This window comes from Schistocerca piceifrons, chromosome X, assembly GCF_021461385.2.
Source record: "Schistocerca piceifrons isolate TAMUIC-IGC-003096 chromosome X, iqSchPice1.1, whole genome shotgun sequence".
In the NCBI taxonomy this organism is placed as follows: Eukaryota; Metazoa; Arthropoda; class Insecta; order Orthoptera; family Acrididae; genus Schistocerca; species Schistocerca piceifrons.
The window spans coordinates 229593233-229844122 of record NC_060149.1 but is presented as its reverse complement, the minus strand read 5'-3'; the positions used below and the strand labels follow the sequence as shown (position 1 = coordinate 229844122).

The window sequence follows — 250890 nt, the reverse complement described above, 5'->3', positions numbered from 1 at the left end:
TGTCCTAACGACCGTGGGGGTTATGAAAAAGTACATTACAGGACAGTTTATTTACGACTTTCTTGTAACTTACAGCTATTTGCTGAAGAATGTCGTTTTTGTTTAACACCAAAAAACTGCTAGTAAGCACCAGAAGACCTAATCTTCTGCATAAAAACGTCGTATATCTACCCAACAACTCCAAGTTTTGTTCACTATATTAGCAGTCAAATCTGAGAATGTGGAACGTGGGAAACCTACATTATGTAACGTACGAAATAATCCACAACACCAATAACAAAGGAAAACCGCACATAAGTCATAAGCAATACAACTGTGTCCCAAAGGAAATGAAACCGATTCCACATTGCTGGTGAATCTGAGCCACATATGTGAATCCTCAACACATTCGCCTTTGAAATAAAAAGTAGTTACACTCATAAAAATATTTGTGTATCAAAAAGTTGAGTGAATAAGTGTAATATACATAAATGACCTCGTGGATGACATCGTAAGTTCACTGAGGCTTTTTACAGATGATGCTGTGGTGTATCGAGAGGTTGTGACAATGGAAAATTGTACTGAAATGCAAGAGGATCTGCAGTGAATTGACGCATGGTGCAGGGAATGGCAACTGAATCTCAATGTAGACAAGTGTAATGTGCTGCGAATGCATAGAAAGATAGATCCCTTATCATTTAGCTACAAAATAGCAGGTCAGCAACTGGAAGCAGTTAATTCCATGAATTATCTGGGAGTATGCATTAGGAGTGATTTAAGTTGATCGTCGGTAAAGCAGATGCCAGACTTAGATTCATTGGAAGAATCCTAAGGAAATGCAATCCGAAAACAAAGGAAGTAGGTTACAGTATGCTTGTTCGCCCACTGCTTGAATACTGCTCAGCAGTGTGGGATCCGTACCAGATAGGGTTGATAGAAGAGATAGAGAAGATACAACGGAGAGCAGCGCTCTTCGATACAGGATCATTTAGTAATCGCGAAAGTGTTACAGGAGAGACGCTCAGTAGCTCGGTATGGGCTTTTGTTAAAGTTTCGAGAACATACCTTCACGGAAGAGTCAAGCAGTATATTGCTTCCTCCTACGTATATCTCGCGAAGAGACCATGAGGATAAAATCAGAGAGATTAAGGCCCACACAGAAGCATACCGACAATCCTTCTTTCCACGAACAATACGAGACTGGAATAGAAGGGAGAACTGATAGAGGTACTCAACGTACCCTCCACCACACACCGTCAGGTGGCTTGCGGAGTATGGATGTAGATGTAGATGTAGAATGGGAAAATCATTAAACTCCATAAAAACTTTCTTTTACGTGTTAAGGAAAGAGTCGATCATAATAAGAACAGATAACAACAGAAATATATGCTTTCCATGCATGAGATAGGTATTCATATTCTCTTGCTGTCTGCAGAGCAAGTTGCAGTTATACACATATTCGACTGGACTTCTTCGTGAATAAGTTGTAGCTTAAGTCATTGAATCAGTGAGTTTCGGCTATTTCTACAGTTATTTGACAGTAATTCAAGTTGCTTGGTAATTTATTAATGCGTGGAACGCAAAAATACGGCAATTATTTCGTTGGTAATTCATGTTGCTTAGTAATTTACTAATGAATGAAATGCAAAAATATGACCATTATTTCGTTTATTACATAGAAAAGTAATTAAAAACAAACATTATGTGTACGACACATATGATTATCCACTTTCTCACCACTTGGCGCGCAAGTGTCACTCTAGCTTTCAAACAGTAAGAACTTACACACCAAAGAGTGTAGCGACTGTATGTATTAAAGTTTGGTTTAAATATACTCAATGGTGTGGACTAGGAGGTGTGGAGCTGCTGTTGTACAGAGCAGACGATTTACAGAGCCTGCTCACTATAGTGCTGCTGCCTTAGGGCTCTTCTCTGGGAGCTGTTACCATATTGGCACAATTGTCATGTTTTGTGTTGTTCTGGTGCAATGTTGTGGTTTTTGCGCCTCATACATTCACATTTTTCCAACGAAGCGTTACCGCTTGCCTTAGAGCTCTTCTCTGGGAGTTGTTACCATATTGGCACAATTGTTGTGTTTTGTGTTGAGGCAATTGTGGAACTGAGGTTGTCATATCTGGAGTCGCCTTTGCAGCACCCATTTCTTTTCTTGCCATTACAGGGCATCTTCCTGCTCCTCAAAAATCATAGTGTATTTGCAAGCCAGCGCCCATTGCATTGCACAGATACCGGCGTTTGCCAAGGTTTAGGACTGGGTCTGATGAGGATATGTGCCGTTTAGTTATCGATATGCAAACCCAGTATTACCTAGTGTCCTATGGTGGCACCACAATACGTCTAACCCAGGCTGATCCAAGAATTGCGCCCGGCGGGCGCGCCCGCGCCCCGTGGGCGGAATGCAGTGTAGTATTGGCATAGGAGCGAGAGAAAGAGCTGAGGAGCGAGTGAGACCGCACAGCACTTCTCTGCACTGGACTGCCCCGCGGTCAGATCCAACGTAAACAAAATAACAGAGGAAGCGCACCTCTGTAAAAGAGGTCCATGAACGGTAAAACAAGTAAACCATTTACTGTTAGGTAACAACTAGTGTTCGTGGGGCACAAAGCTACAGAAAACAATATCCTAAATAAGAATCGAAGAATAACTTAGTAGTTTTCTGACCCACAGGCTGGTGCTATTAGTACTGCACATGCACACTCGTCATAGGTACCATAGGCATCTTCTGAAAAATATATGATTCTTAAATGAACTAGTCATAAATATTCAATTTTAGAAATAATTTTATGTAAGGGATATAGAGTCTCATTCTTACTGTTAATAATTACATGTAAATATTTTCTGTTGTACTTCATGCTACAGCTTTTTGTATCCCTTTTCACATTTTAGAAATCAGATGCTCAGTTTGCTATTCTGTACGTAATAATTTTAACTGACCAAGTTTGAAAATTATTAAAAAATAAAATTAAGGTTATAAAGCTCTTTAATTCTTACAGTCAACATTGTTAAAGAAGACAATTAACATTTTACACGTTTTTCTTTTTCGAGGAAACGATTTTGTCTAGGTTTGGTAAACATTCCATGATACAGTTCTTCTCAAAGGATTAGTCAAATTTTTATAGCCAAGTAATGAACGGTTCTTAGTTTTAGCACGGTTTAAAAGAGGAAAAGCGCTCACAAATATACGTGGAACCAAACACTGAGAGAACTTTGGCCGCGTGCTTGTGCAAAAGATGATATTTCTCTCATGGAAGACAGTTGTATAAGTCATCCAGAGTTTTACACATAAGAAAGCGGTCCTTCAGGCGGATATCACACTGCAGGTCAATCAGCTCTAGTTGAAGCACTTGTGAGACGTCCTCTGCCCAAAGGGAAAATGGGCTAACAAATATACCTAAGGCCGGTTGAAGCTCACTTATCTCCAAAAATTTATTTTCAAACTGTTCTTGTCATTTGCAAATGATTTGAACATAATCTGAAGAATCCACATCTTCTTTAGTGGTTTGTAGTGCAGGAAAGTGTCCACAATTTTTCTCGCACAACTGTTTTTCCCACTAAATAAGTTTTTTTTTAAATGCTTCAATCGTCTGTACTAAATCAACAACAGAGTGATTTTCGCCCTGGAGTGAAATGTTCAAAGTATTTAAATGACAAGTAACGTCACTCAAAAAAGCCAAATTCGCCACCAGCTTAGGATCACAAAGTAATTCTTCTGGACGTCCTTTCATTTCCAAAAAAAGTATTTATTTCGCCCCTCACAGAGAAAAACCGATGAAGCACCTTTCCTCTGCTTAGCCATCTTACTTGGGCGTGGTAGGGAATGTCCGGGTATTCCGTTTCGATATCAGCCAGAGATTCTTTAAACTGGCAATGTGTGAGTCCATGCAATTGCAGATAATTAACCATTCGAAGACCTGTGTCCATAACATTTTTTATGTTGACAATATTCCACAAAGTGCCTCCTGGTGTATCAGACAATGGGCTGCCGCGAATAAGGAACAGACAACTTCAGCCATTCTTGACCTGACGTAACTCAGAAATCCAATGCGTATCCCTCGTAGCGCAGGGGCTCAATCCGTTGTTACACTGGTCAGACATTCCCATTTTAAACCCACTGCCTCGAACACGTTTTCCACGGCTAGAAAAATATCCAAACCGTGATTGTGTCTTTTAATGGTACAAGGTCGAGAAATTCTTTTGTGACACGCAGATTGTCGTCGACACCTCGAATGAATATGACGAGCTGAGATATGTCCGCAACGTCTGCGGACGTCTCATCAAGAGCGAGAGAAAATGAAGTTTGCCGTTCTCTCCAGTAATTACTGCTCCATATCAGAGGACATATCTTCGACTCGGCGAGCAACAGTTTGAGGCGAAAGAGCTAGTTTTTCAAATTTTTCCGTGAGGTCTGTTGGACAAATACAAGCCGCCGAGTCAACCAGGCAATCCTTGATGAGATTCCCAGTCGAAAAGGGTTTCCATACTTTCACAATTCTCAGCGAGCATTTGCAACTTGCGCGCAATTTTTGCCCACCTGTTTGCTGCTCCTACCATGGCAAAAAAGAACATACAATTAATTTTATACAATCCTGTTTTTTAAAACACTTTTATCATTTTAACAATTAATTGCGTCATTCGTTGAAACTCAAATAAAAAACTAACAAAAAATATTGGTTTTAGGTGCGTTCTCCCCCTGTTCCTCTAAAAAGCGGCCTTAGATGCTAGCAAGGACAGCGAAATGTGGTCGTAAAATAATTTTGTATCTGTTAGAATATTTGCGTTTTAATTAGTTGAAAACATAGATCAAACTACAACATATGTTTTCCCATCCATAAAAACACAAATATGCAAAAACAAAGAATGACTCTTGATGACACTTTCCCGGCCGACAGAGCGTTTGTGACGGCTTTTCAGAAAGCGACAAAAAATAATACTCCCGAAACTTTTTCTTATGTCTGTGCGACGCGTTTTAATGCAACCCAGATATAAAAATTAACCGAAAACTAATGTTCCTTGTTGCTGACAATCTGATATTCGACAACTGGTACATTACTAAGTGAAATATCACATTATAAAATATAGTTTTATTTATCATCTTTATAAATACTGAAGAGTCATATGATAGGAAACACTTACTTCACTGTAATGCTGCTTGAAATTTTCTTTCAGATCTTCAAGCTTTGACTGGCGTTCCTCTTGGGGCAAATTTTCGAACTGATATTTGTGACAAGCATTAAAGTGCCGTTCAATCGAGTACTTTTTTAAATACATGAGGTTCCGATGACATACTAAACATTTGGCATGATTTTCGACAGCAGTACAAAGGAAATTAATTTCCCACTCGGGTTTCACTAGAGTGGACGCGCCGCTGCTCTTTCATTTTGTCTGCTGCTTTTGACCATCCATCTGGATCCACAGTAGCCTTACATCTGTTGACTAACGGCTCTGTGTCGCTTTTGACTTCTGTTCGTGCAGCGGCCTGTCGTCCTTACGAAGCGCCCGTACAGCTTCATGGCGAGGCTCGGCGGGCGGTCCGCACAGCCAGCTGAGCGACATGGTTCGGGCACTGCGACAACACGAATTCGCCCGGGGCGCTGGCCACAGGCGATCGCGGGCGCTGGCGCCCCAGGGGTACAGTTTGGACGAGGTTGGAATAACCGATAGCATGGCTTCGTCGTGTTCGTCTCGGGAATCCACAAGCACAGTTTGTTGCATCACTCACGAGACTGCACGCTATCTGAACAGGGAGACAGAGACAACAGACATCACTGACAAGCCGAGTTTGGCGTTGGTACAAGAGGACGAGGACAATTTGAAGGATGAGGATAGACTGGTGACCGATGAAAGCGAGAAGGATACAGGAAAAACGAAAAGGATTGTGAGGGGAATAATAGTCAGTGTGCTGACTGTTAACTCATTTTCCGTCCTGAGAAACGAGGAAGCAGATGGAAAGTTTAAATACAGGTAGCAAAACGGAAAAAGGAGTGGGTACCACTAACAATAGCCTATCTGACATAGGGGATCGCTTTTCTGATCAATGAATTGCAGGGAGTTTTGAAAGGGCGACTTATGTAGGCCTACCACTCCATCTTACTCTTGTTTTTACCATACACCAGCCTTTTACACACTGCTTTGCCCACATACATGTATGACACGTATGTTTTAGACATTTCCTCTGCCCTGCTCTCTCTGTCCATCTCCTCCTCCCCTTTCTCTCTCTGAACACCTCCGCCTCCCCGCACTGTACATCTCCTCCTCCCCATCTCTCTGTCCATCCCCTCCTACCCCTCTCTATTATCCATCTTCTCTTCCTCCTCCCTCTACCCACCTCCTCCTCCCCACTCTCCTCCTGCCTCCTATCTCTGTTCCTCCCCTGCTTCTTCCCTCTCTGTGTCCATCCCCTCCTGACACATCCCCACTGTTACCATCGCCTCCTGATCCTTCTATCAGTACATCTCATCCTCTGTCCATTACAAACATCCCCCAGCCATGCTTTCTTGCATATAAAGCCTAAGGGCCTATATAAAGCCTAAAGCAAAGGGCCTATGACAATACAGACTGATAAAGCAGATCGATACTGCTGCCACAACACGTCCTTCATGCAGGGAAACCATCAAGTCAGAGGCTCGAAAAATGCTCTACTGCCACTGCAAAGCAGATCGACCAGGCAGACCAATAGTACTGAAACACTACATGCAGCAGTATTCTAAAAGAGGACAGACAGGCGTAGTGTAGCCATTCTCCTTAGTAGATCTGTTAAAATTTCTAAGTGTTCTGCCAATAAAACGCATTCTTTGGTTAGCCATCCCCACAACATTTTCTATGAGTTCCTTCCAGTTTAAGTTGTTTGCAATCCTAATACCTAGGTATTTAGTGGAATTTACGGCTTTTAGATTACACAGATTTATCATGTAACCGAAGTTTAACGGATTTCTTTTAGTGGTCATGTGGATGACCTCACACTTTTCGTTAGTTAGGGTCAATTGCCAATTTTCGCACTATATAGATATATTTTCTAAATCGTTATGCAATTTGTTTTGATCTTCTGATGACTTTGTTAGTAGATAAACGACAGCGTCATCTGCAGATAACCTAAGACGACTGCTCAGATTGTCTTCCAAATCGTTTATATAGATAGGGAACAGCAAAGGGCCTATAACAATACCCTGTAAAATGCCAGAAATCACTTCCGTTTTATTTGATGACTTTCCATCAGTTACTACGAACTGTAACCTCTCCAAGAGGAAATCAGGAATCCAGTCACATAACTAAGGCGATATTCCATAAGCACGCAATTTCACTACAAACCACTTGCATTGTGCAGTGTCAAAAGCCTTCCGGAAATCCAGAAATACGGAATCAATCTAAAATCCCTTGTCGATAGCATTCAACACTTCATGCGAGTAAAGAGATAATTGCGTTTCACAACAATGTTTTCTAAATCCATGTTGACTGTATGTCAATAGACCGTTTTCTTCGAGGTAATTAATAATGTTTGAACACAATATAAGTTCCATAATCCTGCTACATATTGACATTAATGATATGGGCCTGTAATTTAGTGGATTACTCCTACTACCTTTCTAGAATATTGGTGTGACCTGTGCAACTTTCCAGTCTTTGGGTACAGATCTTTTATAGAGCAAACAGTTGTATATGATTGTTAAGTATTGAGCCAGTTCATCAGCATACTCTGAAAGGAACCTAATTGGTAAACAGTCTTTACCATTAGACTTGCTTTTATTGAGTGATTCAAGTTGCTTCACTACTCTGAGGTCATTTATTTCTACGTTACTTACGTTGGCAGCTGTTCTTGATTCGAATTCTGGAATATTTACTTTGTCTTCTTTCGTGAAGGCATTTCGGAAGACTGTATTTAGTAGCTCTGCTTTGGCAGCACTGTCTTCAAAAATATCTGCATTGCTGTTGTGCAGAGAAGGAATAGATTGTGTCTTGTCACTAGCATACTTCACATACACGCAGAATCTCATTGGATTTTCTACCAGGTTCCTAGACCGAGTTTCGTTGCGGAAACTATTATAAGCATCATGCATTGAAGTCCACGCTAAATTTAAAGCCTCTGTTAAAGATCACCAATCTTGGGGATTTTGCATATGTTTAAATTTGGCATGTTTGTTTCGTTGTTTCTGCATTGGTGTTCTGACCCATTTTGTGTACCAAAGAGGATCAGCTCCATCATTTACTCATTTATTTGGAATAAACCTCTTTAGTTGCTGCCGATACTATTTCTTTGAGTTCAACCCACATCTGGTCTATACCTATATTGTTAATTTGGAAGTAATGGAGATTGTCTCTTAGGAAGGTGTCAAGTGAATTTTTATATGCTTTTCTGAAAAATATATATTTCGTTTATTTTTCAGGATTTGGGGGTTACAATATCCAATCTCACTACAACAACCCTGTGATCACAAATCCCTGTATCCGTTATTAATTCAGGATTATTTGTTGCTAAGAGGTCGAGTGTGTTTTCACAACCGTTTACTATTCGAGTGGACGCATCAATTAATTGCTCAAAATAATTTACAGAGGATGCGTCTAGCACAATTTTGGATGATGTTTTGTTCATACCTCCACTTTTAAACATGTACTTTCGCCAACATATCGAGGTTAAATTAGTTACCATCAACTATAATCACATGAGTAAGGTGAAAATATAATAATTTAAAAAATAAGAAAACTTCACATAGTTGAGAGGGTATGAAAAAATGTGTGTGCTGTATCTGTTACATTAGCCCTTTTTAGATGCTTTTTGTAAATGTCCTTGGATTAAATATTTCATTCATATCACTGTATATCATTGAGTCTAATGTTGTTCCTAGCTAGGTATACATGCCAAATGCTGGAACGTGTTCAATTTCAATTTTTGACTTGAGCATATCTGCTCTAAATTTTAACCCTGTCCTTTTCCAATGTAACGTTATGGTTTCTTAATATTTTCTTCTGATGAAGACATCCTTAGAGGTGTCATAACCTAGGTCAGTGTACCATACAGTCATTTGCTACTGGTTGGCTGTGTGATTCCTATGTTAATATATACATACATAAGGTTTACTGGTTGGAGACATTTATGTGCTTTTTACCTTTGGAAATAAATCGTTTTCTAGACTATCGAGAAAATCATAGGCTGTGTTTCCAATACAGAAACTGAATCAGTTTACTCATAAACCAAGGTAAATTATCAAGAAATGCTATGTGTCTGTACCTACTGTCTTCATCAGTGATTTCGTAAGTGGGTGGTATGGCAATGAAAATATCTCATACCACTACATTTTGACCATCACTTGCTGTTTCCTGAATATTTTGCTTAAGTAAGTGGACTGCTCCTGTACAGTTCGAGAATCACTAAGCAGGACATCGCCACTGAACTCATATGAGTACATTGCCATGAATGAAATACATTACCCAAGGACATTTACTAAAAGCACCAAAAAAGGAGAAATGTAACAGATACATCACATGCATTTTTTCATACCACTCAACATGTGAAATTATATTTTTTTTCTAAATTGTTATATTTTCATTTAGAAGGCTTTCAAATTAATCTGGTATTGGAGTAAAATACACTGAGTTAAAAGAAATAAGTACACTACTGACCATTAAAATTGCTGCACCACGAAGATAACGTGCTACAGACGCGAAATTTAACCGACAGGAAGAAGATGCTGTGATATGTAAATGATTAGCTTTTGAGAGCATTCACACATGGTTGTCGCCAGTGGCGACACCTACAACGTGCTGACATGAGGAAAGTTTCCAACCGATTTCTCATACACAAACAGCAGTTGACCGGCGTTGCTTGGTGAAACCTTGTTGTGATGCCTCGTGTAAGGAGGAGAAATGGGCACCATCACGTTTCCGACTTTGATAAAGGTCGGATTGTAGCTTATCGCGATTGCGGTTTATCGTATCGCGACATTGCTGCTCGCGTTGGTCGAGATCCAATGACTGTTAGCAGAATGTGGAATCGGTGGCTTCAGGAGGGTAATACGCAACGCCGTGATGGATCCCAATGTCCTCCTATCACTAGCAGTCGAGATGACAGGCATCTTATCCGCATGGCTGTAACGGGTCGATCAGCCATGTCTCGATCACTGAGTCAACAGAGGGGGACGTTTGCAAGACAACAACCATCTGCATGAACAGTTCGACGACGTTTGCAGCGGCATGGACTATCAGCTCGAAGACCATGGCTGCGATTACCCTTGACACTGCATCACAGACAGTAATGCCTGCGACGGTGTACTCAACGACAAACCTGGGTGCACGAATGGCAAAACGTCATTTTTTCGGATGAATCCAGGTTCTGTTTACAGCTTCATGATGGTCGCATCCGTGTCTGGCGACATTGCAGTGAACGCACATTGGAAGTGTGCATTCGTCATCGACATACTGGCGTATCACCCAGCGTGACGGTATGGGATGCCGTTGGTTACACGTCTCGGTCACTTCTTGTTCGCACTGACGGCACTTTGAACAGTGGACGTTACATTTCAGATGTGTTACGACCCGTGGCCCTACCCTTCATTCGATCCCTGCGAAACACTACATTTCAGCACGATAATGCACGACCGCATGTTGTAGGTCCTGTACAGACCTTTCTGGACGCGGAATATGTTCGACTACTGTCCTGGCAAGCACATTCTCCAGATCTCTCACCAATTGAAATCGTCTGGTCATTGGTGGCCGAGCAACTGGCTTGTCACAATACGCCAGTCACTACTCTTGATGAACTGTGGGGTCATGTTGAAGCTGCAAGGGCTGTTTGACTCAATGCCCAGGCGTATCAAAGCCGTTATTACGGCCAGAGGTGGTTGTTCTGGGTACTGATTTCTCAGGATCTATGCACCCAAATTGCGTGAAAATGTAATCACATGTCAGTTCTAGTATAATATATTTGTCCAATGAATACCCATTTATCATCTGCATTTCTTCTTGGTGTAGCAATTGTAATTGCCAGTAGTGCATATTCATCTTACCAGTTATCTGAGTTCACTAGAAATGGGTTGTGCTTTTCAAATGCCACAAGATATTTTAAACAGATATTTTACTGATGTAATATTGCGCTAAACAGAATAAGCAAATTATCTAGCTATAAGCATTTCCACCCCCCATGAACCATGGATCTTGCTGTTGGTGGGGAGGCTTGCCTGCCTCAGCGATACAGATAGCCGTACCGTAGGTACAACCACAACGGAGGGGTATCTGTTGAGAGGCCAGACAAACATGTGGTTCCTGAAGAGGGGCAGCAGCCTTTTCAGTAGTTGCAAGGGCAACAGTCTGGATGATTGACTGATCTGGCCTTGTAACAATAACCAAAACGGCCTTGCTGTGCTGGTACTGCAAACGGCTGAAAGCAAGGGGAAACTACGGCTGTAATTTTTCCCAAGGGCATGCAGCTTTACTGTATGATTAAATGATGATGGCGTCCTCTTGGGTAAAATATTCCGGAGGTAAAATAGTCCCCCATTCGGATCTCCGGGCGGGGACTACTCAAGAGGATGTCATTATCAGGAGAAAGAAAACTGGCGTTCTACGGATCGGAGCGTGGAATGTCAGATCCCTTAATCGGGCAGGTAGGTTAGAAAATTTAAAAACGGAAATGGATAGGTTAAAGTTAGATATAGTGCGAATTAGTGAAGTTCGGTGGCAGGAGGGACAAGACTTCTGGTCAGGTGAGTACAGGGTTATAAACACAAAGTCAAATAGGGGTAATGCAGGAGTAGCTTTAATAATGAATAAGAAAATAGGAATGCGGGTAAGCTACTACAAACAGCATAGTGAGCGCATTATTGTGGCCAAGATGGATACGAAGCCCACACCTACTACAGTAGTACAAGTTTATATGCCAACTAGCTCTGCAGATGACGAAGAAATTGAAGATATGTATGATGAAATAAAAGAAATTATTCAGATAGTGAAGGGAGACGAAAATTTAGTAGTCATGGGTGACTGGAATTCGAGTGTAGGAAAAGGGAGAGAAGGAAACGTAGTAGGTTAATATGTATTGGGGCTAAGAAATGAAAGAGGAAGCCGCCTGGTAGAATTTTGCACAGAGCACAACTTAATCATAGCTAACACTTGGTTTAAGAATCATGATAGAAGGTTGTATACATGGAAGATCCCTGGAGATACTAAAAGGTATCAGGTAGATTATATAATGGTAAGACAGAGATTTAGGAACCAGGTTTTAAATTGTAAGACATTTCTAGGTGCAGATGTGGACTCTGACCACAATCTATTGGTTACGAACTGTAGATTAAAACTGAAGAAACTGCAAAAAGGTGGGAATTTAAGGAGATGGGACCTGGATAAACTGACTAAATCGGAGGTTGTACAGAGTTTCAGGGAGAGCGTAAGGGAACAATTCACAGGAATGAAAGAAATAAATACAGTAGAAGAAGAATGGGTAGCTTTGAGGGAGGAAGTAGTGAAGGCAGCAGAGGATCAAGTAGTAAAAAGACGGGGGCTAATAGAAATCCTTGGGTAACAGAAGAAATATTGAATTTAATTGATGAAAGGAGAAAATTTAACATGCAGTAAATGAAGCAGGCAAAAAGGAATACAAACGTCTCAAAAATGAGATCAACAGGAAGTGCAAAATGGCTAAGCAGGGATGGCTAGAGGACAAATGTAAGGATGTAGAGGCTTATCTCACTAGGGGTAAGATAGATACAGCCTACAGGAAAATTAAAGAGACCTTTGGAGAAAAGATTACCACTTGTATGAACATCAAGAGCTCAGATGGCAACCCAGTTCTCAGCAAAGAAGGGAAAGCAGAAAGGTGGAAGGAGTATATAGTGGGTCTATACAAGGGCGATGTACTTGAGGACAATATTATGGAAATGGAAGAGGATGTAGATGAAGATGAAATGGGAGATATGATACTGCGTGAAGAGTTTGACAGAGCACTGAAAGACCTGAGTCGAAACAAGGCCCCCGGAGTAGACAACATTCCATTGGAACTACTGACAGCCTTGGGAGAGCCAGTCCTGACAAAACTCTACCATCTGGTGAGCAAGATGTATGAAACAGGCGAAATACCCTCAGACTTCAAGAAGAATATAATAATTCCAATCCCAATGAAAGCAGGTGTTGACAGATGTGAAAATTACCGAACAATCTGTTTAATAAACCACAGCTACAAAATAAACAGTTCAAATGGCTCTGAGCACCATGGGACTTAACATCGATGGTCATCAGTCCCCTAGAACTTAGAACTACTTAAACATAACTAACCTAAGGACACAACACCCAGTCATCACGAGGCAGAGAAAATCCCTGACCCCGCCGGGAATCGAACACGGGAACCCGGGCGTGGGAAGCGAGAACGCTACCGCACGACCACGAGCTGCGGACAGCTGCAAAATACTAACATGAATTCTTTACTGACGAATGGAAAAACTAGTAGAAGCCGACCTCGGGGAAAATTAGTTTGGATTCCGTAGAAATACTGGAACACGTGAGGCAATACTGACCTTACGACTTGTCTTAGAAGAAAGATTAAGGAAAGGCAAACCTACATTTCTAGCATTTGTAGACTTAGTGAAAGCTTTTGACAATGTTGACTGGAATACTCTCTTTCAAATTCAAAAAGTGGCAGGGGTAAAATACAGGGAGCGAAAGGCTATTTATAATTTTTACAGAAGCCAGATGGCAGTTGTAAGAGTCAAGGGACATGAAAGGGAAGCAGGGTTGGGAAGGGAGTAAGACAGGGTTGTAGCCTCTCCCCGATGTTATTGAATCTGTATATTGAGCAAGCAGTAAAGGAAACAAAAGAAAAATCCGGTGTAGGTATTAAAATCCATGGAGAAGAAATAAAAACTTTGAGGTTCGCCGATGACATTGTAATTCTGTCAGAGACAGCAAAGGACTTGGAAGAGCAGTTGAACGAAATGGATAGTGTCTTGAATGGAGGATATAAGATGAAAATCAACAAAAGCAAAACGAAGATAATGTAATGTAGTCGAATTAAGTCGAGTGATGCTGAGGTAATTAGATTAGGAAATGAGACACTTAAAGTAGTAAAGGAGTTTTGCTATTTGGGGAGCAAAATAACTGATGATGGTCGAAGTAGAGAGGATATAAAATGTAGACTGGCAATGGCAAGGAAAGCGTTTCTGAAGAAGGGAAATTTGTTAACATCGAGTATAGATTTAAATGTCAGGAAGTCGTTTCTGAAAGTATTTGTATGGAGTGTAGCCATGTATGGAAGTGAAATGTGGACGATAAATAGTTTAGACAAGAAGAGAATAGAAGCTTTCGAAATATGGTGCTACAGACGAATGCTGAAGTTTAGATGGGTAGATCACATAACTAATGAGGAAGTATTGAATAGGATTGGGGAGAAGAGAAGTTTGTGGCACAACTTGACCAGAAGAAGGGATCGGTTGGTAGGACATGTTCTGAGGCATCAAGGGATCACCAGTTTAATATTGGAGGGCAGCGTGGAGGGTAAAAATCGTAGGGGGAGACTAAGATATGAATACACTAAGCAGATTCAGAAGGATGTAGGTTGCAGTAGGTACTGGGAGATGAAGAAGCTTGTACAGGATAGAGTAGCATGGAGCCACAACAACAACAACAAGCATTTCCAGGAAATGTAGACATTCAACAACAAGAGTGAGGTCAAGTCAGAACAGCTCTGATTTATTCGCCACACTAGTCCTTGATGGGTTAGTCAGTTGCTGTTGCAACAGCTCCATCCCACATACTGGTTGGGATCAGGTCTCTTGTTGTCGGCAGCATGCTGTCTCAAGAAAAATTAATAAGGAACTGCCCTTTGCTATGGATGTGGTTAAATTGTTGTATCAATGACGGAAATTGACAATAGGATTGTATTAATTCAGCTCCACATACTGTATAATTCTCCATAGAAGTTCTAAAAATGTCAACAACATTCCAGCTACAACATATAATACTCCAAATCATGACCACTTGAAAGTATTATAGGATTCTATGCTGATATGTAACTTAATACTGATTTGTGAGCTTAGCATTGTTAATGCAATGTATAATGAATTCATTTGAAGCTAAACCCAATACTGAAATGCTAAAGCCGAATCCCAATAAACATCAACAGAATGGGAGGGACCATCAGATGACATCACCATTAAATCTTGGATTGACTACACTAGACATAATGTCAACACAACGTTGATTCCTTTAGCCTACTACTGAATAATGGAAGTGAAATGATGAGATACCATCCGTGACACAAAAGATCGGAGTGTTGTGTCAGAGCTAAGGAGCTAACAACAATAAAGTTTATTAACCCGATAAGGAAGCGTCATAGATCATGTTCTTGATTAATTTTGAATGGCATATTGCTGACAAGTGAAACAATATTTCAAAACATCGACATTAATTTCATAGTGTAAACACATATAAACAACCACAGCAAAAAAATTGTAGGAGAATAGGTAGAGCTTGATTCCTACACAGCATATAAAGTCACAAGCATCTGTTTTTTCTCCTTTAATAGAGCTGAATTTTTCACCTAAAAATGTTTATTGAATGAAAATTGTGTCTACAATTTTTGTTCTTATTTATACACAATGTAGGAGTCAACTCTGTTCAGTTGTTGTAAGATCTAAATCATTTTTCGCTTACAGATATCTGGTCTTTTTTTTATGGAAGAACATATTATGGAAAAAATATGCAAATCATCATGGAACATTCGCAGTTCGTCACGAGCACAAAGCAAAATAAGGTTACGAAGTTGCAAAAGCACAGAACCCACTACCGTGACTTTAGTGAGCTTGGCGAATATCGCTTAATTTTAGAAGTTAGTGGACGACGACACATTTCTCCCCACTAGCATCAATATTACAAGTTTCTGTCAAAGAAATTTTGACGGTGAAATCCCGTTCTGATCCATCCCGTTTCATACTACTGGCAATCTATGTTATTCTGCCACTGAAATACATGGGACACTCAATAAGTAATGCAATACTTTTTTTCCTGAAGGTGGTTGGTTTTATTTACGGTTATAATCTAACAAATTATTCCCCACTTTTTGGCTACAAAACCCGAGTTTTTAACATAATCACCATTCAATAGGATGGCGTCATGCCACCTCACTGGGAGGGTCTGTATGCCCCCATGGTTCCACTTTGCTGGTCGACATAAGAGCTAAAGTCCTGCTGCATTAATAACCTCACCATCATTCACGTACTGCTTTTCATAGAGGATGTCGTTCATTGGGCCAAACAGATGAAACTCAGAAGGTGGGAGATCCAGGCTGTAGGGTGGATGAGAAAAAACAGTCCAATGAAATTACAGCTGAGTTTAGCCAGCCTGCAAATAGGAGATCGGACCGGTTTGCTCAACCATGTTGTGATGATGGCAGACGCCTTGCCCAACGACTCATCATGCTTTTGTTCACTGACATGTCTCTGTAGACATTCTGCAATCACCTATGAATATCTGAAATGTTATCGTTTTCCGTCAAATAAAACTCGATGACAGCTCTGTGCCTGAAAGTCACCTCCATTACATACGCAATTTTTAAGGGAACATATAACGCCGCCAACAATTGGAATTTCATGAAATTATAGCTACTGAAGCGGGAATATTTCACGATGTCGCGCAATAAAAATTCCACATGTTTCAACTGAAATTGGCTGAGAAAAGAGAAGTGTTGCATTACGTACAGAACGCCCATTATACATTATGGCATGTTTTGATTTGAATTTCTGTTCTGTCAAGTACAGATCTGTCTTTAGCAGGATTAGATATGAGCAGCGACTGTATTTATCTCTTCCACCTAGTACATGCCACAGACTTTGAATAACAATTCAGAAATGTTCATTTATGTTTGGGGATGATCATTTCATGGTTCAAACGTAAATCCCATTTGTTAACAGTGTTATTCTAATGTTTACATATAACTGTTGCCTGGTAAATAGATAAGTAGTTTTCTTGAGATCTGTGTCTTTGATGATCTTAGGCTTTTGTCAATAATAAATAATAAGTTTACCAGTGTGGCAACTACATCATTAAACAATTAAACCGAGCGAGGTGGCGCAGTGGTTCGCACACTGGACTCGCATTCGGGAGGACGATGGTTCAACCCCGCGTCCGGCCATCCTGATTTAGGTTTTCCGTGATTTCCCTAAATCACTCCAGGCAAATGCCAGGATGGTTCCTCTGAAAGGGCATGGCCGACTTCCTTCCCTGTCCTTCCCCAATGCTATGAGACTGATGACCTCGCTGTTTGGTCTCTTCACCCAAACAATCCAATCCATTCCAATTCCTGAGAAATTTATCTATGCTGCTGGGATAAGTGATGGATGATGTTCATGAGTTGATGAACAGAGAAGAGGCCCTACTGGATAATAGCAAGCAGATGATAGATTTAAGGACATTACTTAAAACTTAGGTGAGGCAGATACGACACCAAACACTTTTTTCCTTAAATGTATTTTCAATTCCCCATCTGGGGCGGGCTTCGAGAGCATAGACGCTGCTCTTCAGCCTAGAGACGTTACAAGTGTGCTGGAGGACATTTAAAACAATAAAAAGGAGAAAACATGGTAGAGCATAGATGTAAAAAAGGGAGAACATAATGGAAGAAACTATACAAAAATTGTGACTGTAAAATGGAGATAAAAAACAAAAATGTGTTTTACACAAAAAACCACACACTGTAAGAATTAAAAGGCACAAAGCCGAGTATGGCCAGAGCATAAAAAGTCGGAGGGCTATTAAAATACTCATGCGATGATCGGTGCAGCACAGAAAAACCAAGGACAGCAAAACTATATACAAGTAATGCACATGACTAAAAGTCACATCCCTTAAAGACTCTGTAGAACTGTACCAAACACAACACTGACGCAGCAGAATCGAGGATGAATAAAACAAACTGGAAGTATCTGCCAGGGGTGGGGATATGAGTGAGAAGGGGATAGAAGAGAAGGGGATGTGCTAGAAGGGGCAGAATAGGGGGTGATGTGGATGGGGGATGGGGTGGGGCACACCGAAGGGGGACGGGAAGGGAAGGATGGGAGAGGAAAACTGCTGATTAGGGAGTACAAAGGCTCAGGGGGAAGGAGGAAAAACAGATCAGGACACAGTAGGGGATGGGAAAGGGGGGCCTGGGGAGAGGGGGAAACAAGGCCAAGCTACAGTTGGTAAGAAAGGTAGATGCCATGTCAAAGTTCATCATCTGGAAGGTGGAGGTGCTGGATATTGCCTTTGTGAAGGATATGGAGGTAGTGGAGGTGGAGAGAGGGTGGGATACACTGATAGAGGTGCGGCAATGGACGGGGATGGAGAGGAAGGAGGACACCAGGGGGTGGGGATCAAGACTGCAGACAGTGTAAAAGATGTAGATGTGTTGGAGGAAATGGATGAGTTGCGGAAGGGGATGAGATTGTGCAGGAGATGTGATGGGGACAGGAGGTGGATATGGAAGGCAAGGTAGAGTGTGTGGCGTTCAAGTATCAATTCTTAATTTATAGATTTCTCCTACTATACAGAAAAAAATTATTGAGAATTTTTTCTATATGTGAAATTGTTGTGAATTAATGATTTTACGTGTTATTTTCTCTACAAAAGTTCCTTGTATATACTATGAGATCCAACTTTTTGAAACTTATCTTTATGAAATACTTCAGTATTTTTTATAGTAACAATTTGACTACACTGTCTGCTGTTGGTCAATAAAGGTTAGAAATATTGGCAAGAAAGTAAACAAATTTTATCATAATAATTTTTCTCAGGCTTTCATTTAGTGAATTCTATATCATGATATTTATTACCATTATTTTCAGATACTATTTTGATTGTATTACCTTTTAATTAAACTTTTGCACCTTGAAAAAATTGAAAATCCCAACCACTTATTGATTCCAAATATCTGTCTTCCAAATCACATTAAACTCATTATTTCACTCCATACGGAATTATTTTCCATAAGTAGAACTTCCATTTTACACAGAAAAAATTAATAAAGATCATTTAAATTTATTTAGTCGTTCATACCATTAATTGTATATCAATTATTTAATTATGTAAAGCCCATAATGTAATTTATTTACTTTAGATTCGAAAATATACCTTCTATCATCATGTGCACTTAATATTTCTGGGTATGGCTGTCAGTTGTCCATCTTTAACAGCATGGTCTCAAACATAGGATAAATAACAATTTGCTGATAATTTTGAAATGTAGAGATTAACCTTTTTCTGGTAATTCTACTTTTGATACTTTGCTAACTGAACAGTTTGATGCGTGAGCATCCAATTTTTCCATATTGTTAAAACAGAGAAACATCTCATCTGAATAAATTTCATGCTTAATACTCTATATTTAATTTGCAGTTATATATATTTCAGTATCATCAAACACTCTTAACAATATTCTGAAAACATTTTATTTTTTACAGCATGTTTAATATCTACCTCCGATTTTTCTCAACATGCAGAAGCTTCACTAAATTACCAATTTTATAAGCTTACATTCTTGCTATAAGATCACAAAATACTTCCATTATTTTTCTGTTGCATTTGTCCTTCATTATGCCTATAACTTATGGTGTAAGTACTTTCTTTTGGATAATCAGTTGTATCAAATTTTTCACACATTGTCTTCATATCTTCATAAATATCTTCAGTTTCTATATTGTATGCATCAATGTTCATAAATGTAATTTCAATTTTTTCTACATATTTTTTATTGATAACACTATAGCAACAATCATACATCAATGTTTAGGTAAATCAAGTATAGTCATACTAATATAAATTATCTTATTAAAATTAATTTTTGCTTTTTGTGTGTGTATTTCATCTAAATTTCCATTAAGTATTGTTTCTCCTTTAAAATTTGGTTTTGCTATATGTTTTTCACACTTATTTTCCTGTAAAACTAATTTTGTATGTCTCCATTTCTAATGTCAGTTGTTTTTCCCAATACTGTGTTGTTCATCAACTTGTAGAGATCTTATTCAAAATCATTCATTCATTTGTTCTAGTCTACATATTTCTTCCACCAGTCAGATTTTTAAAAATGTAAATTTCTGATGTTTTCATTTCTAGAGATAGCTATTGTTAAAGATTTTTAATTAAACCACATAGTTTGTGAGTCATTGTAGTAAAAAATGTACTTTCTTTCTTCATATGACAAACATTGCCTCATACCACAGTTATGTCGTTGTTTACATCTAAATACGCTATATAAATTTATATCTTTTTAGATCATTTTCTTTTAAATATATGTTTTTGCTTTGATGTATCCATTACAACATTCAGATCCACCACCTCTTATACCACATATAATCGTAGCAACATGCACTCTTTTCAATTGCCAGATTGATTAAACTTTCTGTAAAGAATTTTCTAATGTTTGTTATTTGTTATTTTTCAAACCCAATGAAAATTTGTCTTCTTGGTAAAAATGATGTCTCTGTTTTTCATTATAAAGAAGCTTTTTTATGAACAAATGTAAGTCATGTCCAGATAAATTATGCAAATAAATGTTTACAAATGTCGGTTTTTTTTAGTTTTAAGTTACAAGTTTTCCATTGTGGACTGATATATTTTCCAGCTAAATCATCATAGTGATGGACTTTTTTGTTTTCTTGTGCATAATGGCATCCGCACATTGAATATCTTTTAGATTTTGCATATCTTGGTTGTTTTTCAGGTGTTATTGGTTTCATTATTTCAGTTTCAGAATAAATTCTTCCAAGGTGTTCAAACTCTTTTTTCAAATGTATTATTAGATTTTATGACAATTTTGGTCCTCAATACAGAACTGGATCTTTATACTGTCCATTTATAGAGCTGATATAGTAACAAAAACGATTAGTCCATATTTTTGATATGTCATTGTATAAGAAGCTTCTTAGCTTGACCGGCAGTTCTCCATCTTTAAAAGCAAAGTTTCAGACTCAGTATAAATGACGAAATGGACTTTCTAAATTTGCAGACAATTTGATAACTTAGAGAAAGAGAATTATTCTGCCTATTCTACTTTTAATACTTTGCTAACTGAACAGTTTCATATGTGAGTAACCAATTCATCCTTTGTTAAAACGGAGGAAACACATATCACAAATAAATTGATCTGCTGCGTGTTTTGTAATTGGACTTGAAAGAAGTCTAGCTAAATATTTTACCTAACAATAGCGTGAATGCAATTCTAAGTCTGCTCAAGCTGACACTTGTTTCATTACCTTTAAAATATAATAAATTTACATGTGTCTTTCTTACATTTAAATATTTTTAGTAAATTTAGAAGAAACTGTAAAATTTACTTTCAACAGGCAATGAATTTTTTAAATTTCTTTCCCTATTTTCATAATGTTTGATTTGATACATGCAACTAGAAACCTGAATCAAGTAAAGTAAGGTTGATCTCTATAGTTGTAGTTTGTAATCCATCTGCAAATGCTTTATTAACTAGATGATTACTAATTGTTTTTCAGTTTTTTTGTTTCCCAAATAAATTGGTAGAAAATGGAAATATTTCCCTCAATCATTAAATTTATCACTTGTGAAAATTCTATCACATCTTCAGTTTTTAGGTTTTACTGGATATTATGAAATTTAATAAGAAAAGGAATCTTTCTTAATACACTATACCAAGTAAGTTTTTTCCTTCTACTATTATCATATAGTGGAGCAGCTGTTAATTGTTCCATTTTTTATCTTTAGTCATGAGAATTTAATTTTAAGTAGAAGTTTTAAATGGTAAATTAAACTGGCCATATTTCCTATTCTTGGTATATATTCTATTCACTTTTATATGTACTTTTACATTTGTCTTTTGATGACAGATTTGAATAAAAACAATCTAAATCTCTATTTCCTAAGACCCAAACATTTTCGTGTTGTGTTATCGCCCTGAAGGGCTCTAGGAACTTGGTTGTAGACGAAGGCTGCTTCAGCTGCCACTCATTTCTATCACACTCAGTTTGTTGCTCGTCGTTTTTCATTCACAAGAATATATTAAAAGATTTATGACTCATAATTCGTTTTAATTCTTCACATAATAATATGATGAATAATTTTTTCCCGTGTACACTAGTAATGCATTTACTATTTTTACAGTTTTGTATGATGTCCATTTAAACATCTTTACATAGTTTCTAACAAGAATATGTTATGTATTTCTGTAAATTGGAGTTATCAGTTGACTTTTAAATTTCGTTAGTTTAACAAGTTTTGGATTTAATCTCGTACACTTCAAAAAAGAAAATAATAAGCTAAGGAAACGAAGAAATTATAAAGCAGTAAACTCTTTTTATTATGGTAGGGTGTTTTTTAATACAGCTATTGTCTCAGGAACTGATGTAAATGGTTTTATGCAGTTTATGCCACTTTAGGTGCAACTACTAATGCGTTCACTACATGGTGGAACTGTTATTTTCGAAAATACCAATAGTAGGATTACCTGCATCTATATACACTGAAAATGTTATCACATGTTTGTATGGATGTGAATTTTCAGGAGATGATGGCTTATGGAGGATGTTGTTTCGAGTCATCAACTTTTCAGTTAACTTAAGAAGGTGTTGTTTGAAGCATAGTGAATGGTCCAGGATGACACCAAGATACTTTGGGTTCCAATTCTACATCTACATCTACATCTACATTGATACTCCGCAAGCCACCCAACGGTGTGTGGCGGAGGGCACTTTATGTGCCACTGTCATTACCTCCCTTTCCTGTTCCAGTCGCGTATGGTTCGCGGGAAGAACGACTGTCTGAAAGCCTCCGTGCGCGCTCTAATCTCTCTAATTTTACATTCGTGATCTCCTCGGGAGGTATAAGTAGGGGGAAGCAATATATTCGATACCTCATCCAGAAACGCACCCTCTCGAAACCTGGCGAGCAAGTTACACCGCGATGCAGAGCGCCTCTCTTGCAGAGTCTGCCACTTGAGTTTATTAAACATCTCCGTAACACTATCACGGTTACCAAATAACCCGGTAACGAAACGCGCCGCTCTTCTTTGGATCTTCTCTATCTCTTCCGTCAACCCGACCTGGTACGGATCCCACACTGATGAGCAATACTCAAGCATAGGTCGAACGAGTGTTTTGTAAGCCACCTCCTTTGTTGATGGACTACATTTTCTAAGCACTCTCCCAATGAATCTCAACCTGGTACCCGCCTTACCAACAATTAATTTTATATGATCATTCCACTTCAAATCATTCCGCACGCATACTCCCAGATATTTTACATACGTAACTGCTACCAGTGTTTGTTCCGCTATCATATAATCATACAATAAAGGATCCTTCTTTCTATGTATTCGCAATACATTACATTTGTCTATGTTAAGGGTCAGTTGCCACTCCCTGCACCAAGTGCCTATCCACTGCAGATCTTCCTGCATTTCGCTACAATTTTCTAATGCTACAACTTCTCTGTATACTACAGCATCATCCGCGAAAAGCCGCATGGAACTTCCGACACTATCTACTAAGTCATTTATATATATTGTGAAAAGCAATGGTCCCATAACACTCCCCTGTGGCACGCCAGAGGTTACTTTAACGTCTGTAGACGTCTCTCCATTGATAACAACATGCTGTGTTCTGTTTGCTAAAAACTCTTCAATCCAGCCACACAGCTGGTCTGATATTCCGTAGGCTCTTACTTTGTTTATCAGGCGACAGTGCGGAACTGTATCGAACGCCTTCCGGAAGTCAAGAAAAATAGCATCTACCTGGGAGCCTGTATCTAATATTTTCTGGGTCTCATGAACACATAAGGCGAGTTGGGTCTCACACGATCGCTGTTTCCGGAATCCATGTTGATTCCTACATAGTAGATTCTGGGTTTCCAGAAATGACATGATACGCGAGCAAAAAACATGTTCTAAAATTCTACAAGAAATCGACGTAAGAGATATAGGTCTATAGTTTTGCGCATCTGCTCGACGACCCTTCTTTAAGACTGGGACTATCTGTGCTCTTTTCCAATCATTTGGAACCCTCCGTTCCTCTAGAGACTTGCGGTACACGGCTGTTAGAAGGGGGGCAAGTTCTTTCGCGTACTCTGTGTAGAGTCGAATTGGAATCCCGTCAGGTCCAGTGGACTTTCCTCTATTGAGTGATTCCAGTTGCTTTTCTATTCCTTGGACACTTATTTCGATGTCAGCCATTTTTTCGTTTGTGCGAGGATTTAGAGAAGGAACTGCAGTGCGGTCTTCCTCTGTGAAACAGCTTTGGAAAAAGGTGTTTAGTATTTCAGCTTTACGCGTGTCATCCTCTGTTTCAATGCCATCATCATCCCGTAGTGTCTGCATATGCTGTTTCGAGCCACTTACTGATTTAACGTAAGACCAGAACTTCCTAGGATTTTCTGTCAAGTCGGTACATAGAATTTTACTTTCGAATTCAATGAACGCTTCACGCATAGCCCTCCTTACGCTAACTTTGACATCGTTTAGCTTCTGTTTGTCAGAGAGGTTTTGGCTGCGTTTAAACTTAGAGTGAAGCTCTCTTTGCTTTCGCAATAGTTTCCTAACTTTGTTGTTGTACCACGGTGGGTTTTTCCCGTCCCTCACAGTTTTACTAGGCACGTACCTGTCTAAAACGCATTTTACAATTGCCTTGAACTTTTTCCATAAACACTCAACATTGTCAGTGTCGGAACATAAATTTTCGTTTTGATCTGTTAGGTAGTCTGAAATCTGCCTTCTATTACTCTTGCTAAACAGATAAACCTTCCTCCCTTTTTTCATATTCCTATTAACTTCCATATTCAGGGATGCTGCAACGGCCTTATGATCACTGATTCCCTGTTCTGTACATACAGAGTCGAAAAGTTCGGGTCTGTTTGTTATCAGTAGGTCCAAGATGTTATCTCCACGAGTCGGTTCTCTGTTTAATTGCTCGAGGTAATTTTCGGATAGTGCACTCAGTATAATGTCACTCGATGCTCTGTCCCTACCACCCGTCCTAAACATCTGAGTGTCCCAGTCTATATCTGGTAAATTGAAATCTCCACCTAAGACTATAACATGCTGAGAAAATTTATGTGAAATGTATTCCAAATTTTCTCTCAGTTGTTCTGCCACTAATGCTGCTGAGTCGGGAGGTCGGTAAAAGGAGCCAATTATTAACCTAGTTCGGTTGTTTAGTGTAACCTCCACCCATAATAATTCACAGGAACTATCCACTTCTACTTCACTACAGGATAAACTACTACTAACAGCGACGAACACTCCACCACCGGTTGCATGCAATCTATCCTTTCTAAACACCGTCTGTACCTTTGTAAAAATTTCGGCAGAATTTATCTCTGCCTTAAGCCAGCTTTTTGTACCTATAACGATTTCAGCTTCGGTGCTTTCTATCAGCGCTTGAAGTTCCGGTACTTTACCAACGCAGCTTCGACAGTTGACAATTACAATACCGATTGCTGCTTGGTCCCCGCATGTCCTGAATTTGCCCCACACGAAGAATTCTGCCTCTGAAACTTACTTCCAATTTTACGTTCGTCAACCGATTATTTTCATGGTGAAACAAAAGTAAAGCATAGTGAGCTAACATTATTGCTTCATTCCAGATTAATGCAGTGTTCGGATCACCAGTAATTTATTAGCCACATCATCCTTTGTTTGTGCCAATTTATGAATAAATTCACAACTTAGAAATAACTATAACTGAATAAAATTATAATTTGATTCAATACAATGACGCTACTGTGACAGTTATTGTAGAATATTTTTAATAAATTCTGTCCTTTATAAATGAAAAAATTGAAAGGTATCCGTTCCACTCATTCCATGTTATGAGAAATCTAAAAATAACCTAAATGTTCCTAACAAAGATACAGAGGTTGACATCCATACTGGTGATGTTTCAATCTTTCCAAATTATGCTCAGCTGTACGTGAGCATAAGTACTGTTCAAGTTAATGGCAGAGATTATCTAGCATATCAAAGTAAATCCAATAAATAGCTAAATGATAATTCTGTAGCAAAGCTATTCGACTTGTAAACATAGAGAAAGAAAATAGTATTTTATATGGAATTGAACACCATTTTATTTCATCATCAGTTTTGCTGCATTTGTCTTGCTCTCTCGCTGATAAAATAACCATAGAAGCTCATACACTTAACAATAATAGCATAAAAAAGGAAAATAAGGTACTTTATTCGTCAGATATGCTTGGTGGAATTTTTAATGATTATAAATAAGAATATGATATAAATTTAATTTTCTCTTGGTGTTTCAATAAAATTGATTCTTAGATGGGCCAATTACAATGAAGCTGGAGTTGAAATAGAAGATGCACTTCCAACTGAAGGGAAATTATGGTAGAAAACATGGAAATTATCGTCAAATATGAATCTAATTCTGAGTTAGAACAATGAGAAATTGTATTGGAAAATCCTAAATTACGAATATTTTTCTATGAATTCCATACTATAGAAGTATTTCGATTGAGTAATAAGAAAAAAATAATGTTTGAGCCAAATATCTCAAATTACTCTAATTCACTGAAATCTGATACGTCATTTTTTATACTTTTGTGTTTGAGACTAATAGTAAAATAACCAGATAAAATGAAAATGTTAACCTACATACACTGTGTTTAAAACATTGTAGAAATGAAGAATTTCACCAAGAATTATGCAATTTAGACCCACCAAATAATTATTTGAAGACTTATGATGCTTTAAGTAAATTTAAATGTGTTACACAACTAAGAAGAGATGGTGGTATAAGTCCATATAATTTCATAACAAATCTATCCTATCTATGTGATTAACATGACATGTGGAGAAAAGTCATAGCTACAAAAAAACCTACCATGATTTCAATGAGAAAATACCAATTGATACACTTGCCTACAAAGCTATATACAGAAATAATAATCTTACATGTGATGTACAAAATACAACAGTAATTAAGAATTTTTAATTACTTGATGTACTTTAATATATTTTAGTAAATGGATTTTAATCAAGTACAGATGCAGTCCAAAGACTGCTCAGTTATCACTTATCGAAATAAGACCTCATTAGAACACATTAGCGTAGCTCCTGCTGAATGTGGTGTTACAGTCAGCACACAAGCGATGAGACACAGCATCGCTGAGGTAGTGATGATGTGGGAATTTCCCCATATGACCTTTCATGAGTCTACCGTTAATATCAGGAATCCAATAAAACATCAGATCTCTGACATCACTCTAGCTGGAAAAAGATCCTGCAAGAACGAGACCAACGAAGGCTGAAGAGAATCTTTGAATGTCACAGAAGTGCAACAATTCAGCAAATTGCTGCAGATCCCAATGTTAGGTGGACAACAAGTGTCAGCGTGTGAGTCATTCAATGAGACATCATCAATATGGGCCTTTGGAGCCAAAGGCCCACTCGTGTGCACTTGATGACTGCACGACACAAAGCTATATGCTTCGCCTGCGCCTATCGACGCCAACATTGGACTGTTGATTACTCGAAACATGTAGGCTGGTCAGGCGAATCTCGTTTCAAATTGTATCGAAGGGATGGATGTGTGTGGGTATGGAAACCACCTCATGAATCCATGGACCCTGTATGTCAGCAGGGTACTGTTCAAGCTGGTGGAGGCTCTGTTATGGTATGGGGCGTATGCAGTTGGAGTGATATGGGTCCTTTGATACATCTAGATACGACTCTGACAGGTGACAAGTACGTCTGATTACCTGTATCTATTCATATGCATTGTTCATTCTGACGGACATGGGCAATTCCAGGAGGACAATGCGACACCCCGCACATCTAGAATTGTTACAGAGTGGCCCCAGGAACACTCTTCTGAATTTAAAAACTTCCACTGGCCACCAAAGTTCCCAGACATGAACATTACCGAGCATATCTGTGGTACATTTTAACGTACTGCTCAGAAGACGTCTCCAACCCCTCTTACGGATTTATGGGCAGCGCTGCATGATTCATGTCGCCAATCCTCTCCATCACTACTTCAGACATTAATCGAGTCCGTGCCACATCATGTTGCAGCACTTCTGCATTCTCTTGTGGGCCTTACAAGATATTAAACAGGTGCACCAGCTTCTTTAGGTCTTCAATGTGTGTATATATATAAAATTTCGAACACAGCTACATTAGCCATACTCTCCTATATGCACTGACTGAAGCGAATGATCATACCAGTGATTAATATAACGCTGTGTTTGGAGAGAGCTAGTCATTTGGTAAAACGATCTTCAACCTTGGCTACGTTCTTAATAACAGCACAAATGAATGAAGTGGTTCAGTTAATTCTGAAGTTAATCTTCATATAGTGGTGTACATAGGATCAGAGAAGTCTGAAACATGTATAAGTTGTGTGGGCTGCCATGAAAGACTCTGATTAAATTTAAATTTTACTATTAAATCTCCTTCAGAAGCTAAACAACACAGTCTATTATAAATCTTCAAAAAAATTAGTGTGTTGGCAGTAAATGATTTATATAACATTACTGAGTATTGAGGAAGAAGTTATTGAGGAGCTGAATGATGAGTTTAAAAATGCTTTGCCAGACAAATATTTGAATGGTTGGGATTTTCAGTATTTTGAAGATGGAAATGTTAAACTAAGATACAAAGGAAAGAAAAAGGTATGTGAAAGTAATGATTATGAATTTCTTGATTTAGAACTTTTAGTTTAATATTTTATTTTGTATTCAAATGCATGTCCTACTGTGATAGGATCTGAAAACTTTGTAGTTCAGTCTAAATTTATGTACACACGTTTTTGTGACTCAAGTTATTTAAAAAATTCTAGGGCACCCAGAACAAGAAATTACTTTTAAAATTTAATTGTGGTGCTTCCAAATTATAAATTGACAGGGAGTAGTATATGACCATGTTGAGCGAACTGGGTGTAAATTTTTACGAAATTTATGCACAAATTTATGCACTAGTGCACCCAACATTCCCATATACTACCGACTTGCTCGATTTCTTTGAGACATGTATATTTCTTATGTGGAATTATTGTTAGTACAAGAAAGAGAGTATCAAATTTTAACATCTGATCAATAACATTGTCAGTAGAGGCTATATATTAGCTTAGAGAGAACAAGGACGTGGGAAAGAAATCGATTGCGTGCTTTCCAAAGTAATAATTACAGTTTTGCCTGAAGCAGTTTAAGGAAATTACTAGAATATATGTCTGGATGTCTAGATGAGGAGTAGAACTCTGATCGTCCTAAAAACGAGTCCAGTTTTTGTACAGGTCTGTCTTTTGAGAGGTTTACAGTTTTCTTACTATGAGAAAATCACGATAATACGTATTGTTAGCGATTATTCTGTTCTTTGGTTCCTAAGCTGCAATGCTGGAACTTGCTGCATCGTCACTAACGTCTCTATGTAAAAGCCAAGTTTATTTTATCGTGAGTCTGGTATCAATGGATTTCTCAAAGGAGCAGTGGTGGGTACATTCGCTGCTTATAAGCAGTTCCAACTATTGCTATCGCTGCATACGAAAGCGCAGCTTAGATACTTCGTTGTAAGATCACTGAAATCCTGTGTATTGGTTTCTCTTCGTGTGACATACTCAGACCAGAAGTGGCGGTTACTTTATTAATTGTTGAGTCTTCTACACCATTTCCGAGGACGAGGAATTATGTTTCGAAAGTGGAGACGCGCATTAGTGCAGGCGTTAGGGCCACATGGCGAACCTACTCGAATCGCTGATGCTCGCCGTGCCAGAAGAGCAGCAGAAGAAGCTGAACTTCGAAAACCTTTAAAACATAGGTATCGAAGACCGCGATTCTTGGATATTCGAACGCATGAAGATTTACTAACCTGTCAAGATCATTATGTACGCCCAGTCATATCACCTCGACTTGGTATTTTAATATGGAACTCCGGATATGCTGAGTAAGTAAAAGAATGGAACGTATTGATAATCTTTTTCGTGTGTTCGTTTGCTAGACATCTTAGTTCGCATTTCGATGTTTTTAGTTACGTTGAATTGTGCTATGTTTTATTCAAGATGCAGTTTTTAGGAAATTTTCACTCGTAAGCAACTTACAGAAAACGGGTATTGTATGATCCCGCGCTAATTGTGGCGTGCCTTATTCATGTTTCAACCCTAACTAAAATTAATTTCCCTTGCAACTAAAACTTTGTTATCTCTCTTTGTTTTTTATTTGAATGTAAAATTCAACAAACATCGAAATAATTTATTTTATTATGTCCAAACTATAACGTCAGTATCACCGTCGTGTTAGTAATGGTTACGGGTTACTTTTTCTGACGTTGCATGACTGTCTTTGGACTTCAAATAAAGAAATAAGTTACATCATTTAAAATCTTTCGATTGTACTTTATTCAGGCATACGATTTTTTCTCCTCATAGCAAGTTTTAACTTAACTAATTAATAGAATCATATTGTATAGATTTTTAATTCTCTGGACGTATTTTTGTTCAGTGGATGCGGTTATGAATAATAGGAACTGGAAACATTTTTTTATATTTTTTTAACAGGAAGTATAGGACAAAGGTGTTTGTGCTCTTGCATGTGTAGCATGTAACACGTCCATATCACAAGAACTTTCTTTTTCATGCTGCATTTTCAAGTTAAGTACTTTTGAATTTTTTGTAATTGTTTTTTATTTGTATTCGTTCGAATGAACTTAACAATGCCGCTGTCCTATTGTTCTGAAGGTCTTTGGTGCGTTGCTCAGTTGTCTTATGTTTATATTTGTAGAGTCTTTGGGTGAGTGTTGTGTGATTTGAGTGTTGTGTTTGACGTTAGTGAGCTAACAGTAGTGAAAAATGTTTAATAAACTGAAAATTGCCGTTTTTAACGCTGTAAGTGGCACTGGTGATATAGATCAGGGTGCACAGCTAGGAATTGCAGACAAAGGACCAGATTTTGAGAAACCGCTTAAATTCAAATATAAGCGCCCCTTTTTTCTAAGTTTTACTTCTGACGAAGAGGTCCAGGTTTCTGCAGATCATCATTCGAGACCCATCATAGTACCACGAGACACCTCGCGTTTGCCTTGGCACAGTGGATATGCGGAGTAAGTATAACAAATAAGACTTCGCCATATACGTACACAAGTAGTTGGTGTACTTGCCATTCACTCGCCGCTTGTAAGTGAAAATCTTGTTGAATGCACATGTATTGCGTTATTCCATACCTTTCTTGTACAGTTCACATTCAGTAGTTTTACTTTGCAAAGAGATCCTAAATAAAACTGCGAAATTAGCCACGTTCTCGCCCTCTTGTATGTTCTCGTCATGGTAGCAATCAAAAAGTTTATATTTGCAGTCGTGTAGTTGATACTGATGAAATGTGACGTATTTCAGAACTGGAGTCTGTAACGTATATGATCTTTGTGACAGCTAACACAGTAGAACAGTTCTTTGTGAATCTGGAATTGACTTTACTATGTAATTGAGGATCTCCCACGCCAGTCCAGATTTGTGATTTCCTTGTTTCTGAATTTCTGTTATGGGGTGTCTGTTTACATAATGCGCATGTTTCCTGTAGGCGTATGTCGCTTACTCTTAATATGACACTCTATTTTGTTACAGTTCCTGTCTTTGTCTTCAGTTCACTGGCTCATTTTTTTTTAATGCTGTAACAATGAATTGCTTTAACAAAAATGCGTGATGATAGGGAGGTCAATGTCAATGTAGATGCTGCTGTGAAAATTGATGATCAATCTTGTAGCGCATATTATAGTATTGTATTATGTGAATGCTGCTAAAAAAAAAGTGGTTTCTGGTATGTTTCCAAAAAGCCGTATTCTATACTCCCATGTATCTACATCTACATTTATACTCCGCAAGCCACCCAAAGGTGTGTGGCGGAGGGCATTTTACGTGCCACTGTCATTACCTCCCTTCCCTGTTCCAGTCGTGTATGGTTTGCGGGAAGAACGACTGTCTGAAAGCCTCCGTGCGCGCTCTAATCTCTCTAATTTTACATTCGTGATCTCCTCGGGAGGTATAAGTAGGGGGAAGCAATATATTCGATACCTCATCCAGAAACGCACCCTCTCGAAACCTGGCGAGCAAGCTACACCGCGATGCAGAGCGCCTCTCTTGCAGAGTCTGCCACTTGAGTTAAACATCTCTGTAACGGTATCACGGTTACCAAATAACCATGTGACGAAACGCGCCGCTCTTCTTTGGATCTTCTCTATCTCCTCCGTCAAACCGATCTGGTACGTTGTTTGTTAATTTTGTTTAGTGTAGTAGCCGTCAGCAAGTTCTACCTCCAAGTTTTAAATATGTGTCATATAGCTAAGATAAGCTGGTTGTGTCACCCATTAATAATACTACAATGATAGTTCCACCCAAATTTGAGAGCTGATTTGGATTGCGATGATGCTACTAAGACAGTGAATTTATGTGTATGGAGTGATGTCATTCCTTTATAAATTGAGGTTCTGACTTGAGTTACATGGCTTGCTTGGTTAGTGATATTTATGCTGCATTGTCTAAGAAAGACAGGATTGTAAGTCCCAGGCTGCCACACATTTTAAACTTGATACATTTAATCACCTTATTTTGTTATTTATGCTTTTAAGGGATTAGTTGTTTTTTGGTTTGATTGGTGTAATTACTCTTATTTTTTGTTGTAGAGTTATTTTAGTCTTATTTTCACTGTGTTAAACTAATGTAGAGGTGTGTTCATTTTCCGTGAAGTGTTGTTTGCAATATATTGACTGATTTGTCGGTTAAGTTGTGTATATTGATTCCCTTGTTCTGCGTATTCAATAATTGAGATTAGCTTCACCCATTCCATAGTTGTTAACCATTTTTCTTGTAGACTTTATGTTCTGTTATTAATTTTTGTGATTCTGGTTGTCTGTGAAATACCCATTCTACTCACAGTTTCAAAGAAACACCAATAACTCAGTTGAAGACTTTCTGTCCAGCAGATTCTAGATGGTGATTTATGGGCTAGTGTCTGATAACTCTCCAATCTCACTGAATTTTAGGTAGTGGTGACGGACCATTATGTAGTGTAACTCCAGCAACAGTTTATATTGGAAGATAACAGTGGAGCAAACATCTGTGAATGTGAAATAGAACTTTTGATGACAGACTGATCTGAGACCAACTAAACCCACAGATATCTGGTGTTAGCTTCATTGTATGTCATAATGGTGTTGGGGTGTGTGATGTGTATAAATAGAACACTGATAATAATATTTTGCATCCATATTGCTTTTTGGGATGTAGATTGTGGTGACAGACTGATCTGTTGCATTGTCCATGGTGCAGGTAAGGTTCATAAGTGACATTGTGGTTGTGATTTGGCGAAGCCAACGAATGTGTATGCGAAATGTTAGTTGAGGTGATATGCTGATCTGTTGCATTATGCTTTGTGAGTTGCCAAAACATTATCAAAGGCTTCAATTTATCCCTTGTCTCTGCAGTAGCCTGATGTCATGTTTAATAAACTTCTGGCAGAACTATGGAAATTGAAGATGGCGGAACAACTGAATGTCAGAAACACTGTTTATTTTTTATTTATTTTTTTAATCATGGGACTAGAGAGGTGGATTTTTGAAGATAAGAGATCAATTTTTACTATCAGAAGTAATAACACATTCACTCTTAATCATACATGCATTGGCATTGCCAGCATCTCCTCATGAGTGGTCCATTGTACACTTCAGCCAAACTCCTTGTGGTAAAAAATAAAACTGCAAAGCCGTTAAAGATACATTGCATTACATAATAAACAAATCTCCAATGGGTACTTTTGTCATATGTCGGGCTCCAACTATGAAAAATGAAGGGGGGGGGGGTGGTAGGGAGAGCACAACATAATTCTTACTAGCAGACACAATCTTGTGTATATCTCAGTCAAATTTATGGAGCAAGATGGAACAGCAGTTAAGAGTGGAATTGTGTTCAGTAATGATAGGCTTCATATCCACCTCCGGCTAGCGTTATTTAGCTTTTCTACGGCTACTTAAACAAGGCCACACAAATTTTTATTGTTTACATATGCTTGAACATTCAGAAGTAATGCTGTGTGCTGGTTAACCAGGGTTTCCGTGGGTATTTTAAGGCAAGTGCTGGTATGCTTCCTGTGAAGGGACACATTCAGCTTCCTTTCCCAATCAGAGATCCATCAACAGGATGTTAAACACTAACCTTCCTTTCCTCCTGAGGTTGATTATGTGTTGTGTTTGATGTTGCCGTTCTTTGGGGCCAACGGAAGCGACCAATTCCACCTGTCTGCTTTGACCATGGCATAAGGGTGTTGTTGTGTGTGACGTCATTACGATGTGGTGTTTGTAGATGTCATCTTGTTGTGTATTTATTGTGTACTGAACATGTTTTAATTTACTTAGGGATGTTTGGCTCTTGAATTTTTGAGGTGTTTTGGTTTTGTTTATCGTAGTTGTAAATGGTAGTTTTTTTGTATCAATAGTTATGGTTGACCTATGTAGGTCAAGGGAAGTGTCTGCTTCTTGCAGATTTTGTAATTATTTTATTTTATTTTTATTTTATTTAATTATTTTTTTTTTGTGTTTTGTGATCATGGTATGTCTTTTTTTTCCTGCTATATTTAGCTTGTCCCCTCCCTAAAACCCTCAATTTCACGCGGCTGCCCCGTTAGTTTGATTGTATTTTTGGAGGGAGATGTTATTGTCTTATTTGTGCATATATTCGTGTTTTTTGCCGCATGTATGTAGTGACATCATAGGCGCCATATTGGAGATGCTTATAATAGCCATTTCCGCCATATTGATGATGTCATGGGTGAAAGCAGGCAGGTGGAATCGGACACTTTGGTAATCCCGTTCTGTGTATTTATTTGTGGTCCCTTGTCAGTCCATTGTGGTAGAATTCCAGGCATTATGGAAGCGTTCGATTCCACCTGTTTGCTTTGGCCCATGATGTCATCAGGGTGGCAGCCACCCCTATTTCCAACATATGGCAACCATAACATCACTACATACGCATGTGAAAAAAACTAAAAATGACATGATAATATTTGACACCAGCAATAAAATGAAACCAACAGGCCAACCACAGGAAGTAAGGGGTTGAGGACAAGGTCAAGCTAAATATAGGACATCTTCAACTTTCGTAGTCCTGTCTTCCTCAGTTGTGTGTAATATTATGGTATATTGTTAGTCTTTACTTGTTGACCATCTAACTGCAACTGAAACACAGTTTTTGTGCCATACGTGTTTCGCCTTTATTCTCTGCAAGGCATTTTCAGTGGCCTGGAATATGTCTGTATTTTTGCTATTTGGTTTACATATTGGGGCAGTGTATACATAGGTTATAAACAGTTCTGGTGGCTGGTTTTCTTATGGGGTACTAATATTTTAAATTCTACTTACAGGTTCTGTGGGTGATTTTGTACGTGTTGTGTTTTAGTTCTGTTTGTGGCACTGTTGTTCTTCTTATAACTGCCATTTTGGGTTTTGTTTTCCACACTTCACATCACTAGGAACTGAACACTTGTTTCAATACTGTGTTTTGGTTTGTGTTGCCAGCTGACGGATGTTACTGTCAAAGATCGTATGTTAGTGCCCCATAGATGCCAGATCCCTCTGTGCAGTAGGATTGTGAGTCAATGTTTGTGGATGTTGTTCCATCCCCACTGGTGACAGACAATGATCATGCTGCATGACAGGTCCACCTGGCCTCCAGTGATGTGATCATTTGGTGGTATTGTAATGGGTACTACTGTCACCTACTTTCACTGCAACACCTTATTTCTTCTTCTTCTACAGTGTGCATTGCTCTCGAAGAAATGCACCTCACTGATGACCATTCTCCAATGCTCTGTGGATATTGTGCATTCTGTCAGAATCTTGCTGGTCTTGGGAGGGATATAGATGTCATCAGTGAATGGATTCCACTTCACACCTTGTTGGAGGCAATATCGGCGTGAGTGCAAACAACCTCAATGGTTACCATTTGCAGTGTTTACCAACCTCCAGGCAGGCCACTTCCTTATGTTAAATTGACCACATTAATCCAACAACTCCTTCCACCCACCCAACATCTCCTGCTTCCTACTGGGGGACTTCAACCTGTACCACCCCTTATGGGGAGTACCATTTTGGCTAGTAGTGGCCTTCTAATTCATCAGCTTGTTACAGACCATGATCTGCGCCTATTCAGTGATGGTTCTCCTGCCCACTTCAGGGCTGCCCGTGACACCTTTTCAGGTATAGGTCTAATGATCTCTTCCCCCAATTGTGTGGCCTTACTACATTGCTCACTACACGATAACCTTTGTGACAGTGACCTTGCTGCCACCAGACAAATCGGCTACTGTGTTGGGCACTTCCCATGACAAAAAATTGCAATAGCTATTCAGGATCACTGATGAGCCCTGCAGTGATTGAAATGACATCCTTCCCAAACCAACCTTATCACTTGTAATCAACTTCATGCTAAGTCTTGCTATGTAATCAGATGCATTAAGAAGGAATGCTTGGAGTTCTCTCTCTTCTCCCTGGGAAAGTATGCCTCTTCATTTCTGGTATGGGCCACCAACGTTGAACAGTTGTTCTGGGTCTTGTCCTACAGGGTGGTCTTTGTATCGACTCATCAGTTCTTGCAGAACACCTTGCGAACCACTTTGGGACATTAGCAGCATCCTCTTCCTGTCCAGCTACTTTTCTACTGCAGATGCAAAAAGTTGAAAACATCCCCATACATTTCGCTGCCCATCAAGCTGAATCATATAATGAACCCTTCATTGACAGGGAATTACTTCAGACATTTGCCCTGTCCCATGACAGCCATATGACATGATTAAATTCATGATCAGATCATCCAACACATGAATGTTCCCCAAAGACACCATCTCCTGAGGGTCTTAAACCACATTTGGCCCTCAGGTGTCTTCCCCTCGCAATGGCGAGATAGCATAGTTGTCCCAGTCCTTAAGCCAGGCAAGAATCCGATGTATCTCGGCAGTTGTAGGCCTATTAGCTTGATCAACATACTCTGTGTGTTGTTGTTGTGGTCTTCAGTACAGAGACTGGTTTGATGCAGCTCTCCATGGTACCCTATCCTGCGCAAGCTGCTTCATCTTGAAGTACCTGCTGCAACCTACATCCTTCTGAATCTGCTTAGTGTATTGATCTGTTGGTCTCCATCTATGATTCTTACCCTCCCCGCTGCCCTCCAATACTAAGTTGGTGATCCCTTGATGCCTCAGAACGTGTCCTACCAACTGATCCCTTCTTCTACTCAAGTTGTGCCGCAAATTCCTCTTCTCCCCAATTCTATTTCGTATCTCCTCATTAGTTACATGATCTAACCATCTAATCTTCAGCATTGGTCTGTAGCGCCTCATTTTGAAAGCCTCTGTTTTCTTCTTGTCTAAACTCTTTATCGTCCATGTTTCACTTCCATATGTGCCTACACTCCATATAAATACTTTCAGAAAAGACTTCCTGACTATACTTGATGTTAACAAATCTCTCTTCTTCAGAAACGCTTTCCTTGCCATTGTCAATCTACATTTCATATCCTCTCTACTTCGACCATCATCAGTTATTTTTCTCCCCAAATAGCAAAACTCGTCTACTACTGTAAGTGTCTCATTTCCTAATCTAATTCCCTCAGCATCACCTGATTTAATTTGGCTACATTCCATGATCATTGTTTTGCTTTTGCTGATGTTCATCTTCTATCCTCCTTTCAAGACACTGTCCATTCTGTTCAGCTACTCTTCCAGTTCCTTTGCTGTCTCTGACAGAATAACAGTGTCATTGGCAAACCTCAAAGTCTTAATTTTTTCTCTGTGGATTTTAATTCCTACTCCAAATTTTTCTTTTATTTCCTTTACTGCTTGCTCAATAGACAGAATGCATGTCTCACTCCCTTCCAAACAACTGCTTCCCTTCCATGCCCCTCGACTCTTACAACTACCATCTGGTTTCTGTACAAAATGTAAATAGCCTTTCGTTCCCTGCATTTGACCCCTGCCACCTTCAAAATTTGAAAGAGAATAGTCCAGTCAACATTGTCAAAAGCTTTCTCTAAGTCCACAAATGCTATAAATTTAGATTTGCCTTTCCGTAACCTATCTTCTAAGGTAAGTTGTAGGGTCAGTATTGCCTCATATGTTCCTACATTTCTCCAGAATTCAAACTTGTCTTCCCCGAGGTTGGCTTCTACCAGTTTTTCCATTTGTCTGTAAAGAATTTGTGTTAGTGTATTGCAACCGTGACTTATTGAACTGGTAGTTCGGTAATGTTCACAATTGTCAGTACCTACTTTCTTTAGAATTGGAATAATGTCCGTTTGAAGTCTAAGGGTATTTCAACTGTCTCATACACCTTGCTCACTAGATGGAAGAGTTTTGTCATGGCTGGCACTCCCAAGGCTATGAATAGTTCTAATGGAATGTTGTCTACTCCTGAGGCCTTGTTTTGACTCAGGTCTTTCAGTGCTCTGTCTAACTCGTCTCGCAGTGTCATATCTCCCATTTCATCTTCATCTACGTCCTCTTCCATTTCCATAATATTGCTCTCCAGTACATCACCCTTTTATATAGACCCTGTATCTAACCCTTCCACCACTCTGCTTTCCCTTCTTTACTTACAAGGGAACCTCCCCATCGCACCCCCCCCCTCAGTTTTAGTCATAAGTTGGCACAGTGGGTAGGCCTTGAAAAACTGAACACAGATCAATCGAGAAAACAGGAAGAAGTTGTGTGGAACTATGAAAAAAATAAGCAAAATATACAAACTGAGTACTCTATGCGCTAGATAGGCAACATCAAGGATCGTGTGAGCTCAGGAGCGCCACGGTCCCGTGGTTAGCGTGAGTAGCTGCGGAACGAGAGGTCCTTGGTTCAAGTCTTTCCCGAGTGAGAAGTTTAATTTTTTATTTTCAGACAATTATTATATGTCCGTCCGATGCGAGGTAACTGCTCTGTAGTATGGGGACACTACACCTAAACAAACATCGAAACACACGTTGTCAGTCGACTACAGCGCACGCAAGAGAGAGTATTCCTGCTAACGAGGCTCCCTGGCTGGCAGTTGACTGTACGCTACTTTGGACAAGAGTGCATTAAATACGTGAGATGTATTCTGTGGGCAATATGAATCCAGCAAATATATCTCGCGACTTCAATAACAAGGTCAATGAATATTTTCCGAACTTAAGGGATCGAACGATTGTCGAACATTTGTATGATTATTTCCTATATTTGTTGATAAACAGTACATGTGGTGATGACGATACCTTGCTGATTGCTGCGGGGCTGTATGTACCAGATGATGAGATTGTTGACGATCTGTACGAAGAACACAAAGAGGAAATACGACGACTTCAATCTGATGGTATTTCTTTGGCTTACTTGAAGGAAATGCTCCAATACAGGTTACTGTCCAAACCAATTAGAAGACACAAATATAGATTATGGAGTGAAGTAACAAATAAATTTAAGAAATTTAAAGGGATGGAGGAAAAAGGCACAATTAAACATTGCAAAGATGTCGTGGAATGAGGTGGAACCCGAAGACAGAAGTTCAGTGAACTAGAAAACCATATATACCGACAATTTGTTAAAGCCAGAAATGAAGTAAGTGCAGTGCATGATACAGACCTACAGATTTGGGGATTGCATTACGCTAAACAAATCGGCCTGGACTTCAAGGCTTCATCTCACTGGCTTGTTGCGTTCAAAAGAAAATACAAAATTACGAGCAGGAATATTACGAAATATGTAAGCTAGAACTATGCGAATAAACTGGAAGAACTTTTAGAGTGTTCCAAGATGTTTGTTACAGAAACTAATGTCAGATTCCAATGAAGACACATATATTATCAACACAGATCAGTCCGGTTTTAACTATGAAATGAAATCGACCCGCACGTTATTGTTAGTTGGAGAAGGCGACACGGAATGTACTGTAGACCAGCTGCATGCCACTTCACATAGTTATACCATACAATATGCTCTGGACAAAGCAGGATTTTTTACCTGCATTTTATTTATGTTTGCAGGAAAAAAATGGTGTATTTGGGCAGCAAGTACAGCAACAGGTGAATAGAGTACTTGCGCAAACGCCGAATGTCATTGTGAATTGCAGTGCGTCAGGAAAAATGGAGAAAAGACTAGTGAAAGACTTTAATGAAGTGTGATTGCTCCTTACGCGGACACAGATTTTGCCTTACTCCTTGACAGCTATACAGGACAGAAGGCTCAAGCATTGTACAATTTTAGTGTGGTAGTAGACGTGATTACCATTCCTCCAGGTTGTACACCTCTTGTGCAACCGTTATATGTGTTTAGTTTTCGGCAAGTGAAATACTTTGTGAAAAGATTCTATGATTTTGCAAAGCAGCACAGGTACACAGAGCAGTATTGTTTACGTGATCTTATGTCGATTATCAAAGTTCAGGCACTCGCGCATAATCAACTTTGCTCTCCAAAATTCCAGGACATGTTCAGATTTGCTTGGACATATGCAGGATTTGACGGTCTACACACGGAAAAATTAGAAAGCCTTAAAAACATATGTTTTGACAGAGCACAGGGAAAACTGTGCGACTGTGAAATTGTTGCATTCATTTGTTGCAGTTTATGTGACAAACTCTTATGTTTTCATCACTTTTTTGGGAATGATTATCACATCCACAAGAAAACCTAAATTGGGCAAGGTAGAAGAATCTTTTTACCCATTCGCCAAGTGTACAAGTTAGGTGGGTGGACAACATATTCCTGTCACGTGACGCACATGCTGTCACCAGTGTCATATAGAATATATCAGACGTGTTTTCCTGTGGAGAAATTGGTTGTCCTATGACCTTGCAATCAAATGTTTTCGGTTCCCATTGGAGAGGCACGTCCTTTTGTCTACTAATCGCACGGACCTCTCGTTCCGCAGCTGCTCACGCTAACCATGGGACCACGGTGCTCCTGAGCTCACGATCTCCTTGATGTTGCCTATCTTGCGCATGGACTACTCAGTTTGTATATTTTGCTTATTTTTTTCCTAGTTCCACATAACTTCTTCCTGTTTTCTCGATTGATCTGTGTTCGGTTTTTCAATGCCTATCCACTGTGCCAACTTATAACTAAATCGGGGGGGGGGGGGGGGGGGGGAGAGGTTGCGATGGGGAGATTCGCTCGTTAGAACTTGTTTTCCATCTGAGCCCCTGATATTCAAACAAGTGGTTCTCTTTTCTCCAAAAGTCTCTATAATTTTCCTGTAGGCAGTACCCCTAGTGATATATGCCTCTACATCCTTTCATTTGTCCTCTAGCCATCCCTGCTTAGCCATATTGCACTTCCTGACAATCTCATTTTTGAGACGATTGTATTCCGTTTTGCCTGCTTTATTTTCTGCATTTTTATGTTGTCTCCCGTCATCAATTAAATTCAGTATGTCTACTGTTACCCAAGAATTTCTACTAGCCCTCATCTTTTTACTTACTTGATCCTCTGCTGCCTTCACTATTTCATCTCTCAAAGCTACCCATTCTTCTTGTACTCTATTTCTTTCCCCCGTTCTTGTCAAGAGTCCACATCTGCCCCTGGAAATGTCTTACAATTTAAAACCTGGTTCCTAAATCTCTGTCTTACCATTATATAATCTATCTGAAACCTTCCAGTGTCTCCCGGCCTCTTCCATTTATACAACATTCTTTCATGATTCTTCAACCAAGTGTTAGCTATGATTAAGTTGTGCTCTGTGCAAAACTACCAGGCAGCTTCCTCTGTCATTCCTTACCCCCATTCCATATTCACCTTATACTTTTCCTTCTCTTCCTTTTCCTAATATTGAATTCCAATCTCCCATGACTATTAAATTTTCATCTCCCCTCACTATCTGAATGATTTCTTTTATCTCATGATACATTTCTTCAATCTCTTCGTCATCTGCGGAGGTAGTTAGCATATAAACTTGTACTACTGTGGTAGGCATGGGTTTCGTGTCTATCTTGGCTACAATAATGCGTTCACTATGCTATTCATAGTAGCTTACCTGTGCTCCTATTTTTTAATTCATTATTAAACCTACTCCTGCATTGCCCCTATTTGATTCTGTATTTATAGCCCTGTATTCACCTCACTAAAAGTCTTGTTCCTCTTGCTACCGAACTTCAGTAATCCCCACTATGTCTAACTTTAACCTATCCATTTCCTTTTTTAAATTTTCTAACCTACCTGCCCGATAAAGCGATCATTTCACACTCCAATCCGTAGAATGCCAGTTTTGTTTCTGCTGACGACGACGTCCTTCTGAGTAGTCCCTGCCTGGAGATCCGAATGGGAGACTGTTTTACCTCCAGAATATATTACCCAAGTACTCTGTAAGGAACTTGAAATGATGGTTGCTAGCAGGTTATGCTGGGTTCTTGAATCTCAGTGCCTTTTGTCTTCCTGTCAGTGTGGTTTCCAGGAGGGATGATCCACAACTGACCATGTGCTCGGCTTGGAAGCAGCAATATGACAGGCTTCATCTAAACGCCAACACCATATCCAAATCTTTTTTCCACCTGCATAAGGTGGACAACACTGCTTAGTGTAATCACGCTTCATTTACCCTCCATGAACAGGGTTTTCAAGGCCCCCTACCGATTTTTATGCATTTCAGTTTTTTATCCTACCGTTTGTTCATGGGTCTAGTCGACACTTCACTCAGCTCCCCACAGGTTCAAGAGAATGGCATCCCACAAGACTCTGTGTTGAGTGTCACACTCTTCCTCATCTCTGTCAATGGGCTAGTGATCTCTTTTGGGCCACTGGTCACCCCTGAGTTGTATGTTGACAATTTCTGCATGTGGTACAGCTCCAACGCGATAGCCTTTGCTGAACACCATCTCCAAGATGCCATTCAGTGGTCCTTTGCATGGGCTCTTTCCCATGGTTTACAATTCTCTCCTATAAAAACACAGCTCATGCATTCCTGCTGTCATACCACGGCCCATCCTGACTTGGAACTCTAATTAGGTACCCAGCACCTGGAAATTGTAGCACGTTCTTGGGCGTGCTTGTTATTAGAAAGCTAACTTGGCTGCTCCATATTCATCACCTGAAGGCTAGCTTCATGTGGAAGCATAATGCTCTCTGCTTCCTTGCCCACACATCTTGGGGTACAGACTGTGTTACTCTCATCCATATTTACTGAGCCATGGTTTTGACCTGATTGAACTATGGCTGCCAGGTTTATGGCTCGGTTCCTCCTTCAGCTTTGAAACTTCTTGACCCAGTCCACCTTTGTGGTGTGTGTCTGGCCACTGGTGCCTTTCAAACGAATCCTGTAGGCAGTCTCCTGCCAAAGCAGGCATCTTCCCTCTTCATATACAATGGTATCAGCTCTTGGTATCCTATATAATAGCCATTCGACAGTTCCTTGATCATCCCATGTATTATGTTCTTTTTGTGTGTGAGGGATGTCACCCTCCTGAAACCTGCCCTCATGTAAGATTACTCCCCATGTTTTCTCATGCACTCCACCTTTTATGCCGCCTAGGCCACAGATTATGACCAGTCTCTTCCAAGGTCCTAAAGTCTTGGTTGTCCCCATGACCTTTCAGCATCTGTTATGTCAAGTCCTTCAAGAGTTCCAGGGTGCTATCATCTTTTACACCAATGACTCTAAAACTGTGAATCAGATGGGATATGCTTTTACATCTCCTGCTGGTATGGAACACCACTTGCTATCAGGAACATGTCGTGTTTTGGCAGAACTGACAGGCTGTAACAGAGCCCTCCATTTTATTAAATGGGCCTCCCTGGAATGTGTTCTGACTCAATCAGCAGTCTCCAGGTTATTGACCAATGCTATTTTTGCCACCCTTTGGGCTCCGCTATTGAAGACTTTCTCACATACCTCCATTGTGCTACATGCTCAGTTGTCTTTCTCTGGCTCCCAAGTCATGTATGTATTCCAGGCAATGAATTGACCGATTTTGTGGCTAGAGGAGTACTTACTCACTCCCTGTTTGGTTTGCTTATCCCAGGTGCGGATTTGCAGGTTCACATGAGATCTCTGCTCGCTTGGAAATGGAACATCATCTGGTGGGGTACAGCCTCATCTAATAAACTCTGCACGGTCAAGGAGACTTCTGCAGCATGTCGGTCTTCCTTCTGCTTGTCCCAGAATGAATCCCTACTCCTATGTTATCCCTACATTGTTCATACCAATGTAACCATGGTTTTATTTTGTGTAACAAGCCACCACACATTGTGGTTGTGAGGGTTACAGACAATAGAGCATATCTTGGTGAAATACCCTCTCCTTTTGGCCCTCTGTGCTAAGTATGGACTTGTGGACTCATTGCCTCTAATATTGATGTACACTTCAAGATGGTTGACCAGGTTCTCAATGTTCTCTGTGAAAGTGGTTTTTATTCTCAGTGATAAGGTTTTAATGTACCTCCAGAGCAGGGGTAGCATGGTTGGGACGAGGTGTCTGCTGCTGCGTGCTGGGTGGAGGGGGGGCGGAGGGGAGGGTGATTCCCAACTTTACCTTCTTGACCAGGCTAGTCTTTCATCCCTCTTTTACTTTGTACTAATTGCTTTTAGATTCAGTTTTCCCTCTTTCTGCTGCATCCAATTTTTTATTCTAGGGGTCACACACTGTTGAATAGTGAGTGCGCTTGACTGTAATGGATCAGGGGTGGAATTTTTCCTGGCACATGTAGAGCCCCGGTGAGCCCAGGTGCTGACTGCCTTAGTGTGTCCATTTTGCTTTTATTATTGACAGTACCGAAGATATCTATTACAGTTTTAGCCTTATGTGTTTTCCTGTTATGAATCTCCCAACTAGATCAGAAAACATTCTCAGTGAACGTCTTTACTTTACTTCTGGATGCACCACTCATGAATCAACAGAGTGATAACATTGTCGTTTTGTCTCCCCCCCCCCCCCCCATTCAACCAACCAACCAGTGATTAATAATTTATGTAAATAATCTCGTTGATTGTGTGAAATGTGTTGGCAGTGTTTTCTGAGAAACTAACACTTGTTCTTATCATAAATAAATGTAACATATTGCTCATAAAGATACATTAGTGTTTGATTGCATGATTAGCACTAAGTTTCTGGAAACAGTTCTGAGCAGAAAATATGTTCAAGTATGTGTCAGAAATATTTATTAGTGGAACAGCCATATAAAACTAGTTCTAGGAATAGCAAATGTCAGACTGAGTTTCATTGGAAAAACTCCAAGGAAATATAATTCCCCCATGAAAGAGGTTTTCATTGGCTCTCCTCAATAACCTGTGTCAATAACTGGGGGTAGTGGAGGGGTGTCAGCTGCTGGACAAAAGGCATGCAGAAGTTAGGAATCCTATGCATTATCAAGTACGAGATAAGATTTCTGCTGTCTCAATAAAAAAATAAAAAATAATAAAAAATAAATAAAAAATAAAATAAAGAATGGGAAAATTAGCAATCTCTGATATTAGTCACTGACTTTGGTTTATAGAAGTTATAAAATCACAAATAGAGCAATACTTGAAAATTGATCAAAAAAATTAAAATACTAGAGAAAAGGAATATGAGAATATATCAAATGATTTGTATTAGTGCTAAATGTATGAGGGGTGAGGGGTGAAAACAAGAAGAAATAACTTTTCAGCCACAAAATGTAACAGGCCTGTGTTGTATGATCAGTAGATATGGCAGAAAAAATATACATGACCCTAGGAAAACAAGCCAGTTACACTATTAGTGGAGGTAGTGATGTTGTTGTTGTTGTTGTGGTCATCAGTCCTGCGACTGGTTTGATGCAGCTCTCCATGCTACTCTATCCTGTGCAAGGTTCTTCATCTCCCAGTACCTACTGCAGCCTACATCCTTCTGAATCTGCTTAGTGTATTCATCTCTTTATCTCCCTCTACGATTTTTACCCTCCACACTGCCCTCCAGTACTAAATTGGTGATCGCTTGATGCCTCAGAACATGTCCTACCAACCGATCCCTTCTTCTAGTCAAGTTGTGCCACAAACTCTTCTTCTCCCCAATTCTATTCAATACCTCCTCATTAGTAATGTGATCTACCCATCTGATCTTCAGCATTCTTCTGTAGCACCACCTTTCGAAAGCTTCTATTCTCTTCTTGTCTAAACTATTTATCGTCCACATTTCACTTCCATACATGGCTGCACTCCATACAAATACTTTAAGAAACGAATTCCTGACATTTAAATCTATACTCGATGTTAACAAATTTTTCTTCTTCAGAAACGCTTTCCTTGCCATTGCCAGTCTACTTTTTATATCCTCTCTACTTCGACCATCATCAATTATTTTGCTCCCCATATAGCAAAACTCCTTTACTATTTTAAATGTCTCATTTCCTAATCTAATTCCCTCGGCATCACCCGACTTAATTCGACTACATTCCATTATCCTCGTTTTGCTTTTGTTGATGTTCATCTTATATCCTCCTTTCAAGACACAGTCCATTCCGTTCAACTGCTCTTCCAAGAGAGCATAAGGGACCAATTCACAGGAATGGGGGAAAAAAATACAGAAGAAGATGAATGGGTAGCTTTGACGGATGAAATAGTGAAGGCAGCAGAGGATCAAATAGGTAAAAAGACGTGGGCTAGTAGAAATCATTGGGTAACACAAGAGATACTGAATTTAATTGATGAAAGGAGAAAATATAAAAATGCAGTAAATGAAGCAGGCAAAAAGGAATACAAACGTCTCAAAAATGAGATCGACAGGAAGTGCAAAATGGCTAAGCAGGGATGGCTGGAGGACAAATGTAAGGATGTAGAGGCTTATCTCACTAGGGGTAAGATAGATACTGCCTACAGGAAAATTAGAGAGACTTTTGGAGAAAAGAGAACCACTTGTATGAATATCAAGAGCTCAGATGGAAACCCAGTTCTGAGCAAAGAAGGGAAAGCACAAAGGTGGAAGGAGTATATAGAGGATCTATACAAGGGGGATTTACTTGACGACAATATTATGGAAATGGGAGAGGATGTAGATGAAGATGAAATGGGATATATGATACTGCGTGAAGAGTTTGACAGAGCATTGAAAGACCGGAGTCGAAACAAGCCCCCCGGAGTAGACTACATTCCATTAGCACTACTGACAGCCTTGGGAGAGCCAGTCCTGACAAAAGTCTACCATCTGGTGAGCAAAATGTATGAGACAGGCGAAATACCCTCAGACTTCAAGAAGAATATAATAATTCCAATCCCAAAACAAACCGTTGTTGACAGATGTGAAAATTACCGAACTATCAGTTTAATAAGTCACAGCTGCAAAATACTAACGCGAATTCTTTACATACGAATGGGAAAACTGGTAGAAGCCGACCTCGGGGAAGATCAGTTTGAATTCCATAGAAATGTTGGAACACGTGAGGAAATACTGACCCTACGCCTTACCTTAGAAGAAAGATTAAGGAAAGGAAAACCTATGTTTGTACCATTTGTAGACTTAGAGAAAGCTTTTGACAATGTTGATTGCAATACTCTCTTTCAAATTTTGAAGGTGGCAGGGGTAAAATACAGGGAGCGAAAGGCTATTTACAATTTGTACAGAAACCAGATGGCACTTATAAGAGTCGAGGGGCATGAAAGAGAAGCAGTGGTTGGGAAAGGAGTGAGACAGGGTTGTAGCCTCTCCCCGATGTTATTCAATCTGTATATTGAGCAAGCAATAAAGGAAACAAAAGAAAAGTTCGGAGTAGGTATTAAATTTCATGGAGAAGAAATAAAAACTTTGAGGTTCGCTGATGACATTGTAATTCTGTCAGAGACAGCAAGGGACTTGGAAGAGCAGTTGAACGGAATGGACAGTGTCTTGAAAGGAGGATATAAGATGAACATCAACAAAAGCAAAACAAGAATAATGTAATGTAGTCGAATTAAGTCGAGTGATGCTGAGGGAATTAGATTAGGAAATGAGACACTTAAAGTAGTAAAGGAGTTTTGCTATTTGGGGAGCAAAATAACTGTTGATGGTCGAAGTAGAGAGGATATAAAATGTGGACTGGCAATGGCAAGGAAAGCGTTTCTGAAGAAGAGAAATTTGTTAACATCGAGTATAGATTGAAATGTCAGGAATTCGTTTCTTAAAGTATTTGTATGGAGTGTAGCCATGTATGGAAGTGAAACGTGGACGATAAATAGTTTAGACAAGTAGAGAACAGAAGCTTTCGAAATGTGGTGCTACAGAAAAATGCTGAAGATTAGATGGGTAGATCACATAACTAATGAGGGGGTATTGAATAGAACTGGAGAGAAGAGAAATTTGTGGCACAACTTGACTAGAAGGAGGGATCGGTTGGTGGGACATGTTCTGAGGCATCAAGGGATCACCAATTTAATATTAGAGGGCAGTGTGGAGAGTAAAAATCGTAGAGGGAGACGAAGAGATGAATGCACTAAGCAGATTCAGAAGGATGTAGGCTGCAGTAGGTACTGGGAGATGAAGAACCTTGCACAGGATAGAGTAGCATGGAGAGCTGCATCAAAGCAGTCTCTGGACTGAAGACCACAACAACAACAAGCTGTTTGTAGCAGCTCACTCGTACTCCTATTTTTTTTATTCATTATTAAACCTACTCCTGCATTACCCCTATTTGATTTTGTATTTATAACCCTGTATTCACGTGACCAAAAGTCTTGTTCCTCCTGCCACCGAACTTCACTTATTCCCACTATATCTAACTTTAACCTAGCCATTTCCCTTTTTAAATTTTCTAACCTACCTGCCCGATTACTGAATCTGACATTCCACGCTCCGATCCGTAGAATGCCAGTTTTCTTTCTCCTGATAAAAACATCCTCTTCAGTAGTCCCCACCCGGAGATCCAAATGGGGGACTATTTTGCTTCTGGAATATTTTACCCAAGAGGATGCCATCATCATTTAATCATACAGTAAAGCTGCTTGCCCTCGGGAACAATTTCGGCTGTGGTTTCCCCTTGCCTTCAGCCGTTCGCAGTACCAGAACAGCAAGGCCGTTTTGGTTAGTGTTACAAGACCAGATCAGTCATTCATCCAGACCGTTGCCCCTGCAACTACTGAAAAGGCTGCTGCCCCTTTTCAGGAACCACACGTTTGTCTGGCCTCTCAACAGATACCCCTCCGTTGTGGTTGCACCTACGATACAGCTATCTGTATCATTGAGGCACGCAAGCCTCCCCACCAAGTGGCAAGGTCCATGGTTTGTTTTTTTTTGGGGGGGGGGGTCTGAAACTTCAAAGGATGGAAATTTGTAACACTGGTTGAAATATGTTTAACAATGTGAGACTATGATATCAAAGGATATTAGGAGATTAAGGGGCACACAACATTTAAGTTGGAACATCAATGATGAACAAGAAAAGCCCAGTTCATTTTTACATATACTCCATCACTGTGGGTTATCCAACATCAGCTTGGGAAAATTAAAGTTGTAAAAGTTACAAAAGAGACAAGACTCTTCAAAATTGATCTACAACTTTCTCCAAAAGCAAAATAAGACAAACAGTTAAGAAACAGCCCATTTCAGAAAGTAATTTAATTATTTGGTTATGAATAGTCCAGACTTCTTTGGGACTGTTTATGTAGTGAATGGGATCAGTGACTATGTCGCAATTGTAAAAATGCCTGGCAAGGGACAAGGAGCTGTGTAAAGAAGCAAGAAAAACCTCCATATTCAGTAAGCTGGATACACAGACGATCTTGCCATATCTCAACTAGAACAAGAGTTAGAAATGTGAAGTTTTCACATTGAACTTGCAGAGATACTATAGCAACAGATCGTACAATTAGTCAGTCACACAAAGCATATAGTGCACATAATATATAATCTCTCACTAATTACAAGGGTGTGTTGAAAAATAATTCTTCCAAATTTTTTGTGTGAAACCTCTTAAAGCTTTTTAAATAAAACGAATTTATAAATATTATACACCTTTATTCTTCATGTCTGTATACTTATTTCTCAAAATAGTCACCCTAGTGACAAACAGATTTCTCCCAACGAGAGACAGTTTGTTGTTACTGTCACAGTAGAATGTTTGACTTCATTGATGGACCCACAACCTTGCCTTTGCTTGCAGTGTTTCATCACTATAAAAATGAAATCCTCGGAGGTGTTCTTAAGTTTTGGAAACAGATGAAAATGGGATGGGGCCAAGTTGTGATTGCATGGAGGATGATCGATGACAGTGAACCGAAGGCGTCAGATTGTTGCAGATGTCACAGAGCTCGTGTGGTGTGGCATTGTCATGCTGAAGGAGGGGGACGTTCCATGTTTGGACAAACTCTTCAAATTTGAATCTCAATTACGGCGCCCTGTTTCTCATCTACGGTTGTCGTTATGTTACACGACTCCATGTGACACACTACAGTTCGGAGCTGTATTGTAGCAGAGGGCTGCAGATGTGTAGACATGAAGAATAAAGATGTAGAATGTTAGTAATGTTTGTTTTATTTAAAAAGATTTAAGAGTTTTCACATAAAAAGTTTGAAAGCATTACTTTTCAGCATGCCCTCGTAAAACAGTATGTTGGGTGTGATAAAATATTATGTAAGAAGCCTGTGAAGGGTAAATTGCAAAGTCCTCTCAGAGAATACATACCCTAAGACATTTTAATAGTATTTTGAGGATGTCTGTAGCACATTGTCCAGATCGGCAAGGTTGGTGACCTATGGATGAAAATCCACTGATGAGCCAAAACATTAGCATCCTCTAAGTCTTGTAAATAACTGTTTAGGCGTTAAGTACTTTTACATCAGCTTCACGATACACACACTGATGGACCAGAACTTAATGACCACTGCCCACCATGAGGTTGAATGCTACCTGGTGACTTTGTGGGAACATGCTGTGGTAAGCAGCATATGTAAGTTGAGTAGCGATGAATCCGGAATTGTTCAATTAACAATAGGGGCTGTAAACGTGGAAAAGCTCTGACTTGTGTGACTTTGACAAAGGCCAAAGGTTGCGAACGAGCACCTCAGAAGGGACAAATCTAGTCACCAGATTATGTGTTACTGTCCTGAGCATGTATGGCATGTGGTTGAAAGATTTTGAAATGACAAGTAGACGGAAAGGTGTCGGACGTCCATGCCTCATCAAAGAATGTGGTGCTTGGAGACTTGGCCACTGTGTAAAACAGGCTAGATGCCAGATGATCTGTGTCTGATCTGATGATAAAGTATAGTGCATCTGCATGCACAGATGTTTCAGAGTGCACAATTCAGTGCACATTCTTGAATACAGAACTCTGCAGCAGATGAGATGTGTTCCCATGTTGGCCCAGTGTCAACAATTTTGATGCATTGGACACAGGATCATCAAGAATGATCCTTGGATCAATGTAAATATGTCACCTGGTCAGGTGAGTCATGTTTGTTGTTACACTATGTCAGTGGCTGTTTCCTGATGCCTTCATGACAGCAAATGGCTGCACAAAACATCCATGCCACCATGGACATAGGCTAGTGGATGCAATAGGCTATTTGGGATATTCACCTAGGCCTCGATGGGACTTGTGCTAGTAATCGAAGGCATCATGACAGCTGTTGACTTCATGGATATTATTGTGAGCCTCCTGCGGCCCTTCATGCTTGATTTCTTCCGTGATGACAATGGCATCTTACTGCAGGGTAACTACTCATGTCACAATGCCAGAATCGTGCTACAGTGGGTTGAGAGCATCATGATAATGAACTCATGTTGATGTCTGGGTCACCAAATTCACCTTATGTGAAGACGATGGTACACACACAAGACACCGTTGGGCACTGGCTCTGCACCCACTGATCAGTGCCATGCAGAGCAAGATGAAGCAAAGAAGGTGGCGTATTTGCCCTATGCTGGTTTTGTTTCTGCCAGAAATAGCAGGATCCTCCGTAAACACAATATCAGGTGTGTTTTCTGTCTACTCAGCAAGATCGGGGGCTGGTGGGAAATGTTAAGGACGACCTGGGTTTACGGAAACCAGGGATTTATAATATATCTTGCGAATGTGGTATGTCCTACATTGACCAGATGACAAGAACAGTAGATATCAGGTGCAAGGAACATCAGAGGCACACCCGATTAAGACAGGCAGCAAAATCAGCCACTGCTGAACACTGTCTAGAGCTAGGTCATGCAATGAATTATGAAGAAACCAAGTTTCTAGCACAGACGCCCATGTTTTGGGACATTATTATTAGGGAGTCAATAGAAATAAAAGTGACCGATAATCTCATGAACCATGAGATCCTGCTCTGGAATTGTTGAAGAAGCAACGGGGACAGGTGCAGCACTCCACAAACAGAAGAACTCAAGGCGTGGACATGGAGAACGATCCCCATACAGAGATCCAGGCACACCAGACTGAAGATGGAATGGCCAGGGTCGGGTCTGATGGGCGCGGAATGCAGAGGGAACATCTAGAATCTCAGTGGACCGAAAATGGAATGGCAATGCTCCATCAGATCACAGTGAGCGGGAGAGGACCACAGGGGGAATGCCTGGTACCACATATGGGATTCCTAACGCACCAGACCGAAGGTGGAACACCCAGAAGTATGTCTGGCGGGCACGAACTGCAAAGAGAACACCCAGGACTGCAGCGGACAGAAATGGGAATGGCAATGCTTCAGAAGATCACAGTGAGTCAGTGCGGACCCCAGAGGGAGCACCTGGTGAAGGGGGAAGGCCACAGGCATAAATACTGGACCAGGTCCACTCGAGGAGTAGTCTCAGGTCCCACCTGATGAAGGTAACAAGCTACGTTACCGAAATATCGTGCAAGTATGATGCTGATATCTGGCAGAGCACCTGACAACCCAAGATGTCATTAGATTGCTGGGAAAGCCTAAAGAATTACATCCTCATTGTGGTTTGAATCTTCCACAAATAAGAGTGGGAAATCATTTTATGTCTAAAAGGTTTAGTGAGGTTTCTGACATGTATTCTCTGTAATAAACATACCTAGTGGCACACTAGAGAGATCTGAAGATATGACCTCTCATAGAATGCAGCGTTTTAAAACGTTCTGTCGCAGACACGGTGAGCATAATGAACATACCTGTTCCATTTTTATGGACTCTGTGTGTGATCCTGACTTGATATTACTTGATGAATGGGAGTTCTAGGTTATCTCATCAGAAAACATTTCTTTCTGTCTCCCAAGGGAGAATTGGGCATTTTAGTACCACTGTTGTCCATATCCCGTACAGAAACAAAGTCTTCATCTTTGTGGAACCTATTGACAATGTTTGTTACAGAACATCACGCCCTCTTTTTTTTTTTGCCCCCTCTCTTAACACTGCTTGAGGACATGTTTACAATATAAAAACCATTCCTACCCTTTATATTCATTGAATGGATGCTACTGTTCCTTTTAATCAAGTTCATTTTGTCGAACACAAATCTCATAAAGTAAGTGTGTTGTGTCAGTCTTAAGAATCCCCAGTATATGCCACTTATAGCTCACTTCCAGAATAAAAGTATTCTTGAGCATGAATTAAGTTGTTCTAAAATGTTATGAAAATGTGTTAAGGAAAAAAAAAGATCACTGTGTCGTTGGTGCTATTTTTGGACAACATTCTAATTGTAAAAGCAACTTCAGACAGCTTCTGCAGGATGTTATGAATGTGTGCCTTCCATGATCAGTTCTGATCAATTTTCATTTCCAGATATTGGGTGTCTTCTGCTTCACTAATTGTGTTGCCATTAAGGAAGAGATTGTCAGGGTAAAAAGTATTGTCCCTGGAAGACTAGATTTTTTTTTTAATTGCACTTGAGATTTAGCATATTAGCTGTGAATCATGAGTTGCTTCCCTCCAGAATATTATTCAGTTCCTGAGCTGAATATATAACAAACAATCTGATTTTTTTTAAAAAATCTATAGAGTTATCAGCCACAGTTTAAGAAGGGTTATTAATGTATTATGGGAAAAGAAGCAGCCATCCTATGGAATTTCTATGGAATACTGAGGTACACCCCACGTTGCAGTACTGCGGTGTGGCAGTTTAAAGAAATCTTCTGATTGATTCTGCCTGGGTAATACTGAAAGCAACTGAATGCATTACTTCCAGAGAGTTAAGATTTGTATATCAGTTACTGTGGTCTACACAACCACATGCCTCCCCTGCGGGTCCGGGGTAAGAATAGGCCTGAGGTATTCTTGCCTGTCGTAAGAGGCGACTGAAAGGAGTTTCAACCATTTTGGCCTTCAGTGTGATGGTCCCCATTGGGGTTTGATCTCCATTTTTCAAAATTCTACAGAAGTACGAGCCTTTTGGGGAAGGACGCCTTACGTGGTGTATCACTGGTCCTCAGTGCACTAAGACCTTGGCACTCATCATCGTAACGGCGTCGTAACTGCACCCACTGTTCATCAATTTGGGCCTAAACACTTGATGGGTTGCACAAGTTACGCCCATAGTGCGTCCCCATCTGCACCTACGATCATGATGGACTTTCCATGGCACCCGAAATCCAGCATGGTAGCCAGCCTGTTGTGGTGGGGTCGTCATGTACCCTCTAGGTTATAGCCCCCTGACAACACAGGGATCATACTGGCGATACCTGAGCTGCACCCTCCCCACGTAAGCCAAGGAGTAGATGCCCATTTACCTGGTGGGGCATCAGGACTCCCGGCATCGGTCATCCTGCCTGGTGGCCCTTGCTGAGGCTGGGTAGCAGCCATGGGGAGAGCCCCTGGTCGGAGTGGGTGGTATTGGGGCGGACATTTCCCAAATGAAATGTCAACATGCATGACGTCGCTCTGCGGCCGCACCTTCTAAAAGGGAAGGTTCTGTCTCTGTCTCTGGTTCTGGTACTTCTGCCTTTCCCCTCTTAGCCACTCCCTGGGAGGAAGGACAGGCCCGCCGGCTTGGGGCGAAATACTTCCCCCGCTATTTAGTCTGTTCTCGGACCGATGGGGGGGACGTTCGCCACCTCCGAGCCCATGTTCTTTGTACAGCATATCGAGGATATATTCGGAGAAATCGAGGCTCTTAGTAAAATGCGTGAATGCCCACACCTACTACAGTAGTACAAGTTTATATGCCAACTAGCTCTGCAGATGACGAAGAAATTGAAGAAATGTATGATGAAATAAAAGAAATTATTCAGATAGTGAAGGGAGACGAAAATTTAATAGTCATGGGTGACTGGAATTCGGTAGTAGGAAAAGGGAGAGAAGGAAACATAGTAGGTGAATGAAAGAGGAAGCCGTCTGGTAGAATTTTGCACAGAGCACAACTTAATCATAGATAACACTTGGTTCAAGAATCATAAAAGAAGGTTGTATACATGGAAGAAGCCTGGAAATACTAAAAGGTATCAGATAGATTATATAATGGTAAGACACGGATTTAGGAACCAGGTTTTAAATTGTAAGACATTTCCAGGGGCAGATGTGGACTCTGGCCACAATCTATTGGTTATGAACTGTAGATTAAAACTGAAGAAACTGCAAAAAAGTGGGAATTTAAGGAGATGGGACCTGGATAAACTGACTAAAGCAGAGGTTGTACAGAGTTTCAGGGAGAGCATAAGGGAACAATTCACAGGAATGAGGGAAATAAATACAGTAGAAGAAGAATGGGTAGCTTTGAGGGATGAAGTAGTGAAGGCAGCAGAGGATCAAGTAGGTAAAAAGACGAGGGCTAGTAGAAATCATTGGGTAACACAAGAGATACTGAATTTAATTGATGAAAGGAGAAAATATAAAAATGCAGTAAATGAAGCAGGCAAAAAGGAATACAAACGTCTCAAAAATGAGATCGACAGGAAGTGCAAAATGGCTAAGCAGGGATAGCTAGAGGACAAATGTAAGGATGTAGAGGCTTATCTCACTAGGGGTAAGATAGATACTGCCTACAGGAAAATTAGAGAGACCTTTGGAGAAAAGAGAACCACTTGTATGAGTATCAAGAGCTCAGATGGAAACCCAGTTCTAAGCAAAGAAGGGAAAGCAGAAAGGTGGAAGGAGTATATAGAGGGTCTATACAAGAGTGATGTACTTGAGGACAATATTATGGAAATGGAAGAGGATGTAGATGAAGATGAAATGGGAGATATGATACTGCGTGAAGAGTTTGACAGAGCACTGAAAGACGTAAGTCGAAACAAGGCCCCGGGAGTGGACAACATTCCATTAGAACTACTGACAGCCTTGGGAGAGCCAGTCCTGACAAAAGTCTACCATGTGGTGAGCAAAATGTATGAGACAGGCGAAATACCCTCAGACTTCAAGAAGAATGTAATAATTCCAATCCCAAAACAAACCGGTGTTGACAGATGTGAAAATTATCGAACTATCAGTTTAATAAGTCACAGCTGCAAAATACTAACACGAATTCTTTACATACGAATGGGAAAACTGGTAGAAGCCGACCTCGGGGAAGATCAGTTTGGATTCCATAGAAATGTTGGAACACGTGAGGAAATACTGACCCTACGCCTTACCTTAGAAGAAAGATTAAGGAAAGGAAAACCTATGTTTCCACCATTTGTAGACTTAGAGAAAGCTTTTGACAATGTTGATTGCAATACTCTCTTTCAAATTCTGAAGGTGGCAGGGGTAAAATACAGGGAGCGAAAGGCTATTTATAATTTGTACTGAAACCAGATTGCAGTTATAAGAGTCGAGGGTCATGAAAGGGAAGCTGTGGTTGGGAAGCGAGTGAGACAGGGTTGTAGCCTCTCCCCGATGTTGTTCAATCTGTATATTGAGCAAGCAGTGAAGGAAACAAAAGAAAAATTCGGAGTAGGTATTAAAATCCACGGAGAAGAAATAAAAACTTTGAGGTTCGCCGATGACATTGTAATTCTGTCAGAGACAGCAAAGGACTTGGAAGAGCAGTTGAACGAAATGGGTAGTGTCTTGAATGGAGGATATAAGATGAAAATCAACAAAAGCAAAACGAAGATAATGTAGTGTAGTCGAATTAAGTCGGGTGATGTTGAGGGCATTAGATTAGGAAATGAGACACTTAAAGTAGTAAATGAGTATTGCTATTTGGAGAGCAAAATAACCGATGATGGTCGAAGTAGAGAGGATATAAAATGCATACTGGCAATGGCAAGGAAAGCATTTCTGAAGAAGAAAAATTTGTTAACATCGAGTATAGATTTAAGTGTCAGGAAGTCATTTCTGAAAGTATTTGTATGGAGTGTAGCCATGTATGGAAGTGAAACATGGACGATAAGTAGTTTAGATAAGAAGAGAATAGAAGCTTTCGAAATGTCGTGCTACCGAAGAATGCTGAAGATTAGATGGGTAGATCACATAACTAATGAGGAGGTGTTGAATAGGATTGGGGAGAAGAAAAGTTTGTGGCACAACTTGACTAGAAGAAGGGATCGGTTGGTAGGACATGTTCTGAGGCATCAAGGGATCACCAAATTAGTATTGGAGGGCAGCATGGAGAGTAAAAATCGTAGAGGGAGACCAAGAGATGAATACACCAAGCAGATTCAGAAGGATGTAGGTTGCAGTAGGGTCTGGGAGATGAAGAAGCTTGCACAGGATAGAGTAGCATGGAGAGCTGCATCAAACCAGTCTCAGGACTGAAGACCACAACAACAACAACAACAGTAAAATGCGTTCGGGGTCCATTCTCATAAAGACTACCTACGCTACACAGTCGGCGGTGCTCCAGGCATGCGACTGACTAGGGGACGTCCCAGTGTCCATTGTCCCACATCTGGCGCTCAATAGGACCTAGGGGATTATTTTCCATTGGGACCTCCTGCTGCAATCTGATGAGGAGCTCAGGGCCAACATGGAGCACCATGGCGTACATTTCGTCCGGCGAGTCCAGTGCGGCCCCAAAGATCGTTGCGTCGACACTGGGGCCTTTATCCTCGTCTTCGAGGGGGATATTCTCCCGGAGAAGGTAAAGGTGATGTGCTACCGGTGCGACGTGCGACTGTACGTCCCGCCTCCTATGCGATGCTTTCAATGTTTGCGCTTCAGGCACATGTCGGCATGGTGTGAAGCTGAGCCCCTTTGTGGCGATTGTGGATGTCCCCTTCGTGAGGGACATACATGCGCCCCACCACCTCGGTGCGTCAATTGTTCTGGCCTCCACTCGCCTAGATCTTTCGACTGCCCTGCATATCAGAAGGAGAAGAAGATACAAGAATTGAAAACCTTGGACCGTCTGTCTTATTCTGAGGCCAGGAAGAAATATGACCGCCTCCATCCCGTGATGTTGACAAGGCCAGGAAGAAATATGACCGCCTCCATCCCGTGATGTTGACAACGTCGTTTGCTTCGGTCGTGTCCACTCCTTCCGTAGTATCCTCACCCCCATTCTGTCCCCCCTCCACCTCCTCACCCCATCCGGGGTCTATGCGTCTGCCTCCCAAATCCCTCCCTTCCAAATCCTCCTCCCTCGCGGCCACTGCCTCCTCTGCCCCAGGGGCCACCCTTCCTCCTCCTCCTCCTCTGCCTCCTGAGAAGCGATCCTCTTCTCAGGCGTCCATCGAGGAAACGTTACGGACCCCGGCTTCCGAGGTCCGGCGTTCAAAAAAGGACCCTGAGCGTGAGGACTTTCTTCGGGTCCAGCCCCCACAGCCCACCATCCCTATGACTCATCGGTCTTCCAAGAAGGCCTCAAAGAAGAAGTCTTTATTCCCCTCTCCATCCCGGCGCGTTTCGTCTGATGCTCCATCCGACAGTCGCTGCTCCGGACGCTCTGCTGCCAGGCGCTCAGCTGGCCTGTCGTCGGCGGAAGATGCTGCCCCTCCTGCGCAACCCAGGAATGTGGCCGCAGCTGGCGACGACTCATTGAAACAGGATCCGCCTCCCGATGGTTGTAGCGATGTTCCCTCGAAATCTGGCCCTCCACGGCCACCGAGGTGACCAGCTCTACACCCGTTTCGTTCCCCCTCTCTCTGATTCGCGATGGCTCTGTTACTTGGGAACATAAGAGGTATTCGATCTAATTACAACTGCTCCTCCACCTGCACTGTCCGCTCGTCATTGGTCTCCAGGAAACGAAGTTGCGCCCAACTGACCGTATTGTTTTTACCCACTATACCTCCGAGCGATCTGACCTAACCCCTTTGGACGCTATTCCAGCTCATGGTGGGGTCATGTTGCTCGTTCAGGACGATGTCTATTACCATCCCATCCCATTGACCACCCCACTCCAAGCAATAGCTGTCCGTATTACTCTTTCTGTCTTTACTTTTCTGTTTGTACTGTCTACACTCCATCGTCATCCGCAGTTAGTCGGGCTGATTGCTGAGATTCCTTCGCCGTTTTTATTGTTTGGTGACTTCAATGCTCATCATCCCCTTTGGGGTTCTCCTGCATCCTGTCAGAGAGGCTTCCTCTTGGTGGATGTTTTCAACCATCTCAATGTTGTCTGCCTCAATACTGGCGCCCCGACTTTCCTCTCAGACTCTACTCATACGTACTCCCACTTGAACCTCTCGATCTGTTCTACCACTCTTGCCCGTCTGTTCGAATGGTATGTCATTTCTGACACCCATTCGAGCGACCATTTCCCCTGTGTCGTTAGTCTCCTGCACCACACCCTATCCCCATGTCCCTCGAGCTGGAACATACCGAAAGCTGACTGGGGACTTTACTCCTCCCTGGTGACCATTCCGGACCAAGAGTTTCTCAGCTGTGACAGTCAGGTCGAATACCTCACGTCTGTTACCATCAATGCTGCCGAACGTTCCATTCCTCGTACTAACTCTTCTTCACGTCGCGTTTCAGTCCCCTGGTGGAATGAGGCTTGCAGAGACACTATTTGTGCTAGACGACGTGCTTCACGCACCTTTCGCCGCCATCCTACGCTGGCAAATTGTATTAATTATAAACGACTCCGAGCGCAATGTTGTCGAGTCATCAAAGACAGCAAAAAAGCTTGTTGGGCCTCTTTCACAAGCTCCTTTAACAGTTTCTCCCTCTTCTGTCGTCTGGGGTGGCCTGCGCCGGCTGTCGGGCATTAAGGCCCACTCCACGATACCTGGCCTGACTTCAGGTAATGAGGTACTTGTGGACCCTGTGGATGTCTCTAATGCCTTCGGCCACTTTTTCGCGGAGGTCTGAAGCTCTGTCCATTACCACCCTGCCTTCCTTCCCCGAAAAGAGGCAGAAGAGGCTCGGCGACCTTCCTCCCTCTTGCTGAAGCTGGAAGATTATAATGCCCCCTTTACCATGCGGGAACTCGACCGTGCACTTGCACTGTCCCGGTCCTCTGTTCCGGGGCTAGATGCCAGTCACATTTAGATGCTGACACACCTTTCTCCGGCAGACAAATGCTTTCTTCTTCATACCTATAATCGCGTCTGGACTGAAGGTCAGGTCCCCATGCGTTGGCCTGAGGCCGTCGTTGTTCCCATACCCAAACCTGGGAAGGATAGACACCTTCCTTCTAGTTACCATCCCATTTCTCTTACAAGCTGTGTCTGTAAGGTGATGGAGCACATGGTTAACGCTCGGTTGGTTTGGATTCTTGAATCTCGATGGCTACTTACCAACGTTCAATGCAGCTTTTGTCGACGCCGCTCCGCTGTTGACCACCTTGTGACCTTGTCGACATTCATCATGAACAACTTTTTGCGAAAGCGCCAAATGGTAGCTGTGTTCTTCGATTTGGAGAAGGCTTACAATACCTGTTGGAGAGGAGGTATCCTCCGCACTATGCGCAGGTGGGGCCTACATGGTCGCCTGCCCCTTTTTATTGATTCATTTTTAACAGATCAAATGTTTAGGGTACGTGTGGGTTCCGTATTGTCCGACGTCTTCCTCCAGGAGAACGGAGTGCCTCAGGGCTCCGTTTTGAGCGTAGCCCTTTTTGCCATTGTGATCAATCCAATTATGGATTGTATTCCACCTAACGTCTCCGGCTCTCTTTTTGTCGATGACTTCGCGATCTGCTGCAGTGCCCAGAGAACATGCCTCCTGGAGCGCTGCCTTCAGCGTTGTCTTGACGGCCTATACTCATGGAGTGTGACTAATGGCTTCCTGTTCTCTGAAGAGAAGACGGTTTGCATCAACTTTTGGCGATATAAAGCATTCCTTTCACCATCCTTACGTTTCGGTCCCGTTGTTCTCCCATTCGTGGAGACAACGAAGTTTTTAGGGCTCACACTGGACAGGAAACTTTGTTGGTCTTCGCATATTTGGCTGCCCGTTGTACATGTTCCCGTAATGTCCTCCGTGTTCTTAGTGGTTCATCTTGGGGAGCGGATCGCACTGTCCTGCTTTGCTTATATCGGTCCATAGTCCAATCAAAGCTGGATTATGGGAGCCTCGTCTGCTCGGCCATCCCTCTTACACCGTCTCAACTCCATCCATCATCGGGGGGTTACGTCTTGCAACCGGAGCATTCTATACTAGTCCCGTAGAGAGTCTTTATGCCGAAGCTGCCGAATTACCATTGACCTACCGGCACGTCGTACTGCTTTGTCGGTATGCCTGATGGCTGTTGTCAATGCCCGACCACCCCTCTTATCAGTCCTTCTTCGACGATTGTCTCGACCATCAGTATGGGTTGTATGTGTCTGCCCTGCTGCCCCCTGGAGTCCGCTTCTGTCGCCTGCTTCGACAGTTGGATTTTGCCCTCCCTGCCACCTTCAGAGAGGGTGAGAGCCCGACACCACCTTGGCTCCAGGCCCCGGTTCACATTCATCTTGACCCCTGCACGATCCCGAAGGAGGGTACTCCGGATGCATTGTATTGCTCACGGTTTGTCGAACTTCGTGCGCGACTCCCCAGTAACACCTTTATTTACAATGATGGCTGCAAAACTGACGATGGTGTCGGCTGTGCCTTTGTCGTCGGGGATGTCACCTTTAAATACCGGCTCCTTGACCAGTGTTCCAGCTTTACGGCTGTGCTTTTTGCTCTCTATCAGGCTGTTCAGTATGTCCGCTGCCATCGCCATTCTCTGTATGTACTCTGCTCTGATTCACTCAGTGCTCTTCAGAGCCTTGGAACTCCATATCCGGTCCATCCCTTGGTGCAACGGTTCCGGCAATCCCTCCATTCTTTTGCTGATGATGGCTCTCCTGTTCGCTTTATGTGGATTCCAGGCCATGTAGGAGTGCCTGGGAATGAGGCTGCTGATGCTGCGGCCAAGGCTGCAGTCGTCCTGCCTCGGCCAGCCTCCCTTTGTGTCCCATCGTCTGACATTAGTCTGGTTGTTTGTAAGAGGTTTGTGTCATTATGGGGAGATACTTGGTCGTCACTTCAAGAAAATAAGCTCCGGGCCATAAAACTGTTCCCAACAGCTTGACAACCTCCTCCCGAACATCTCGGCGAGAGGAGGTCATTTTGGCCAGGTTGCGGATTGGGCATTGCCGGTTTAGCCACCGCTACCTGCTATCCGGTGAGCCCGCCCCGCAGTGCCCTTGTGGTCATGCATTGACAGTGCGCCATGTTTTATTGTCGTGTCCCCGTTTTAATCAATCTCGTGTTGTCCTGTCTCTGCCATCTATCTTACAGGAAATTTTAGCTGATGATGCTCGAGCAGCTGCTAATGTTCTTCGTTTTATTACTTTGACGGACTTGTCCAAAGACATCTAGCTCTTTTAATTATTTTATCTGACTTTCTGGTGTGTGTGTCCCCCCGCCCCCGCCCCCCTTGAGTTTTACCAGATTATATGTGCACTTACATTTGTGACTAGGCACTAATGACCTTCGTAGTTGAGCGCCCTAACACCCCCCCCCCCCCCCCCAAAAAAAAGAAACAAAAAAAAAAAACAAAAAAAAAAAAAAAAAACCATGGCTTTAAGTCACAAAGGATATCCAAAAGCCATCTCTTTTCTCAGTACATTAAACTATCTTGTGGAAGGAGACATATTCACTCAATTGCTAAGTTTAACTTAATGGAAACCTTTAGTCAGCACTCATATAGTTGCTTGTTATTCTCTAATACCATTACAACCATTTTACATTCCATATCTTCAACATGTCAAAGCTTTCATAAGCCACAAACTAATACACATTCCCAGTCAGTGAATCCTATAAGTAATCACACACTTTGTGTTACATTTGTTTATACATTTTCTTCACTTTAAGTGTTTAAACAGTTACATGTGCATTTTATTTTATTACAAACATTTTTCCTGCATTCACTGCCTATTGCAAATTGCCATTATTACTTACAAACTAATTTAATTTAGTGACTGAGAGAATGGAGAAGTCTGCCCTGCAGCATAAGTGTTGTGTTTGGTCAAACTGCTGGTGGTTAGCAAATTATGTGATAGCAGTTTTTTTAATGCTAAATATTATTTAATACAGCCAGTAGTCAGCACTTCACATTGTCACCACTGTGATGTATACTAAGTAAATAAATGTAATTTATTCTGAATAAGTGTATAGAAAGAAACCTTTGATGTTTGAATTCACCATTCTCAATCAATTGCTGGAAACAATCAAAGTTGTGAAGTACCTAAAAATATTTATTCAGACTGCTTTAAAGTGAAATGACCACATAAAACTAACTACAGGAATGGTAGATGTAATATATAAGAAATTATCAGCCTTGATTGCGGTAATGAAACCAACCTTTACCTAGGTTTCAGCCTAAATAATTGAGCCTTCTTCAGAAGACATACCTGAATCTACAATTTGTCTAAGAGGGCATGGTCTGGAAATAAAACTAGACCATGCCTTCTTTGACAAATTGTAGATTCAGGTATATCTTCTGAAGGAGGCTCAATTATTTCGGCTGAAACCTAGGTAAAGGTTGGTTTCATTACCGCAGTTGAGGCTGATAGTTTGTTATATATTAGATTATCACGATTGCTGTCTGGGCTGCAATGTTGAAAGTACAAAAATGGTAGATGTGATCGAGATATGTTGAAGGAATCCTAAGGAAAGTTAATTCATCCCCACAAAAGAGAACTTATAAAAATCCTCATTCAGCCACTTCTTGAGTATTACTCGTCACTTTGGGAGTGTTATTGTGTAGGATTAACTGCAAAGACAGAGAAGATTCAAAGTACTGCTGTGCATTTCGTAACAGTTGCATTTAGTCTGTGCAAAAGCATCATGGAGAAGTTTGCTGCTAAAATTTAGAGTACACATTTCAGGAAGAGTCAAGAAACACATCACTTCGTACCACTAATGTCACATGAAATGACCATGACAGTGAAATGAGAAAAAAAAATATTGCTGGTACAGTGGCTTACTGACAGTTGTTCTAGCTGCCCATCATTCATGAATGGAGCAGGAGGAAGTGAAAATCATAATGGTACATGATGTATCATCCCTCTAGACACTAAAAGTTGGCTTGCACAGTTGAATGTAATCTATATACTTGCAGTTGAATATGTTCAAATTTTTACTCTTTCTTGACTGTTTGTACACAAATTCCCTAGTTGTAATTATCTGTGGATTATTATTAAATTGGCACGGTTTGCTCTTTTTTTTTTTTTCAGAGCGGTTAATGCGGGGAAATCAACGTGGAATGAAGACCAAGCATTCCTAGAAAGACGAGAGCTGCGCAGGGCGGGAGAGTCCTCAAAAGCCTTAGGTACATCATCTATTGGAAATGAGATGTCCCTGCCCTATGTATATTTCGCGTTATTTGATGGCCATGCAGGGTTTGGAGCATCAGTAGCTGCAGCAAATCAGCTACATCATCTGTTATACGTAAGTTTTATTTTGCCGAGAGGTTAGGTGTCTGAACTTTGTTACTTATTTGTAATCTCTAAAATAATTTAGGTTTTAAAAAGTTTAAAAGTATTTGTGCTAACTGCTGATTTGTGTAAATTTTGTGTGGTACTTTTTTATTTTGTTTGATCTTGGTGGTAGTAGCTGTGAAAAAGTTTGTGATTCAGAATGAAATGACCAACTTTTCCATATAGTGGTAAAGCTGGAGAATGAAATGCAGCCTCATGACATTTTTGGTGAAATACGAGGGTTGGAACTTTAGTAGTGGCAACAATTTATTTACAGCTCGTACAAAATAGATACGTGTTTCAAAGTTTTACTGACCTTCAGAGTAGTCACCAGCATTGTGTATAACCCATTGCCAGTGATGTGGAAGTCGTAGGATGCTCTTAGCAGTGCCAGTTGTGTTGACAGTTTGAATGGCGCGTTCTGTTGACTGACGAATTTGTAGCAGTTCTGAGGTGAATGCCGTGAATTGTTTCCTTCAGTTTAGAAATTGAGTTGAACTTACGAGGGCTTAAGTCAGGGGAGTGCAGTAGGTGGTATAACACTTAGCAGCCCCATCAGTCAGACAAATCAGTAACAGCTTGCACTGTATGTGCTTGAGCATTGTCCTGCAAAATGATGGGCAGGTCCTGCAGGAAGTGTCATCACTTCTGTCTCTCAGCTGCTCGTTTCTGGAACACAACCTATGACCAGCCGAGAGACAGAAGTGATGACACTTTCTGCAGGACCTGACCCTCATTTTGCAGTACAATGCTCAAGCACGTACAGTGCAAGCTGTTACTGATTTGTTTGACTAATGGGGCTGCTAAGTGCTATACCACCTACTGCACTTCCCTAACTTAAGCCCTTGTGAGTTCAACTCAATTTCTAAACTAAAGGAAACACTTTGCAGCATTCATTTCAGAACTGCTACAAATTCATCAGGCAATAGACTGCGCCGCTCGAAGTGTCAACACAACTGGCACTGCTAAGAGTATCCTATGACTTCCACATCACTGGCAATGGGTTATACACAATGCTGGTGTCTACTTTGAAGGTCAGTAAAACTTTGAAACCCATATCTATTTTGTATGAGCTGTAAATAAATAGTTGCCACTATTAAAGTTCCAATCCTTGTATTTTCTACTAGATAAAAAATAATCAGATTTTTTTTGACAACAACATAATAAAAGTGACTAGTGACTGGTTGTGATGGTATATTAATACCTAAAAGTAAATTGTTTCACTACCCCAAGATCTATTATGATAAAGTGCCATTGTTTCAAAATTTTCAGGGAATTTTCTTGCAAAATTACATGAGAAAACAAATATAATTTCTTACATAGAAATGGATTGTGTAAAAATAATGGCTGTTGTGATGCAGAAATGACAACTGGCCGCTTATTATAGTTGTAGCTTGCAGAACTGTAAGTTACTTTTTCTGTTACTTAAGGGAAAGAGGAATAAAGGTAAAAGTGTTGGAGGGTGCAAGGCTAGCCAGAATCTCAGGTCAAAATATACCAACCTATTGATACATACTTATGTTATACAGCCAAATGAGAGGGTGTAACATCAAAAGAAGTTAATTATCTAAGTCTTTAGTACTGAATATTGGTGAAGTGATTGTGATACATGAGATAACTATGAAGAAATAATTCGTCAGAGAGGGGATAATTAATGAAGACAGCTGCTAAACGAAAAACATAACATTTCAGCATATGTATTGGGTAGGGGCCGTCCGCACACTAACCTCGATGTGTTTGTTGGTAACACCTCTTGCAAACGGTCATGGGAAGTTTAGGTGGTGGAACAGCTGATTTGCATAGCCAGTCATGTAATGATATTTTTCATTTCAGTTGTGGGAAACTACTAAGTGTTTAATGAAACAACACCCTCAACATACTAGGTTTAGAGTGTGATCAGACTGAATTTTTGGAGAGAAACACTTCATAAGCTAGGACAAATACACACAAATATGTAATAAATAACTTAAGACTGACTTCATTTTCTTCTCTCTGTTTACTTGTGTCTAGAGTCCTCTCTGTGTGTATGGGAGGGAGGGGAAGTAAGCAAGTAAACAGAAAGTAATGGAAAATCAAACTATCAATTTCCAGGCTAACATAGACCTCCAGTTATGTTACAGATATGAGTCTTTTACCTCAACCATAATTTAACTTTAACATTTGTTGGCTTCACCAACTTGCAATCAGATTGTCACCTTTCAACCTAACCTAGACCTTGGTCTACACTACAGATCAGTCTGTCACTGCAACATAGATTATGCTAAATATTTTTTATTCCAGCCTTTGATCACAATATCAATTCCTTTGATGATGACCGGTTTCAGTCAGTAATGACCATCTTCCGATCTACAATATAAAAATATATACACCTAGTGGGAAGTCTGTCTTTCAACACGATACAACATTACATATCACAATATACTATCATATAACCAGGGAAATACACAGATAAAATATGGTAAAGTGTATCTCTTCTACACCACATCCTAATGTGATAAGGCCATAATGACATCGTTAAAACATATAAATATACTCAGCATGACATCGTCACATAGATCTAAAATATGGTGTAAAATAGGCCACATCGTCCACACAGTCATTTTACAACTGGTTACTGAAGTGCAGTAGCTGCCAGAAATCTGTTTGCCTACATCCTTCATAGATGTCGCTACTGTGGGCTTAGATGTAGTCATCATTTACGTAAGAAACATAATCTAATAAAAACACATTAGGTAAAATACATGTAGCAGACTTTTAAATATTGATAACTGTTATAGAAACCAAATGTGACACAGTAAAAGACGAATACAGTTACCCATATAAAATTATTAAAAGGAAATATATAAAGATAATAGGTCTGACACTTTTATGGTGAATTTACGGTCAAAAATAAAATATACACAATACACTGTCTGTAGCAACCTATAAAAAGATAAGATGTCTATATGACTAAATAACTGAAGAAAAGACAGATCAATGATCAGCACCCTCTGTTGGGTTGGCCACCCAGATGTTACATAGGCATGCAGTGATTATAAGAACTTAACCACTAGAGGGCTTTTCAGACATTGTTATATGTCTCCCACAGAAAACATTTATACAACATATTAATAGTCAATAAATAAAATTATATAGTGTGGCCATACAATCCATGAATAGGTAGAATATAATCAGTTACAGGATTAGAGCGATGAATGTATGGAAGTAAGGCAAATGCATACTGTTCTCAACATAAATCACCAAACAAGGCTAGGTATAAATACATGAGGCATTAAATGATTATTGTAGTATGTTATCAAACAAAGCAAAATAGTCGTTGGGCACAAAATCGCTTTGTCCATTGAGTACCCTAGTGGGCTCATGCTTTTTGGCCTTTTAAATCTCCAACAAGTCGAGAGGGTGACCCTTCTCTGCCCTGTGTAGAATACGCATACAAGATTAGTACTGCAGAATACACAAAATTAATAGAACTTTTAGAATTTGCATTAACTTATAACTATTTTACCTTCAGTGGCAAAATATATCAACAAAAAGATGCTCTTGGGATGGGTAAGAGTTTGGCTGGTACGTTAGCAGACATTTTTATGAACGACTTAGAATGTAAGTTCTTTGATAAGTTACCACGGCTGAAAGGCAAGACATATATATTATAAACATAATGTCGATGACATCTTGTTACTGTTAGAGGGGGCAAGAACGAGGTTACCCCATTTGCTCAAGCCGTAGACAGCATGCACCAAAAAATAGTGTTTACTACAGAAATGGAAGAAATTTGCTCCATTAACTATTTAGACCTTATTATTAAGAAGTTTGATAACAGACATCAATTTTCGATTTTCAGAAAGCCTACATGTACAGACACTATTATCGGTGTCAGTTTATGGCATCCGCTATGATTTAAAAGGGCCTTTTTCACCTCTATGATCTACCGACTCTTTCGATTACCATTGGCCAACAATGAAACATGCTAAGAACTTAGTATATTAATGCAAATTGCAGTAGCCAACGGTTTCTCAGCAAATGATGTTACACGCCTGTACAATAGGATAAATAAACAGAAAGTAAATAGTAGGCAGACCCGCAATCATCCAGAAAAAAGAAATAATAAAGAAAAGATGAAAACTATTCCAATGAAATTTTACGAAAAAATGTCCCAACAAATAGAAAAGTGTTTCAGTAAATCTAAGGTTAGATTTAGTTTTCAAGTTAACAACACTCTGAAACTACATGTAAAACATAATTTGAGTAATGATTCTGATGAATTTGATGGTTCTGGGGTTTACAAGATCATTTGTAGTAGTTGTGGCAAATTTTATATTGGTCAAACTGGCCGTTCTTTTAAAATAAGATTCAGGGAGCATTTTCAGGCACATAACAAAACTGCATTGGGAATGCATTTGGCAGAAATTGGCCACACTGTAGGCAATATTGAGAGTTGTATGTGTATTCTACACAGGGCAGAGAACGGTCATGCTCTCGACTTGTTGGAGATTCAAAAGGCCAAAAAGCATGATCCCACTAGGGTACTCAGTGGACAAAGCGATTTTGTGCCAAATGGCTGCTTTGCTTTGTTTGATAACAAACTACGATAACCATTTAATGCCTTGCGTATTTATACCTAGCCTTGCTTGGTGATTTATGTTGAGAACAGTATGCATAGGTAATTTATAGGTCGATACAGGCAATGTATTACGTATATTTTATTTTTGACCGTAAATTCACCATAAAAGTGTCAGACCTATTATCTTTATATATTTCCTTTTAATAATTTTATATGGGTAACTGTATTCGTCTTTTACTGTGTCACATTTGGGTTCTGTAACAGTTATCGATATTTAAAAGTCTGCTACATGTATTTACCTAATGTGTTTTTATCAGATTATATTTCTTACATAAATGATGACTACATCTAAGCTCACAGTAGCAAGGGTGTAGGGAAACAGATTTCTGGTAACTACTGCACTTCAGTAGCCAGTTGCAAAATGACTGTGTGGACGATGTGGCCTATTCTACACCATATTTTAGATCTATGTGACGATGCCATGCTGGTTATATTTATATGTTTTAACGATGCCATTATGGCCTTATCACACTAGGACGTGGTGTAAAAGAGGTCCACTTTACCATATTTTATCTGTATATTTCCCTGGTTATATGATAGTATATTGTGATATGTAATGTTGTATTGTGTTGAAAGACAGACTGCCCACTAGGTGTATATATTTTTATATTGTAGATTGGAAGATGGTCATTACTGACTGAAACCGGTCATCTTCAAAGGAATTGATATTGTGATCAAAGACTGGAATAATAAACATTTGACATTAATGGATCACTGTTCATATTCGCAACTATGTCACAGCTGATGATAGATTATGCTTTTGAGAAAAAGAAAAAGAAAAAAAAAACATAAATAATAGTTCAACACAGACGTTGTAAGAGTATTGCATAAATCAATAAAATAAGCTCTTGTATGCAACAAAAGGGGAAAATAGAAAAAGAGCAGTCCACACAAGGTGAGTAATCTGTATCATTTTGTCACTACAACAAAGATTTGTATATTTCAGACAAACTGTAACACCTGGCAGAAGTAAGGCTGTGAGTACCGGGCGTGAGTCCTGCTTCGGTAGCTCAGATGGTAGAGCACTTGCCCGCGAAAGGCAAAGGTCCCGAGTTCGAGTCTCGGTCGGGCACACAGTTTTAATCTGCCAGGAAGTTTCATATCAGGGCACACTCCGCTGCAGAGTGAAAATCTCATTCTGGAAACTGTAACACCGATAAATACACATGCCTGTATATATATTCCATGTCGATTTTCCTGCATTGACAACTCTGGGAAAGGAAAAAAAAAGGGGAGCATACCATGCCAATTTAATAATAATCCACAGATTATTACAATTAGGGAATTTGTGTACAAACAGTTAAGAAAGAGTAAAAATTTGAACATATTCAACTGCATGTATATAGATTACATTTAACTGCACGAGCCAACTTTTGGAACCACAATAAACTATTAACACCAACCCTAACTCTAAAGAACATGACAAAATTGAAATAATTAAACAAGTTAGGATATTTAAAAGAATTAAGGATCCAGAGAAGATGGTATAATTGCAGAAATACTAAAATCAGCTGGCCTAACACAAATAAGAGATCACTCAACAATAGGACGTATCGGGCAATCTGAAAAAATACCTGAGGACTGGAAAACTGCCCTAATACCTCCATTGCATAAAAAAAGGGGATAGAACCAATGTTAATAATTACCGAGGAATCTCTCCCCCCCCCCCCCCCCCCCCCCAGTCACATACAGAATTCTCACACAATGTTTACTTGATTGAGCCCAAGAACAGTTAGAACCTAAAATTGGTGAATACCAAGCAGACTTTAGACCTTATAGATCCTGTCCGGAACAAATTATTAATTTAAAACTAATCCTTAGGCACCAAAGGATTTCTGGAAACAATATTGAATGTACAGTCTTGGACATAAAAACTGACTGCCAGCTGGCCCCCACAGAGACTAAGTCCGAGTCGTTCACTTAAGGTGGGCAACATAACCAACAGACCCTGACAAAACTAGGTCCGGCAATCTGCACAATCTGGCAACACTGTAAGATGTGGAAGTGGCGGGAGGAAGTGTTGTCTACTTCAGAGATGTTGTTGTGTTGTGTGAGCCCCTGGTGTAGTGGTAATCATCATGCATTCTAAACTTACAGTCACGTGTTCGTGTTGAACCGTATTTTTCTTTTCTTTTTTTTCCATGTTTCGGCCCTCATCCAAAGTTATGAGTCTGATTGAACATCGAAGCTAATTTGTTTCACATTCTACCCACCAATAATTACAAATATTTCCAGAAACGATTCCTCAGGACAGCTTCTGGCTGTGTCACAATCGGAATAGCTTACGCTCAAGCGTTTCCTTGTGCTGCAGTGGCTACCGGCCACTGGCCAGATGCCACCCACCACCCGCAATCAGGCGCCGCCCATGTGAATGTGCCATGCACTGTCCTTGTATGTCCCAACTGTCATTTTCGATTTTAAAGTTCTAGTTATCATCTTGCAGTTAAGCATTGGATTTTGCATATTTGAAAACCATGAACTACAGTTAAGCGTTGTAAAATTGGGTTGCAGGTGGTAAAAGGTGTAAATCTTCAACACAACATTTACTTTTTGTGTAATAGAGGGGCGAATGCAGAGGAGGCAGCTTGAAAGATTTGAATAGTGTGTGGGACGACTGCTTTTGGTAAAAATACGCCAGAAGAAGATATTCTTGTTTCAACAAAAATCGTTCTGGCATGAATGATTTTCCACATTAAAGATATTTCAGCTACTGATATAAGTGATGGATTACCATTTAACCATCATGTGACATTTGCATTCAACAGGAAAGCTTCAAAAGTCTGGTGTAGTAGTAGTCCATGCTCTAATTCAAAACAACAAAAATCAACGGAGTGACTGTTATTGCAGTTTTGCTTGAACGTCATCAGGTCACTCATTGAACATTCCTATGTAATACTGTTACTGGTGACGAGTTATGATGCCTTTATCATCATCTTCCTAAGAAGAAATGAAAGACTGAGCCGTACCAATAGACGTAAACTTGAGCAAAGAGTAGTGTGAACATAATATTTTCTATCTGAAAGCTCCAAAAGTGTGTTTTGCTTTTCCCCAAGGGTGTGTCCATCACAGCTGGAATTTGTTGTCAACAATTGAGACAAAACTACATCACGTGTGCTACTGCATGATAACGCACTCTGTTGATTTGAGAAACAAAACTTTCCAAGAGATTGTTAGGGAAGTCATCTTTCAGGCACTTGTATTGATAAGGAAGTCATATCTCAGGTACTTATCCCTCTGATTGTATACTTGTAAACTTTTGCCTTTCCCACTCTTGATCAGTCAACTGTCAAGGCAGTTCATTTCTAGATGAAAATGCTCTTGAAGCTACACTGGTGTTATGACACTGTTAGAACCAGTAGGTTTCTGCAGGCGTAGAATTTGTTAACTACTTTAGCATTGTCAGATTGTTTTAGATGTTGTGAAAGAATATACTGTTGCTGATTAACTTCTCTTTTTTGATTACTCTTGTGTTCAATAAACTAATGGAAAATGCAATTAAAATACTCACTGTACTAATCCAAATTAGATTCAACTTACTACAGAAACATCATGATGGCAGTCTACCTTGTCTGTAAGACGATTGTGCCTATTTTAACATGAAATAGTAGGATATTACTGACTTTTGACTTTGAAAAGGTCTTTATTTACTTCATGTCTTGTATTATACTCAAGTATTATGTAAATATGGCAGTTCATATCTACAATTATGTATTTACAACAACAAGAAATATGTCGACAGAAAACAAAAGTGGCACAATGACTTTTGCAGTACCATTAGGTTTTCGCTCTGACACTAAGGGGTACTGAAAGTAGCAAGACAAAGTTTGCTCGAGCATTGTTTTATGATTCCCTTATTTAGCTTCTATCTACCTGCTACAAAAGAATTAAAATTATGGCTTTCTGCGAGTCTCAAAAGGCAAACGAAAGCAGCCTGCACCTGATAGGCAAGCACGTTACCTCGTAGTTAGTGAAGATGTGCGGCGTCTGTGTCTACTTGTTGACCCAGTAGGGCCCAGTAGCCGCTACGACAGATAACTCACAACATAAGGGCCGATACTAAGTGGTATTTCATGTGTGAAAAAAAATTTCGTGTACTCTAAAGTATTAACTGATATCCTTATATCACATCTCAAGAGAAAATCACTCATGTTTTTCAGTTGAAATGACACAATAATATCAAATGAATTTAGCAGGATAGTTCTGTGCCATCAAGGAAGTAACTCGTCGGTCACAGAGTTGCCAAACATATTCTGCATTGTTGCCAAGTTTCAGTTATACTACCAGGAAGGATACCAGCTGATGTGTTCTGTGAGTGACCCCGGAAGTGACTATAGCTTCGTCGCAAAGTTGTGGGTGGCAAGGGCCGGAACATCCTCATTATATGTCAGTGAGTCTTATTCGCATTTCTGTAACTAGGTTTAGGGGCTTGAGTGTAATTACTTGTAATACATCAATGTACTGTGTGCAAACGAAATGTCATAAATGAATAACTGTGACAATTATTTGTGTATTACTGTCTTAATCGGACCAAAGCCTTGAAAGCATATTCACCAGACACAATTAACAATTTTGGAGCTTCTCCAGTGGTTGAGTTGGCAACGTATCTTTGCTATACAGTATTATTATTGAGATCACTGTCATTGGCACACCGGCCAGAAGACATTCATGAACGACTTCTTGTTGTCAGCTTTTCTGACGGATATTCTGCCGTTGCTCGAAACGTGAAGACATAAATGTGAATTCGAATATTCTACATGGCGAATATCTGATGTTTCTATTCTTCCAGCTCTAACATTCGAAAAATAGTTACAATAAGTGGCAGAAAAGTGCCTGTGAACCTACAATTACTAATGCAGTCATAATTATTGGAATCTGATAAACTCCATCTGTCATCTGATAATTGTGAAAAACTACTTTTTCATCAGCACAGTACCACAGTATGAACTCAAGGGTTTCCTAGGATTCCTATACTTAATTTCATTTTGATAGTTTTCAATGAGAGTACAGGAGGAGCAAAACCATCTGACTTGAAATATAATTTTCTAGCTGGATTTGAATCTTTGGCTACAGTTGCAGTAGCACACCCAGTGAGGTACCAAGAATGCTGTAGTATAGGCTAGGGTAGAAAGAAGCAGGTTTCCCACAAAGTAAATGATGAGAGACACTGTAATTAACATATAAAGTAACCATCTCGCAAATGTAAATTTTCCAAATCACTATCATCTATCATGTATTAAACATCAATTGTTCAGAAAATTACAACTATATCCAGTCAAATGAGTAGGTTAATGCAGCTCCAGTCTTTCACTATCACTGAGTTGTCAAACATTTTCCGAATAGCACTTAAGACAGAAATGTGTGTGTGTGTGTGTGTGTGTGTGTGTGTGTGTGTGTGTGTACAGAGATGTCCGAAATAACAGACACCACACATACATGCATGTACAGGGTGTTTCAAGAGTAATAGTAGACATTTTAGCAGGTGGGAGTATAGACAAATTGCATAAAGAATTCCATATAAATGTGTCCTCTTTTTATTGAGTACAGAGATACAGCTGTTAGTATGTAACACTAACAAACTCGAATCAAAGGCAAATGGCGTTCAAAGCTGATTTTCAAAAATTCCCCCACCAACTTCCATGCTCTTTTGACTTGTCTTGATAACACCACGTGTAGCTCTTCCGAGATCTTCTTTGTGTTCTTTTATGAGAGCTGCACTATTCATAATCCGAATGATCAAATCAACTCATGGGTTTACTTTTTCTTTGTAGCCTTCGCCTTTCAACCATTTCCACAGGCAAAAATCCAAAGAGATAAGGTCCAGGGACCTTGGTGGCCAAGAAAAGTGCCCACATCTACTGATCCATCTTCCAGGAAATGTTAGGTTTGGATGATGTGTCACCTGACGACTAGAATGTGCAGGAGCCCTATCATACTGGAGGAACATGTGCATTCTTGTAGACAAAGGAACCTCTTCCAGTAATACTGGAAACTCATTTTCAAGGAAGTGTAGACAACAGGGTCCTGTAAGGACCAATAAATGAAATGAAAATGCATTGAATCCAGCTATATATACTCAATAAAAATTGGACATATGTTATATGTCATTTTTCTGCAATTTGTTTATACTACCACCGCCTACAATAGTTACTATTCCTCCTGAAGCATCTTTTATAATTTTTCAGGTCTCGATGGGCCAGAGTATCTGTGAGCGAGTGGAATAATGGACAGGGAAGGGGCGTACCGCATATGTGGTATGCAGGAAAGATGAGAATTTATGTCTGATGAGGAACGTGTGTAGATAGGTCCTGCAGGAAGGTTGGCTGTTGTCCCGATAGTGCAATGGTCAGCGCTTCTGCCTAGCAAGCAGGAGGTCCAGGTTCGAACCCTGGTTGGACACGAATTTTCACCTGATGCCGTTACTGTATTTCAACGCCCTGTGACAGTGTGGATGTCTGTCCTTCAATATTTAAGATGCAATTGGTTTTTGAGCCAATACAGGTGATTTGCGAACATTTGTCTGACCATCAATGTAACGGGACTTCAGTGGCATCCATTCCCTAGTCATTGCTTTGTGATGGCCCCAACCCATGTCATATACATGCCAATCAGATTGCAATGCATATTTAGTCAAATAACGAATGGTCAGTATACAAATATTTGTGAACAGTAGAAGCAGGATTGCAGTGAACTGATCGCTTAGCCAAGTGGAACAAAAGAGTAATTGGGTAGTGACTCATTTCAGCTGCATAGCTGACAGTAATATTTGTCATGCCATTTACTGCAGAATTAATGTAATACCCACACGATGATCTCTGTAGTGACACTTTATCATTAGCAGCTCGTGAATGGAGTACTATGTTCATTAAATCAGATTACTCAAGCTGATGCCAAATAAAGAGCAGCGACGACGCCACCACACTATCTTTACTTAGGTAGTCAGTGCTAGATTTTGTGCCCCACCATTAACGTTACTGTAAGCAGTTGGACAGCATAACACCAGTACATCCACTGACAACCTGTACCATCCCCCCAGGGGGTCCACAACTCTTTTGTGGATACGTGCGTGGCGAGCACGGGGCCCCGAGCTGTTGCAGCCTTCCTTCTTTCCAGGGCTGCATTTCCTTCCCCTTCCCCTCCTTTCCTCTCCTTGCTCCTTCTCCCTCGCCCTCTCCTCTCCCTCTCTTGGTGTCCTTGCTTATGTTGGCCCCTGCTATCCTCCTGGTAATGTTGGTTTTGCAATTTAGCTTTGTTGCGTAATCACCTCCTCCTTTTGGCACTCCCTGGTCCCCCTCTGGGGTTTGACCTCCATTACTAAATTTCTTTTCCGTAGTGTGAGCCATTTGGGGAAGAGCACCTTACCTAGTGTCTCTGACGCGTGCCCTCCTAGTTCATTCCACCTTTCCTTTCACGTCGTTGTCTGATGCTAGGGTGCATAGCCAGCACGGTAGCCAGCCCGTGTGGTGGGGTTGCTATGTACCCTTTTGGTTGAGCCCCCTACATCTACATCTACCTCCATACTCCGCAAGCCACCTGACGGTGTGTGGCGGAGGGTACCTTGAGTACCTCTATAGGTTTTCCCTTCTATTCCAGTCTCGTATTGTTCGTGGAAAGAAGGATTGTCGGTATGCCTCTGTGCGGGCTCTAATCTCTCTGATTTTATCCTCATGGTCTCTTCGCAAGATATACGTAGGAGGGAGCAATATACTGCTTGACTCTTCGGTGAAGGTATGTTCTCGAAACTTTGACAAAAGCCCGTACCGAGCTACTGAGCGTCTCTCCTGCAGAGTCTTCCACTGGAGTTTATCTATCATCTCCGTAACGCTTTCGCGATTACTAAATGATCCTGTAACGAAGCGCGCTGCTCTCCGTTGGATCTTCTCTATATCTTCTATCAACCCTATCTGGTACGGATCCCACACTGCTGAGCAGTATTCAAGCAGTGGGCGAACAAGCGTACTGAACACACAGGGATCACATTTCTCCTCATGCAAGCCTTGGAGCAACGTCATCCTGGAGCCCTGGAGCATTGGAACTCCCGGCAATGGCCGCCGTGCCAGACAGCCCTTGCTGTGGCTGGGTGGCGCCCGTGAGGAGAGCCCCTGATCAGAGTGGGTGGTGTCAGGGCGGACGCTATGCAAATGAAATGCATACGGGTCCAGAACTCTGGCCATTCTTCTGCGGCCATATCTCTGCGTGGAACTGGTTCTTCTAGTGCTGCTTCTCCTGCCCCTTCGGCCTTCCCTTCCATGGCTACCCTCGGGGAAGAGGATCAGGCCCGTTGGCTAGGGGCAAAGCCTTTCCCCCACTATCTGGTTTGCACCAGGACTGATGGGGATACTTTCACCAATACCAAACCTTTATTCTTTGTGGAACACATTGAATACAACTTTGGCGAAGTGGACTCCCTGAGCAAGATGTGGTCGGGTTCGTTGCTGATCAAAACTGCTTCAGCTGCCCAGTCTGCGGCCCTTCGTGCCTGTACCCATCTTGGCACAATTGCTGTGTCCATTACCCCCCACCAGTCTCTAAATATGGTTCAAGGTGTGATTTTTCACAGGGACCTCATCCTACAAACTGATGAGGAACTTCGGGACAATCTCAGATGGCGGGGTGTTCACTTTGTTCGGCATGTTCAGAAGGGTCCTAAGGATAATCACATTGATACTGGTGTCTTTATCCTGGCCTTTGAAGGGGATAACCTCCCTGAGAAAGTAAAGATCATGGTTTATCGATGTGATGTGAAGCCGTACATCCCACCTCCTATGAGGTGATTTTAAGTGCTTGCGTTTTGGACACATGTCCTCCCGCTGTTCGCAGGCCCCTCTCTGTGGTGATTGTGGACGTCCACTCCATGAGTGGAGTCCCTGTGTTCCCCCTCCTGTGTGTTTTAATTGTCATGGCAATCATTCTTCACGTTCACCAGATTGCCCAGTATACAAGAAGGAAAAGAAGATACAGGAGACTAAGTCTCTTGATCGTTTAACCTACACAGAGGCTCATAAGAAGTATACACGTCTTCACCCTGTGTCCATGATGTCTATTTATGCTTTAGTTACATCTTCACCCCTTCCTTACCCAAATCCCGGACCCCTCTCCTCCCCCCCCTCCCCTGCGGCTCCCACACCTTCTCCTCTGGGCGCTGCTCCCCCTCCCCAGCCGGAGAAGTGTCCCACTCCTTCGGCGTCTGCTGGTCAAGGGCGCCCCTCCCGGGATGCCCCTTCCTGGCACCTTCCAGGCCAAAGGTCTGCTGCCAAGCGACGACTGCGAGAACCGCGGTCTGTTGGCCCCCAGGTCGCCCGATCTCTTTCTGTTCTCGATCTTGCTGCGGCTGGCTTCTTTATGCCACACAGCCCTCCTCGTTCTCAACCAGGAAAGAAGAAGAAACATAAGTCCCGTTACAAAGAGCCTCTGGTGTCACCAGCTTCACCGCCAGATTCTGACCTGTCGTTCATGGATGTCGCCCCCTCCTTGTCGGTGACTGGTGGTGACCTGGCGGTATGACTGGCTTTAGCCTGTTCAACCCCCATTTAAATCATCATTCTGTGGTTATCCAATGGAATTGTAATGGATACTACCGTCACCTTCCGGAATTGAAATCCCTTATTTCGTTCTACTCTGCAGCTTGTGTGGTTCTACAGGAATCTCATTTTACTGATGATCACGCACCAACCCTCTGTGGGTTCCGTGTTTTCTGTCAAAATTGGGTCGGACCCCTGTGGGCTTCTGGTGGCGTTTGTATGTTGGTCCGTACAGACATTGCTAGCACGTGGATTCCTCTTCAAACTACATTGGAAGCAGTTGCTGTTAGGGTCCACCTGGACTCTGAGGTCATGGTTTGCAATCTTTATCTCCCTCCTGAGAGGACTCTTACACCTGCTGCCTTAACTGCCCTTCTTCAGCAACTTCCTCCTCCCTTCCTCCTTCTCAGGGATTTTAATGCTCATCATCCCTTGTGGGGCAGTGCATTTCCATTTAGACGAATTCTTCTCTTAGATCAGTTTATTTTTGTGATAGTGACCATTTCCCATTGGTTCTCTCTCTCCCTTCCCGGTCTCCGATTGACAGGTTACCTCGTTGGTCTTTCCAACGCGCCGATTGGCCTCTATACACTGCACAGGTCGTGTTTTCTCTCTCTTTGTCGGGTCGTATTGATGACGTCCTACGTGACGTGTCTGACGCGATTGTTCACGCTGCTAGCCTTGCTGTACTGCGCTCTTCTGGAGCATTTCGTCGCCGGCAAGTCCCATGGTGGAGTATGGCCATTGCCATTGCCATCACCATCACCATCACCATCACCATCACCATCACCATCGCCATCCGTGATCGCCGTTGAGCTTCGCAACACCTTAAGAGGCACCCATCCATCGCCAGCCTTATTACCTTTAAGCGCCTTCGCGCTAAAGCCCGTTATTTAATCAAACATAGCAAACGGATGTGTTGGGAACGATTTGTTTCTTCCCTCGGTTCTACTGTCCCTATGTCACGGGTATGGGCTACACTTCGCTCTCTCCAAGGTTGCCATCGGCAGTCCACCCTCCCAGGCCTTCACCTCACAGATGGCCTTTGTACGGACCCGTTGATTCTCGGGGAACATCTTGCGACCCATTTTGCAATGGCATCAGCCTCCTATCCGGCTGCTTTTCTTCACCGGAAACAGCGGGCCGAAGCGTCCGCCTTATGTTTTACCCCTTGTCAGTCAGAATCTTACAACGAACCTTTTACTGAATGGGAATTTCTTTCCGCACTTTCTTCTCCTCATGATACTGCCCCTGGCCCAGACTCCATTCATAACCAACTGCTTCAACATCTCAGTGCTCCACAACGGCATCATCATCTCCGGGTGTTTGATCGTATCTGGCTCCAGGGTGACTTCCCTTCTCAGTGGAGGGGTAGCATCGTGGTTACTGTCCTTAAGCCTGCTAAGAACCCCCTATTTGTTGACAGCTATTGGCTAATTAGTCTGACTAATGTTGTTTGTAATTTACTTGAATGGATGGTAGCCCGTCGGTTCAATTCGGTCCTCGAATCTCGGGATCTATTGTCCCCTTACCAGTGTGGCTACCGAGAGGGACGGTCTCCGATTGGTCATTTACTTCGCTTGGAATCCGCAGTTTGGCAGGCTTTTTCCCAGTGCCGCCATTTGGTTGCAGTATTTTTTGACCTTCGCAAAGCCTATGACACGGCCTGGCACCATCACATCTTACTTACACTTCATCAGCGGGGTCTTCGGGGCCCACTCCCAATTTTTATCTGCCAGTTCCTGTTCCATCGGTCATTCAGGGTTTGGGTTGGTACTGTTTTTAGTTCTCCACGGACCCAGGAGACAGGCATCCCACAGGTTTCTGTCTTGAGTGTACATCTTTTCTTCATTACTATCGATGGACTTGTGGCCTTTGTCAGTCCTTTGGTCGCCCCTGCCCTGTATGTGGATGATTTCTGCATTTGGGTTAGTTCCTCTTCGATGGCCTCTGCAGAGTGGCAGCTCCAGGGAGCTATATGGCGTGCCTGTGCATGGACCCTCTCACACGGGTTTCAATTATCTCCTTTAAAATTGAGAGTGGTCCACTTCTGTCGTCGTACTACGATCCACCCTGATCCAGAGCTCTATCTTGATGCACAATGATTGACTGTGGTCCCACAGTTTCATTTCCTGGGTCTTCTTTTCTACAACAAGCTCACTTGGCTGCCCCATATCAGACTTCTGAAGGTACGATGTTTCCGTAAACTCAATGTCCTTCGCTTCCTTGCCTACTCCTCTTGGCGTGCTGACCGCTCCCTCCTTCTCCGTCTTTATCGTGCTCTAGTTCTGTCTCGCTTGGACTATGGTTGTCAAGTTTATGGCTTGGCTGCTCCTTCCACACTGCACATACTGGATCCAGTCCACCATCGTGGTATCCATTTGGCCACTGGTGCCTTCCCTACTAGCCCTGTTGATAGTCTCCTGGTTGAAGCTGGGATCCCCCCCCCCCCCTTTCTGTTCGGTGGTCCCAGATTCTGGTGTCTTATGCACTCGCTGTCCGTTCCTCTCCTACTCGTCCTTCCTATTCTATCCTGTTCCCAGACAGTGGACGTCGCCCACCCGATTCCCGCCCTCGAGCGGGTTTACCGGTTGGGCTCCGCCTTGCATCTCTTTGCTGTGATTTTCAGCTTCCTTCTTTGTCCTGTCTTCCTTGCTCCCTCCCCTCCACACCCCCTTGGTTAGTTCCTCGGCCTCGAATTCGGATGGATCTTCGCCGAGGTCTGAAAGATTGCATCCCCCTGATGGTGTTCCGTTTCTTTCTCCGCCGAATTTTATGGGAGTTTCGGGATGCTTTTTTATACTGATGGCTCTAAATCTGCTGATCATGTGGGGTATGCCTTCACATCCTCTGTTGGAACAGAAAATAATCTGCTGCCACCTACATGTGGGGTGTTTACAGCAGAATTGACGGAAATTTCCCAGGCCCTTACCTTTATTAAACAGTCCCAACACAACCGCGTTTTGCTATGTATGGACTCAATGAGTGGCCTTCTGGCTATTGATCTGTGTTTTTCGCGCCATCCATTGGTCTCTGCCATCCATGACCATCTCGCTGATATTCACCGTGCTGCTTGTTCCGTTGACTTCCTTTGGGTCCCTGGCCATGTGGGTATCCCGGGTAATGAGCTCACTGATTGTTTGGCTGGGGGAGCTGTCACTTACCCCCCGTTTTCTGTAACCCTTCCTGCAGTAGATTTACGGCTTCACATCAAATCCCAGTTCGCACAATCATGGGCCAACTCTTGGAGGCTACTCCCCTGTCTAATAAACTTCATGCGATTAAGGTAACACCAGGCCCGTGGCGTTCTTCCTTTCGCCTCTCCCGAAAGGACTCGACCACACTGTGTCAACTCTGCATTGGCCATACCAGGTTGACCCATGGTTTTCTTTTGCGTGATGAGCCACCCCCACTTTGTGGTTGTGGAGCCTTCCAGTCAGTAGCCCACATTTTGGTTGAATGCCCCCTTCTTTTGGCTCTGCGTGATCAGTACATACTCCCCCGCACTTTACCTTTGATGTTGGCTGACGATTCCCGGATGGTCTCCCTGGTTCTCGGTTTCCTCCGGGAAAGTGGTTTTTATTCTCAGTTTTTACCATTGACAACATGACTGCCCTTTTACATTTTTAGCCTTTTCCCTTTTATTGTTCTGACTTTTCTGAGATGTCACACTAGCGGAATGGACCACATTTGAAACAAAGGACTGATGACCTTGCTGTTTGGTCCCTTAAACCCCAACCAACCAACTTGTACCATTATCATCACACAGTTGTTACTCACAGGGATTACAAGTTGCTGATGTTTGTCAAGAATAGCGAAAAGTGCCTCATGAATGTGAAGTTCCATTTGCATTACGCATAGGATGGAGATTATACTAAATAACAGTAAAAGGTTACCCTGCAAAGGGAAGAGTCCACATATTGTCTCAAGTTCTTGCAGTTTGATATTAATGTAGTTCCTGATGGTTTCACACTAACGGGTTCTTCTGGCTATTGGAATATTCATATGGGAATACTCAACTATCTTAATAACACCTCATTTTGGATTGAATATGACTCAGGAAGCGACATTAATTTGACGTTTCAGTCTGTCTCCTGATGACTTACTGAATGAAGTCTGAAGAGCACTCACAGTTGTGTTACCTGCTCCTGTCTGTGATGCAGTGCCAATGGTAACCACAGCCACGGTCTCCGAGCTGATAGTCCATGCTGCTGCAAATGTCATCGAACTGTTCATTCAGATGGTTGTTGTCTTGCAAACGTTCCCATCTGTTGACTCAGGGATCGAGACGTGGCTGCACAATCCGTTACAGCCATGTCGATAAGCTGCCTGTCATGTCAACTGCTAGTGATACAAGGCCGTTGAGATCCAGCACGGCGTTCCGTATTACCCTCCTGAACCCACCGATTCCATATTCTGCTAACAGTCATTGGATCTCGAACAATGCGAGCAGCAATGTCGCGATATGATAAACCTGAATCGCGATAGGCTACAATCCGACCTTTATCAAAGTCGGAAACGTGCTGGTACGTATTTCTCCTCCTTACACGAGGCATCACGACAACGTTTCACCAGGCAACGCTGGTCAACTGCTGTTTGGGTATGAGAAATCTTTTGAAAACTTTCCTCATGTCAGCACGTTGTAGATGTCGCCACTGGCGCCAACCTTGTGTGAAAACTCTGAAAAGCTAATCATTTGCATATCACAGCATCTTCTTCCTGTCGGTTAAATTTCGCATCTGTAGCACGTCATCTTCATGGTGTATCAATTTTAATGGCCGGTAGTGTATTTCCTTGTGTGTTACCACTGCGTGCATGAAAGCTCTGCAGTTAATTTTTGTGTGTTGGATAAATTACTTTGTGAAAAGGTTCCTATTTTATTGGGATTCGAATAGAGTGGACATTTCATCACTGGTTAATATTCTGATGGCTAAGGACATGACACCCATTCCAATTACTCCATGGCACCTGTGAGTAGAATCTCACGTTGGTTACTATAAGAACATGAAGGCAGTGGTGTCCGTTCGCTGCAGTCAGAGCCAAGATGATTTGTTTATGGCAAAGCATCTGCTGCAGTGTCCACGCTCAGACAACATATAGAAATCACGGTGGCAATGTGCACTGCTAATCGCTGCACTTGTCGCAAGCTGCGACAAGCGTGCACTGTCTCTGCTAATGATATTATGGAGTTAATACATCTTACTTAATGTAATATGCAAGACCTGGGTTGGGTAAAAATTCAGTTTTTAGCAATTAGCTATTGCATTAAAATACTTTACAATTATCTTTGATGCAATATATATTGTTGCTTGTCTCTCTAATGTTAATAGTATTGATTCAGAGTGTGCATGAACACGAGAACACACACACACACACACACACACAGAGAGAGAGAGAGAGAGAGAGAGAGAGAGAGAGAGAGAGAGAGAGAGAGAGTCATTGGTTCCAGTGATAGTGACAACTGCTGTGTGTTGAACAACACATGCGCAGATCAATTATGCAGATACACTGCGACTGAAAGGTGTCTCAGTTGTTGGCAACAAATTCCAGCTGTGGGGGGCACACCTTTGGGGAAGAATTCATAGTGAAAAACACACTTTTGAGCACTCGCTCCACACACAGTTCAAACCTTTCGAGCTGCCTCCTCTGCATTCATCCCTGTATTATACAAAAAGTAAATGTTGTGTTGAAGATGTTACACCTTTTAGCACCTGCGACCCAATTTTACGACGCTTAACTGTAGTTCATGATTTTCAAGTATGCAAAATCCAATGCTTAACTGCAAGATGATAACTAATACTTTAAATTCGAAAATGACAGTTCAGACATACACTGACAGCGTCACGCTGCATTCGCCTGGGCGGTGCCCGATTTCAGGTGGCAGGTGGTGGCCGGTAGCTGCTGCAGTAAGAGGAAACGCTTGAGCGTAAGCTATTCTGATAGCGGCACAGCCACAAGCTGTCCTGTGGAATTGTTTCTGGAAGTATTTATTATTACTGGTGAGTAGAATGTGGAACGAATTATCTTTGATGTTCAATCAATCTCATAACTTTAGATGAGGGCCAAAATGTGAAAAAAAAAGAAAAGAAATACAGTTGGATGCAAACACGTGACTGTAAGTTTAGAATGCATGACAATTACTACTAGACCACGTGCTCACACACCACGAGAACATCTCGGAAGTAGACAACACTTCCTCCTGCCACTTCGCCATCTTACAGTGTTGCTAGAATGTGCAGATTGCCCTACTTAGTGTTATCAAGGGCGATCGGTTTTATTGGCCATCTTAAGTGAACAATTCAGACGTAGTCTCTGTGGCCGCCAGCTGGCGGTCAGTTTTTATCTCTAAGACTGTACATTTGTGGATTTTAAAAAGGCCTATGACTCAGTCAACCGTGAATCTCTTTTTTCCAGATTTTAAAGGAGCAAGGGCTAGATAATAAAACTCTAACACTGATTAAGGAAATGTTAACAACACTAGCTCAAAAGTTAAATTCATGGGAGAAATTTCCGAACCATTTGATATAAAGACTGGTGTTAGACAGGGAGATGGATTCTCCTCATTAATGTTTAACTGTGTTCTGGAAAAGGTAATTACAGAATGACGAGACCAAAAGTCAAGTAAAAATGTAGAGCAATCAATCAAGTTAGGCAGAAGTAATATTAGAATAGATTGACTTGCTTTTCCATATGATTGGGCAATTTTAACTAAGGATATTACCACAGCTCAAAAACAAATTGAAATTCTTAAAGGTATCATGGAAAAAGTAGGACTACAAATATTATTCGAAAAAACAGAATATATGATATTCAACAAACAAGCACCAACATTTTTGAACACAAAAAAAAGGTTTCTCAGTTTAAATACTTCGTGGAAATCATACAAGAAAACGGTCTGGAAAAAGCTACCAACAAAGATCAACAGTCAAAAAATGGTAGTTGCATTCAGATTAACACAAAATATTATTCTAAAAAATCACTTTCTAAATTTAGTAAACTTAGGCATTACAGCACTGTAATCAAACCTGAATATCTTTATGGAGCAGACACATTAATTTTAAGTAGAAAGAGGGATATTGAAGCAATTCAAAAGAAAGAAAGAAAGCTTATTAGGAAAATATTAGCCCCCAAAATTACTGATGGAGAAACTTACAGGCTGAGAAGTGATAAGGAAATAGAAGAATACACAGACATATATGGTGACATGAGAAAAGGGTTGATAAAACAAATAGCAGAATTCTACAAAAACAGAAGTAAGACCAAAACTGATCCAGTTAAATGGATTACTGCAATTAAGGAGGACCTTAAAGTAGCTGGTATAACTCAGGCAGACATTACAGACAGAAAAACATTTGGGCAAAAGATATTTGCTAGGAAAGTTGGTCAGAGGGAAATTAGAAAACAGACTGGAACACCATGGTCTAATGAAAGATAGAAACTTCATTCTGAAAGGATGAAACAAATTTGGACCAAAAAAAGTAACATTGATGGGTTGCACCTTGCATAGTCCTATTGGGCCAATACGTGAACAATAATGGTAATAATAATAATAATAATAATAATAATAATAAGATTATTTTGTCAACTGTATAAAAAGAAACACACATGAGAAATAACAAAATAGGATTGATTCTGTGACATTATCTTTCAACAAGATAACACAAGACTGCATGCTGCCAACGCTGTTCTGACCTATCTCAGTACAGAGTTTGTTAGGCGTATACGTGGACAGTAGGCTGAACTGGGAACATCACGTTCTACAAACACTAAAACGGCTGACGTCGGCAACATTTGCTTTACGAATTTTGTCACGCTTCAATGACATTACCATCTCAAAGTCAGCTTACTTTGGCTATTTTCATTCAGTCATGTGTTATGGCATCATCTTCTGGGGCAATACACCTGCTGCAAAGAAAATCCTCACAGCACAAAAAAGAGCAATAAGAATCATTTGTGGTGTACCCCCACGAACCTCATGTCGAAATCTTTTTAAACGACTTGAAATACTGACAGCAACATCTCAGTACATATATTCACTGATGTGCTTCATAATAAATAACCCCACTCTGTATGAAACAAATTGCCTACATCATGAACATAACAACAGAAGAAAAGAGGATTTCCACTGTGAGTTAAAGAACTTGACACTTACTCAGAAAGGGGTAAAGTACGCTGGAACGAAAATTTTCAATTCCCTACCCAACAGCATCAAAAGTATAAGGAGTAGTACATCAGTATTTAAACGTAGCTTGAAAAGTTATTTACTTGAGACCTCACTTTATTCACTAGAGGAATTCTTTCAGAGAAATAAGTAAAACCCAGATTGGAAAGATGTTTTTAAATTTTTTGACACTGTTTACTGTTAAACTAATGTAATAATGCCCTAATGTAAAAATTCCTGTTTTTCTCATTTCAATTTTTGGGTCACTTTTAAACCCAAAGTGGGAAGTTTTGATTACTGTTCAAGGTTAAAACAGATGCAATAATGCCCTAAATATGAAACTGCTATCTTCACATTTATGTTGACTAGTTTTTAAGCTAATAAGTATGACTTTTGTGCACTGTTATTAATACTATAACAATGTCTTTATTCTATGTATTCTATTATGTACATTGACACGTTCCACATCTGAGTGACTTGCTCACATGTACAGATCTATGGAACAAGTATATAAATAAATAAATAAATGACAACTGCCCCGACCTGGACATTTTCCAGAACTCTTACCCACTGAAGACATCTGGTTACAGTTTGCCAAGAGACTGGCGTGTAACAACAGCCAGCCACTACAGTTTATTATCTCTGGCACAGAATGGAAGCAGCATGACGTGGCATCCAAGTTCACCTTGAAGCTCAGCCAGGCTAGAGCCATTGTTGCTGCCAGTAGTGGCAGTCCTAAATTTTGCACCCTATACACCCGTAAATCACTTACAGATTTAATCATGGATTCTTCTCATTATACTGTACAAGCACAATTAGTAAAAATTCGTTTATTTGCTACTTTTACTGGTGTTCCAGATTTAATGTGTAGTTGATACACATGCTTATTTTTATTTTCTTTTGGCATCATTTTATGCTATGCCAATAATGTTGTTGTTGTTGTGGTCTTCAGTCCAGAGACTGGTTTGATGCAGCTCTCCATGCTACTCTATCCTGTGCAAGGTTCTTCATCTCCCAGTACCTACTGCAACCTACATCCTTCTGAATCTGTGTAGTGAATTCATCTCTTGGTCTCCCTCTGCGATTTTTACCCTCCACGCTGCCCTCCAATACTAAATTGGTGATCCCTTGATGCCTCAGAACATGTCCCACCAACCGATCCCTCCTTCTAGTCAAGTTGTGCCACAAATTTCTCTTCTCTCCAGTTCTATTCAATACCCCCTCATTAGTTACGTGATCTACCCATCTAATCTTCAGCATTTTTCTGTAGCACCACATTTCGAAAGCTTCTATTCTCTTCTTGTCTAAACTGTTTATCGTCCATGTTTCACTTCCATACATGGCTACACTCCATACAAATACTTTCAGAAATGACTTCCTGACACTTAAATCTATACTCGATGTTAACAAATTTCTCTTCTTCAGAAATGCTTTCCTTGCCATTGCCAGTCCACATTTTATATCCTCTCTACTTCGACCATGATCAGTTATTTTGCTCTTCAAATAGCAATACTCATTTACTACTTTAAGTGTCTCATTTCCTAATCTAATTCCCACAGCATCATCCAATTCCATTATTCTCATTTTGCTTTTGTTGACGTTCATCTTATATCCTCCTTTCAAGACCATGTCCATTCCGATCAGCTGCTCTTCCATGTCCTTTGCTATCTCTGACAGAATTACAATGTCATCAGCGAACCTCAAAGTTTTTATTTCTTTTCCATAGATTTTAATTCCTACTTCAAATTTTTCTTTTGTTTCCTTTATTGCTTGCTCAATATACAGATTGAATAACATCGGGGATAGGCTACAACCCTGTCTCACTCCCTTCTCTACCACTGCTACCCTTTCATGTCCCTCGACTCTTATAACTGCCATCTGGTTTCTGTAGAAATTGTAAATAGCCTTTTGCTCCCTGTATTTTACCCCTGCCACTTTCAGAATTTGAAAGAGAGTATTCCAGTCAACATTGTCAAAAGCTTTCTCTAAGTGTACAAATGCTAGAAACGTAGGTTTGCCTTTCCTTAATCTAGCTTCTAAGATAAGTCTTAGGGTCAGTATTGCCTCACGTGTTCCAATATTTCTACGGAATCCAAACTGATCTTCCCCGAGGTCGGCTTCTACCAGTTTTTCCATTCGTCTGTAAAGAATTCGCTTTAGTATTTTGCATCCATGACTTATTAAACTGATTGTTTGGTAATTTTCACAGCTGTCAGCATCTGCTTTCTTTGGGATTGTAATTATTATATTCTTCTTCAAGTCTGAGGGTATTTTGCCTGTCTCATACATCTTGCTCACCAGATGGTAGAGTTTGGTCAGGACTGGCTCTCTCAAGGCTGTCAGTAGTTCTAATGTAATGTTGTCTACTCCGGGGGCCTTGTTTCAACTTAGGTCTTTCAGTGCTCTGTCAAACTCTTCACGCAGTATCATATCTCCCATTTCATCTTCATCTACATTCTCTTCCATTTCTATAATATTGTCCTTAAGAACATCGCCCCTGTATAGACCCTCTATATACTCCTTCCACCCTTCTGCTTTCCCTTCTTTGCTTAGAACTGGGTTTCCATCTGAGCTCTTGATATTCATGCAAGTGGCTCTCTTTTCTCCAAAGGTCTCTTTAATTTTCCTGTAGGCAGTATCTATCTTACCCCTAGTGAGATAAGCCTCTACATCCTTACATTTGTCCTGTAGCCGTCCCTGCTTAGCCATTTTGCACTTCCTGTCGATCTCATTTTTGAGATGTTTGTATTCCTTTTAGCCTGCTTCATTTTCTGCATTTTTATATTTTCTCCTTTCATCAATTAAATTCAATCTCTCTTCTTTTACCCAAGGATTTATATTAGCCCTCGTCTTTTTACCTACTTGATCCTCTGCTACCTTCACTATTTTGTCTGTCAAAGCTACCCATTCTTCTTCTACTGTATTTCTTTCCCCCATTCTTGTCAGTCGTTCCCTAATGCCCTCCCTGAAGCCTTCTACAACTTCTGGTACTTTCAGTTCATCCAGGTCCCATCTCCTCAAATTCCCACCTTTTTGCAGTTTCTTCAGTTTTAATCTACAGTTCATAACCAATAGATTGTGGTCAGAGTCCACATCTGCTCCTGGAAAAGTCTTACAATTTAAAACCTGGTTCCTGAATCTCTGTCTTACCATTATATAATCTATCTGAAATCTGTCAGTATCTCCAGGCTTCTTCCATGTATACAACATGCCAATAATATCATTACCAAATGACAGCTACAAACACAGTTGGGGTAGAATTGTAATCAGTGAGGCTGAAGAAACAATCTTGTTGGGGTTAATTTATTAAATATAATCGTATGGCTAGGCCGCCCCCCCCCCCCCCCCCCCCCCACCAATCGGGTAGACCGTTCACTGGGTGCCAGTCTTTCAATTTGACGCCACTTCGGCGACCTGCAGTCGGTGAGGATGATAGGATGATGATGATGATGATGACAGCACAACACCCAGTCCCTGGGCGAAGAAAGTTCCCCGACCCAGCCAGGAATCGAACCCAGGCCCAGAGGATAGACAGTCCGTCACGCTGACCATTCAGCTGCTGGGAGCGGACAGTCTTGGGGTATGCCTCACATGATTCCATGAAGAATGTAAGCCAAAATGAGGAGAGTAAAAATTGAAATACAAATGTCGTTATGCAACTTGACACCATCTTAGTTGATAATTAGAGATACTGTGTAAAGTGCACTCCACTAGTGACTGAAAAGTGTTAATGTGCATGAGAGAAAGCTAAAATTTCCCACTCTGAATATAAAACAACAGTGATTTTGTAACCTTTCTTTTTTTGATGTTGCCCTCTTTTACTTCTATGCACCTTATCCACTCCCAGTCCTTAGAGATTAGATTCCACCCTAAAATGCGATTCTGGAAGGTCTGGAAAAAATCTGCAATTACTCTAATCTTTTAATTTTCTAGCATGAATTTCTTGAAACATGGGAAGAAAAGGAATGCAGAAGTTGACAAATCGGGTTAATACAGGGTGATTCAAAAAGAATACCACAACTTTAGGAATTTAAAACTCTGCAACGACAAAAGGCAGAGCTAAAGCACTATCTGTCGGCGAATTAAGGGAGCTATAAAGTTTCATTTAGTTGTACATTTGTTCGCTTGAGGCGCTGTTGACTAGGTGTCAGCGTCAGTTGATGCTAAGATGGCGACCGCTCAACAGAAAGCTTTTTGTGTTATTGAGTACGGCAGAAGTGAATCGACGACAGTTGTTCAGCGTGCATTTCGAACGAAGTATGGTGTTAAACCTCCTGATAGGTGGTGTATTAAACGTTGGTATAAACAGTTTACAGAGAATGGGTGTTTGTGCAAAGGGAAAAGTTCTGGACGGCCGAGAACGAGTGATGAAAATGTAGCACGCATCCAGCAAGCATTTGTTCGCAGCCCAGGAAAATCGACTCGCAGAGCTAGCAGAGAGCTGCAAATTCCACAATCAACTGTATGGAGAGTCCTACGAAAAAGGTTAGTTATGAAACCTTATCGTCTGAAATTGGTTCAAGCACTGTCTGCAGCTGATAAGATTAAAAGAATCGATTTCTGTGATTTTATCCTTGCTCAAATGGAAACAGATGAATCTTTCGTTTCAAAGATTGTGTTTAGTGATGATGCAACTTTCCACACTAACGGGAAAGTCAACCGTCACAATGTCTGTATATGGGGCACTGAGAATCTGCGGGAAACAACTCAGTATGAACGTGACTCGCCTAAGGTGAACGTTTTCTGTGCCATTTCGGCCAATAAAGTTTTTGGTCCCTTTTTCTTCGAAGGTGCTACTGTAACTGGACTACAGTATCTGGAGATGTTAGAGAATTGGCTGTTCCCTCAGCTCGAACAAGAAGCACAACAATTCATATTTCAGCAGGATGGAGCGCCACCACATTGGCACTTATCTGTCCGTAACTACCTGAACGTCAACTACCCTAGGCGATGGATCGGCCGCCAGGCAGCCCGTGACAGAGCACTTCATCACTGGCCTCCAAGAAGCCCTGATCTTACCCCCTGCGATTTTTTCTTGTGGGGATATGCTAAGGATATGGTGTTTCGGCCACCTCTCCCAGCCACCATTGATGATTTGAAACGAGAAATAACAGCAGCTATCCAAACTGTTACGCCTGATATGCTACAGAGAGTGTGGAACGAGTTGGAGTATCGGGTTGATATTGCTCGTGTGTCTGGAGGGGGCCATATTGAACATCTCTGAACTTGTTTTTAAGTGGAAAAAAACATTTTTAAATACTCTTTGTAATGATGTATAACAGAAGGTTATATTATGTTTCTTTCATTAAATACACATTTTTAAAACTTCCTGGCAGATTAAAACTGTGTGCCCGACCGAGACTCGAACTCGGGACCTTTGCCTTTCGCGGGCAAGTGCTCTACCAACTGAGCTATCGAAGCACGACTCGCGCCCGGTACTCACAGCTTTACTTCTGCCAGTACCTCGTCTCCTACCTTCCAAACTTTACAGAAGCTCTCCTGCGAACCTTGCAGAACTAGCACTCCTGAAAGAAAGGATATTGCGGAGACATGGCTTAGCCACAGCCTGGGGGATGTTTCCAGAATGAGATTTTCACTCTGCAGCGGAGTGTGCGCTGATATGAAACTTCCTGGCAGATTAAAACAGTTTTAATCTGCCAGGAAGTTTCATATCAGCGCACACTCCGCTGCAGAGTGAAAATCTCATTCTGGAAACATCCCCCAGGCTGTGGCTAAGCCATGCTTCCGCAATATCCTTTCTTTCAGGAGTGCTAGTTCTGCAAGGTTCGCAGGAGAGCTTCTGTAAAGTTTGGAAGGTAGGAGACGAGGTACTGGCAGAAGTAAAGCTGTGAGTACCGGGCGTGAGTCGTGCTTCGGTAGCTCAGTTGGTAGAGCACTTGCCCACGAAAGGCAAAGGTCCCGAGTTCGAGTCTCGGTCGGGCACACAGTTTTAATCTGCCAGGAAGTTTCATATCAGCGCACACTCCGCTGCAGAGTGAAAATCTCATTCTGGACACATTTTTAAAGTTGTGGTATTCTTTTTGAATCACCCTGTATAGTGGGTGATTTAACAATTTGTGTTTCATGTACTTCAGTTCTCCCACTGCTAAAACATGTATATTATCCTAACGAAAAAATTTTTCTTTGACATTAGTGGTCATTCTTACATACTTTTTCAGTCAGCTGATTCAGAAGACTTTTGCAATTTTACCATGTATTATACTACCCTTCAAAATGTAATAAGTAAGAATTTGGAACCAATGTAAGTGCTAGCCGTAACTTTGTCACCCATACATGGATACGATTGTCATGATACTGTACGTAGAACTGGGACGCTACTGAAAACATGACAGAGTGCCACTCGTGTCAAACGTTGTTGTTGGATGCACCACTGTCAGTGCACCTCTCTGTAATGCAGCCTTGACAGTTCATCAATGCACTGTCAGTGTGGATACTAGTGCACGTGAAAAAAAGCCCATATCCTGGCTGAAGTGTGTGATGTGATTATGCAATCCTGCACGGCTGAGTGAACATTGTCTGACATCTCAGCCTTTAATTGCACAGTGTTGAGTGTAGTCGTCCTTAAAACATTGATTCCATATTTGAATGACAGTCTGGATATCTTGTAAATGCAAGCAACGATATTAAGGAAAAATAAGCTGCTGTCTCAGTAGGTCATAATCCTGCTGCTGTCGAATTCCTACATGTGCTCTTAGTCATTTATTCCTCTTACATAACACGTAACACAATCTGTTCACAAACAATAAACATTCAAGTGAAATTTCTGAATGAGAAATCCACTGCCTAATCTTTCTTTATATGCAATCGAAAATGACAATATTATGAAAAGGATAGATTGCTGCTCACCATATAGCGGAGATGTGTCACAGCCAGGCACAACAAAAAGACTACTAAACACGTAAGCTTTTGATCAGGCCTTCTTTCGAAATAGACAAATCTCTCTCTCTCTCTCTCTCTCTCTCTCTCTCTCTCTCTCTCTCACACACACACACACACACACACACACACACATACACATACACATACATTTACACGTGACCACTGGCTACTGGGGCCATCTGTCACCTTCCATCCTTCTGATGTGTTCATTCCAGTTCCTTCTATTTTTTCATCTAGAGGTATTAATCTTAATTCTGCTCTTATTTCTGTATTTGGCTATTGATATAGACTTGTTTATCATACTACATATCTAAGAACCCTTGTTTCCGCACCCTGTATTTGTAGTGTGTCCTCATTTGTTGTTATCCATACATTACAACTGGGAGTGGCAAGGTTTTACAACATTTCATAAGCGTCTATTTTTTTCTTTCCATTGTAAAATTTGTTTTATATGCATCATCATCATCATCATCATCAATGGGATAATCTTGAACAATTTACTGCCCAGGCTGGGCCTGTGTGGAACGTAAGCCTCACCATCTAGTCATGTTTTCCAACCATCTTTCTGTGTTCACTCTGGTCCAGTCATACCTCTTTTTTCAACACACTTTTCCACACCTTTCAGCCACCTATCCATTGGTCTTCCACTGGGTCTTTTCCTTCGCACCTCCATTTCATGTTCCCTCTTGGGACTCCTTTTATTTACTGTTCTTTTTAAGTGCCCATACCATCTTAGCCATGATGTTTCTGTTCTGCTATGCAAGGGTTCCTCTTTCACTGTTTCCCTTATCATTTCATTCCTCATTCTGTCTCTTATTGTTACTCGTCTTAAAGTATGTTTAATTCAATTTCTCTATCTTATTTTGAAAATCAGTTTCACCTTCATGTGAAATTTCTGAATGAGAAATCAACTGCATAATCTTTCTTTATATGCAATCGAAAATCCAGGATGGAATGATGACATCCCAAGTATTTAAAATTTGTTACTTGCCCTCCTGTTTATTGCAATTTGGATCTAATTTTCTTTTCCCATAAAATGCCATTATCTTTGTTTTTATCAAACATCTGCAAGCTGCCAGAAACACAGATTCTTTGTATTTGATGTGCTGTTCTTTGTAGATTATTCTCACTGTTAGCAGCAATCACCTGGTCATCTGCAAATAACATTGTCAGTATACAGTCTGGATTTTTAAGATTGAGAGAGTAAAATGGTAGTTTATTTATGTATTCCCAAAGGATTTTGTTTTTGTAGGTATTAGAAAGCAAATGTTATAAACTGCACCCATGATGCCGTCTGTATTTGGATTACTTTTGGCTGCAATAGATATATGCAACTCTTCATACATTCCTTTTATGACTTCTCTTAAAAGTTTAGGGGAACCACTGCTGTCAAGTATTTGAATGGGAGAAACAATACTAAAAATTATAGAGTCCCCAGAGGAGAGAGAGGCAGCTATGAGACAGAATTGTGCGAGTGTGTGGTGGAGGTGAGGTGGGAGTCCAGGAGGCTGTGGGCTCCAAAGATAAGCAGTAGCGAATGTAACAAGTTCTGTGTTGATGCGGCTGTGCTGCTTGATACACTGGATCAGTGGCATGCTGGCTGCTGAATTCTGCTGTGTTAGGTGCCTGCACATCCCACGATTCTGAGTCTCCGAGTGCCAGTGGCCTCATTACAAAGCTGGCTGTGCGATTTCTGTGCCTACAGTGTGTGTACTTAGTGCTGCTATATATGCTGTAGCTGCATCACTGTGGCGGGTGCCCACTACGATTAGACACCCATTCTGCAATGGCGGTAGACAGCTTGTGTGCTCCGGGAGTGACCTACTGCCCCTGGGCAGGAACTGGTCATGCTGCTGGAGTTGATCTGGGATGGACAGCCGTACTGTGGCACTTAGTCCAGGGAGGGACTTAATGCATATAGCTTTTACCCTGTTGTGGTCTCAACCAGTGACTTCTGTTAGCTGGCCGTGTGACGAACATGTCCAGCACAGCAAGACTTGAGAACAATTTTGTTGGAAAAAGATCCAGTACTTATAGAAGGCAACGGTCCACTTGTTATGAATATGTGCCACTACCAGTCACGTAACATAAAGTACAACTGTCGCTGCCAATGTGTAAATCTGCCTTGTGCCCCTTGCTGCAGTAGTCTGTGCAGCACCTCTGAGTTTGCCATTGCAACAAACTAATCTGCTTCATAACATTGGTTTGGCCTTGTTGAATTATTACAGTGACAAGATCCTGTGCTCACTTGCTGCCAGCACTGCTACAGTACATCATTCAGCCTCACTAATATGCCCATGTATGGTTGGTATGCTACATAAACTCCTTTTATGAGCAAGGACTGGTCCCTCAAATCAACCTTAAAACCTATTTAAAATTATTCTACATATTCGTACAAAATACAGAGAAATTGATAATCAAAACAACTGGTGATTTGTCCACATGGGTTAGATACTGTGTCCAGTCTCCTTAGTATGCTGCTTATTGCTGCTTGCTTATAAATTTATCACACTCGTTGGCACTTCTGGCAATTTAACCTTCATGACTTGTCCCTTTGCTCTGCATCTACATGTACAGTTACATTTACATTTATATGATTACTCTGCATTTCACAATTAAGTGCTGGCAAAGGGTTCATCGAACCACCTAAGCTACTTTTGTACCATTCCACTCTTAAATAGCGCATGGTAAAAACAAACACTTAAATCTTTCTGCGCGAGCTCTGATTTCTCTTATTTTATTATGATGATTATTTTGCCTTATGATAGTGGGCACCAACAAAATATTTTTGCACTCTGAGGAGAAAGTTGGTGATTGAAATTTTATAAGGTCATGCCGCAAAAAAATGCCTTTTTTTTTTAATGACGGCTACCCCAGTTTGTATATAATATCGGTGGTGCTCTTTCCCTTATTTTGTGATAATACGAAACAAGCTGCCCTTCTTTGAACCCTTTCTATGCTCTCTATCAGTCCCTTCTGACATGGATCCCACACTGCACTATAGTACTCCAGAAGAGGGCGGACAAGTGTAATGTAAGCAGTCTCTTTAGTAAACTTGTTACATTCTCTAAGTGTTCCACCAATAACTTACAGTCTCTAGTTTGCTTTCCACACAGAATTATCTCTGTGATTATTCCAAAAAGTTATTCGTAATTGTAATCTGTAAGTATTTAGTTGAGTTTACAGTCTTTAGATGTGTGTGATTTATCGTGTAACCAAAATTTAGTGGATTCCTTACTAGAAATCATATGGATTACTTCACACTTGTTATTATTGAGAGTCAGTTGCCACTTTTTGCACTGTACAGATATCTTGTCTAAATCATTTTGCAGTTCATTTTTGTCATGTAATGATGTAACTAGACGGTAAATGACAGCATCACCTGCAAACACTCTCAGATTGTCTCCTGAATCATTTATGTAGATCAGGAACAACAGAGGGCCTATTACACTTCCTTGGGGAATGCCAGATGTTACTTCTGTTTTACTTGATGACTTTCCATCAGTTATTCTGAACTGTGAGCTTCATGACAGGAAATCACAAATCCAGTCGCACAGCTGAGATGAGATGATACCACATAGGCACGCAGTTTAATTAGAAATTGCTTTTAAGAAACAGTGTCAAAAAGCTTCTGTAAATCTAAAAGTATGGGATCAATTTGCCACTGCCTGTCGACTGCACTCATTACTTCATGAGAATAAAGAGCTAGTTGTGTTTTACAAGAATGATATCTTCTGAATCTGTGTTGGCTGCTTGTCAATAAACCGGTTCCTTTGAGGTAATTGATAATGTTCGAGCACAGTATATGTTTCAAAGCCCTACTGCAAGTTGGTCTGTAATTCAGCATTTTACTCCTATTGGTGTGACTTGCGCAACTTTCCAGTCTTCGAGTACGCTATCTTTCTACAAGTGAATGGTTGTATACGATTGCTAAGTATGGATCTATTGTATCAGCGTACTCTGAAAGGAAGCTGATTGATATGCAATCTGAACTTGAGGCCTTGCCTTTCTTAAGTGTTTTTAGTTGCTTCATTACACTTTTTCTCTTAACCTGAAATGTACATCTCTTCCATATTCACACTATAAGATTACACTTTCATGCTGTCGTATGCTTTAGGGATACATTCTACTGGAATCTGGACTATTGGTGGTTTATGCTGATGGTCGGATCTTCCCCTCAAAACGATAAAAGTTACACACAACAGAGTAACAGCCACTGCTGCACTTGGTATTGTGGCACTCAAAATCGTCGTCTCATGCCATTGTCCCCGTCTGAGCTGCTCTATGTGCTGCATTAACTGCTCAGCTGAAGTATGCCCTTCATGCATGCAAATTAATTGATCCAGGAAATGGATTAAGTCAGGTTGTAGGTTATGATTTAGGAATGTTGTATTCAGTGCTGGCAATAATTTCAAAGGTACATCTGGCCAAAACAACTATAGTTGTGAGATGTTCACGTCCATGATTTCCATTATCGCCCTGGTAGATGGAAGGTTGACCCTGGTATATTGCAGGTAGTCCCATTTATTAGTAACCACTTCCCTTCAGTTCACTCTGTCTCGCCTCCATGAGCTTCCTCAGCTAATAATAACTCACCTCTATTATGATGTCATTATAAGTGTAGTAAATCCAATGAAAACCTGCTTGCTGGAAATTCAATCTTGGTTCCGTGATTTTCCTCGGACAATCTAGTCCCTTCTGTCTGGCTAAGATGAATTACACTGTGCATGTATTCTGGCTTGTTTGTAGTACATGGTCGAGCACATAATGACTTTCCCCATTCGACAGTGTTGCAACTCCTTGTGTGTCATTATTGCGTGCTTGCTACCATCTTCCGAAATTAACAATATCCCATAGATCCTCATGTGCACGAATTTTGCAAGAACTCCCTACTTCACTGGATATGTGTGAATGGCATAACACTTAAACTGTGCATGCCTTCCTGTCACTGGGAATCAAATTAGAATACACTTGGTCAGTCTCCACTTCCACTGATGCTGTGTGGTAGTACTAGGACAGGTTTTGTCTCCTGTGTTCTATGATTGGGCTTAACTCAGGCCCTAGCTCATATGTGTTTTCTGTAATTCCTACAAGTAATGTTCAGGTGACAAAAGATTAGCACTCACTCGTCCATGCAGCAGGTGATAATGGCTTTTTACAAGTTTGACCCTACCCCTTGTGCACCCTGTGTGCTATCGGCTAATGCTTGTAGCATTCTTGTCACTACAGTTCCCTTGTCCAACATTTCAGCCTGTGCTTGCAGCATTACCAGCTTCTGGGTCGTCACCTCCTCTGATGCCCCAGTATAATCCATTACTCTGCCTCTTCTAATTTACGTAACAGCCATGCGTTGTTAAGCTTCACTTCCCAAATGCATTATCTGCGTAGCATGCCATTCTTCTGCTGACCTAGTTACCTCTGCTCACATTTTTACTGCCTCCACAATTTCATTTAATTCTCTAATATCACACTCATCTGCCAAATGTTTTTGTTGTGGTCTTCAATCCGAAGAGTGGTTCATGCAGCTCACCATGCTACTCTATCCTGTGTGAGCCTCTTCATCTCTGAATAACTACTGCAACCTACATCCTTCTGAATCTGCTCAGTTTATTCATCTCTTGGTCTCCCTCTATGATTTTTACGCCCCCACGCTTCCGTACAATACTAAATTGGTGGTCCCTTGATGTCTCAGAATGTGTCCTATCAACCGAGCCCTTATTTTGGTCAAGTTGTGCCACAAATATCTTGTCTCCTCAATTCTGTTCCATACCTCCTCATTAGTTACATGATCTACACACCTAATCTTCAGAATTCTTCTGTAGCACCACATTTGAAAAGCTTCTGTTCTCTTTTAGTCTGAACTGTTTATCGTCGATGTTTCACTTCCCTGGATGGCTACCCTCCAGTCAAATACCTTCAGAAAAGACTTCGAAGCACTTAAATGTGTATTCGATGTTAATTATTTCTCTTCTTCAGAAATGCTTTTCTTGCCATTGCCAATCTACATTTTATATCCTCTTTACTTTGGCCATCGTCAGTTATTTTACTGCCCAAATAGCAAAACTCACATACTACATTAAGTGTTTCATTTCCTAATATAATTCTCTTAGCATCACCTGATTTAATTCCACTATATTCCATTATCATTTTATCATTATTCTTTTATTGATGTTTCATCTTGTATCCTTCTTTCAAGACACTGTTCATCCCGTTCAACTACTCTTTCAAGTCCTTTGCTGTCTCTAACAGAATTACAATTTCATCGGCAAAACTTTATTTCTTCTCCCATGACTTAAATTTGTTCACCAAAATTTTCTTTGCTTTCATTTACTGCTTGCTTGCTACAGATTGAATAACATCGGGGATAGGATTCAAGCCTGTCTCACTCCTTGACTACTGCTTCCCTTCATGCCCTTAGTCTCTTATACTGCTGTCTGGTTTTTGTACAAGTTATAAATAGCCTTTCGCTCCCTGTATTTTAGCCCTGCTACTTTCAAAATTTCAAAGAGATTGGTCCAGTCAACATTGTCAAAATCTTTCTCTAAGTCTACAAATGTTATAAACATAGTTTTGCCTTTCCTTAACCTATCTTTCAAGATAATTCATAGGGTCAATATTGCCTCACATGTTCCTACGTTTCTGGACTCCAAACTGGGCTTCTACCAGTTTTCCATTCTTCTGTAATGAATTCATGTTACTGTAGTATTTTGCAGCCATGACTTATTAAACTGATAGTTCAGTAATTTTCACACCTGTCAGCAACTGCTTCGTTTGTAGTTTAAATTATTACACTCTTCTTGAAGTCTGAGAGTATTTCACCTGTCTCATACGTTGTTCATATCAGATGGAAGACTTTTGTCATGGCTGGCTCTCCCAAGGCTATCAGTAGTTGTAACAAAATGTCATCTACTCCCAGAACCTTGTTCCAACTTCCATTTTTTCATGCGCTGTCCAATTCGTCTCACAGTATCATATCTCCTATCTCATCTTCATCCACGTCCACTTCCCTTTCTAAATTTAGACCCTTTATATACTCCTTCCACCTCTCTGCTTTCCCTTCGTTGCTTAGGACTGGCTTTCCATCTGAGCTCTTGATATTCCTGTAGCTGCTGCCTTTTCCCCCAGAGGCCTCTTTAAGTGGTATCTATCTTTCCCCTAATGAAACATGTCTCTAAATCCATACATTTCACTTCTAGCCATTCTTGCTTAGCCATTTTGCATTTCCTGTCAGTCTTTTTTTATGTTTGCATTCCATTTTGCCTGCTTCATTTTTATATTTTCTCCTTTCGTCAGTTATATTCATTATCTTATGTTATCCAAGGATTTCTACTAGGCCTTGTCTTCATGTTTGGTGCTCTACTGTATTTCATTCCCCTGTTATATTCAACTGTTGTCCAATGCTCCCTCTGAAATTTTCATCAACCTCTGGTTCTTACCTTTTTCCAGTTTCTTCAATTTTGCACTACTGTTCGTAACCATTAAGTTGTGGTCAGGGTCCACATCTGTGCCTGGAAATGTATTGCAGTTTAAAATCTGGCTCCAAAATCTCTGGCCGACTGGAGTGGCCGTGCGGTTCTAGGTGCTACAATCTGGAACCGGGCGACTGCTACGGTCGCAGGTTCGAATCCTGCCTCGGGCATGGATGTGTGTGATGTCCTTAGGCTAGTTAAGTTTAATTAGTTCTAAGTTGTAGGTGACTGATGACCTCAGAAGTTAAGTCGCATAGTGCTCAGAGCCATTTGAACCAAAATCTCTGTCTTTCCATTATATAATCATTATGAAACCTTGCGGTGTCTCCAAATCTCTTCCTTTCCAAATAGTGTTTTCAGTATCTTATTCCAGTGTCCAGCCATTCTCTCTTCCACTGTGTATGTGGCACAACTTCCATTACCTGTTTAATTTGTTCGTGCAGTTGCTTGTAGGATCTGTGTAGTTTATTACACTCCACTGACACTTCCTTGAGCTCTACCCATGAAATTCCTGGAATCAACTCTGGACTACCTCAAAAAGGTCATAGACACCCAACATGTATTATCGTCATTGTCGTTGGCAGCTGAAGTTTCATGGTAACTTACAAAGTAGTCTCCACCACTTGAGAGGGTCCTTGGTATATAGTGATAAATTTGTTTCCCCCTTTGATGTGTAAGGACTGGATAACATCACCTGTTGCCCTAGTTGCCCTACTTTATATTGTGGTAAACTTGCTGTATGTTTCACTGATTCCTCCTGTTTCTCTAACACCTTTGGCCTGTGGGTGAAGAGGACTAGTTCTTTACTTATTCACATGTAGTAACCAACACATAACCTTCAGTAAGTCTGACGTGAAATTCGTACCCTGGTCTGTAATTATCATACCATTGCTTGTGCGACAGTCACTGCCTGCTGGTTCAGCATAGCAACCATCTCCACATACCAAGAAAAGTGATCTATTATTGTTAACGTGAATCGGTTCCCTTCTGGTGTTTGATTGAATGGTCTTAATACATAAAGCCCAAGCATTCCAAGTGGTTTTGATGCTTCTGTTAACCTCTGCAATGGAACTCATGTATGAGTCAAGTTAGTTCACAGTTCCTCACATATTGATCCATGTCTGCTTCCCTTCCTCTTCACCAGTATCTCTCAGCCACTCTCTGGATTGTTGTTCTGCGCCCTCCATGACCAATTAGCGCATGGTCATGTGCTTCCTTTAAAATCCCCTCCTCAAACTTCACTGGTACTACTACACATGGCCCTAGCCTTGTTTCCTCGCACAACGGCCCATCACATGTGCTATACTGTGATTGCATCCTGTACTTTTTACTGTCACTGTCTGTGCTCTCTGCTGAGTGCCGCTCTGCAAGAACATGACCCAGAACTTCCTGCTTAATGCATCTGCATTCCCGTGCTTCTTCCCTGGCATGTATACTACTTTGTAGTCAAATTTGCTGTGTCAGGGCCATCTCGTCAACCTGCAAGATGTGTCCTTCAGTCCCTATAACCACTTCAAAGTAGTGTGATCGGACACTACATGAAATTTTTTCCTGGAAAGATAACATCTAAAATACGTGACACCATAAATGAAGCTCAACATCTCTTTCTCCATCATTGAATTGTTCTTCTCTGTGGCATTCACCTGTGGCGATGCATAGGGTACAATATACTCTTCACCATTAATCTCCTGGCTTAAAACACATCACAGAGCACGATTAGATGCATCACATGAAAGAGTAAACACTTTCTGAAACTCTGGAAATTCTAGAAGTGGGCTAAACTCTCTTCAATTCATCAATTACACCCTGACACTCTTCTTCCCTTATGAATTTCACACCTTTTCTTAATTGTGTGAGACATCGTGCTATGTCAGCAAACCCTTTCACAAATTTTCTGTAGTAATTTGAGAGCCCCAAAAAAGATTGCAGTTCTTTAATTGACTTAGGCAATGGAAACTCTCGTACATCTTGCACTAGCCTCAGATCTGTCCTTACTCCGTCTTTACTAATTACATGACAGGAATACCCTTTGTCTTCTAATGCAAAATGATACTTCTCTGTGCTCAGCATAAGGCGTGCAGCCCTCAGTCCCTCTCTTAAACACTTCCTTTACACATTGTCTATGCTGCTTCGTGTCTTTTGAGAATACAGTGATAGCATCAAGGGTAACTAGACACTGATGCAGTTTCAACCTCTCAACACACCATCCAATATCCTCTAAAATGTTGCAGGCACATTTTTCAGTCCTTATGGCATTCTCTTGATTTCATAATGCCCCCATGGTACTGAAAATGCTGTCTGCAGCTGGTCTTCAGGAACAATGTCCAATTGATGGTAATTACTCCTCATATCTAAGGTTGAAAAATACGTTATCATAAGTTATCGAAAGTCTTGGGGCTGGGGTATGCGTCCATTATGGTCTTGCTATTAGATGATGGTAATCACAGCAGAATCTGTATTGTATACAACCATCCATAGACATTTTTGGCATGACCTCGATTCCTGCACCCCATGGACTCTCTTCAGTTATCCTGTCAGCTAACTGATGGTTAATAAAATGTTCATAATCAGCTGCAGATACCTAGGCTTGTGATATGGTTTCCAATACACATGTGCTTCATTCCCTGTTGGTATTTGGTGTTGAGTCATGTATGTTGCTGGCAACAGACCCCATGAAAAAATAAATCCTCAGATTCAAACAGCAATTCTTCCTTCTGCTCTCTGTGTACTTCCTTTAGATGCTCCATGTTGCTACCTAATGCTGTCTAAACGGCAGCTTGCTGCTGCTTGTGGTTCACACTCTTCGTGCACTCCCCCCTGCGGGTTCGGGGGTTAGAATAGCCCCACGGTATTCCTGCCTGTCGTAAGAGGTGACTAAAAGGAGTCTCAAATGTTTCGGCCTTATGTGATGGTCCCCTCTCGGGTTTGACCTCCATCTTTCTAAATTATTCCGAAGAGCGAGCCAATTGGGGAAGGGCGCCTTACATGGTGCACTGTATCCGTCGTGCATTGAGACCTTTAGCCAATTTTTTCTTCGTTGCAATGGTGTCCAGCTCGTTTTCCGTCTCTTGGGCGGGAATACGTCACTTTGTGCGATTATCACGCTGCACTCTGCATTGTTGCTTTTAACTACGACGACCACCTTGGACATTTTTGCACCTAATATCCAGCACGGTAGCCAGTCCGTTGTGGTGGGGCCGCCATGTACCCTCTTGGTTGTAGCCCCCTGACAACACAGGGATCGCTCTACTGATGCCTGCGCCGTTAACTCCCCACGTATGCCAAGGAGTAGATACCCATCTCCCTGGGGCATCGGGACTCCCGGCACTGGCCATCCTGCCAGGTGGCCTTTGCTGTGGCTGGGTGGCGCCCGTGGGGAGGGCCCTTGGTCGGAGTAGGTGGCATCAGGGCGGATGACCCGCAATGAAGCGTGTTACATCATCTATCGCTGGTGGGCCTCCACCAGCAGTCTCTAAGCGATCGAGGTCTAACCTCAACGGAAGAAATTTGATCAGAGATCGTTTCCCTCCCTAGCTACTCCATGGGAGGAACGTCTTGCTAAAGAAGGCAGTGGAGAATATTCACCCCGGTACCTTGTGTGTACGCGGGTTGATGGAGAATCGTTCGTGTCGACCAAGCCTCAGTTTTTTGTGGAGCATTTAGAGGACAAGTTCGGGGAGGTGGAGGGCTTGTCCAAGATGCGCTCTGGTTCTGTGCTCATCAAAACGGCATCCTCTGCCCAGTCACGGAGGTTGCTCAATTGTGACAAGTTGGGGGATGTTTCAGTTACCATCACACCGCATAAGAGTCTCAACATGGTCCAGGGTATTATATTCCACAGGGATCTTCTTCTGCAGTCCGACGATGAATTACGCGCCAACCTCGAACGACGAGGTGTTCACTTCGTCCGGCGCGTCCATCGGGGTCCGAGGGATAATCAGGTGGCCACCGGTGCCTTCATCTTGGCCTTTGAGGGTGATGTCTTACCCGAAAAGGTTAAGATGATGGTTTACCGTTGTGATGTGAAACCATATATCCCTCCTCCGATGCGGTGTTTTAAATGCTGGAAGTTCGGGCACATGTCATCTCGCTGTACTTCCAGCATCACGTGTCGGGATTGTGGACGTCCTTCGCATCCTGATACTCCATGTGCCCCGCCTCCTATCTGTGTTAACTGCGGAGAACACCATTCCCCCTGCTCGCCGGACTGTAGGATCTTCCAGAAAGAAAGGAAGATAATGGAATATAAGACTCTGGACCGCCTGACATACACCGAGGCAAGGCGGAAATATGAGCGGCTACATCCCGTGCCCATGACATCCACCTATGCCGCTGCTGCACAAGCGGTCCGATCCTCTCCCGTGTCGTCACGTACTGTTGCCTCTCAGCTATGTCACAATGAACCGGCCCCCTTGGTTGTGGGGGGCACTTCGCCCTCTGTTGCTCCATCTACTCCAGGAGCAACACCACCCCAACCATCGGGGACATTCGTCCCCCCTTCCCAGCCGGAGAAGCGTAGGGCTTCTTCGGCTACTCTAGCCCTTCCCAGGCTTTGCCCAGTGTCAAAGCGGACTCCCGCAAAGTTATGAAACAACAACCGGTCGCTGGTCATAGGGCTTCACGGTCGTCGTTCGTCCCTGAAACTGACCCAGTGGGGCCCTCCCAGCCAGACCCTCCCAAGGCACAGCGTGCAAAGGAGTTGAAGAAAAAGGCTCCCAAGCATCCTGACATTGCGGTGGCACCTGTCCCACCGCAACCTTCAAACTCTGCGTCTGAGGACGAGGTGGAGATCCTGGCGTCCGCTGAGGACCTCGATCTCGCCAGTCCCTCCGACGCTATGGAAAGCACTGGCACAGGTGCTCACTTGGAGGCAGCAGGTGACCCAGCGGCATAATCTGCCTTCCCAGTCCCGTCACGCCTTTCCCAGCCATGGCGAATACCATTCTCCAGTGGAACTGCAGCGGTTTCTTCCACCATTTAGCTGAGCTCCGCCAACTTATCAGCCTTCGCCCTTTCTTCTGCATTGCTCTCCAGGAAACTTGGTTTCCAGCAATGCGAACCCCTGCCCTCCATGGCTATCGGGGTTATTTTAAGAACCGGGCTGCTTATGAAACGGTGTCTGGTGGCGTCTGCATATATGTCCTTCACACTGTGCACAGCGAGTCTGTCCCTCTCCAGACGCCTTTAGAGGCTGTCGCTGTACACGTGTGGACGCCACAGGCTGTTACCGTCTGCAGTCTTTACATTCCACCGGATGGTGATGTCTCGCAGCATGTCCTGGCTGCACTGGTCGCCCAATTGCCGCCACCTTTCTTGCTATTGGGCGACTTCAACGCCCATAACCCTCTGTGGGGTGGGTCAGTGGCCACAGGTCGAGGCGCCATCGTTGAGCATTTATTGTCGCAGCTCGATCTCTCGCTGTTAAATGATGGTGCCTTCACACACTTCAGTGTGGCGCATGGCACCTACTCCGCCATTGACCTTTCCATCTGTAGCCATAGCCTCTTACCGTCTGTCCAATGGAGTGTGCATGACGACCTGTGTGGTAGTGACCACTTTCCGCTCTTTTTGTCACTACCACAGCGTCACTCTTCTGGGCGCCCTAGCAGATGGGCTATGAATAAGGCTGACTGGGATTTGTTCTCCTCCACTGCCGCTTTTGAGCCTCTCTCTACTGATGACATTGATGCGGTGGTTCAATCGGTCACCACCGGCATCGTTACTGCCACCGAATCTGCCATTCCCCATTCTTCTGGGTCCCCTCGGCGGAAGGCTGTGCCTTGGTGGTCGCCTGAGATCACTGAAGCGATTAAAGATCGCCGGCGGGCGCTCCAGCGTCACAAACGACATCCCTCCTTAGCCCACCTTATCGCCTTCAAACGGCTGCGTGCGTGGGCCCGCCTCCTTATCCGCCAAGGCAAGGAGGAGTGCTGGGAGCGGTATGTGTCCACCATTGGCCTCCGTGTCACTCCCTCACAAGTCTGGGCCAAGATTCGACACGTCTACGGCTATCGGACCCCTGCCAGCGTCCCTGCGCTCTCACTGAATGGAGCCGTTTGTACTGACTCCGACGTCATTGCAAATCGCTTAGCAGAGCATTTTGCTATGAGTTCCGCTTCTGCGAATTACCCCCAGGCCTTCCGCTCCATTAAAGAGCGGCTGGAACGTCGGAGCCTTCCGTTTCGCACCAACCACACGGAATCTTACAATGCTCCATTCAGTGAGTGGGAATTTCGCAGTGCCCTAGCTGCTTGCCCTGATACCGCTCCTGAGCCAGATGGCATCCACTGTCAGATGCTGAAACACCTTTCAGTGGACTGCCAGCAGCGCCTTCTCGATCTTTACAACCGTCTTTGGGTCGAGGGGGAGTTTCCGTCGCAATGGCGGGAAGGCATTGTCATCCCCGTTTTGAAACCTGGAAAGACTCCTCTGGAGGTGGACAGCTACCGTCCCATTAGCCTCACCAACGTTCTTTGCAAGTTGCTTGAACGGATGGTGAGCCGGCGCTTGCATTGGGTACTGGAGTCTCGGGGCCTTCTGGCTCCGTCTCAGGGTGGGTTCCGTAGAGGCCGCTCCGCCACCGACAATCTGGTGAGCCTGGAGTCGGCCATCTGTACTGCTTTTGCCCGCCGTCAGCACCTGGTCGCTGTCTTTTTCGACATGCGGAAGGCGTACGATACGACATGGCGTCATCACATTCTTTCTACGCTTCATGGATGGGGTCTTCGGGGTCCTCTGCCGATTTTTATCCGCAATTTTCTGTCATGTCGTACCTTCCGCGTGCAAGTCGCGGCCTCGTATAGTTCCTCCCACGTCCAGGAGAACGGTGTGCCACAGGGCTCTGTTTTAGGTGTCTGTCTGTTTTTAATAGCCATTAACGGGCTTGCTGCGGCCGTGGGAAATTCTGTCTCCGCTTCCCTGTATGCTGACGACTTCTGCCTTTACTACAGCTCTACTGGCATTGCAGCTGTTGAACGTCAGCTACAGGGCGCTATCCGTAAGGAGCAGTCTTGGGCTGTAGCGCATGGGTTTCAGTTTTCGGCAGCCAAGACCCGCATTATGCATTTCTGCCGGCGCCGAACAGTCCATCCTGAGCCGCAGCTTTATCTTGCCGACGAACTCCTTGCTGTGGTGGAGACCCACAGGTTTTTGGGGGTGGTTTTCGATGCCCGGTTGACTTGGCTGCCTCATATCCGGCAGCTTAAACAGACGTGTTGGCGGCATCTAAACGCTCTGAGATGCTTGAGCCACACCCGCTGGGGCGCCGACCGCTCTACCCTGTTGCGGCTCTACCAGGCGTTAACCCAGTCCCGTCTGGATTATGGGAGCCTGTCTTATGGCTCAGCATCCCCATCTGCGTTACGGGTGCTGGACCCAATTCTCCACAGCGGGATACGCCTTGCCACTGGTGCTTTCCGCACCAGCCCTGTGGACAGCGTACTAGTGGAGGCAGGTGTACCTCCACTGCGGTTCCGACGCCAACGTTTGCTGGCCGCTTATGCTGCCCATGTTCTAAGCTCGCCCGGGCATCCAAACTATCGTCTCCTGTTCCCGCGGTCGGTCGTCCGTATGCCAGAACGTCGGCCCCGGTCTGGTTGTACAATAGCGGTCCGCGTCAAAGAGCTTCTCTCTGGGCTTCAGGTTTTCACTGTTCCACCTCCTTTCCGGGCTACTTTGCATACACCCCCATGGTGTGTTCGTCGCCCTTGCCTTCAGCTCGACTTGGCACAGGGCCCTAAGGACTCAGTCCCTCCAGAGGCCTTCCGCCGCCGCTTTTATTCCATCCTGGCCACGTATCAGGGCTCTGGTGTTGTTTACACTGACGGTTCGATGGTTGCTGGTCGTGTCGGATATGCGCTCACTCTAGGGGACCATTCCGAACAACGTTCCTTGCCGGATGGCTGCAGCGTTTACACTGCTGAACTGGTCGCCATCTTTCGTGCCCTTGAGTATATCCGCTCCTGCTCAGGTGAGTCCTTCGTCTTCTGTAGCGATTCCCTGAGCGGTTTACGAGCTCTCGACCAGTGTTTCCCTCGTTCTCGTCTGGTGATGGCTATCCAGGAGTCTCTGCATACTCTCGCCCGTTGCGGCTGCTCTGTGGTCTTTGTGTGGACCCCCGGTTATGTCGGTATCCTGGGTAACGAACATGTTGACCGCCTGGCGAAAGAGGCCACCAGTAAGCCATCTCTGGACGTTGGCCTCCCAGAGACTGATTTGCGGGCAGTCTTCCGCCGCAAAATCTTGGGGCTATGGGACGATGAATGGCGCGAACTGACAATGCGCAATAAACTCCGTGCTGTCAAGGAGACGACGGCTGTGTGGCGGTCGTCCCTGCGAGCCACTCGCAGGGACTCAGTAGTTCTTTGCCGGCTCCGCATTGGCCACTCCCGGCTGACACACAGTTATTTACTGCGCCGGGAGGACCCTCCTCTATGTCGCTGTGTGGTTGCTTTGACAGTGGCCCACATTTTGCTGGCCTGCCCCCTTTTAGCTGTGGTCAGGCAGACATTTGCGCTGCCTGCTACGCTCCCTGCCCTTTTAACAGACGACTCCACTATGGCTGACTTAGTTTTACGTTTTATTCGGGCAAGGGGATTTTATCATTTAATCTGAGTGTCTCTGTCTTATTTTATTGTTTTGTGTTGATTCTGGCCTTTGGCCTATGATTTTAAACTGATTTTTTAATGTGTTTCTAAGTGGTTGGCTTTTCCTTTTTTATTTCTATGGTCGGCCAACCACTGTCAAACTCTGTGTGGTTTTAGTTCGTTTTGTCTTTTCTTTGTCTCAGTTTCTCTTGTTCTGTATTGTCTGTGATCTCTTCTGTTCCTCGTTTTTGTTCTCTGTGGGTGTTCTTTGTGTTTGGAACAAGGGACCGATGACCGTAGCAGTCTGGTCCCTTTAATCCCCCCAAACCAACCAATCTTCGTGCACTACTCATCCTCATATGGAATGTCCAAATTTGCTATTAAACACCCCCTTCCTTTTCTTCAGTTCCTTTTCGCCAAAATTATCTCTATTTACACATACCACTCTCCTGCCATACCTTTCTTCTATGCATACAACACTTCTCATAATAAAACTACTTCTGGATCCAGTATGTCGTTATCTCCCAGAGGCCCTCCAACACATAACATACTCACAGTTAGACACGGCTTCACATCCACCCAAAGTGACTTTTGCTACCTGGCACACAGTTGTGTGAATTGAGCCTTAGTGCAATTGTATGCTGTTCAACTTGTTTGTCCAGTACACTGTATGCCCCTTGTGACAGTTCTACAATGGCAATGGCTGCCCTTAGCTGCAGTATCATTCCACTAAGTTCTGCGGTATGTTGCCGCAGGCCAATTTTAGCACAGTGTTGATTCAAGAAATCTAACCCCAGAATCATGCTTTAGTCCTCACTTACATGTGGTACCACCTCTACACACTACTCAGATCAAACAGCTGCTATATGAAAATCTACGTCTTCTGACCTCAATAGTCACATATCATTATCGCTGACCCCACGAAACCTATAGCTAGGGAAGTTCCTACTGAGTTTCTACTGGCAATTGACACATACCCCATTGTGTCCAACAAAACCTTATACTCTTTATTTCTTACAACACCCATAACAGCACCCTCCACCTCTGCATATGTTTTCGTTGCATCTGATTTTAGTGGGTATACCTTTAATTGATCTTCAGGTTCCCCCTTGCATATAACAGCTGCTTACCATCTCCTCGTCCACCCTTACATCCATTACCAAAATTCTGCTGCTGACACCTTCTATTTCCTCTATTTTCCCTGTGGCTGGTGACACTACCTTTGTAAATGCCCCTTTTGTCCACACCTGGATCACTTAATCTTTGCAGAAAACACCCCACATCTATCTCTTACCCATACTGATATGTCAGTTTCTTTGCATTCCATCGCAAACCTATTAGCAGACTGCAGGTCCTGTGGTGCACCTGTACGCACCCTTCTTTGTAAGAACGACTTCATGTTTTTAGATGATTTTCCAGACAGTGGAGTAATTAATCATGCGGCAGATTGATCTCCAGCATGCTACAGTACTGGAAGCAATGCTAACACTTTGCCCCTAGCTGTCAACTTCCCCTGTAGCTGTGTATTACCTGCTGTTACCTGCACTACCGTTTATAAAAATGTCTGTACCGCTTCCTGCTCTGGCAAACCTTTTGTCACAGACTCTGCACTGTGGTACTCTTAATCTTAATTACATCCAATATTCAGCAAAAAATCACATCTGCAAAAGATCATCACAGTTTAGTCTTTACGTCATATCATGAGCCGCCTAGACACTCTACTTTGCCTTACTATATGACCATATTGACAACATGTATAAAAAAGTAGAGGCACTGACTCCATGCGTGGCACAGTATTCCCAAGCAAATTACATTGTGAACACCTTACAGACACCAAATACTGCTCTCTACAATTATCCTTTAGCCCAGATTAGTCAGTCAGCTCCTCTGACCTAAAGAAGGAAACCTTTAAATTACGATGACAGCCAGGTCTCACTTCCATGTCTGTTACACCTTCCAAAACATAACGAAGTGGTTCACCACTCACATCACCATGTCGACACCGCAGGTTATAGCCCAGGTGCCGTGCTGAGTGAAGACGACAGTGCAAATTCTGACACCAAACTATAGCACCCCCAGTAAAGAGAGATGCGGCTATGAGTCAAGATGATGTGAGTGGGTGGTGGAGGTGAGGTGAGAGCCCAGGAGGTCCAGAGAAAAACAGCTGCTATGTAAACAGGCCACACAGTTTCTGTGCCAGCAGCGTGTGCACATGATAATGTTGTATCTGCTATGGTCCTAGGTGGTGCCCAGCTGTGTAACTAAAGTGGATGCCCACCTTGATGAGATGCTGTGCTGCAATGGTGATAGACTCCCGGTGTGCGTGTGGAGTGACCCACTGTCCCCTGGGCAGGAGTTGGCTGTGCTGCTGGAATTGACCTGGGAAGGCCAGCTGTACAGTGGCAGTAAGTCTGGGGAGGCACTTAGTGCTTAGAGCTTTTTCCCTGCTGTGGCATTGACTGGTGACTTCTAGTGGCAGCTTTGTGTGGCAACCTCATGTGGCTCAGCCTTGTCATCCTGATAAGGCTGCAGGACTAAGAATAATTTAGTTACAAAAATGTCAAGTACTTATATTCGGCAGCAGTGTGCTTGATGTGCATATGCACACTACCAGTCATGTATCCTAACCACAGCCACTGTCAGTGTGGAACTCTGCCTTGCCCTGTGCTGCGAGCTAGTCTGTGCGGTGTAGTTGAGTTTGCAGTGTGAAAAAACTAATTTGCCTCACAACATTGGGTTGACCTTGTTGAATTATTACAGTGACAACATCTTGCACTCGCTTGCTGTCAGCGCTGCTGCAATACATTATTCAGGTTCATGCCAATCTGCCCATACATGGTTAGTACACTACAAAATGTGTATAATAAGTGGGTTGCTGAGGAAAATATGATCAAGTGTTGTCATTCAAAATATACATAAATGATGTCGCAGATGAATTGGTCTTTGCCTAACATTCATCTGTATGGAGATGCAGTGTAATTGTTAAATCTGATCATATTTAGAGTGAACCACTGCTTCTTTCAATATTTAGGAATTAAACCTATTTAGACAAAAGTTTACAATACTCTTTTTTAAGTTCAGTGGCAGTGGTAAACCTCACATCAAACATATGTACAAGTCATAGTAATACAGAATTGAACATTCATCTGAGCACTTTTGGTGGGGAAAGAAAATACCAGATTGTCATGGAATAGCTCTGAGGATGAAGATGTTTGGTGCACATAACAAGAAAGTCTCTTACAAAAATGTCTTATTACTCAGTCTTGACTAATTTCATGTTTATGTGCTGCCTCCAAATCAAACATTCAGTTTGTTAGGAAATTCAAAGTAACTTAGCAGTCTGTGGTTTATTTATTTAGTCATTGTCAATGCATTTCAGAAATACCTGATAAAGTTCATTTGGAGACAATCATGCATAGCGCTGTTCTAAACTCTTACAGAATCTGTCATTGAAGGGTAGCCACATAAAACATATCTACCATGTAAATGAGTGTTATGAATAGAGCACAGTTATGAGCTGTGACTTTTTGCCACATGTATATTTCTGCAGATGGCAGTTATTTTTCCACTAAATGTGGTGCAGCATATTGTGCTATATGCTCTCCATCACATTAAGTGGATGCAGTTTGAATGTAGTTATTGATGTAAGGGGTGGGTAATGAGGTTATGAGTATCACTTTGGTAACTCAGATGAACAATAATCATGTTGTAAAAGAATGAAGGAAGAAGGCGAAGATGTTAATCTTGGCAGAACATGTTAATAACCAAAAGAAAAAAAGGCTTTTTTGTGTTATGTAATTATTTTTATTTTTCACAAACTGTTTTTCATCTTTTTTAGATCATTGGACATGTTTTTTTTCTCTCCTTGTGATTGTTTTTCAATATTTTAACTTGTGATTTTTCAGGGACAGAAAAGCCAGTGATTTTGCAAAAAAGTTCCAAAATTCTAAGAATAGTAATCTGAATTAAGTACCAGATAAATTTTAAATAAGACACTCAGAAGTGAGGGTGGATGTAGCTTACAAATCAGTTGATGTGTGTTGCTAAATTACAGATTCTACCAACCTCTGAGCAAACATAGTGTATTAAAATTTGAAAACTGGCACTGAGTTAGTTTGGTCTCTTCGAAGAAGAATATATGTCAAGAAAACTACAATTTTGAGTTGAGGAAGGACCTTATGTTAAAGTTACACTGATTGACATTTAGTAAAAAAAAAAATTAAAAAAAATAAAAAAAAATACTTGCAGTAACAGATATGTTTTGTTGTGACAAAATAGATGTTATAGTTCATTAGTGAATCTGAGAAGGAGCATGCCAAAAATAGCAATATATTAATGAAATTGAAGAAGTAGTAGTAGAATTCAGTGAAGATATGTTTCATATATGGAAAGTCAATACAGTAGTGCAGATGTAAACAATGAAGAAACTGAGATGCTATGTTTAAGTATTGAATGTGGACATAACAGAAAAAAATCTGGGATTTGTCAGATTTATCAACTTTCCAGACTAATTGTATAGCTTACATTGCTGCTGAAGCTTTCATCCTCGTTAGACAAATCACATAAAGTTAGTGAATATATGACAGTAATCAATTTTTCCTTGTGGAATTACTAACTACCCCTACTAACTACTCATTCCAAGAGCTGATCCACCAGCCCTGTTTGATGCTGTTGGGCATTGCTGTCCATGAAAATGAAGTCAGAGCTGAATACACCCCTGAAAAGATGCACATGGGAAGGAGTACCATGTTGTAATAACAATGACCAGTGAGTGCGCAATGTTCAAAGATTTGGAGATCAGTACACCCATGCAACATTACGCCTCCTCACACCACAACACTTGGACCATCAAAATGATCACATTTGACAATGTTCCTTGGTGCATTATGTGTTCCCACCTCTCACCATATGAAAGTACGTTGAGTATCTCTACTCAGACTGAATGTGCTCTCATCTGAGAAGAGCTCTTGGGACCATCACAAACAGTGCTGCTGATGTGTGGGTGTCAATGAAACACGATGTACTACTCATCTGACAAAGAGACCATGCCATGCAGTCACCATGTGTGCCTGTGGTTTGGAATGTTCCCCATGCATGGGAAACAGTGTTGTGAGCAATACCAAACTCCTGGGGTGCACTCATCACACTTTATCCTCCTTCCAGTTTCTCAATGATTTTTCACCCGTGATGTCATCCAGATGTTGTCTTTGGGCCATTTTGTAATGAAGTACAGCACCACAGTGCACCGTAACTGCTTACTAATTGACACACACTGTCTTTTCCTTTTCCTTCAACTGCCTCGTTTTGCAGGGCTAGCTTCATTTGGTACTGTAATCTTGCTGACGTCATACCGTGTGACATCCAACTTTCTGTGCACAACTAGGAGACCTCTGAAAACATGCTCCTGCACTTTCCTTCATTTCTACTTAGTAATTATTATGTTATGGTACTTTATTTATCATGTCCTTAAGTTTTCAGAACAGTGTAGTTATTGATTAATTTTTGTTCTATTTTGTTTTTAGACTGGAGATGATCATTACATTTGATTGAAACTACTTATTAAGTGTGACTATTTGCAGTTGAGACTGTTATAATAAATGTTTTAAGAAATTTAAACAGTTGTACAATCTCTCATAACAATATGTCATCCATTTTCCTCTTTTACAAAGAAAATTACCTTTCACTTAATTTGAGCCAAAAAATTTTGTTGTACATCAAAAAAATCAGTAATCACACCGCCTGCTATAGATCTGGCAAAACTCTTCTCTAGATGCAGTATTCATTTGGTGAGCAATACCAGTTTACAATAGTAGTTTGTAAACATTTTGCACTTTGAATTTTGTATTGTATTTACAGGGCAGGTTAATGGATGTTGTCGAACAGTTATTACCCAGACTAGAAGATATTGTAGAGCCTGGCAAAAGAGGAGGAATTGCCATGTGGGTTCCAGATAAAGAGGCCGACAAGGAGATGCTAATAAAGGGAGCTTTGGAATTGGCTTTCCACGATATGGTAAGACAAAACTATCTCTTCAAGCCTGTAACATGGATTCATTGTAGTATCATGGGGAGACATTGAACACACTTGTAAATACAGAAAGTTCCCGATTATTTGGTTTCATGCAGACCCGATACTGCACAGATGACTGAAAATTATGGATAATCCTAAGTACACATGTGTTTTACTGCATGCTTCTGTATACTATATTTGCAAAACATGCTACTTATCAGATTTCATAGCCTGCTGCATTACTTCCTCATTTCTTGCCTGACTCAGTGGGTTTGGAACTATTGACCTTTATCTCCTAGAAAAAGGACTAGGCAAACACATGTACAGGAAATCAGTCATGGGTATGTTAAAATCATTGAATCTTCACATTTACCTGAAGAGTAAATGGGACACAATGTGAAAATAATTCAGAGATGTCCAGTGGTGGGATTGGTGCCCACGTCATCTTCTGCTGTTGAAACATAAGTCACATGCGTAATAGTGTATGCTGTACGAAAATATAAAATATAACAAACTACTTTGGGCTGCATCCCCCCCCCCTTCCCCTCTCTCTCCAAAAATTGCTAAACCATGGACAAATAATCCACACCTAGATAACTGAGAGCTTTCTGTATTAGATGAGATGAAATAGAATATTGTGGAAGATGTCTCTGTCCTTATCTTTCTCGTCAGTCTCCTCCAACTTGTCTCTGTCTCTTAGCCTGTTTTCTCCCTGATAGTATCTTTCCCACTGCATTTTGATTCTTAGCAATATCCCTCCCATTCTTTTCCTGCAGCCTGTTCCACTTTCATTCCCATTTTTCCTTCTCCTCTGTGTCTTCTGTTTCCTCTGTAGGCCAGCCGGTGTGGCCGAGCGGTTCTAGGCGCTTCAGTCTGGAACCGCACAACCGTTACGGTCGCAGGTTCGAATCCTGCCTTGGGCACGGGTGTGTGTGATGTCCTTAGGTTAGTTAGGTTTAAGTAGTTCAAAGATCTAGGGGACTGATGACCTCAGATGCTAAGTTCCATAGTGCTCAGAGCCATTTTTTTCCTCTGTCATGTCCAATTTACTTTGTCCTTCTGACCAAATGAGATGGTACAGTAAAAGACACTCCACTCACTTTTGAGAGGAATGGCGTTCAGGTGCTTATTTTCCTATCAAGATAGGTTTTCTGTAATTTTCATAAATAATTTAAGGCATATGGTTTGATTGCAAAACTTATGATCAATTTCCTTTCCCAGCTTTGTCCAGTATGAAATTAGTGCCCCACCTTCCTTTCCTCATCATTTTTTTGCAAATCCTCCATTCTCCCCTCCACCTCTAATGATCACACAGGGTTTTTCACCCTTTAATATGTGATATAATGTGTTAATGTTTCTTTGTTGTCTTCTGAGATCATGAAATAGTTATACATAGGAATGCGAGATGATAAATTATTCACCTCTAGGAGACGTCAAGCTATTACTGTAAAACCCTGTTTCTAGCCGTGATAATAGCACCAAGCAAGGTGGTGCAGATGTTAGCTCACTGGACTTGGATTTGGGACGACAATTGTTCAAATACCTGCCTGGCTATCCGGATTTAGGTTTTCTGTGGTTTCCCTGAATCACTTAGGGCAAATGCTGGTACGGTTCCTTTGAAATGATGTAGCCTATTTCCTTCCGAAGCCTTCCATAGTCTGAGTTTGTACTGCTTCTATAATGACCTCTTTGTTGAATGATGTTTAACTCTAATCTCTGATCCTTCATTGCTTCCTTTGTTGATAGTCTCAGTTTGGTGAGGAAGAGAGATTAAAATTTTCTTCAAATATGCTGTATCCATCCGAAGCAACTCGCAGATGATTAGATCCTGTAGAGCTACCAAAGTGCGAAGATGTTGATTGATCATTACGTTTTACCTGCTGTTCCAAATAGTCCCAGACATTTGTGTGGGGTTAAGATTTGGTGACTTAAGGGGAGTTAGAAAGGAAAAAAAATTTTTTTTTCACATTTTCGGATTTTTATCTCATTATAAAATTTGCAATTCTCTGAATAAAATGCTATATATATCACTTATAATCTCACATGGGAAGTATTTTATTTTATTATTTTTTTAATAATTTACACCGGTTGAAAATATTAAAATTTTTATGTGCAATACTTCAAGATCTAATAAAATCGGCAATTTTTTATATAGAAGGCTGTGGATTGCTGTGTTATAAAGGTTAAATTACGTATTTGTATTGGTAGAACCGTCAAGAACAGTATCATAACATTTCATAGTATAAACATGCATTGTATGTCGAAGTGCTAATGTTTTTCCAAGGAAAAGTGATGAATAAACTGGTAAATCTCTCAAAAAGTAAAGTATGACGCCAAAACAAAGTGTTTTTAAGAAATGTGGCTTTCATGGTAATAGATTTTCAAATAAAGGGAAACATTGTGTTCAACATGTCGCGTATGAAGTTACAGACAATGAAATACAGGCAAACTTTTCAGTATCTGGAGAAACACCCAGTAGTGCTTCGAAGATTAAAATAAAATTTTAATTTTAATAATCAACAGCCTCAGTTGCAACATTTACCTAGAATTTACGTAGGTTTCAGACGGGATAACCCAACCTTCTTCAGAATAACAGTAACTACCGTTTGTCCATAGGGGACATCGTCAAGCTAAAACTACAAATCCATAAATTATCGTCAGACTGTAAAAACTTATCTGAAACTGCCTTGGCCCCACTTCGCAACCGCGATACAGCAGCCACGAGTGCCGTACTGCTGTACAGTTCCAGTACAGCACTTGTGGCTGCCGCATTGTAAGTAAACGGTGCAACTGAGGCTGTTGATTATTAAAATTAATATTAATATTTATACAGTTGCTGACAGGGCTGTGAAATGTTGAAAATATTAAAATATAATATTGTGATACACAGTTTTCTCAAAACGGAAGTGATGTAAATGGTAGGTTAGGTTATATTCTGTTAGATTTACACGTCCTAACAAGGGTGTTAGGTTAATGTTTGTCGTGTAAAATATGTGGAGGGCCAGTTAGTTTAGATGAAGACAGTGATGTATGAAATGGACTAGTCAGGAAACTTATTATTAATTGTGCCAGTTGTAAATATACTCATTCATTTTGGAATTCTGTAATTATTTTGAAGTAAATGTTAGGTGGTTTTATGGATTGAGAGCTATTGGCAAAGGACACACTGCAGCAGAATCAATGTGTGCCATGATGAATATGCCACACCCACCTTGTAAAATCGACAAGTATGCAGATGCTGTGGAATCTGTTGCATGTGAGTCAATGAAGGGTGGTGCAAACAAAGCTGTTGAAATAAATGATGGTATGACTGATATACCAGTTGCTTTTGATGGGACTTGGCAAAAGCGTGGCTGCAGTTCTAAGAATTCTGTTGCTACGGCGACCAGTGTGGATACTGGAAAGGTAATAGATTTCCAGATTTTAACCAAAAATTGTTAGAAGTGTAAATGAAGAAGGGCAGATCAGTGACAGACATTAAGAAGGAACAAGTGGTGGTATGGAGGCCTCTGCAGCTATTGAAATTTTTAGTCGATCTGTGAATGAAAGGGGAGTGTGTCACACTAAATTCTTAGGTGATAGAGACTCAAAAGTATATAACAGTGTAGTAGCCACTCAGCCTTATGGTGAGAAGATGATCACAAAACTGGAATGTTTTGGTCATGTCTAAAAGAGGATGGGCACCAGGTTGAGGAAGTTGAAACAAAGTTTGAGAGACAAGAAACTTTCTGATAATAAAACCATAATAGGCAGGCAGACAGACAAAATGCTTGATGAACTACAGCAGTATTATGGGGTGGTAGTTAGAAATAATACTGAGGATCTGTTGAAAATGAAGCAGACAGTATGGGCTACCTTCTTCCACAGACTGTCAACTGATGAAAAACCAGTACATCACCTTTGCCCTCCTGAACCTGATTCATGGTGCAATTACCGCAATGCCCAGTACTCAAACAGTTCATACAGCCATAAACATTCCTTCCCAGCTGCAGTCATGGGTATCATAAAACCTATTTACATTTATAATAATATTCACAATACAGCTTTGGCTCTGTTCGGTTGTTATCATACATCATTAATATTCATTTTTTATTACAAGTAAATGACAAAAACAATAATGGGTACAGGAAAGGTGACTTCCAGAAACTTGTTCATAACTTTGTACGAAAATGAGTTTTCGTATAATTCCTTGTTCCCAGCGCAATCTGCTTCCAGAGATTTTATTGACAAAATGTATCATTTTAGCTTTACATTATTTCTCATACTGCATTTTGCATCTATATTGTTCGGTGTAGTCAAGGATCGCACTTTGAGACCTATGTTTGATGGTACAAACACTTGGATATAATTGCTGAATCTTAAACTTTTGAGGGGCATAATGCTTACCTCTTCTATAAAATTGTCTAAGATACATGTACTCCCTGGTAAGTGGAAAATGGACAGCATACAAATGAGCTATATACCAATAGCTGAATTTAGGTTTGGTGACTCCAGGTTTTTTGAACTGGAGACTAGTGTGTTGTCACAAGCTCAGTACTTTATTCACAGCTAACCAGTGATGGTAGAAAAAAATAGGCTAACTCTGTAATAAAGTTGATGATTGTTGAGGTGATACAATTAATAACTGCCCAGTCATGTTAGACTCTGCATGTTTCAGCTTCTCTTTCTCAAGTTACATATGGATTGTACGTGAATCCTACTAGTTCTGTAAAAATTTGCTCCCAGCATCTTGTGGGGTGCATTGGGTAGTACCAACACCCAACCTACAAAGATCCCTCCTGGGGACTCTTTAGTAGATTAGATTGGTAACAGGGTTCTATCTGGTGAAACGGGCTTTTCCTGAAACCAATTTTAAAAAATGGTAACAGGTCATAGGCTGTGGATCTGAATGTATTGTAAAAAGACAGGAAATGGTGTTTGAAAAATGCGTAAGGATCCGACGTTCTTAACCAAATACATTTTTTCAGGTGTCAAAAATACATTTACACAATGCAGAAAGGAGAGAGAAAATTTGTTACTAGGGGAAGTTATAAAAGAAGTCCTACAGTGTTCAGTTAGGACTCTTCTATTGTTCGTAATATGTGAATGACCTGTGACGTAACATATATCAAGCAGAGTTGGTACTTTTTGCAGATGCCATAAGTGTTATAATTAATCTTGTTGGTAGCAAGGGGCTGAAACATTTGTCAGTCACGTTTCCCAAAGATACACTTAGTATGGAGTCTCTCTTAATTTTTATAGAAAAAAGGAATATATTCAGTTTTATGAATGTTACACAGAATGTTAAGATATTTGTGAGTGTTGATTTTGACGAAGATTTGAACTGGCAAACGCATTATTAAGCTTTCCAAACAGTTAAGTCCATTAGGATTTCACTGTTGTCTTTTGGCATAATTTTCTTGGATTTTTGTCCTTTTAAAAGATAATCCCATAAAATATAGCTTTGAGAATATTATAGGGTCTGTAAACTGTTCATATAGCTGTGCATGTTAAAACACTGCTTCTGGAACATGGAGATGCACCAGCCCTAGTTCAAATCCACCCGGCGAATTTCATTGCGCCTGTCAGGCTGGATGAGGTTTTTAGGCAGTTTCCCACATCCCACTAGGTAAATACTTTGCTTTCAAGAACTTACTTGTTGTCCATGTTTTTATTCTATGTAAGAATTCCACGCAGTTGTTCAGAGCTTCTTGCTTCATAGTGTTAATTAGATGCATATCCTGTAGTGTATCTGTTGCTTCAGTCATGAGGATTTCAATTAAAGAAACCTATCTCTTTTACTCTGATGACAGAGAGTATGCATTGTGGCATGAATGCTGTGAGACACTGAAAGAATTGAGAAACCATCTTGACCCATGACCATTTACTCGCCATCCAAAACATAACCGAGCTAGGTCGTAGCTGGACCCAAAGAATACATATCCCTTAATGGCACCCCAGATGTTTTCAGCACTTAATGTCATGTGACAAAGGAGCCACACAAGCATCCTCGTTTGTGTAAAAAGTCCCTCAAACTATTTTGACACCATTCAAGTGCAGTGGGATGATGCATTTTCTTGCTGAAAGTTACTGGTTGCTTGTGGGGAAATGTAGGTGAACAAACACATCTACAGGGTCAAATAGTATGTTCCTGCATCATGTGCTGATCAGAGGCAATGACAGTGTCTCAGGGCTTCATATCATACTATGAAAAATTTCCTACAATATAATACTTCAACCACTTAACATGTCAAATCCTGATCTCTGTTTGTACCCATGTGTACCATGATTTGCCTTTCCATGCCTTATTTTTCCATGCTTTTTCCTGTCATGGTGTTTCTGCATGCGTGTTAATATTTGAGCCCTGTGATGTGGGTAAGCAGAGGTACATGCATGAGGCTCTGGCTTCTGCAACCTGACAGCCTGGAACTGTTTCTGAGTGATATGACTGCTCACTGGACGGTACTGTCTGTCCAGTATGAAATCAGTGATTTTTTTCTGTGGTGTGGTCCATTTATCTTCGGTTTCAGTCTTCAGTTGTAGACCACAATCCTCAATGCTGCCCTTGTTGGTTAATTCAGTTAGTGACAGTTTTCCCAAAACTGCACCCTAAACACAGTGGCAGGTAACACATGCTTGCCCATAGAGAGGTGTCATGAGACCAATTGGAGTTCCAAGGCAATTCTGAATAGACAGGTGTATGATATCAGCAGAGAAAGGAGTGGAGAGAGCGAAATCCCAGGTTGTACGCACTCCTGCTCAGTTGAAGTAGAGGTAGATTTTTGTGGTGGTGTGCCCACACACTCCAATCTGCAGAGGACTGTCCTACAACACTCTGACAGATAGCAGTGTTCGCCACACCTATCACGGTGGAGTTCGATGATGCTTACCATCAGGGGAGATGCAATGATGAGTTCTACCACGGCTAGCTATGAGAGGTCAAGTACAACTTCACTCTGAAATCTGTGGAGAAAGATCTGGTGTGGGTCAAACTTCCTCACCTGTGAAGATTACAGGAGTGTGACCACCACGAAAGTGGCCAAACACATGCCACACATACAGACAAGGTGATCAAGGCTATTTTTCGTGGCTTCACACAGTCTATGAGGTCTGATAATGTTAAAGCAGAGCTTTATGACCTAGAGTTCGAGATGAAATCCCTGAATGCGACAGATGATGGTCCTCTCCTCCTGGCAGTTGCTTTGGACAACATCAACTGCTGGTGGGCTAACCTGCCACCCTTCATGCCAGTGCACTCGTCGAGCTGTGCGATTGGTCAGACTGCTGGCCACTGCTGTGCCATTGCTGCTGACACCATAACATCAAGAAAGCCTCAAAGGGCATTTCGAAGGCAACCACAAGAGAATCTACACCTGCGTTCGCCTGCACTGGAGGCACAAAAGCTGTGTGTTTTGAAACACCAACATACACAGAAGCTGAAGGGGTCTTCTGTGAAGAAAGCTGAGTCATGGCTGGTAAACATGTGCTGCGTGGTCTGTGAGATAGTGTGTCCATCCATCAGGCACCCACAATCTTGACAGGCTCAAGTGTTCTTATATAGTGCCTCTTGCTGTTACACTCAGCTGTCACACTGACAGCCAGTAAAAGATCTGATAACACCCCGTCATGTGATTTGGCTAATTGTTCTATCTGCTGGGGCAACATTGGTTTTCTCTCACTCTCTCTCTCATTTCACTTCTCATGTGGTTTGATCCTTGATGATGTTGACGTGTCCATATAAATAAGACAATAAAAGGAAACCCCCTTAAAGTTTGTTGAATAGTAACTAACTATTGGGCACCTTAGTCATAAAGAAGCAAGATATCTTTTGCTAAGGTGTATGGTCTTTTAAGATACTGATTTCCAAAGTCAGGTGTAGAAATTCTTTCTTGCTAGATGAGATGTGAATTGATAACAGGTCGGTTTGCCAGACAAAACATTAAATGTTCTCATATATGTGTAAAAATGTATATACTACATCATGTGCCATTACTCATCATCACTCCATACAACTACTACTCCACAGATCAATGATCCCATTCCTCATACTGCTGTAAGTGATGCGACTCATTTGTTATAATGGCAAATGGCTTCTGTGCTGCAAAACTGTCGTAAAGCCAAATCCCATAATCTTTCTTTGGGGATATCTATCATAGGCCTTTGAATGCTATCTATAACAGAAGTCCTCTCCAATAGTTCACTATTATATTGTTTCATACAGTTCACTTTGTAGAGGACTAGCATTTTCGCTGCAGCTTCAACCATGGTGGTGTATGACATATATATTTCCTATGCCTCCTGCTCCCCCTTCTGTGGCCACCTCTTCCTCCATCTTGTCTCTCTGTCCATCTCATCCTCCCAGCTCTCTCTCTCTCTCTCTCTCTCTCTCTCTCTCTCTCTCTCTCTCTCTCTCTCTCTCTCTTATATGTTCCATCTCCGCCTCCCCTCTCTTTCTGTCAATATCCTCTGCCCTTTCTCTCCAACCATATCTTCTTCCCCCCTCCCTCTGGCAATACCTGCCTCATTCCCCCTTCCTCTGTCCATATCCTCCTCCTTCCACCCCTTCCTCTGTCTATATCCTCCTCCTTCACCCCTTCCTCTGTGTATATCCTCCTCCTTCCACCCCTTCCTCTGTCCATATCTTCCTCCTTCCACCCTCCCTCTGTCCATGTCTTCCTCCTCCCACCTTCCGTCTGTTCATATCCTCCATCCCCTCTTCCTTTTTCATCTGACCACTACTACACTACACTGTCCTCCTTCCTCCTGCATCTCCCCCTTCTCAGCTTTCTCTGTGTCCATCTCCTCTGCCTTCCTCTCTATGTCCTCCTCGTCCTCCATCACACTTTCTCTGGTCCTCTCCTCTCCTTCTGCCTCTCCCTGTACATCTCCTCCCCTCCTTTCCTCTTTCAGTGTCCATCCCCTCCTGCCTCCCACTTCTCTGTACATCCCCTCCTACCCTTTTTTCCTATCTGTCCCTTCCTTCCCCCTATCTTTGTCTATTCCTTCCTCTGTCAATCTCAATATTTCCCGAAGTGTACCTTCCCGCATGTGTAACCCCTGAAAAGCAGGTCAATAAAGTAAACCGATACACTCCCATAACATGCCTGTTGTGCAGGGCAGATTACATGTCATGGGCTTGAAAACAGTTTTTTGTTCCTGAAGTATAGGCTACGGTGCAAAGCAGATCAATGCTACTCCAACACAACAACTTGTCACGCAGAGCAGACTGCAACTTTGGGGCTGGAAAAGCCTTTCTTGTCCCCAGCATTCAGGCTGTCCTGCAAGCAGGTTGATACTATTCCCCCACACAACGTGCCTGTTGTGCAGGGTACCCAGCACTGCAAGGGCTGAAAAACCATGTTTTTGCCTGTATCTCTGCTCCTACTGGAGCTAGGAGATTGTAAATCCCACAGTGCTGATATTCATGAAGTTTGCTCTTTGTGTGCCAAATTTGGTTGAAACCAATCCAGGGAATTAAGAGGAGATGCTAGACATACATACTGCTTTACACACACACACACACACACACACACACACACACACACAGTGTCTTAGAGTCATCAGCTACATTATCTCTGGTGTTTCAGTAAATATTTGCAATTTTGCTTTTGCAACGCGCAGCGGGAGTCGGTCCAGACAGATACTGCTTATTACATTTTTTGTGCGACGTCCAGTGTCAACAGAAAGTGTCAATTTGTTTCCCATTACAAACAGAATTATTTTTAAAGTGGAATTTTTCACATGCCCATTTGGCAGAGCAGTCCCAAATTAGTCTAGTGCAATATTAATGTTATCAATGTTTATTAACAGAGAGAACATGAAGAATAACCAGTACTCCAGCAATGATAGCACCACCCTAGCCTGCACTGACTGCTACCACCATGCAGAAGCCCTGCTGAGTTGCTGTAAGAGTACTGTTTATTCTTTGTGTTTTACTCTTCCTGTTAATACACAATGATAAAATGAATATCGCTCTAGACCAATTTTGGACTGCTCTGTCGAATGGGCATGTAAAATTCCACTTTAAAAATGATTTTTTTTTGTAATGGGGAAATAAACCAACATTTTCTGTTGATGCTGGGCATCATATGAAAGATGAGATGAGCAGTACTTGCTTGGCCTGACAAAACTCATCCCGAACAGGTCATGAAGGCCCAATGGTACCGACTGGCTGCTGTGTCATCCTCAGCCCATAGGCGTTACTGGATGCGGATATGAAGGGGCATGTGGTCAGCACACCCCTCTCCCAGCCATATATCAGTTTCCGAGACCGGACCTGACTCCAGCTCCATGTTCAAAAATAAAATTGCAAATATCTGTGGAAACAGCAGAGAAAATGCACCCGACAACCCATAGGAAAAATACCGGGTGTATATAGAAAGCTAATTTCTTGGAGCAATGATTGAGTTTTTTGCTTCCTTGCTCCTTTCAGTTCTAAATAACATTCCTAAGGCCCAATTCACACAGAAATGGCATGGTGCAGATGCGTGGTGGTCTCAAGACATGACTTGGTATGGACAGGGCATGAGCAATTCACGCTGAAGTGGCACTGTCAGAGAGGTGGGGAACAGCCCCACTACGAATGGATCAGAATATGTCTTCTTTATCAGGTGAAGATACTGATGCATTGGATCTTTTGTAGCGCGTAAATGTTAAGCAGCAAATAAGGTATTGGGTTCATCTGTTATGGTTGGGAAAAGGGAAGAAATATGGCACATTTGATGTAATGAAAGGACTGCATGTGTATCCCGAAAATTTCCAGCATTTTTACAGAGTGTCTCAAAAGTCTTTCTATATTGTATTAGGCAAAGTGAAGGACAGAATTCAGAGAAAAACAATGAAACTGGAATGTTTTGATCATAATACCGGTTTCTCAAGACTTTCATGTGAACATAAACCTAAATATTGCTGGATTTGTAAGAGATGTTCAAAATATTAGGGCCATTTTCCAAAATCTGATCATCCATAAATATTTCACTGCTGTAGACCAGAAATTCCTAGTAACAGGGCATAGTTTCCTATCATGTGATAAAAGATTTTGCCCTTATATAGAGGAGCAAAATATCCTTTCACCCAGAAAACTGGATTCCAGACATTGCTAACTCCAAGTACAATGGATTCCTTCTGTGGGAGATGGAACCAGATAATTTTAGGGATCTTAATGCACTAGACTATGGGTTGCCCAGAGACTCATTCAAAAAAACTAGTAAACTAAGGGGAAGGAAAAGTCATAACATCTAGCAACCATGGATTTGTAAAAGCATTGCAAAGAAGCCAAGAGATACTGGAAAAAGAAATCTGACACTAGATAACATTTCAGTTTTGCGTATTGTGTGTGATAAAATTCTGCCAGTAAAAAGTGGCAAGAGAAAGCATTACTTGAAATGTGACAGGATATCCCAGCTGTAAAACGAATTTTGTATGAGCAAGTACTGATTGAATAGTGGATTTTTGCATGTCTGCCCGGCAAACCCCATTGATTAAGGACAGAAAATGTGATGCTGTGACTGTACACATGCAGTATAATTTTAACACAAATAGCATTAATTTTTTTCGTATGTGCTGCTACCAGTACTGCTTGTGCAGATTTGGTATTGCAGTAAACAGTATGTGTTTTGACCTGTGTTGTGCTTTCTCAAAATAAAATTTAACTGCACAAATTCAATATTGTTCGGCCAGGAAAATAAAAAAAAACAGTGCTACTTTTTCAAAGATAATGTAAGTAATCATGTAATAACTCTTAAAAAATATGCAAAATGGTGTTTTACCTTGTATACACTGCCTGCATCAAGAAAGCCTAAATATATAAGCATAAAATACGTCAGCAAATAGATAAGCATAAAACTTCCAGAACGCAGAATACTTTAGTTATATCAGTAACAGAATCTCATTTCGCAATCATTGCTCACTGGAACACATGCCATTTGTTCGACAATATGTGAACAAAAACAGTTATTCAATGTTTTGTGAATGTAACTGTTAGTGCAGACAAGAAAAATTTATGTATACAGTATATAGTGAACTCTGTTGCTGGGTGTGCGATTGTCTACCTCTAGTTTTAAAATGAGAGTAACTCTTAATGCAACATTAATATAAAATTTTATTGCAACTGACTTTATAAATGACAAAAAAGAGAAATACTTGCCACAAATCGACATAGTGCACAGCCATAATGTTGAATGTTCTGCGTCGTAGCGTGTGGCTGCCAGATGTCAAGATATATCACTTATTTTCACTTATTTACTCAGCACTGAAAAGAGGTATCTCTCTCCTTCCACCTTTAAAATGATATGTTAGCTATACATCATACTCAGCAATCTATGTCCTAAAACCCACCAAACGTAAACTGGCCAGTGACGACATTCCTCACTGAAAAGCTTTCAAAATATTTAGTTATTTGGGAACTACCACAAAACTATGGGCAGTAACAAAAATAAACCAGTTCACTGTCAATCTGTGATGTCAGACTATATGACGACATAAAATCATTTCTTTTACGGAATGAGAAAGACTGCATAGGGGAGAACATGCGCAAATCCAAAAACAGTAGTTTTTAATTTTTTGTGTTGAAAGTAAAAATTTTACTGAGAAACTATCTACAGAGGTAGATGTAGCTTTGTTTCATCTACATTTTTTTATGCACAGCGGATGACTTCAAATTACTGAAAACAGCTGTGTGCCACCTGAACACTTCTGGCATTTGTTGCTTCGGTGCACCACTCATGACGGCAAGTGGATGTGGCGCAGACCACAAAGTGACATGTGATGTGAAATAGTGCCACATACCTGCCAGATGTTTGCACCACACAAATTCTGTGTGAATTTGGCCTAACAGTGGGCTTTAGCACATGTACCTACTGTGAAATCCATGTGAAAGCATTCTCGTACTGTTCCTTCACTGATGTTCAAAGTCACTGAGTTCTTTCCATTTACTCATTTACATATCCAATGCACTGATGTGTTGTGCCTGCTCTTGTATGTATAGCCTCATATAACACATTCATTGGTGTCTCCGAGATTGCTCCAGTTTTTTATACTCTCATTGTATAGATCAAAACACAAAAACAGGAGCACAGTATTGCTTTCAGTGCCTTTACAGTGTTTAAAATTCACTGATTTAGGCTGATTTAGCATTAGAAAGATGATGGCTGCACAGAACACTATGCACTCTGTACATGATACATAGTTCACACCACTCCTGTGATCGTGCAGTACAGCATGGATAACAATATTCTGCTTATTTATTAGTATCTAAATTCTGTGGATATTTTGCCCTCTGATCTCTGTCTCTCCCTGAATAAAAAGAAAGTCAAAAGTCTGTGACACATGGAGGTATATCATACCCAGTTTCAATCCATTTGCTGAGACCAGTTCTGTTGGAAGCATTCCAGACCAGACTGCAACAGTGGAAGGGTTTCTGGACAGTATGTGTAGAAGATTGAAGGTATTAGAGAATTGAGACTAAGAATGTATGTGCCAGGATTTCATGTGTATTGTTTTCAGAGTGCCCTTGGACTAGATTTGTACTTTGATAAAAGACCAACAGTTGCATCAAATCTATTTTGAGACTTCTTTGACAATGATGTGTTGTATTAAAGATCAAATGAGAAAAAGGAGAAATTTGTAGAAAAGTGGTAACAATTAAGAAAAAGATGAATCCTTTGTAAAGCTACATGAGGAAAGTAGAACGGGGTGTGGAATAAAGGACTTTGCATCATACAGTGCAATTCATAATTGATGACATGTCTCTGGAAGTTGTGATCTCCATTGGTATAATGAATGAAAAACGTTGTCTGGATCATTAATTAAAAATAGTGATCCAGGCTGTGTTTTTAAGTACCGTATAATGCACTTTTCAAGCAATGGAAGCAAATATTCAGTAATCAGAGAAAAAATTGTGACAGTAAAGGGAAGCAATGTAGTTTAAAGAAAGTTGTCATTTGTACTGGTTTAGTAAACCTGTTGCATGTTGACAGATTTGCACATCCAAACCTAATTAATATCTGAGAGCATTTGCCTTGAATATCTTCTGTTGTTGTTTTCAGTTCAAAGCGTTGTTTGTTGAAGCTTTTTTCCTCACTTGTCTATCCAGTCTCTTTGTACCTGCGTAAATATTTGAGTATTGTTCAATAGGAAAAACGTTGATTTCTTTATTTGCATGACTGTTCTTCTGTAAAATCACCAAAAGTAAACACTAAGTCTATGAATATGTCATGTGTAAACATTATTTTGCATTTGTAAGTGTGTTTTACTGACTGCTGTGTAACTGCTGCTTTATGTGACAGCTCTTGATGAAGAAGTTAATGATAATTAATGAGAAGAGCATAGAAATGCTACAAAAATTGATAAGTTTTTCTTTTATTAGTATTATGTCATATGCTGTGATAAGATCCGTTAATACAGCTACATTTCAATATTTTCAAAATATTCTTAGAATGCATGTGAAGTCATACTGCCATAAATATTGGACAATTTGCTAATAAAGTGTTTGTATTATCACTAATAATGGTTCTTTCTTGTAGGAATTTGATACAATGTACATCCTCAGTAAGAATGATTACTACGTCATGAAAATTTGATGATATTCCACTTGATTAATTTGATGATTACTTCAAAGAATATCTCCCCCCAAAGCCAAGTAAAATCCCTGTTAACTGATTGTCAAACACTAACCTATATCAGAGCAACTGTTTCTGCAGCCCTTAATCATTGTGTGTGTGCACAGGCACGTGCTGTGCGTGTTGATCAGTCATTGTATCAGTCCTCCATTAAAGTAAGATGCTTAGCATTGTGTTCGGGTGGTGGCAATTGGTACTATTAATAGCCTCACCCCCACACATTTTCCTATTTGATTTGTGGTTGCTGCATGGATAGAACAATTAAAGACACAGATTTTTCTACATGTCCTCCAAGTTCCCTAATTTTAGTTATTATGAGCTAGGAATGTTTTTGAAATAAAGATGATGATACTTTTGACACAGATGTTCTTAAATAGAACAAGTTTTCCATTTTGTGTTCTTAAATAGAACAAGTTTTCCAGTTTGTGAGCCGGCCGGAGTGGCCGTGCGGTTCTGGGCGCTACAGTCTGGAACCGAGCGACCGCTATGGTCGCAGGTTCGAATCCTGCCTCGGGCATGGATGTGTGCGATGTCCTTCGGTTATTTAGGTTTAATTAGTTCTAAGTTCTAGGCGACTGATGACCTCAGCAGTTAAGTCGCTTAGTGCTCAGAGCCATTTGAACCAACCAGTTTGTGAGTGAACCATAACTAGCAAGTTATGCCACTTTTCACTTCAAAATAACATTTAAATTTTTCAATGAAAACAATCAATTTTTGACAATATAATGTAATTGGATAGATAAACCTACTCACCAAGTGGTGGCAGAAAAGCACATGAAAGGAGGTTATAATTACGCAAGATTTCAGAACCAGTGGCTTGTTCTTCTGGCCGATTGTCTAGCTCGTTCTTCCGGCAGATTGTCTACCTTGCAACCACTGTATTGGCTGCTAATGGCAACAGGGGGCAGGACTGGAGGTACCCAATGGTGAGCGCAGTGTGAGGCTATGGAGTGTAGTTGAAATGCGTAGTCGACAAGTAACTGACAGGAACGCTACAGTGCTAGAGGTGTTGATACAAAGCAGAGTAATAGCAATGATAAACAAAGCAAACATTGCATTATATCTACAACAACAATTGCTGAAGTTGAAATTTCACCATAAAATAACCCAAGGAATTTCACAGAGTGAGAAGGAAGTGGCAGATGAAATATTAGCATTTTTGCAAGATGAGTGAGTGGAATGTGTGGTGTTGAATATGTTTAGTACATGAGGAGTACAATGATGCTGATACATGCATATTAAGTGAAAGTGATACTGAAACAGGTGTTGAGCCATGTATTTCATTATCCTTGTCAACCAGGGAGCCACAAATCCTGTGTCCAGTGAAATCTAGTAATGGATAATTATTGTCCAAGAAGTGGGTACTATATGTAATTATGTACATAGAAGGTCATCCACAGCATAGTGAAAAAACGATTATGAACAGATTTTGAATAATTCTGCAGCAATATAACCATGTAGTGTATAAGAAAAACTACAGATATTCAAGGGAGAACAAGGGGTACTTGTCACAAAAACTATGTTTGTACATTTCAAGGATGCACAATACAGTTTACTGGATGTGCATGATAGTGACCTACTACATTATGAACATCAAATTGCACATGATGTAGATTAAAGTGATCTCCTGGAAAGCAGTGGATGGTTGCATAACTTCAAACATTGCTACAGAATCGAAAGATGTAAGATAATGAAATTTCATACAAAGCATCAACTTGGTGATGCACGGCAAACTGTGGAATTGGCCAAAAAATTTGTAGCTGAGATGAAAAACCTTATCCTGTCGTTCAGTAATGAATTTGTTTTTAACTCTCACCAATCGGGATTTGAAGAGAAAATGCATATGAAAGGAGACCCTGGAAATATAGGTATCAAGAGAGATGTATCAAGATCAACTAACATCACCTTAACGGATTCATATACAATTATGCTGACTGTTAATATGGATGGTAAATTGGCTGGGAAGTTTTATTGTTCTGCAAACAGTGGAAGTGCTCTACCCCCTGTGATTCCTTCTCATGTGCATGATCTTGCATGAGCAGTAGGGAATATTTACGCCACAGCAAGCAAGAGTAGGAAAATGGGCATAAGAGAACTACAGCTTTTGTATGAGCACTGCTTTTTGACCACCAGCTGGTCAAAATAAATTGCTTTTGCTTGACTCCTGATCTGCATATAAAAATCACACTTCTTTAGAGCAAACTGTTCCTCCTGAAAAGTGTGTGACATTGCAGTTCATACCACCTGAAACCATTGGACAAATTCGTCCTGTGGATGTTTATTTTTTCCGTGCCTATAAAACACATTATCGCACTATGTGCAGCTACTTCTTAAAGTATAGCCAGTTTCATGATATGTTCCAGGGCAGGCTGTTTGTTATTGGGTTGTGTGCCATAACATTCCATCAGTTCTCATCACCCCTTTACACAAGTATGATTTTATGTGAATTCTTTAAGAGTGGATACCTAGCTGAACATCTTGCATGGTATGTACCTCCAAAAGAGTTTGCCTTCAGTCTTGATGATGTGAACCTTTGTGATGAGTGTGGCACACCATTCTTCATTTGGTGTTCATGGTGCAACTTAATGGTTTGTTTTGAATATTTTTTGAATGTCAATGGTGGCCATTTTGTGAAGTGTAATACATACATCCCATAGAAGGCTGCTCTCCACAAATCCAGGACACTCATTTTCAGTCACCCTCTTGATGCACATGGTAAGTCATTGGCAGCTAATAAGTTTTCTGTCATAATTGTCAACATATCACTTTCAAATGAGCCTTACTAAGATCTCACATGCAAGAGGTTTCTTTGTCCATACTCTTTTTGACCACAGGAAATTGCTATGTACAGCCTCCAGAGTAATGTAGGGCAAAGTAAATTTGCATTCTCACTGCAGTTCAGCAGGGTGTCCTGTGTTTTGAGTCATAAACAGACAATGTGTCTCGTGAGCACTGTTCAGTACATCAACATGCCTCATAGTATCATTTCAAGTTGTGTGCACACTTGTCACTTTGTAGTAAGAAAGGCTGTGAATGAAGGAAGTTGCCTTCCAAATTAATGTACTCTACAGTGAAGTTATTTGCACATCCAGCCCTATTATGAGACACAAAGCAAGGAAGTGCTCTACCCCCTGTGATTCCTTCTCATGTGCATGATCTTGCATGAGCAGTAGGGAATATTTACGCCACAGCAAGCAAGAGTAGGAAAATGGGCATAAGAGAACTACAGCTTTTGTATGAGCACTGCTTTTTGACCACCAGCTGGTCAAAATAAATTGCTTTTGCTTGACTCCTGATCTGCATATAAAAATCACACTTCTTTAGAGCAAACTGTTCCTCCTGAAAAGTGTGTGACATTGCAGTTCATACCACCTGAAACCATTGGACAAATTCGTCCTGTGGATGTTTATTTTTTCCGTGCCTATAAAACACATTATCGCACTATGTGCAGCTACTTCTTAAAGTATAGCCAGTTTCATGATATGTTCCAGGGCAGGCTGTTTGTTATTGGGTTGTGTGCCATAACATTCCATCAGTTCTCATCACCCCTTTACACAAGTATGATTTTATGTGAATTCTTTAAGAGTGGATACCTAGCTGAACATCTTGCATGGTATGTACCTCCAAAAGAGTTTGCCTTCAGTCTTGATGATGTGAACCTTTGTGATGAGTGTGGCACACCATTCTTCATTTGGTGTTCATGGTGCAACTTAATGGTTTGTTTTGAATATTTTTTGAATGTCAATGGTGGCCATTTTGTGAAGTGTAATACATACATCCCATAGAAGGCTGCTCTCCACAAATCCAGGACACTCATTTTCAGTCACCCTCTTGATGCACATGGTAAGTCATTGGCAGCTAATAAGTTTTCTGTCATAATTGTCAACATATCACTTTCAAATGAGCCTTACTAAGATCTCACATGCAAGAGGTTTCTTTGTCCATACTCTTTTTGACCACAGGAAATTGCTATGTACAGCCTCCAGAGTAATGTAGGGCAAAGTAAATTTGCATTCTCACTGCAGTTCAGCAGGGTGTCCTGTGTTTTGAGTCATAAACAGACAATGTGTCTCGTGAGCACTGTTCAGTACATCAACATGCCTCATAGTATCATTTCAAGTTGTGTGCACACTTGTCACTTTGTAGTAAGAAAGGCTGTGAATGAAGGAAGTTGCCTTCCAAATTAATGTACTCTACAGTGAAGTTATTTGCACATCCAGCCCTATTACGAGACACAAAGCATTGAAGTTAAGCCTCATATTGCTCACCAGAAACACCAGCCGATAACCACTACTTACAAATTAAGGCACATAGCTACCTCAAGGAGAATACACTACCTTTCGTCAGATATCTGTAAGGGCTATGATGATCCAGGTATCCATTACTAACAACAGTATGAAACTCTCAGCACTGTGGTGCATGGATAATGTGGGCAACAGGTCACCTTCACTGATAAGTGCAGGATTTGTCAGACTTTTGATGATCATTATAGAAGAGTGTGGGAGTGGCCAGCTACCGATGACTCTCATGTGGAATTCCACAGTTTCAGCAGCAAGTTGTGTCAGTCATGTTTTCGGCCAGTATCATGTATAAGTTGCTAGATAGATGTGTCTCATTATTACCAAGGGAAATTTTAGGGCAGGATCCCGCTACTTATTGTCTAACTCGTCAAGCCAACATTTTGGTAGTGTGTTTGTCATTCGGTATGATAATGCCCATGTACATCGCATCCACATTGTGAACACGAATCAGCTAAGTGTAATGGCCTGTGGTACCTGCTATCATGAATCCAATTTAGCACACTTGGAATTGGTGGAAACTTCCAGTGTGCGGTCACAGGAACCCTCAGGTGGAACAACACTGTCCCAGTTACCCTGTGGACAACATGCCAATGAGGATCCAAGCAAAGTACAGTTCAGTAGTTGGTTTGGGGGAAATGAGGGGTGGTTTAGCAGGGTAAGGGGATGGGGTAGTAGGTGTAACAACACGGTATTTAACATTACCCGAAGCCTATCTTGATTTCAGAGATGTTCACCTTCAAAAAGGCTGACTTTATTTTGATTTATTGTTTTGTTTTTATTTCAGAGTAAAGGTGTTATTAATTTCATAATGCTTACTCCCTTATTCCTTGTCCCCTTGAATCTAAGCCCACATACATTAGCTAATATTTAGGGAATGCAAAGCTTTTTGTGAGTACCTAGTCATGTTAAGGTGTCCACAAAGTGTCACTGTTGGAGTGTCCTTGGCCAAGTGGTGTACTGAGGTAGTCATTGATGTGTGCATTGGAATAACAATTGTTTGTTTACAATGGTCGCACAAGGTAATGGGCTCTTGGACAGTTGAGCAGCAGCTCCAGTGAAGCGGGGCCTTCTGGAGCAGCTGATGGGTGTCAAATGGCTGCAATCCTGGTGAACATATGAGAAGGCACTGTCTGATGGCAGCAGCAGCAAACAGTGTGATCTGAAGCGTAGGCTCAAGAGTGGTTAGCAGCTGTGTTGGAATCTGAAGTTGAACTGGCTGTTGAGGGGCTGAGCAGCAACTGTGGTACAAAGCATAGGCTTGAGGCTGGCTGGTAATCAGTCTAGAATCCAAAGCTGAACTGGCCATTGAGGGGCTGAGCTGTGACTTTAAGTACCCATCAGTGAGGAATACAGGTGGGGTGTCACATGGACACAAATAGGTTCTTGCGACTCCAGCGCTGTTTACCATAACCTGTGCATCATGTATTGGTGTGGTTTGTGCCCCCAGACACTTTAGTTGGCTGCAGGAGGCTTAGAGGTAAACAGCTGAGTGACTCTACTGTTGACAAACAACCTCCTGAGGTAAGGAAGGGACCCTACCTGGCCCGCAAAGCGTGTATCCATGAATGTGGTGGCTGAATATGCAGTGGTGCAGCTCTGCATATACCACAGCTATCATTGTGAAAAACCATAACTTGGACACTCTTAGAGACAGAGCATCGTGATTTGTTGTAAAATCTTAAGTTGCTCTCAAAGTTTTTTCTGTTATGCCAGAATTTCAGTGTGTGCTGCACTCGTTGTTTGTAGAACATCAAGGCAATATTCAAATTCTGCCCATGTACAGGTCAGCATTGCAGCATCAACAGTTCTGATTGCTTCACTAATTCATGCACAAAGGTTAGCAGTATCGTTGACACATTTTCTATGCACGATTCTTGACGTAACCCCACAAAAAGAAATCTAGTGGCTTGACATTGGTAGAGATAAGGGGCCCTCAGCAAATGTGTAATTTATCACATGTCGCTTGTTCAAACTCCATTGTGGGGGTGTATCACAATGCTGGAAGATGGATGGCGGCAGCTCTTCATTCTGTGGTAGCAGGAACGGTTGGAGCATGTCCAGGTAAATATTTCTTTTTATGGTTTTCTATTCAAAGGTAAATGGGCATATTATCCTATCGTACATTCAGCCCATACCAAACATTAAACTTTGGGCTATCACAGATATATGCTGTATAGGTGTCTAGAACTCAAAATCATAATTTTGTGGTGAGTCACATGTCCAAAAATGTGAAATATTGCTTCATCTGAAAATGGGCACTTTTTCGTGTAAGTATTTTCAGCATCTATGGAGGTCAGCATGCAACATATGACTGCACACTGTAGATGATGATCATTTGGCTACAATGCTTGGACCATATGCAATTTGTACACAGAAAGACATAACCAATTATGTAAAACTTTATTGGCAGTTGATATTGCTTACTGCAATTCGTGTGATGCATGACGAATTGACTTCTGAGGGCTGTGTTGAAATGCAGCATATACTCTGTCAACTTGCTGAAGACACTGGGGAACTGCCAAATCATTGTGCCAGTGGTGCCCTCCTATACTTGTCAATAATTCCACAGTACTATTGCCACAGATTTGGGTTCTACATACCATATGACACATTGCATCTTCTCCTGCTCTGTTGCCATTTTTATGCACTCCTACGCAAATGTGCAACAAGGGACACAGGAAAAAGAAAAGAACATTGAGAGCTCCTAAACGTTTTACAACAAACTATGATTCTGTATTTCTAAAAATTTCCAATTTATGTTTCTTGGAAATGTCAGAGGGGATTTGCAGACACCCAGTATAATTCAAAACAGTATTCAAACAGTAGAGAGAGATGAGAAAAGTCAGATGGTTGAGAAGTCAATGCAGCGGTGATGCTGTCTAAGAAAGAACAGTTTTAGTTCTCTTGCTTTCCAGAAGTACTTTTTCCTGCCACTCCCTTGGTCTTAGATTCACTCTTCTACTCCTGTGCTGTTTTCATCCTCTTCTCCACTTTCCTTCATTTCATTACCTGTTCTGTAGCTGTTCCATACTCATTCTGCACTGTGTTCTCAGCCCTTCCTTCCTTCTTGCTTTCCTAGGATCTTACTGTATTTTTTCTGTCCAGACTGTTTCCCCTATGTTCCCAAATTTTGATTGTGACAAATTTGTTTACAGTAGTTTCATTTTCAATCTTGGAAACCACTCTTGCGTATTGACTTGGTCTGACTTTCCTTGGTTTGCTCTCATAACTCTTCAACTGCCTTTTATAAAATAGTGCTCTGTTAACTTAACAAGAAATTATTATTATTTGTAGTCTGACAGAATTTAACACCACAAGCATTCTGCCACTTTCCTCCCTCTCATCATTTAAGGGCCTGCGTGACTTAGCTTTTATTGACCCCATTTTCCTTTTTTCCATATTCTCTTCAGTTGCAGAAAAACGAACACGTGGTTTCAAATGCTCAGTGTTTTGCCTTCTTTTTCATTGTACTTGGTAAGTATAGTAATTTTGTCTGCCTGTAGTGCTGCTTGATTTTTTCTGCCAGTTTTTGGATGTTGTGTTAATGCATTTGTCTTTGTCACTTACAATTTAGTAAACAATATGACCAGTGGAAAGATCACCACCATTCAATCGCAGTCTCACTTGCCTATGTTTCTGTTGTTTGTTCTGTGTAATTAATACAGATACATTATAGACTGTTTACTCAATGTGCATGTTCCCATATATGAAGAGCTGAGAGCCAGAGTGGACAAATCCAGGTTTCATGTTTTTGGAGCTGATGCCATCTGTGGATTTTTTGCTGAATTAAGTGTTTCACAAAACTGTTAGCTTGGTCTAAATTCCTCATAATGCAGTATAATAACAGAGTAAAGAAAACAGTCTCTATAAAATCCCAATTCCCTTACAAGCCATAGTGGACCATATCCAAGCAGCCAATCGGAACAAATGACTCGTATCATGTGATGTAAACATTCAAGATGGCTGACATAATGCAATAAAATGGTGACATAGTTACAGAAACAAGGAAACATGTGCAAAATAGTGATCAGTGAGTACAAAATACTAGAAAAAGGAAAAGAGACATGGACCAAGAGTATGTTAATTCAAGTGAGAAATGTGTATCTGTGAAAACATACAAAAAACAGGGGTCGTAAATGTGACTTGCGGTTTCATATGTTTGTGCAATACAAATTACCGGGCATGAGTACACAGTACATTATGGTCCATTGGTGATTTTGACCAGTAAAATGCATATTTTTCAGGAATGGTTCATGTAATGAATATTAAGATTCGACGTGGAAATACTAATTGAGAAGATGGTCATAAGCAACATTCACTTAATTATTACGTCAGCGGGGTGCCAACGAAGTGGGATCATGTCTGTTATCTTACCGCGATTCAGTAAACACAAAAACTGACCATTTAATAACATATTCTGACATATTTGGTGGAAGAAATAGTAAACAGTACATAGCTTCACTGTGGACCTGTCTTGTCCACCACCCTCAGTTTAAGATAACAGATCAAAAATTTGTAGAATCAGGTTATTCTTTCCTCCCTTATGACAGGGTCTTCAGTAGTAATGAATCTGCTGAATGAAAGCCCAATCTCTATTTTCAGTTGATGATTATGTGGATCTCATAAAGTACTGCAGGACAAAGAACCCTTTTACAGAAAAAAAGAAACAGTCCAACTTTTTTGATATCAAAGATAATACAAAAATGTAAATTTTCAGTGTGCAAGGAAACGGTAGATGTTGGAAAGGCACAGTGGTTCCAAATTAAATGGATGATGTTTGAAGCATCTGAACCCATGAAAATTAAATGCCACTTTACTACATGAAATAGAAAGCTGGAAAATTATTGGTGTTTCACCAATGAAAAGGGGCAGAAACACTGTTCAGGCTACATTCGCTATTCCTTCCCATGGTGCCTGCCACCAGATTATAAAAGAGCAGTTAAAATAACTAAAACTAAATATGAAGACCTAATGTCTTTGTTACCTTATATTACACCAACTTCTCATCAATTTTTCCAGAATTTGGAGATCGAAAACTAAACAGCAAGAGTGAGTTTGGAGATGACCCACATATGCTTTTTCTAGTTTGACTTTAAAAACTTAGAGCCATAGTGGGTCATCTCCAAGGGTCTGAAATATATATTACTTTGTATTATTATTTTTAAGACAAGATATTTGTTTTTTAGTTTCATGCTGCAAGTATAGTTTCACCAATGTCTACTTTGCATAATAATACTAATAATTTCAAATAATATGCATTCAATAAATCATGTGATGTACTAAACTGTAGATAAATTTTTCTCTGTTTCAAGAAAGTTGCATTTGGCCCACTCTGGCTCTCAGTTCCACATGTAGTCTGAGGGAAATTTGATACCAGTAGAGCACACACATACTATTTCTCAGTTTCTTTTGTTCACAAGGTTATACTTCACGATGCAGGAAACTGAAGCCTGTAGGAAAACCTTTAATGACCTAGATTTAAAGAGTTTGTGACATTTTTGATAACCTCTTGTGGTCAGATTAATGTTTATTAAGAATCTAACTATAGTGATGGTGCCGAACACAACGAAAGTACATTAGAACATAACAGAATTATGTTAGCCAACTTCGAAAGAATATGGAATGACAAACCCTAATTGACAACATACTGTGGGACATAATGCACTTTTACAGTAAGGGGCAGTTTATGGGTGTGCATGGCACTATATAGACACTGATTTACCTGCCAGTACTACGCCCTTATAGGCCAACCACACTTCATCTACCTTGAAAACCTAACAGACGTACAGCTAGTGCAATTATCAATACACTGCACTCCAAAATGTAAATTCTGCTCAGTTAAGTTTTCAAGACAGCCATACTTGGGGAATTTTAATATCTCTATGAATGAATAGCAACAAATTATGGTAGAAGTGAACTACATTGTGGAGGCCAAGAGCCCTATGATTAAGTGGTTGGGCATTCATAATTACATTGAAACAAATTCAAAGATGGCACTTATCAGTATTCACAGAGCTTGCTCAAAGAGGAGTTTGTGCTACCGGTGGTACATAGGCCTCAAATAAGAATAAGAGTTTGTTTTGAAAATGCCGCAACAGAACTAATCTATGTTGGGGAGATGCCAATAATGATCTTTGGCACACGGGAGTTTTTGCACCTCACCAGGATAATCAGGAAAACCATAAATAAATAATTTTATATTCTCGAAGCAAATAAATTCCACAAATTGTGAGTCACGACCAAAGGATCATCGGCAACGGCAGTATTACAACACTCGAATAGCTAAGAGTTTGCCAGTACATCGCACTCACCTGTCTTCAGGCATGGGAGTGAACATTGCACATGCCATAAGCTTTGTTCATTAACTATTCATGTCTAAGCCTCTGCAGGTTGTCAGCGGAAATATACTTAGACACAGTCTTAAAATTCACTGCTTGTGAGAGTTTACTTATACAATGTTACTATCACCGTATGTGCCCAAAGCAAGCTCATTGTGCATTCAGAACAGAGCAATACTCAACAGATGTCTTTCCCACTCAGCTGCCAAGCCAGATCTCTCCTAACAGTGGCACATTGTGCCACTTATCACAATTCTTGGTGGCAGTGACATGAGATACTATGGTTTACCAGATATTAACTCTTCTTGTAATTATATCATTCTCTACTGTTTACTGACCTGGAGACCAACTCTAAATGTTACTTTAACAAACACTCTGACTTTGCTACAGTCCACCCCAACAGAAAGTAAGGTGGACTATTTTTCCTGTGGGCAGTGTCCACTGATGGACTCGTCCACCAGAACTGAAGTGAAGGCGTAACCACCCTCATAAACTGTGTCTTAACTTTTATTGTGGGTTCTTTCTCAGTATCCGTGCACCTGCTACTCCCCTTTACAGCACATGCTGGCTCTACCAATTGTGCTGACTGGTACTATTAGGAGCTGCCAGCCACATCAGCCCCTGAACGCACCATCTGGAACCCTTGCATCCAGCCACCTCAGTAAATTCTGACAGACTCTTGGAATTAAAGCACAAATATCTGCATTATATGCACTCCAATTGTTACGCAGTTTTCACCATTTTTGGTGTAATAAAATACTATATCAATTACCATGTTTTCCAAATAATTACTTTTGTTAATTATTATGCCTAATTGGGTAATTCATTTAATTATCCACTGGAGTGTGCACAGTGTTCCGACAGTACAGTACCACATGTCAAGATGGTCCAATAATCAAGGTATATTGGCTGGTGAAGGCACAGTTTTATTTTTGTGGAATGGTTTTATCACAGTAATGACAATTCACATCTGTTCCTCCTCAGCTAACATGGAGACCTCCAGTTTCCATGTGTTGGGTCAAGATCATTTGTCATATCTGTACCTGTTACTCACCAAAGCCAGATTCTCTTTATATGTTTTCATTCCCACCCTTTTCTAACAAAAGCTTACATGGCATTGCTTTGTGTGTGTGTGTGTGTGTGTGTGTGTGTGTGTGTGTGTGTGTGTGTGTGTGTGTGCTATTATTGTGTGTCCAAGCAAAATTAACACTTCCTGCATGGACATAATGAAATGAGTTAAATATGTAGCATACTGTCATGTATGGCTGCAAACTGATATTCCAGTTTCACTATAGTTTGGCTCATTTTGTGCACTAGTGAAGTGTCAATTTCTGTTATATCTCTAACACATTTTGTGACTTTTCACATATTTATAGGGGCATTGATTTCTCTGTGCCAGTATTACTAAAATTAACTGCAACCACCGTAGATGTTTTTTAGCTTTGTTTTTTATGTAATATGGTTGAAAAAGATACTATTACTTCTTTAATACTGAAACATCAAATAATTTAAGAAACAAGGACGAGCTACAGAAATATGGTTTATAATTAGATTTTGTACTTCATTCTTTAAATCTTGTGGCGGCTATGAGTTCTACACTTCTGCATATTGTTATTTGTTGCCTGGTGTGTGATAATGGCTGTAAGTAGTCTAAATGAAATCACTTGTAGACCATACTCATGTTTTACTTCTCATCATTATTTTAATCATGCACTTATTTTCAGGAAGAAAATGTGCACATGTCTTATAGCCCAAATAAGTTTTTTTTTTTTTTTTGTTATTTTATAAAGCTTTACTTAAAACACAGAGAAATGTTTGTTATCACATGCCTATGTTTATTGTTGGTTCAGTAATTTTTTTTTCATTAATATCAGGACCAAATGATTTTGGAGGATAAAAAGAAGTACAGAATGAAAGGTGGATGCACAGCTTTAGTTGCCCTGTTCATTCTGGGCAAATTATTTGTGGCAAATGCTGGAGATTCGAGGGCTGTACTAGCGAAAAATAGAACAGTCATTCCAATGTCACACGATTTCACGCCAGAGTCGGAAAGGGCACGAGTAAGACACTTGGTATGTATAGCACATTTGTTGAAATTATAATTCTCATTCATGATAAACCATAAAAACTGCAATATTGTATTTTCCAGTATAAAGAATTACTTTTTATATATTTGCATTTCGTGTATTATTAGAGAAAATATTGGCACTAAACTACAAAATTTGTGTATGGGTGGAGGAAATTCAGTAAGAACTTCAATTTCTTGAGCTCATAATGATTCTTTTAATGCCATGTCCCAGAATATAATTAAAAAGCAAACCAGGGCAATTCACAAAATAATTTGAGGAAGAAAATAAATATGTTGAGTTCCTTGTTAATGTGGCATTGCTAATAAACTACATATTTCAATTATATGAGTTGTTACACATCTAATGGCATGAAGCATGAAATACTAGCAATGCTCCTTGTGACTTTTATGATTTGGCCTCAGTTGCTGAGAGTAACTGTATAATATCTGATTCTGACTTTATGTCATTAAAAGTAGTCTCTGCACCACATGTTTTGTGTTTGAATCATCCTATGCTTAAAATTTTCTTCTTCATGAGTGTTCTGTAGTTTTTGAAATGCTGTAAGTAATTTACTGTAATGGCATTAGCAGAGTGTGCTATAATAAAGAAAGATGCAAAGCATGAGTTTAATAGAGACAACTCCCCACGTCCACCACCGTATAGACATTCCAGAGCTCAGTTGCTGATGGAGAAGCAAATGTCATTGTAGCTGTATGACAGATGGTATTCTGCAAGCTTCTAATGCCTCTTCAGTATTGTCAGCTTCATGAGCACATTCAGTATAGGTCTGCATTTATGCTGCGAGTGTTCCAGGCAGTACTGCTATCCTTTCTCTGCCCTCATCAGATATTACTGTCGTGTGGAAGGCTGGCCTTCATCACGACTTTAACTGTACATTTTGTCCTTTAAATTTTACATTGTGCAAGATGACACTTGGGTGCATAATGCCCCAGTTACCTACTGTGGCAGAGACACAATGTGTTCTCTGATGAATCTTGCTTCCATGTAGATTCCAGTTAAAGTCACAGTACGGTTTGCTTCCATAGGAATCAGTGTGATACTTTGGTAGTGATGTGTGACTTGTTGGACATCAGACAATACCAAAAATTCCTGAATCTTTAAAGAACTGAACTCCCATGTTTAAAAACAGCTTCAAAGTTCTGGTTACCTTACAGATGAGTTAATATGTTAAATATTTGATGTTAAACATGCAAGTGAGAATGTTTAAAAATGGTTTGAAAGCATGCTTAAAGTTTTTGGAAGTCGCTAAATGCTCTAATTATGAGATGCTAGGTGAATATAGTCTGGGTAATTTGCACTCCATTTTAAGTAAAAGTAAGTTTTTCACACATCTAAATGTTTATGATGTCATATCTCCTGAACTGTGTGTTCTACAGTAATATAATTTTACAGGTACATTCATTGATATATGAACACGCATCAAAAAAAGGTTTGCATCACCATGGTTCCGAGAACTCCTGAAGATAGACGTTGACTGTAGATATTGTATCACAGACACAGTCGCTTTGACTGTTCGGAGATGTCACTAATCCCATGCAAAGATGTAAACAACCATACATGAGCGCCTATTAAACAAAGCGCCTATTAGACAGAGGAGGTCCAACAGCCGATCAGTTCTAGTCATTCCACCAGGAAGGGGGTACATGGCTCATGTTGTCTGTAGTTCAACCATCCCTAGACAGTCAATACTGCAGTTCGATCGCGTCCGCATTGTTACTTTGTGCCAGGAAGGGCTCTCAACAAGGGAAGTGTCCAAGCGTCTCGGAGTGAACCAAAGCGATGTTGTTCGGACATGAAGGAATACAGATAGACAGGAACTGTCAATGACATGTCTCGCTCAGGCTCCCCAAGGGCTAACACTGCAGTGGATGACCGCTACCTACGGATTATGGCTCGGATGAACCCTGACAGCAATGCCACCATGTTGAATAGTGCGTTTCGTGCAACCACAGAATGTCGTGTTACAACTCAAACTGTGCGCGATAGGCTGCATGATGCACAACTTGACTTCTGACGTCCACCGTTCAGTATTAGCATCACGTTCTTTTCACCGATGAGTGTTGCCTATGCCTTCAACCAGATAGTCGTCGGAGACGTGTTTGGAGGCAACCTGGTCAGGCTGAACGCCTTAGACACACTGTCCAGCGAGTTCAGCAAGATGGAGGTTCCCTGCTGTTTTGGGGTAGCCTTATGTCGGGCTGACATGTGCCGCTGGTGGTCATGGAAGTCGCAGTAACAGCTGTACGATACATGAATGCCATCCTTTGAGCAACAGTGCAACCATATCGGCAGCATATTGGCAAGGCATTCATCTTCATGGATGACAATTCACTCCCTATCATGCACATCTTGTGAACGACTTCCTTCGGGATTACGACATCACTTATCTAGAGACTAAAGTGGCCAGCATGTTCTCCAGACATGAACCCTATCAAACATGCTGGGGATAGATTGAAAAGGACTGTTTATGAACAATGTGACCCACCAACCACTCTGAGGGATCTACGCCGAATTGCCGTTGAGGAGTGGGACAATCTGGACCAACAGTGCCTTGATGAGCTTTTGGATAGTATGCCACGACAAATACAGGCATGCATCAATGCAAGAGGACATGCTACTGGGTATTAGAGGTACCAGTGTGTACAGCAGTCTGGACCACCACCTCTGAAGGTCTCTCTATTTGGTGGTACAACATGCAATGTGTGGTTTTCATGAGCAATAAAAAGGGCAGAAATGATGTTTATGTTGATCTGTATTCCAATTTTCTGTACGGGTTCTGGAACTCTTAGAACTGAGGTGACGCAAAACTTTTTTTTATGTGTGTATATACTGCTTGCAAAGTGTGTCATTAATGGAGTTGCTAGTAAAGAAGTAATACATTGAAATGTCACAGGAAAGTTCCTGTAGAATGTAAATAATTTTGGATGAAAGGAAACCACTAACCACAAAGCAGCAGCTTTGAGTTGTCAATAGGCGCACACAAAAGAAAGAAAACTTGCTCGCAGGAAGGACCGATGTGGGAAGTCAGTGAAGGAAGTGGTTAGTTTCTTAGTTGTGGGAGGTTAGGTTTCAGTCAGTTGGTTGGAGGTGTTGGTCAACAAGAGCAGAAATACCTTCAGTGGGAGCAAAATAACCACCGACAATGGGGTGTCCATGATTTTTGGGTTTATGAATTTTGGGGAGCATTTAGAAGGTAGGTGAGTGGGGTGGTGCTATGGTGAGTAGGGAGTGGATTCAAGTGAGAGGTTCTTGGAAGGGCCTGTAGATTTCAGGAGAGATTGGAGGTTCTGTTGGACTTATAGGATGAGATCAATCTGGCAGAAGTTGTAGTGGAGGAGACAGCCAGTCAACAGAGGCCTTCCTTCAGGCAGCGGTTGCGACCTATCATGACAGTGGTAGAGCGCCTCTACCTGCAGGGGCAATGATTAGGTCAGCATCTGTTTTGAGGTTGTAAATGGCTGTCTTTCCTTCTGCTGAAAGGTCAGTGTTCTTTGGAAGGGATCTTGGGAAGGTTAGGTAGACCAAATTGGAGGTAAGGTATTCCCAGACGCTGACTGGGGATAGTTGGGGGGGGGGGGGGGGGGGGGGGATGGTCGTAGTTGGGTAGTGGTATGAACTGGGAGAGGCAATGTTCAGTGTTGGGATTAGGTTGGCTTTGGTTGGAGGTATTAGTAGCAAAGAAGTGTTTCCACTGTAGGGATCAGGAGAAGGAGAGTAGCTCTTTGATTAATTCAGCATATTTAAAATTCGGTGTAGGGCTGAAATGAGGAACATCTTAACCAGTACTCTTCCAGCCCTTTCTAAAGTGGTGTTCTGTAATCCATCCAACCTACACATCATCATAGTCCATCCCTATGCCAATCTCACTCCCAAACCCTTGTGACAAGGATCATTAGTAGCCACTACCAAACTGTTGTCAAGAACAAAGTGGACCTCATGGTGGCACAACACGGAGTGGAGCACAACATGACCAATTTCAGTGGCTGCTTCACGGCCTGAGCCATCTGGATCCTGCTCTCCACCACCAGTTTCTCCAAGCTGCGCAGATATCCCTCACTCCCATAATAACCTTGGTCTCAGTCTCAGGTAACCCTCTGTCCCCACACCCTCCATGCAACATTTTCCCCATTCCTCTGTCCTTTCAACCCCTCCCAATTGACATCCCTATCTCGCCTTCAGTGTTACCACTTCCAACAGCTGCTACAGTTATGCCGGCCCATATACATGCCCTCTCTCCCTCATTCCTAGCTGGCAAACGAGCTGTGCCCCTTCACGCCACTAGCCACCCACCTCCAGTCCCTCTCCCTGACTCCTGCCTCCCTCTCCCTCTACCCACCCTACTCAACATTACCCCCACGACAACCAGTCCACCTGCCAAAAAATAGTTTTAGTCTAGCTGGCATCACATAGAGGCATAGGCGTGTGTGTGTGTGTGTGTGTGTGTGTGTGTGTGTGTGTGTGTGTGTTTCATTTTACTTTGACTCATCGAAGGATAAGCCTGAAAACTATCAAGGTTCCATTGTTTTGTGTGTGCCTACCGACGACTCAATGCTTCTGCTTTTTGGTGAGGAGACTTTAAGTCAAATGTATTTATAATAAATTAAAATGTCATGTCTGATGCTGAAGTTTTACTGCGTGAACAGGGAAAATTTAGTAAGTTATAAACTTCTTTGCTTTCATCATTTTGTGAAGCTGTCAACGTGAAAAAGTTTCATAAACATTTGAAATTAATTGTAAAGTTTCTTGGAAGTCGCTTAATGTTCTCACCCACAAATACTGTATGAATAAAGTCTAGGTATTTGCATGCCATCAGTTATGCTTGCTTAAGACAAACACACTTTTAACATAAAACTATACCTCTTCATGAGTAGACTATGACGACATTTAAAAATATTTAATACGGTCAGTAATTGTGCAAAATATTGAAAATCAAATTTTTCTCCAAGGCATACCCAGCTCATTGTCCTGCATGATAAGGCATGTTCCCATTCATTTTTCTAAACCAAGGAAGTTCTGTGGTGTAGACACAATTTTTTTGACCTGAAAGGTTGCCTGACTATTCCTCGGCTGAGCATATATGGGGATGTCCCTTTGGTCGTTACTAATTCCATATTGGTGTGACATGAGGTCACGTTCATATCTACTGCAAGTGGCTTTTTTTAATGGAAGCTATTTCCTTATTGATTAATTTAGTATACATGATGATGAACATTTTCTGTTTAAGGAGTTTGATATCATTTACATATTTTGAATTTCATCTTTCTAAAATAAATTATGTTTTTCTTACTGCAGGCTGCCCTGAAACCTGAGCTGTTGGGTAATGAGTTCACACGTCTAGATTATATTAGACGACCGACAGTACACGATTTGGGGAAGAAGATTTTGTATCGAGACGCATTCATGAATGGATGGGCATACAAAATCGTTACCCGCGATGATTTAAAATACCCTGTTGTTGTCGGGGAAGGGAAACGGGTATGTTATTTTTTGTGTGTGGTCAATCTATTTTCCTTCTCTGCAGCTGTGCAGAGTTATTGTGTGAGTTATTTGGTTTGAAGTAGTTGTACACAAGTTCTCCATTGAGTCAAAAATGGAATTTTAAGTGAAATGACTTCGCAAATTAGAGATTAATCAGGTCCTAATGTATTCTTTGAATATTTGTCTATATGAAATGAAATGAAAAATGAATCCTAGTGTATCACATCATGTGGAATCATTAAAAGAACTTGGGATCCAGGTGTGCTACTTTGTAATAATACAGAATGGTCCATAAGTGTGGAATCACCCTTCCAAAACAAAAACAGGAAGAACAGAAATTTAAATTCAAGTAGTATGAGATGGGAGAGGGAGAAAACGTGATGCTGTAACCACCCTCTTGGGTGGAATTCATAATTTTTCAATTGAAAGACTATCATATGATATACAAAACAGATAAATAATTACTCAATACAAACAATGGTCCTTTAATTTGAGCATAACTATATTTGTTTACAAGTTAACTCATATTGTGTGTGTGGGCGAAATTATTATTTTTGATGTACAGCTGACCCGTTTCCTGCAAGGTGCGGCGAGTACTGCCCTCTGGACTCGTACTGAATGTTGCCAAAAGAGCAGTTGATGTTGCTTCATCCATAGCAGTTCTTGTTCATCCAGCTTATGATTTGCGTGCGACAGAGACAATTTCATGGAATTTCACAAGAAGTTTCATCGTTGCACTGTGGGTAATGTGTGATCTGTCTAGGAGGCATTGATCCTCTGTGGTAACACGGGTGCTCCTCTCTCCTGATATCAGGACGATCTCAATGCATTCAACATGTGTTAACACTGTCAGCTTTCACGTCACCTGTGAGAAATAAGCTTCAGTCATAACTTAAATAAAGCAGTTTTCACATGAAAGGCTTAACTGTTTTTCTCCTGTTATTCTCTATCTGTTTGGTATGTCACATGGCCCCCTTTTCATTTGAAAATTATGAGTTCCGTCCAAGATTGCAGCTTCAAAATGGCTACCATGCTGTTAGCATAGCCTGACAGATTTTCCCCTTCTCCCATCTCCTACTGATTGGCTTTAAATTTCTGTTTATCTACATGGTTTTGCTTTAGAAGTGTGGTTCCGCATCTGTGGAGTTACCTCTACCCTGTAGGTTTGATATTTACCATGCACAAGGCCACAAGGCAAATGAAGTCGCTTTTCAGGATTTTTAGAGTTTGTCTATACTTAGGTGTTAGATTGGTTGTGAATGCTAAAAAACATTGAACATATTTGTGCTGCAGCGGTCTGTAAGAAGTGAATATTTTATGAAAGACTAATTGCGTGGAAACATACATAAAACATTTTGAAGCTGGAAAAAAAAAAGGTCCAAGAATGAAAAGTACAAAATTATGATTGTTAGTATGACAATGAAAAAATCCTGTGTGGTGTATAAAACATGAAGCAAGGACAGAAAACATTCATTACAAAGAGACAAAATAGGCAGATGTCCCTATTATAAGGCAGCAAAGCAACTGTGAAGGTTAGCTATATTGTGTCAAGCAGCAGATCCAGCAGTCGGGTGGCAACATTGGCCATTCATATAAATTGACTCTGTCATGGTAATGCCTGTAAATAATGTATCACAGCTATCACACCAAAGTTGTTATATAATATGGTTTTCACAAGTGGAATGTAGCTTTTCGAGCCAGGACTGTAGTTGTTTATAAGGTTAGTGCTTCTCTGTGACTTGTTAGAAGAGATACAAAGGATTTGGGGAGCCTAAAAAATTTATTATGGAGCTATTGTTGGTGCTGTGTGAAATTTATGTCAGGAGAGGTTATACGGAGTCTTTACAGATATGCGAATAGACATTGGAAAGGATGGCTTGTTGGACAGAGGAAATGGAAACATAGCAAGTTTCTGGAGTTATGAAAAGATTTGTGTCTTATAAGAGACAAAGATGTCTGGATATATCAAAAAAGGAAGAATCAAATGGTGTATAGGGTAAAAATTTACAACAGAAACTGGAAACCACATTAAAAACAATCATTCAGTGAGGGAGAAGGGGAAATAAATTGAATATGCCATAAAATGTGGGAGGGATGAATTGTAGATAGCTGGAAGTTGGGGAACAAACTTACAGCAAGATGGTGGGAAGAGAGAGGATGGTGTTAAGAGAGGAATTAAGAGATTAAATATATTTATATAGCAAAATTCTGGTACTTCAGAAGTAAAGGAGACTACTCACCATAAAGCAGGAGCATTGAGTTGTTGACAGGTACACACACAAAAAAAGACAGAAAACTTGCTAGCTTTCAGAGTAATCTTTTCTTGAGCTACATTATAAGCACACACAAGCACACATATGCCTGTGCCTGTACATAGTGTCGGTTGGATGCACGATGCTAGGAGTGCAGTTCGGCTGGTGGACTAGGGTGAGGTGAAGGTTTGTCATGTGGGGTGGGTTGAGGAAGACAGAAGTGAGAGACAGATAGAGGGGTTGGGGTGCGTAGCTAGCACTTAGAGGGAAGCAGTAGGTTGGCTGGCTAGGAATGTGGGAGGGAGGGGTGGCAGGTGCGTGGGTTAGGCATCTGATGCACAGGACTCAGAGCCCTGGGGAGCAGTGCACCTGGAGGTGACACGGAGAGATGAGTGGGGATGGTGTGATGGACAGGGGAAGGGAGTCTGTTGGGTGGGCAGTATGGGGACAGTTGGTTAACAGAAATTGAGGCCAGTATGGTTCTAGCAACGTAGGATTTGTTGCAAGGATGACTTCCATCAGCATAATCAGAAAAGCTGGTGGTGGAGGGAAGGATCCAGATGGCTCAGTTCATGAAGCAGCATGTTGCATTCAGCTGCATGTTGTGCCACCGGGTGGTCTATTTTGTTCTTGGTCACAGTTTGGTGGTGACCATTCATTGTTGTGAACTGCTGGTTGGTTGTCACTGACATAAAAAGCTGTGCAGTGATTGCACCAGAGTTGGTATGTGACATGGCTGCTTGCACTGGTGGCCCAACCTCCGGTGGGATAGGATAGTCAATGACAGGACTGGAGTAAAGGTGCTGGGTGGGTGTATTGTACAGGACTTGCACCTGGGTCTTCTGCAGGCTGTGAAGGTCCTCGTGAGACCTTCAGTATATTGGACAAAGGAGTTCTCTTTTGTGGGTGGCCAGGCTGTATGGAACGGATGGCAGTAGTTGAAATGCAAGTACTCTTAGGTACTATTGGTGGTTCCTGGGTCTAACATGAATGGAGGTGTATATGGGGCCATCAGAGAGGTGGAAGTCAGCAGCCAGGAAGGCGGTGGCACATGTGTTGTAGAGGACCAGGTGAAGCAGATGGGAGAGGTTTTGAGGTTGTGAAGGAATGAGGATAGGATGTCTTGGCCCTGAATTCAAATGATGAAGATATCATAAATGAACCTGAACCAGACAAGGGCTTAGGGGTTTTGACAGGCTAGGAACGTTTCCTCCAGACAGTCCATAAAAGAAGTTGGCATAGGAGGATATCATGTGGATGCCCATGGCTGTGTCATGGATTTGTTTATACATCTTCCAAAGTAGAAGTAGTTGTGTTACACATACAGTTTTTAACGTGTATGAGGATTGAGGTAGTGAGTTTGGAATCTCAGTAACATTGGGAAAGGTAGTGTTTGATAGCCGCAAGTCCATGGGCATGAGGGATGTTGGTGTATAGGAAGGTGGCTTTAGTGGCGACAAGTAGGTATCCAGGAGGTAAAGGGGTGAGGATGGTGGAGAGTCGGTGAAGGAAGTGATTAGTATCTTTGTTGTGAGAGGCTGGGTTTCAGGCAGTTGGTTAGAGGTGTTGATCAACAAGAGTGGAAATCCTTTCAGTAGGAGCATAATAACCAGGTACATTGGGACATCCAGGATTACTAGATTTATGTATTTTGTGGAGCATGTAGAAGATGGGCGTGCAGTGTGTCATTGGAGTGAGGTGGGAGATGGACCCAGGGGAGAGGTTCTTGGATTGCACTACAGGTTTCAGTGGGGATTAGAGGTTACAGACATTTGGCGGAAGTCTTCTGTCAGGTAGTCACTACAGTTCATCATGACAGAAGTGGAGCCTTTGTCTGCCGGGAGGATGATTAGGTCTGGATCTGTTTCGAGGTTGTGTGTAGCTCTCCTTTCTTCTGCTGAAAGATTATTATTTTTAGGAAGGGCCTTGGGAAGGATGGTGAGGCCAAGTTGGAGGCAAAAAATTCCTAGAATGTGACCAGGGGGTGGTTAAGTGGAAGGGGGCTAGGATCACTTTTGGATGGTGGAATGAACTGGGAAAGGCAAGATTCAGTTCTGTGATTAGGTTGGCTATGGTTGGAGGAACTGGTGGCAAAGAAGTGTTTCTATTGTAGGGATTAAGAGAGGAAGAAAAGGTCTGTAACGAGTTCACTGGGGTTAAACTTGGATATGGGACTGAAGATGAGACCTTTGGATAGGACTGAAACTTTTATGGGATTGAGGTTTCTGGTGGAAAGTTTAACAACAGTGTTTTGGGCCTGTTTGAGTTCTGGGTTTCGTGGGGTGTTGGGAGAGAGTGCTACAAGATGTGGCCATTTGAAAAGATCAACTGGTCAGGGTCTGGGTGCTACGAGGGGTTGATGAGGGGCTTCACTATGGGTGGGATGGATGTTGATGGGTAATGGTGCTCCAAGAGTAGGATATCAACAGGTTGGCTAGTTACGAAGGTGTTGTTTGGAATGCACTTCCAGATGTTGGAGGGTAAATGTTTCCATTTTGGAGATGTGGTTTATATAGTTAGTATTGCACAGTAACAGTATCATGTGGAGGGAGCAGATATGATTCTGGGATGCCTGTGCCATGGTGCTGTGTTTCTGTAATACCACACCGCCTGTGAAAGTAGCCAAATTACATACCAACTCTGCTGTCATCACTACACAACTTTTATGTTGGTTTGACAACCAACTAGCTGTCCACTAGAATGAATGGTCACTGCAAATTTGTGGCCAAGAAAAAAAATAGACCACTCAGTGTCACAAAGTGCAGCTGAGCACAACATGCTTGAATTCAGTTGCTGCTTCACGACCGGGCCATCTGGATATTTCTCCCCATCGCCAGTTTTTCTGAACTACATGGATGGGAGTTATCCTTGCAACACATCCTGTGCTGTCAGAATCATCCTGGTCTCAATCTCTGTTAACATTGTCTCTTTCACTTGTAAGATATAAATATCCATGTTCATGCTCTATAGTGAGGTTCCATGTGTGAAGTTCCACCATTCTAATATCAGAATGAGGGGGAGGGGATGCTGATGGATCTACATTATCTTTGTCCTAAAACAGCTGCAAATATTCCTGCAATGAAAAAGTCCTGCATGGAGTACAGAACACAAAGCAAGAACACAAAACATTTACCATACCAAATGGTGTGTTCTTGTTTCATGTTCTGTATTCCATGCAACAAAAATTGAGCATTGAAGTAAAAACCTCAGTTAGGCTATTTTGGAGTCTGGTGAGTGACAGTTGTCATTTAGTAATTTAATATATCACAGTTAATAAAGTTATACAGACTTCATAGATTATGCATTATCTTCAGATTTTCAGCTCCCTGTGGGCCTACATACTGTGCTAGTTGACAAAACAAGTGTTGCCCTCTGAATCTCAAGTGCAGTAATTAATGTAAGCAGTTTATATGAGAGGCATTCAATAAGTAATGCAACATATATTTTTTTCTGAAAGCAGGTTGGTTTTATTCAAGATTCCGATGCACCATATTATTCCCCACTCTTTTGACTACGAAACCCCATTTTTCAACATAATCTCCATTCAATGTGACGGCCTTACACGACTTTACTGGCAGGTCCTGTTTGCATGCATGGTACCACTCTACTGGTCAACATTGGAATCAACATCTTGGTGCATCAGTAACCTCCCTACCATCCATGTACTGCTTCCCACTGAGTGCATCCTTCATTGGGCCAAACTCGTTGCTCTTTATGGTGTTCTGTTAGGCGGCAAAGAACCTAGCGGGCGCACACACACCTTTGAGTACCCCAACTGTTGGACCAGTGTGTCAGCACTTCAAACAGAGATGTCCAGTTGTTCAGTGAGCTTTTTAATTTGGTCTGTCAGTCACTCTGAATGATAATGTCCTCACATTCCAACAATGCGAGAGTCACAGCTGTGTGTGACCAGCTGGCACACGGGAGATCGGTTGGGTTTTTGCATGACCTTGTTGCAATGACGACAGACACCTCACCCAATGGCTAATTGTGCTTTTGTTCACTGCCAGGTCTCTGTAGACATTCTGCAGGTGCCTACGAATATCTGTGGTGCTCTGGTTTTCCACCAAAAGAAACTCAGTGACAACTCTCTGCTTGAAATCCATTTCCCCGACAGACTCCATTTTCAGAGCCAGCTGGCAGTTATAAGAGTCGAGGGGCATGAAAGGGAAGCAGCGGTTGGGAAGGGAGTGAGACAGGGTTGTAGCCAGTCCCCGATGTTATTCAATCTCTATATTGAGCAAGCAGTAAAGGAAACAAAAGAAAAATTCGGAGTAGGTATTAAAGTCCATGGAGAAGAAATAAAAACGTTGAGGTTCGCCGATGACATTGTAATTCTGTCAGAGACAGCAAAGGATTTGGAAGAGCAGTTGAACGGAATGGACAGTGTCTTGAAAGGAGGATATAAGATGAACATCAACAAAAGCAAAATGAGGATAATGGAATGTAGTCGAATTAAGTTGGGTGATGCTGAGGGAATTAGATTAGGAAATGAGACACTTAAAGTAGTAAAGGAGTTTTGCTATTTGGGGAGCAAAATAACATGATGGTCGAAGTAGAGAGGATATAAAATGTAGACTGGCAATGGCAAGGAAAGCGTTTCTGAAGAAGAGAAATTTGTTAACATTGAGTATAGATTTAAATGTCAGGAAGTCGTTTCTGAAAGTATTTGTATGGAGTGTAGCCATGTATGGAAGTGAAACATGGACGATAAATAGTTTGGACAAGAAGAGAATAGAAGCTTTCGAAATGTGGTGCTACAGAAAAATGCTGAAGATTAGATGGGTAGATCACATAACTAATGAGGAGGTATTGAATAGAATTGGGGAGAAGAGGAGTTTGTGGCACAACTTGGCAAGAAGAAGGGACCGGTTGGTAGGACATGTTCTGAGGCATCAAGTGACCACAAATTTAGCATTGGAGGGCAGCGTGGAGGGTAAAAATCGTAGAGGGAGACCAAGAGATGAATACACTAAGCAGATTCAGAAGGATGTAGGTTGCAGTAAGTACTGGGAGATGAAGAAGCTTGCACAGGATAGAGTAGCATGGAGAGCTGCATCAAACCAGCCTCAGGACTGAAGAAAACAACAACAACAACAACAACAACAACAACAACAATAGCGCTGTCACCTATTGTAACTTCATGAATCTACAGGCACTAAAGCAGGAATATGCCACGATATCCCACAACAAATTCCACATTTCTTCAACCGAAATAGGCTGAGAAAAAAAGTGTTGCATTACTTATTATTACATGTATATGTTAGACAGTAAACCTTGAGCACATATTATAGGAACATGTATTAAGTGCCAAATGAGAGTCCACAGTCAGCCGGTCGTCTACTTAAAGCAATGGTCACAATTTTTCTTGTATATGTGAGGTGTGTGCTGCTGACTCAGAGCTTCATGTTGCACTGACTGCAGTTCTGAAAGGATATCATCTGACTGGGACAGTGATAGCGTTTACACATGGTTATTAGTTGCTCCCCATACTTTCTGGCAAAGCATTTGGCTGTGCAGGGCTGTAGTCAGCTAGGGCATGTTGTCATGTGGCTGCAACAGCCTGGATTATTTCTGATTGTGCCATCAGCAGCCTCAAGGAAATCGGGTTTGGAGTGCATACCGTGACTTGTACCAATAGATTTCCATGCCGGTATGTACTGCTAATGCTGAGGTAGGACAACATTGCTCTTACCATAAAGGGTAAGGAGGAAGGGACTCATAGGAGAGACTGAAATGGATCTTTAAAATAAAGGATTTCAGTATTTACGACCAATGCTCCCATTTATAAAAAAATGTATTGACAATAATACGGTTGTGGTGCACACGGTTCCCAATGGAATTGGACATCAATGGACACAAGAGAAGTGTACAGTGACATAAATAGCCACACAGGCTTTATTGATGAGGTCATGGCCTTAATTGGAAACAAATATTGAAAGAGAGGAGTTCTTCTTGCTTACAAAGATGGAATTAAGGAAAAACTCTAGGACTTAGCATTTCTACAAGCACAGTTACAAGGACCCGTAATGGAGTTGTGCCAAGAGACTGTAAAACTTGGAAATTAGCTGTCTTAAGATTTGCTCTCCTGTCATTAAGGCAAGAACTGAACTGTTAAGAGACGAAAATAAGTTTTAAGGATGAACTTGGAAGACTCACCATAGTATGAAACTGGAAATTGTACAGCCCATGGTGTACAACGTTTCCCTTTGAAAAATACAGGGTGAGTTTTTTCCACTGTGTACAAACTCAAGGGATTGATCAGTGAGAGGATACGAAACAAAAAGGGTCTAATGAACTTATGTCCAGAAATGCATGGTTTCCATGCTAGAGACCATTTATTCAGTCCTACTTTGTTACAGAGACTGCAGGCTAATACACACTGTACCATGTATCCACAGCTACAGTATGCATGGTTTCCTTCTAGAGGGCGGTATTGTACCTCATACGTCATGTCTTTGTGCCCTCTCCTGCTACAGTAATTGGTAATGTTGTGTCTGATTCACTTCTCTTGCTGACTCATGTTGTAGTGGATCTGATACAGCATTGTACACAATGGTTCTGTATTCGAATCGAGAGTTTGCCGACAGGCTGTTTACTTATAGAAAGACAAATGGCAGTGGGGGAAGGCAGCAAGGTTGTATCAGGAGACCTATCCCCATTGACAACAACCACAGCATTCAGTGTCTGAGACAGGTTTGTTCAGGAAGCAGGAAATCATGAAGGACGTACCTGAAATGTTTGGACCCAGACTTGGAGGAAAACGTGATTAACACTGTGGAAGGCAGTTGGCCTGCCACTGCGGAGTAAGCCAGGTTACCCACAATTGTTACTACCCTTATCACTTACAGCATGTGCAGAGCTTACTAGCAACAGACTTTCTACACTGGAAGTAGTTTTGTCACTGGCTTCACAGAACCCCCATGATATGGTGACAGCAAATCATAGGCATCAGTGCAGCTGGAATTTGTGAGCTGGGATAATTGGTGACTGTATTTTGGGACCAGTCTTCCTTCCATGTCAACTAACAGGCCGGAACTATTGGTATTCCTTGCAGGTGACTGTGTCTCTCCTGCTGGAGGAAGTGCCATTGATGATTCAAAGGGTTAAGTGGCTGCTATATGATGGTGCTCCAGTCCACTTTGCTGTTAATATCTGGACGCATCTCAGTCGTGACGAGGGGGTCCAGTTGCATGGCCTGCTCATTCACCAGATCTCAAAACATGTGATTTCTGGTTATGGGGTCATCTCAAAAGTATCATGTATGCAGAGCCCATACCAGATGTGGAGACACTGGGACAGCGTATTCATGCTGCCTTTGACACTGTTCGGATGCAGCCTGGTAAATGTGAACGTGTGAGACAGAACATGCTATGGTGTGTACATCCTTGCATTGAGGCACATGGAAACCATGCATTTCTGGACATAAGTTCATTAGACCTTTTTTGTTCTGTATCCTCTCATTGGTTAATCTTGAGAGTTTGTACACAGTGGAAAAAATCAGCCTGTATATCAAGACTGTGGACTCATGTAAAAACCAGAGTAACTGATGGTTTTGACAACACTTTCATGGTTGATATAAATATGGCTCAGGGATGGTGACAAATGAGAATTTCTACTAGGCAATATCCTCCCTGGGGACATACGGTGAACTGACAAGCCATAATATCATAGACTAAGAGAAAATCTGGAAGATACTTACAATTAAAATGTAAGGATGCCCTCATTCATGTGAAACGACATTGCAAAGACATTAGCAAAACTTAAGCCTAAGAAGGCCCCAAGTGCTGCTGGTCTTCATCCCAAAGTTTTGCATTAAACAATATGACAGAGTGGCCCCTTTGTTATGGAGCTATTCAACAATTATCTTGGACTGGGAAGAGTTCCAGAGTGTTCAAAAACTTCAAGAGTAGTTGTAATTGAAAAGTCAGAAGATACGTTCCCAGCAGCTTGTAAGTCGCATAGACCTTCTTGCCCCCCAAGGCACTGGACATGGTTCAGCAGCATCTCCTGTGTGATGTATTGCGGAAATATAGTGAGCTACATGACCGTAACCTGTGGCACTTTGTCTCAAGAAGAGATACCCTGTTGATGCCGCCATTGTGCTCGTCTTAGTAACTCGACCCACAAATACATATTTGCAATAATATTGGACATTTCGGGTGACTTTGACAACCTGTGGAGGTCTGTAGTGTTTGCATACCAAAGATAATACTGATTCCAGACACTTTGTACCTTAACCTCCAGGGAAGAGTACTAAAATGGAATGCGAGCAATTTTAAGATAATCAAATGTTCACCAAAGGATGCCCACAAGGACTGATCTGTGGCTCAAGTTTTTGGAACACATGCATCGAACAGCTCCTCACCATTGTGGATGTGTATAAATTAACTGAAGGTATGGTGGCATATGTAGACAACTTGCTTGTAGTGGTGTCAGCTGATTCTCAGGCAATATTAAGAGCAAATACAGTTCTTGATTGAAAGCACCAGTGGTGCATTGGCAGTTAATTGCCTGTAGCAATGAGCAAAATAATATTTTATGTATTTAGCATTTGATGTTCCTAGACAATTAAAAGTACATCAGCAGTTACAAACACGTAAATAGTAAGTAGCCAGCTAAATAAATGAAAAGAAATAAATCAAATATTAATGTCAAACTTTTTCCAACCGTACAGCACTTTAGAGCCAATTAGATGCAGTTCTCCCAGCAGTCCAGTGACAGCATGTTGGGGCAATTCTCAATGGTCTGTGCTACCTCGTTGCAGTCACAGCTTGAAGAGCCTCACCATAACCAGCTGTAAAGTGTTGCAATTGTTTCTCCCATCCCACATCTGATTCGATTCAGTTTGCGCCAGGTGACATGAAGAAGTGTAAAGCTACTAGTTAATAGTTGAGTTTTCGATCCGAGAGAAGACTGCACAGGGTGAAGATGACCACTCTGATTTCCAGGCAGTCAGAGAATTTTGAAACCATTGACAAATAGGACCATGGCAGGTGTCCAGGCTGCTGGACAAGACTTCAGACCTTGTTAAATGATTATGTGTATGGGAAGAGACATTCTTATGTACACACACACACTGGTGTCCAAAATTAAAGCAACAAACCGCAATTTCCCTGCCTTGTGTCTAATACCTCATATATTCATACAAACTGTCGACAGATGTCCATACAGTTGTGTTAAGCACAGAAAATGGCATTCTGGTCAATGGACAACCACGTCAACAATGATGTCGGGGCACCTATCAAGTGGGGTTGTGTTTGCTGGGTAGTCCCACAACCACAATTGCTGTTTATACAGTCACTGACAGTGCAGTAAGGCACAAAGAAGACCTGACTCTGTGCAGTGGAAGGCCATAAGATGAATGGAAGCAGGAAAGTCACAAACTGATGAGGTCCGAAGGCTTAATGTGAACCATTTTGTTATTTCTAGGATGCGGCGACAATTTATAGAGACCCCCAAAGACCAGGGCAGGGCCGACCACGTGTGATATCAGAAAGAGAGGACCGTTATTTGGATGTAAGGGCACAACAGTATGACCTTATTACTGCATAGCACCTGGCATCTGACCTCGCAGCATCCACTGGACGTGTTGTATTGAGACAAATGGTGTCCAGAAGTCTTTGGCAGAGTGGCCTTTGTTGTTGGAGACCTGCTGTATGTGTACCTCTGATGTGTATTCACAGAAGGAAATGTCTAGAGTGGATTCATCAACGTGCCATCTGGGCGTTCGAGCAGTAGGTCAGTGTTCTTTTCACAGCTGAGTCCTGATTTGGTCTGGAAAGTGATTCACAACACATTTGCATCTGGAGGGAACATGGAACAAGATTTTGGGACCCAAACATTATGGAAAGAGACCGATGTTGAGAAGGATCCCTAATGTTGTGGGCAGGGATTATGTTGACCACATGTACACCTCTTCATGAAATTGTGTGGGTGAATCAGCAGGGTGTAATTGCTGCCAGATATCATGATGAGATCTTGGGACCTTGGTTGTTGGGAGGTGGAGCATGCTCAGACTTTGTATTCATGGACTATAATGATCAACCTCATACAGCAAGAGCGGTTGATGTTTTCTTGTAAACGGAAGATATTGCATGGGTGGCATGGCCTGCTCGCTCTCCCAATTTGAATCCCATAAAGCATGTCTGGGATGCACCTGGGAGACAAGTTGCACCATGTCGGCATCCAGCGACCATTCTCCAAGACTTGCGACCAGCTTTCCGGGAAGAATGGGTGTCATTTCCTCAACATGAGATTGATGATATCATTCACACCATGCTCTATCATTGTCAGGCTTGTATTGCTGCAAGAAGTGGTCACACCCCATACTGAGCACATTAACCAGTTGTCGGAATGTGTGTGCAAATCCATTAAATTGGAAAAAATTAAGAACATTTTTGTCTACCATTATGCATGTTGCAGTTGTTTACATTCTGTATTCTTTACATTGTTTCTACTTTACTATCACCTGTTTATACTGTTTATACTGTTTTGTGGCAGAATAAACACAACCTTACAAAATTTCTATCTGATGCTTTAATTTTGGACACCAGTGTATTATGGTAGGCCAAGTAACTTTTGTTGAATACTGTACTAAACTTCAAAGTGGCACAGAAATGTGACATTATGTTTCAACATGGTCACCAAACCTCTGTAAACAACAGTCTGCATAGTCCACCAGTTGTTCAATTTCTTGGCGATAGAAATCCACTCCGTGGTCACAGAGCCATTTGAGAACTGCTGTCCAAACATTCTCATTATTGGAAAATCCCCCCTCCGTCCTGCCCCCACCCACAACAAGATGTTCTTCCTCAATTGCCTGGAGATTGTCCTCTGCAGTTGATGTTGATAGCTGTCCTTCCCAATCAACATCGCCCACATCTGTGCGACATTGGACAAATTGTTGACACCATTTCACAACAGCTTGATGCAAAATATCTTTTTGTCCATATGCTGCAGAATTTCATAGTGTATCTGTGTGCAATTTGGATGGAGTTTTATGGATGATACATCTGAAGGGATTGTGGAGGGTTATAAGGTCTCTCAAAGTTGGTAGAGAGGTTTGGGTTGATAACAAAGTAGTGTAATTAGTATGGGATGACTGTGTGGTAAAATTCCTTTTATTGTGATAACTGGCTTTTGAAAATCATTACTCTGGTAGAGAAGAGAGTCCTTATGGCACTAGAATGAGAGACACTTTGTGTATTTATGTGGTAACCTGCATGCACCACAGGTCCCATCACTATATGATAGTGAGTTTTTCACATAGAAACCACAGCAACTCTCAAAATGCAGATGTTATTTAGTGGTCTTTACACATGTTGACGTATGTTGCTGACTGTCAGTGCAATACAAGTCAATGTTGAAGAAGGTGAAACATGCACTGGAAAATTACTGTTTAATTTTAACTGAGAAAATATGTTAAATTAATCTCAGTGAAGGTCCAAGCAAACCAGTTAGATGAAACAATCGGAGGGTCCAACATGCTAACACTGGGCAGCCTGACTGTTAAAATATACATGGAATTGGTAATACCAGATAATGGATGAAGTAAAGGCAGCGACTAACCTTATAATTGAGGCACTGAGTGTCAACAGGCACATAAATAAGATAGCCTTCTGTGTGACCCCATGATGTAAAATGGTTTTAATCACATCTTGTGTGGCAGACAGTCCAAGTTGGTATCATCTGGGTTTTAACAGGTGTCATAGCTGTCTTTGTTGTCACATTAAATTCACTTGTGTTTACAGAACTCATAAAGGCAAAACTTAACATGGTTCAGGGGAAAGCACATTTAGTAAGTTTTGATGAAATATAAGCTAATATGTAAATGGGAGTAACTGTCACAACTTCTTTTTCTGTCCTAGAAAAAGAACTCAGTCAAACATCAGTCAGTGCACTGATCAGACAGTTGTACAGCCAGGTTACATGTGATCAGCATGTTGACCATTCACAGTATTTCATCACATGTGTTACCCTAAACGTTAATTGGGAATCAGTAAAGTAGCTTATCAGTTGTCCTTTGATTTTTAGTTGATTCTGAAAATAAGTGTTCCAAATATTTGACTCAAATAACATTCTTGAATTACAATTAAGGAAAGAAAAGATTAGCAACTATATTGTTAGCTGCCATTTATAGCAAGTATATTGAAATTATTTTATAAAAGTATTCAGATAATTAAGAAGGTGCTAAAGGAATCAAATGAGAGTGAAGACAAATGTTCACAAACAGGTTGTGGCACAACCAAACCATTGGTAAAGAACAGAACTGAATCTGAGTTCTTGGTCTGCCATCAGCTGGTAATTACTGAGAATGTTGCTTCTACTTATTATTATTATTATCAGTCAGATCAGTGTTTTATTTATTGGTGAGAATAACTTCCTGTATATCTTCATTGCTTTTTCTAAATAATTTTCTGATCACCACCACCATTATTATTGTTATTGTTGTTGTTGTTGTTTCTTTCAGCTTCTCTACTTCATCATGTCTCATTAATTTATTTTTGCTTTAGAGCCGTGTATTGGGGACTATCGGAGTGACCCGTGGTTTTGGTGACCACGATCTCCGGGCTGTTGTGGCTGATGTTCCTGTCAAACCATTCTTGTCATCACAGCCTGAGGTGTGTGTTTTGGTATTTTGTTATATGCAGAACCATTTTTATGAATGTTTACTTTATTCAGCAATGAAAAATTTTTGGCAGTTGCAAAAGCAAGTACAAGTAAATGAGGGCTGACACATCCAAATGAGAAAAGTGTATTTCTATTCCTTCCAGAATTAGTTCTTTTAGAGGTTCAGTGATTACTATTTATGAATGAGCACATGTGGGCATTTGCCACAAATAATGATTGAAACACCAATTCTGCTTTGTAGTTTTGGATGAAGTGGTATAATAGAAAGTTAAGGTGTTCTTTCATGCTTCATTACAGTTACAATAATTCAATTATTGAATTGATATTTTAGTATAGAAATAAGAAAAGCAAGAAAATACCAAAACTGAGAATACTTATTCTGCAAAGAAATAACTATAGGTTGAAGAGTTTTCAAAGACTCAAAATAAACAGTTTATGTAATATATTTGTTGAATTAAGAGAGCAGTATAAGGAATGTAAGACTTAAGAAATTACCCATTTAGAGACTTCTATTTGACTGGCTCTGTGGAGTGAGATATTGAGAGAGACAATTGAATTAAATGTAATTGTTGATTTTTGTATTGGACCTTCATTTTTATTTGGCTTTTCGTGGAGCTAGACAAGTCTTGGTATGAGGCTGCTGTTGGTCTTGTGAAATGAAATGTGATACTTATTAAGGTGTTGCAGCATACATTGACACACCAGACTTGCTATAGCATCATAATGAAATTACCATATGCCAGTCTCACAATTAGCATAAGTAATTGGTGTAGAGAAATAATAGAACTCTATAGAGGTTCAATATCTGATTGAGCTTTTTAGTGAAATGAGTGTGCACAATTTCATTGTGGTTCATATAAAAATTACTCTCTCTTCCCCCTTCACAACTAATTAATTCAAACTAAATACAAATACACACTGTAGAACTCTTACAAATGGTGTAAGTTTGGATACATTATGCTTTTTGTGTAATTCTAATGCTAAAAATAATTCCAGAAACATTACCAGAACTTTCAGATGTTTAGATGTCATATCAGAAATAAATAATTTTTCCAGAATAATTTTTGTTGTAATGGTAAAAATGAGGCATGGTTTGTGCCTTAATTCAAAGTTAAAGAGAACAAACTAATATTATAACTTGTTTTATCCATGACAGTGGTAGTTCAGTGCTGTCACACATACATAAATCTCCAATATTAGCTAATTTTGGCACACCACTGCAATATTTTATGCAAAGTATGAGATAATCATCAGAGTGTAACTTAACACATATGTCAAGAACAGATATGTAATGGCCCTGTTGGTGATCAGACACCACCTGTAGACCCAATGAATAGCTGTACCATTTGCAGTAGCAAAGAAAGTTACAAATACAAGAGTTCCACCTAAGGCACACACTGTCTAAATACTGACTGATAGAATCCCACATGTATGCATACGGTAATATTACAGAGCTATTGAAAGTGAAACCAACGACCCTCAAATAGTGAACCATTGCACACTTGCTAATACTTTTCTCAAATGCCACCTGTAACTAGTATGAATCTGTTTTTGTTGTGTAGTTATAGCAGCTGCACTAACAAAGTCAGCTATAAAAGTATAACCTCTACCATGCTGTGCAGAGAATAGGTCTTGACTGACACTGTCCTGTTTATCTTGGGAGGTTTGCAAGTCTGTGCAGTGGATTTGGAATTTATGCATTTATAACTTCTGTTGCTAGCACAGTTGTTACAGCAATGCCTGAGACCCCATTTGCAGATGTCATCTGAAAAGACAAATGTGATATCAGGTTTGATCTTCTTCTGCAGAATATCACCAAGGGAAGGATACACTATTGCAGGATATATGTTTTGCACGTAATTCTAGCTGTATGTCAAATAATCCTGCTTCATATTGGAGCAGGCAATTGCATTGCTTTCATTTTTATCTGTCTTTGACCTGTGGTAATACATTCTGTAGTAGTTCTTGAACTGTTTCACTTTTCCTTCTCCTAGTCCAACATTTGAGAAGTCATGGAAAATGCTGTTCACTGGCAAAATGAAGGACCTTTTTTCACCATGAGTAAGAATATTGTTTATATATGCTGAGCAAAGTGGTGCAATGGTTAAGACATTGGACTTGCATTTGGAAAGAGATTGATTCAAATCATCATCTGGTCACACTGGTTTAGGTATTCTGTGGTGACCCAAAGGAACTTAGATGAGGGGTGGGACGGTTCATTTTGAAAGGACACAGGCAGTGTTGTGCTGTGTGTTTCTCAATCTACGAGGGCTGATCAGTAAAGATTGATCATAATTTTTAATGGTCAAAATTTCTCACACTAAGATTTAATCTAATGATATTCTGTAAGCTTAATGTGCAACAAACATGCCATAGTAGTTTCATTGTTGGGATTCCTAGTTCCCACCTGTGGGAGGCAGGCAAGGTCAGACATGTTCAGTATCGTCTACCACTGCAATGGAGGTAACACGCGAGGAACAATATGCGGCTTTGAAATTGTGCTTTCGTCTCAACAAATCTTCAGCTAAGGCCTGTACAATGTTACAGGAGGTCTATGGAGAGTCTGTTCTTCCCTACAGCACAGTTCGAAGGTGGTTCAAAATGTTTAAAGAGGGGAGACAATCAATTTCAAAGGAAGGTGGACCCGGTGCTCCAGTTACTGCTCTTATGGAAGAAAACGTCAACACTGCTGCTGTTTTGTGAGAGAGGATTGATGAATTGCCTTAAGGTCACTTTCTGAAATACTGAACATTTCATTGGGTGCCACCCACACATTGGTGACAGAAAAATTACACACGACACATGTTTGTGCGTGACAGGTTCCAAGACTGTTGATTCCCAAACAAAAGAACATTCACATGCAGGTCTGCATGCAGTTAAAGTTGATGTTAGAGGAAGATCCACAGTTTCTTTCAAGTTCAATCACTGCTGATGAAACTTGGCTACATCAATTTGATCCTGAGAGCAAACAGCAAAGCTCAGTGTGGAAATCTTAATCACTCATCCCTAAAAAAGCAAACGTGGTTGCTTCTCCTGGGAAAGTTATGGTCATCTCATTCTTTGATAATCATGGAGTGGTTTATCAGCGTGTTGTACCTGCACACGCATCAGTAACTGGACAATACTACAGGGATGTCCTGAAAACATTGCAAATCGATATCAGGTGCAAAAGACCACTTTTCCGTGAAGCAGGCTGGATGCTGCGTCACGATAATGTGCGGCCGCATATTGCCAGTGTTGTTGCTGAATATCTTGCAAAAATCAACGTGAAGCGCATCCCTCACCCTCCCTATAGTCCGGATGTAGCCCGTTGCGACTTTTTTCTATTCCCTAACATGAAGAAACACCTTCGTGGGAGGCATTGTCAAACATCATAAGCAGTGATGAAGGCTGCGGAGGCAATTTTGAAGGATCTGTTAAGAAATGTTTCCAGCATTTATTTGAAGACTGGCAGAAATGCTGGGATAAGAGCATCGCATTCATGGGAGACTATTTTGAGGAGGACCATCAAAATTATAAGAATGTGTTAAGGTATGTTGTAATAATAATAATAAAAAAAAAATTATGATCATTCTTTATTGAACAGCCCTCGTAACTGTGCTAATCTCTTAATTACTTAATCATTGACTTAATGTGAAATCCTGAGCTCGTTCCTTCTTCGATTGTTTATGTAGATTTTAAATAAAATTAGAGTGAATATACTTTTATTGTAACAGCCATATTTTGTCTTTCTACATCTTTTCCTTGGTGTCAGGTGTAATAATAAATCAAGTAAAAATATCTTACTCATTGATTTCTTTTTTGTTTGTAGTCTTCTGACATTGATGGAACTGTATGTAACAGTTTCATTCACAGAAGGCACACAGTAATCAATATTTCAAAACTTGATAACAACTCATTGTATCGGGATTGAATTTTCACTTTGGAATGGAGTATGGACTGATTTGAAATTGCCTGGCAAATTAAAACTGTGTGCTGGACTGGGACTCGAATCTAGGACCTTTGCCTTTTGTAGACAAATGCTCTACCAACTGAGCTATCCAAGCATGACTCACGACCTGCTCTCACAGCTTTTCTTTTGCTAGAGCTTCATCTCCTACCTTCCAAACTTCACCTAGGTTCGAGTCCTGGCCGAGCACACACAGTCTTAATATGCCAGGAAATGTCAACTCAGTGTAGAGTGTGGGAGTATTTCACATACACTTACTGATTTATAGAAACACAGTTCATTGTAATTGCACTGTGTGACAAAAAAGTGAATTATGCCAAACACCTGTTTGTATGTCAATGTAACTTTTTACATGTACACACCATCAGTGGGTATGTAAATGATTCAGGTTCCAATTTTCTATGACAGGTAAAATGCCCGCTAGAGTGCATTATTGTTTTTTGTGTTTAGTGTTGTCACTGGGCCAGGTAGGGTATATAAGGGGCACGAACAGCATCAGATGTTGAGTGCACTCTGAAGGACATGGAAATACTGCATACTTATGTGAGATAGTATTACAGACTCCTTACAAAGTCGCAAAGGTGGGTCATTGTGGATCTCCATTGGGTAGCTGGTCAAATCATGTACGATACAGATTTGTGGGGCTTTCAGATGTGACATTGGCCCAGTATTGGACTGCTTGGGAACATGAGGACAGGCATATTTATCATCGAGGTTCCCGGTCAGCCACCACAAGGAAGGATCATCATATTGTACACCAAGCATGTCATAACTGCTTTTCATCTGTGCAGCCATCTGAGAACAAATAATGGTATATCCACAACATTCTGTGTCATTCCACACCATTAGTCGGACACTAGCAGCATGTGGACTAGAGAATTACTGTTCGGTGTGTAGGCTGCCGTGAACACCACAACACAAACAGCTGTCTGACCACAAGCATGTCGTGCTGGTGAATCGTGGTTCTGCACTACGTGGATGGGCATTGTTGGCGAGTACTGCTGCGACTTGGGGAAAGGCACCACAGTGTTACTATTGACATTGTAGTGTGGGAAGTCATTGTGTATGGCTTCAGATCATGGCTGGTAGTGATCGAGGGAACTCTGACAGCACAGTGGTACATCACAGACACTGTGTCCTCATGTCTTACCTCTCCTGCAACAGTATTGGTTTGTGGGACAAAGCTCATCCACACATTGCCTGTGTCTCTATGAACTTGCTCTGTGATGTTGAGGTACACCTGTTGCGAGCAAAATCCCTATATCTGTTCCCGATAGAACGTCTGTGGGTCACTAATAGAACATGTGTTGGACCATCTCAGATGTCAACTACATTCAGTATCCAGATGAGCAAGGACAAGTTACAACATTTGAGGGCTAACGTGCCTCAGGAGAAGATACTACAGCTATATGACATCTTTCCCAATCAAATGGGTGTGTGCTTCTAGGTTAGAGTCATAGGGATAAGTGGGCGCTTATGCCAAGTACTTTGTAAATTTGTCTTGATTTTGAAATCACTGAAATAACATCACATACTCTCCTCTCAGTCCATATAGTTTTGTTTCCTCCTCTCCTTCTGTGTGATTCACTTTTTTGGCACATGGTGTATGTAGTTCTATAATGAAACAATGGAAAGTCCAAGAGGGAATAACAACAATATGGAAATAATAGATTGCTACTCACCGCGTGGAGAAAGTGTTGAGTCACAAACAGGCACAATGAAGAGAATACTTGAAATATTTAGCCTTTCAGACAAAGTCCTTCCTCAGAACTAGAATACTTTGAAAGTGTAAATATTTCTAGTATTCTTTCAATCATGCCTGTCTGCAACTAAACGGCCTCTGTATTCAATGAGTATCAATATGCGCTTGTAGTTTTGTCAATGATTTTAACTCAAACAGTGGCTGTAGACCGTGAGGCATGCATAGCGACTTCTGTGCCTACATCTTGCTGTGTAAAGCCTGGTGAAATTAACAGTAACAAGCACCATAAAAAACTAACTTCTACTACTTTTTATTTGGGGCTGTAAATATCGGGACTGCTGGTTGTGAAGACAGGGTAGTAGAAATGAAAGAATTAAATAAGATCTATAGCATATACTAGGTTTTTACAAGTGAGGTGAAAAACAAAGACAAGGTAATAACAGGGGGATTTTAAGGTGAAAATAGGATAATTCTTTTTTTGTAAAACTTTAAATATGGTATCAGAATGTCAAGAGGGTATATGTAAGTAGACTTAGTAAGAACAACATTTTTGTACAGAACACATTCTTTCAGAAGGAAAAAAAGAATAACTTGATGAGGACAAAATGAGTTTTGAAAATTAAGTTCACTGCATTTCATCAAATAATAAATAATAGATTGTACAGTATGTGACAGTCCCAGACCACATTGCAAATTATTGTAGACTTGTAAGATCCAGAGCAAATTAAGATTGGGGGGGGGGGGGGGGGGGCACCCACAGACTCATAAAGCAGGAAGTCTGAAATGTAGATTACAAGAATATCTTTAATAATAGGGAGATATACCATATTAAATTAAATAAAAAGTTTAAAAATTTAGAAAGTAAAGTTTCGGGTAGTGATAGACAAGTAGGTAAATTATTTAACCAACTTGCTTATGCAAACAGCAGAAGGTGTGAATTAGACACCAAATTTCATCAGTTTAGATGGCCCCAACATATCAAACATAAAACAGTACTAATTAACATCAAAGTCATACAATCATTTGATGAGTTTCTGTTTCTAGGGTAGTTGGAAACAACTGAACATGATACCAGTACCCCAAGAGCAAAAATAGCTGGTCTGCAATAACTACTGGGTGGTGTAGAGCCCTCCCTGGTTCAAGGAGGGAGATGCTTCACAAGTCAGGAGAGTTCCCAGTCAACCAGATTTTGTTAAAAATCACCTGCGGATTAGTTTTCCCTGCTTTTTAAGATTGCATCATGCTGTTCAGGATTTAATCGTTTCTGGTGCAGTTTCCTGGTCCACAGGCAGTGTGGGATCCAGTTTCCTCATGGAAAAGGCCAACTGTGTTCCTTATTGATGTTGGAAGAGAAATTCCAACTTGTCTCTATATATCAATATTTCATAGCGGTTAAAAGGTAGATATTTGTATTCTATGCCAGTGATTAAAATGTAAATGATCCATCATTGCCTGTATGATTTATCCAAGTATAGTTTGAATGCATCTGTGCTTCATTGCAGCAGTTATTGGCTACCTGATCTGTTTGCCAGAAATACTACTTATGGTTTCTTGAACCCAGAAACATTTGTCATGATCTCTGCTTATTCTCTTTGTTATTCCTCTTTGTAAACTTACAACCCAAAAGACTGAGAGGTTCTGTGTAGATGGTCTGCATTTGATCATCACAAAATTATCCTCCTGACTCCAAATGCTTAGTGATTATTATCACCCATTGGCTGTTGGCCTAGGGTCTTTGTGATAACGTACTTTAGTGGTGGATCATGCAGTGTGATCCACACAGTCCTTAATGCCGTCTTAATTTTTAAAAACTTCCAGTGGACTGTACAGTGTACAGTTTGCACTTCTGGGCATCCATTGTGCTGGTTTCCTTTCTGGGACTGCTCTGAGAGTGGGACCCAAATGGGGAGGTGGTCACTTGAATATGAATTATCCACTACTTCCCACTCAACAGCATCTGCAAAGGCATGACAACTTAATATGAGCCCAGTGGCAGAAAATAGCCACACAGCAACAATAAATTGCAAGTTTGCCACTTGGACTCTTCTCATGCAGTGAGATTCTTGACAACTCAGCCCTTGAGATGTATTTACCTGGATCTCTGTTGCACATTATGTGCATTAAAAATCTCTTACTCACAGGAATGGTAAACAGCAAGGTGGAACAAGGTGAAATTGAGCTTTTCTATCCAGAGTAGAGTCAAAAAGCATTACGCAGTGCAACATTACGTAATATTGCTCTCTTCGGTACTGACTGCTTTTTTGTTGTGAAAGGAGCAAGCGGAATGGTACATATCATTCACAGAGATGACCACCCTGTCTTTTGCCCTACAAATAAATTCATCCTTCTTGTAGAAGCTATATCCTTGGAGCGCAGTGGTGGCAGTCAGTTTAAAATGTGTCTCCTGTGTGGAGAGTAGCAAAGTCTTTTTCTTGTACCTTTGATGGTGCATTTGTAACATTTCCAAAGTATAAAAGTCTTTGAGTTTCCAGCTAAGAGAGGTCATAGGAAGTTTGACTTAATGAGGTTCACTCCCATCACCTTCTGGCAAAGAGTTCTCTCAATGATAATGGAAATGAATCTGATTTAAGTGTCACATATTTTCAACAAACACAGTCAGATAGATATGTGAGCTGTTTTTCATTATTTTTGATAAGTCTGATGTATTATTAATTCTATAGTATCAATAATAGAAAGAATATCTGAAGTTTTAATTGCATCAGTTCATGTTTTGTCTCCAATTACGTATTCTGTTTAAATTAAATTTTTTTGTAGTTTTTTATCTTAGCCTGTATGTAGAGAAAGTAAATTTCATATTTTACTGCAAATAATATTATGAAGTACATAAATTTAACATCATAATTGAGTGTACTGTTTAACTGAACTTGACTACCAACATGCAACCTCATATTACAACACTTACTTGCACCGAGCTTTAAGGAGACTAAAAATAGTTTACCATGATGGAGATGGTTGCAATTCTGCCCAAGCATAAAGATTTTTTTTCATTCAGTACCTATGACACTAACCTGTCAATTTGCTTTTTCTCAAATAGATATTTCCAATTAAAGCTTGTAGCTTTCATTGTCATATAAGTGTCATGGGTTGACACTGAGCTATCACTGCCACAAACCATGTAATATGTGGAAACAGAGATTGACCTTAAGTCGATAGCGAAAATTGCAGTAGAGAATTATAATTATGACCAAAAGTAACCCAAGCTCAAATCAGTATTAATGAATGAAAGTGAGAATTGCTGTACACAACAACACAGTGTTTCAAAATCAAAGCCCAAATGGCTCTGAGCACTATGGGACTCAACTGCTGAGGTCATTAGTCAAAATCAAAGCCCAGGTCAAGATAATAGCTATATTTTAATGTCAGCAAAACTAAGTCTTCAATAAGGGAATATGAATTGCTGATCAGCCCACCGTACCAGGTATTTACTTCCAATAGATGGCTGAAACCCATCCTCAAGTGACATGTTCATTTTGGCTCCTTTGCTTGATACAGAACTAGCAGCCATACAAAAAATATCACCTTCACTTGCTGAATATCACCATATTATAAGAGTGGTGGGATATTAGAGTTGTTATTTCTCAGTGGCAAATAATAAATTATCATCAAGCTTCCCCAGCGGATGTGCTGTAAATAGTCTTCACGGGTTTGCCGCCGGATCACGTTGTGCAAATTCCACAATATTTCCTTGGAGCAACTGTCCAACATCTTCAGGTGGTTCAACCTTGCTCGTGGCTAGGTACAACTGACGGTATCCGCACACCGATGCCCCATTTTTAGAACACGTGCGCGAAGAATGCACAGCTGTGGAAATCTCGCATGCACAGTGATTTGCCATATTCAAACTCCCGTGCCGAAAGTCGCAGAGCGGCTCTCCCGCGCATGCACTGTACGCTGCGTTTGTCAAATGCGGCCAGACGTTACTCACCAACGGCCATACTAGGCCAGTATTATGACGGGCCTGTTAGCGAAGAATCTTGATTTTTGCATCATGATTTAATAGCAGCCATTGCAGGGTTCCAGGCTGTGCTCAGTTGAAATCCCGCATCCTTGTTGATGAGATTATCGGCTGTACGGATATGTATTGTTTCCTTAATGACGCAGTCCCACAAAGATGATGCCAGGGATAAAACATCTTTCTGGGACTGTGTCATTAAGGAAGCAATACATATCCATACAGCCGATAATCTCGTCAACAAGGATACGGGATTTCAACTGAGCACAGCCTGCACCTTGCATTGGCTGGAGGTTATTGTTATTGTCAACAGCAAGTACCACAAGTGAAAGGAACAAATCTGTGTCGAAACAAGACACACACTGTATACTGTCAACATTTTGCACTGTTTAGCAGATATTTACAGTACTATTCTGATATAAAGATAAATATGGGTAAGAAATCAGTCAAATTGCAATGCAGTTGTAATGTACCACCAGAGACCACAAGTATCTTACACCAAAACATTCAGAAAATATCTCTAAACAATCTCTGAAATTTTCTTGATGGACTTTTGGGTTCGCTCTGTATGATTGGTACTTGGTGTGTTCATGTGCTACTGTAATTTTTCAACAGTCTCAGCAGCAGTGGTGACACATTGATACAATGACGCTTTTATCTCTGGACCACATGACTATGTAAGTTTGGGAAAACAAAAATGAAAATTTTATGGAATTGCACTAAATTTGAAATGCACTGTTTGATTTCATTGCAGATCGAAGTATTTGATATTGAAGAAGAGGATATCACAGAGTGGGATGTTCTTATCATGGGGACAGATGGGTTGTGGGACGTGACCTCTAACGAAAGTGCTATTGAAATCGTGCAGAAAAACTTAACACATTTTAGAGAAGACCAGCGTGCAAAGTACGGGTAAATAATGAATACAAAATTTATTTAGTACATCCTTTTCTTTTGTTGTTATAGTTGTCCATGTCTATACTTCACATTTTATATTTTTAATGTGTGTTATTATCATGCTTTTTGAACAGCGGTATTAAAATAAGGCTTTATGTCAAAAGTATTTCATGCTTATAGTAAAAAAGGGGGGCACTTGGTAGAAAGTAAAACAAAAACTGAAACCATTTACATTATATGTTTAAGAAAATTATTGGAAGTTGTGAGAAAACAGAATGACAGAGGTAGATGTTCTCAGCAGAATATTTTTATATACGTTCAGTAAATATTAGAGAATAGAACAAGAGAGTTAATAAACGGCGTTTTAAACCCCAGTTCTGATTAAGGTCTTCAGTGTTTCCAGTCCCAGATCTAATTAAGGTTTACAGTGTTCCCCAGATGAACAGCAGATCTGTTTGAATAATAATTCCTTGATTCCTTTCTCCCTTAATAAGAACCTTTTGATTTTTAAAAACTGCAATCTACCGCTATAGATTACTGTCAACCCAACAGGAAGAGAGGAAAGGTTCTTTCAAGTGCTGCAGAAACATGACATACACAAGAGACAGGCTGGCAAGTGGAGAAAGGAAATAACACAGTCTGACCATCCAAATCATTTCATAACTACAACTATAAGTCACAATTGATTCTCTTCGTATTATTTAAATATTCACAAATCCTTCTGTGGTGACTGGTGTAAAAGTTGAATCACGGAATTATATTACATTCAATATTGGTCAGCAGTCCAGGTTTTCTGAACCTTTCACTCCTCATGCCTCTTCTTTGACCTCACTTGGTGTCCAAGAAGTTTGGGAATTGTAGCACACCACCATCATATGTCTGCACAAAGTTGATAATGTGCTGGCTGATCACACAAAGGAATTTGACTGTCTGATATCAGATGGGCTTTGAGACCAGAAAAGCAACGGGAATAAAGTTTATTAAAATAATGTTCACCAGGTACTCACAGTAACAGAAAGTAAAAAATGTATGATGGGCAGACACTCTAAATCAAAGATGTTTGCTGTTTTTGTTAGAAACTGACATTTTGAGATCATGGTTGTGCACAAAATACATGTTGATTCTTGCAGATATTTTAATGATTTTTTTACGTTGTTTTCAATTGTTATTAGGTACAGTGACAGTACACATGAAATAGCCTAATTTTAAAACATTTTCCTGTTCATCAATCACAAATTTCAGTGAAATTTGATGTGAACATTCGCCCGTCTCCACAATGAACATTGGTAAAGTTTAACGTTCATTTACCAGTACTGGCTGAGATATAGCCATTTGTGTGACGCCATGCGCAACTTTGCAGAGTGAGTGTGAATTTCTGTCAACTTTCAGCTGTTATATTGTGGGCAGTATTTTGTTCAAAGAAATGAAATTTGCCCATCGTGTACAACTTTATGCATTCTCTTAAGAATAATAATGGAAAGAATTTTGTGAGCCATATTCAACCAGAAAATTTTAGACAAAATCACTCGAAAAAATCATTACCTGAAAAAATTTCAAGGTTTGCCTTCTTATATCTCGGGAACTAAAGGTGTGACAAATTTTAAACATGGTACGTAGTAACCTAACAACATAAGGATATCAAATATAAAATTTCATTTATGTACTGCTTTCCAATAATGAATAGATGAAGTGCAAAATTTGAGATTTTGCAAAAAGATAATGCAGTATTTTTAACATGATTTTTTTTTTGGGGGGGGGGGGGGGGGGGGAGAAAGTCAAATTCTTTTATTTCATAGAATAAATGCATGCTTTACATGAAACTGAATGTGCAGTTGATCAGTAGTATAACTCTTTGATGCATGTAAGATTAAACTTTCCTCAAAATCTTCAACTGTTCAGCACAAAATAACAAAAAAGACCACTAATGTTTATATGAAAGTTTATTTTCAGATATTAATTTCACATAATTACAAAAGTATAGGTGGTATTCTCACAATACCTCTATGTCATAAATGCCTTAAAATCCTACACTTACACACAAACATATGCCATACCATATTATAATCTGAAGTGCAATGTCACTGCTTCTAAACAAATGTAAAAATAGGTTATTGCCTGTGATAATCCAAAAAACAGTTTTTCTTGTCTCGGAGACACAATGCAACACCACATGTTTTGCAAGACTACCATGAACACTGCTGATTTGATGATGAACTGCAGTTGGCACATCCCTTCCATGTTCCTCTGACTGGTAGGTACTTACTCTCTGTAAACCTCAGTTCCTGCAGAATCTTGGGCTTAAATTTGTTGATTGTTGCCTTCATCTTTTGCATCTGTTTTGGTGTGTCCAGTGGCAGGAGTCCATCGACCACAGCTAATCTCAAGTCTTTCAGGCTCATCAAGTTTTCATCACTTCCTTCAGAAAATATTATATATGAGTTGAGAACTGCGACATCCACAAAGTGCCATAAGATATATAAATACCATATCTTACTCTTCCCGTTAATCCCATAGCAAGATTTCACCATATCACTTTTGTCTACATACCCTATATGGGCATTACAGTCTTTGACAAGCAGTGGGCAGTTCACTGACAGCTCTGTTCCATTCTTCTGTCATCTGGTTGTAGTACACTTTTTATCCGGTGCATGAAAATTGCTCAAGAAATGTATCCCTTTCCTACCCTTCCACTTGAGACAGAGAATTCCTCTTGGGTTACTCCGCCAATCTGAATCTCCTCTTTGTAGTTCCTTGTCATCTTTTAGATCCTTTGGCAGTTGTAGGTGAAGTAATTGTTGAAGTACACTTCATAACCTTTCATTTCTAAGTCTTTGCAGAGTGTTTTTACAACCCGTCCTCCTAAGTCTTTCTCAGTGGTCTCTCCTAATTTACCAATGTAAATTTCGAACTGACACACATACCCTCTTTGGTTTGCACACAACCAGACCTTATAACCTCTCTTGATCGGCTTAGCTGGCATGTATTGCTTCAAGGATGATCTGCCCTTAAATTTAATCATTCCTTCGTCATTGGACTGTTGTTGGTTGGGCTTGTAGTAATCCCTGAATCTTTTTGACAAGACATCAAGAACGGGTCTCACTTCATACAGTTTGTCATAGTTAGGAGAGCCTTTTCGAGGTTGTGCAGTTAAACCCTTAAAATGAATGTGGGATAGGAGCCATGAAAATCTGTTGACAAACATGTAACTGCTTATGTACGAGTCTCGGAGTTTCATGTTAGACAACCAGTAATCTCTGAAACTAGGTAACCTTTTCAGTCCCATAAGAATATTAATTGCCAAAAATGATATTATATCAGTACAGTCTGTTGGAACTTGATTTATGCCACCACTCTTCTGTGTTGCATACAATTTGGTTTTGTACACAATTCTTTCTACTAGGATATCAGGAAACAGGAAACAAAAAATTTCAGCAGGATATTCTATGTCATCAGAGACTGATGGCCCAGTCAGTTCTGTGAAAAGGAATTTCTGTTTTGTGTTGTTTACTTGTGCCCATATTTTATCACTATCTATCCTGTATATTAGTGGCAAGTCATCTTAAGTCGGACTCAGAATCATCTCCCATGTCTAAAGGCACATCAACAGTAGTGTTACACACTGAGTTATTGTGATTTACAGTAACTGGAATGCATGGAACTGGGTCACCTAGGCCTAGATCACCAACAGAGATGGATGTATCACCAATAATTGCTTCAGGGTTCTCATCAAAAATCAAAGGTGATGAAACTGCTTCATTCATTTTTGCAGTTTCTTCATCATCAGTTGATAACAGATCATCATCTGATCCCCCACTGGGTATATTTGCGAAGAGTTCCTCCACAAAGGCTTCATCAATTTCACAAAATTTCCAAGACATTCTATTTAGCTTCGCCATTTTTAACAATGACCTTCAAAATAATTAGTTACGTAATACACACTTACATATACTAACTAAGTTGTACCTATTGTTTGTATGATGCTTTGTAAATGATCAAAAGCATGATACATCGTAAATCTTATTTTCGGAAAATACTGTTGATAGTTGTAATAGGTTATACTGGTATTGTAACGATACCACCCATGATTCCGAACAGAGAAACAAAAGGCACTCATAAATTCTAAATATCAGTGTTGGATATTATTATTGTGTATATTAACAATAAATTATGCAAACCACTTACATTTAGTAGTATTGACAACAGATATATAGATATTTATTCCACGTGACATCAGCAGTCGCAGGCACAGGCACTCACTAGTAATGCACACTTCGGGACAACTGCTAAGCGAACAGTAACCATGAAATTTACGATGTAGTTCCAAGATACACCACTAGATGGCGCCTGCTGGCAGCTACTGAACATGGTAGCTAGGCAATACCACTATGTTGAAAAGGCACAGAAGCTTATAAAATGGTGATATTGTAAGAATACCATTGCGGAGCAAAGGGATAAGGCTGTGGAATACCAAATTCATTCATTATTATTTTCCAATGATCTACAGATTTGTAGAAAAGATACCGATTTTTGTGGAAGGTGAAAATAGGGTATATTCAACACTGCTTTTATAATACCATTTTCAGTTAAAGCTAAAAACCAGCCTTATACAAACAAAACTTATTGCATTCCCCTCCCTCCAGAACAGTGGGTTTAATTTCCAACCTGGTCTAACAATGCTACATAAATTGAAGTAAAGTAACCGGAAAAATCACACTGCGAATAAAGTTTTAAATTTGGCTTCTTATATATCCTTGATTAAAGGACATAGTAACATAAGATAGCCCGATGTAAAATATCATTCACATACTGCTTTCTAAATTTCCACATAATAAGTTAAAACTTCATGTTTTTCATAAAGATTATAAAAATAGATCACATTCAATCTGCTTTTAGAAAATCTGCATGTTTTTCATAAAGATTATAAAAATAGATCACATTCAATCTGCTTTTAGAAAATCTGTTCTCCATAACTGACTTCAGACTAACCACAATTGGAATAACCATGTTTTCAAGCATTCAGAAAATCACGTTTGATTTTCCAGTGTTCGCTAACAATACCTGAAAATGACAGACAAATTTGAGGGAATGTACCATGGCAAGATGCGACATTGCAGCAACCTGCTGTTCATGTTTCATTGGATGTGGTTTTTATTTTTAAATTGACATGTAATATCTCGGTATATTCCCTTGGTCCATGGTGACATTGTCACTACTGGTTCAGGAATATGGACTGGTAATCCCATTGCCATTGGGGTAATGCCCAATAGTTGTGCAATATCAGCCACAAGTGAGTTTCTTCATCCATGTTCCCAAACCTGTAATTTCATTTCTTAATTCAGGCTCCAAAGCCTTATGGTGATACCTGTCTGCTTAAAAAGCCATTTGCTAAGTATCTTACCTGCATTGCAGTTCACATTTTTTGAAGTTTTTAGCCACTTTCTGCATTTGATTTCCTGGAAACTGAGACTGTTGGTCAAATGTTGATACTGAACAAAGAGAGAGTATCGAAATGAGAGGTTGTTCCGGTACACAACAAGCATCATGTGTTTGGTGCCAATAATATGAGTGAGAAAGGCCTAGAGGATGCATAAATTTTATCAGTGTATCATTTTGTTCCTTTGGTAAATCAGTAACGTTGCAATGTTGAGAAATTTAAAATGGAAATTGATATTACTTTTTGCTTGCCCCCTATGTGAGATAGTCCTACAGATTTGAGAACTGGAGATGAGGTACTTAGCCAATGGCATTGTAAGCGGACAGGAACCACCACAAGACTTTGTAGCCTGAATTAAGAAACCAATTTACAGGCTTGGGAACCTGGATGAATAAACCCACCTGTGACTAGTGTTGTCCAGATATTGGGCATGGCCGCTATGGCAATGTGGTTGCTGGTACATGTTCTAACACGGGCACTGACAATGTGTCACCATGGGCCAAGAGAATGTAGTGAGATATTACTCATCAGTTTAAAAATAAAAACCACATGCAATGAAACATGGACAATGGGTTGCTTAAATTTATCATCTTGCCGTGGTACATTCCCTCAAATTTGTTTATCATTTTCAGGTATTGTTAGTGTACAATGGAAAATCAAATGAGATTTTCTGAATGCTTGAAAACATGGTCATTCCATCTGTGATTAGTTTGAAGACAGTTATGGAAAACAGATTTTCTAAAAGTAGATTTAATGTGATATATTTTTGTAATTTTTATGAAAAAATGATTATGTGAAAATTTAGAAAGCAGTATGTGAATGGTATTTTATATTGAAAAACTTTATGTTAATAATTTGTTGTGTAAGAAATTTCATGTACATCATACCTTTAATAAACAATATATAAGAAGCCAAAGTTAAAAACACAGTATGATTTTTCTGGCTACTTTGCCTCAATTTATGTACCATTGTTAGCCCGTGTAGGAAAGCAAACCCACTGTTCTTTGTGGGGGGGGGGGGGGGGGTGAGATACATTGTTTTGAATAGGGTTGGTTTTGAAGCTTTAATTGAAAAGGGTATTTGTGAGATCACTGTTGAATATATCTATTTTTACCTTTTCACAAAATTCATCTTTTCAACAAATTTGTAGGTCATTAGGAAAATAGGAGGTAAATGAAATTTTGTATTCCATGGCCTTGTGTTACTAACCTACTGCACATTAAGTTTCACATTCAGTATGCATTTACTGTATGAGATATAAGAATCCAAATTTTACTTTTTTTTCATGTCGCGATATTCACACCCAACTTCAGTTCAAACTATCTAGCATTGCTAGCCCATGTTCGGTAATCAAATACACTTTTTTATCAGTTGAAACTATGGTGTTTGTAATGAGCCCAGTTTGGAAAGTTTTGAAGGACAAAGTTTTCTGCAAAATCAGGTTGAAAATATTGCATTTTTTATCTTTTTACAAAATCTTCAATTTTGCACTTCATTTATCTGTTATTGGAAAGCAGTACATAAATGAAACTTCATTTTTGTTCATTGTTGTTAGGTTACTACATGCCAAGTTTTACCTTTGTCATCCCTGTAGTCCCCTAGATATAAGAAACCAAACTTTAAAATTTTTTCGAGTGATTTTGTCTAAAATTTTCTTGTTGAATATGGCTCGTAAAATTCTTTTCATTATTATTGTTATGGGAATGCATAAATATGTAGAAGATGGCCAAATTTCATTCTTTTCGACAAAAATTGCCCAAAATGTAACAGTTCAAAGTCAGCAGAAATGAATGCTCACTCTGCATAAAGTTGCACATAGAGTCAAACAAATGTCTATATCTTGGCCAGTATTGTTTTGACAAACTTATCAACTGTTTGTTGGGAAAATGTGTGAATGTTCACATAAAATTTTGTTGAAATTTGGGATAATTGGCCTAGATGAGTTGACATGGAGTGGCCAAACCTTATCTCACATTGTGTTTTGACTGTAAGGCACCAGCTCTGCAAGGATTTTTCACCACAAGAGGGAAAAAAAGTGAATACTAATGTAAACAACAATAAATGTGTATCGATTCAAAACTGGTAACGATGCTGTTATGTGAATAAATAGGATTATTAAAAGTGGCTTGTTGGTGTTTCTTCTCTGCAAGAATCAACCCATATCGTAGTTGCCCTACTATAGAGTAAATTTTGTGACGTAGACTACTTAATAGGGGAGAAATCTGGGATGATTGAAGACATGAAAGACATCAGCATACTTGAACACCTTAATGCTTATAACCACTGTGAAGCTGTCTCCTAGTTTTGTGATTATATTTTGTCCTTACAACACATCCTCCACTCCCGTAATCGTGATGGCCTCAACCTCCAGTATTCCACTGTCCCTGCACTCTCCACCCAACAATTTCCCTTTCCTCCGTTCAGCCACTCCCTCCCAATTCATGTCCCAAGGTCACTTTCAAAATGCACCGCTCCAGTGACTCTGACAACCCTCCATCACATGCTTAGTCCGTATACCTACCATTCCTCCCTCCAGCATTCCTAGTCAGCAAACTGACTGCCTCCCTCTGAGCTGTTAGCCACCCATCCCCAATCCCTCTCTCTGCCTCCAGCCTTCCTCTTCCTCTACCCACCCCACCTAATGCCACTCCCACCACAACCTATTATAGCTCGTAAAAGGATTACTCTGAAAGCTAGCAAGTTTTCTTTCTTTTTGATGTGTGCCTATCGATAACACAACATTTATGCTGTTTGGTGAGTGGTCTCTGTAAAGTTGCATTAGTAGGACTAAAAAATATGTGTTCATTAATGTTAAAACTACTCATGTATGCTCTGAGGTGACAACAATCATGGGATAGTGATATGCACATACACAGATGGCAATAGCATCGCGTAAATAAGGTATAAAAGGGCACTGCATTGGCAGAGCTATCATTTGTACTCAAGTTATTCACATGAAAAAGTTTCTGACATGATCGTGATTGCACAACAGGAATTAACAGACTTTGAACACAGTATGGTAGTTGGAGCATGGGGCATTCCATTTCGGAAATCGTTAGGGAGTTTAGTATTCCGAGATCCAAGAGTGCACCAAGAATACCAAATTTCAGGCATTACCTTTCACCATAGAGAACACAGTGGCCAACGGCCTTTGCTTAATGACCAAGGGCGGCAACGTTTGTGTAGACATATCAATGCTAACAGACAAGCAACTCTGCATGAAATAACCACAGAAATCAATGTAGGAAATACGACGAACGGATTCATTAGGAGAGTGTGGTGATATTTGGCATTAATGGACTGTGATAACAGACGAGCAATGCGAGTGCCTTTTCTAACAGCACTCCATCACCTGTAGCGCTTCTCCTGGGCTTGTGACCAAATTAGTTGGACCATAGATGACTGGAAAACCGTGCCCTGGTCATATGAGTCCTGATTTCAGCTGGTAAGAACTGATAGCAGGGTTTGAGTGTGATGCAGACCCCTTGAAGCCATGGACCAAAGTTGTCAAAAAAGCGCTGTGCGAGCTGGTGGTGGCTCCATAATAGTGTGGGCTGTTTTTACATGGAATGGGCTTGGTCCTCTTGGCCAACTGAACTAATCATTGACTGGAGATGATTATGTTTGGCTACTTGGAGATCATTTGCAGCCATTCATCGACTTCATGCTCCCAAACAACAGTAACATTTTTATGTGTGACAGATTGCCATGTCACCAGGCCACGTACATTCTGGACATTTCGAGCAAATGGTTTGGCCACCCAGATTGCCCAACATGAATCCCAGCAAACATTTACAGTACATGATCAAGAGGTCAGTTCATGCACAAAATCCTGCAGCATCAACACTTCTGAAATTATGGATGGCTATAGAGGCAGCATGGCTCATTATTTCTGCAGGGGACTTCAAACAACTTGTGCAGTACATACCATATTAAGTTGGTCCACCAGGCAAAAGAAAGTCCTGCACAATATTAGGAGGTATCCCATGACTTTCATCACCTCAGTGTTCATATCGTGTATCCAGATGTTTTGTTCCAGATGTGGCTCAAATGGATACTTGTGGTCCTGTTGGTCAGGTTCAGTTTCAAAGGAGTGGGAAGGGGGGGGGGGAGGGGGGTTGTGAAGCATTACTTATATACAAGGGAAGCACCATGGCCATTATAAGACATACGTTTAAAAATGTCATACAGTCAACATCAACAGCAGTTTCATAGAGTGACAAACTGGGTACATTGTATCTACAGCCCTTCAACATTGTTAGTGGAGAAGGGTTTATTAGTCTTTCACAAGAACTAATCAGCATTGGTGCGAAGTATGGCACAGTGAGGGATGAAGAGAATTTGCATTCACAAAGAACTGTATCTCGACATACACAAGAGATTGCCAATCAAGTGAGAAGTGAGATCTTACCTAAAGTAAAGAAAACTATTGACCAGAATGATTACGCTATGATTTGAAATCTCTGGTCTGACAATAATGGCAAAATACATTATCTTACTGTTACATCCAGTATTATTGTCAACTGAGGACAGGTGTGAAGTAAGAAACAATGTGCTTCTCACAGCAAAGTTTCCAGGTGTTACAGAAACAAATGAAAATATTCTTTTAGAATTATATAAAAAAATGTCTTGTCAGGGGAAATCACGGTAGTTGTCATGGAGAATAGAATGAAACTAATTTTGTTTTTTTACTGATTAGAAAGAAAAACTATTTGTAAAGTTTTATCTGCCATGGTACAGCAGTATTGACAGAGAGGCGATGAATAGGTGGAGCAGTAACAGGTTTCCTCTCTCTATTAAAACCGTCCGTTTACATATCACTCTGCATGCAGTGCAGTGGTCACAAATTTCAGATGGGTTTCTGTTTTCTGTTAGAGTAGATCAGATTATCTTTGTGGTGTGGAAGTGTGTTACAGTGTTAGTAAGTGTTCCACTGTGGACAATGCGACAGGCAGTAATTGTGGAGCTGGCCACGATGGCCGAGCGGTTCTAGGCACTTCAGTCCAGAACCACGCGACTGCTACGGTCGCAGGTTCAAATCCTGCCTCGGGCATGGATGTGTGTGATGTCCTTAGGTTAGTTAGGTGTATGTAGTTCTAAGTTCTAGGGGACTGATGACCTCAGATGTTAAGTCCCATAGTGCTCAGAGCCATTTGAACCAGTAATTGTGAAACTTTTGGTGGAATACTTTGGTATTGCAGAAGACGTATCTACAGTAGAAGAGTGTGTTATTTATGAACAAATAAAGCAACAGTTGTCGAAGAAGATGCTGTAATTGCAGAGGTTACTACACTTTTGATAGATGAAGAGGCATCATATGAAGAAAATGATAGTGCCATGACAGTGAGGGATGAAGCACGCCAGTGGCAGATTTCCAGAGAAGCAGTTGTTCATCTTATCAGCCATTACCTCTAAGAAAACGAACAAAATTTCCAGAAGAATATCTGCTGATGCATACAAGATAGGGACAAAACAACCAAGGGAAAGAGATGTAAATGGTGATCCTTCTGTCTGTTTTGTCGTGGATTAACAATTGATATGACACAAAGCCTGAAAATTACAACGGTGCTGGCACAGAAAAGAAAAATAAAGAGCAACATTGTGTTACAGAACTTTGAAAACAGACTAAAACAACATCATTTTTTAAGCTCCAAAAATTCTGCAGGATATGACAACTTAGCCTTGGAAAAAGTAAGGGGTGACACGTGCCAAACCAGAGAAATGGAGTTGATGGGAGCAGACACAGTTCTGGCATTTGCTGATGATGTTGTGATCCTTGGCAGCACTCTAGAGCAGATGTGTGCTGATACTTCCCAATTCCTCCAAAATGCTAAGGAAATAGTGCTGGAGGTGAACAAGGACAAAACTAAATACCTTGGAGTATCACGTAGTTGAGTTCTCCCACCTTCGATTGTTGTAGGCAGGCATACATTTGAACGAGTTGAAGAGTTAAAGGGCTCAATATTAACCAACTAAAGTGAAGTTACGAAAGAAGTTCATCAAGTACCAATTTTGTGTTCTTTAGTCTGAACAATCTTTTTAAATCTCGTCTGATATCCCAGAAGAACAAAGTCCATCTGCACACGACACTGGTGAGGCCAGTACTTTTATATGGTTGTGAAACTTGGGCAACATCAGCAACAACAGAAGATTCAGTATGTGCGTTTGAAAGAAAGGTACTTCGAAAGATCTGTAGGCCCGTCTACAATACCATGGAAGGTAAATGGGAAAGTAGAAAGAAAGAAGACCTGTACCAGAGGTTTGGAAAGCCGCACATTGGACCATTATTGGGACAGAGGCGAGAGAATCCTCCACTCTCAACCCATGGGAAAATGCCCGAGATGACACCCAGGAACGCAATGGAAGGATCGAGTGACGACGATCCTTCAAGAAGTGGAACTGGCAGCCTTGGAGAATGGTGCTAGAGACTGGAAAAGATGGAGTACCATCTGCAGCATGTACCTCCTCTCTTGTGATTGACAGGCATTCCCTTTATTGGGGTTTTTGTGTTTGTAGTTCCCCACCCCCCACCCCCCACCCCCACCGTTGTTCTTCTGTTGTAGGCCTCAAAGGCCCATTAATGCAATAAATAATGATGATGATAAATTGTGTATTACATGATCATTTGATAGCAGATAGACAGAGACTTTCTTGGTGTACTTCAAACACTCTTGGAGTACAGCTCCGAAGAAGGATTAACAGAAGAGTGTTTTCATGAGAACTGTGACCAACCTGCTTTCATCAAATGTGTACACTTTCAGAATTGAATATCCATTGACCTTGCTGTTATTGCTGACTTGTATATTTTTTGTCTCTGATAGTGTAATCAAGTAAGTAAACTCTGGTATAGAGTCTTAATGTCATATTATTGACTATTTGTCTCACATAATCCATTTCTGTAATACATCATTCATACTTACAGTATTCTAATCATAACTTTGACAACTGTTATCTCCTGCTTTAATAGTCCATAACTGCTACAATTTTTATGGTGTAGGTATATTTGCTTGCTCTATTAACAGTGCCATGTATGAATATAATTTTGATGACAACATAAAATGACCTTCTCTTGTAGATAGATATATCTCCTCCTGGAACTAAGAAAAGTGGCATTTGTAGCAGATGAAGGACTGAACATAGACAAAGCTCTTCAACACCACAAATGTCTGCCATGGGCAGTGCACTGTATAAACCCAGCATTATAGCACACATAGCATGAAAAGTTCCTTAGTCAGGAATTGGCTGATATTGACAAATCCATCCAGACAATGCATAGAACTATAAGATGTATGAAAAACTCTGGTTTGGTGGCAAGATTAGAAAAAAAATGAGATCAAGATACTGGAACTAGATGGAATAGCATCTACATGATGTATAATTCATTTCTTCCACAAAAAAATGAAAGTGAGAACTTGGTATTGGAGAGCTGACTGAAACCCAAATAGAAAGCTCTAAAACATTTAACAAGGTATACAACATTTATCGACAGGCCAGATTGAACGCCAGAGGAGGGGTAGTGTTCAGTACTGTTGACAAAAATATTGTCTATGAAAGTCGAAATTAAGCCTGACAGTGAAGTTACATGGATGCAAGTAGCAGTTCTAACTGAACTAAAGTTAATTATTGTAGGTTTTTAGCGGCCAGTTGATTCTGCCATAACAGTTGTAGAACCATTCAAAGAAAGTCTATGCATGGAAATATGCAGATCGTGCAATATATAGTTAGAGGTGACTTTAATCTAGTGAGTATATTGTCACATAGAAGAAGGTGTAATTAGATGAATGACAAACACTAATTTCACTTAACAAAGGTTTATTCAGCACTTGCACATACAAGAGCGTGGAGTGAACTGCCTCCAGCCAGAACGCATACGGTATATATACAGTTAAATAACATTTCAGTACAATGAGTCTTGACATTTGTGGATACTTCTAGAATGTACTCGAACTGAATATAGAAATTAAAATTGTACAGTCCAGGTGAGTTTTGAACTCCACAACCCTCCATGCAACAGTCTAGTATCATAACCACTACACCACGGTGACTGTGCTACTCAGCTTCTTCTCGCATTCGGGAGGACGACGGTTCAATCCCGTCTCCGGCCATCCTGATTTAGGTTTTCTGTGATTTCCCTAAATCGTTTCAGGCAAATGCCGGGATGGTTCCTTTGAAAGGGCACGGCCGATTTCCTTCCCTAACCCGAGCTTGCGCTCCGTCTCTAATGACCTCATTGTCGACGGGACGTTAAACACTAACTACCACCACCACTCAGCTTCTTCTGTGACAATATGAGTAGCCTGGGAAGTGTGTGGATTTGTTGTAGGTGGTATGGGCAGATGATTTTGTGAAGTACTTTTGAACACATTTTCCGAAAAGTATTGTCAGTAGCTGGTTCAACAGCCCACATACAATCGAAATATTTTAGGTTTTGTACCTATGAATAGGCCTGACCTTATCAACAGTGGCACTTTAAAGCCAGAATTAGTGGTTCTGTTATCATCATAACAGTTATGGCTATTAAAGTTAATAAATCCATTGAGAAATCTGGGAGAGTATATACACTAGAAAGAGCAGATAAGCAGTTGTTAGCATCCCACATAGAAAGTGAATGAACACCATTTAGTTCCAGTATGTTAGTTGTAGAGGAATTATGAGCAAAGTTTAAACTGATTGTAAACCACATCATGAGAAGTATATGCCGAGTAAATAGATTTAAGGATGGTAAAGACCCAACATGGTTTAATAATAGAATTTGGAAAATGCTGAGGAAACAGAGATTGATGCACTCTCAGTTGAAAAAGAATGCACAAATGTCAACAAACAAAAGATAGTAGAAAGTCTTGCATCTGTAAGACTATCGACGTGTGAAGCATACAACTTCCACTGACATACCTTAGTGAAAGATATTGCTGAGAACCTGAGCAAGTTCTGATTCTACATAAACCCACTAAGCTGGTTGAAGGCAGTCACTCGTCGATCAGTCTGGTGCAACAGTGGGATAGCAAAAGGGAAGCCGAAGTTTTAAATTTCACGTTTTAGAAATCATTCACACAGGAGGATTATACAAACTTACCATTGCACAGACTCCCATATTAAGGACATAGAGATAGACGTCCCTGGAGTAGGGAAGCAACTGAAAGAGTTGATAACAAGTAAGTAGTCAGGTTCTGGTAGAATATCAGTTCATTTTTACAGAGTGTATGCTTTGGCATTGGCCCCTTACAGAGCTTGCATTTATCATAAATCTCTCGCCCAGTGCCAAGTCCCAAACAACCAGAAAAAAAACACAGGTGGTTCCTGTACACAAGAAGCCTAAAAGAATGGACCCACATTATTACAGACCACTATCCTTAACATCGGTTTGCTGCAGAATTCTTGAACACATTCTCAGTTTGAATATAATACATTGCCTTGGCGCAAAAGGTTCTGCCCGCAGATCAGCACAGATTTAGAAAGCATCACTTTTGCAAAACTCAACTTGCCTTTTTTTTTGGCACAGTATCCTGCAAACGATGGATGAAAGGTAACAAGCAGATTCCATATACCTAGATTTCTGGAAATCATTTGACATGGGTGCCGTGAGTCGCTCAAAGACTTCTAAAGTAATAGAACACAGCATGTTGTTATGGTATCAGCAGGAAAGCCCCAGGGAAGTGTGATTTGACCACTCTTCTTCTCTATCTACATTAATGATGTAATGGACAGGACGAGCAGCAATCTGTGCCTGCTTGCCGATGATGCTGTGGTGTATGCAAAGGTAATCATCGTTAAGTGACTGTAGGATACAAGATGACTTGGGCAAAATTTCTAGTTGGTGTGATGAGTGGCAACTTGCTGTAAATGTAGAAAAATTATAGTTAATGCAGATGAGTAGGAAAAACTATCCCGTAATGCGAACATAACATTACTTTTGTGCTGCTTGACAAAGCCACATTGATTAAATATTTGGGTACAACATTGCAAAGCAATATGAAATGGAATGTGCACATAAGGACAGTAGTAGAGAAGGCGAACGGTCAACTTCACTTTATTGGGAGAATTTTAGGAAAGTGTAGCTCATCTGTAAAGGAGAAAGCATAAAGAACACAAGTGCGACCCATTGTTGAGTGCCGCTTGAGTGTGTGACACACCCAGCAGGTTATATTAAAGAAAAACATTGAAGCAATTCAAAAGATTTGTTAGCAGTAGGTTCAATCAGCACACAGATATTATGGAGATGCTTCGCGAACTCAAATGGGAATCCACGGGAAGATGATGATATCCTTTTCATGAGGCATTAATGAGGAAATTTAGAGAACTGTGAATTGAGGCTCACTACAGTACAATTCTACTGCCACCAACATACATTTTGTGTAATGACCATGAAAAAAGAGAAATCAAGGCACATGCGGTGGCATGTAGATGGTTGTTTTTCCCTTGCTCCATTTGCTAGAGAAACGCGAAAGGAAATGGCCAGTAAATCAAGGCACATGTGGTGGCATGTAGATGGTTGTTTTTCCCTTGCTCCATTTGCGAGAGGAACACCAAAGGAAATGGCCAGTAGTTGTACAAGGTACCCTCCACCATGCACCATTTGCTGGCTTGAGAAGTATATATGTAGATGTAGAAAAACAGTCAGAAAATGATATCTTCATGGCACCCTGATGTAGTCGATGGCATAATTAAATTGCTTAAACCTTTTAAAGGAGCCACAGATAACCTGGAGGGTGAAATAGACTTGCCTTTTTCAGTGCTGTGGGAATTTATTTTACTGGATTCATGCCAAAGTGAAGATCACAATGCAGTAGTTAAATTGCTGAAAGGATGTCAGAAACTTTCTAAAAGGAAAAAGTTTTTAATTAACTGCAGGATTCTCATTACATTGGTACAGTTTTTCACACATGCTTCTAGGAACTATTAGTACCGAGTGAGAAAAAAAAAGAAAATATATATCAAACTGTTCATCAGTAGTTAAATAGTGTAGTTGTACTAGAAGAAAAAGAAGATCCCCGCCCCCTCTCCTATAAAGAAGTTCTGGAGCCTGGCCTTCATCAACTTCTAAGTATAGAAATGAACGTGAGAGATATTTGAATATGAATGGCCCTGGTGATACTTTCAAGAATGTTGTGTCTTGGTGGAACACCAATGCTTGTGTTTTCCCCAAGGTTTTCAAAGTGGTGAAAGAAATCCTGTGTATTCCTGCCAGAAGTGCTGCAAGCAAAAGAAATTTAGTAGGACAGGCTTAGTTGTATCAGAGAAGCACTGCTGTATCCATCCAGATCATGTCAGTGACCATCTGTGCTCAACCCATGAGATTATCGCTGCCTCACTCCTGTGCAGCTGTCAGGGTCATGAGTAAAGACCAAGCTGGACGCATGTCTTGACTGCATCTCCTAAAACATTTATACATTCATATAGATGTTGCATAATTAATAGCAGCATATAAAGCTAGAGATTGAGGTTCAGAAAAGTTACGTAACTATAATTAAATAAGACACGAAATGTTGGTATAGACAGGTGATCATTCTATTAAGCACTTAAATATAGGGTGGTTCTAATTAAACTTCCACTACTTGAAAGGGCTCCTCATGAAAAACAGTGATCGTAGGACAATGAAACTTTTTGAAAACATTTGTAAGGACATGCGGAAGAGAAATAATGAACAAGCCATTGAAAGAAACAGGTTTTAGTTTTCGTATGAGAGGGTAACATTTGTTAATTGCTTACCTTGTTTACATTTTAGGTTACAGATGTTGATCAGTGTGAAGGCCATCTGTATCCATGAAAGCCTGGTACTGCACTAGAGATCGCTCTGCTGCTGCCCAAACCATCTCATATTGGGTGTAGGCTACCTCTCATGCTATACTCAGCTTCAACCTCCAACATGTGTTAGTGTCCCATTGATAAACTCTGTCCCCCAGGTAGCCCCACAGCCAGAAATCACACGGATTCAAATCTGGTGATCTTTGTGGCCATGTAATTTGGAACAGTTGGACCAAGATTTGCTTTTTTCAAATATGTTTCACAGTAACTGAGTGACCCTTTGAGCAATGTGAGGTGGAGCTTCATTGTGCTTCAAAACAGTTGAGTCCAAAGCACCTCTCTCCCATAGAGCACAGATCACATGTTGGCATATCAGATCACTGTGATGTGTACTGTTCACACTGCATGTCCTTGGTCTCAGGGGTCCGAGTTCATCAAAGAAAAATGAAACAGTCATGAGCTGTGCCGTGAAACCACACCACACAGTGATGCATGCACTAAGCAGAGGAACTTCACGAATATCATTCACAGTAACGATCCCCAAATGCCACAATTGTGAGCCTTCACTGTCCCAGAAAGCATAAAGTGTGCTTCATCGCTCCACAATATGTTCCGAGGCCACATGTTGTGAACTTTAACTGTGTCAAGGAACCCAAGAACAATGTGTACTCAAATGTCTGCATCGCATGCAGAAGGTGGTGAGTAATGTGAAGTTTATACAGATATAGTTTTACAGTTTTTCGCAGCACTTTTTGAATGGTGGACCACGAAATGTTCAGCTCCCATGACTCAGCTCATGCGTTGCTTGAAGTTTGCTCATTGCTTCCAGCATTCTCAGTCATGCCAACAGTAACTTTTTCGACAGTTTGTGCTGCAATTGGTCGTCAGCCTTTCCCAGGAGCAATTCCCAAATTGCCAGTTATTTTGAATTTTCAAATCATGTTTTTCAACCCTGGTGCTGCAAGAAGACCTCTTCATATTCCTTTAATGCATTGATACTCGTGAAGATCAGCAGCTTTGTTGCCATTATTTTGATAAAACAGCTTTATGAGTAAAGTCCTGCCCACCTTGTCCAGCTTCATGATGACTGACCGCAACTGTAGTGCACACTGATGCTTCTGTTTCAAACGCATCTCGTGATACCAGTACTGGAGCTTAACAGCAAGGCATGACAGTGATGACACTACTAAAACTGCAAATCCTGCAGTGTCTAATCTGACCTTCATTCCTTTAAAGTTGGATACCCATATGGTAAATAGTTTTATCTCGTCTCTGGCTCGAGTTGCAAAAATTGAATTATAACTGCCCCATAATTTCCATAAGGTCTTGATTGCACAATGATTTGTCTTCGTTTTACATGCGTCCTTGCTTCCTCCATAATCAGAATCTTTGTTATGTTGAAATAACAAAAATAACAGCACAAAGTAGTTAAGTGTAAATCATAACAGGACAGAGGAATTAATATATACAAATGAATAAAAGTATATTGGTTCACAGTAGAGTTAGTTCTCATTTTTCTTTAATTCTTCTTTCTGGTTAAGGTTACTTCATCTGCTTTATTCATAATGGCATGTTATTTTTTACATCCCTGAATTGCTTTTTGCATATGATATTCTTCTTCTGCTACTTTGTCATACTCTTCATTTTTGTCACCTGAAACAGAAAAAATTTCAGTACCTGTCGGGGCACTGCAAACTTCCACATGACTGTCAACATGTGTGAAATCATCAAATGTCACATTGTCTCTTAAGTCAGGAAAAAGGCACCATGTTCATGAACACAAGTCCATTTATGTGCTCTCTTGTTGTTGCAGTTGATTCTGTGGCTTCTTGATGAATCCGTATTTCTTGAAACAGATCGAAATCATCATCCAGAATTGCTACGGAGTGTCTCCAGGAACACTCTTCTGAGTTTAAACACTTCTGCTGGCCACCAAACGCCCCAGACATGAACATTATTGAGCATATCCGGGATGCCTTGCATCCTACTGTTCAGAAGAGATCTCCACTCCCTCGTATTCTTATGGATTTATGGACAGCTCTTCAAGATTCATGATGTCAGTTCACTCCAGCAGTACTTCAGAGATTAGTTGAGTCAATGCCAGTTTGTGTTGCGGCACTTCTGCGTGCTTGTGGGGGCCCCTACATGATATTAGGCAGGTGTACATTTTTCTTTGGCTCTTCAGTGTAAATAGATCATTCCATCTTTTGTTTTTTAACCAACAGATCGGCATTTTCAAATGTGTAAATATTATGATAGACAAATGAAAGTTTAAATTCACATGCACAAAGATTCCCAGTGGCAAAAGAATGATAGGGAGAAAAAAAAAACAGTATTTGAAGAAGTGACAAAAGAATACAAATAAAAGGAATTGTGTGTAAATTAGTTACTTAAAGGTAAATAGTGATCAAAGTCATTTCAGTAAAGATTTAAAAAAAAATCAATATCTAACAAGATTCAGACCAACAACCTTTTGCATGTCAGGTCAGTACCCTAACAGTTACACTATGCAACCAGTCAGTGAATTCTTACTATTCTTAAACCTACAGAGCATCACTCAAAATTCTGAAATTTTTGTTCAGTGATTACTCGCACCACCAGGGCAAGTGGTTGCTGGGTGTTTTTCGGACCTTAACCTTCATCGCCTTATAGATTGTTTCATAATGTCAATCCCATTGCTGGGGAACCTCTCCTCGTCAGTCTTCCTTGACTACTACTCCCAACTGGCTTAAATCTTCTTACCTAAAGAAGTAATCTTTCTCCACACGTTCTATTGAGGTGTTCATTCCAGTTTCTCCTGTTTTCTTGCATTTTATGGAAGATGTTAAATATATTCAGTTGTTCCCTAATTTCTGAATTTTGAAATCTGTCAGCTCTTGTACATCCCTCTACTGCTCCTAGAAATTTCACCTTTGTTGCTTGCATGTGACTTTTTCGATATTTACCTGTAGCCCTCATGGTTCACATCCTTAAGCAAGCATCATAACTGCCATTGTCTTATAAAATTTCAATCTTGTTTCTTTTGGTTTATTTTTTAGACATCTGCATATTGTTCCATATTTATTTCCAAACTTTACCAACTTCTTCTTTATGTCTTTTTCATACTCATATGTGATGTCACAACCTAAATAGTTAAAATGTTTGACCCATTCTATTGTGGCCTACAATTTTTGTCCATACAATGTATTTCTTTTTAAAAGCCACTGATTTTGTCTTCTTTTCTGAAATCATCAAATTGTACTCTTCACAAACCTTACCTAATAAATATATTCCCCTTTGTAGGTGATCTTCATTCTCCACCGGTATTGTGGTGTCATCTGCATATAAAAGATAATTCAAGTGGAATTATTGTTAATTTTAATTCTCCCATTAAAAATCTTCTTCAATTTCCAAGTTGTTTCATCTAAATAAATGTTAAAAAGTGTGGGTGAAATGATGTACTCTTGTCTTACTCCTTTTGTTTGTGACTGTAGGCTGCATTAGAGTGTTATTTATACCTAAAATTACAGTTGTGTATTTGTACAGACTTTTTAAAATGTTTATTAGGTGTTGTGGATATCGTCTTTTCCTCGTAATTCTCCACAGTTTCTTTCTGTCAAAATTATTGAATGCCTTGGTAAAATAAGTGAATCCTTAATGGGTTTCCCTATTGTACTCTTTCTGTTTTGTGTTATTTGTTTAATTATGAATACTGCATCTGTTGTCAATTTGCCCCTCCGAAATACCATTTGTTCTTCGCATGATAAACTGTCAGCTATAGCCTTTGCCCTCTTGTTCTCTGTTCTAGCATAAGCTTTGTATGTGGTGTCCAGTAAACTCATTTCTCTATAGTTCTCGCAGCTATTGCGGTCTCCTTTTTTAAATAGTGATATCACCTTTGCTTGTGTCCATGTTTTTGGAGTAGTTCCCTGTCTCCAGCACATATTGAATAAATGTAGCAATCTCGATGTAATTCTTTAGGCTTTCCCAATGACCTAATGACATGTTGGGTTGTCGGGTGTTCTGCCAGATATCAGCGTCGTACTTGCACGATATTTTGGTAATGTAGCTCGTTACCTTCATCAGGTGCAACCTGAGACTATTCCTCGAGTGGACCTGGTCCAGTATTTATGCCTGTGGCCTTCCCCCTTCACCAGGCCCTCCCTCTGCTGTCCGTGCCCACTTGCTGCCATCTTATAGAGCATTGCCGTTCCCTTTTCCATCCACTGTAGTCCTGGGTGTTGTCTTTGCGGTCCGTGCCCACCAGACACACTCCTGGATGATCCATCTTCGGTCTGGTGCGTTTGGAATCCCGTCTGTGGCACCAGGCATTCCCCTGTGGTCCTCTCCCGCTCACTGTGATCTGCTGGAGCGTTGCCATTCCATTTTCAGTCTGCTGTGGTTCTAGATGTTCCCTCTGCGGTCCGCGCTCGTCAGACCCGACCCTGGGCATTCAATCTTCGTTCTGGTCCGCCTGGAACTCTTCTGTATGGGGATTGTTCTCCATGTCTACGCCTTCAGTTCTTCTATTTGTGGAGTGGTGCAGCTGTCCCCATTGCTTCTTCAACAATTCCAGAGCAGGATCCCAGGCTCTACTTAGCTGGTACCTCGTGACAGAGGGGGGGGGGGGGGGTGGGGGGTGGGGGGGGAGATGCCTGGTATCACAGACGAGATTCCAAATGCACCAGACCGAAGATGGAACACCCAGAAGCGTGTCTGGCGGGCGCAGACCTCATAGAGAACACCCAGGACTGCAGCGGATGGAAAAGGGAACAGCAATGCTCCAGAAGATGGCAGTGAATGGGCGCGGACTGCAGAGGGAGCGCCAGGTGAAGGGGGAAGGCCACAGGCATAAATACTGGACCAGGTCCACTCAGGCCGCAACTGATGAAGGTAACGAGCTACATTACCGAAATATCGTGCAAGTACGACGCTGATATCCGGCAGAACACCCGACATCCCAAGATGGTGTAGTAATCTCACTTACAGTAGGGTGCCTCCATATTTTAGCTGTTCAGCACGTATAACATCCATACCAGTAGCTTTATTGACAAAAAACTGGACACAGAAAACTGTGTCTAATTCCTTGGTGTATTAATAGATAAAAATATGTTGTGGAGTTATCATGTGGACAGCATACATGGTCAATTGAACAGTCTCGTGTATGTCATGAATGTCTTATATATCACCGATGGAGCTGAAAAAAAAAATTTTTATGCATGTCTTATTCTGTAGTTAGTTATAGTATAATTTTCTGGGAGTCTGAGAAAACCAATCTACTCAAAGCTTTTAGACTAGGAAAAAAAAGAAAAAAAATCATCCGACCCATAGTGGGAGCTAAAAAAGAACAACACAAGAAACTTTTGTTTCAAAAACTAGGTCTAATGTACATTCCAATCCTGTGTGTGTGTGTGTGTGTGTGTGTGTGTGTGTGTGTGTGTGAGATTCTCATTTTCACAAAGAGAAACCCACAACTTTTTTAGGGCAATTGCCTCTTGCATCAGTATGAGACTAGACATGAGTGTGCTACATGTTACATACCGACAGACTAAAACTATATGAAAGAACTCCACACTATGTGGGCATGAAATTTGTACTCCACACTATATGGGCATGAAATTTGTACTCCACACCATATGGGCATGAAATTTGTAAATAAAATCTACAAGGAGAAGTGTGCCCCAAATCTAAAAAATACTGAAGAAGACCTGGAAAAATATCTGAAAAGTAGAAGTCATTATATTGTAGAAGGTTTTCTTGAATGATAACCATGAAATAATTTTTTTTAGTGATAACCATGTAAAGTAATACTTGTCTGAAGAAGGTACAACATATGTAGTTTAAGAATCAGCAAGTCACTTATTTGGATGACCAACCACCAAGTGAGGTGGTGCAGTGCTTAGCACACTGGACTCGCTTTTAGGAGGATGACGGCTCAAATCCACGCCTGGCCATCCTGATGTATATTTTCCATGATTTCCCTAAATCGCTTCAGGAAATCCTTTGAAAGGGCATGGCTGACTTCCTTCCCCATCCTTCCCTAATCCGATGGGACTGATGACCTCGCTGTTTGGTCCCCTGGCCTAAATCAGTCAATCAACCAGCCAACCAGTCCCCAGCCACCCATCCAGATTTAGGTTTTCCATATTTTCACTAAATTACTTAGACAAAATGTTTAAATGATCCCTTTTAAACATCCAAGGCCAAATTCCTGTATTATTCTTGTCCAAAACAAGTTTATGTTCCTACTGTAATGACCTTGTCATTGATAGGATGCTAAATTTTGATCTTCTTCTTCTTCTTCTTGTTCCTCCTCCATGTCCAGGGTCATTCTTTCCTTCAATGAAGATGAAAGTTAAAGTTGGTCCAAGTACTCAGTAACAGCTTATAATGAAGAAAATGTGCTTTGTATTTGGAGTGCGATAGCAACTAACACCAAGTTCAATGTGCTCTTAGGATCAGATCAGCATATATCTCATCTACATCTACATCTACATCTACATCTATACTCCGCGAGCCACCTTACGGTGTGTGGCGGAGGGTACTTATTGTACCACTATCTGATCCCCCCTTCCCTGTTCCATTCACGAATTGTGCGTGGGAAGAACGACTGCTTGTAAGTCTCCGTATTTGCTCTAATTTCTCGGATCTTTTCGTTGTGATCATTACGCGAGATATATGTGGGCGGTAGTAATATGTTGCCCATTTCTTCCCGGAATGTGCTCTCTCGTAATTTCGATAATAAACCTCTCCGTATTGCGTAACGCCTTTCTTGAAGTGTCCGCCACTGGAGCTTGTTCAGCATCTCCGTAACGCTCTCGCGCTGACTAAATGTCCCCATGACGAATCGCGCTGCTTTTCGCTGGATCATGTCTATCTCTTCTATTAATCCAACCTGGTAAGGGTCCCATACTGATGAGCAATACTCAAGAATCGGACGAACAAGCGTTTTGTAAGCTACTTCTTTCGTCGATGAGTCACATTTTCTTAGAATTCTTCCTATGAATCTCAACCTGGCGCCTGCTTTTCCCACTATTTGTTTTATGTGATCATTCCACTTCAGATCGCTCCGGATAGTAACTCCTAAGTATTTTACGGTCGTTACCGCTTCCAATGATTTACCACCTATGGCATAATCGTACTGGAATGGATTTCTGCCCCTATGTATGCGCATTATATTACATTTATCTACGTTTAGGGAAAGCTGCCAGCTGTCGCACCATGCATTAATCCTCTGCAGGTCCTCCTGGAGTACGTACGAGTCTTCTGATGTTGCTACTTTCTTGTAGACAACCGTGTCATCTGCAAATAGCCTCACGGAGCTACCGATGTTGTCAACTAAGTCATTTATGTATATTGTAAACAATAAAGGTCCTATCACGCTTCCCTGCGGTACTCCCGAAATTACCTCTACATCTGCAGATTTTGAACCGTTAAGAATGACATGTTGTGTTCTTTCTTCTAGGAAATCCTGAATCCAATCACAAACCTGGTCCGATATTCCGTAAGCTCGTATTTTTTTCACTAAACGTAAGTGTGGAACCGTATCAAATGCCTTCCTGAAGTCCAGGAATACGGCATCAATCTGCTCGCCAGTGTCTACGGCACTGTGAATTTCTTGGGCAAATAGGGCGAGCTGAGTTTCACATGATCTCTGTTTGCGGAATCCATGTTGGTTATGATGAAGGAGATTTGTATTATCTAAGAACGTCATAATACGAGAACACAAAACATGTTCCATTATTCTACAACAGATTGACGTAAGCGAAATAGGCCTATAATTATTCGCATTTGATTTATGACCCTTCTTGAAAATGGGAACGACCTGCGCTTTCTTCCAGTCGCTAGGTACTTTACGTTCTTCCAGCGATCTACGATAAATTGCTGATAGAAAGGGGGCAAGTTCTTTAGCATAATCACTGTAGAATCTTAAGGGTATCTCGTCTGGTCCGGATGCTTTTCCGCTACTAAGTGATAGCAGTTGTTTTTCAATTCCGATATCGTTTATTTCAATATTTTCCATTTTGGCGTCCGTGCGACGGCTGAAGTCAGGGACCGTGTTACGATTTTCCGCAGTGAAACAGTTTCGGAACACTGAATTCAGTATTTCTGCCTTTCTTCGGTCGTCCTCTGTTTCGGTGCCATCGTGGTCAACGAGTGACTGAATAGGGGATTTAGATCCGCTTACCGATTTTACATATGAACAAAACTTTTTAGGGTTCTTGTTTAGATTGTTTGCCAATGTTTTATGTTCGAATTCGTTGAATGCTTCTCTCATTGCTCTCTTTACGCTCTTTTTCGCTTCGTTCAGCTTTTCCTTATCAGCTATTATTCGACTACTCTTAAACCTATGATGAAGCTTTCTTTGTTTCCGTAGTACCTTTCGTACATGATTGTTATACCACGGTGGATCTTTCCCCTCACTTTGGACCTTAGTCGGTACGAACTTATCTAAGGCGTACTGGACGATGTTTCTGAATTTTTTTCCATTTTTGTTCCACATCCTCTTCCTCAGAAATGAACGTTTGATGGTGGTCACTCAGATATTCTGCGATTTGTGCCCTATCACTCTTGTTAAGCAAATATATTTTCCTTCCTTTCTTGGCATTTCTTATTACACTTGTAGTCATTGATGCAACCACTGACTTATGATCACTGATACCCTCTTCTACATTCACGGAGTCGAAAAGTTCCAGTCTATTTGTTGCTATGAGGTCTAAAACGTTAGCTTCACGAGTTGGTTCTCTAACTATCTGCTCGAAGTAATCTTTCCTGAGAGTAGTGATGTCAGGAAAAGTTGGAGATGATGGATACCACGTGGTATAACTGAGGAATTAGAAGCTTAATATTTGGAGTTTTGTCAGCAGTTGCTTTAGAAGTTAAATTATTGGAGGGTACAGTTGATATTCAACATTGCAACTTGTGCCATATTGACCAGGGGGCAAGGTGGCAGTCATGTATCAAGATTTTTCCTGGTGACATGGATCAAACAGAAGTCGTAAATAGTTACATTTTTAATGAGCATTCTTTCCCACCTAATGACACAAATTTATGTTATTAATTTTTCAGCCCAGTTTGTTTTAAGGCTAAGGATAATTAATTCACAATGATGTTATTAGAAACATGGTATTTAATCAGTAAGGAAGTATGTGAGAAGGAATTGGTCACCACCTCATAGAAGAACACTGGCACTTGCTTAAAATAATTTAAATCATTATTTGGAAACCTAAATAAGTACAGCTAGTCCACCAAATAAGATGGCACAGTGTTTAAGGCACTGGGCTCACAATTGGAGGAGTAGGCTTCAAATATTAACTTAGCCATATATATATATATGCAACGTCTCCGTAATATTTCCTAAATCAGTTAAGATAAATTCTGAGATCGTTCCTGGAAAAGGACATGGCTGATTTCCTTGCCCTATCCAAGCTAGAGCTCTGCATCCCGATTGTCCAACTTTGTGTAATTTCATTTTAGTAGAAATTGCTTTGCATAATTGTCTTTTAATTATTTGTGACAGTTCTTATGTATTTTGATTTGTTGTGCCATTCAATAGCACACTGTACTTCACGGCATCTTCTGTGACTAAATTAGAAACAAGTTTTCACGTGAACATAATAAATGTTTCATAACATTGCTTTTTTGTTTGTTTGATAATTCTTTGAGTAATTACAATGATCATTTGCACACACAAAAATTATTTCACATATTTATACCACAATTTTTCAGTTTGAATGAAGGGATCATAACAGACCAGAAATTACATTTTGCATATACAGATAATTTTTGTGTTAATTTTGGATAACGTATTGTATTAATTAATTAGTGTTTTTAGGTTGCAAACTATTTGTTTAGTTTGTTAAGCACTTTTGTAAATCTTATGTTTGAAGAATGAGGGAGTTGCCAGTGTAAATGTAGGATACACGAACGCATTCAAATGTTCTCACAAATTAACAAGCCAGACATACTGTTTCCAATCCTTGCATTTCTTCTTGTGTAACAGCATTGGTTTTCTTTTTGTCTGCCCTGATAATTTGTATGTTGTTTTCTCTTCATCACTGAGGTGATTCAGGTAAAAAATTAATAGGAGTTTTAAATGATCATAGAAATTTAGTAGTCTGTTATGTAATTTTAGATGTAACTGTCTTAATATGACCACAAAGTCCATTTATGTGACATCATTGTTCAAGCATTTTCATTTTTCTGTGCATAAACCTTTAATGTTCAGAGCATCGGCACTGTTTATTCTTTAATTTTTGTCTGGTGAAAAATTGCTACAACTTCCTGCATTAATGTTGGTGCCTCTGTACCAAAGCAGTATCTTTAACAGTATGCATATTCACTTTCAGGTACACATCAGCAGCCCAAGATTTGATAATGCAGTCCAGAGGGAAACATGTTGGAGACAATTGGAGAACACACGAAGGTCGAGCTGGGAGCATCGACGACATATCCGTATTTGTAATACCTTTACTTCCTTATAAAAAAGAATATACTGAGTGGCATACTATGTTCGATGCGGCCTGGGGTATCTGTGAGCCTGATTCCCAGAACACTTTCGGGAAGTTATCACTTAGGACATCGCCCATCCCGTCGCAGAGACGGGATGTGACTAGAAATGGTGGATCATTAACTGTTCGCCGTTCAGTTAAATCTCCCTCTGACTCTACAGAGGAGGACGTATGGGACTTCGATGAGGATGCTGAGGAGATTGTGGTTCCAGTGAGCCCTGATGATGGAAGTAAGTCCACAGAACAGTGGCAGGAGTTAACACGCTGTATGGGCGTTATAGATCTTACGGATCCTGAACTATCTCCAACCAAAAAAGGGTATCGAAAGGACTTGTATGTAAAACCATCTCCAAAGAAGTTAAGTAACAAAGATGCCAATATTCCTCATGGTCCTCAGGGAACACAATCTTACTCATGTAGTGCGAGAAAGGCAAGCCACACTAGCGATGATGTGAGCAATCCTAGTAGCAGGGAATCAACTCCAAAGACTGTATCATCTGAAAGTGCTAGTGGCCAGGGACTACCAAGCAAGACAGTGCAGAGAAGTCGTGAGAGACGTGACTCACAAACTTTTCCACCTACTTAGAAAATGAACTTTAAAAGTACCTGAAGTAAGATTTCCCTATAAGAAGACTGATATTATATTAATAATTACAAACTGCCTGCACATGGTAACAGCAGCAGCTGTTCTATGATATTATTTTTGTTGAAGTCATTGTTCTGTGTTTTTTTTGTTCTGTTCATTACTTTATTATTGAATTTTTCTTATCTTTCATTTCTTGATACTGATTGTTTATTGAATTAATTTTATTGTTAATGAATAAAATGATTACTTTTGTGTTGTAATGTGTGTGTTATTGTTGATTTCAGTTTCTCCCTGTGTTAGGTATGTAACTGTAAAAAAATTGGTTATCGATCGCAATTTAACATTTTCAGTTCAAAGTTGGTGTTCTTGATGGCAGTGAGTGATGACTATACTTGGAAGGTTGAATAGATTCTGGAGGACAAATTGGAATTAATTGAAACAGCAAAGAGCTTATGGTGACATATTATTACAGTCCAATTTGTGGTTTATTTGGTGTGGAACAGAGAAAAGTCAGGTAACCAAAATGTAACATTGACAATGAAGACATATGCCACACATGTGATAGATAGAGACAGCAAAGATGTATATGGGAAGGTGGTTGTATTTTAGGATCAAAATACTTCCAGTTCTGAAGTGAAGCTGAGAAATTTTTATGTGTGTGTGAGGGAAGGGGGGAAGGCAAAGAGGAAAGAGAAAGAGAATGAGAATGAGAATATCTGAAATTTTAAAACTGGAAAAAAATTATGTAATCCAAGTCTCACAGGATACAGATTTCACAGTCTAATTATTAAAACTGAATTCTGCACCAGAACCACTGTGTACAGAATTTTTCCATATAGGCTATGCCACTGTTGGAACACAATGGAAGAAATTCAGTTAATCCATGTACCATTCAATAATTTTTTCTCACAGCATACAGATTCCTCCTAAAGCAGAACATGATATTCCTCTTAGGTATGTTTGCTGGTACATAAAGCTGTAAAACAATCAAAAAAGTGAAGCTTAATGTTGTTCCTAAACTTTGAAGGTCTGTCACTTTTCATTGCCTATTGTTTATATACTAAACATAGTACTTTTGTTCAGAGGGTTTAGTTTAAAAAAGTACAGCTGATAAACAGGGTCTATTAACCAGAGGCTAAATTGACTAACGTGTCACTGTCATCCCTGAAGGAAATTGTTTCATGAAGTCAAAAATACCATATGAAAGCTCTTTTGTTGCTCAATACTTGCCAGCAGTGACTCTTTTATGTACCTTTTGCTATTGAATTCAGCCAATGATGGGGAAAATATCACAACACATAAAGATGATTAATGTATAGTAATGAAGTTTAGGGAATACATTTACATAGGTAGAATATTTACATGATTAACATTTCAAAGCCATAGGTTAATGTAAGAGCGAAATAAGCCATTGCAAGTGTAAAATACTGTAGTATTGAACATACGTAATTTATTTGGTTAATTTAAGGCAAAGTTTAATAGAGCTATGTTGAAATTCTCCCAGTGGCACCAGTCCAGTAGGTATACTACCAGGAACTTTTATGTGACGTCAAAAGCTGCATTTTACTTCAGATATATTTGACTGATTTTTAGTTAATGTTAGTTTTGTGCAGGAGATAAACTGATAGTGACCTTGACTGCTAAGGAATTTGCACAGTATATAATTGTTCCCTTTATGTTTAACCCTTGTTTTTCATTAAATTCATGAATTATGAACATAAGTATTTTGAAAGCTAGATTATAAATTCTTGAAACTGTAACATAACATACGAAGGTGCACGCTCACTCAGTCTTTGGGACACTTTATAATAGTACATACCTTTTTTAGGTGCCCATTCTGATGGGCTGATCTGATTAAATTGGAGCCATGTGCTTCCAGTATTTTGAACCTGTTGCCAGAAAACCATTTGTATTAATACTGTCCACAGCTGTAACCATCCCTTCAACTTTACATTTACAAGTCATATCACTTTTTGCAGTAAAAAAGAAATTTTATGTTTTAATAAGATAGCAAAGTCTGTATCATTACAGAGTTTATATATTTTGCGAATCTGTAAGTAATTTGTATGTAGCTGATTGAGTTTTGGAAGAATAAATAACAAGAACCAAAGAGAACGTAGTCCTTTGCCTACCCAGATATAATATGGAAAATGCTGTCTACAGTTACAAAATTGAGTGATTCAAACAGGAAATATGTTCCTTTTCTTTGATAGCATTAAATTTTATTGAAAATGATATAATTACATGTTGAAAATGTTATGCAGCTCAAATAATTATGTTAGAACTGCTTATTGTGTGTTAGTGAAACGTCTTATATCTTAATTTGTGTTTACCTGTTGTATCATGTTTCAGTTTCGCTTGTGATCTGTGGAGCTTAGTTCTGTTGTGAGTGGAGCTCTAAGATTTTCAGTACGATTCTGAGGAGGAGAAAAGTGCTAATGGGAAACTTCTCAAACACATATAAAGATATATTTTTATAGGGAAAATAAAACACCTGAACTTTTGCAATTTTGCTAGTATTGACTGGCAGTTGTGTGCAGTACAATAGTAAATTTTAACAGAGAGAGGCAGGCGCACCTGTGATAAAACATTCATTGAATGTATTCAGTATTAACTGCATTGTGTATATTGTGAGGGGTCAAAGACTTTACAAATGCAGCAATTAACAAAATAAAAAACTTGACAAGTAAGTCATTTTTTACAAGTGTGTGGAAGTAGTTTTCCTGGCATATTTGCTGTGCTCTTATGCATATTTAATTTTATGTGTGATATTGTTTTAAACAAAAAAATTATAATTTGTTGTGCGGTTGTTAGATAATGTGTAGATTGAATTTGCTGCAAAAGTTCCATAGCTTGCCACCTCATATTTGTTAGGTACTTTAATCTTAATTTTTTACTTTATTAGTAATTCACATTGGAGAGAGTTGTGAATTTTTATCATCATGATTATAGATGTGATTATATTTCTGTTTTAAATGCTGTTTTAATTTCTTTATTCTTTGTATTGAAAAACTGTGTTGTGGAATTTAATGAAACAGTAAGACAGACGCAGGAAAGTTGCCTCACAGTAGTGAATATACACTTAATGTACACTGATTCTCTTGAGCAAGAATCAGTGTTGAATCACTTCATTTGGTTGTGATTATGCAGCATATCAGAAATTGCCAATTTTTATATTGTGTTCTAGTGAAATAAATAAATTTTACATTTGTTTTGATTTCAAGTGTGTTTTATATCACCCCAATCACATTTTATGTAGCAAGAAAACAAGAGTAGGTGTGTTGACTAAACCTCACCATTTTGTGCTTGCTCAGTGGCACTGGAAACAATTTTACCTTGGTAAGTAATGTTCTAGGTGACTTGCTCCCCCATACCTCCCTCCCCCCCCCCCCCCCCCCCCCAAAAAAAATCTCTTTCTTGTTTGTGACTGTGGAAAAAACAGACTGTTTTGAAAATGCATGTGAATATGAAGCTAATCACACAATAATAAGTGACAATCAGGACATAGTCTTTTAAAGATATGCAATACATGCTAATGGAAGCTGCAGAATGGAGCCATTTCTGATCTGCCACTCAGAAAGTGGACAGTGTTTTCATCTGTATCAGTGTAGCTAATCATATAGTCTCAAAATGACAATGCAATTAGCTGTGTATCAAAGCTTTAATTTTTATGTTGTATGACTGAAGTTTCTGTATGTGTCTCTCTCTCTCTCTCTCTCTGTGTGTGTGTGTGTGTGTGTGTGTGTGTGTGTGTGTGTGTGTGTAATTTTGTCGTTGTATGAATGTGTAGCAGTAGGAATAAATTTGCTCTGCTGACTGTGCTACCCAGGCATGTCTCACAACGCAGGTTGGTAGATCACTTGCCCATGAAAGGCTAAGGTCCTGAGTTTGAATCTCAGTTCATCGCGCAGTTTCAGTCCGCTAGGAAGTTTCATCATCATCATCATCATCATAATCATTATTATTCTTTCTTTTCTCAGACGTTATGTCTGGTCAAAAATGGAAAGTGACACAGACCTTGATCAAGCGTAACTTCCTTTTAACTGTACGGTATATGTTATATTGCATTTAGGAACTTTCGGGTGATTGAACATGTATCAATAATTACGGATTTCTGTAGTTGTATATATAAGTTTGGATGTAGCTGTATTGCATTGATGTACTGGTGGATATTGTGTGGTATGACTCCTGTAGTTGATAGTATAATTGGTATAATATCAACTTTATCCTGATGCCACATGTCCTTGACTTCCTCAGCCAGTTGGATGTATTTTTCAGTTTTTTCTCCTGTTTTCTTTTGTATATTTGTTGTATTGGGTATGAATATTTCGATTAGTTGTGTTAATTTCTTCTTTTCATTGGTGAGTATGATATCAGGTTTGTTATGTGGTGTTGTTTTATCTGTTATAATGGTTCTGTTCCAGTATAATTTGTATTCATCATTCTCCAGTACATTTTGTGGTGCATACTTTTATGTGGGAACATGTTGTTTTATAAGTTTATGTTGTAAGGCAAGCTGTTGATGTATTATTTTTGCTACATTGTCATGTCTTCTGGGGTATTCTGTATTTGCTAGTATTGTACATCCACTTGTGATGTGATCTACTGTTTCTATTTGTTGTTTGCAAAGTCTGCATTTATCTGTTGTGGTATTGGGATCTTTAATAATATGATTGCTGTAATATCTGGTGTTTATTGTTTGATCCTGTATTGCAATCATGAATCCTTCCATCTCATTGTATATATTGCCTTTTCTGAGCCATGTGTTGGATGCGTCTTGATCGATGTGTGGCTGTGTTAGATGATACGGGTGCTTGCCATGTAGTGTTTTCTTTTTCCAATTTACTTTCTTCATATCTGTTGATGTTATGTGATCTAGAGGGTTGTAGAAGTGGTTATGAAATTGCAGTGGTGTAGCCGATGTATTTATATAAGTGATTGCTTTGTGTACTTTGCTAGTTTCTGCTCGTTCTGGAAAGAATTTTCTTAAATTGTCTACCTGTCCATAATGTAGGTGTTTTATGTCGATAAATCCCCTTCCTCCTTCCTTTCTGCTTAATGTGAATCTTTCTGTTGCTGAATGTATGTGATGTATTCTATATTTGTGGCATTGTGATCGTGTAAGTGTAATGAGTGCTTCTGTCTGTGTTACTCCATTTCACCACTCCAAATGAGTAGGTCAATATTTGTATAGCATAAGTATTTATAGCTTTTGTCTTGTTTCTTGCTGTCAATTCTGTTTTCAGTATTTTTTGTTAGTCTTTGTCTATATTTTTCTTTTAGTTCTTCTTTAATATTTGTATTATCTATTCCTATTTTTTGTCTGTATCCTAGATATTTATAGGCATCTGTTTTTTCCATCTTGCTTCTATGCAGTAGCTGTGGTTATCCAATATTTAATCTTCTTGTTTAGAGTGTTTTCCCTTGACTATGCTATTTTTCTTACATTTGTCTGTTCCAAAAGCCATATTTATATCATTGCTGAATACTTCTGTTATCTTTAGTAATTGGTTGAGTTTTTGAGTGTGATTTTGTGTTGGTATGTTCCGGTAATATTGTATCCATAATTTGTATGATTTATCATGTTGGATAGTGGGTTCAGAGCAAGGCAGAACCAGAAAGGACTTAATGAGTGTCCTTGGTATATTCCAAGCTTAATCTGTATTGGCTGTGATGTGATATTATTTGAATTTGTTTTGTATATTAAGTGTGGTTTTCCAATTTTTCATTACTATGTTTAGGAACTGTATCAATTTAGGATCTACTTTGTATATTTCCAATATTTGTAGTAACCATGAGTGGGGTACACTATCAAAAGCTTATTGGTAACCAATGTATGCGTAGTGTAGCGACCTTTGTTTAGTTTTAGCTTGATATGTCACCTCTGCATCTATTATCAGTTGCTCTTTACATCCTCGTGCTCCTTTGCAACAGCCTTTTTGTTCTTCATTTATAATTTTGTTCTGTGTTGTATGTGTTATTAATTTCTGTGTAATGACTGAAGTTAATATTTTGTATATCATTGGTAGGCATGTTATGGGGCGATATTTAGCTGGATTTGCTGTGTCTGCTTGATCTTTAGGTTTCAGATAAGTTATTCCATGTGTAAGTGTATCAGGGAATGTGTATGGGTCTGCAATGTAACTGTTAAATAATTTAGTTAGATGTGAATGTGTTGAGCTGAACTTCTTTAGCCAGAAATTTTGTATTTTATCTTTTCCAGGGGCTTTCCAGTTGTGAGTAGAATTAATTCCTTGGGTGACTTCATGTTGCAAAATTATCACTTCAGGCATCCGCGGTATCATCTTGTATGTGTCTGTTTCTGCTTGTATCCGCCGTGCATGCCTGTTATGTTGTACCGGGTTTGACCATATGTTGCTCCAGAAGTGTTCCATGTCTGTTATGCTTGGTGGATTGTCCTATTTTAATGTGTGTGTTATCTATTGTCTGGTAAAATTTCTTTTGGTTTGTGTTGAATTTTTGGTTTTGTTTCCTTCTATTTTCACTTTTTTTGTATCTTCTAAGTCGTTTGGCCAATGCTTGTAATTTCTGCTTCTTTTCATCTAATTGCTTTATTGCTTCTTGTTGTGAGATTTTACCTAACCTTTTCATTTTTTTCTGACATTTCATTTCATATAAATTGTGTTAGCTGTCCGATGTCTTTTCTCAGTTTTTCTATTCTGATCTGTAGCCTGTGTTGCCATGCTGGTTTTGTGGGTTTCTTCTGTGTGTTGGTTGGTTCTGATCTCTGCCTAGTGTGTATATTTAGTGTAGTTATTATTATTATTATTATTATTATTATTATTATTACAGATTCATGTATTTTAGAAGAAAAATTGTGAACATTTCTCCTCTAAAGTTGTTAACTGTGCATTACTGAACAGGAAATTCCCACCAATACTCAGCAAGTAGCTTACCATGAACATGAGGCAGGAATGAAGTTTACATCATGCAATTTACTGTCTGTGGTGAAAATGTCATACATGAGGATGGCTGTGCCATGAATGCAACAAAAGGGTCTGTAGCGCCATTATTTTGCATAGCAGGACCTCTTCCATGGCTCTGTTACAGCACAGTAGTACATAAACGGTATTTTGCACCCCATTTTGTTACCCTACATGGCAAGCCATCTTGAGCTTTTTGTTTCAGGAAGATAATTCCCGTCCGAACATGGCGAGAGTTTATAATGCTTGTCTTCATGCTTGCCAAACCTTACCTTGGCCAGCAAGGTCACCAGATCTCTTCCTAATTGAGAACATTTGGAGCTTCATAGGCAGGGCCCTCCAACCATCTTGGGATTTTAATGATCTAATGCATGAATTGGACAGAATTTCGCACAGTATCCCTCAGGAAGACATCCAGCTACTCTGTGAATAAATGTCAAGCCACATAAACTGCTTAAAAGGGCCAGAGGTGGACCAACACATTATTGACTTGCTCAATTTGTGAAGCTCTTTCTCTTGAATAAATCATCCATTTTTTCTGAAATTTTAATAATTTTTTTTGTCTGCACACATACATCTCATCTACTGATTTCCACCCCATTTGGATAATTCCTTCATGGTGCATTGTTGTCATCATCCCCCCCCCCCCCCCCCCCCCCCCCAATAGAGTGTATTTAAAATGTTAAGCATAAATGACTGTTTTGTGATCACACGACTTGCTGAGCTGAGGGTGCGGAGAGAGTTTTTCGTGGTCTTTTTCTGATGGGTGCCCAGTCTGGTAAGATCGTTTAGGTGGCAATGTGCCGCATGTGTATGTGTGCCGAGAAGGCATTTTCAGGTGTTTGTGTTTTAACTTTTTAAACTGTGATTTAAAGATTTAATTGGTTTTATTAAGTGGTTGAGATATCAGTAGCACCTTTCTTTTTTTATGTAGCATTTGAGATTCACATAAATAATTTGCCTACAAACTGCTCTACGTGCACTGCTAGACATGTGACCAATTCAGTTTCAGCTTCGTATGATAATATTGAATAGATTCCAATCATTTCTTGAAATCATAAGATCTCATCTATTTCATTTTATATCCTTGTATTGATGTATCTTGTGTTGAGACAGCACTTCCTCTGGGAAAGTACCGTTAGATAGTTGTTTCTTCAGTCTCATTGCAGCTTGGTTGGCATGACAGAGATTTTTTTGAAAGTGCATACTACTTTCTGAGTACATTGCATTTACTTTTATCTTTTCTTTTAATTATGATAAAATATTTAATTTTTGTGATTTTTTGTTCATTAGATCATCATTATTTATTTTAGTAAATTGTAAATCATGTTTAAGATAAATTTTTGTTATTGATTGGGATGAAAAGGGACAATTGAAGGCCTGACATAATTTATTATTCATCTTATTCTGGCTAATATAAAACTAAAACTAATTCCAAATATCATTTACAGGGTAGTTGACTCCATATGGCACAAAATGTCTAGAACTTAGAAACCTAACATAAAAGGTAACTGGTTTGTCTTAAGCAGCAGAGAAATACATAATCCCCAGGTTAGTACTGCAGAGACACACAAAATGCATTGGATCAAATACAGCACCTCTTAAAGTTGGTGGTCAGCCCATACTGCAGAGAGAAGTGGGGAAGATCATCTTCTGCAATACCTAATAACACATGATGAATGGGGCTACCCTCTACATGCCTATAATTTATGATGTGTAGTTATGGCATATTTGGAATCCAAGGGACAAACTGTTTCTAAATTTATGAACAGTTTTTCAGAAAAAGATTTTGCATATTGTTTCCTGGAAGGTCACAAAGGGGACTTGTCATAAAGGATATGCCAAAACATTAAGAGACTCAGAGCTACAGTTACCCCTGAAACATTGAAAGTTTATTTCATCGGGTTTGAGAACACTAAAAATATGCCATCACGAAGTATTATAAACTATGATGAAGCTAATTTATCGGATGATCCTGGATTAAAGAAAATCATTATGGGACATGGGACAAAATGTCCTAAATGTGTAGTTAACCATACTGAAGTATTTATGTCAGTAACGTATGCTGCTACAGGTGATGGTGTGCTTGTACTAGAATACATTTTATATAAAGCTTTGCATGTTTATGACACTTGGACAATGGGAGAAGCAAGAAATGACAGATAGAGCAGAAGGGTATCTGGTTGGTTTGAGACCATTATTGTTTTTGAGACTGGCTAAAACAGTGATCATACCATATGCTTCAAAATTACTGGGCCAAAAAATTCTTCTAGGTGACAGCTTATCATCTTATTGTCAGTGGATGCCATAGAGTTATGTGAGCAGAATGGTACTGATTTTGTCTTCCTACCCAGCAATTCTACCCATCCTACTCAGCCTCTTGATGTGGCTTTTTCCACTCTTAAAGTCAACAAGGCATCAAATATTTGAGAAACAGAAAAGAGGTCCTGGAAGAAACCAGTCCTCTCTTTCAAAAGAGGCATTTCCCTAACTTCTTAGGTAGTTAAGACAGCACATGATGGGAAATGCAAGAGAAAACATTATGACTGGATTTCAAAAATCAGGTGTGAGTCCATTAAATCCTCAGATTGTACTAGGTAGGCTTCCTGCTGCTGATGGTTATGTAAATGTAGATAAAAGTTTAATAAATGACTCCATTGTTTCACTATTCATATGGTGGTCCAAAGGCAAGAGTGCCCAAGAAAAGAATATATGTGGAACCTGTTAAGAGTGTTTCTGGAGTTGACCTGAGTTGAGATGTCACTGGTGAAGAGTCAGAAGATTAATGCCAGGTATCATCAAATCATGGAACTTCAGACTCAGAGTCTATCCTTGAGCAAGAAGTTGTAGAACAAAGCAGTTATGTGTACCAGTTACAGGAGTGTATTAGTGTCAGAAGATAAAATCTTAAAAGAAAATGACTGAATTGTGGTGGACTTGAGTGGATGTTGAGCTACTTCATCTACTAAGCTCTGTCACATGTGTTTCGTGGGTGTGGTGACAGATGTAAGAAATGAGAAACACACTGAAGCATCATTTCTTAAATTCACTGAAACAAAATGAACTCAGGATCAGCTTTGAAATGGCCATAGGTAGAAGACTGGTACCCAGTCAAGAGACAAAGGGTTATAGATGGTCTACTTTATCCACAGCTCCTACAAAGAGATCTAATGAAGTTCAATGTTAATTTCAATGAATGGTAGTAGTCATTAAGTTTGTGTACTTATTTCATCTTTCCTGAATTTCAAAGCCATTAGCTTTTTCTCAGTTTCCTGCTTATGTTGTAAGCTGCAGTTTAATGGTATTGTTAGCTTAAAAATTAAATTTATTCAGCTTGATGTACTTAAACTTTATTTTAAAACCTTCTCAGGTGTCTTTTTCATCCTGGTAAGTTATGCATTTGTGTGGTGAAGGGCACAAACACTATTTGTAGAATTATATGTGGTGGTATTTTAACTAGAAATTATACAACTACGTAAATAAGTGCCTTATGGGGATGAACGTCATATGGGTGGAACATTAAGTCAAATTTTCTTCCAAATATGTGGTTAGTATTTAAAAACCACAAAAAGTGTCCCTTTTCACTCCATTCTGTGATACATCCTAAGTTTGGTGCTTCTGTTTTCTGTCCTCTTTGCTAGTCTTTTTTGTGTATAGAACAAGAAATTTTAAAATAATAATTAAATGTATTACAGAATAATCCCCATATGTGTGATTTTATATTTTACCTTGTGTATTTTGGAATATGTTAAGATATTCAGGTGGGTGGCGTCATCCAGATAGTGTGATATTTAGGTAAGCAGACTCGTTGCCATTGTGAGGCAGTCCTTATCGCACTAGTCTCTCTTGCCAGACAGAATAGTTCAACAAATACAGGGTGGGGCATTATTTCTCAGTTCTTACTCATACACAATACAGTACAAGCATGCAACCAATCACAATAATGCTAATGCTCTCTCATTCTCTCTACAAGCCCCCTGACCTTGAGTTTGATTAGCAGTAGGTTATGTGCTTCAGGTTGCTTGAAACAGCATGCTGCGCTCTTCAAGAATTGCCAATAGTAGCACCACTCCCTTGTAAGACCCCAGTTTGAGTATGCTGCAGGGATACTGGATACCCAGCAAAGATAGCTGCCAAATCAGATAGGAGTGCAACAGAGGGCATCCAGGCACATAATGGGAGACTGCAGAACAACAACTAATATCATGCAAATGACTAAGAAATTGAAATGCGAAAATCTCACATGAAAAGACTAAGAACTAGACTTGGTGGAATTATCAAGCATGTATGGGTGATGATGCATGGGTGACATGGGACAAGAAATGGTCACTCGTGGAGTATATGAGGGAAAGAAAGATTATCAGTATAAAACAAGTGTGAAATCATGAACCAGTAATGCAGGTAAATACTCTTAAGTAGAAAGAAATGTAAAGGAATGGTTTGTAGTCTGTTACAAGAAGGAACATGCATCATCATCATCATCATCATTTAAGACTGATTATGCCTTTCAGCGTTCAGTCTGGAGCATAGCCCCCCTTATACAGTTTCTCCATGATCCCCTATTCAGTGCTAACATTGGTGCCTCTTCTGATGTTAAACCTATTACTTCAAAATCATTCTTAACCGAATCCAGGTACCTTCTCCTCGGTCTGCCCCGACTCCTCCTACCCTCTACTGTTGAATCCATGAGTCTCTTGGGTAATCTTGCTTTTCTCATGCGTGTAACATTACCCCACCATCTAAGCCTGTTCGCCCTGACTGCTACATCTATAGAGTTCATTCCCAGTTTTTCTTTGATTTCCTCATTGTGGACACCCTCCTGCCATTGTTCCCATCTACTAGTACCTGCAATCATCCTAGCTACTTTCATATCCGTAACCTCAACCTTGTTGATAAGGTAACCTGAATCCACCCAGCTTTCGCTCCCATACAACAAAGTTGGTCGAAAGATTGAACGGTGCACAGATAACTTAGTCTTGGTACTGACTTCCTTCTTGCAGAAGAGAGTAGATCGTAGCTGAGCGCTCACTGCATTAACTTTGCTACACCTCGCTTCCAGTTCTTTCACTATGTTGCCATCCTGTGAGAATATGCATCCTAGGTACTTGAAACCGTCCACCTGTTCTAACTTTGTTCCTCCTATTTGGCACCCAATCCGTTTATATTTCTTTCCCACTGACATTATTTTCGTTTTGGAGATGCTAATCTTCATACCATAGTCCTTACATTTCTGATCTAGCTCTGAAATATTACTTTGCAAACTTTCAATCAAATCTGCCATCACAACTAAGTCATCCGCATATGCAAGACTGCTTATTTTGTGTTCACATATCTTAATCTCACCCAGCCAGTCTATTGTTTTCAACATATGATCCATAAATAATATGAACAACAGTGGAGACAGGTTGCAGCCTTGTCTTACCCCTGAAACTACTCTGAACCATGAACTCAATTTACCGTCAACATTACATCATACAAACAAGGAACATTACATCATACAAATAGGTGTGGAACTTACTTTCTGCATTTATGATCACTAATGTCTCTACTTTTATTTGTAAGTAGTTACACTGGCCAAGTGTGATTAATTTCTAATGTATACAATAGGATACTCTGTTCATTTTTGTCTTTATATGACAGAAGTGCACCAATGACATAGCTAGATGCATCTATCCAATGGACAGGGGTTTCTCTGGGATTATACATGACAAAACGAGGAACTGAACAAAGCATAATTTTGATCTTCTGAAAGCTTTGACACACACTGTGGATCACATGAATGTCACACCTTTCTTTTGCAGTGTGTTTGATCTATCTTATCCTATCCCTACTTCTATATAAAGGCAGGCTGTAGTTTAACATTGTTCCCAAAAATCTTGAAAAGTTCTTGACCGATTTACTTCAGATTTTTACGTGATACTCTAGTAAATATTGAGACGGACATAAGCTACACATTTTTAATCCTATGGTATGTAGATACAAATACTATATAAAAGGACAAGATTTTCAGCAAAAATCTCAGAAAGTTGTTGACCAATTTACTTCAAATTGTTACATCATACTCTAATAAACATTCAAATAGACATAGACTACCCATTTTTTGAATATATACGAGATATAATTATATATACACTATATAAATGGGAAAGGTAGCTAGCAAAAATCTCTAACATTTCTTGATGAAATTACTTTAAATTTTTACGCAGTGTTTTAATACACCCTCAGACAGACATAGGCTACATATTTTTATAAATATATACAGTATATAAATTGATACTACTACATAAAGACGAGTCATCATCTCAAGTTGTTACTGAAAATCTCGAGACATTCTTGATCAATTTACTTTACATTTTTACACAATGCTCTAATAAACATTTGGACAGACGTAGGCTGTTATACTTAATGTTTAAAGACAAGTCATTGATTGATGTTGTTAGCTAAAATCTTGAAATGGACTTGGCCTATTTACTTCAAATTTTTCATGTACTCTAATAACATGAGGAGAAACATGGACTACATATTTTTAATATATGCGGTACAAAAAAATATACATGTAATGTATGAAGAGGAAACTTTAGTAAATAAATCGAAAAGCTCTTGATGGATTTTGTTCTCTGTTTTTACACTACACTGCTATTAACTTTTGGATGGACATATAAATATATATGTAATACATAAAAGGGAAAAGTTGTTAGTAAAAATTTTGAAAAGTTTATGGCCAATGTATTTCAAATTTTTACACAATGCTCTAATAAAAATTTGGACAGACATTAGCAATACTCTAATAAACATTTGGATGGATGTAGGCTACATACTTTTTTAATATATATGTGGTACATAAATACATATGTCATACGAAAAAGGGAAACATTGTTAGTAAAAATCTTGAAATGTTCTTGACCAATTTATTTCAAATTTTTCCATGGTGCTCTAATAAATATTTGGACAGACATTGGCTGCACATTTTTTAAATATGTGTAATATATAAATATACACTTCATATATCAAAGGGAAACATTGTTAACCAAAATCTCGAACAACTCTTGACTGTTTTATGTCAAATTTTACTTGATACGCTACTAAGATTCAGACTGAAATATACTGTTTTTTTTTTTTTTTTTTTTTTTTTCCAACAACAATGCACAGATTTTCTGTTAAAACCCACTGTAAGAAAGAAAATGCTGTGCTGTGAAAACGTGTGGTTTCATTTCCTTTTTCACAGTCAGATGCCAGGCCATGTAAACCATTAGACAAACTGTTTCTTCCACATGTATTTTTAAAAAATTGTATACACAACAGTGTGCTGTTTATTTTATTTTTTTATTTTTTTTTTTTTTCGTAGCAGTTAGTTTTAAGTGGAAAGAGGAATGTTGTTTTCATGGCTTACAGACATATGATTAGACTACTACTATGGAATGTAAATTATCTGAAACTTTGCAGCCCTACCTATTCACAGGTTAAAAATATGAGAAATACTGTCAATCAAGAAACTATCCGCACAGATCCGGCAGCTGGAGAGGTCTCTCCTGTGTCCCTTATATTAATTATACCAGCTGATTTACCCATTCATTTTAAGTGACTTCATTTCCCAATCAAGGTTTCATTTGGAATAACAATAAACAAGGCTCGAGGTCAGATAGGGAGAACAAGAGGAGATGGACAGAGATTGGAGTGGGGGGGGGGGGGGGGGGGACAGACGGACAGAGAGGGAGGGGTGAGGAGGAGATGGAGAGAGATTTTTTGGGGGGAGGGGAGGAAATGGATAAAGAGAGGGGGGAGAAGGAGATGTGCAGAGAGAGGGGCAATAAAGTGTGTGTGTGTGTGTGTGTGTGTGTGTGTGTGTGTGTGTGTGTGTGTGTGTGTGTGTGTGTGTGTGTGTGCTTCGACGCAGCTGGAACGTCCAGGTGCCACGTCTTCACTACGCCGGCCATCGGCCCCAGACTCTGTGCCTGTCTACTTCCTCGGCATCCGCCGGAAAGTGTCGAGAGAAAATCTGACAAAGGAATGTAAATTCAGTTCAGTTGCTAATATTTCAATTCAGTAAGGTGGCATATTCTTTGGCCTGTTATAAGATTTTGGTAGGAGAAGAAGCCTTTTGTTTTCAAAGAAAGTTTATCTTTTTGTAAAATTAAGCGGGGGCCTTGCTCCACCTAGTAAAATTTTTTTTTTCGCACATGGGTGTTAATCTATGGATATAACAGTCATCACACAATCTAAGGGACCAATTAATGTTCTTTTTTATTACCATGACATGTGGAGAAGACCAAGAGCTTGTTGTAATGAACATACATACATTTTGCTACAGTAGCCTGTCAAGTTCCTCATTTATGGCTTTGTGTAAAACATGAAGGGCTGGGGTGGGCACTCACAAACCTTGATGTTGCTGATGGGAGCATGTCTATTTGCACAACTGTGTCTTTTGTGCAGCTTATCCCTGAGGAGAATGACTCAAGAAATGAGCCGCACAGGTGCAGTCAATTGAAAACCAAACATCTGCCATAACAGGACCATGGAATGGTTCCATCCAAAAGTATTCACCAAACCCTGGAGTGAATCTTCTCATTTCTCTTTTAAAAAGTAAATGATGAAATGAAGAAATAGGTTCATTTCATTGCCTGTGTCGAGTTTCTATAGACAAAGAGATCTTCTTATAGGGTCGCTTCCACCTTCCATGGAAGATGTGGATTTCAAAATGAATTTTTCAGTTCAAGAACTTTGATTAGTCTGGTTAGTTCATGGACTGTGTATACACTGTCATGCGTGGGCTGTGTATGCACTGTCGTGGTTGGCTAGCATTTGCTTGATGATTCTGAAAGTCCAGTTACAAGGAAAAAGACTATGCTCCCTCACAAGAGAGAATTGCTGAATTTTGTGGAATTTCCCAGAATCTGCAAATGAAGCAAGTATTGACATAGAATATTACTTTTATTTTGGGTTGTACAGTTACTGAAAAATAATCTAAATTTAGTTATTATTAAGGCATTTCACTTAAGTAGTTAGCTAGAAAGATAGATACTTTGCCAGGACTTATGAGTCCATTTCCTTCACAATTATTTTTCGTGTCTTGAAAGGCAGAACACATTAACTGTTAAGCTGTCTACAGGAAAAGACCTGTTATACAGAGATAATATGGTACTCTCCTTTTTCCCTCATGTGAACCATTAATTCAGCTGTTGCATTATGCTTTGTTACATCATTCAGATGGAGATATTGTAACTTCACCTTCAGCATTTCACATGTGCAGCATGGGTCCATGTGATGTCTATCAAACTTGTAAGTGAAGTTCTTGTAGTAGTAATCCAAGTACCTCCAATAACTAATGCTCACATCTGGCTATTTTTCACAGAATTATTTCTACATCTTTATTGACAGTTCATCACTCTAATTCCGGGGCATCTTCCAACAAAAATGGGACTCCTTTCAGAGAACAAATCAATGAGCTGTCTTATTTTCATATAAACAGCTTACAAAATGGCCTTTTGTTTAGGTGTATTGCTTTTGTATGGTACCTGTTCAATGCTTGCAGCGAAAACTGTGGGAAATGCATTCAAACACACCTCCTCCGTCTTCATCCTATTGAGCATGTGTTCATTAAAGGGAGCCGAATCTGATTGGCATGTCTCAGATTATGGACTCATATGCTTAACTTTGTGTATGTCAATTAATCCCTGAAGATATAGGTACTACCCATATTTTGGGGTAATAGAATTGAACTTTAAAATTTGATTTAAATAAGATTTAAAATACACTGCCAAAAAAGGACATACAATTCAGTAACACAAAAAATAGATACAACCAATGCAGAATACCTCAATAAAATCCATTATAAAGCAGCAAGACAACAAATTTAAGAAGTGACTAGGTTACTGAAACTGGGTGGCCACTGAATGATATATGGTGATCCAGCCACTATGCACCACATTAAAAAACCCCATCCAATATTTTGAGGAGACCAAACAACTCGCAAGACCTTAAAATCCACACCATACTTGTCAAATAGTTATTTAAAATAGTGGACAAGTACTGTGAAAACACAGACCAGCCCTCAGGTCAGAAAATAACCCACATTCAATTAAAAAACTGTATTTCAGATCCATTTTCACTCACTAGTGAATCCCGCCAGCACATGGTCCTCCTTATCACATATATGGTGACTGTTCACAGGGGTACTAAACAAGGAGAATGTCATAGAATGCAGTTCTTATGTGCCTTGGATAATGCAGCAGAAATATATTTCCTACTCGTGCCTTTGAAAGATATGCTGGATATCCTGGAGTATCCCAACTGCTGGGTACATCTGTCCATCTGTGAGAATGGTACTTTGGAAGACAGAACAGATGAGGAATTTCAGCCATGATAAAATCTCATCTACTCGTGTTATCAGAACAACAAAAAGTGCTGCACAAGATACAGAAAACTGCTGTAAGATCCCTATCCTGATCATACATTTAGCGAGTGTTACTGAGAAGTGTATAATGTCCCCATGCTTAGATCCATTAGTGTAAACATCAGCAAAATCTGTGTGACAGTCTAAAAACTCTTTCAAAATGTGATCTAAGGTACAGGTGTTCTTGTAACCCATCAGTTCTAAAATCAAGCTGGGCTTGCTTGGTAGACATGAGGATCCCATACCCAACCCCTGACTTTTGACCTTAATTCCATAAACTTATAAGATCTTGAGGCATTCACACACAAGTAAACTAAATGATCTCATTTCCTATTTCCAGTGCAGGTTTGGCAACAGTGATGGCTGCTGGTGATTTCTGAACAAACAAGCCTCCTTATGATAGGTGCACTATGTCAATAAGCCATTGTGTGGAAAGTGAGGCCAGTGTCCTTCCACAAGCTAGAAATTTAGCTTGTGCAATAAGGCTTTGTTGATAACACAATTTCCATATGTTGTACTGTATCCAGCAGTTTAGGGTTCAAAGATCTCTCTGATTCATAAATCTACATCCACATATGAATTGAAACTGCACAATGGCTTTATGAAATATCATTTGATGTCCTTAATCTATTTATTTATGTATTTGCCATACTATGTAATGTTTGCTACACAGTGACAATGGCAAACCACGCTAACAACAACTACTACTACTACCAAAAAAGAAAGAAAGATACACTATAACTTAATAACATAAATTATAGCATAATATATTACTCATCTACTTCAAGATATGCATTATAAATTGCTTGTATGAAGATTAATTTAAAATCATGCATAGTTTCTAATTACATTACCACACTCCCCAAAACTTTTTATCAATAATGCATTTTAAAATATTGAAAGCATTGAAGAATCTTAATTTTAGGTCATTGAGATATGGGAGTCAAAGTAGTCTTTCATCAAATATAAAGTCCAGAAATTTCATCTTTTCCTCAAATTTGATATCAGTATCACTCAGCTTTCAAACAAGTAAGATAAAAAGAGAATGAGATCGATGACACTGGAGAAATCATTAAGAAAAGGCACTATATTGGGCTCATTATAGCTGGTGTAATACTGTTTATCATGAGGAATTCCATTTTAAACACTCCCTTGAGGGATGTTATTTTCCTCCTCAGAAACATTCGAACAATCCGTACTGAAGTCTGTACCTAAAAAAATATTTGCAATAGCAATGACCATGTGATGATGATGAGGCATCCACAGAAATGGTGTTTTTGGAGCTGCAGCAGAATTTTATACCTCCAGGTAGTATCATAGGCCGTATCCAGATAAAATAATACATCTAAAAGCTGTTGGTACCACTGAAAAGCCCATTAAATTACCTCTTTCAGATGGGCCAGGCATGTTAACATACTGAAATCAACTTACTAGTTGCTGGGATTTCAGAAACACACACACTAGGCACAAGTTGACAATACGCTCCAGCGTCATCCTTGTACACCTACTGAGCCAGATGCTATGGTAACTACTAGGGGAAGTGTGGTCCCTTCTCATTTTTAAAATTAGCATTAAAATTGCTTCCTTCCTGGCATCAGGAAATATTCTTGTCAACTAAATTATAGTGAGAGAAAGCCATATCCTGACTGTAGCTGGCTGTAATATTCTTCTAAAATTCATCCATTGTTTGGGCAATACCCCTTGTGTTGGTGCAGGTGCTACTGACAGTTGTGACTGCTGTTTGGAAATCCTAATGGCTTCCCCTAGTTTACCTACAGATGTTGATCTTTTGATAGTATTTAGGAACTCTTGCTATGACCTCTGCTTGCTGTCTTTTGAGTATTCTCCTTGCATTTGCTGTTGCCACCAGAAAGGTTTTGGCGTTTTTGGTCATAGAGCATTAATTGACTACTCATCATTCCATTAGGTCACTGAAGTACGTAGATAATAAGAGGTTCTATCATGCTTCCCTGGGGCACTCCTGAAAATATCTTTGTTTTTGATGAACATTGACCATCAAGGACAGTGGCCTGTATTATATTACTTAAGAAGTCTTTGAGCCACTCATATATGCAGGAACCTATTCCATATGCTCATACCTTCGTTAACAGCCTGCAGCTGGGCACTGTGTTAAACACTATGAATATGGAATCTGCCTGTCGACCTTCATCCACAGTTTGCAGGGTATCATGTTAGAAAATGGCAGGCTGAGTTTCACATGAGCAATGCTTTCTAAATCTGTGCTGATTTGTGGACAGAACCTTTTCTCTCTCAAGAAAATTTGTTATATTCAAACTGAGAAAATTTTCAACAACTCTGCAGCGAACTGATGTTAAGGATATTTGTTTGTAATTTTGTGGGTCCATTCTCTTACTCTTCTTACATACAGAAGTCACCTGCACTTTTTTTACAATTGTTTGGGACTTTCTGCTGTGTGAGAAATTCATGATAAATGCAAGCTAAGTAAGGGGACAATGCCATAGAATATTCTCCATAAAACCAAACTGGGACTCCTTTCAGACCTGGCAACTTACTTATTTGCAACTAGTTCATTTGCTTCTCTAGATGTCTACTATCATCTCCTCCATACAGGAGTCTGTGTGGTGGTCAGTTGACAGTATGTTTGTACGATACTCCTATGTGAATGATTTCTTAAATGCAAAATTTAAAACTTACGTCTTCCTTTTAATGCCTTCGTTACCACACCCGACTGGTCAATGAGTGACTGGATAGAAATCTTCGAACCACTTGGAGATTTTACATAGGACCAGAATTTTTTTGGGTTACTCATAGGTTTTTCTGCTGACTAAGGAGTATATCCATTAGCAGCCTGTCGTTCACAGTTGTAACGTGATCCATCCAGTCTTGGACACCTTTATATTGTTTGAAAACAGGCTACTGCCTGTAAAGCATCCTGGCAGCCTTGCTGATCATCCATCTCAGCAGCCTCTGCTTGGTATCTGCTCCATCCGTCAGATGGATTGAGATAGGGAAATTCTCGCACATCTTGATCTACTTCTCATTAAGCAGTACATGCACAGAAAGGTGAGTAAAATGAAACATCCATGGCTGTAGACAGCAATGTAGGAATACTGAAATGAGTAACATGACCCATATTAATCAACATGATGTCCTCAGTTTTTTGAGGTCCTCTGTTAGTTGACCCCTGGACCAGATTACGATACAGTATACTACATATATTAAAATCCCCTAAAATGAGGAAGGTAAGCCATTTGAAGGTTTTACCACCAATGTACATATGTGTTAGCAGGTACACTGAGAACATGGGTATGAACCAAGACAGTCACTGCTTGTAGTGTTGTGGTTAAGAGCACAGGTGATGAGTGGTATGCGTCCTTGATGAACATTGCTACTCTCCCATTGGCCTATCATCAATAAGATCATCTTTTCTATGGAAGCTATAGTCTCCAAGTAGAAAAATTTTAGTAATTTTAAAATGTATCTTTTGAAAATACATTCAGATAAATCTTTCCTGTACAATGAGTCTCAGTTCTTCCACATGTGTCCTGAACATATTGACACTCCACTGGAGTGTGACAACTAACATAGTGATATGGTTTTTCTTGTGAATGATTTCTTAAATGCAAAATTTAAAACTTAAGCCTTCCTTTTAATGCCTTCTTTTACCATACCAGTGGATAGAAGTCTTCAAACTACCTGGAGATTTTACATAGGACCAGAATTTTCTTGTGTTACTCCTAGGTTTTGACAATCAACCTGAGCATGAGTTTTTCAAGAATTTTTGAAAAGATGGTTAAGAGGGAGATTGGGTGATAGTTTGTAACATTGTTTTTCTCACCTTTTTTAAAGAGTGGTATCACTACAGCCAATTTTAGCCTGTCGGGGACTATTCCTTCTGGCAGAGATGTATTGAATATGTTGCATAAGACTGGACTTATATATTTATAGCAATATTATACTGTTTACAGGAAATATTGTCCACACCAACAGACTTTTTATTTTTTAATTAGGTAATCATTATTCCAATCTCTTTTACTGTAACATGAGGTAAGGATAATTGTGGGGGTCTATTACTGATAGCTTTCTGTAAAAGAGCCAATGCCTCGTCCACAGAACCTTTACAGCCTGCCTACTCTGCTGCTGACAGAAAGTGCCTGTTGAAGATTTCTGCAACCATTTCAGGTTTCTTTACAATATTGGTACCTTGTTTAATTTCAATGGATGTACTGTTCCCCGTTTTTTGTTAGTTTCCTGCTTTATTGCATTCCAAATTGTTTTTATTTTGTTGTCAGACTTACCAATTTTAGACTTAATGCACATATTTGTTGACTTATTTATTACCTCCTTTAGGATGCTACAGTAAAGTTTGTAGTGCTGACATTTCTTTGGATCATTACAAGTTCTGAGGGAATAATATAGCATCCTGTATGTTCTGTAGGATGATTTTATTCCTGTAGTGTTGCATGACTTATTGACAGTGCTTACATGACTGTTTCTAATTATTTTTTGGGAAATGTGGCTTCAAAGATAGGCATAAATTCATTCGGAAATGTATTATACTTTTTGTTCACATCTGTTTCATTGAAAACTGGACTCCAGTCTATCTCTTGCAGGCTGGTGTTGAAATTTTGGATGGTTTCATCATTTAAAGTTCTATGTACTGACTTGGCAGAAAATTCTAAGAAATTTTGGTCTTATGTCAAAGCGGTAGGTGGATCAAAACAAAATGTCCAGACACTCTGTGACCAAAATGGTACTGAAACAGAGGATGGCAGACTAAAGGCCGAAATACTAAATCTCTTTTTCCAAAGCTGTTTCACAGAGGAAGATTGCACTGTAGTTCCTTCTCTAGATTGTCGCACAGATGACAAAATGGTAGATATCGAAATAGATGACAGAGGGATAGAGAAACAATTAAAATCGCTCAAAAGAAGAAAGGCCGCTGGACCTGATGGGATACCAGTTCGATTTTACACAGAGTATGCGAAGGAACTTGCCCCTCTTCTTGCAGCAGTGTACCGTAGGTCTCTAGAAGAGCGTAGCGTTCCAAAGGATTGGAAAAGGGCACAGGTCATCCCCATTTTCAAGAAGGGACGTCAAACAGATGTGCAGAACTGTAGACCTATATCTCTAACGTCGATCAGTTGTAGAATTTTGGAACACGTATTATGTTCAAGTATAATGACTTTTCTGGAGACTAGAAATCTACTCTGTAGGAATCAGCATGGGTTTCGAAAAAGACGGTCGTGTGAAACCCAGCTTGCGCTATTTGTCCACAAGACTCAGAGGGCCATAGACACAGGTTCAAAGGTAGATGCCGTGTTTCTTGACTTCCGCAAAGCGTTCGATACAGTTTCCCACAGTTGTTTAATGAACAAAGTAAGAGCATATGGACTATCAGGCCAATTGTGTGATTGGATTGAAGAGTTCCTAGATAACAGAACGCAGCATGTCATTCTCAATGGAGAGAAGTCTTCCGAAGTAAGAGTGATTTCAGGTGTGCTGCAGGGGAGTGTCGTAGGACCGTTGCTATTCACAGTATACATAAATGGCCTTGGGGATGACATCGGAAGTTCACAGGCTTTTTGCGGATGATGCTGTGGTATGTCGAGAGGTTGTAACATTGGAAAATTGTACTGAAATGCAGGAGGATCTGCAGCGAATTGATGCATGGTGCAGGGAATGGCAATTGAATCTCAATGTAGACAAGTGTAATGTGCTGCGAATACATAGAAAGATAGATCCCGTATCATTTAGCTACAATATAGCAGGTCAGCAACTGGAAGCAGTTACTTCCATAAATTATCTGGGAGTACGTATTAGGAGTGATTTAAAATGGAATGATCATATAAAGTTGATCGTTGATAAAGTAGATGCCAGACTGAGATTCATTGGAAGAATCCTAAGGAAATGTAATCTGAAAGCAAAGGAAGTAGGTTACAGTACGCTTGTTCGCCCACTGCTTGAATACTGCTCAGCAGTGTGGGATCCGTACCTGATAGGTTTGATAGAAGAGAGAGAGAAGATCCAATGGAGAGCAGCGCGCTTTGTTACGGGGTCATTTAGTAATCGCGAAAGCGTTACGGAGATGATAGATAAACTCCAGTGGAAGGCTCTGCAGAAGAGATGCTCAGTAGCTCGGTACGGGCTTTTGTGGAAGTTTCGTGAACATACCTTCACCGAAGAGTCAAGCAGTATATTGCTCCCTCCTACGTATATCTCATGAAGAGACCATGAGGATAAAATCAGAGAGATTAGAACCCACACAGAAGCATACCGACAATCCTTCTTTCCACGAACAATACAAGACTGGAATAGAAGGGAGAACCGATAGAGGTGCTTAAGGTACCCTCCACCACACACTGTCAGGTGGCTTGCAGAGTATGGATGTAGATATAGATGTAAAAGATTTCCAAGAATTTTCAGAACTATTCCTCAGATTGATGTCAGTGAGAGTAAGCAACTGACCACCATGATCAGAAAGGCTAAGAATTGGATGTATACTTATATTGTTGACTCTTGACTTATCTATAAATATATTGTCAATCAGACTTTGACAGTTCTCAGTAACTCTAGTTGGAAAATTTACTATGTCGTCAGATTATAAGAATCAAGTAGATGTTCTAGATCTGCTTTACCATTGCTTTCATTTAGGAAATCTACAATGAAATCACCTGTAATTATTAGATCCATAGATTTTGAGTACACTTGTGATAAGACAGAATCTAACTGCCTCAGGAATACCTTTATGTTCCCTGAGGGAGCTCTGTATAGTGCTAACACTACAACTGTACGGTCACTTACAGTAATTTCTATGCCACATATTTCAATTCTTGTTCAATTCAGTGACTCTTTAAATTCAATGTGCTATATGATATGTTATTTTTTAAGGAAATTACTACTCCACCATTCTTCATGATAGATCTACAGTAATGTGTTGCTAGATGGTAACCACTGAGCTGTAACATTTCAACATTTCTCACGTTGTGTTCACTAAAGCATAAAACATCAGCATCCTTTATCTCTTGTGGGTCATCTTAAAGAACAGAAATTTCATTAACTTTGTTTATAAGTCCTCCTACATTATGGTGAGAAATTTTCATAGCTTTGGTATTTGCTGAAAGCGGCTGCTTTCGCCTAAAAAAGTATTTGTGAGCTCAGAAACAATAGGCTCATTGTTATCTGTTTTGTGGAAATTCTGAGTTTGAAAATTAGTCTGATGGAATTGCTGGAGCCATTTTAGGGTAATAAGTTCTGAGTGAGGAGATATTTTGTTGATTTCTTTCATGGTTGTTCCATTTAAAAGAGTACCTAAGGTTTGTTTACCTGACCTGTTAAGGTACATGCCATGTCTGGTAAACAACTCTCTTTGAAAATTACTCGTATCTACAACACAAGTATTGCTAAACTGTTTACAAGTCTTTGCTAATTTAGAGTTCGTTTGAGAGACAGCTTCAATTTATACAGGACTGTGGCATTAAGTCGTGTCTCTTTGGAATGTTCACAATAAATACCTTAGAATGCTGGAGTACCATTAATTTCTCCGTGAGTGATCATGTAACATCAAAACCTTCATTGCAGGCTACATCGTTCGAATCACCTATTATAATCACATAATTGTTTTTTACTCTTTCAGACTGCTACGACTTCCTGAATTTTCGCACCAGGTTCCACGATTCCAGAAGCATCAGCACTATTAAAACTGTTTTTTACCATTTTGGCCATACCTCTTCATTGACTGTCTGTAAAAATATGAACACACTTTGTTGTTTTATTCACAGCAGAAATTTCTCTTCTCGGCGCTGGAAGTTCAGGCTTTGGCAAATCAAACGTAACTTGAATGAAATTTTCATCCTGTAGCGGAGAGTGCGCTGATATGAAACTTCCTGGCAGATTTAACTGTGTGCTGGACCGAGACTCGAACTCGAGTCCTTTGCCTTTCGTGGGCAAGTGCTCTACCAACTGAGCTACCCAAGCAAGACTCACGATCCTCCCTCACAGTTTTAATTCCACCAGTACTTCATCTCCTACCTTCCAAACTTCGCAGAAGCTATCCTGCATGCCTTGCAGAACTAGCACTCCTGGAAGAAAGGATATTGCGGAGGCATGGCTTAGCCACAACCTGGGGGATGTTTCCAGAATGAAATTTTCACACTGCAGCGGAGTGTGCACTGATATGAAACTTCCTGGCATATTAAAACTGTGTGCCGGACAGAGACTCGAACTCGAGACCTTTGTATTTTGCAGGCAAGTGCTCTACCAACTGAGCTACCCAAGCAAAACTCACAACCCGCCCTCATTCTGGAAACATCCCCTAGGCTGTGGCTAAGCCATGTCTTCGCAATATCCTTTCTTCCAGGAGTGCTAGTTCTGCAAGGTATACAGGAGAGCTTCTGCGAAGTTTGGAAGGCAGGAGACGAGGTACTGGTGGAATTAAAGCTGTGAGGGCGGGTCGTGAGTCTTGCTTGGGTAGCTCAGTTGGTAGAGCACTTGCCTGCAAAACGCAAAGGTCCTGAGTTTGAGTCTCGGTCCGGCACACAGTTTTAATCTGCCAGGAAGTTTCAAACGTAACTTTTTTATTACAATGCTGTAGAAGTGACTTCTAGAATGCCCCAGAGACTCTTGCTGGGATACTTACTGTTCGTGTTCTGTATTAATGACCTGGTAAGCAATATTAATAGTAAGTTCAGACATTTTGCAGATGATGTAGTTACTCACAATGAAATACTATCCAAAAGAAAATGCACGATATGCAATCAGCTGTTGAGAAGTTTTCAAAGTGGTTTAAAGACTGGCAACTTGTTTTAAATGCCCAGAAATGTGAAATTGTGCACTTCATAAAATGTGAAAATAGTAATATCCTGTAACTACAATATCAGTTAGTCACAACAGGATCAGTCAGCTTGCGCAAAGACCTGGTTGTAACAATTCGTAGGAATATGAAATGGAATGATAACATAGGCTCAGTCAGGTGGCAGACTGTCAGTTCACAGTTAGTGTACTGTCAGTCTATAAGACAAAATACTTGCCTGATCCATTCTAGTAGTTCACTTAGGTATGCAAGAAACATGCTAAGTAAGTGTAACATTGTGTGTTGAATGTCTGCAAGTAATGGCAGCATGAATGGCCAATGTTTGTCTGACTCGTGGGAGAGAGTCATGGAAGATCTGAAAAAGTCTGAATTGGTAGGCACTTGAACATAGGCACCAAATATCTAGTTAAATCATATGTATAAAGTATAAAGTAACCCATGTTAGAAAACACTATATATTGTTTCCACATGATCCATGTAGACAATATTAGACTAGTCACATCACACATATAGGCTTCCTTTCTGATGGTCCCACAACACGTATTAGGTCAAAGAACGATGTGTTACATAAATTCTTCCAAGTTTTTTGCTGCTTTTTTATTGACACTTTATCAATTTGTTATGTGTCTATCATGACAAGCTTGTTTCAGCATTTTTGCCATTTTTAAATGATCTTCCAATGGAGGGGCACCGGAAATTCTGAAGAACTATGGAAACAATAACTCTGTGTCACAGAATCAAAGTATCATGATAGTAGGTGGTGCAGATGATGTTCATAAAAATGATCTCAGAATAGCAACCAGAGTATTAAAAGACACACTATGTACATTGAATCTTTTTGTGTATATTTAAAAAACACACACACACACACACACACACACACACACACACACACACACACACACTGGGCAGGGTAGCACAGTGGTTGGCACGCTGGACTCACATTTGGGAGGACGACAGTTCAAACTCATGTCTGGGCATCCTGATTTGGGTTTTCCATGATTACCCTAAATTGCTTAAGGCAAATGTTGAGATGGCTCCTTCAAAAGGGCATGGCCACTTTCCTTCTTCATCCTCCCCTAATCCAAGCTTATGCTGCATCTCTAATGACCATGATGTTGATGGGATGTTAAATACTAACCTCCTCCAACTCCTCCTCGATTAAAAAACCAACAGGACTTAGAAAAAAGTTCTGCTATTCCCATTTTAAATGCTGTTTCCCTCACCTTAGATTGTCAGGAAAATAAGCACTTTACAACACATGGACTACCTCTAAGAAAATGGGGAAATCACTACTGAGCCAGAGGATCAAAATGTTTGTGATAAGTGTTTTTTCTAAAAATGAGAAATATGACACAACTGTGCTGCCAGTAGGAGAGGAGACATGCAGAGTATCTTGCATTTAAACAGACAATGCTCAATGAATTTTAGTAAAATGATTACAGACATCTGTAAAATCATTAAGAACAAGGGAAACTGATGCCATGTGAAAGGTGTGACATTTCAAAAGCGACAATTTAAAAAAAAAAAAATCTCCCAGAGAGCAATTCTGGTATAAATATAAGTACTAAGGACAGTAAGTTTCAGAACTCAGATTTAACTCCAAACCTGGTAGTATTTCATCAAAATATACAATCACTATCCAACAAACTAAATGAATTTCATGTTTTGTTAGAAAATGACATGAAAAACACGTCTGTGTTACCCATTCCAAATGTTGTATTGGATACTTATTTTTGTAGGAAACTGTATAAATATGGTGATAGTTGCATTTATGTTAAAAGGGCATAAATTTTAAATGTATACCTTACTTAGAAAAATTATCCATAGAGACAGATATTGAGGTAAATGGAATTGAAATCATTGATGAAAAAAATAGCTATAATTTGTTTATATAGGGCACCAACTAACAAAATTAATGTCATGTTAAAGAACCTTGAAAATATTTTACAAAAGACTGCAGAAAAAAAACAGAAAAGTAATTGTATGTGGGGATTTCAAAATTGACTTTGCAAGTGAGTCTAAGCAAAAAACTGTTTTACTGAACCTCTTAGCAATTTTCAATTTAAAGATACTACAGAAATACCAATACACATCATATAAACCTCAGCCACAATCCTTGATCAAATACTTACAAATGTGCCCTTGAAATATTCAACAAAAACCTTCAATATAGGTTTTGTGGACCACACATCCCAAGAAATTAAGATAAATGTAGGAAAACAGCTTGGTTCAACCAAATGCCTAACAACTACATGCAGAAAATATAATAACCAGAACACACAATATTTCCTGTACAGTCTGAGTAAAGAAACTTGGGAAGAGATCTATGAATGTAAAAATGCAAATGATAAGTTCAGCAAGTTCTTAAATAGTTTTAGCTATTATTCTGAACTTTGCTTTCCACTCCAAAAAAAGACAATCACAAAAAGGAATTTGAAAATAAATGGATCACAACAGGATACAAATATCTGTGAAGCAAAAGAGATTACTTCATGAAATATATAGACAACACACCACATCTCCAGAATTTGATTCCTATTTTAAGAATCACAAAAATATTTCAACTAGAGTCATAAAAGGATCAAAAAGAATTGCAAATAGTTCCTTCATAGAAAAAACTTCAAATAAGATGGAAGGCACAGGGGACATTGTAAGATAAGAAAAAAGAGTAAAACAGAGAAAATACCATAACATTAAACTGAAAGAATACTCATTTTTACTCATATTTCACTGAGGCAGCTGAGATTCTGGTGTAGCAAAACTTTCAGTATGCTCCCAGTGAAACCAGATTAAAACTATTCTAGTAATAAGTCTCTCTTCCTGTTCGCAACAAATGAATGGGAAATGCTAAAAACAATAGAGGAGCTAAAAATCAAAATCTTCCTTTGGGACTGACAACATACCAGGCCATATCATTAAAAAATGTGCACACTTAGTAGTTAGGCCCATGGTTGATACATGCAATAGCTCACTTTTTGAGGGAATCTTCCCAGAAAAAATTAAAAATAGTTAAAGTGAGGCCATTGTTAAAAAAAAGGTGAAAAATAGATGTAAGAAATTATAGGCCAGTCTCTCTACTATTTGTTCTTTCTAAAAACCAAAAAAATCTTCTGCAAAAGACTCATAGATTTCACTGAAAAAATAAACTTTTCTCGACCACACAGCATTGATTCCAACAAGTAAATCCACTGAGACAGCTATTATCAATTTCCTGAATGAAACTTTGAACACATTAGACAAAAAAAAACAACACACAGCAGCAATATTCCTAGCTCTTTCAAAAGCATTTGACATCATTAACCACAGCCTAATGCTGAGAAAGTGTCAGAGGACCAGCCTTTGAGTGGGTAAAGTCATACCTACAAAACAGACAACAAATAGTTGACGTCTTATACAAAGAAGGGAAAAATTTAATTTCCTATCATTCTGAAAAACACTGTGATAAATACGGCATGCTGCAGGTTCCCATACTGGGACCAATCTCATTCTTACTGTTTGTAAATGACTTGGAACCAACCAGCCCTAACAATAAATACATTAAATATGCTGATGATATAAATATTCTCATCAAAGGAAAGACCCCAGAAGAGCTCCAAAATGAAATAAAAGACTGTACCTCACATATATCAGAATGGTTCACAATGAACAATTTAATAATAAACACACAGGAAAGTTAACTATGAATCTAAAAAAGAAAATGTTCTTGGTGTTCATGAATAGAAAAAACAATTGGAAGAAGTTACCTCTACAAAATTTTGGGAATTACAGTTGACAATAAACTCCAATTGAGACTATGTCTGCTGCAAATAAGAACCATAATATTTATTGAGAGACAGCATGGACACTGTGCTAATCAACAACTCCTAGGTATGGTGCACCATGCTCTATTTTAAGAGTACTTACTGTATGGAATGACTGTTTGGGGAACCTCTCCATGGATAACACAAGAAGAATTTTTGTATTGCAAATAAAGGCCATTAGGACCATTTGGAATTAAAAAGGCAGACTCATGCAGACCTGTCTTTCATAATCTAAAAATATTGACTTTTCCATCCATTTACACATACAAAACAATAATTTCATTAATGAAAGGCAATAAATTACTAGGAAAAAAATGCATATGTACAATTGGTAAAGCATCTACCCAAGAGTCTACAGTGCAGTGTGAGTGAAAGGACACTCAAGAAACTTCAAAAGGATTAGTTATGGAAAAAGTATTTTACAACGTAAATCAGTAGATATGTAGAGAATGAGGAATGCTGTTATTACTTGTATGTGTGTATTGTAAGATATTGTATTGTGATGTATGTAAATAATTCATAATATGTTATTTTATATTGTAAATGTAGACTAAATATTTTAATATATTAGGTTATGTTGACCTGTCCTATATTATAAGTAGACACAATGTAATCAGACGGGACCAAATAAAAATAAGTCAATCAATCAATGACAACAACACAGTGATCACAGCTAAAACTCCAACACAGTTGACAGGAAAGGCAAATGCGGCCCTCATAGATTTCTACAACTGGTCAATGAAAAACAAACTGGCTCTAGTCATAAAGAAAACTAACTGTTAAATAGAAAACAAAATATTGCTAGATTAAAAATTAGTGATGATGTTTTAGAATACATTGTGGGTACCAGATTCTTAGGGTTGAATATAGATTGCCAGTTGAAATGGAAAGAAAATGAGGAGGATTTGGCAAAGACACTATCCACAGCATGTTATCCTCTGTGAATCCTTGCAACAGTGTGCAATATTTCATGCATCATATTATTTACGTATTACGTGAGCACAATTACCAATAATTAGTGTTACCCTTAATCAAATATTACAATCCATGAAGAACTATATATTCATGGAATGCTATGGTGATTTTCAGTTTTTGATTTATTAGCCTACAGACAGCTTCCTAGCAGCAAGACATTATCTGCTGTTGCTTAGCAATAGTAAATATATTGCAGCTATTTAAATACAATTTGTATTGGTTAATATATAACTGCATAATTACATACTACAGTAAAACCACATCGCAGTTAAATGTATGGTACATAGGCTAAATTTAGGTATGCTATACATTTTTGCAATACACACACCTATTAGAATAATAGGGGCAGTAGCTATTTGTTTACAGTTAAATTAATATATCAGTTACACAATTATTTACAGATTCATCAGTAGTGTAGGAAGCTTTCTCTTTCAACTAGTATTCTACAGCCTTTTGCAAGTTTTTAAGTTTCAACTGGTAATTTATAAATATAAGATTTTCTTACTTGCAGAAAGCTTTTTTTAAATATTTTTGTTAGTTCAGTCCGCAGAGTATTCAAAGAGTTTCCGTCTACAGTTCTGTGAGGATGGATATCTGAACTTGTTTCATGCTCATCTCAACTAATCTTTGTATGTATAAGAAACTGAAGTGCAGTCAACATTTTGTTTTGAATGAAATACATTTTGCAGAATGCTTTGAAATTTGCACCATACATGCCTCAGAAGGCTTTTTTCTGCCAAAGAAATATTCATCTGCCCCCAACAGAGTTACCTCACATGACTGTGCCAAGTGCATATGCAGGATGGTGTGGAAAAAGCCATAGCATCCCAGAAGTAGCTGTTTTCCACTGACAATGGGTTTTTGATTTTCTGACAAGTTACAACACATACCATAATTTGTTGCATATTTTCTCTGTGTGGGTATTCCAAGTTTGGTCTCAAAATGGATACTCATTACTGTTATTTTTTGGGGAGAATACTACACTCCCAGCTTTGGTGTTGTTTAGTGTTAATTCATTTGCCTGAAACAGGGAAGATGTCTTCTCCATCATCTTTCTCCATAGCATTTGTGCCTTTATGGGAAATGATAAGTGTGATATCATCATCTTACATCACTGTTTTGAAAGGTAGCAAGCTAGGCAGATCATTCACATAAACAATGAACAAACATAGTCTGCACACAGATCCCTGAGGTACTTCTTTCATGACATTTAGAAAGTTTGGCTCATTATTCATATCATATTTAGCTGCCAGTAACTGAATTCCAATGCTGCCAGTTGATGTCTTAAGCATTTCAAATGACAAAGGCATTTAGAAGTTACTAATGCCTAGCTGCTATTGTCTGTTCATACAAGAGGGTTTATTGTTTCTTCATCTCTAGTTACGTCCACTATAGTTCAATTCTTTCATCTTGGCGGCTCGCGCATGCCCGCCCAGACGCGGGAGATTGCTGCATTGCCAGCTGCACACGACGCACGTGCCAAGAGAAGCAGCGCCATAGTATAGCATAGTTCACAAGCTTACGTTTAGGGGGGAGCGCGCAGTTCATGAAGTAAAACCACCACGGCCGCATTAACCCTTTCGCTGCTACAAAGACGTGCTCCCTCCATTCCGCGCTGTGCGCGATTTTGTCACTGCACTGCTCGCCTGTGCAGACACATCGTGTTCTGACTGCTTTGACACTCTTATCAATCGATTCCACAAAAACTATTTGGCCCAAAAATTAGATTTTTACACATCTTCTTGAATGATACCTTCCCCCCATAAATGACTTAATTTTGTTTCGATGTTCAACGCAGTTATTATGCAGCATTAAATATAGTAAACCATTGCACGAAATTTTGAAGAGTTTGCAGAGGTAAAAAAGTCCATAGAGTATACTTTCCGTATGGTCGATTTTAGTTGGCACAATGTTGAGAATGAAATGTGGACAAGATACCTAAATTTCATATAAAATTTGCTGTATAACAATAGCTCATTTAAGTACCACATAGGTGTCGTATGTAATATTGAGAAATATTCCGTCTTTCGCGACTGTAACAAAAGTTTTATTTACACTGAGCATGTTTGGCTTTATTTTAAAGAACTTCAATCAATCAAAAGGAAGTAGACAAAATACATTAAACAAAACTGTGGACTTACAAAAACATTAGGACTTGAATCTACCGTCTATCAGTGAAGTGCTCTGAGCTATGTTTAATATAATTTTTGTGTGTGGCACACACAAACATCATTTATTTGCTAAAACACTGATCTGCCAACACAAACGTTGAATATTGTGTTACCGCAGCACAAAACTACGAAAGATGACTTGGCAATGGAGGAGACAAAATACTGTCCACTGAAGATGCTTCAAAAGAGAGAAACGCGTCTGGTCTAAATAAGTCCCTTATTACAGTTGCAGAAGAGGAATATATTTCAGTATCATTGGTAAAACTGCGACTGTGGAACAAAAACAAGAAAGAGAACATGAGTACCATTGTGTATGTGCCATACCTTTCCTTGACTGAAGTGCTTTAAAATAAAGCCAAACGCGTCCGGTGTAAATAATACTTTTATTACAGTCGTGAAAGACGGAATATTTCTCAATATTACATACGACACCTATGTTGTACTTAAATTAAATGAGATATTGTTATACAGTAAATTTTATATGAAATTTAGGTATCTTGTCCACATTTCATTCTCAACATTGTGGCAACTAAAATCGACCACACGGAAAGTATACGCTATGGACTTCTACCTCTGCAAACTCTTCAAAATTTCGTGCAATGGTTTACTCCATTTAATGCTGCATAATAACTGCGTTGAACATCGAAACAAAATTAAGTCACTTATGGGGGGAAGGTATCAGTCAAGAAGACGTGTAAAAATCAAATTTTTGAGCCAAATAATTTTTGTGAAATTGAATGATAAGTGTGTCAAAGCAGCACGCAAAATACTGACAAATACTGTTCGTATGACTATGAATTACTCACGCTTCGTTGAAGTACAATAGGAAATAAGCAATTACCGCTGTTCTTTATTGCGAAAAAGCGGTTCGTGAGAGTGATACAAACACCTTTCCTTGCTATCGCCTGAATTAGGAGTCTTATTGCTTGTTTGGTTTAATTAATTAATAGAATATGAAGCAATTGGTATAAAGAATGCTTTTTCCAAACTTTCTATAAAAGAATGTCTGCTATCAAGACATTGCTTTTGTTCTATTACTTTATTTATGATTGAACATTTCTAAAACTGAAGACACTCATCCATGCTCTGCACAGCAGTCAAGATCTGGCAACGTCGTTCTCTGTTCATTGGCTGACTGTTTTGTGACGCCAGATGCGCAGAACGAACCTAAACTCGGCCGCCAACATAAATGACGCGCACTTTATTTATTTATACACTGAGGTGACAAAGTCATGGGATACCTCCTAATATCGTGTCAGACCTCCTTTTCTCCAACTAGTGCAGCAGCTCAATGTGGCATGGACACAACAAGTTGTTTGAAGTTTCTTGTAGATATATTGAGGCATGCTGCTTCTACAGCTGTTCATAATTATAAAAGTGTTGACAATGCAGGATTTTGTACATAAACTGACCTCTCGATCATGTCCCGTAAATGTTCGATGGAATTCATGTTGGGAAATCTGGGTGGCCAAACCATTTGCTTGAATTGTCCAGAATGTATGTGGCCTGGTGACATGGCACTTTGTCATGTGTAAAAATTCCATTGTTGTTTGGGACCATGAAGTCCATGAATGGCTGCAAATGGTCTCCAAGTTGCCAAACATACTCATTTCCAGTCAATGATTGGTTCAGCTTGACAAGTGGACCCAGCCCATTCCATGTAAATACAGCGCACACCATTATGGAGCCACCAGCAGCTTGCACAGTGCTTTTTTGACAACTTTGGTCCATGGCTTGAAGCAGTCTGCATCACACTCAAAACCTATCATCAGCTCTTACCAACCCTAAATCAGGTTGTACCCAACAAGGCCACAGTTCTCCAGTCATATAGGGTTCAACTGATTTGTTCACAAGCCCAGGAGAGGCACTGCAGGTAATGTCGTGCTGTTAGCAAAGCCACTCACGTCAGTCGTCTGCTGCCACAGCCATTAATACCACATTTTGCCACACTGTTCTAATGATACATTTTTCGTACATCCCACATTGATTTCTCTGGTTATTTCCTGCAGTGTTGCTTGTCTGTAGCACTGACAACTCTACACAAACACCACTGCTCTCAGTCATTAAGTGAAAGCAATCAATCATTGCATTGTCTGTGATGAGAGGTAATGCCTAAAATTTAGTATTATTGGCACAATCTTGACACTGTGGATCTTGGAATGAATTTTCTAATGATTTTGAAAATGGAATGTCCCCTGCATCTAGCTCCACCTACCATTCTGTGTTCATATTCTGTTAATTCCTGTTGTGTAGCCGTAACCATGTCGGAAACTTTTTCATGTGGATGACCTAAGCACAAATGAGAGCCCTGCCAATGCACTGCCCTTTTATACCTCGTGCAAGCAGTATGTATACAAATATATGTACATACTGCTATCCCATGACTTTTGTCACCCCAGGATACTTTTCCACCTACAGAAATGGTCTTTAAATGTGCATATTCATCTCATTTTTTTCCTCTTTCATATAGTCCTGTTTTATAACTTTATTTAGTTCTTATTTTATTCTTGTCACAGCCATAAAATACACCACAATCAGTTCTGGTTTTTTACTCTATGACTTTCTCGCCATACACCACCTCCAAATGATCACTTGCTTGGGAAATTCCACACACAGTAACTTTTTAGTTTACATCTACCCTCTTGATAGCCATGGTTACTTCATGGATAGTACACCCCACCAATAGCAGTGGCTTCAGGTACAATCCACTCAAATACAGCAGCTCTAATATGCCACCTCCTTGGGTGCTCTGCACACCTGTCTGCCAACTTGTTCTGCTTACACATGCATCAGCCACATCTGCCTTTAATAGTAGCAGTAATTGTAGTGAAACAGTAGACCACATATCGATGTTTGGTAAGCTATGGATGACTTGCACAATCAGAAGAATTTCAGTATCCACTTCTCAGATTGTTTTTCTTCATTTCCAGTTTCACTGTCACAAACAGCTCCTTGATTGCAGATACAGTTCTACTGGCCCACAGTGTCCCAGTGCCAATATTGTTTATTTAATTATTTTAATTGTGCATAGCAGCACTTTGTTAACTTCACAGGTGAATTCCAATTATGGACACAAAGTATAGCCATCCTCACAGGGTACCAGTTAGCTCATGTTCATGTGGAGATGTACGAATTTTAATGTCACTTCCTGTTATTTCATGTTGAGGAGGCATTGGAGCTTGTGAAACACAAATAAGCTCTGGGGGATATCTCAGCAATATGCTCCAGAAGGTTGAACCAATAAGCAGCAAGAACACTCTCTATGTCACAACCAGAACTTGGTAGGCACCATATTGAATTTCATTATTTTCCACTGAAGCCCATGTTTGCTGGATTTTATATTATAACTTACATCCTACTAATATATGCTGTTGCAGAGTACCAGGACATCAAAGCTCTTTTGAAAAAGCATTGTTATTGGCACAATTTGTTGTAACAAGATGACCAGAAATGTCACACTGACAGTTAAAGAATTTTTGTTTGCAGTTATTGTCATATTACAACTTGTGTGTTTTGAAAGTATGCCGTTTTATGCAAAGACATGTTAGGATTAATCAAAAATGCATTGTTCTTCATATTATTTGTTGTAATTAAATGTCAGTTAGTAACATCTTGGCAGTTAAAGTCTTAAGGAGATTGTAACATTAAATACAAGGTTGCATTTTACAGAAGTTCATCATAGCATACCACACTAGAGGCACTGAGTTATGAAGTAATATGTAATAAGTTTGCATCATGCTGTATGCAATTTTTTCACTATTACTTTTTCTGAGAGGATGTGGGAGTTTCTTGTCAGTTTAGAAGAAGTATTTTCTGTAATGTTCTGCAAATATTAGTTCACTTTCTCTCAGGAGTGAGTTTCTTCGATTTTGTGAACTTTTATAAGCTGGTGTCCTTTCTGATTGGACATGGAACTTTCCTTTTTGTCTTACAACTTGTTCATGAATACTGAAGTTTTTATTTATATCTAAAAACAAAGATGATGTGACTTACCAAACAAAAGCGCTGGCAGGTTGATAGACACACAAACAAACACAAACATACACACAAAATTCAAGCTTTCGCAACCAACGGTTGCTTCATCAGGAAAGAGGGAACGAGAGGGAAAGACGAAAGGATGTGGGTTTTAAGGGAGAAGGTAAGGAGTCATTCCAATCCCGGGAGCGGAAAGACTTACCTTAGGGGGAAAAAAGGACAGGTATACACTCGCACACACACACACACACATATCCATCTGCACATACACAGTCACAAGCAGACATTAGACAGAACAATGGACCTAATGTAGAAATTTTACTTGTGTCCATTTTCGTCAAATAACTGTGTGTCTGTGAACCAGATGCAGCCAACAGTTGCCACTACAGAGCACCACAGTCACATCTCACATTAACCAGCAGATCCCATGGAATGTGAGTGGTGTGTTTCATGCAGTTGGATATGGCTGAAGCCTAAACATTGCACATCATCATAGTATATGACAAGGATGTGTAATTGGGCATATTTTATTGCTATAATATGAAAATGACTTGACATCTAATGAAAAATGTCAAAATATTTTTCAGTCAGCAGATGACACAGTGATGAGAATGTTAAAACAATCCACAATACTAAACCTATAACAGGAACTTCTCAGCGGTATCTGTACAACTGTGTCAACAAAAATTAAACTGGCTGTAATTGGGGACACAACTATAGCACTAAACTCCCATAATCCAGAGAACATGAAGATAAACATAGAGTGGAATGAAAACTGGGAGTAGAAGCTCAATAGTTCTTGGAATTTGTCTCCAAGATGATCTTGTGGCGTAGAGCGCCATAAATATCGATATTTGTTCTGTGCATAAGTGTGCTATCTTTGAGGAGAGGGCTTTGGGGAGGATGTTGGACGCTAACGGCAGTTAGCCTCCGGACTTGTATCTGTGTAGAAGCTAAGTGTGAATAAATCTGTATCTGAGAGAATTCTAGTTGTTTACCTACAACTATACCATATTCCCTCATTGGTGACCCCGTTTTTGTGTAATACACGTCCGAGTTACCGCCCGAAGGTTATTTATGCGCCTACCGCGTCGGGTTTCTCCGCTATCGCGAGGGCCTTTGTTCAGCTCCAGACAATGGCCTTTCAGCATTCACCGCTGCCCGGATTCCAGCAACATCTCTCCAGCACTCCTGCCATCGTAGTGGACATGCCGCAAGAATCTTTGGAATCCTTCAGCCAGAACATGCAGTGGAATTCATCGAGTGCCGCCAGTTTCTTCCAACCACCAACGGTCGTGGACTCTGGCTTTGTTAGCCTGGACCTTCCCACGTGTTCTCCACAGTGTGTTGGTCAGAACATTCCTACTCCTGTGTCGAACACACAATTCAATACAGTTCGTGGCGTCGAGCGAGGTTTTGCTACTTTGGAAAATCCAGTAGTAAATTCAAACTCGAATCAGTTCCCGCCACGTGTGTATCCTTCCGCGCCGGCTAGTCAACAGGTGTTCAATGCTCGCCAAACAGCAAATATCACACCGAGTGTGCATCCTAGTGGATGTGTGTGGGATCCTTGTGTTGCTTCTAATCAAGTCAACAATTCTGTGCTGGACAGTAATTACTCCGACATCTACAACCAGCCCCACCACTCACGGTCGAGTGAATACTGTGTGCATAACGGACATTCACTGGCGTACTTAATCACTTGTGGCTTCTCTCCGAGCTACCACGTCAATGAGAATGCACATTTTGACTACGATCCTCACACCGTTCGAGCGTCCGTCGCTTCTCAGCGGCCCCCCGGCGTCAAGTGCATTTCGCGATTCCCACATTACGGGACGCCAATAATCCGGACTCGCAATCTTCTGCATGCTCTACTTCCGTCCGAAGTAATAGGCGCACCTCTGCAGTGACTGCAGTGCTGAATCTGCCGAAATTACCAGACTTCAAACCCGCTCACCCGGAGTTCTGGTTTAACCTGGTTGAGCAAACACTCAATGTCTGTGCTTTGGACGACGATGCACGCTTCGCCTGCCTCATGAACCATCTTCACGACCGCGTCGATTTAATTTACGATCTGGTCAAAGCACACCCCCTAGCAGGGAAGTATGCTGTGGCGAAACAGACGATACTGGAGCGCGTCTCTAAAACCAGGATAGAAAATGTGCGACAGCTCATCTACGAAGAGCGTCTCGGCGACAGGTCTCCTTCCCAGCAGTGGCGGTGCATCCGTCTTCTCGTCGATGAGCAAGTTATGCCTGATGACACGCTCGCAGAAATCTGCACTGAAAAGCTGCCTTTGCCTGTCAAGACTGCAATCTCTGCGTATGAAGATAGGCCAGTAAATGAACGTTTACGCGCCGCCGACAGAGCATACTCCGCCAGGCAACGTGAGCTCCGTGCACTGCATTCTGGACGTGACCGCACTAAGACACTTTCTGACGCCACGCCCTTGTCTGGTGCTGCTAACAACAAGTTTGTTAAACTAGCCATCCTGCCTGCACCTTCAACTCCCCGCAACGACGGTGCATCGGCCTCGGTGGAAGACTCTGGGGCGCATGCTAGACTCTTGTGAGTACGTGTTTCTCAGAGACGGCTCAGTCAAAGCCCCGCTTGAGTCGCCCTACACAGGTCCTTACAAGGTCGTCAAACGCTCTGAGAATAACATGGATCTCCTCATAAAAGACTCTGTAACCATGGTCTCACTCAATCGAGTGAAACCAGCTTTCATTGAGCCTCAGGTGAACCTCCCTGATTCTGCCCCTATTTCTCCCACTCCTGCTTCGAGTGGCCATCCATCTTCCCACACCATGCATTTGGGTATTGATTCTCCACAGCGTGCTTCTCTGCTGAGCACTGCTCCTTCTCCGCGTTCATCTAATTCAAGTGGCCAATCTTTTCGGGGCTTCACTCCTCACAGCCCTCGCAGTCGAACTGCCAACCACTCAGATTCTACCATTGTGTTACTATCTTCGTGTGACAGCTCTTTGTCACGCCGTTCAATCCATGCTGGCTCCTCGTTGCCTTCGGTCACGCTCCCTCGTCTGTCAGCTGATCGCCCGAGGTTGTCTCCTGTGCAGTCCAGTGCACCTGCCACCCCCCTCTTAGCAGATGCTTCCCCCTGCCATGGCTTTCCCACACCTCCCTGCCTCCCTACCATTGCTCGTACAGCTCCCATCCAAGAATTCACAACACATGTGCACCCTGATGACATACATAAATTATCTGTTGTCGTAGATGGCGATACGGTGTGTGTGGTACTCGCGTGTGACAATACTGAGGGAGGAAGTGCAAAATCTCGTGTGGTGCGCTGCTTTAAATTGAGCAGAAGTGCTGCGTGTGGCAATTTGCGTGCCTTTGTTAGGCCTTCTGGCAAGGTGATTCTCTGCCTGCCGGCTGACGAAGTGCTACACCTCCACTCCAGGACGGGACGTTGTTTTCAGCCGCCGGCGACCGCTTCCGCCTGACCCAGAAGAACTGTGCGTTACCTTCCTAACTTCTCACCCCCCCCCATTCACAGGGACGTACTCCATACCGTGCGGGAGGGGGGGGGGGGGGCCTTATGTGTGTGGCATAGATTGCCATAAATATCAATATTTGTTCTGTGCGTAAGTGTGCTATCTTTGAGGAGAGGGCTTTGGGGAGGATGTTGGACGCTAACAGCAGCTAGCCTCCGGACTTGTATCTGTGTAGAAGCTAAGTGTGAATAAATCTGTATCTGAGAGAATTCTAGTTGTTAACCTACAACCATACCATATTCCCTCAATCTTATGTGGATTACAAATGTTGAAAATATCTCAACAAAGCGAAGTAGGCTGCTACATGTTTCCTTAAGCGAGTGGTGGCCAAGACTTCGGCTCATGGGCCATGCCCTTGCATGAGTGCCACAGCACTCAGCCTCACTGCACACTTCTCCAACCACCACACCATGCTGGCTGAGTGCTTGGTGGGAGGAGATGGGGAAACTGCAGATGCACTGCATACATCTTGGTTTAATATTTCACCTTTCTCTACAACATAGATCACAAAAAAATTCAGTATTACCATATTTAATTATTTTTGGCACATTGAAAACAAAATGTAATTTTTATTGGGTACAAACTGTTTGTATACACAACAGAACACCATTGCTTCTGCCAGTGTGGTACATTAAGTGTAATCGTTAATGTAAACTTGGGATAGTATTGTACCCAATGCATAGCAATCTTTGTGTTTACATACTCTTGTTCTGATAGATGCTTACTAATCCAGTAAATGTTTCAGTAATCCATTCCATTCTGTTTTCTAGGTAAGACAGAAACCATTTCCTCACCATCTTTAACATTTAAAGCATGTCAAGTTTCTTTAACAAAATTTGTGAGTCAAAGGTTTTTGTTGGTTCTAGGAAGATGCCTGTGAGATGTTTTCTTCATTTAACATTTTACAGAAATACTACCGGTATTATAAATGGTGCCACCACATATGTTTTACATTTTCTGAATCTGAAGTCAAATCATTCGTTACCGGGAAGTCTGCTGTAAGTAATTCAAAAGCCTGTTTTTTGAATAGTTTTTACTATCTTCATGAAAGATGACAATGCTGGGAATTGTTGTAATTTCCTACATTCTGACTGCCACCTAATCTGTGTGTGCAGTAAGAAAATTAAAGTGTTTGAAATGTAGTGGGTTTGTAATTGGGTATCAGTCGTATATTAACATTGTCAAATAAAGCTCTTCTGTCCTGTTAATAGATTCTGTTGGCAAGTACACTGTTGTTTAAAGCTCTAGAAGTTTTGTTTTTAATACTGAACACTCTAGTGGTAACATAGAGTTATATGGTGTACAGTGGCTTGTGTTAGTAAATTGTGTTGTAGGTAAGCTTCCCCGCTGTTAAAGCATTTGTTTATAAAATATTCCAAGTTCTTAGGATTAAGTATCAAACTAACATTAATTTTAAATATTTAGCTACTTTTTAGTTTCTTGTTATGAGTGTCCTGCTGGACATTATCCATGGCCTTAATTGATATGTGTATAGTGAAAATGAATTTCAATTACTGTACCAAACAAATCTGCATGTCTATATTTTTTATGCACTGTATGTTGTATTCTGTTTCTGCTGTTTAATTAAAGCCGTAATAAGGGTAATATGTCGGTTGTTAATTACTGACAAATAGAGATATTGCATTCTATTTTACTCCCTAGCTTTAATTGCCTACATTCTTACTGATATACACTTTGTTCTATATCTATTTGTTATGCTGAAAATAAAGTAACAAGTCTGGGTCATTCTGTGTGTTCTTAATAAGCTTGAAGATACTTGGAATTTCCAGAGGATTTCCTGTTGCCAATAATCACCCTACTCCTGGACAATCTCATTAAATATTTCAGGAAATGCTTCATCAAATAATTGTTTGAAGAATGTCATGAACTTCCACATTTATACATTCATGTCTCATTATGTTCTACACCTCCTTTTCTTTCTGCCTTTGACTAAAATATATTTAAGGTGGGTGGAGACAGTGTTTTCTGTCTCCCCACAACATTAGACTCCATTATATATATATATATATATATATATATATATATATATATATATATATATACACACACACACACACACACACACACACACACACACACACACAACCAGTGCTAAATGATGCTAAACCTGCTTCACCTTGTGAAAATGAGGACACACACACACACACACACACACACACACACACACACACACACACACACACAGAGAGAGAGAGAGAGAGAGAGAGAGAGAGAGAGAGGGGGGGGGGGGTTCTTTCTGTGTGCCAGTCTCCGCCTCAGTTTCTGTTGGTGATGGCCATGTGGATAGGAAACTACATAGGATGGCAATGAGAACAGCTTATCAAAAATCCAGGCTAGCTCAAAACTATGCACTGCATAGGTCGGTTGGGAGATGCAACTCTTCACTGATGGTTGCAACCTGACTATTCATATTCTGTGGCAAAGAGAGTGTATGCTCATGATTTGTACTAGACCCAATAGAAATTTGCCCATATGGAAATCTTGTTTCAAATTTGTACCTCCTTGCTTGCATTCTGTAATGTCCGGTCAAGTGGCAGTGACCTAAAACTTGATGTAATTGAATGCAGGACACAGCCAATCTGAGGTAAGTCTAGGCAGATATAAATGCATTGTATATTATAGGTTTGTACATAGTCCAAACCCCCCCCCATGAACCATGGACCTTGCCGTTAGTGGGGAGGCTTGTGTGCCTCAACGATACAGATAGCTGTACCATACGTGCAACCACAACGGAGGGGTATCTGTTGAGAGGCCAGACAAACATGTGGTTCCTGAAGAGGGGCAGCAGCCTTTTCAGTAGTTGCAGGGGCAACAGTCTGAATGATTGACTGATCTGGCCCTGTAACACTAACCAAAATGGCCTTGCTGTTTTGGTACTGCGAACGGCTGAAAGCAAGGGGAAACTACAGCCATAATTTTTTCTGAGGGCATGCAGCTTTACTGTATGATTAAATGATGATGGCGTCCTTTTGGGTAAAATATTCCGGAGGTAAAATAGTCCCACATTCGGATCTCCGGGTGGGGACTACTCAAGAGGATGTCGATATCAAGAGAAAGAAAACTGGCGTTCTACAGATCGGAGCGTGGAATGTCAGATCCCTTAATCGGGCAGGTAGGTTAGAAAATTTAAAAAGGGAAATGGATAGGTTAAAGTTAGATATAGTGGCAATTAGTGAAGTTCGGTGGCAGGAGGAACAAGACTTTTGGTCAGCTGAATACAGGGTTATAAATACAAAATCAAATAGGGTTATTGCAGGAGTAGGTTTAATAATGAATAAAAAAATAGGAGTTTGGGTAAGCTACTACAAACAACATAGTGAGCGCATTATTGTGGCCAAGATAGACACGAAGCCCACGCCTACTACAGTAGTACAAGTTTATACGCCAACTAGCTCTGCAGATGATGAAGAAATTGATTAAATGTATAAGTTAAAAGAAATTATTCAGATAGTGAAGGGAGACGAAAATTTAATAGTCATGGGTGACTGGAATTCAAGAGTAGGAAAAGGGAGAGAAGGAAACATAGTAGTTGAATATGGATTGGGGCTAAGAAATGAAAGAGGAAGCCGCCTGGTAGAATTTTGTGCAGAGCATAACTTAATCATAGCTAACACTTGGTTTAAGAATCATGAAAGAAGGTTGTATACATGGAAGAACCCTGGAGATACTAAAAGATATCAGATAGATTATATAATGGTAAGACAGAGATTTAGGAACCAGGTTTTAAATTGTAAGGCATCTCTAGCGGCAGATGTGGACTCTGACCACAATCTACTGGTTATGAACTGTAGATTAAAACTGAAGAAACTGCAAAAAGGTGGGAATTTAAGGAGATGAGACCTGGATAAACTGAAAGAACCAGAGGTTGTACAAAGTTTCAGGGAGAGCACAAGGGAACAATACACAGGAATGGGGGAAAGAAATACAGTAGAAGAGGAATCGGTAGCTTTGACGGATGAAATAGTGAAGGCAGCAGAGGATCAAATAGGTAAAAAGACAAGGGCTAGTAGAAACCCTTGGGTAACAGAAGAAATACTGAATTTAATTGACGAAAGGAGAAAATATAAAAATGCAGTAAATGAAGCAGTCAAAAAGGTATACAAACGTCTAAAAAATGAGATTGACAGAAAGTGCAAACTGGCTAAGCGGGGGTGGCTAGCGGACAAATGTAAGGATGTAGAGGCTTATCTCACTAGGGGTAAGATAGATACTGCCTGCAGGAAAATTAAAGAGACCTTTGGAGAAAGGAGAACCACTTGCATGAATATCAAGAGCTCAGATGGAAACCCAGCTCTAAGCAAAGAAGGGAAAGCAGAAAGGTGGAAGGAGTATATAGAGGGTCTATACAGGGGCGATGTACTTGAGGACAATATTATGGAAATGGAAGAGGATGTACATGAAGACAAAATGGGAGATATGATACTGTGTGAAGAGTTTCACAGAACACTGAAAGACTTAAGTTGAAACAAGGCCCCCGGAGTAGACAACATTCCATTAGAACTACTGACAGCCTTGGGAGAGCCAGTCCTGACAAAACTCTACCATCTGGTGAACAATATGTATGAGACAGGCGAAATCCCCTCAGGCTTCAAGAAGAATATAATAATTACAATCCCAAAGAAAGCAGGTGTTGACAGATGTGAAAATTACCGAACAATCAGTTTAATAAGTCACGGATGCAAAATACTAATGTGAATTCTTTACGGACGAATGGAAAAACTGATAGAAGCCGACCTCAGGGAAGATCAGTTTGGATTCAGTAGAAATGTTGGAACACGTGAGGCAATACTGACCCTACGACGTATCTTAGAAGAAAGATTAAGGAAAGGCAAACCTACGTTTCTAGCATTTGTAGACCTAAAGAAAGCTTTTGACAATGTTGACTGGAATACTCTCTTTCAAATTCTGAAGGTGGCAGGGGTAAAATACAGGGGGCGAAAGGCTATTTACAATTTGTACAGAAACCAGGTGGCAGTTATAAGAGTCGAGTGGCATGAAAGGGAAGCAGTTGTTGGGAAAAGAGTGTGAGACAGAGTTGTAGCCTATCCCTGATGTTATTCTATCTTTATATTGAGCAAGCAATAAAGGAAACAAAAGAAAAGTTTGGAATAGGTATTAAAATCCATGGAGAAGAAATAAAAACTTTGAGGTTCGCCGATGACATTGTAATTCTGTCAGAGACAGCAAAGGACTTGGAAGAGCAGCTGAACGGAATGGATAGTGTCTTGAAAGGAGGGTATAAGATGAACATCAACAAAAGCAAAACGAGGATAATGGAATGTAGTCGAATTAAGTCGGGTGATGCTGAGGGAATTAGATTAGGAAATGAGACATTTAAAGTAGTAAAGGTGTTTTGATATTTGGGGAGCAAAATAACTGATGATGGTTGAAGTAGAGAGGATATAAAATGTAGACTGGCAATGGCAAGGAAAGTGTTTCTGAAGAAGAAAAATTTGTTAACATCGAGTATAGATTTAAATGCCAGGAAGTCATTTCTGAAAGTATTTGTATGTAGTGTAGCCATGTGTGGAAGTGAAACGTTGACGATAAATAGTTTAGACGAGAAGAGAATAGAAGATTTCGAAATGTGGTGCTACAGAAGAATGCTGAAGATTAGATGAGTAGATCACATAACTAATGAGGAGGTATTGAATAGAATTGGGGAGAAGAGGAGCTTGTGGCACCACTTGACTAGAAGAATGGATTGGTTGGTAGGACATGTTCTGAGACATCGAGGCATCACCAATTTAGTATTGGAGGGCAGTGTGGAGGGTAAAAATCATAGAGGGAGACCAAGAGATGAATACACTAAGCAGATTCAGAAGGATGTAGGCTGCAGTAGGTACTGGGAGATGAAGAAGCTTGCACAGGATAGAGTAGCATGGAGAGCTGCATCAAACCAGTCTCAGGACTGAAGACCACAACAACAACATCATAGTCTGAAAGTTTAAAGACACCTGAAAAGTCTGAGAAGCACTTTAAGATGCTATAAACTTGAGCGATGCTCATGCTTTACTACTGTCATCTCTGTAATGACAAATGGCTAGAAATATATTCTGCATCATCTTACTTAGAAATAGGCTGAGGCATTATGGCCAAACGATAAAAATTGGCAATCCCAATCAGTTGTAATAGAAAAGGAGCATGAATTTAACACACATTTGTGTTGTTAAAATCTTATCTCTTACATAATTTCATGATGCAGGATAGCTACTAATTCCTTAATAGCATATGTTCATAGATTTTTTTTAGGTTATTCCTGTAACCAAAATTGTTTGCTTCTTTACTCACTGAAGTAACTCCCAGTTTCAGGCACCTGTTCTTGTTTACTTGTAAAATCATCGCACCAACAAGTATTGCAATGTACTGACTTTTTACGTACTATATTTCTTTAAATTTTTGTGCTTCTCACCAGAAGGTTTTTTTTTTATGAAACCTGTATCCACCAGTCCCCACTGGTAACGGAAAATTTGTGAGTTAATTTAAGGCTATTTGCGAATCAGAACACAAGGCAATCTTTTTTGTGTTTCACTGTTATCATCGCCTGAGTTCCACACGGATAAATTTTTAACATATGTTTTTCGCCTGGATGCGTCAGCACTATTCACTTGAAAACTTATTGCTGAACAAATCGTCTTTGATAACTTTTCCGTTCTGTAGCGTACCACGTCTGCAGATTTATTGTCTGAACTGAGATTGTAATATTTGTTAGAATTAGTTTTTTATTATATTTGGTCGTTACTGCAGTGCATTTAACATCGCCTGATATCAGTAATGTTTCGTAATGGTGAAGTTACCCATGCATGAGAAGCAATCAGTCTGAGAGAATGCCTTATGAATACTTTTTGTCATGTCTTCAAACATTTTTGCGCGTCATAAGTGGTACACTGCTTATGATTTTATTTTATCAGACTGATGTGCTGTATATTTTTAATGTTTAGCAGTTGAGATAGAAAACAAATCCCACAGGGCCTATATTTGTTGTTTACGTTCTTGTTATTGCGGCTATCTGTTTTGAAACGAGCTTCAAAACAGAAATATCTTGGTGCCGAATAGTTTTCACATTCACTGCTGGAAATTGTGCTACCAGGGGTGTATATTACTGATCTGGTAAGCATTCAATCGTCGAAAAACGTTTACTTGAGTATTTCTCGCAATTTCATCTCGTGTTTTTGTCTCGGGGATAGAGGTATTTTCTCGCACTTTGCAGTCCACTATCGCCCGTTCGAAAGTTCCACCTGAAGTTTGACAGAAACATGGCCGCCGTAGTGGCGTTGGCCTCTCTGTAGATTTAACATACCGAACGTTGACGGATTCCGCTGATTCTTTTGAACAGTGTTCATTCTGGGTTAGAGCATGCTGTTATACTTTTGGGACAACACAGCATGAGGTTCGAAAGTTTTTTGGGATGTAAAAAGAATTTCAACACTTAAAAAGAGTACAGAAAGTAAAATTTGCTACTTGTTATTTAATTGTGTGCCCACAGCATCATTTAAAACAGTACCATTCTCGTCATATAATTTCTCGACTGACTTCTCGCTAAGGTACTATTCAAATCCGATCATTTATTCATTTCTACGGAAAGTGAACCACGTAATCATTTCTGCTACAGAAGCAAATAATATTTTTGTTTTGATGTGAAAAAAACATTCTGGTTTGGGAATGTTGAGAAGTAGTTCGAAGTACTCGTATTTAAACATGTTCATTTTCTGGCACGAATACAGATACTGCTTTACACTCTACAATGCTTGCACGTGCAGTGTAGTCAGTGCCTGTCTAATAAAGGCCCAAATCTCTGTACATGCAATAAGTTGCCGCCAATAACGAGTGTTTACTGCTGGCCATACATTTCAGTACACTGTAAGGCAGGAAATTCTGCTGTGGTCGGCGTTCACAGCTCCTCTGAAAGAAACTGTTAACAAAGTGTCAGAGGCAGAAAGAGCTATTTATATGGCCAAGAGAGTGCCTGCCTAAGAAACGTCAGTTTTCACTTATGAAATTACTTTACAAGTTACGCGGCAATCCAGACAATCAGCGAAATTATT

At 40.2% G+C, this 250890-nt stretch overlaps 1 protein-coding gene and 2 non-coding genes across 4 annotated transcripts; 2 read left to right on the top strand and 1 right to left on the bottom strand.

Annotated features, from left to right (window-relative positions):
* The first annotated feature begins 30705 nt into the window (after positions 1-30705).
* Positions 30706-205474, top strand: LOC124721550 (protein phosphatase 1H). 2 transcript variants are annotated; one of them, XM_047246583.1, is made up of 8 exons: positions 30706-31009; positions 64290-64503; positions 115643-115798; positions 142906-143103; positions 148414-148596; positions 163367-163474; positions 173863-174014; positions 201510-205474. In XM_047246583.1, the coding sequence occupies exons 1-8, from the start codon at positions 30759-30761 to the stop codon at positions 202255-202257; spliced, it is 2010 nt and encodes a 669-aa protein (XP_047102539.1). In that variant the 5' UTR covers positions 30706-30758; the 3' UTR covers positions 202258-205474. The 2 variants fall into 2 exon arrangements, with proteins under 2 accessions (XP_047102539.1, XP_047102538.1); XM_047246582.1 differs by having other exon boundaries at positions 173863-174020.
* On the top strand, positions 75478-75550 carry Trnaa-agc. The gene has a single exon. It is a non-coding gene; the product is annotated as a tRNA-Ala (tRNA).
* Trnas-cga lies at positions 92180-92254 on the bottom strand. Its single transcript has one exon. It is a non-coding gene; the product is annotated as a tRNA-Ser (tRNA).
* Positions 205475-250890: the final 45416 nt, after the last annotated feature.

Coding starts and splice junctions, on each gene's coding strand:
- LOC124721550 (XM_047246582.1), top strand. CDS start 30,759: ATGTTTAATAAACTGAAAATTGCCGTTTTTAACGCTGTAAGTGGCACT. Junction 31,010..64,289: donor TGGCACAGTGGATATGCGGA/GTAAGTATAACA, acceptor TTTTTTTTTCAG/AGCGGTTAATGCGGGGAAAT. Junction 115,799..142,905: donor AATTGGCTTTCCACGATATG/GTAAGACAAAAC, acceptor CATTAATATCAG/GACCAAATGATTTTGGAGGA.